General features: G+C 50.4%; 8 protein-coding genes across 11 annotated transcripts in view; 5 read left to right on the top strand and 3 right to left on the bottom strand.

Annotated features, from left to right (window-relative positions):
• The window catches only part of CBX4 (chromobox 4), a 6248-nt gene extending 4717 nt beyond the window's left edge, over positions 1 to 1531 (bottom strand). The window contains exons 1-3 of the mRNA XM_065415718.1: positions 1463 to 1531; positions 1297 to 1340; positions 399 to 464 (exon numbers count right to left, since the gene is read on the bottom strand). Coding sequence (XP_065271790.1) covers positions 399 to 464; positions 1297 to 1340; positions 1463 to 1531 — 179 coding nt within the window. The remainder of the gene's footprint in view (positions 1 to 398; positions 465 to 1296; positions 1341 to 1462) is intronic.
• A 45433-nt stretch (positions 1532 to 46964) lies between these two features.
• On the bottom strand, positions 46965 to 76968 carry TBC1D16 (TBC1 domain family member 16). Of its 4 annotated transcripts, XM_065415802.1 has the most exons (14): positions 76791 to 76968; positions 74496 to 74755; positions 74125 to 74351; positions 67524 to 67558; positions 59522 to 59525; positions 56047 to 56196; positions 55014 to 55161; positions 53849 to 54016; positions 53006 to 53154; positions 52457 to 52591; positions 51104 to 51290; positions 49693 to 49872; positions 48573 to 48719; positions 46965 to 47753 (listed from the first exon to the last, which is right to left on the bottom strand). In XM_065415802.1, the coding sequence occupies exons 1-14, from the start codon at positions 76966 to 76968 to the stop codon at positions 47508 to 47510; spliced, it is 2214 nt and encodes a 737-aa protein (XP_065271874.1). In that variant the 3' UTR covers positions 46965 to 47507. The 4 variants fall into 4 exon arrangements, with proteins under 4 accessions (XP_065271874.1, XP_065271870.1, XP_065271871.1 ...); XM_065415798.1 differs by lacking the exons at positions 59522 to 59525; positions 67524 to 67558 and having other exon boundaries at positions 56047 to 56244; positions 74125 to 74755; XM_065415799.1 differs by lacking the exons at positions 59522 to 59525; positions 67524 to 67558 and having other exon boundaries at positions 56047 to 56208; positions 74125 to 74755.
• Positions 76969 to 89773: 12805 nt separating this feature from the next.
• Positions 89774 to 117748, top strand: CCDC40 (coiled-coil domain 40 molecular ruler complex subunit). The gene is made up of 21 exons (XM_065416122.1): positions 89774 to 89829; positions 94413 to 94482; positions 96004 to 96132; positions 98227 to 98583; positions 99057 to 99228; positions 99836 to 100023; positions 100574 to 100657; positions 100744 to 100963; positions 102291 to 102448; positions 104153 to 104275; positions 105766 to 105887; positions 108127 to 108370; positions 108510 to 108692; positions 110298 to 110543; positions 111307 to 111520; positions 113628 to 113797; positions 114153 to 114244; positions 115037 to 115157; positions 115844 to 116032; positions 116811 to 116969; positions 117500 to 117748. The coding sequence occupies exons 1-21, from the start codon at positions 89774 to 89776 to the stop codon at positions 117746 to 117748; spliced, it is 3546 nt and encodes a 1181-aa protein (XP_065272194.1).
• Positions 117749 to 119810: 2062 nt separating this feature from the next.
• Positions 119811 to 136874, top strand: GAA (alpha glucosidase). Its single transcript, XM_065415664.1, has 19 exons — positions 119811 to 120395; positions 120661 to 120806; positions 121580 to 121745; positions 122587 to 122683; positions 123006 to 123125; positions 123603 to 123721; positions 123945 to 124076; positions 124877 to 124987; positions 125468 to 125581; positions 125761 to 125845; positions 126475 to 126592; positions 127769 to 127902; positions 129519 to 129670; positions 131210 to 131358; positions 131608 to 131749; positions 132111 to 132209; positions 133883 to 134047; positions 135303 to 135455; positions 136815 to 136874. The coding sequence occupies exons 1-19, from the start codon at positions 119811 to 119813 to the stop codon at positions 136872 to 136874; spliced, it is 2847 nt and encodes a 948-aa protein (XP_065271736.1).
• Positions 136875 to 145616: 8742 nt separating this feature from the next.
• Positions 145617 to 161193, top strand: CARD14 (caspase recruitment domain family member 14). The gene is made up of 20 exons (XM_065416127.1): positions 145617 to 145827; positions 146602 to 146739; positions 147556 to 147881; positions 149568 to 149738; positions 149928 to 150047; positions 150471 to 150596; positions 151248 to 151406; positions 152148 to 152273; positions 152538 to 152674; positions 153003 to 153097; positions 153590 to 153635; positions 154414 to 154603; positions 155931 to 156057; positions 157149 to 157386; positions 158018 to 158081; positions 158471 to 158582; positions 158891 to 159064; positions 159473 to 159588; positions 160144 to 160259; positions 160986 to 161193. Exons 1-20 carry the CDS (start codon positions 145617 to 145619, stop codon positions 161191 to 161193), a joined length of 3000 nt encoding a protein of 999 aa, XP_065272199.1.
• A 1379-nt stretch (positions 161194 to 162572) lies between these two features.
• SGSH (N-sulfoglucosamine sulfohydrolase) lies at positions 162573 to 167991 on the bottom strand. Its single transcript, XM_065416088.1, has 8 exons — positions 167907 to 167991; positions 166893 to 167053; positions 166407 to 166512; positions 165402 to 165552; positions 164787 to 164943; positions 164386 to 164467; positions 163986 to 164189; positions 162573 to 163132 (listed from the first exon to the last, which is right to left on the bottom strand). The coding sequence occupies exons 1-8, from the start codon at positions 167989 to 167991 to the stop codon at positions 162573 to 162575; spliced, it is 1506 nt and encodes a 501-aa protein (XP_065272160.1).
• Positions 167992 to 169721: 1730 nt separating this feature from the next.
• Positions 169722 to 181093, top strand: SLC26A11 (solute carrier family 26 member 11). The gene is made up of 16 exons (XM_065415807.1): positions 169722 to 169919; positions 170936 to 171128; positions 171319 to 171404; positions 172612 to 172691; positions 174024 to 174166; positions 174793 to 174968; positions 175373 to 175445; positions 176055 to 176105; positions 176383 to 176443; positions 176900 to 176955; positions 177177 to 177317; positions 178494 to 178621; positions 179148 to 179247; positions 179822 to 179955; positions 180504 to 180576; positions 180999 to 181093. The coding sequence occupies exons 1-16, from the start codon at positions 169722 to 169724 to the stop codon at positions 181091 to 181093; spliced, it is 1788 nt and encodes a 595-aa protein (XP_065271879.1).
• Positions 181094 to 187954: 6861 nt separating this feature from the next.
• RNF213 (ring finger protein 213) lies at positions 187955 to 281550 on the top strand. The gene is made up of 68 exons (XM_065415339.1): positions 187955 to 188021; positions 190430 to 190577; positions 196448 to 196641; positions 199937 to 200065; positions 201690 to 202415; positions 203496 to 203680; positions 205113 to 205271; positions 207442 to 207638; positions 208224 to 208510; positions 213462 to 213730; positions 220538 to 220756; positions 222379 to 222574; positions 224315 to 224370; positions 225643 to 225796; positions 226509 to 226667; positions 227704 to 227802; positions 229215 to 229337; positions 229815 to 230001; positions 230920 to 231093; positions 231316 to 231474; positions 231813 to 232399; positions 232906 to 233071; positions 234887 to 235104; positions 235673 to 235813; positions 236436 to 236597; positions 237197 to 238340; positions 240379 to 240572; positions 241345 to 241497; positions 242224 to 245820; positions 247278 to 247420; positions 247731 to 247826; positions 248301 to 248419; positions 249097 to 249219; positions 250198 to 250274; positions 251124 to 251271; positions 251806 to 251941; positions 252402 to 252593; positions 252938 to 253077; positions 253763 to 253917; positions 254351 to 254569; positions 255038 to 255219; positions 256122 to 256242; positions 256915 to 257015; positions 257607 to 257789; positions 258410 to 258579; positions 259883 to 259985; positions 261153 to 261267; positions 261662 to 261872; positions 262959 to 263152; positions 263672 to 263794; positions 264951 to 265061; positions 265648 to 265890; positions 266927 to 267008; positions 267486 to 267520; positions 268420 to 268514; positions 269585 to 269744; positions 270820 to 271000; positions 271979 to 272073; positions 272841 to 273092; positions 274631 to 274763; positions 275643 to 275726; positions 276134 to 276314; positions 276463 to 276664; positions 276840 to 276917; positions 277292 to 277489; positions 278439 to 278528; positions 278624 to 278802; positions 279350 to 281550. Exons 2-68 carry the CDS (start codon positions 190469 to 190471, stop codon positions 279501 to 279503), a joined length of 15747 nt encoding a protein of 5248 aa, XP_065271411.1. The 5' UTR covers positions 187955 to 188021; positions 190430 to 190468; the 3' UTR covers positions 279504 to 281550.
• Positions 281551 to 281785: the final 235 nt, after the last annotated feature.

Genomic DNA, 281785 nt, shown 5'->3' with positions numbered 1-281785 from the left:
GCCCCGCTACTGCACACGCGACACCCCCTGCCCTGTCCCCGCAGCCGAAATGCCCGGAGCCCGCCCGCCAACCTGCGGCCCCGAAGGGGTTAAGTGAAGTTCCGTGACGCATTCACAATTGCACAATGCCAGCTCGCTGCGAGCTGCGCTCCGGCTCGGCTCTGCAAGGGGGCCGGGGCCGCCAGTGCCCAGCTCGGCGCAGGGCATTCCGCCTGCAAGGCCCGGCCTCCGCGCCACCCGGGCTGCCTTAGTCCTCCCCCACTAAACCCAGGCCAGGCAGGAAAGTGGCCCCACTGCCACCCGCCCCTTCCCTCCCCGCGAGCTCCAGCAGCGCCGCCTGGGATCTGCGCCTCCCTCCCCCGCTGCAGGCCGGGTCCGCGCAGGAGCGCAGCGCTCACCTGTTCTGGAACGCGATCAGCAGCCGGGGGTCCAGGATGTTTTCCTCCGGTTCCCACGTGTTATATCTTGCAAGGGGGAGAAGAAGCTCCATTGAGCAACAGACCGGGTTCCCCCTCCCCCCGAAGAGAGACGGGGGGGGGGTCTCCCCTCGCCCGAGAGCTGCCAGGGGCCATCTTACAGGTTAGGCACATTGAATCCACGCGCACCTGGACCCACTGCGGAGGGCGCATTTCGAACTCCAGCTACCCGGAGAGGGGGAGGGGCGGGGGTGTTTATTTAGCGCAGTTGTTATTCCCGAAGAATTCTAAGCATGCCAGGATGCGATTTCCCAAAGCCCCGGTCCGAGCCCCACTAACACCCGTGGTGCCGATCAGGGTCTAAGCAGCAGAGTCCAAACCCCAGAGCCAATGCCAGCCCCTCCCTGCAAGACACTGTCATGCAAACCCCAAATACTCCGCCACCCGCAAACATCTCCTTCTCTTCGGTGCTCAGAGGCAGGGTTTGCCTCCCCCCCGCCCCGTGGCAGCGCCCCGGTGGCAGCCCCCTGCCTCCTCCTCGGCCAGGATCGGGGGCTTAGGACCGGCGGGACGTTTTATTTCGTGTTTTAAATTATTTTCCCCCCCGGCTCGGTTCTGCAATATGGAGCCTGGCTCCCGAGGAGGGAAAGGGGGAAGGAGCCATTTTCTGCTGCACATCAGTCACCGTCTGCCTCTCTCTCCCTCCCCTTGCTTCTGCCGGGCTCCCCGGTCCCCTCTGGCCTCTCCCCAGCCTCTTTTGGAGCATGCATTGGCGGTGGCATTTCCCGGCGCAGAAAGCATCGGGGTGGGGGGCTCTCTGCAGCTCGGGCTGGGCCGGGGATCCTGCTCCTGCAGCCCAGCTCCCCGCCTGGGTACTTACTTGGGGGACCAGCCTCTCCATTTCACCAGGTACTCGACTCTGCCCTGGGGGGGAGGGAAAAGGGAAGGCGTCAGCTGCAGCCCCGCTGCCTCGGCGGAGCCCCGACCTCCCTCCCTCCCGCCCGCACCCCCCGACTCCCCGCTTGCAGCCTCGCGCTCCGCCTCACCTTGCGGATCCGCTTCTTCTCGATGCTCTCCACGGCGAAGACGTGCTCCCCCACCGCGGGCAGCTCCATGCTGGGGAGGGTCCGAGCGCCCGGGCTCGCCGCACTCCGCCTCCTGCGCCCGCAGACACTGAGCTCCAGCCGCCGCTGCACCGCAACTCATGCAAATCCCGGCCGGAGACGTCAGGCGGGCGGGGCCTCCCCGGGCCGGGCTGTCCGTCAAGGGGAGTCGGGGCGCGCGGATTGGCGCAGATCTGCCGGGGAGCGCGAGGGGGAGGAGACTGAGAAAGGGGCGGGGCCAGGGGGGGAGCTGGGGGCTGTTGCGCCGCGGGCGGGGGCAGCGCAGCGAAGCCACGGCGCAGAGCCCCTGCCGGTAACGCGGAGCAGCGCTCAGCCAGGGGCCCCGTGTCTCGCCGGCTCCGCGCAGCGCTTCCAGCAGCGGGCAGCAGAGCGACCGGGGGGGCAGGTGTCTGCCCCCCACCCCGTCCGCGGCCAGCGGGGGCTGGGGGGGGGCAGAAAGGGGGCAAACGCGAGGCGAGAAGCAGGTCGGCCTGGAGACCCCCAGGGAGCAGCGGCGGGGCGGGGGGGATGTCACACTCGGTGCAGAAATAATCCCAGCCCCGGTTTCCGTCCGATCCCGCATTCCCGAGTCCTCCGAAATAGCGGCTCGGGGATGCTGCGGCTGGCTGGGATCCCCGAGCCCTTGCGCGCGGGCTGCGGGCAGAGCGCTTGGAGATCTGCAGGGCGGCGGGGGCGATTCCGCCTGAGCCCCGAGGCGCCGCCGGAGGACGGGTCGGGAGGGAGGGAGATGGAAGAGGAGGGCAGCCCAGGGAGAGCGCAGGGCTAGAGACGGGCAGGAGCCGGGAAGATGGAGGGAAGGAATGATGCGAACGAACGGGCGCTATAGAGAAAGGCGGGAGGAGGAACCAGAAGTGCTGGGACAAGAAGAGGATGGGCCGGGAGCTAAACCAGGTTGGCTGGGAGGGGATGGAGGGAGGAGGCCCCACGTGGTACCGAGAACCTGACTGGGGCGGGGGGGGGGGGAATGGAGGGGCTGAGAGAGAAAATAGGACTCCGAGAAATGGAGCCGGGGAGTGAGCCGACGAGAAAGGAGGGGGCAGGATGGAGGCAGAGCGCAGAGGAGGGCGGCGAGCTGTGGAAGTCGAAGGCCCAGGAGCCCTGGCCTCTCCCCTGCAGCGTGCCCGGGATCCCGGGGAGGAAAGGCTTGCCCAGCCTGCGGGGCTCTCCTGCACAAAAAGGGGGGTTGCTCTTTGGAGGGTTTAATGGTGGCCTCGAAGGGAAGCGATGGACACAGTCCAGCCTGCGGCTGGGGAGCTCCCGTTGCTGTCCGAATCCGCCGCGTCCCTATCGAACAAATTGCCGGCAGAGCCCGAGGCAGCGTCCGCCGAGCAGGGCTGGCCGAGCCGCGCTCAGCACCAGCCAGGTGGGCACCACATGCAAACCGCGAAGCTCCTGGCAAGTGCTGAGGGATCGCAACCGCCGCCGCCTGTCCACCCGTCAGCCGCCTCGCTGCCCGCACGCCGCGGTGTGCAACTCCCCGCTCACCCCGAGACCGGGACCGGGCAGGAGGGGAGCGAGCGGAGCAGGAGGGAATTCCCCAAGCCCCAGGGGCCTGGAGACAACGGAGCGCTGCAGAGGCCCCGCCCGTTTGCACTGGATCCAGGAAACGCTCCAGAGGGGCGAACCGATTTCCCTGGTCAATAATTGAATGCGCATTTGCAAAGTGCGAGGCCGGGTCTGACTATCCCCCTGCGCGCGCCCCGATGCGAGGTGCAGAGCTGTCCTAAGGGAAGCCAACGTGCCAGGGCTGGGGCAGTGCCGAGCGACCCCTTTCTAGCCCTGCCCTGGGAACCGGGGTGCGGAGGGAGCACGGGAAGCTGACCCGGGAATCTCGGGGAAAGGGGCTGTACCGCTCGCCGGGCGGAGGGAAGGCGCATCCTGCGCGCTCCGGACCCGCCCGTTTTGAGCTGCTCGCAGAGCGGTGCATCGCTGTGTTTATTTCCCATCTACAAGCGGAGGCTCGTGCGGCGCCAGCGGGGGCCGGATCGTGAGAAACCAGCGCAGCGGCGCCTTCCCGGGTGCACAGCCCCGTGAGAGTGGGACCTGGGCGAGCGCGCCCCTCTCCGTGTCACCCACCTGCGCGGCTGCTAGAGAGGCGGTCGGGCTGGGACATTAGCAGAGCCCCGAGCGCCTGGGTGGGACTTGGAGGTGAGGAGACCTGGCCAGAGTCCCGCGTGGAACCTGCGCCGTTGGGGAGCGTCGGCGGGGGGGCGCCCGGTCAGTGGAACTGGCCAGGTCCCCCAGCGATGGGCAACAACGTGATTCACCCGGCCGCAGAACAACGCGGGGCACTTGGGAAGGGGGTGGGGGGAGAATTTCCAGAGCGCCTCTGTGGAATCCCCGCTCCCTGGAGCGCGATTAATCCGGGCCCTTAGGAAACCCATCTCCGGACTCGAGTGCTGGGGATCCGGCGTGGGGAGCTCCCCGGGGAGCCGGATTTCTCTGTCCCAGGAGAGCCCTTCCCTGCCGCCCCTTCCCAGCCCCCGGACTGAAATACACCGCGCGGGCTGTGCGTAACGCCAGGCCCAGGGCTAGCGCATCTGGGGCTGTCCAGTGGGGAGGGGACCGCGGCTTTCATTGCCCTTCGCCTCCCTTCTTCGCAGCCGGAGCCTTCGCGGGAACAAACGGAGGCAGAGAAGAGCCGGTTCTAATACCGAGGGGAAACAATCACACGAGATTTCATCGCAGGGGGAGACTTTTGGTTCTTGTTTTTATTTAAAGACAACCCCACCCCCCCTGAGCTGCGTGGCCGGACGGACGGAGGTGTGAGCAGGAGAGCCGGGAGGACGGAGAATGACAAGCAGTGACATGCCCTGGGCTGGGGCTGGCGAGGAACCGTGGAGGAGGCGCTCGCTCCGTCTCAGCACAAAGATTGCTTTTCGGGGAGTCCCGCGGGCTTTCCGGCCAGGGGACGATTTCCCCACTAGTGTCAGGGTAGAGGCCTCTGCGGATCCAAACCACTTCTCCAAAAGTCCGGGGAAAGCCGGCTTCAGTCTTCCTCTGACACCAGTGGGAGCTGGGCTCGTGGGCATCTTCCCTGCCCACCCCACGCACGGGTCGCGCGTTTCCCCCTTGGGGATACAATGTAGGAAGTCGCGTCTCCACCTGAAGCCGAGGCGAAGCTGCGGCCGGGGACTCGCCAGGGAAGGCTCAGAAGAAAGCAGCAAATCAGAGCACGGGGCTGGCAGGTGACTCCTGCGGAGCCAAGCGAAGCAAGCGCGAGGCAGCCAGGACAATTACAGTTGTCAACAGAGTCTTGTGGCTCTGCGCAGCTTCTGACGTGTCTCGAGGCATTTCTGGGCCTGCCCCTGCCCCCAGCTGCAGGTAACTGGCACGGCCTCGGCTTTATTCCTTGCAGGGAGCCTGCGCCGCTGCCTGCGCTCGGGGCGGCGTTCCCAGCCACTGGCCCGGGCAGTCGGTTACCGAGGGGGCCCGGCTGCGCTGCTCCCTCCAGCCGCGAGTCCGAGGGGACATCTCCCCGAAAGCGCCGTGCAGCGGGAGTCGGGCGGCACAGAGCAGGATTCCCCCCCCCCCCCAGTTAATTAAACTACCTTCCCCACGCGGGTTTTCTCGGCGCGTGGAGGCGCTTTGGGACCCGCGCAGATACCGCACCCGGGAATGATCAGTGAACGATTCAGCAGGAGGCTGAACCCCCCCCCCCTTAACATGCCCAGGAGGGCGCCCCAGAGCCCGCCCCGAGGTGCCGAAGCTGGAGCTGGGGGTTGGCTGGTGACCCGAGCTGCCCCCGCTGCCCAGGCCGGACACGCTGCGAGACTCCCCTCGGGTGTGCCGGGGGGCCGGTTCCGAGGGGCCAATGACCGCGGGGGGAGCTCCAGGGCAGGCGGGGAGGCTCCCTTGGGTTAGTCAGTCCCAGGGGTCTCTGCCCCGCTCAGCCCCAGGCGGCTCCTGTATTGGGAGGCGGGTTCCTGGGGGCCGAGGGGGAGTGACAAGCGCGCAGGGCCCGCCGTGGCTCGGGAGAGCAGAGCAGGAATGGTCACTGGGCCATCGCACGGCGGGGAGCTGGGCCCCTTTCACGGGGGGAGAGACGGGATCTCCGGACATCCCCGCACAGGGACTCCCCGCAGGGTTTGGTGACGCCAGCCAGGCCGCTGGCGGCCACGTGTGAAGTGCGGTGCCTGGGCGGAGAGCAGCGGAGCTCCAAGATACAACGAGACGGGCCATTCGCCCCAGCCCCGCCCGCCCCATTAGCAAGTCCCGGCCGCGGCAATGAAGCGGGCTGGAAGCAGCCAAGGAGGAGTTCTCTGCTCCTGTCTCCAGCCTTCCCTTCTTCAGCGCGAACCGCGTGAGTCCGGCGAAGCACCGGGATGGGATGAGCTTGACTGCCCGGGTTCTCCGTGGGAAGGATATAAAAGCGCCCCCATCTCCTAGCCTCCGCCTGCAATTCACAGAGGGGCTTTCAGCCCTACCTCCTTCCTTACAGAGGTGTGTTTGTTTTGCTAGTGAGTGGGGGAGGACGGCAATCAAATGCCCATTCATTGTCCAACTGACAATCGATGAGCACCTTCTTCTGCGCCTGACACTCATCCATCTTCCCTACAGCTCCCGTGTAGGACCGGGAGGGAGGCGGAAATCAAGCGGACTTTGGCAGCTAGTAGGAGGTAGCTAGCGAAGGCCGGCCAAAGAGGCCAGGATGGAACTAGTAACGCTTTAGGGCGAGGGCGAGTCTTTCTGCAGAAGGAAAAGGCGCAGGAGCTGCAGCTGCGCACAGAGCGCAAAGGTGGGAGAAGCCGCGCAAACGGAAGAGCGGCGCTGCGAGCCCACAGCAATCTGAGGGAGAAACAGAGGGGTCAAGGCAGGGGGCGCGCTCTCCCAGCCAGGAGCCCGCACATCCAGCTGATCACCTCACCCTCCCTCGCCCCAGGCTCCAGCGCCCCATTCCGGGGCAGTTCGCGAGGTGACTGCTGGGGGCAGGGCCCAGCTGCCTGGCAGGACTGGAGTGAGTGGAGCGGGGTATAGCGAGCAGGCTTTGCTCCTCGGCAGCACAAGGCACTTGTGGTGGTGACCCTTCTCCTCCACCTGGAGCTGGCCAGAAGACTCCCCAAGGCGGGGCCTCCATGTGAAACTCACTGTCCCGGTGGCTGCTATTGAGAACATCCTCCCACCCAGAGCCCTGGCCAAACAGGGGGTCAAGAGCGGGGTCACAACCAGAGTGCCCTGGCTTGAGAGCAGGTGGCCAGGCCAGAGCAAAGCCAGGTGAGAGGCGGACTCACAGAGTGGGCTGATCTGGCTGCCAGGGAAGGCTGTACCCCCTTCCTTCAACAGAATTCCTCTCCCCCACCCCAGTCGTGGTCACAAGTGGGAGTATCCCCTCTCCCTACAGCTAGCAAAGCCCAGGTCTCCCTGAAATCCTGGCTGCCTGAATCTACCTGGGGAACAAATGGACAGTGACCAAAGCAGCTGCCTAGTTGAGATGATCTCTAAAGTTCAAATGCTCTTGTCCTTGCAACCTTGAGGAGACTTTCCAATAGTCACTTACCACAGGGCCTCAGCTGCCCACTCCCTCTCCTGAACAGCAAACTCCCAGACAGGCCTGGTTCGCCTCAGCTTTAGAGTAAAATGAATCCCTGCCCTGAGGAGTGTAGAAGCCAGAGCCATCACTTAAGTCCTGAAAGCCTTGTGCCGGCTCTCTACCTAGACTCACTGACTTCAAATTCCAGACTTACACTGGTGTAAATAAGAGCAGATTGGGATCCTGCTCCTAAGTGGGTGAGCAGATCACTCCGCCCCATAGATTTAAGGGGGAAAACAATGAAACTCGAAGGGAAGTTTAGTTAGAAGATTTCATTGAGCATTTAGCAGAAAAGAACATGACAGAACAAAGAAATGGTTTGTCACTTACAGGAGGACTACTTTTTAATGTCAGTGTATAACAAAAGGGAGTGCTGAATGTCTCAGACCTGTGTCTAAGAGCACAACAAAGACAGTGCCTGTGCTATCACACAACTGAGCCAATAAAAAGCAAACTGATATTACAATTTTGATTTCCCTGGAGGTCTAAAGGGGCTTAATGTAAGAATTATTATCCATTGGGAATAGCAGCTGAAATAAAGCACATACTAGAAGGATTTTTTTTATTTTTTTTTTTTAACTAAAGAGCAATTTTCCTAAACTATATTTTCATTGACATGTATGCCCCTACAGCTTGTTAACCCCCTTTGACATGCCAACCTTCTGCTATTGCCAAAAAAGACAAGTGGAGCAAAACCAAATGTTTGCAATAAAACTAAGTGCCAAGGGAGTGGAACGCTGTGATGCAACCCCCTCAAATCTGGGTGAACTGGAAAATGTGTTCAAACATGTGCAGTTAGAAACACAGCAGAGAAATTGGGGCATCTCAGCAGTCTTGCCACACTTATCCCAAGCTGATTTCCCAGAACTTTGAATGGCTGGATGTGTTCTGAACAGCTCACTGTTTCTTCTTAAGGCACAACCGAGAACAGACAATAAAAGGGTCCAAAGCTGCCTCTCTCTATTTTTCTAAACACATTAATAGATTTATTCTGCATCTTCATGAAATCTGCCTCAGGTGCAAGATGCAAGCTATTGCTAAAATATAAAGGTGAAAACCACAGTGAGAACCAGCATTAAAAGCATTTTAATAATTCCATTTCTGACGATTCAAATAGTTCACTACCAGATCTGACACTATAGATTTCTGCAGGATGCTCATCTGGTTTCTGTTATGAGGCTGATTGCACATGATTTGACAGTAATGATTATAATAGTGGTGATTTTGTATTTTTTGCCTCACTCAAATAGTGGAGGTTCATGAACTGATACATCCTTTCCCTTGTAGTTTCTAAAAATGATGCCTTATTTCATTCCATAGACAGTGAACCTCATAAAATATCCCAAATAAAGAGAGCTGGCTCTTCTGAATATTTTTAACGGCTGTCTCTTCTTAGCCAGGTGCTGGGAATATTGCAAATGTGTGTGTGAGAGAAAAAGGTTTTCAAATGTAAAGAAGTGAGAGAGATGTTGCTGCCTTTCAAATACCAGGATAATGGTAATTTAATAAAACACATTTTATTTATTATGTACTATACAGCAACAATGTGAAAATGTATTTGTCTCTAAACTACCCCAGCACAAAGAGCTGTTCTGATTACTATTTATCTGTAGAACAGAGTAAATGTACATGTGTGCTCATTTTAAGAATCTAAGCTTCTGCCCTCAACTCTACTGCAACTAGACAGAAATAGATAGAGAAATTGATTGTAGGAGGAGCCCATTTCGATGGTAAACTCCTAGGGCAGGGACTGTTTTGTATTTGATGTTTGTGCAGAGCCCAGCACGATGAGGCTCTGATCCTGATTAGGGTCTCTGATGGGTACTGCAATACAAATAATAGCCAGAGACAGATGGATTTCCTGCAGGTGTTAAGGAATCAGGCCAAAAGCCACTTTGTTCAAATACTTTCAAGCCATGTTCCTTCCTTCTACCACTGCGCAGCTGTCTATCTGGGCTTAATATTTTAATTATTATTTATAAACGTTTATCTTGAAAAAGACCTGGGCATAAGTGACGGATTTTGGGTTGAATTTTGTCTCTCTGAAAGAAAGGATGTACCATCTTCTCTTCCACCTACCATACCAATATCTTCTGCAGACCGCAGCACTGATTACATATGCAATCATTTTTCATGTCACTCATTAGACTATATCAATAGCCGCAATTCAAACAGATTCTTTTTTAAACTCTAATCCTCGAATCCCCCAGAGAAGACACCCAGGCTATGGTATGGGTGTTCAGATTTTCTTTCTGTCCTCTACAGAAGGGCTGGTGATGTCTTGGGAACCATATGGTATTGAAGACAAAAAAAGGAAGGTACAGTAAAACCTCAGAGTTACAAACACCAGAGTTACAAACTGACCGGTCAACCACACACCTCATTTGGAACCAGAAATACATAATCCAGCAGCAGTAGAGACAAAAGAAAACAAAGCAAATACAATACAGTGCTATGTTAAACATAAACTACTAAAAAAATAAAGGGAAAGTTTTAAAAAGCTTTGACAAGGTAAGGAAACTGTGTCTGTGCTTGTTTCATTTACATTAAGATGGTTAAAAGCAGCATTTTTCTTCAGCATAGTAAAGTTTCAAAGCTGTATAAAGTCAATGTACAATTGTAAGCCTTCGAAAGAACAACCATAACGTTTTGTTCAGAGTTATGAACATTTCAGAGTTATGAACAGCCTCCATTCCCAAAGTGTTCGTAACTCTGAGGTTCTACTGTAATTCATAAAGAGCTCCAATATTTCCTCCATGGGACAGTGCGCCTAACCAGCAGGGCTTGGACTTTGCAACTAGCCTTTGTGACTGTGTTCTTGGAGGCCTGGGGGAGAGGATGTTTCCAGCTCTCACTAGATCCCATTCATTCCCACAAGGAATCAGGCCTGTGTAGGTGCCTTTTTGCCTTTGTCAGGCCTGGCTTGCCTTTGCTGTTAAAGCCTGGGCCAGTCTGAAATGCGGGTGATAATATCACCTTTCCTGGGTCACACACCAGGCTGAAGAGGGAGACAAGGAAAGGATGAGTAGGTAGGCTTAAAAAAAAATCAATAGGATGCCATGAGGTAAGACGCGCACAATGAAACCCTGCTCCAGGTTGCCAAGGCAAATCTGTCAATAGAGTATTGAACAAGCAAATCTGACTTGCAATTATTGTCTCTTTCGAAATACAACCTTTCCCTATGCCTCACAGTTCAACCCCAATGTTAGCACTGCTGGGCTCAGCTACAGCAAGAGAGAGTGATTCACAATGGGGAGAAAAGAGAGCGCTCCTGCTGGAACAACAGCTGGAATTCACCCAAAATCCCATACCGGAACCCAAATCATTTCCTACAAACCAGGGGAGTGTCCCCACCACAGCTCCTTTGGCTAAAGTGACACCCATCCATCCCCCAGGTAATGGACCTTTTACATAAGCACTTTGCCCTTCGCTTTTACCTTTTGGTGGAGGCACAAAGCATGTTGGAAAATAATCTATTCACCACAACATACCCATGTAGTAGACAAGTATTGTTATACCCTTTGTTATAGAGATTAAATTGAGGCACAGAAGGGCAGAAACATGGACTGTAAAATTATATCTCCTTTTTCAAGAGAGCTGCTTTTTCCTCTCCATTCTTCCTACTGAACCCAGTATTCATGCCCTACAGCCCTTGCCTTGACTGGTACAACCTCCTCCTTTCTGGCCTTCTGATTCTCCCACCACTCCCCTTGAGTCTATCCAACTTTCTGCAGCTAAAGCCATCGTTCTCCCCTCACTCTGGCCCCATTAAAAGCCCACTCCCCTTCAAGAATCTGTCCACCAGTGGGTGCAATAGTAGGAGCGTGCGTGCTAGCGTAGACCAGCCATAGGCCTTAAACAGCAGATCTAGACGGCACAAGGATACAATGCTGGTGGCTACTAGCACCATGTCCATGCTGGAACTCCCACCATTGTTATCATCAATGGAGTTGCACCAGCAGCAACAGCGGTAAATTATAGGGGGAAAGGGCTAGTGTAGAGAAAGCCATTGAGAATTGGGTCAAGTGTGAGCATCATTTGTAAACGGAAACAACTTCACAAGCTATAAGGAAAGTTTGAAGCTTAAATTGCCTGTAAGTCAGACACCTTGGCTTTGGGAGCTACCGATCAGTTAAATTTCAGAGTGGTAGCCGTGTTAGTCTGTATCAGCAAAAAGAACGAAGTCTCTAAGGTGCCACAAGGACTCCTCATTCTTTTTGTGGTCAGTTAAAGTAAATTCTGTCTTCTTGTACTGGCTTCTCCGTGAGCTGGGAGAGAAAACTCTCACCCTGGCTGCATGTAAAATCCACAAGAATGAGACACTTGTGGGACGCATACAATGAACTTTTGCAGACAGATTAACAAAGCACAATGGAGCTTGCTTTCATGTGGCTGATGGAGAGGCTGGGAGGCAAAACATACATGGTACCATTTGCAAGAGTAGTGCAGAATTTGCAGATGGGGTGCGGCAGTTTGGAGGTCAAAATCTGGCGAGCCAAAGCTCCTAAATTCTCCCAGTTGGTGTGATGTTCTAAGGATTTATTCCTTGTTTTGAGATGACTACATTTCATTTCTCTATTCCTGTTAATTCTCCTACTAGACAACAGGCTACTTGGGAGGAGCAGAGAAATGACAGCTCAGCTCTCTGAAGCAGGGAGTCAATGCAGGAGACTTGGGTCCTGGTAGGAAGTAAGTGTGAGAGGGACAGACTTCTTATAAAATTGACAAATTTTGTACATGTTTGAATGCAAATGCAAGAAGTCTAAACACTAAGATGGGTGAACTTGAGGGCCTGGTATTAAATGAGGATATTGATATAACTGGCATCACAGAAACTTGGTGGAATGATGACAATCAATGAGACACGATAATACCAGGGTACAAAATATATAGGAATGACAGAGTAGGTCACGCTGATGGGTCAGTGGCACTATATATGAAAGAAAGCATAGAGTCAAATATAGTAAAAATCTTAAATGACTAAAACTGTATCATAGAATCTCGATGGACAGGAATTCCATGGTTGAATAATAACAGTATAGCAGCAGGAATATACTGCCGACCACCTGACCAGAATGGTGACAGTGATTGTGAAAGGCTCAGGGAGATTAGAAAGGCTACAATACCAGAAAACCCAATAATAATGGGGGATTTCAGCTATCCCTATACTGACTTGGAACATGTCACGTCAGGACGGAATGCAGAGATAACATTTCTAGACACCATTAATGACTGATTCTTGGAGCAGCTAGTCCTGGAACCCATGAGGGGAGAAGCAATTCTAGAGTTAGTCCTAAGTGGTACACAGGATGTGGTCCAAGAGGAGAATTTAAACAGCTAGGTGATAATGACCATAATGTAATTAAATTTAACATCCTTCTCAGGGGGAAAAATACCAAAGAAACCCACCACAGTAGCATTTAACTTAAAAAAGGGGAACTACACAAAAATAAGGAGGCTAGTTAAATGGAAATTAAAAGAACAGTTACAACAGTGAAATGCCTGCAAGCTGCATGGCAAGTTTTTAAAAACACCATAATAGAGGCTCAAACTATATCCATACCTCAAATTAAAAAAAAAAAAAAAAAAAAAAGGCAAGAGGACCAAAAATAATGCCACCATGGCTAAACAACAGAGTAAAAGAGGCAGTTAGAGGCAAAAAGACATCTTTTAAAATTTGGAAGTCAAATCTGACTGAGGAATATAGAAAAGAGCATAAACTCTGGCAAGTCAAGTGTAAAAGTATAACTGGGCAGGCCAAAAAATAATTTGAAGATCAACTAGCAAAAGACACAAAAACAAACAGCAACATTTAAAAAAAATACATCAGAAGCAGGAAGGCTGCCAAACAATCAGTGGGACTACTGAACGATCAAGATGCTAAAAGAGCATTCAAGGAAGACAAGGTTGCTGCGGAGAAGCTAAATTAATTATTTGCATCAGTTTTCATTGCAGAGGCTGTGAGGGAGATCCTCACAATTAAGCCATTCTTTTAGTTGACAAATCTGAGGAACTGACCCAGACTGAGGTATTGAAACAAATCAATAAATTAAACAATAATAAGTCAACAGGACCAGACGGAATTCACTCAAGAGTTCTGGGAACTCAAATATGAAATTGCAGAACTACTAACTGTGTTGGTGCATCCGATGAAGTAGGCTGTAGGCGAAAGCTTATGCTCAAATAAATTTGTTAGTCTCTAAGGTGCCACAAGTACTCCTGTTCTTTTAACTGTGGTTTGTAACCTACCACTTAAATTAGTCTATGTACCAGGTGACTGGCAGATGGTAATGTAACGACAATTTTTAAAAGAGGCTCCAGAGGTGATCCTGGCAATTACAGGCCAGTAACCCTAACTTCAGTACCAGCCACATTGGTTGAAAACTATAGTAAAGAATAGACTTATCATATACATAGATGAACATAGTATGCTGGGGAAGAGTCAATACAGATTTTGCAAAAGGAAATCATGCCTCACCAATCCATTAGAATTCTCTGAGGGGGTCAACAAGCATATGGACAAGGGTGATCCAGTGGATACAGTGTACTTGGACTTTCAGAAAACCTTTGACAAGGTCTTTCACCAAAGGCTCTTAAGTAAAGTAAGCAGTCATGGGATAAGAGGGAAGGTCCTCTCCTGGATTAATAATTGGTTGAAAGATAGGAAACAAAGGATAGGCGGTCCGTTTTCACAGTGGAGAGGATCTGTACTGGGACTAATGCAGTTCAACATATTCACAAATGATCTGGAAAAAGGAGTAAACATTGAGATGGCAAAATTTGCAGATGACACAAAATTATTCAAGATAGTTAAGTCCAAGCTGACTGTGACGAGTTACACAAGAATCTCACAAAACTGGGTGACTGAGCAACAAAATGGCTTATGAAACTCAGTGTTGATAAATGCAAAGTAATGCATATTGGAAAAACATAATCACAACTATACAGACAAAATGATGGGGGTCTAAATTCACTGTTACCACTCAAGAAAGAGATCTTGGCATCATTGTGGCTAGTTCTCTGAAAACATCCACTCAATGTGCAGCAGTAGTCAAAAAAGCTAACAGAATGTTAGGAACCATTAGGAAAGGGATGGATAATAAGACAGAAACTATCATAATGTCTCTATATAAATTCATGGTATGCCCACATCTTGAATACTGAGTGCAGTTCTGGTTGCCCCATCTCAAAAAAGATATATTAGAATTGGAAAAAGTACAAAGAAGGTCAACAAAAGTACAGAGAAGGGCATAAAGTACAGAGTCTGGAACATCTTCCATATGAGGAGAGATTAAAAAGAGTGGGACGATACAGCTTAGAAAAGAGACAACTAAGGGGTGAGATGATAAAGGTGGCCTATACAATCACGACTAGTGTGCAGAAAGTGACTAGAAAGTGTAATTTACCCATTCACATAACACAAGAACCTGGGGTTACCCAATGAAATTAATAATCAGCAGGTTTTAAAAAAATAAGGCAGTACTTCTACACACCACACATAGTCACCCTGTGGAACTTGTTGCCAGCAGATGTCATGAAGGCAGGGGTGCTGGAACAAATTTTATAGTGGGGGTGCTGAAAACTGTTGAACCAAACTGTAAACTCTGTATATGATGGAAACCACTTCAAGCCAGGGGGTGTGGCAGCACCCCAGCACCCCTAGTTTCAGCACCTCTGCATGAAGGCCAAATGTATAACTGGGTTAAAAAAAGAATTATAGGTTCATAGAGGATAGGCCCATCAACGGCTATTAGCCAAGATGATAATGGATGCAACCCTATGCTTTGGGTCTCCCTAAACCTCTAACTGCCAGAAGTTCAGCGTGTATACCAGAGGATGGATCACTTGATAAAAATTGCCCTGTTCTGTTCACTCCCTCTGAAGCATCTGACACCGGCCACTATTGGAGACAGGATCCTGGACTAGCTGGACCATTGGTCTGACCTAGAATGGCCATTCTTATGTTCTTAAATGCTATTAATCTTGGGAGACCCATGCACATGTGGATGGGGGAGGAGAGAGTATCTTCCTTTGGGAGACTCAAGTGAGAATAATCCCCATTCCCCGAAAGCTCTGGGTCATGTTTCTCTATCCCTCCATTCCTAACTAGGGGGGGAAGGCGGGGCCATTAAAGGGCCCCAGAGAAGATCTGTCTTTAATCTTCTTAGACACCTGGCAATGAAATCAGGAAAAGGGCAGGAAAATCAGATCTGGGACACAGTATCTGCTAAGTCCCTGTCATGATGGTCTGGTTATGGACCCAGGCTTTGACTCTCCTCACATCCTTCAGTATTACCTCCATTGACTTCAGTGGAGTCTCTCCCGACTTACGCTGGGGTATGTGAGAGGATGCCAGGTCTGGAGGAGGAACATGGGGACCACTCCAGCAAAGCAGAGCAGTGGGACACTAAGCAATGATGAAAAAGTGCTCTCACAGAAAGTGGAATCTTTCCCTACTATGGAGGTTGGGGAGGGAAAGTATAAGTCTGAGGAGCTAAGGGAATTCTCTTTCCCTACATGTCATAAGGACTGGGAAGCTGGCTTGTCTGTGTGAGCTGAAAGCCTCCTGGCTTCTGCTCTCTCCCTTCTGCACCTTCCTTGATGTCTCTCTGGATATAAAGCAGCCTTAGAGAGAGGGGTGGGTGCTGGGCTCTGATATGCTGCTTATCACTTAAGCTGATACAGTTTGTTGCCAGCTGAGTATAATTATGAGATTTTCTTCTACAGAAACCCATCTGTACACGTCTCCCGCAGACTCTGCACAGGCAGCAGCAGCAGGAAGCCAGTCAGCTGCTCAGTGAGTTGTGAAAGGGTTGGGGTGTTTTGCACAGGGTTTTCCAGTCATCTCCATCCACTGGAATAACAAAGATTTCCAACAAAAAATAAACATGGTGCCAACACTTACTACAAGCCCAGAAAGCTCCACTTTCTAGCCATGCTCTAAAATCAGACAAGGGGCTGCTAGAGTCAGATTTAATTTTGGACACAAAACACTGAGCAGAACATAGTCAACAAAGGCTCATCAGCAACAAAAGCCACACAACTGGGTGGGGGGCTGGCTCCCATCTGGCCCCAAATGAGCTGGAGATGGCAACTGGATTTCCTTCCCCTTCAAGTCGTCCTCCCCTTCCCCTATTCCCTTGTGTAGGTGCAGAGCAGGCACCAATATGCTGTCTCAGCCCTTGGCCGCCCAGTGTGTTAACTCTGAGGGATCTGGGAAAGAAAGTGAAATGATCCCTTTGGGATTGTGAAATGCTTCATTCTCTCCACCAGTTTAAGGCTTAGAAAGTAAAATCCCCCTTGTCTCTCCTTGTCACTTGCTAGGGCTTTCTCCCTCACCCAGCTCACTTTCCCCTTAGGTGCCAGGCTGAGAACACTCAACACATTTCTCATCAAAAGGGAAGGGTCAAAGGCAGCAAGGCAAAATCTTTCGCCATAGCATCAAACACCAAAGCCCTGCTTCTTATCACACACTATTTTCCAAAATAAATTGACAAACTACTCCTAAGAAAGGTAGTCAAAGCACAGACCTCCTAGGTCTTCATCATATTCCATGCAGGCAAACTAAGGTATTCCATCTAGTACAAACAAAGCCTTGATCTTGCAAACATATCCACAGAGGTCTAATTGCAGGTGCAGGGTCTACAAGATACTGAAGATTCATCCGTATCAATGACAGCTAATAATATTTCCAAATAGGGTTTTGTAGCTCTTAATAACTGTGCACACACAACACCAAAGGTGACTGTTGTCCTTTGAAAGAAGACAGGTGTTACTTTCACACTTTGGTACCCATAGCTCAAAAGAGATTGAGCTGATGTTATACAAACTTTCTTTTAAAATGTCACCTTTGGGCTGATACTGAACATAGGAAACTTCAGCCCCTCAAGAAACAGTCTAAAGAATGAAAGCACCATCTCAACCTTGCCTATAATGTTTGCTGCTGTTACAACTGCTGTGAAAGTTGGACCCACCTCCCCCACTCTTGCTCAAGCAAGCACTTTTAAAGTGTATCCTCCTGCAATACTCCTAGATCCGGACTCCCATTCAACTCTGCCTATGCAGCTCACTCCCGACTTGGAGCAGTCCCTGCTGTTCCAGACCTGGGCCTCTCCTGAGCAGAGACAGCTAATCTCGCTGAATTTTGCAGTTGTTCTACAATACAGGCAAACATTTCTTGGGAGTAGGCCAAACCCCTACGATCATTTCTCCTGGGACATGAGAGCCCGGTGGAACCTGGTGCCTAAGTCTATCTAGTGTCTCATTAAAACTCAGGGACCGGATGACCAGGGAGATCACTCCCACAAGTCCCTCTTGTCTTCCAATACCAGCAAATCAGCATAGTTGTTGCTGTGGGCTCCTCCTCGAGGTAGCATGCTTTAGGAAATCATGGCAGGTGAATTACAGTGGGGTGCTCAATGTGTTATCCAGTGAGGTAGGTCTCAGTGACTGTGTGTCTCCAGGCAGGGCCCACAGGAATGCAGCTGAGCAGAAGTGCTTCCAAGTCATGTGCACAAACTTCTAAAGCTTCCCACCCACACAAGCAAATCCTCCCTCACAGGCAGGTGAAGGATTAGACTTCGAGTCCTCAGTCAATCCCAGGCCTGACCCAATTGTAAGGGAGCCAAGATGGTTGATTAAGCTATTGAAGTGCAGAGATTTATTTATTTATTTATTACTAAGACTGAAAATACAGCGGAAAAGCCTGTGCTTAGCCAGGGAGACGCGCAGCCGATCTGGGAGTGGGATGGGAACAGGAGATAGGCTGGGAAGGAAGGAGGCACAACAGTAGCATAAGAGATTCACTCCCAGCAGGAGCCACAGGCAGTAGCGGGGGGAGTGAACATGAGGCCCCGCTGGGGGACACCAAGGCTCACCCTGTCCTAGAACTGAAGAGTGGGGCTTTCTCCAGGGACATACACCATCTAGGGGCACCAACTATCACCCTCCCCTAGCCGTGGGCATGCTCTTCAGGATAGGGATGATCTCTTCCTATGGGCTTGTACAGCACCTGGCACAATAGGCAGGGCCGTAACTAGGGCAGGGCAAGTGGGGCAGCTGCGGGGGCAGAAAAATAACAAACAAAACCAAACCCTGAAGGAGGCACAAATATGCTTGCTCACCCCGGGCGCTAAAATGCCTAGTTATGTTTGTGAAACAGGGCACTGGTTATGGTTGGGGCCCTGGGAATATAAATACACAATAAAATACACAACTGGCCTGCACAACAGATACAGTTGCAACTGCCAGGTAGGGGAGAAAACAGCCCTTGGGCTGTAGCTGACAAGTCATATATCAGATACAGCACTAGTAACATTCTGCCACCCAGAGCAGACTCTCCTAATTCTCCCATTGACGGGACCTCACATTGCTGAGATAACAGAAACACAAACCAAATTATTATTATGGGGTTGGACTGAGCCAGTTCTGGACGAGGAAACCTCCATGGGACACATTGGTGCTGCAGGAAGTGGTTGGGTGAGTCAGTTGGTGATGCTCTTTCCTACAAATGCCAATGCCCCAGCATAGTGCTGGGCACTGACTGTACTACGGTTGCCATCTCTTGGAAAAGTTGCAAACCTGGGGCCTGAGCACCTCTTGTGGTCATCAGAAATTCCCTGTCCTTTAAGAGTTGATGTATTGGCACTTGTGGCTTGGCCCAGCTGCATCTCACGGAATTCTATTCAGAGCCTCTGTATTCTCCCTGCAGTTTCAATTCTTCTTTACTCTCTTCCCTTCATTGTCATGCTATGTGGCTACATGACTAATAAAGAGGTGCCACACTCCATCTCAGAGGTGAAGTGGTCCCCGAGCATTGTTTTTTAGCAGTTTTTCCAGTCCCTAAAACACCTGAGGATCCTTCTGCATGAAAGGTGCAGAGGAAATGTAAGACAGTTCATAATTACAGAGAGTGGACTGCTCCGGTATACGGGGTGAGGTGGTGGGAAGTCATATGGCATGCAATAAGCTGGGCTGCTCTATGGTGTTAGATTGTAGGAGGGGATGTTAAAGAAAGCTGATTTCCAGACTTGGGCTCAGATTCAGGTTCAAGTTCTGTACTCTGTTAAGAGCCAGAACAGCCCTTGATCCAGGCACACAATGTCAATGGGCATGAGTGGAAGATTCTGGGATGGATTCCAATTGCCCTAAAAGATAGTGATTGTAGGGTTCTCTCTAATGGGATTAGAGGGTGTTGCCTCATTCACAAGACAGAACCATTTGGTGTTATTAAAAAATGCTGCTGCCCAGTTTCAGAATTCTTTGGGTCATGCCATCTACTTCCAATAGGGGGTGCCAGGGAGGCATAAACTTCACAGTCAATGTAAATGTAGGGGCAGGGGAGTTCCCTGCCTGTGCACATTCTTTTCTCTTTGCAGAGAGAGGGAGGAAGCAAGCACTCTGGTTTGTGGTGAGGCAGTTTCTCTCCTCCTTGCACCTGAATCAGTCAGCAATGCAGCTCCCCACCAGCCTTTCCTTTCAGCATTCTGCTGAGCGGCAGCCCAGCCAGCTTCCTTCCGCTGACTTAGCTCTCTCAAGCATCACATTCACAGGTTCAGCCAGCGCCTGTGCACGGCTGATTGCAACATGACTTCACCAGCCCAGTAACTGCCCTGAAGCTTTATCCTCTCAGTGGATTACATCAAGTATTTATGTTTTCAGAGGTTTTGGAAAGAATCATTGGGTGCATTGGCGGCCCTCCGTGCATCACACTGTCGCTAGAAAGTTCTCGCTTATAAAGCTGCTTAGTCCAGCTCCATTAACTCTATTAGAAAGTGTAAGTGTTGGGAGTGGGTGGTGGGTTTCTATTTTTGTAGTGGAACATGGGAGATTCTGGCCTCAACACTCCTCCCCTAAACCAGCATTAAGGGTTGGTTAAACCAGAATCTGGAAGTTACAGTTTAATTCCCACACTTCCTCCTACGTGGGGTATGCGTGTTCTTTTAGGAAGCTGGTAAACAGCCGACTGTCCACAATGCACCTCCCATGACAGTTCATTCTGGCACTGGAAGCATCTCATCTGCAGCCCCAGGCCTGGCAGTTAGAAGTGTGATTTGCACACCATTTAAATCCACTAACTAACCAGTTAATAATCTCCACGTCTAATGCCTATGGGTTAAGTATGATGCTAACCAGGCTCTACTCCTTCTGCTAGAAGAGGAGAACAGACAAAAATATGCTACATTATTGCAACTAATGATCTAGACAACACCTGTGTTTAACTGATTAGTCTAGAGCCAGCTGCACGGAAGTCCAGAATGAGAATGACTAGTGAGAAGCATGCTGGTCTCTGAGCTAGTTAGACTGGATGCTTTGATCTTTGCCCCTCCTTGAAATACCAGTCTTTGTTTATATAAAAGTTAAGCATTTGCTAAGGGAATCCAGGTAGGTGCTTTGTGATTCTGCAGCACACAACACTGGTGATCTAGCCCCTTCCCACCCTGGAGCTGACAGTCTGCATAAGATGCCTCAAAATCAAACAAAGGGTTCTTGCACATTAAGTATTAAGGTGGAGAGTCTGTAGAAGGAAAAAGCTTCCATTTAAACAGGTAAAAACCACAAGGGGCGGGGGGAAAGCTAAACCCGACAGACCTAGCAACTAAAGAGTGCTCCTAGCCTAGTGGTGCGGTGGCTGAGTGGTTAAGGTGCTTGACTACAATTCTGAAGAGTGTGGGTTTGCATCTCACACTGATAGGCCATCTCCAGTTCAGCAAGCTGCAAAGTGGGTACCTACTCCATTGCGTTGTGGCAGTGAGAGGTGAGCAGATGTGATGCTGACCACATCTCTCCCTTGCGTACCATTGGCTAGGAAATCCATGTGCTTTAATTGCATCAGCCTGATGAGCCAGCTGGGGAACTTTGATACCTCAGTGGAGACCAGCGACTGGGCCAAAACTGCCTGTTAAATTCTGCTTGGGCTCTCTGGAAATCCATCAGCATCTGCAACTTCTCTTCTCTTGGTTTTCATTCCTATGGATATCTGTATGGAAACAGTGTCTCTTAGGAGTTCATTTGCTCCTCCAGCTTAGGTCAGAATCCTCTGTGCTTGACATCACAAGTGGTTTCTCTGACGCTGGTGATGATGTCACAAGCAGAGGGAATTTGCATAAACAAAGATATTATTTCCATGTGAATGTTCCAGAGAAGAACAAACCAGGGAAGGGGGGCGGGTGGAAGAGAGGAGAGAGGAACATGATTCTCTCACAACAGAGCAATGTTATGGTTTCCATGAGGTACCCGCTGTAAAAAGGGTTTAGTCTGTAATGGCTGGATATCATTGGCACTTGAAACACAGTGATGGGTGCCCTAGAATAGAGAGATCAGACATCCCTAATTCCCTGCAAGGCTGGGAACACCCTGGAGAGGGATCCCTGAGAAAAGTCCTGGAGCTGGACTGTGCATAGCAGATAATTTAACTTTAGGAAGGGGAAGTTTGTGCAAAACCCCAAGGATTTTGGTTTTAAAAAGGAAAGAAATGCTTGTCCTAGAGTGAGTGGAAGGATCCCTCCCTTCATTACGTGACACAATTCAATGGAAGCTTAGTCTGAAGTGTTCAGTGGCAAAGGGCTGGGCTGGGGGGCTGTTCCATGGAAAGCTTCTAGACCATCTCTTTTCAGTTCTCATTTTGTCATGAGTACATATGCCCTGGTCAGCTATTTTTAGGCTGTCGTTTGCTGTTCTGGTTTCCCCAGGGGATGCTGAGCAGGTTCTGGGAACTCCAGCTGTCTCTCAGGCAGTGAGTGAGATACCTCATTTCCTGGGGTCTCCCCATCTGCAAATTTTAAACTCATCCCAATTCTGCCCCTTCCAGCACCAAGAGCAATCACAGAGGTCCCCCCAACAATCAATCTCCCCATACCTCCCCCTCCTGCTGCAGCGCTAGGGCTCTGGAAATGGGCAAGACCAACTCCTCCAGCCATGCCATTGTTAGAGGGCCTGATGTGGACCCCAGATTGGGTGTGCCTGCCCCTGCTCCAGATGACTTCAGGACATAACCTGAAATAGCCCTGGAACTTTGGGTGAAGAGGAACTCAGTTAACTGCTGGGATTTTTGCTACATTCCTGGCAGTTTTGTGATATTTTTGCTATTTTAGCAAATTTGATGCTATTTTCCCAGAGAGATTTTGCACATTCCGCCCCACTTTCAGGTTTGGTGAGCCCCGTTTTCAGAGACACCAGCTGAGCATGATGCTGAAAATGTGAGGTCATTGTCCGTGTAAATGAGAGTGTCAACCTCAAAGGCAGCTCTGACTTTCACCCTCACTAAAAAAACCTCAAATGAGTTGGGGGATTTAGTGTTCAGGACAGCTCGCTGCAGCTCAGAGACACCCTGAGCAGGTCACTCACCCTGGCCAAGGAATGTTCTCTGACTGCCCCAGCAGGATTCACAAAGACAGTGATTTTAAGGCCTGAAAGGACTGTTTTGATCATTTTCTCCGACCTCCTGCAGAACACAACACAGAATTTCACCAAGTGATTCCTGCATCCAGACCATAACTTCTGGGTAAGCTAGAGGTCACCTTGTAGGAAGGCAGCTGATCTTGCATTGGCTGGACCTTTTGTTCTGCTTGATGTGTCTGCTCATTGTGAATGTTTATGGCATTCGGGAAGATTCAGGAAAAAGTGTGAAAGGAGCTAGCCCAAGCAGCTTTCCCACCTGAACCAGGGAAAAGCTGCAGAGAATATGCATATTGCTAGAGGTTCTGGACCTGCCTCCTCACCACAGCCAGCAGCTGGAGAGACCTTCTCTGGTCAGCCCTAGAAATACGTCCTGTCAGGCAAAGGGAGAGAAATGATTTCTCCTTAAAATATTCCAAACAGTCTCCAAAATCATAATGTGCTAGCGGCATGTAGGGAGAGTGCTGCCCATGCAGAACAAGGGAAGTGAAGGCCAGGAGTGTGACTGCAACATGGGAGTCATTCAGCTCACTCACTCAGGTTCTACTTTCAGAGGATTTACGGCCAGCAGTAAGAGGTCACGGTCTCCTCAGATTACTTGAGCTGAAGGCAGGGCCGGCTCTAGGCACCAGAAAACCAAGCATGTGCTTGGGGCGGCACATTTTCAGGGGCGGCATTCCAGCCATCTTTTTTTTTTTCTTCCAGTGGCAAAAGCCTAGAGCCGGCCCTGGCAGCAGCAGTGCGTCGGGGTGGGGGGGAGAGCCCAGGGCTGGGGCGGCAGGGGGTGTGGGTGGGGGGAGGGAAGAGAGCGCGCCCAGGGCTAGGGCAGCAGGGGGTGCGGGTGGGGGAGGGCGCTGGTGGGGGGGGGGGTGAGAGCCCAGGGCTGGGGTGGGGGGCAGCCAAAATTTTTTTTGCTTGGGGCAGCAAAAAACCTAGAGCCGGCCCTGGCTGAAGGTGTCGGAGCTCAACGTTGTTTGCTCCATCTTTAGAAATAGATGTAAAAACAGAGGTTTTCAGTTGGATTCTTCTCTTGTTGCAGTAGATGGAGCAGACAATCAAGCCAGGCTTTTCCCCATTCCTTTTCACTCCCTCTCCTGCTCCAAGGACCACACCATGCTGAAAATTTGCAAAAGCAGGCAGATGAACTCAGGAAAACTAATGTTAGAACTTCAATAGAGGCCTTGGGTGCACTTCTGTCGCAGCATCAATCAGGGGAAGAATTTCCTCAGTAGAACATCAATATTCCCCCAGTTAGACTCAGTCACACCTCCTCGGTGGAAAATAACTCCAACTCCAACCTATTAGCTGAGAGCCCTCAGGCAGATTTGTAAAGAAGCCACCCTACAAGAGTGGGGGATTTCAGTTGTGTGCAGTGATCTTTGGCCTTCACTAATGAGTGATAAACCACACTAACTTTGAGATGAGTGAGCATAACCAAACCCCAGACAGCTAGTGGCATGTAATGAACCCTCCAGGGGGGTCTCCTGGTTTCATAAGAATGGCCATATTGGGTGAGACCAATGGTCCATCTAGCCTAGAAGCCTGTTTTCCAACAGCGGCCAGGTACTTCAGAGGGAATGAATAGAACAGGGCACTTTATCGAGTGATCCATCCTCTGTCAGCTAGTTCTAGCTTCTGGCAGTCAGAGGTTTAGGTGCACATAGAGCATCGGGTTGCATCCATAACTACCCTGACTAATAGCAATTGATGGACCTAGCCTCCATGCGTTTCCAGGTGCTGATCCTCACACTTCGGAACTAGCACTGGAGAAGGTATTCGTTTCCTGGGTTTTTCGTTTTGTTTTGCCAAATGTTCAAAGTGACTAGTTTGTACTACACACTAAATGGAAACACTCGGTCTTGTCTCATATATTGTCCAATAGTTTAGGATTCTCCAGCTAGAGGTAGCCAACCTTGAACTCCTTCTAGGCTCTTAGGCATTGTGGGTGGTGCTCTGTGCCATCGGAAAGGTAATTACCCTTGAATCTGTGATAAGGTCTAATATTTGACCTATGACCATGATGCCATCAGATATTAATCTTCTCCTAGCAGCTAACAGCCAGACAAGTAAAAAGAAACAGCTTTTGTAGATTTGTCAGAATTTCTATAATTTACAAAAATAAACTCACTGAGCAGAATATTTTGATTTGCAACTGATTATTTTGATGTATTGACTGTGGCTGTCAAGAAATGTTCTAGGTGAATGCACAATTTCAGATAAACACAACTTTTTCACACCGCCATGCCTCAGAAAGGGTAGCTCCGTTGCATCGATTAGAGTTGGGCTTTTGTTACTTGAAAATTGCCAACTATTCTTTTCAGACAGCATAAAAGGAAGGAAACAAAGTTGTTCCACAGAAGGCGATCCTGTTCCTGGAGTTGCCTGGGATTGGGGTTTCTAATAGTGTAGTTAACACATCCCCAATCCTAGAGACAGTACCAATCATCCCCTTGTGCTCAGCTTCTCTGCCTCTTGGACTGTGTGGAGGACTGATGGGGACATGAACGAATCGTGCTGCATTACAATTATTCCAGTGCCTCCTGGCATGACCTTTTACTGCTTGTTCGTTTGGATTAATATGAGTGAAGAAGATGGGCATTTGTGCCTTTGCTGCACCATGCCTCTGCTCTCAGGCCATGCTGTGTCACTCCAGAGGCAAAGTGTGGCATTAGATTTGTCCAAGGACTCTGCAGCTTTGGAAGGGTGAAGGTGACGGGTGAAGAGGCACTGTGCCTTTAATCACTAAAGCGCTGTGATGGAGCTGATTAGCAGGTGCTGTGAGCATGATCTCACTAGCAAACAAGTGCAGGAAGGGAGAGAAAGGCAGCTATGCAGAGACTCTCTAATGCTTCCTGTACATCCTGCATGTCACCACGGATGAGAACGGAACTAGGTGCCTTGTGGTACAGCAGCTCTCCCAGGTGAGAAAGGGTGAGATGGCTGTCAGAGTGGGAACCTTGCTGAATTAGCCAGAGCTAGGAAACATCTCACTTTGCCCGAGCCACAAGAAGTTGCCCTGAGCCGTCCCCAGCCGGAAATCACTCTTTGCAGGTCTTATATTGCGGTGTTTAGAAATAGCAGAGCAGGATGGAATAAGCAGAAAGGGGGAAGGGTCTCTCTTCAACACGCCTCAGCAGCATACCTCTGCAATGGCCCATGGTTGGGCCACTGCTGCGTTAGGACCATAAAAGGCAAGAGGTGGGGGAGGGACTGGTGCTAAGCTAAGGTCCTGAAATACAACATGTAGAACAAGAGGAGTTACTGATAGAGGACATCTAGTGGAGTTTAATAGTAACTGCATCTCTCTGCCCAAGAGCAGGTTTAGAGAGACAAGGTGGGTGAGGTAATATCTTTTATTGGACCAACTCCTGGTGGTGAGAGAGACAAGCTTTCAAGTGGACACAGAGCTCTTCCTCAGGGACTGGGACCTGTCAGCACGAAAGCTGGTCTCTCTCACTACCAGGAATTAGTCCAATAAAAGATAGGGCCTGCCTCACCCACCTTGTGTCTCTAATATCCAGGGACTGACATGGCTACAACAACACTGCATACATGCCCAGCACTCCACAAAGCTGTTGTTCATCATGGAAACGGCCTGGTTGTTAAAGAGTAAACTTAAATCAGAAGGATACTGTGCCCAAGTGTGGTGTCTTTCAGCCAAGGATCTCAAAGCACTTTGCAAGTATTATATAAGCCTCCCTCTTGTCCCTGAGGCAGGAGGGGGTGTGCACTGTTATTCACATTTTACAGAGGGGAAAGCAGAGGTACAGAACACTTATGTGACTTGCCCATAAATCACACTTAAAGGAAGTCACAAAGCTAGGAAGAGAACCCAGCTTCCCTGACTCAGTTCCCTGCACTTGTCCCACTTCCACATCACAGGCTTACATAGGTGAGGCCAGAGTGATAGCAAGATGCCAAACCCATGACCTACTGTGAGGAAATAGCTAGTGTGTGCATGCAGCAGAGCACAGGAACTGGGATCTAACTGGAGTTCACTAAAGCACTGGATACTGAGTCTCCCTAACTCTTATTTCTCAAAGTAATTCAGATTGGCTTGAGGAGGGGCCCTGTCATGGAAGGGCTGTTACAAAGGGAAATGGGTATTCAACAGCTAAGTATTGATTTGGGAGAGTTGGCTGTGGAGAAGCTGTATGGATCAGCATTACCTTTATAGAAAAGTCCTACACAATTTAACAGAAGATGATAAACCTTAGTGTAGGTTCTTTTACCCATCCTCTGGCATTAGAGAATTACATACCTTCAAAAGAATTCTACAAAATAGTTTTAAAAAAATATGGACAGGATCTCATTCTCTACTGAACTCTGTAGGACCCTGTTACATTTCCAAAGAAGGCAACTGGATTAATTTCTTGTATGTTCTACAGGACCCATAAAAGGTAGGTCTGCTCTCATTTAACATCTTCAATGGCATGGGAGTGGTCTCATACAGCACACTATGGATATTTTCTGCTGGTACTCAATTGGTATTTGTTGCAAACACCAAAATAGAAATAACAGAAAGAGCTCAAGACAGCCTGATAACCTGGGAAGGAAATAGCAAAATGGGCTGCACCCTGGGAAAATGCTTTTAATCCAGGTGGGGAGAATAATCTGAAATTCAAAAACTGATTGGGAAGGAGAAATGTAGGGAGCAGGAAATGGAATGGCTGTGAAAGATAAAGGCAGGGGTTTGGAATGTGATATGTTTGTAGATGCTATGGGGATGAGCATGGTGCACGTACTTACAAATCATAGATATTAATTAGGTGCTGCCATAATACAAATAAAAGGCCCATACTAAGTCAGGGCTTCAGTCTGGTGCACACTGTACAGACACACCCTGCCTTATCTAAAAGACAGAAAAGAAACCAAAAGGCAGTACAATTTTGGGCTGAAGAGAAGGGAAGGAATAGTCCCTGGGCGTGTGGCTTTGGTTTAACCCCCTGGATTGTGGTGCTCTTTTCCAGGTGTCCAATGACCTGAAAGATATTGACAAACTGGAGAGAATCCAGAAAAGAGCAACAGAGATGAGTAGATAAATGTGATTTATGGGGAAAGCTCTGACTAGCTACATTCCTATTGCTTGGCCAGCTGATGACTAAGGATGGGGATTGGGGAAATGAGAGTAGTCTAAAAGTATGTGAGGAAGATCAACAGCAGGGAGGAAAAGGAATTCTTTAGGGTGGTGCAGGGGTGGGTACCAGTAGGCGCAATGGGATTAAACTAAGAAAGAAAAATTCAGGCTGAACATGAGGAAAAGCTTCCTGTTGGTGCGGTGAATCAGGCTGTCTCCCCCAGGAGCAGGGTTGGAAACCCATTGCCTGGGACATTTTTAATGGGCCTGACAAAAGACTAGAAAGTGTTCTTTAGGAAGTGATCCTGCCCTAGCCCAAGGAGAGAGACCCCAATAAGAGACACTTCCCATCTCTCACGTCTATGGGTCTATGAACTGTACCTGATACCAGTTCCCAGTCAAAATGAGTAGTTACTTTTACAAACTATTTGCCTTATTCTCTGGGACGCAGCCTGAACATCACACACTGGACATATCCAATGAACATTGTGTACTAATCTGTACACCCACAGGGCCTCCTAACTCTTAATTTCGAGTGCCCTGTTTTTTGGCAATGGAAATGTTTAATATCCCAAGGAGGCACTAAAACCAATTACAGCAGTTTTAGATCTGGGCTTAAACAAGCAAACGGCGTCCTGGTAAACTGTTCCCTGCCAGTATCTAACATCTCCCAGGCCCGGATGAGCAGGTGAATTCATCTATCTGCTTGTGCCAGCTCAGCCTTTCCTGCCTCCGCTGAGGGCTCAGGGCTGATTCATCTCTTTCCTGGGCTTCTGCTTACGCAGTGTCACACTGTTTACGTCGCTGCCCGAATGGCCAGCCTGCTAAATTAAGCCCAGCAACAACACAGGCTGTTGATTATCCCATTATATTTCCATAGGGCCTGACTTCCTAAATGAGTCTTTAAAGGGCAGCAGCGCTGGCCACAAGAGTGATTCAGTGAAAAGATCCCCATGCTCCTATCTGCTCCCCCGGTGCCTGCTGAGTCAGACCTGCCTGGTGCACTGGCAAGACGGCCCCTTGCTCCGAGAGGGCAGCCGCTCCGGTGAGTCTGCGCTAGGGTGACCAGACAGCAAGTGTGAAAAATCGGGACGGGGGTGGGGGGTAATAGGTGCCTATGTAAGAAAAAGCTCCAAAAAGCGTGACTGTCCCTATAAAATCAGGACATCTGGTCACCCTAGCGTGCATTGGATCGTGCCTTGTGCCCCAGCAAGATCCCTCCAGCTCCGGCAGACGCCGGGTGGAGGTAAATCCCCAGCCCTGGCAGACGCCGGGTGAAGGTAAATCCCCAGCTCTGCTCTGGTAGGCGCTGAGCGGCCGATGGGGGGAAACCCCCTCTTTCCTCCAGCAGGCTCTGGGGCTGCCCCATCCATTTCCTGGAGGCCGGGGCTCTGCTCACGCATCTGCCCCACGCATCTGCCCTTGTCTCTCTGCCCTGGAGGGGACGCTACCCCTCCCCCCAAACTGGGCCAGGGCTGAGGCTCCCCTCCCCCTCGCTCCAGCCAACTGCCACTTCCAACTGCCACGGAAGCTTCAGGTGCCAACGTTCCACCTGCTGCCTCCTTGTAAAGTGGCAACACCGCACTGTGCCCGAGCGGGGCAGCGCCTTGCCCCCTCCTGAGCCAGGCTACTTCCCTGCAGACAAGTCACCTCACCTGGGACGCGTTAGGCCATTTCGCCCCTGGCGCAGACCCTGGTTCGGGCTGGCCTGTGCAGGCTCCGTCCCGGCTCTCCCTGGCGCGGCGGCAACATCACCGGTTTACAGTTGACAGTTTCCCTCCCTGTGACACAAATTTCATCCTTGTTCATTCTGAATCAATTAAATTTTATTGCCTGAGCTGCTGAAGAGCAATTTTTCAAGAACAAAAAGGTCAGGGTGTGCAGGTCTAATCGATTCTCCTCCCGCTCTGCTCCCCAGGCAAGGGGCTGGGGGAACGTGCCCTCCACCACAGCGCTTTCATTGCCCTCATGATGCCCCATTAGTGGAGTATTTTAGGTGCCCCAGAGTGTCCTTGTAACATAACGTGGGGGCAATCTGTGGAGGGAGGGCTGGGCCATGACCCATTGACAGCCATTCACACCTAGTTCGATGACAATAACTAGGCTCAGGCGGATGAATTGGCCAAACAAATGACAGGCAGACGCCAGCCCTGGGATGACTGCTGGGGAAAATGGGGGTAGCAGGGAAAAAAGGTGGGAACAGAAGAGGCCAGGGGGCTGGGAATACGCTCAGCAGTCATTCCTCACTAGGCTACGGGCTGACATCTGGCCCAGGAGGGGAGGGTCTGAAGTCAGGGCCGGCTGACAAGGGTGTGGTGGCTGCAGTCCTGTTCCTACTGGAGGCAGAAGTTGGGCAGAGACAGACCAGCCTTCTCACTGCTCGCCCCTGCACTGGCAGGACCGGGTGTGGAGTAAGCTTGCTTTCCTGTGGCCCATTGTGGACAGAGGACTTTACACTCCCACCCTCTTGAGTTAGGCCCTCTCATCAGTGCTAAACAGGAACAGGCTCCTTCAGTCTTTGAGGCTAGAATTTGCAGCCTGGACTCAATCTCTGCACCTGTGGGGGGCAGGGAAGGGTGTGAGCTATGTTGCTCCTATGCACCCTTCACCCACCCAGCCTCATGGCTGGAGAGCAGGGAGCAGAGAATAAGGAGCATGGGGTGGGGATAACTGATTATTCAGATGAGCCAGAGAGGTTCAGTGCCACTTCTTGCCCATGTGCCCCAACTCTCCTCCAAGTCCCCAGATTCCAATACTCCACAAAGCTTCCCAGTTCCTTCCCACTCCACTGCCTGGGTGCTGCAGCTTGTGTGTGTTATGGGCCTGGCTCACCTGCACATCTCCTGCCTGCCACAGTGGCTGAATTCCCTTGCCTCTCTCTGGGGCTGTGTTTTAACCCTTTCCTCCAACAGCAGACAACAGAGAGACAGCAACGTTGAATGAATGGGGCAGGGGGGCGAAGGAGTGAGGCCTGCAGCATGTGTCAGTGTCGCCTTAACTTCATCAAGCAGCAGCTGGCGCCCAGGAGGAGAGTGGGAGTGGGTGGGGAGTAAAGAGGATGGGGGAGAGAATTATCTTTCCAGCCTGAGGAAGCAGCTCCTTTGTCCCACTCATCTGGGACACCTGCATCAATCCCTCCTCCAGGAAACAAAGTTATGGGGACCCCATACTGATCAGCCACCAGTGCTAGGCAGACTGGGGCCTTGCCTCCAACTCAGTTCCTCTTCCGAGGAGCCTCAGCGGCCTTTGAGCATTGCTCTTTGCAAGGAGCTGGCAGCTTAGTGATTAAATGCCACTTGAGGCCCAGCAGGGGCACAGAGCCCCGCTGTCAGGTCTGGGCCAGCACAGAGCTGGGGTACTTACATGTCTTGGCTGGAATGGAGCCCCTCCTCAGCTCAGCCTGCTGTAAGTCATCACCACAGCTATGCCAGACCTGCTAAATGCCCTTCTGTGGTTCAGACTGCAGGAGTGCAAGGTGACTAGAAATGGGGCAGATTTACTACCCCTGGCATAAGGCCTGAAGGCCAGGCTGGGTTTGGGCAGTTACCAGGGTACCAGTTGCTGCTGAACACTTGCAAACACAAAGCCCTCTCCAAAGTCTGGGAATCTTGGTTTCCTGACCTGGGGGCTGGAGTGGTGGAGCCAGCTTGAGGACTGGCCAGTGCAGGTGGCAGGATGGACGCTGCACATGCCCACGCTGGGTGTTCTGTCTGGATGCTGTGGGCAGAGGCGTGGCACTCTAGTGCACAGAGTCCAGCAGCTGCAGAGGCTACAGGAGGCCCCACCCTTACACCTCCTGCTCACCTAAAGAGCCCTAAATAAATACAGCCTAGTATTTGTTTCCCACAGACTCCCCCTGCTGGCCAGGTGCAGCACTACACAGGTTCCCCATAGCTTCGCCATGCGCCACAGTGTAAGTGCCTAGCGCTCTGACCCTTGCCTGCAGCATGGGTGTCCAGCTCCACCCTGAACCAATTGCTGTTACTTGGGGGATTTACTCTAAGAAAGCATTTGCAGTAATTGACTAACCTTGTCCTTCCCAAGGCCCCCTAAAGCCCTGCACTCCTAGGAGTCTCCGTCTCCCAAACAATACATTAGGTCTGACTCGGACACCAGCAGTGAATTCCCTACCTGCCCTCCACTGGCACCTGCAGAGGCAGCTCCTGTGCTCTCACCGCCCAGGCCAGGGGCAAGAGCAGCAGAAGGGGCAGGAACTCACAAAGAGGAGAGGGAGGGATTTCTCCCTGCCCTGAGGGGTTGGAAATGGGAGGGGGGGGGGGGCTGCCTAGGCAGGCAGCTGGACAGGGGTATGCCCTTGGAAGGGGAAGATGCTGGATGCAGCCTTATATTTTACTGCCTATAGGGCCCTGCACAGACTAAGGTCTGGTCTGGGTCCACGCAGGGCCAGTGCAAGGAAGTTTCATGCCCTAGGCGAAACTTCCACCTTGCGCCCCCCTCCAGCCCTGCGGCAGCTCCCCACCCTCCCCTCTGCCCTGAGGCACCCCCCCCCCTGCGACAGCTTCCCCCCCCGGGGAGCCGTGCGGCAGCTCCCCACCCCAGCTCACCTATGCTCCGCCTCCTCCCCGAGCACGCCGCCCCCGCTCTAATTCTCCTCCCCTTCCAGGCTTGCGGTGCCAAACAGCTGATTGGCGCCGCAAGCCTGGGAGGCAGGAGAAGTGGAGTGGCGACCGCGCGCTCAGGGAGGGGGCGTAGGAACGCTGTAAAAAAAAAATTGGGGGCACCGCTTTTTGGTGCCCCCAAATCTTGGTGCCCTAAGCAATCGCCTAGTTTGCCTTAATGGTAGCACCGGCCCTGGGTCCATGTGCTGTTACATAGCACCTGCACCCCGAGGCAGGCTGCTCCCTCTTGTCATGGTGTGTGTGCTTTACACACCATTTCCTAGAAGGGCAGAAAGGGGAAAGGGTAGATGCCCCGCTGACCCTCCCAATTGCTTATTTAATTAGACAGCAGTAACAGCGCAGCCCCCGTAACTCACGGCTGCCATTGCGTCATTGAGCAGGCCCCAGTCAGAGCCCTGGGAGACCCAGCATCAACGCTTCCATCCTGGCTCCTTGCCAGCTACCCCTCCCCATCCCCACTGTCCTATTAGCTGAAAGACAAGCAAGAGGCTGGCTCACACTGGAACAAAGGTGCGCACCCTCCCACCACGTACAAACTGCTACCTCCCCACACATAGCAACCAAAGGCCCCTTCGAGAACTGTACTTGCATCAACGGCTCCCCGGAGGAGGGGGCAGGAGAAGCTACGGCAGCAGCTGGTCACTGGAACACGGGGGACGTTACATGAAGCAAATAGAGAGACTTGTTGCCTCATTCCCTCCCCCGTGCCATTTATACTACTCAGGGAACTAACGTTTAGATGAACCACAGCTATGCCCACCTTGTCATCAGTGACCCTCTCTCCAGAGCCAACTGCCAACTGTGAGATTAGCTGGCTGGCATTGGAGCAGCTTAAGGCAAAGCCAGGCTTCTCAGGTACTCACAGGCCATGTCTACATGGGACAGCAGGACATCAAGACCAGCTTTCTCTCAAGGTCATCCTAGCATTGGCAGGCTGCTTGGGCCATCCCTGCCCCACTGCTCACAGACGGAGTCAGACAATACAACTTCATGCTAGCTGGTGATAGTTCCTCTCTGCTAGGGGACAGGGGCCCATCCGCGCTTGGGCTGGGGAAAGCGAGCACATTTCTGCCCCTCTCAAAGGGTTGAGCCAGCAGCTTTGTAAGTCAGCAATGGCTTCAGGGCTTGTAGTGCATGCTGAGGTCACAGAGGGAGTAAAAGGGTGAAGCATATTAAACTTGAAGTGGCCAGTAAGTTGAAAAGAGGCGGGAACTCAGGGGCTGGCTGCCAGGGTCAGTGTCAGCCTGTAAATGCACAGTTGAGAGAGTCCCTTTTTGAATGAGCACTAAAAGCCCAGAGCATGTTGCAGAGCTACTTTTGATCCTCAGCCTGAGTAAGAGCCCTTTGGCTTGTGGTGTCTCATGCCCCTCCCGCCCAAGTGGTCTGCAGCCACAAACACACAGCCCCGCCTGTCCAGTTACCTAGAGAAACATTTGAGGGCAGACAGCAACTTTGCTCACTGTTTATTCCAGAGCCTGGTACTGAAAAGCCAGTGCTGGCTGGGCACACAGCAGGCAGCAGTTTCGTCCCTGTGGCTTTTCCTCCTTTTGTGTTAGACTTGCTTTGGGGATCTAGATACTGGGGCAACAGGCACCTTAGGGCTATTTATAGGCAAAGCATTAAGACACTCAAACCTAAGGAAGATAACATCTTATGTGGGCAGCAACAGCAGAATGACAACTGCTCCCCCAAAACTCAGAGGAGTTAAGAACATAGGAATGGCCACATTGGTCAGACCAAAGGTCCATCTAGCCCAGTATCCTGTCTGCCGACAGTAGTCAATGTCAGGTGCCCCAGAGGAATGAACAGAACAGGTAATCATCAAGTGATCCATCCCCTGTTGCCCATTCCCAGCTTCTGGCAAACAGAGGCTAGGGACACCCTCCCTGCCCATCCTGGCTAATAGCCATTGATGGACCTATCCTCCAGGAACTGGGCTGGTTCTTTTTTGAACCCTGTTATAGTCTTGGCCTTCACAACATCCTCTGGCAAAGAGTTCCACAAGTTGACTCTGCACTGTGTGAAGAAATACTTCCTTTTGTTTGTTTTAAACCTGCTGCCTATTAATTTCACCCTAGTTCTTGTGTTATGAGAAGGAGTAAATAACACTTCCACTAGCAGCCTCTAATACAGTAAAATGTTCCCCACCTGGCCCTTAGAGGTATCGGTTGGGACAGGGCATGGGCAATCAAGCAGATCTATGCTCACAGCCTCCTTGTCAAGGATGCACATTTAAGGACAGAGTTCATGGTGCGTTTCATTGTCCAGGCAGGGGCCTAGGGGGCTCCAGGGCTGGTAGGTGGTGAGGATCCAGGGGAGAACAGTTACCAAGTTACTGGCTTTCAGAGTATAAGCCTTCATTGGGTGGAACAGGCTCTCACCTGTTGACAGCCCACAGTTTCTGAGACTGCACTTGCTCTCTGTGGTTTGTGCAGTGAGTGATTAGCCATAATTCACCTCTCCAACAGAAACACAGTTCTGCATAGTGTCACAGCAGTGCTGCTTTGCTACCTTTGTTCCTAGCAGGAGCTGGAAGATATTGCAACAGCAGCAGCAAGCGAGCTAGACACCCAGGAGAGGTGGATTAAAAAAAACCAACAGTCCCAAAGAACCAACTGCAAAGATCAGCTGGGCCTTGAGAGCCCTTTCTTCTTAGACATACCCACCCCCTATATGCCAAGTAACCTCCAAACGTTCAGGCAGGGGCATGGGGAAGGCAGAGGTTGCTTGCAGGTTTGGATCCAATGGTGCACAGGTTCTCAGTTGGGGTGGAGGGGCATGAACAGATTTCCAGGATTGTAGGATTTTTCCTCACACTCGCCTGTCCCCCTTCCATGCCAGACCCTGCCAGGAATATGTTCCCCTTTGCAAATGCCTTCCTCTCACTAGACACTTCCCACTCTCTCTGCTGGCACCCTGGCTAACACTTTACCATCAGAAAACAAGAGTTACAATGCTGGGGCCCACAGTGTTTTTTGAGCATATGAACTAAAATAATTCTTGCAGTTTTTGCCATGGCAACCAACCAGCCACCCTCCCTCATCCCTAGGGACCCAAGTGTCCCAGCATCATCTCCCAAAAGCCAGCCCAGGCCCTTCTTCAGCAGGATGAGCATGGGCTGAGGAAAGCAGTGCCAGGTCTGGGCTAGAAAGAAGCAGGCCCTGGGGTTAACCTGCGCTGGGGGAAGGATGGAGCAGCCTGACGGGCCCAGGCTTTATGGGTCAAGGAATACATTTAAGAGAAGAAGAGCATAGTGCTTCTATTTCCACACATCGCTGAGTAACCAGCAGTAATGGAGCAAACACAATGAGGACGAGACCATCGTGAGAGCCTATCCTTGGTGCACAGTGGCCAACACATAGTAGCAACTTGCCTCTGACACCCGAATACATCAGTCATTGGACAGGAAAGGGTTAAAACCCAGTCAGAGGGTATTCCCATTCTCTGCTTGCCACAAAGGAAAAAGTGTTGCTAGATACAAAAAGAAAGCGAGGGACAGTTAATGACTTCAAAGCGGCTCCAGTCCCCGCTTTGTTCCTTAAGACAAAACACCAGGCTGGATTTAGCCATGAGGTCACTAACTGATCCAATGTGTTTCACCTTGGAATGGACATGCTTGGCCAGATTATAAAGAGAAAAAGGAAAACACTGGGGAAAAATATTTTCAAAAATACCCTGAGAGGTTTTTCCCCTCCCCCCCTTTGCGTTCAGGTCTGGGGCACGTGCAGGGACGGCAGCCTCCGGAAAGGAGGAGGAAAGAAAAGGAAGAGGGGAGATAGCAGGCAGTTTGGATCCAGTTCCGTGGGAACCGCAGGACCTCAGAGCCGAAAGAAAACACTTGTTATTAACGTCTATCCAACTGGGAGAGAGGGCAGGGACCAGTTTGTACAAGGCCCAGTGCATTGTTGACTTCAGTGGGTTTTGGATTAGGCTCTTACTGTGCATAACGGGGGCTCTGGAGTTAGGATGAAATTGATAAAAACTCCATTGAAGCAAAAATCTGAGACTAGGGTTTTGATACAAGGAGAATCCTCCAACTCTACCATTAACACACTAACGGAGGGAGACACAGGGTGCAGAGTTGGCCAAGGTTTGATGTAATTCAAGGAACCCAACCCTCATAAAACCCATTTTTACCCCTGAAGAAAATGTTTTTGCCTCAGTGAACTGGCAAGCAGAGCAAACGGCTGGCTGGGCAGATAGCAGGCTCCCCTGGCAAAAGGTTAGCAAGGGCTGGGCACAAGAGACTCACTGCAACTCGCACCCAAGTACAGAGTGGAGGAGAGAGTCAGAACAGACCTTACCCTGAGTGGGGGGGATGGTCTCTGAGCCCCATAGCTGGGTTTGCATAAGCGACATGGTTAAACAGCCCATCTCTCTAGCTGCCAGAAAGGAGAAACACTGTCTGGTTCCAAAGGGGCCTGGAGAAGAAACCCCAGCAATGATGCTGTCACAGACCTTTTTGCATAAAAGGCACTAAAAGTCCAATCAGTCATCTGCAGGCACCTCTGCCTACTCCTTCCCCCTCCTTTCAGGCTCTGCACGTCTTAAAGCAAGTGGAGAAAGGTTCACCTGTCAGACAAATCCTATTTATGTCTAATACAGAAGACAGCAGATTTGATATTCTCAGCCAGTCAGTGAGGCACCACACAGCAGAAACTATCCCATTTCCTCAGTCACTGGGGAGGGGAGCAGGCTGGGCCTGAAGGCCAGGTGAGGCACGGACAGGTGACAGTGTAGCCCTGAAGTAATTCTGGGCGCATGCTCAGAGCTGCTTGCTGCTCCTGCTCAGTTAGTTCGGCTGAGGCGCTGGGGAGCTCAGCACAACCCCCTCCGTCCCATCAGCTCTCGGACACGGATTTGTCTAAACAATGCCATCGACTCCCACCGAGAACACAAATAAAGCTTGCGAACGAGTTAATTTGACAGCCAAGATCTACGGGCCTCAGTTTATTTTATTTTATTTTGTAAACCATCCTCCCTGCAGGCCTTTGAAAGGCGGAAACACAAACAAGAATTTCATGTACAAAGGGAGCCAGCGCTGGCCATGAAATGGAGACATTCATTTGTCAGGAAGCGACTTTTTCCACGAGGACCTGGCCTAGCATAGGCCTGGGAGCCAGGGACCCCTAAATCCTAGCTCAAGTCAGACTCTCTGCCTCAGTTTCTCTCACTGTAGAATGGAACAATAATACTTACTTCCCAAGCGCCCTGGGAGGGATTGTTAATATCTGTAAAGCACTAAAGTGCCTAATAAATGTTATCAGTGCCCAATAAATCTCACTAGCTGAATATCTTGATGGGTGCAAGATAGCCACCTTTGGAGTCTCACCAGCTCTAGTTTGCAGCAGCTGTAACTCCTTTGGCCTTTTCCATCATCACCAAACCTTTCCCCAGCTACTTGAGACACCGAGAAAAGCGCTTGGCACAAGGAAAAGAAGAGGAACTAGTTTATGGCTCCTAAAAGGCAAAACTGGGCACACTCGTTATGCTGCCTCCATCTCAACATCATTCTTGCTGGTACACAACACAAAGCAGGAAGAACCAAGGATTGTTGTGCTGTGCACTTCACCTCCTACAGACTAAACACCGTCTCCGTGGAGCTCTGTGGAATTCCTCTGCTGACAGCGGTGATAGGAGGCCAGGAGGGTTTTGTGAATTTCTCTTGCCCTTAATTTCATTCAGGAAAAATTGCTTATAAATGCTGCCAACTTACACTATGTCCTTCTTATTAGATTTGCTTAAATTGGCTTTATCATTGTGGCCATTAATATTTATTTGGAGCACACCTGACATTATTAGATTAGTAACAGGCCCCAGGGAAAGCGGACAGCTCAACCTTTTCAGTTTAACCACGAACAGACACTGAGTTTCAAAAGCTAATTTTCCCTTTGTCAAGAAGGCCTCATGCAAGGACAGTCACTTGGTTAATTCTGTTTGATAAAGCAGATTTATTGGAGGGGTTGAGTGTACTTTGGGGAGTAATTCTAGCCCTACAAGTGCAACAAAATGTATAAGAGTTTACATGGTATGCGTCCAAAATAGCAACTGGACGGGTTGAGTTCCAGGGTCCCTCTCCCCCCCCCCCCACCCAACACACACAATTTGACGTTTTTTGCCACTTACACATTACACAGCCAGTGACAGCCCCAGTTGGTTCAACACAAGGAGTTTTGTAACAAAGCTCATTAGTAGAGCTGTGTCTTCGAGAAGATACTCTGCTGCTTCAAAGAAACAAAATGCAGTGGTTTGTGGGAGGAAAATGGAAAGAGCCTGTTTTATACACCCTCCCCATGAGTCCAATTGATGTGTTATCTCAACGGAAAACTGCAAAACTCAAGTGTTTCAATACTGGCAACAACTTGCAGAAACAAAGGGAAATTCATTCAGCTCCCTAATTTACTTGCCAAGTCAGGGGTTCAGGATCCCATGCAAACAGTGGAGGCCATGGCAAGCACCTGTAGCTCTGGAGAATGCATTTTCTTCCTAACCCCATTAGTTAGAGGCTAGTTTAGGCCCCGAAGTAGGAGGGTTTCTCTTCTATTTCAAACCCCTCTCCCGCATCTAATGTAACTTGGGCGTTCTCATTCTCCATAAAAGTATCCAGTCCTTTTTTAAACTTACTAAGCTTTTGTCCTTAAAATTTTGTGGCGGGGAGTTTCACTGGATATTGTTTAGAAAAATAATTTCCTATTATCATTTTAAGCTTATTCCTTTTATATCACTGAATGCTCCTGGGCAAGTGAAGGAAACACCAGCTTCCCAGTATCTGTTTACAAGCGTAATCAATCCTGTTCCTGCACCGGAAATCCCGGCCCTCCACAAAAGCTTTACAGGTCATCTAGAAGAAATTACCCCAGATAAATTCCTAGCATGTTAAAGCATCCCACATCAAAACCAAACCAACCTGTTGGGTTCATTAGTAAGACCTGTTTTATAATAACCTTATTCAAATATTTTGTTATAAAAGCAAACAATCATCCAAGCAAACCCTCTCCTTCTGCTCCTGGGTGGGCACACTCTGAGGTAATGGGGCTGGATGCAGCCACTTGGAACCGCTGAAGTCTCTGGATATGTTCTAAAATAGAAAATCATCTTTTTTAAAGGCCTTCACCTGCCTATACAGGGAACAGAGACAGACAGACACCGGTTCCATTTTCCTCGCTGAGATCCCACACAAGCCACGTTAACCCATGTGCCTTTTTTAAGTCTGGCACCCCTTTGCAAGTTTACTTCCAGAAATACCAACCAACTGACACGCTGGTGCTTGCTGTTCCCAGCGCGTTTCTGCCTTGGTGTAAGAGAGGGGTGAGGTGATCCTCTGCATAAAGATAAAACACCCGCTGCTCCAAATATAGTTTGTTTTTCCTTTTTAAAAATCTCTTTCACCTAATCTGAATGGAAGTTACCCGGATGTGGAATCTCCTGTTGGTTCCCCTATGAATTCAACCCATTCATATGTTTGTTTTAGGCGGACAGAGTTGCAATCCCATAATAACCCTCCTGTGGAGTTAGTGCTGCTATAATGAACTCTATACATGCTTGCAAAGCGAATGGTGCTAGGCTAGCCCTAGAGAACAGAAATGTTTTAAAAAGAAAAATTGACTTTGACCACATAGGGCCTGTCTAGAATACAATCTGTGAACAGTAATGTCAGGGACCTGGTTATGGAGTGGCTCAGAGTTTTAACACATTAAGGCTTGTGCACCAAGATCTCAGCTGGATTCACACCCCCACCTACGCTACAAGCTGGATCTGTATTGGAACCTTACTACTTTAACAAAAGAAACCCCATGCAATGTAGAGCACAAGAGCCTGGTTCCTCTACTGAAGCTATGTGTGCAATAAAGAGAGAGAGAGAGAGAGTGTGTGTGTGTGTGTGTGTGTGTGTGTGAGAGAGAGACAGAGTGTCTGTGTGTGTTTCAATGGATATCTCAAATCATTTTCATTGGTCAGACTGTTTTTGTCTCATCGATTGCCCCAGTCTAAGGGAAGCACAAAGAGCAAAACAAAATTCTTTGGGGGAGCAATGGTCAGCAGCCTCAGCTTCTCACACAGTGCACAAGAACGTCTAACCAAGAGGGCTGCCAGCTCCCTGAAATGGTGGCACGAGGAATAAGCAGTGATCTGGGCAGAGAACAGGAACTCTGAAAGGGGACTCTGCATTTTGTTTAGAAAATTTCAGTCCACAGGAAAAAGAAAGGCCAAATGCAACCTTTGCCCCCAAAGGGAATGTATCTGGCACATTGTAGAAAATGTGGCTCAGAAGCAGCTGAGGCCTGGTGGAGCCCAGAGCCCAGATCTCAGGTGTATGATTCGTACAGATTTCAAAGCAAAAGCAGCCTGACCCTCAGCAACAGCAACTTAGTTTGTGCCTAGAAAGAGCTTTGCTCCCTCTACTAACTAGAAGGACAAACTGAACAACAAGAACAGGTGGCGATTTTCAGATGTTTTCATTATGCTGGAGTGATCAGACCCCAAAATAAGATCGTTCCCCTTTTCTGCATCCAGTTTAGCTCAGGTGGAGAATATGCATCAAAGCCAACAAGTGGACACACACCCTTTTAGTACGAGCCATTGAAACCCATCCCTTCATTGGCATGGAATATGGGCGCAACGTACAGCAATTCAGGTGGGAACTCTTCTAGGGTTTCAGGCTAGAAACGCAGCCCTGGGACTACAGCCAGCCTGGCACAAGCTGGTACAACTTCCCAGTGATGTCAATAGGAGTGATGCCCACTTGCCCGCAGGCAAACCGGCCCATGGACTCCTTTGGAAGCGTCGCTGGAAAGAGGCGATTCCCTGTCTAATTATAACCAAGGCAAGCATCCTGCTGCGCTGCATCTTATTAGGTGCAACAGCTGCTGGAGTGTAATTTATTGCAGACTTGCTACCTAGCAATAAAACAAGTATATAGAAATAGCCAAAAACGTAGCCAGCCAGCTTGTCTACGATTCCTGAGACAGAAACAAGCAGCCCAGCCAGTCTGGGTGTGCAGCCAGCATGTGTGTTGCCAGGTAGCTAAGCTCTCTGCGCTAGTGGAGCAGCCAGTGCAGGGCAGAATTCAGCAAGACATGGACTCACAGCACAGTCCTCCCCAGGCTATCAGTCATCCCCCTCGGCCCTCCGGGGACTCCTTTGCCACTCCTCGTTCCTGCTGTAACTTCTCTTCCTGCACAGCTGTCAAAATGATTCTCAAACAAGACCCTCACCCTCATAGTCAAATGCCTTTTTCTGAATGGCCTCACCCTCCAGCCCAAGGGTTTTCAGCAGCCTTTACTCCACTCACCATCTCCCTCTTATGGCAGCAGCTCATTACGGTACATGCACCACGATCTCAACTGGACTCCTGCCCCCAGCCCTGTGCCCAACCTCTACTTGAATGAGGTTTTGACTACCTAGGAGCAAAAGTTCAATTTTAAAAAGTTTCTGATGAAAAATGGGTAGTTTATCTTTACACCTTCCCCGGGAGCATGTGCTAGTAGTGCATGAGACCCAGAAAGGGCCCATAAACCAAAGCCAGACTGACTAGTCTATTATCTGCCCAGGCAGAGATTAATCAGCCAGCCTAAAGAAGGGCGAAAGGGATGTGACGTTTTAAACTCTGAGCTGGGTAATCACTCAGGTGAGGGGCTTTGTTCTTTCAAACTGTTCATTTTTCACTTGACAGATGGTGTCTCTTTAACAACATAAAACTATGTCCTAACACACGCCCCACTAGCCCTCGTGACAGGATCAAATGAATCTCCCCCTGCCCCTCTCCAACGCTAACTTCGAATCTGTGAGCCTTCGGCAATGGTTCAGTTCCATATGGCCCGTGCTCCACAGCTAGCAAGGGTGGCTAGTGCGTCACGCTAGGCTAGAGCTACATGGAGCCAGTGCTCTGATCTTTCACATGGTGCCCGGGTTCGAGCTGGCTCAGCTGCCCCAGAGTACACACAAGTAGCGCAGTCATCGCTGGGGAGGGACAGGCCAGCACATTCTCAGCACTGGCAGGTATGTGTGCCATACACACTAGTCTACCTAGCTTTCCAGGTGCAGGGAGATCATGTTCCCTGCCGGGATTATGAAGCATAATGTTACTGCTGTTAGGAGTGCTGGGGGGTTAATTTTCCTTTCCCTTTTCAATACACCTCCCACACCAAGAGGGGGGAGGATATGTGAGCTCAGGACACAGTTTAAAGAAGCTTACGGTGTTTACCTTTGCCAGGGCCCGTTTTTGACTTGCTATTGAACTGTGGCTAATGCACTGGAACAGGGAAGTGATCCAGGGGTGGTAAATAATAGGCAAGTAGCCAAATATACCAACTGGATTCCAGCAAGCAGGAGAGCAAAGAGGCCCAGGGATGCGCCCAGCCACTGCTTGGTTTTTAATTAGAGGTTTTGAAGGTTTCTTTTAATACTTTGCAATGTCTGTTGCTAGGGCACTGAGTGTTTTACAAAGGAGGGGTGGGACCATTATCCTCATTGGGAATGGGAAATGATTTAGGGTGATTCACACAGCAAGTCAGTGGCAGAGCCAGAAGAACCCAAGAGTCAGGATTCCCAGCCCAGCCCCCAATCTACTAGCTGAGGATGCCTCTTTTTTCACTTTGTAGCATGCACACAAGCATTGCTCCCTACTCCTTGCATATCACCTGCTGCTAGGGTGACCAGATGTCCCGATTTTATAGGGACAGTCTGGATTTTGGGGTCTTTTTCTCACATAGGCACCTATTACTCCCCACCTCCTGTCCCGATTTTTGACACTTGCTATCTGGTCAGCCTACCTGCTGCCCAAGCAGCTTCTGGATTGCTGCTCTCCCCAGCCTCCCATCACAGCAATGCTCCAAATCTTCCTTCTTAGAATTGCAGCTTTGAAAGGTTTCCGTTCAGCTCAGCTCTGTTATCTCTCGTTCCATGCCAGTTCGGAAGCATGGGAGATTTCCAGCAGATCAAGCTAGTTCAAGACTGGGCTGATGCCAGATATTTCCCCTGACCGTTCAGGAGTGGGGTGGTGCCAATCTCTACCATATAAACCCTAACAGGTGTGTGGTACTGCTGCAGGGCAGCTTCTGGTGACTCTAGCTTTCTTGGCTTTTGGATCCCCCCCACAGAGGCAGGTAGGAGAAGCTAGATTAGTCACCGTTCAGATCAGAAATGTGCCTCTTTGTAGTGAACCAAAATAGGGCCACTCCCCCCCACAATGTAATCCAAGGGCTCCCCCACTGCCAGGGTGGTTAACAAGCCAGCTCCTTCCACGCCTCTCAGTTGTAAGCAACATGGCATCACACTCAGGGCTGCTACAAAGAGATCCCTTAAGTCTCCATTTAGCAGGAGAGCCAGATTCAGCTGGAGCTCACAGGTGGGATAGAGACTAAAACATCCATGCAACACACATGCGAGTTGGGCTATTTCATCCCCTCTACACCCGAGGGATTCACTGTCACATCCAGACTGAGCACGACAGAAGCTGGGACTCCTCACACGGCTTGCCCTCTGGCCTCAGCCAGCCCTTACTATCGCCTGCATTGGCCTTGTCTCATACACTCGCGATGCGCTATTCTCCCAATAGGGTGACTAGATGTCCCGATTTTATAGGGACAGTCCCGATTTTTGGGTCTTTTTCTTATATAGGCTCCTATTACCCCCCATCCCCTGTCCTGATTTTTCACACTTGCTGTCTGGTCACCCTATCTCCCAAGCTGCTTGCACGGTGGAGTTCTAAGGCTGTACAACACGTTGTGAAAGCGCAGGGACAGTGCCAGCAGCACAGCATACCCGAGCATCACGCCTGCAGACACTGGAGCTGGGTGTTGTTTACCATTATACTGAAATGGGACGGAACCATTATGAATGCAGGAGAGCTGCACAATTACAAGTTTCAGCCTATGTAATATGCAAGTCCCTGCACTTTGGTTCGCTGCTGCCCTCACTGCCTGCAAACAGGGCAACACTTCCCATCACTACAGAGTTCACATCTTGCACTGAGAGTTTATGGGTGTTCTGTGAATTCAACCATAATGGTAGCCAGAGCTAATGAACACCTTGACCTTGGAGTCGAGTTAACCCAGGATATGCTTATTACCTGGCAAACAGGAAGCAGCCCAAGTTAGCATCTCAGTAATAGTCTCTTTATTACTCTGAGTATTGTTGGGTTTTTCACTATTTCAGTATAAGAAGAGAAACTATCCGCAATGGTCAAGTTGTGGACAACATGCAGCAAAGGGACACCTGAAAATTCAATGTTAATGAGGCCAGCAGGTAACATCAGGCATGGAAATGCTCTTGGGCAGGTAACACACACTGCTTGTTTAATTATGCTCCTCCACACAGATGTCACTTAAGTGTGTGGGAGTGTGCGATTAAAAAAAAAAAAAATCAGCTCTTTGCATGTGCTGGAAAATTCCATCAGAGTGTGAACCAAACGACCCTGAATGATTTCCACTGCTGAATGGCCTTTTAATGGTGGAAAGGGGAAACTATAATTTTAAAATATTATCTACTTCATCTCTTCCCATTACCTGTTATTGGCTGGGAACAACAATTCCTGCAGCAAAACCTGCTCTGGGTCTTTTGGTAGGTGTGGCCTGTGATAGCTTCAGGTTACTGTGTTAGTGAGTAAATCAGGCTTTCCCTTTGTGGTGCCAAGTGGCAGGTATCTAGAGCTCCTGCCCACGCTACCCAGTCACTAGCAACTCAGAACACCAGCTGACGGCCCCACGCTTTTTGAACGTTGGCTAAAACTGTACGTGGCATAAGCGCCCAGCTGTGGTTCATGTCATTCATAAAGTGGTGTAATAGGAAATGCAGTCAGCAGGTGGAGCTCTATTCCTATTCCCTCAATAGGAAACAGCAGTCTTGTTTGTGCTGGGAAGCGGGCTGGCAGATGGCTCCCTGGTACTAGTCTGCATACGTCATTTACTGACGTTAAGTCAGTCACCACTACTTGCAGCTAAATGAACATGCCAGCGGGGTCTCCTGAAATCACAGCTGAAGGGCAATGCAGACGATGCTCATCTAACACAGCCTGCCACCCACGTTAACGCTGGCCCTGCACCCAAGTCCCTCTTCTAAGAGTTGGGGGATCAGTCCAGACCACAGCAAACTGCCGAGGCCTACCAGACTCTGCAGTGCCTCTCAGAGAAGGTGCAGCATCAGGTCTGACCGCACCCCGTCCACAGAAGCCAGAGTCGAACCTTTACTATTTCTTTGAAGCTTCTGCCAAGTTTTGGAGAACTCCCTGCTTCACAGCAGAGCAGCCCACCAGCCTCTGCCTGTGGAGACGGCCCTTATATATCAAATGAGGGTAGCAGCCATGAGCACGCAACGGGTTTTTTGCATATTACATAGAGACTGAAACTTTTAATTGTGCAGCTCTCCTATGTTCATAAGGGCAGTAAGCCTCGTAAGCGGGCCGAGTTGGGATCACTAGTGTAGAACACTAGCGTGGGCTTTGTGGCTGTTTTAATGAAGGCACAGACCTCACCCAAAAGGAGTGGAGGCAGTTCAGGCAGGTGAGCAACAAGTGTGGCCGAATATTCCCAGCTGCTTCGGCACAGCCAAGCCTTCCCAGCAGGGGTACAGCCTGCTTAGGGTTTAGTCCTCTCCCTCCCCTTACACTGGACATTTACTGGCTACGTGTGAGGTTCTAACTGCAGCCCTGCTCCCCAGACTTCAGCGAGCACACCTAGGAACTGCTGCTGCCCGGAGCAGGATTCAAACAGGATCTCTGCAGCAAACACAATGGAAAGAATTGCTTGTCATGTGGGTGTGTCGCTGCTGCAGCCCCACATGACCCAGCCTGGAGGACAGGGAGTTTGTCACACCTGTGTCAATATGGATCACAAAATAAATTAACTTAGGGAAAAACCCCACACACAACAGGCAAAGCCTAGAAATCAAAATGGTCTCCCTGTTCCGCACCCTGCCAGACCACTTACCAGCCCAGCTCACTGACACAGCAGAGACTGTGTGCTACAAGGGAGGGGAAGAGATAGCAACTGGGAAAAGACTCCAAAGCCTACAGACCAAGGTATGCAAGTAGTGACATGCTTGGAAGGCGGGAGCCCCATGTAACCTGTCCCCACACTGGGACTCTCTTTACACTCCCAGGTTAGCCACTCTTCCGTGTCTCTCTAGCACACATTTCTACAGAGGCCACATTGTAACCCCCAGTACGTACTTTTGGAAGTCCAGTGGATTTGCTAAGGACCTCCCAGGTGCCCCGCTCCATCCCAGTATCTGCAGTTGACACATAGATTTTGGAGAGCGGGACTGGAGAAACTTGCTCCCCACTCAAAAACTGACGGCAAAGACGGACCTGAGCACAGGCTGCTGCACTGCGGTTTGTTTCACTTTTCACTCTGAAGAAACAGAGTACCTCACGTGCACCAGCAGGTGTGCAAAACGCCCACCTTGAGAGGGTGTTGCAGCCCACAGTGACGACCGGGATATGGACATAAAACACTTGGGGGGCGCAGAAGCACATGAGCGCACCTGGAAACCTGCAGATACCTGGGGCCAGACACACTGGAAACAGATGTTTAAAAACCAATGTCTCTAGTCTGCAACTATCAGAACGAGGAAGTAGTTTTGCTGAAGAATGTGATGGACAAGGAAGTGAACCCTTGGAAAGATGACTGTGACATACTCAGAATACAGACAAGCAGTGCTTGCAAGACCTACAGCAGAGCGGATTCAGGACAGATGGAAGATCACTCAAGTTTGCCTTTGCAAAAGAAAGTTCTCTGGGTGACTGGTCCCACAACACTGACCAATGAAATACCTACCCCACAATCCCAAAAGTTGGCAATTTTATTTTTTGGCAGATATATTCAAAGTGATAATCATGGATTTAAACAGAAGCCACTGAGTTGTGTGTTTTGGTTGAAGCAAAGTATGTATGTTCAGGATGGAGGGATGTCCGAGTGAGGTCTCGCCAGGGCTCTGCTCTCGCTACTCTTCCCACAAATGTTGCTGGTTGCACTCGGTTCTCTTTAGCGTTCTGGTTTCCTAGCAATGAGTGAGAAAGTTCTTGGCTGCCAGTGATTCTGATCCAATGGGCAGAGCCTTGGTAATCTATAAATACTTCACATTCTGCACATAAAACCAAACCCAACGAAGAGACACACGGACACCGTTCCTGGTTTGTTAAGTTTCATTCGGGTTCCAGGACTCAGTGCAATGGAATTTGCTTCCTGTTGTGAAGTATCTCCATTCTCCTCCCATCTGCCTTCTCAGGAGTCTTGATAAACTTCCACTTCATTTTTTCTTTCCATGTACTCAACCTCGCCTTTCCAAACGAGCCCATTTCTCTCGCTGCCACCCCACCTTCAGCGGGAGCTATTTGCGGAAAGCAAAGACCTCCCGTGTTTTCGGTCCCCTCTTGCCTTCAGTTCCTGGTTTGGGAGAAGGCACTTCCACCATCCCCCCGTAAGGACAGCTCTCAGATTCAGGGTGGTGTCCAGAACACTCCACAGCAGGGATGTAGCCACTGTCCCACATGCCAGTCCCACACAGCTTACACAGGTCATGCAGGCTACAGGGGATCCGGGGTAACAGGCGAAACTGATAAAGCAAACTCCTAGCCTGGCGTGGGAGAGAAGAAGGATATAACCCGTTAGAAAGACAGCCAGAGCTTGGACTGCCCAATGGCCCATCCTGTGTAACACTCACATAAAGCTACACTAAAAGTGCTAAGTATTTTCAAGATCTACAATAACCCGGCCATGAGAGGAACACAAATCCTAGGCTCATGCATGAAAGCTAAATGAGGCTTAGGGAGAGTTCCCAGCCTGGGAATTCAGGATTCGTCAGCAGCACCAGGCTCCCAGCCCTGGTGAAATACTGTCGTTAATCACAGTGCAGTGCAAGTCTCCCTCATACTGCCTGCCACCCTGCCTCAGCCCCGCGTGGAGGGACTCCCCAGCCTTTCTGCTGAAGCTGCCAACAGCGGGGGATGGATGCGTGGGGGGGGGGGGGGGAGAGGAAGGATAATTAGTCCCAACTGTGTTGCTGTTGGCTGATCACTAGGAACTGACCTGACCCCTCCCCCCATCAGTGTCATGTGATCTGCAGTCACTCCTGGACTGGGAGCCAGGACACCAAGCTGAGCAGCAGGGCCCCCATTTCTACACCCTTGAGTTTGTGTTAATTACGCTCTCTTGTACAGGGCTAGTGCCTCGCAGACCCCCTGAAACGATCACTGGACTCCCAAACAAGTGCAGCCTAAGGATGGACTCCAAGCTAACCCTACCATCCCACCCTCAACATCTGCAAGCCCTGCAGGGCGAGGGGAAGGACATGAGGGAACGGGAGAGAGCTGTAGTGTCAACCCCTGCTGCTCCTGAAAGGCTGACACGTCTCTGTGGCTGCTGGTTCAGCTGACGTCAGCACGTTGGCATTTACCTTCCTGAGTACAAGTTCCCCATTCATGTGCATGGCCAGGTTACCGAAATGCAGCAGCATCTGGTCAGTGGCCAGCTGCTGCTCAATGACATCATCGCCGTAAATCACCACGATGGCCACACAGATAAAGAGGTGGAAATAGTCCGTCTGCAAGGAGAAAGCAGGAGTTGGGGATTACAGGAGGGGAAGGTGGAGGACTGACTAGACTAGAGCTCCCACCAGCTCCACACGGAGAGACTCCTCTTTCCCAAAGGAGCACCGTTTGCTCTCATAATGCTGGCTTGGTTTCTGCACAGAGGGAAAGGGGAAGAATGCATCATGGACCACTGAGAGGTAATACAGGGGTGACAGTCACATGACCGCACCAGCCAACCAGCACCCAACAAGCCCCACAGTCCTGATGCTAGGAGTGAGTCTTGTGGAGTTGTCACCACTCTGTCACCGCTTGCCTGGCGAGTTCTCTTCCAGATGGCACGTGACAGTCCAGGAGGAACAGTCCCCTTAGGCAGATACTCCCCTAAACCCCCCGTCCCTCTCACACACACGCCCTGCCCCTCCCCCCTGCAGGTCAATGCAGAAATGAACACCCCGTCACGCAGCCTGCTGAAGAAACCAGTCCAGCTGTCAGGGTCCTCGCTCCCAGGACAGGGACAGAGAGGAGCTCAGTTTCCTGCTCTCCCTGCCACTTGGTCCTCTGGCTAGTCTTGCAGGAAACCTGGAAACCAGGCTTTGCAAGTCCTCAGAACCACAATTTAGGACTTGAGGAAAACAGTCTGCGCTGAACTTTCAGTGAAGCAGCAACCCTTCAAACCGATCAGTTGTGACAGCCACAAGACCAGCCCACGAACGCAGTAATGAGCCAATCAGGGTGCAATTTGCATTCATTTAAGTTACTTTTGAGGCAAGCAGCAGGGGATCAACCCAACAGATTGTCAAGACTGGAAAATCATGCTTTAAGTGTGTCATAGTCAGATGGGGGAGGGGGAGCGGAAGGGAGGCTGGATACCTGCAGCCACACCTACACTGGCTCCTTTTCTGCCCAGCGTCTAGCACGCCAGCAGTACTCGGCAAAGGGAACACTCCCGCCATTATGTCCTGCACCCATCATCTGTGCTCTAACCTGATAATGAGCCCAGCACGCTTCCCACATGCGCAAAGCCTCAGCATCCGGAAACTCGCGTTTAAAACAGAGGAGGATCCACCGATGACAGAAAAGCATCTGCAAGCCATCCTCCCCCAGGGAGACGAGGTGCTGATAGAAGCGCAGGTGCGTGAGTCGCAACAGCTCTCGTATGTACATCTGAAAACACATGTCATTCAGTGGAGCCACTACCTCACAGGCCTGGACACTCCCTGGCACCCCCATCCCGTGAGCACAGCAGCAGCTTGCGCCTTCCCACCGGAGTCACTGGAACCAGGCCCCATCCTTTCCCCTCCACGTTTGCTGTTACAGGCCAGACTTGGTTATGCTGTCAGTGGAGACAGGGCCTTGAGGCCACTGTGGAAGTTTAGGAAGGAAGAGCAGAGAGAGAAGAAAATCTCCATGACAGGTTTTATCTTAATGATGCTAATGAAAAGGAAGCCTGGGAGCTGGGCTGAGGCAGGGAGCTTGGAGCTGGAAACCCAGGAAGGAGGGGCTGGTTTTGGTAGCTTCTTTTAGCTGAGACTAAACGCTGAGAAAGTGACTTTGCAAAATTAACCCATTCAGCATGTTAGCGAAGCCTGGAGCTGTCACATGTCCCTAGTCACTGCCAGAGAAGTTTGGACCAGTGAGATGGAAGCTGAATGGTGCCATGGTGACCAGGACGTCACGCCTTGGGTTTGGGAGAGAAATGGTGGGACTGCCCAGGACGCTAACCAGAAAGGATTCAGCATTCCCTCTGCAGTCAGAGGTGTCCGGAGGCTCTCGTTCTCAAAATGAACCATTATATAGATTAGGCCCAACACCTAGATTTTTGTAAAAAAAAAATAAATAAATAAAAAAAATAAAAAAAAAAAAAGGTTTTTATACAACCTTCAAGTTAAAAAATGTTTTCCTGGCAGATTTAAAACAAGTTGCCAGTGAGAAAGTTTGTGATTTGCACTGAATCTTTCTTCTGCCATGTTTGAAACCTGAATGCTGCAGAATTATGCTACCATCCCGGAACCAGGAAGTGAAGCTGACTGGTGGGTTTCCATTGTCCAAGCTGAGTGAAGTGCAAAGGGTAAGTGACCAGTAGCCCCAGAGCAGAGTATATTAGAGTGTAAAAGATAAATTAAGAACCATTTATGGTTTACAAGGAATCTGGGATTTTAAAAATATTTTTTATCTTACAACATCCTGTTAATAGTTGCCACTAACTCAGCTCAGTTCACCCAGGGTGCCTGTCACCCTCTGTGCATTTACTCTCCCTGGAACATGGCTTGGCATGCTGGGAGCCACAGTAGCTGCCTAGCTAATGGGTTTTGTGTATTTGTTTTATGGCATTTTTTGAGGAGGCTCGGAGGACGTTCAGGAAGGGAACAAAGAGAGCCCACTGCTCAGAGCTCACCAGTTGTTTCTCCATATCTTCATCCCGGGGGGAACTGATGAAGATAGTGTTCTGCATCAAACCCACGAAGCACCAGAAAGTGTCTGACTCATCCAGGACCTCTGCCAGAATGGGGGCAACCAGGTCGGACATCCCCTGGGAGTAGCCAATGGTAGGGTTATACACTGCATAGTTCAGCAAGATTCTCCTAGAGGAGACATTCAATAGGAGAGGGTGAGATCCAGGGGGTGCCAGGCACAGCTGACCTCCGTCACCCTCCCCTCTCTACCCCCACCCCACATATGGAGTCAGACAAGATGTAAAAGATCAATAAATCTCTTGCAGTTTAAGGACACAACTGGAATCTGGAAAACAAGTGACCCTAGCAGCGCTACAAGACATGGCATCCCATACAGATGCATCTAATGGTGTCTGTGGCGTGCTTTTCTAGTGAAAGCACCATGTCTAGGGCACAGACCTAGGGGATTAGGTTATCTTGGGCTGGTTCAGAAGAGGTCTCTGGTTAGCGGACAGTAATTGGAAATCAGAATCTAGGCAGAACTCATTGAGCCCCCATTTCCCAAGCTGGGGGCTGGTGACATTAGAGAGGCGGGACAGAGGAGAGGCGCATTCAGGATGGGGAAAGCAACATGAAGAGGCTCAGCTGTGAAAGCACTCCTGGCCTGGCTCCAAGAAAACTCCAGCGGACAGAGACTCCTTGCCCCACGCAGCTGTGGGGTGACAGAGAATAGGAGCGCATGAGGGCATACGTGTGGAGCAACAATGAGAGAGAGAGAGAGAGAGAAAGGAAAAGAGAGAGAAGGTCAGAATAGGAGCTGAAGTGGTAAAGAACAGAGGAGCCCGAGGGGCAAGGGTGCCCCCATGCCCATCTGCGATGCTCAGATCCACTATGTTCAGGGGGTGGCATACACAGGGTCATATGCCCATGCTCAGGTACTACAGTGCTCGGCCTTCCACCTGGCCAGTGAGAAGCTGGGCACTGCACACAACCTGCCACCCACAAAAATCCAATCTCCTGTCACACTCCAGCAGCAGCAACTCAATTCCCAGGCTGCCTTCACCTTTCAGCTCCCACCCCTTGGCTTCTCTGTCCAAATGGGTCTAGGCAGGGTCAACACAGCCAGAAAGAGGTGGGGAGGGGCGGGGAAGCAGGGACGGGGCTGAATGGGGCCCCATGTGCATTACTGGGGGTAGGTTGCCCTACGCATGGTATCCCTTAGCACTCCCAAGGCAGGTGCTTCGAAGCTGCTCTCCCTAGGCTACAGAGCTCCTTACAGAGTTTTCCCTATAGTCAGTAGGATTCCTTCCTTAGGGTGCTGGGGAAAGATATTGTCCAGCTTAAAGCAGCGTCACCTCATGGTTTCCACATTTGGGTTGCCCTCGCCGCGGAAGAACTGGTTGCTGCGGTCAGTCCTCACCACGTCTTTGTCAACCGTGAACTGCACGTTACGCCAAAACTCTGTGTGTTCATCTGGAGTCATCGAAAGCCTGAAAATTAAGCAGCGACTGAGTGCACCGGACAGCCCCAAGTGAACAAGGAACAAAGGGCCCAATCTGGAAAGGCTCTGGGCATTACATTGGGGGCAGAGACCGGTCCCTCCCTCTCCAGACATCTCTCACCACTGCCAAGTCTGCCTGGAGCAGCTGCTCATCTGAGCAATGCCCAGGCGATTACAACTGCCGCTTTGGGCAAGCTTGCGTCAAAGAATTCGAATGACCTGACACGAACGAGATGGCACCAGCTCCATGTGCTCAGAAAGTGAGCCATGGCAGAGAAGTTCCCTTTACCCATCACTCTTAGTCATGCCTCCCTAGCAGGGCAGGGCTGTCATTCAGTATTGGTACATTTTTGATCAGGATCAGAGAGATGAGAAGAGTAAGGTGGGGCCTCTCCCTGGTCACCTCTTCTGCTGGATCTCAAAGTATTCCCTCCTCTTCTGCACCCTCAGCGCCTCCCTCTCCTCCGACGTGGACTCGTGGCTGTAGTACCGCAGCATGAAGGGCCAGACCTCACCTCGGATAGACACATCAATCCCGCCAAAGAAAATGGCCTGGAGGAAGGTGCAAAAGTGGCAACAAATACCATTTTTAAATTTCCAAACACTGCATCGAGAAACCACCAGTCCTTGCACTGAGGAGAGAGCAGCAAAGCCGCCAGACAAGTGATGCCTTGATTCAAACTCCTGCAATTTGCACATGTTTAGAGGGAAAGCACTGGCCTTCTATTCCCATACGAGACACAAATCGGGCTCATTTCAATGTCAATACCCCACCCCCGGAGCAGCTCTACGATTAACGTGTCACTCTCATGTCACGGCTTAATCCCCAATCCTGGAGACGCTGCATTTCTCTGCACACTTTTCTCTAAGGAGTTGGACACAGTACTCCCCCAAACCCTTGAATTACTTTACACAGGAGCCTTGATTGCTTTCTTTGGTTTGTTCACACTGCATTGTACAAGCATGTCTGGGATTGGACACTAGTCCACTTACTCCAGCAGGCAGAAGGCAGGGGCAGGACAGCAAACCCTCTCTGCTCAGAAAGATGTTCCATTATTTTGCCTCTAGCTGACCTGATTGCAGTCCCAGCGAGATCTCCAACCAAGCACCATAAATAATAGTCTCACAGTATAAAGATAACCAGTGCCTGCCACAGCACAAAGCAAACTGCTTCAGCGTCTACCTGGGGCCTTTTCCTCGAAGAAAAGAGCAAGCAGACCAAGGCAGCAGCTGCCAAACCCCTCACCTTGCGCAGCTTGTACTCCTCTTCCACCTGTCCAGATTCATTCAGGTGATTGAGCCAGGCAGTGACATCGAGACGCTTGTATGTGTTCTCCTCTGGATGTGTCTCGGAGGACGGCAGCTTGGGGCGGCGGATTGAGAACTGCATGCATGTCTTCTCATCAGTAAGCTGCTGAATGGGAGACAGAACCGCAGCAAAGTTCCTAAACCAACTGCTTTTAAAGCAGGAGACCCAGTTAGCACAGCTCCCTTAGGATTAACAGCCAAGACCCGACGTTCAGGAGGGAGGGGGAGTTTCTGTACAACACCAGCCATTAAAACAGCAAGAGTAATTGGAGCCATTAAAAATCAGAGAGCCACAAAACAGCTTCACTTAGAAAAACAGTTTCTTTCCACTCCTCCCCCAACCGTATCCCGAATTAATGCTGCTTACAGCAAAACTTCACTCTGCCAGGAATGGCTGCGATAAATTACATATGATTGGCCAGACAAAGGGCTGCTGTTAGGCAAGCCAGAGCTGCACTGCCAGGCTCTCGCTAAGGGCACTCATGATCCCAGTGCGAAACTGCAGCTGACATTTAATTTAAAAATCAAAGGTTGCTCACTGCAAAAGTGAGCCCATGCTACTGTAATAAGGAAAGCAGCAGGGGGCTCAGTGAGAAGGAAGGAATTTAAAAATCACTTTCTAATAAGCACATACACTATCTTAAACAGATAATTAAAGAGCTCTCATCACATTTGTATGTAGATTGAGCAAAATATGGCAAGGTGACTTGTCAAAACATTATTTTCAAATGCAGCGTGCCAGGCTTCACAAAATGGATGGGAGATGCACGGAACTGCCCATCGAATATTGCTGATTTCCCAGCCATCTAGTGGCCTAACACCACCAGCCCATCTAGCTATGGCCTCTAGCAAAGCAGACACCTAAGCAAGCCTTTTGGATAATCATTCCCCCTAGAACAGACATGTGCATCAGAGAGTGGCGATTTGGTCTGCACTTTCATCTCCTAAAATTGTCCAAGTACGCCAGAAAGCAACAATGGGTTTGTTGCATTAATACACCACTTTAATCAGCCCTAGCCCACCCCTGCCTAATAACGGAGGTCTCACAGATAAACCCTCCATCTTTTGGGACATCTCTGCCTCACTAGGCCTTGCTCGGTTACCTGGTCTTTGAGATGGGTCTCCGTGCAGTATTTCCATTGCTGAAACACCTCAGACAGTTTATCCAGGCCACCATGGTGAAAGTGGAAGATCTTGTATTGACTCTCCCTGCTAGCAACAACCAACTGCCCACTGGTGCATGCCTCATCGCTGAAGGGCAATCAAAGGGGGAGAACAACGCACATTTAAGAGCTGGTTTTATGCCCCAGGAGAACTTGGGGTGAGGGTGGACAGCAGGCTAGACTAGAAAACAATGCAGAGAAATGAGAGAGAGAAGAGCAAACACACCCAGTTGCCTCTTGCTGACAGAGGCAGAATGTTTCTGCAGCATAGGGAATGAGGTTTCATGTGGCCCCGGTGACAGCAGGGGATGTTCTGTGCCCTCGCCCCTTAAAGAGTGACTCTGTCTATACCTGGTAGCATTGCTCCCAACTCTTCCCCTTCCAGTTCAAAACACTGACTACATGAAGGAACTAAATTCCTGCCAGGTGCTAGGGGACAGAACCCAGTCTAGGAACACTCGGACAGTATGCACAGAGCTGGCTCTTAGGGATGGGGGAGCTCTGGTTGCAAATGACACCCTCTGAGGGTCCAACACAAAGGGCTTGGGGAGAGGAAAGCCACACATTTATAATTAGGAAGAAGACAGAAGAGGGAAGAGAAGTGAGAGCACAGAGGAGATGGGGGAGGGGAGGTACTGAAGAGATAGCTGTTCCCTCACTCTCAAGCTATTCTTGATCTTCAGTACACAGGTAAGACCTGCACTGGGCACCTTCAAAGATTTCCTAAAGGGCCAGAAAGGATTCTGCATGGAGGTAAGCTAGTTCAGCAGGCTGCCACTTGGATTCAGATGGAGAACACTGCTGGAGAAAGGCTCCAGAAGAAACTTTCTGAAACAATTGGTCTCCAGACAACCTAGCTCCCACTACCCTGACAAGTCACACACACACACACACACACACACACACACACACGTGTCACTGTGACGGGCGGAGGCAACAACAAGGATAGAAGATCTAGAACTACATTTCTTACCTAAAGAAAAGGCGAAGGGACCTCATTTGTCCAAGGTCCACTCTGAAGACCCCACAGATCTGCTCTAGGGCAAACACCTTCTGCTGTTCGTCCCATCTGGTGTTCTGAGCTTGCCTGTTATTCTCCTGGAATTGGGCACTGGTGTCAAGGCTGGAAGTGGAGCTGTTTGAGCAGGTCATGTGATTGTCACATGTCTCCCTACACGACAGAGAGGGGCAAAACCAGCAGTATGTTAACCACAGATCTAGGTTCTGCAATCACTTGACAGTAACTTCAGTCTCTCTTGGCAGACAAATTGCTTTTGCTAACAGAGCTATGAAGTCAGAACACTATGCAGTGCTGAGAAATCACTAAATGTTACTCCAAATAGAATGGATTTTAAAGTGCATCATCCAGAAGATCAGTCCCAGGAGAGCCACCCTACTTGCAGCCAGTGCTCAAAGAGCATGTAGGCTTTGGAAGGTGGTGGAGATGGTCCATGTCTCCCAGGAATACAGCAGTATTGAATGGCAAAATTAAGATAGAGGCTTAACCCTTTGAGATGGAGGCAGTTCAACCCCCTTGGGAGGGAAATCCTGCCCATTCTCTGCGGAGAGGCAGATGTCTACTGTAGCATGATAGGTGCAGTTTGTAGAGCCAATCCAGGGGCACTTTTCTCCCCTCCCCACCATGTGTCATGGAACTCAGATCTGCAAGCGCCCCCATACCACTGTGCCTGGCGGCTGATGGCTCCCCTGTTTTTCCATCCCGGGTAATAGGGGCACAGATGCTTGGCAGGCGACTGCAGCAGCTGCACTAGCACAGAGCGGATAAGGTATGAGGGGGAAAGGACATTTTGCCCCACAGCCCTAGAGAATTCCTCAGCACAGCGTCCAGCTGCTCAGGGCCCTGACTGGGACAGGATCTGTGGGCACACTGAGAAGGCATCACGGACTGGAGACCTCATTGGTTATGTTTTCTCTGTAGCCAGAATGATGAAGAAGAGAGGGGGAAAAAAAAAAGTAACGAATACATACAACTCTGGGGCAGTGCCTCCCTCGCTAGGGCATATTTCCTGCTACCCACTTACAAGGGGGCCCACCAAGCCTAGTTTCATGTATGCAGACTTTGGAAAATGGTTTCCACGTCCATGCTTGAAACTTTGGCTAGTGAAGTGGTAACTTATAGACAAGCCCTTTAACCCAATACATAGTGGAGAAAGTGAGTCAGACTATGCTTTCTCACAAGCTAAGAGGCTAGCTGGGTCAACAATGTATTTGGCCAAAAGGATAGCCTGGGTTTAGATTAACTATCCCCCACCCCCAATCAAGCCCAGCCCCAAAGAAAAACATCATTGCTCTGGGAATTAAGTGAATCTGAAGCTGTGACCCCTTGGCTCTTAAAAAGGCCAATACATCTGAACAGTCTTTGAGGGGGCCCCTGAATGGGTTCCACTGTGAAATCATGGTTTGCAAAACAAGGCAAGTGGCAGGTATAAAGCCAGCCCCCTGCCATGCCACTTAATGCAATGTTTTCTAATCCGCTTATCTAACAATGTAGGCGCTGAACGCTGAAAAAAAATCACACACTCAGCAGGCCTCTGCAGTACAGCCCATCAGTCCGCTTCCCAAGCCCAGCTCCACTGCTCCTTACACAGGGGCCACTGGACAAGCCTTATTGTCGCCAACCACCAATGGGTCAGGTCGCTGCATTCCAATGCACAGGTCTTTGGACAGCTCAGTTAGCGGTGGGTTCAATTTTGAACAGAGTCCTAATGAGCAGCCTAGTTCAACCGTATGGCTCGAAACCTCAGTGCCCACACGCAGGAAATAAATCCACAGCTTCTTCGCTCGTCTTGTATTTAAATAAGGCTACAGAATAAAATCGGTTCTCTCTTAGCCAGACGAGTGAGCTTTCCTACTTAGTTCACGTATGTTCTGCAGCTCAACACTCCCGGAGAGAGGGTTCCAAACAGAAGTAACATCTGTCCCAATCTGGGGGGTTGCGATCTTAGGATAAGACGCGGCAATATCACGTGAGCAGAGATAACATGTCTTCACTGAAGTAAACAGGGCAAATGCACCAACCCTGACAGAAGTCACTTTTCAGGAGCTAGCACTGTTTCTGAGAAAGGCATCTGGCTCCTTCCAGTGTTACCTTAAAAGTAGAGACAGTCACCTTTGCTGCAAGCAGCTTTCCCTGATTTAATGGTATTTGGTTTTGTGAAAATCCAGTGTTATTTTATCTGATAAATCTGTGTCATGGACTGCTTCCCAGAAATACAATACCACACATCAATGCACAGAAGTCCTGGCATAAGACACCCTGCACTGGACTGCCTGCAACAAGCAGCTGGTGTTTATGGAGCAACTCAGTTAAAGCCACAGTTGATTACATAGGATTTTCCTGGAAGAAATGAGACAAAGCAGTTTAAAAACTAAGCAGAGCTAACCATGTGTTCTGAAACCCTTGCGAAGACGAACTGGTCAGTAAGACAAGAGGATGGAACCTGCTACTATGAAGACACTTTCCAGTGTGGCTTTCTTATTGCAGAAGCAACAACCCCCAACATTCAAACACATCGGTATCAAAGGATCAACGCTTAGTACTCCAATGCCGAGATGCAGCATTTACTATGTGTACTGGGCATCCTGTTTGCTCCTAAACTGGAGAAACATCATAAGTCACATACAAAAAGCATGGCACTGCCAGTTGCAGTTACCTGTACTATTCAAAACCTGCTGTGACAGAGATCCAATTAACTGCTCCCAAACTTAGCATCTGGAGACCTTAGTTGCAAATATAGCTATTGGCACCACCACATTTTCTGGCATTGTGTTTACAAATAGCAATTAGTCACTGGTTTTTAGAAGGCATTTCAGCTGGAAACAACTTTGAACATGTAACCAACTTCAGTAAAGGAGACCTGAAGCAGAGAGCATGTGTGGATTTACCACCTCTGGACTACAAAAACCAACGAGCAACAACTTAGAGCCTCAACATGCAGCAAAAGCGTGCAGTCAAGGGAGACTCTGAAATGTTTGTACTGTTTTAGAATACGAACAATAATGAGGAGACACACTCACACACGGCCCCCTTCTACGAAGAGAGAACAGAGGAGCTGGTAAATGCACACATTAACAGACATGACAGGACGGATGATGTACTGTATATAAAATACCAAAAATATTCAACAACGATTCAGATTATACATGACTAGTAATTAAGAAAAAACAATTCCATGTTTTATGTTTAAAAGCATAAATGCTGTCCCCTTTGTACATCCCAATGATGAACGCATCTGAAAAGACGTCACAGTTTTGTAACAATCTGAACAGTGATCTAATGTTCAGACTGCTTTTTTCCTTTGCAGTGACTGAATATTAGAGGTACAGTGTTAGTTTAGTTTGTTTTTTGGGAGTCATCTATAACTACCCCACAAAAGCCATGGACGTCAGTAGAGAATTTCCAGATTTGTTAGATCTGAGCCTTGCACCAGACTGTCCTCGTCAAGAACAGCACAAGCAAGTAGCTGAAGAAACATTCCAGGGAGATATTAGATTATAGGATCCAATAATTAGAGAGACACACTTGATTTGCAACACACTGCAGTCAAAACCAGTGCTATGGTCCATGAGATGTAACGACTTGGAGAAAAACCAAACACTTTTTCAGCAGCATTAGCAAAACCTAAGGCAGGAAACCCATTGGAACAGACACATTCATGATTTCACTTAAGCTTCTTCTCCTTCCTTAAGTCTCTTTGCTCCTCTGCCTCAAAACAAGCCTCCTTCTTGTTAGTTAGAAATACCAGGTGGTGATGCACTGCCACAAGTATTTTCTCTTGAGTCATTAGTGATTAACTGCGTACACATTCCACCCATTTCTGTGTCCAAAACCCTTAGGGACAGACTATGCAAGGCACCCACCCAGTCCAAAGCTACGCGTGAGCTAGTTTGGGGCACATGATGTCAGCAGAACATACCACTACTCACCGTCTTGTAAAGCACTCAGACACCGACAGCATAGTGCGATATAAAGCCAGATTTATTTCTGTTGTGGTAACACCCGAAGTTCCTAACCAGGATCAGGGCCCCACTGTGCAAGGCCTTGCACAAACACACAGGAAGATAGTTCATAAGCTCTTTGAGGCAGGGGCTAACTTGAAGGTGTAACAAGCGTAACAGAGAGGGAAGGGTGACAGAGGTTACAGTAATACGATTGTGTGGTTACAGAGGCTGACACAATGCACCACTGGATTTCAATCTATTCTCTTGTTACGACCAATCTCTGGATGGCTGGTTTCTTGTAGGCGTCCAACCCATCCCCACCCCTCTAGCCTGAAACTTTCCTTGTGGAGTGTCAGCTCCAAACATGAGGGGAGTATCATGACAGATGAGTGTCTGGTGGCAGGTCTGAGTAAAACCATCCCCATTCTCCACCAAGAGCCCCAATCCCCACCCAAGTGTCTGGTGGCTCTGCCTACCGGCTCCTCTCCCTTCCCAGCCTGATCTCTAGGTCCGTCTAATGAGGTGAAGAATCTCGTGGCAGTATCACTGGCTGCAGTGTCTATGGTACATATTGTTGCAGATCAGCCAGTTACTAGTAATAGCCCCAAGACATCCTGAACCAACTTCCAAAGACTGGATGTAGTAACTCTCAAGCCCAGGTGAATGGCCTCAGACACCAGGAACCCAAGAGCAACTGTTCTGATAAAACGTGTCTTATGAATGATACAGTGGCAAGTCGGTAAAAATTGTTAATGAAATTATAAATGCGAGATATGCAGTGGGGCCAGATTAGTAATCAGAAACGAAACAGACCTGACTTCATACTTTTGCTTGTTGGGAACAGTGCTCAGAGGAAGGACTCCAGAACTCTGATGGGCACACTGTTCTGGAAATGCTAAAACAACTGTCACAAAACTCTCTCACTGAAACAGAGCCACAAGATGGTATCTCCGCAATTTTTTAAAAATTCATTCAGACCTGGTTGGCAGGGAGTAGTAACTAGGTTAAAACCTGCACTAAGGTCACCCTTAGGCTGATAAGATCTGGAACAGATCCAAAAAGCTTTGCATAATCTCAAAACACTTGTGCAGATTCAGTTCACACTGATCTCTGCAAATGGTTAAAATAAATAATTATTTTCTTTACTGTGATTTCTTAAGTTTATGTCAAAATAAACATACATAGACACACAAGGACACACATGTGAGCATGTGGGGAAACAGCAGACTGTCAGTCTCTCACTCACTAGGTAAATCCACATTGTCTTTGGTAGAGAGACTTCATAAGACATCACAGCAAAGTGCTCAAATGCCAACGTGGATTTTCTGAAACCTTGTTCCATAAGCTTTCCATTGATCTGTTTGCTTTCGAAACATAAATTTCCCCACACTGAACTGCGCTAAATGCTATTTAGTAGCTAATTAACTTTCTGTGCTGGAAACCTCCTGTAATTACACTTCTTTCACCTTTTTAGCCTTTGTCCTCGAGGGAGCTGAAGCTGTCCTATGGCATTTGTTCTGCTCAGTCCTAGCTTACAAGCGTAAGTTCTTTCCTGACAAGAGAGGCTGCCAATCACAGCTGCAGAGGTCATCGGAGACCAAGTTGGAGCACGATACTACTGACAAATGGGCTTTGCTTAGCGCAGCGTAAAGGGAAAATAAATGATTATGAAAAATAATTTGACCCATTGAAACTCAGTGCTGGGGGTGGATTCAACACCACTTTTAAAAGCTGTGTTATTATGAAACAGGTTCAGAGCACGAGACTGCACTGGCATCTGCTCCTCACCAAACAGGGACAGAAACAGAGAATGATGCCTTGCAACTAGATCACTTCATCTGCACAGGCCACAGGAGAAGGCAGCAGCTTTTACCGTCTCCCTTCCCTTTCCTCTGCCCACGAGACACTAAGGCTAGGGCTACACTGGCAATTGAACCACAAAAGTGTTGTCATTCAGAGGTGCTAAAGCCTCCCCGCCCCCCGAAAGACAAAAGTTTTGCCATGGCAAGTGTCAGTGTGAACAGCGCATTGTCTGCAGGAGCGCTCTCCTGTCAACAACACAAACGCCACTTGTTGGGGGTGGAAGTATTTTGTCGGCAAAAGTGCCGACAAACAGTGGCTACACTGCCCGACTCTTAGCGACACAGCCGTTTAGTGTAGCCAAAGCCTAGCAGTAAGATCAGGGATGGGGTTTTGCCTTAGTGTTAAACACCACGAACACAAGCATGACAAAGCGTGTCAGTACAGTGCAGCAAAAAGGACGAAAGGAAACCTGACTGTGCCACTCTGCCTTTTGATCAGCACAATATGTTTGTTCCTGAGGAGCAAAGATCAAACAGTTTAGTTTGGTCTAAGTGCACATTTCTCTCCAGCAGCTTTTCCTCTCTGAACACGCAGAACGCCCAGAGCTCGGGAGAACACACATTGCAGCCGGTGCCTTATCACCCAGAATCTTTTTATGTAAAAGCAAATCTGCAAGGCTGAGAAAGCAGCTCCCTCCACAGCAGTACAGGGGTGCTCCTTTCCTGCCAGAGCGCAATAGAAACAGTCGAGCGAGAGGGCTAACTACACTGGAGGCTTTGTTGCCTACTAATTCTTACCGTGATGAACTAGTAGTGAGCTGGAGGGAAGCAGAGTGGTTCTGGCTGGCAATAAGGGCATTATGAGACCAGCCGGGGTGATCTTCAAGAGGGCTCCTAGCTACTATACAATAAACAAAAGGAAGACAAAAATTGACAATTCTTGAGTTAATGGTTTTGAATTTAAATGGGAAGGAAAAACCATCAGGAGTTTGTAGTGGATCCAATCAAATTGCAGAATTTAATATATACATACACATGCTTAAACACAAGTAATCTTTTCCAAAGATCAGACTGATAAACAGGTGAAGTCTGCTTAGGTAAAAACCAAAGCAAAGACTTTCTCCGTAGTGGGTAATAGCGGCAGGGCTAACAGTTTGCTGTTTAGGAATAAAAAACACACAGTACCTGAAAAACCAAACATAACAAATAATTTATGCCATTCAGTGATGTAAACTTTACCTTTGTTTTAAAGGGAAGTATTTCAAAAGCTGAATGACAGATTTTGACAACATTTCATACAGAGTAGGGGCACCTCAGGCCAGGGCTTTAACTCATTAATAAATTAATCAAAATGTAACACAAAGTTCCTGAGATGGAAAAAGTGATTTCTCAGCAAAGCCCAAAGAAGAATGTTTACCTTTCAGCCCACAGCAGCCTGGAAAAGGGGAGAGTTCTTAGGAATTGTTTTGTTTTGTTTTTGTTTTTAAATCAATGGATTATTCTGGTGTTGGGTTTTTTCCACAGTTCCATCCAGGCAAAAATAAAACTGTCAACTAATTATGCTAATTACAAACAAGCCTTCAAAACCCCAGCCCCTTGAAAGCCCCGAAGATTATCTCTGTTCTTATATTCTTGGCTCCAAGCAATGAAATAGGAATTCAGAAGGACTTTCTACTGACAGATCAACTCTCCAGGCTCTGTGCTGCTGCTGCCCCAAAGTTAGCACAGCCAGCCTCACCCAGAGAGAATCTTACTGCCATTGCAAAACAATGTGAGAGACTTCCCAGGGGGAAACGTTTCTCTGAGTGGCAGAAGGTGGGGGGGGGGGGAAGAGGACAGCTGACTAAAAGGTTGTTGTGGAGGGCTATTGTAAGTGCTTAATATTGTTATTATTGCAAGGACTAGCCAAGGTGATAGCTACGTTGCCGCTGTACATTTAGAAAGGACCCTTGTTGTTCTGGCTCAGGTAAAGCAATCCTCCCTGACAAGACAGACAGAATACCTGCAAGACCAGTTTATCTCCAGTCTGGATTAGGGTCTCTGGGTGTCACCATAACACAACTAACTAACAATCATAATACCACCAATTACCTGGAAAAACTCATTTTATTGTAAGGCCTCTTACAACAAGCTGGTACAGCTGCCCTTTCCTAATCCCACCTAGCAGGCTCGGCTTCTCAAAGCCATCCTTGTGGGATCCAATAGCACCACATGGTTTCCGCTCCTCCTATGGGCAACTGTGCACATGGCCCCATTGGATCCCTCAAGGGGATCCAAATTTGCTCCTTTTGCTGACAAACATGGATCTGCTTTATTAAGGGGTAGTCTACTCACTGTTTTTGTACTGCTCTATCGGTTTAGAAACAGATACAGTTAAAGTGGTGCAGTTCCCTCGTGTGGATGAAGTTATAGCAGTATGCAAGTGCTTATAACTTATTCTCATAATGACAATGTGTTTCTAAGCCAGTATAGTTATAGCAGCACAAAAGCTGTATGTAGACAAGCCCGAAGTTTCATTAGCTAAAGTGGGATCCCACCTATGACTCCTACAGACTAGCTGTTTGTTGAAGAAAGCACCCATGGAGTGAATGGCTTGGAGTCCAGAAGAACTGCACATCTCCCTGAGCCTGTTCAGATGTTTACAGGAAACCACCATCTCTTTTGCCCCTGGGGAAAGGTTATTTTGCCAGAAGGCAATGCAGGAAAAGCAAAGCTCCTTAAGTGGTTCTTACTTCCTAGGATATGCCAAACATGTGGGAAAGGCACCTGTCACTCCGAGGACATGGGGCTTTAGAACACAAATACTGGGACTCAACGTTTCAGTTGTACTATGGAAGTGAATAATTTGGTCATTTGTTCACATAACGCTATCTGGCCAAAGTGGCGGTTTCTACTCAGGAGCGGAATAGCAGCAGGTGCCGCACATCAGACGCAAGGGGTAAGAACTGCACTTTAAGAACAGTACACTATACTCATTCAAAATGCACCCTGGTACCTAAATGCATATCTAACACTTCTAAAAGCCAAGACCTTTAGATGTGTCATGTGTGTCCTCCCACTGTGCCTTACGGGAGAGAAAGGAAGCAAATGTTTTTCCCTTGTCCTTGATCTGAAGGCAGCCAGATGCTCCAGATCTCTCAGTCCTGGTTTCTCAGAAGGGGAAAGGTCAGAGGCCATGTCCCCCGAGATGTGGTTCTGCAGCAGCAGCACCATGCTAGGCGCTTTACGCAAGGTTTTCTTTGATCCACCAAGAGATGGTGTGTGCAGGTGATCTTCCTGATGGAGAGGCAGGGCCAGCTCTCTGCATTAGTTCGAAGGTGGATGTGAGCAGCAGTGATGGTGACACAGAGAGTGAGACATGATGTTCCTCCAGCTGCTGAGAACAAAGGTAAGCAGCAGATGGGCCATGCTGGAAGGTAGCTAAAACTTGGAGCCTAATTCTGACAGGCGCCTGCTTGGCCCCACTCTAGTGACACGCATCATTTTCTTGCCTCTCAAATGATCATATTGGATACATTTCCGTGTATGAGAGAAGCAGGTGTGGGGAGGAGCTGAGCAGATCGGGCACATCTCAGGCAGAAGCTGGTTCACCTTGCTTTGGCTGTGCTGGGAAAAGTCTGCCATCTGCTGGTCACACAAAGACCTCTGCTTGCTGACTTCTACAGCTAACCTACTGGGGCAGTATTTGTTTTTTAAAAGGGCCATTAAAAATAAAGCACTAGTTTTCATTATTTTAGGCACAGGCTGGCATTTGCTGCCAAACTCTGGGCAGACAGGCATTATAGTGCAGGGCAACAGATCGACATGCCGCCCCCCCCGCCCCCCCGCGCCGCCGAGAACTCGCCAGCGTGCTCGCCAACACGCAATATGCATTCGACCCTCTGGCACTGGCAATGGACACTTCGAATTCCCTCCACCCGTCAGGGCTAACCGCCAAGGCCAAGGGAACTTTAGAGCCAAGGGCTGGGGCAGAGTCTGGTTGGTTTCCAGAGATGCCCTCGGTGAGTGAGGTGTCTCCTTGGGAACTGCCTCTCAGCAGAGCCTTCAGGACAAAGATGGCAGAGGGAAAACACAAAGGGGCTGAAAACCTGGTCACCACACAATCTGCTCATTCAAAGCAAGAGTGTTAATTGTGAAGAGACAAAGTTAATTTTCAAAGCAAGAGTTAGAGCTATTTTTAAACGAGCTGCTGACATCTCCGGAAAAGCTTTGGAAGGCATGCCAGGCAGTCCGCTGGCATCTCCTCAGGGTTCTGTTCTTCTTGCCCGATGCTTTATTAAGGCTTTTGGCATGTGCACAGGACCTGTATTTCTTAGGAGCTCATCTGCTCTTTCTGCACATTCCTTAACTAAAGTCTCAAGCTAAGAGTCCCTCCCCTCTCTCAATGATGTTCAGTTAGAAGTTGTCAATCTATGCTCTTCCACAGAAATCCGGCAGCAAATCCAAGTGAAAAAAGGTCTGCCCAAATTAATCCTCCTGCTGTTTAAATATTTATACAGGGCAAGATGGAGCCTTCTAGCCTTTCACTCTCTTGGATTTGTCCCACCTTCTTGGTGTTATTGCCTGGAGCACCACCACTAATTGCTGCAGGTTAGCCAGTGGGGAGGCAGTGTTGCCTAGTGGCTAGAACAGTGGACTGGGACTTGGGAGATCTGGGTTATACTTCCAGCTCTGCCTCTCACCTTCTGAGTGACCGGGGGCAAGTCACCTCACCGCCTTGTGCCTCAGTTTCCCCATGTGTAAAACGGGGATAATGAGACTGACCTTTTCAAAGGGTTCTGAGATCTATGGAGGAAATGCGCTAGAAGAGCTGGTATTATTATTAGCCAAACTCTTCCAAGCACTTGACTCTGTTCAATACCTCTCCAAATCAAAGGGAGGGAAAAACAAAAAGGCTGTAATTTCAGTGGAGCAACAGCTTCTGGATATTTCTGCAGAGGTCCTGAGTGGGGATGGAGCTACTTGTTCTTCAGATGGAGGTTTTACTTGTAAACTCCAGCAAGTTCCAGGGTGACATACTGGGGAGCGAGAAGTGCCCAAAGCAGCGGAAGCTTGGCAGCCAGCTGCCCTTCCCCACAGGCTCATCCCCAAGGCTTACGTCCATGACACAAGATGCTGCAATAGGTTGCAGGAGGGTTTGAATACAGAGATCAGTCCCCACAATTGTAAGAAAGAATGTAATCACTTCTGCTGTAGCAGTGAGGCTGGGGCTCCAATCCAGGAAGATGAAGCCCAGCCCCCTGCAGACTTCAGAGATTCTGCCAATTCTCATTCATTTCAGCTCATTTGTCCTGTAATTTTTGCTTTTGCTTTATTCTGCAGAGGCCTGAACAGCAACAAGCCTCTCAGGTGAGCTGCCAAAACAACATGATGCAACACTGCACTCTGTTACCACCAGCTCCAGCAGCTGGCCTCAGTCACTCGGCAGCTCCCCCGCTCACCAAATAGCGTATTGATTAAATCCCAGGGAAGAGGCTTAACAACAGGATGTGCAACAAATCTGTAAAAATTGCATCAAGCAGGACTCCCGAGGAGCCTTTTCCTTGTGTTGTGTGTTCCCCCCAGACTGTCTGAGAGAAGAGTTTTGTTTCCTCTCTGAACTTATGTCTGTCTAGGACCTCCAAGAACTAAGCTACAGCGCAGTTCTCCTATGAAAACTGGCTGTGTAAAAACGGCAGCTTCTTACAGATGCAATCTGAGGTGTGTGTATCAGAGTCAGATCTGCTGCTTTCAGTGGCTAACATAGAATACTAGATATTTTTGCCAGCCCTGCACAGCACACACAGCGATGGAAGGGTGAACTGGAGTATATTCCGGCTCATGCATCAGCAGAATTGGTAACTGAGTTCTAATTGCACAGCTAATTGTTGCCTTTAATTCCACCCGTGCAATCCACTGGAGACAATTCCATGATATGTCCACTCCATCTTTAAGTCAGTGAGAACTGAGGCCAACAACTGTCCCCACAACCAGTTTCAAGTTCCTTTGCAAACTCCAGTGACCGCAGCTCATCACAAGTGTGGAAATTTTCTAGTAGTGCTGCCATCCATTACTAGGGGAAACTGCCGTTAACTGGGAGTTATTGTGGCAAGGCACAGAAAATCCCGGTTACAACACACAGCACAAAATCCAGTAACAACTCAACAGTCCAGAACTGGCCTAACCGTCAGTTAAAGCAACATTGAGAACTCTGGCTAAAAGACATTGTAGAGAAGAGTCAAATGCGACTCAACCACTAGGATGAAGGGAGGTACAATAAACCCATCTTTATTACCAGGGAAATGGAGGCTAAGGAACTTGCCCATGGCCACACAATAAGTCAGGGCAGAGCTCGGATCAGAACCCAAGAGTCCTGACTCAGTTCCCTTTGAAAGATGAGACAACATTCCCTGACATCTAACCCAGGAATAATGGTGGAGTGGCAGGGGATGAGGAACAGGGGAGGAAAGGAAGAAGAGAACTAGTTAAAAATAATTATTTCCAATGCTGCCACCACCAAATGAAGTCCCTTAAAGAACTATCATTATTTTTGGCAGCTCCTGCACTGAACATCTCCCTGTAGGCATGTGAATACGGAGAGCGCTGGCAGTCTGAGCAGAGAGCAGCTCCCCAAATTCACGAGAGCACCTCACACAAGAGCAGGTGCCAGGCTCCACCAAAAGGGAGCTGAGAATGTGTACAGAAATGATTCCACTCTCCCCTTCACTATTAGCCTGAGGAATTTTGCAACTCAGGTGAAAGCATCAACCACTACATGGGATTCCTGACAGCCCTGCAAACTGAGAAGCAAACCGTTTATTTAACACTGGGCACTTTTCCTAATTTACAGTCATTTAAAAAAATCAGTTTGCTGTGTAAAGGTTCATGCTGAAGCTAAAATGCCTCTAACCTATTCCTCTCCCTCTCCCTCCCCACTCCCATTCTGCACACACCAGCATGTTACTATAGGGTCTTCCTTAGCATGAGGCTGTGTTATCACAGGGATGCTCCAGGCTGCATGCTTTAAGGCTGCTGCATTTGAAAGATGCACTGTACTCCTTATGTGAAACGTGTTCTGCCCAGCCTCTGCAATGACTTGGAGATTCCGTCTCTTCTGTTCAATCTTCACTTCAATGAAACCTCCTGAAGCTATCCTTGCACAGAATGCATCCAGTCTGTGCACGTTATACATTCTCAGACTTCCTCACTCCCACCCTCTCTGGTTTTCATCCATTTTAAGGCCCAAATGGATCACTGTGATCTCCCAGTCCAATTCCCTGTACAACACAGGCCAGAAAACCTCACCCAGTAATTCCTGCACAGGCCATAGACTTTTACCCAATAATTATGGCATCACACCCATCGCTTCTGGATGAGCAAGTGTTTTGCCTAGTTCATCGGCGTTCTAAGGAGTCTGGGGGCACCTGCTGCTTATTCCTAACACCTCACCTAAACAACATCACATTCTTCTCAGTCACTGACTGCTGAGGGGGGACTGTGATTGGACAGAACCTGTGACATGTATCCCTTTGGCTTTGTGAAGTGATCTCAGGAAAGGCACAGAATCTTCATGAAAACAACCCAAAACCAAGGGAAGAAAAAAAAAAAAAGATAACAGGAGACATTTATTCCTCTTCAGAAAAGAATGAGTCTGCCAACAATGGGAATGTTATCTACACTCTCATTCTGACTCAGATAGGGAACAGCAAGCAGAGGAAATTCAGAAACAAGGAGCCCATTTTCATGCAGGACACTCTAGGAACAAAAACGGAGCAAATGCAGGAAGCACACAGGAGAATGCTGCCTAACAAGAGTTTCAAAAAGTTTCCCATGGAAAATTTTAGTTAGCAGTTTTCAGGGAGTGTGTTTTAAGACGGTGCCACGGTGAGGAGCAAGGTGCCATACGAACTGATGGATTAGACAGAAGCCTGTCAACCCCAAACAATGAAATATCCATGTTTTATTGATCTGCTGCAAGTCACCTGCCAGTGCCACTTGCACTGCCAAAGGCTTCTTAAATCAGTGCCAGATAAGGAAACATGCCTGTTTCAGCAGTGTCTTTAAAAGGTCGCCACTGCTTTTTTGAACGATCGGCAGAAGTACTTTGGGTTAGCCACCAGATGGCTCACGCGAGCTAGATTAATTGACAGGCCCTGTAAAAAATGCTGTGGCAATTCAGAGGCAAAATGAAGTTAAAATAAATCATATTTCCTTCCTTATCACTATCTCTGCCTGAGATTACTAATGCTGAACGAATTTTAAAACTCTGACTTTTCACTATGTTTATTTTTTGAATTTCAGTTGGGAGGTGAAATTTTAACTGTTTGTGGTCTCTGTCTAGTCAATTTCACCCTCAGGGGCTAGAGCCCTAGCAAAATGCAGCTCTGTTTAGAAAATACAGTCTTGTGGCTAAGGCACTGGATTGGGATTTCTGAGATGTGGGCTCAGAGTTTGGGTGCAACACGATCTCACTGGACTTCTGTCCCCATCTGTAAAACGGGGATCATTCATTCCTACTTCAATCTGTGGGATTAAGTCAATAATTGTTGGAAGACATACTGTAGTGATGAGTGTTACAGAAGAGCATATACATTAAACAGGTAAAATTGGAGAAATATTTTTCGTTTTTAAAACTTTCCACTGAAACTGAGAAGTATTAATGGATGCACTTTCCTTGCACTTAGGTTTTGTGAGAACCTGCTTTTAAGAAGCCTACATTTTAGGCCAAATTCAACCCGAGTTTTGGCCTGGGCAACCTTACAACATGATGGCTTTTTTGCAACAGTTCTATGTAATGCCAGGAGCAGAGATGTCATCACCAAGTGACTACAAGCATTGAAAATAAATGCAAATTCCTCATAGGTTTATGCAGACATTGTCCTGACAGAAAACTGCTTTCTAAAAGAGACTGGAATGTCATCTTAGTAGCGTCACTTCTTTCAAAGGAGCAGAGCCAGTTCCTCTATGTCTCCCACTGACAGTTGTAGGCTTTGTTTAAAAAGAAGCTTTTACACATTCAAGACTAACTGAGGTGTTTCCATATTTTAAGATCCATCAAGACTATGGAACTTTAACCCCCCCCCCCCCCCATATGGAAGAAAATGCAATAACGCATGTAAAATCCTAGACATTGCAGCACTGTGCTAGTGTGAAAGAACTTGAACATGAAAATCACTGGAAACCTCCTGATAACAAGTGCAGCCAACAAATCTATTTTCATCATTCAAGCTGAGCGAAGGACATGGAGTAAACGTACAGAACGAAGTTAGATTATTAAAAATGGTGATATTTAATAATCCAAAGTGTTGTGTGTGTTATTAATAAGGGAAGTGTTTTTCAAAATATGTTTAACAGCTTCACTTTAATCCCAAATACTGTATGTAGCGTAAGAAATCCAACAATGTGCTGACTGTCAAAAGGGGCAAGGGACAGTGCAGAATACCATGTTAAGATGCACAAGTTTTCAGACTAACACTGTTCTTCCATGTGACCTGAAGAACCACACTAAATCTGCTCTGGGCAGGTCATGATCCTGCATGCAGTACAACCCTGTGGCCACATGAAGGTGCCCTCACCAGCAGGATGGATCACACATGCCAGACAGCTGCGTGCTGCTGCACTATTCTGGAGCTTTTATTTAATCACATTCCATTGATCCAATCTACAGCTCCATCCCGGACAACCTTGGAGACCTGCAGTTACTTACGGTACAGACCAAATGCAGAGTGCGCATGAACTGCTCAGAGCACTGGATCTTTATGCAGTGGCTCTGGGAGTGCAGCTAGACTTACAATTGACGTGGCACTTCCTTTATAAGCCCTGGCTGTTTTCAGGGGTTCAGATCACCCCATGAAGGAAAGTGGCAAAATCTGTCCAACCTACAAGTTTGCATAAATTCTGGGCATTTTTGAGAGACAAAGGATGATGTGAACCCGGTTTCCAGGGCAGTTTTAAATCACAGCGGTATCCTTACATTAGCCTAGTTGTGCCTCGAGACTGTGGCACATACAGCCCCACCATGGCTGAAGGGTGAGAGTGACTACAGAATACAGGCCAGAAAGACATGAAATATTGTCCAGTGCTAGTGCAATGTACAGCAAGGATGCAGGGGCATTCCAGACATTAATTCAGTGCCAAGGTGTCCTCCTCATCCCCAAACAGGCACTCCCGAGGAGGACCGGATCCCATCTAGATCAACATTTCTCAAATGTGGACACCGTGGCTGCATGTGGCCACCAGGGGCTTTTTGTCCACCCATGACAGCCTCCTGGGTGGTGATGGGGGAGAAGCATCGGCCCCTCCCCCTCCCTCCTTGTTGCTCCTGGATGCGGCGCCCTGCACTGCCTCTGGAGAGAGGGGGGGCACAACGCTGCAAGAGCAAGGTGAGTTCTTGACCCACTTTGGAGGAGGGGGTTTGGGTGGCAGGCTCCAGCAGCGGGACTTCAGGAACCTGGCCATGCGGCCTCGGGTTCTGACCACGGGGCAGCGGGTACTGACCCTCTTCCTCCCCCCTGGCTCTGGGCACACGACCCTGGCTTCTGCCGGTGAGGCTTCAGCCTCCGGCCTCTGATTCCAGACCCAGGCTCCGGCCACACAGTGGCAGGTGCTGGCCATAGGCGCCGACCCCCAGTCCCAGCTGCATGGCAGCTGGCTCCAAACACGGGGCTTTGGGCGCCAGCCCCCAGCTCCAGCCGCAGAGCTTCAGTAGGCCTCTGGCCCCGGACTCCAGCCACACGGCCCTAGCCCCTGGCACTAACCCCCTGCCCCAGCTGTGCGGCAGCAGGCGCTGACCCACAGCTCTGGCCCTGGGCTCCGGCCACGCAGGTGGTGGGAACTGGCCTTGGGTGCTGACCCCTTGCCCTGGCCACACGGCAGTGAGCGTTGTCTCCAGCCACACAGCGGCAGTGCTGACTCCTGGCTCCAGCCACGCACTCCTGGGCTCTGGCACCCAGCTCCAGGTTCTGGCCGTGCAGCAGCAGGTACCAGCCCTGGGCGCTGACCCACATCTCCAGCTGTGGCTCCGATCCCTGGCTCCAGCCACACAGTTCCTGTCCCCAGCTCCGGGTTCTGGCTGCAGGCACTGAGCCCCGGTCCTGGCCACATGGCAGCAGACACCAGGCCCTGGCTCTGGCCACACAACAGTGGGGCTCATCACCCACCCCCATCGTCCCAGGCCCCTGCTGCCTTCCCCGGCCCCACATCCATCCCACCAGGCCCTCGCTGCCTCCCCCTTTGCCCCCCATCCAGGGCTTAATGGGTCCTGGGGCTTCCTGAAAAAACTGATTAACTAACATGCAAGTATCACTTAGGACTAGTCTACACTACCCGCCCAGATCGTTGGGTAGAAATCTCTCTCTTGGGGATCAATTTATCGCGTCTCATCTAGACGGATAAATCGATCCCTGAATCGACGCGCGCACTCCCACCTCGTCAAGAGGAGTAAGCGCCGTCGACGGGAGAGCCGCGGCGGTCAATTTGCCGCTGTCTTCACAGCGGGGTAAGTCGAATAGGATACGTCGAATTCAGCTACGCGAATATCTTAAATCGATCCCCCCCCCAGTGTAGACCTAGCCTCAGCTAGCAAGTCTGCTGTGAAAAGTGATACTTGCATGCTTGTTAATATCACTTTTCACAGGCTCCCAGTGTACACCAGGTAGCTACTAAGTGTGCTGTGATATTAACAAATATACAAATATCACTTTTCTCAGCAAGCCCCAGGACCCACTAAGCCCTGGAGGGGGGGGGGGGAAGGGGGAGGCAGCATTATTTTTGTTACCAAATCTGCCAAAAAACCCTACAAATATACATTGCAATGACTTGGATGTGAATCTGTGCATATTTAATTGTTTTTCCTAAAGTTAATGAAGTATTTTAGGAAAGCATCAGTGCAGCCGCCGGTGAGAGTTGGTAGCCGCACTCTGAGGCCACCAAAGAATTTGCTGTGAGAACCCCTTCCCATAGCGCTAGACCCACGGCAGACAGGCAGGTTCACGCGCCAGGTGCCTCCGTGCGACCCTGCAGAATGAGTTTATGGGCACAGAAGGGTGGAAGAGCCTGAAGGTTCCAATGAGCAGAACAGGGACTGGCCAACTCAGGGCATTTCCCCAAAGGCTTTTCAAGTTAGATGTCAAGGAAGGGAATAAAACAATGAGAAGGGGGATTAAAGCGAACCCAATGCAAGAGCAGCTAAACTGAGCTCAATGCCTCTTTTAAGCGCATTAGCTTCCTTATGTTCTTAAGCTGTCAGCCTCCTTTCACCTCCACCCCACCCCACCCACCAGGAAGCTGTAAAAATGTGACAAACTCACCTGCTTTCATTATCCAGAAACACAGAGCTGCTGCCTTCCCCAAGGGCTTCGCTGATGGGAGAGAGGCAGAACGGGGAGGAGAAGGCATCAGAATCAGAGTCAAAAGTACTATCCCTGCTCACATCATCAGCAGACAGCTCCAAGGAGCCCTCGTCCTCCCCCTGCTCTAGCCTGCAGTCCAGCCCTTCCTCTGTCCCCTCCACTGACAACTCCGATCTGTTCTGCTCCTCCTGAGAACTGATTGTCGATAAGATTCCTGAGTCACTGTGGGCAGGCTGTGTGGAGTTGTGGGTACCGTCAGTTGCCAGGCAACATTGAGACAGCTTCTCCCCTTCTTCAGAAGGGGAGCCGAGGTGAGCCACATCTCTGACAAGCTGAGACACAGCCAAGATCTCGTCGTCTTTCGGAATTACTGCTCGTTTCTGATCGGTTGGGGAAGCCTGCTGGACGGTGCAAAACCCCTGAGTGTGGCGGCCACGCTTGCGGGGAGCTTTACGGACCGGGGAGCTCTCAGGGGTGATATAGCGCAGGGCTTCTTCATCCTGCCTCTGAATACGGGAGTTTGGGACCCAGGCAAGGATAAGCGTGGTACCAAGGAGCTCATCTTTCTCCATGTACAAGCATAAATAGCCTTCAAGAGAGCACAGGACCAACCGGTTAGGACTTAAACTGTATTCTCAGGACATTTATCAGCCATTTTTAGCCCCTGCCCCCCTCCATTGCCAATACAGCTGGGCTAAAGCAATCCAGTCATTTGGCAGATTTCTCCTCCATCTGCAAACAGACTGTGAAACTCTCAAATATTCATTATTTGCAAATAATCCCTTTGAATCTGCAAATGGCTTATGAATAAGAACATAAGAATGGACATACTGGGTCGGACCAAGGGCCCATCTAGCACAGTATCCTGTCTTCAGACAGTGGCCAATGCCAGGTGCCCCAGAGGGAATGAACAGAGCAGGGAATCACCAAGTGATCCATCCCCTGGCACTCATTCCCAGCTTTTGACATAGCCATTGATGGACCTATCTAGTTGATTTTCGAAGCCTGCTATAGTCTTGGCCTTCACAACATCCTCCGGCAAAGAGTTCCACAGGTTGACTGTGCATTGTGTGAAAAAAATACTTCCTTTAGTTTGTTTTAAACCTGCTGCCTATTAATTTCATTTGGTGACCCCTAGTTCTTGTGTTATGAGAAGGAGTAAATAACACTTCCTTATTTACTTTCCCCACACCTGTCATGATTGTATAGACCTCTATCATATCCCCCCTTAGTCGTCTCTTTTCCAAGCTGAAAAGTCCCAGTCTCATTAATCTCTCCTCATTCGGAAGCTGTTCCATACCCCTAATCATTTTTGTTGCCATTTTCTGAACTTTTTCCAATTCCAATATATCTTTTTTGAGATGGGGCGATCACATCTGCACGCAGTATTCAAGATGTGGGTGTACCATGGATTTATATAGAGGCAATAAGATATTTTCTGTTTTATAGTCTATCCCTTTCTTAAGGATTCCCAGCATTCTGTTCACTTTTTAAACTGCCGCTGCACATTGAGTGGATGTTTTCAGAGAACTATCCACAATGATTCCAAGATCTCTTTCTTGAGTGGTAACAGCTAATTTAGACCCCATCATTTTATATGTATAGTTGGGATTATGTTTTCCAGCGTGCATTACTTTGCATTTATCAACATTGAATTTCATCTGCCAAATACCTTCTGGGCCGGGTAACTACAGAAATCACATGCCCTCATTTCAGTCCCGATTGGGCGAGTTATGCAACTAATCAAGAGTGAATTTTGAATTACAGACTTCCATGTCAGATTTGCACTGTTGTTTAATTATCCCCATTCTATGTGGGCGCTAAACACTGGTTACTCCTGAGTATTTGCCCTAGCAGAGCTAGGGCACTAGAAGGTTCCTGGAAAGCCAACCCAAAATAGTCACACACACAAGTCTAATGCAAACCAATATTTGCAAAATAATTATTTTGCAATATTAAGCCAGTACCGGGTGTCCATTTACAAGGCTACACAGCGTCCCACTAGCAGACAAGAATGGGGAGAAAGAAAGAAAAGATAAGCCCTATATCGACTCCAGTGAAGCCAATATCAGGGTTTTCCTTGTCCCCGGATGCTTGAAGGAGCTGCTGGTTCCATCAGGGTGGTGTGATGGCACTTGGCCTCCCAGAGTGCAGCTGAGGGAGGGAAGGACCAAGTGTTACACATTAAATGACAACTTTGACCCTCTCTGGAGATCTCAAAGCACTTTACAGACATTAATGATAACCCTCATTACCCAACTGCCCCGGGGAACCAAGGCAAGTAGCATTTGCCCTGGTTTATAGCTGGGGACACTGACGCCTCGAGAGATGAAGTGATCAGTGCACAGTCACGCAGGGAGGCAGTGGCAGAGCCAGGAATCCCACTGCTCCATCCCCTGCTCAAACCACCAAACAGCTCCTTGGAAAACAACAGATACATTGATGAGAACACGTGGCGGCTCAGCTCAGCGGACGCCTTTCCTCAGTCCCTCAGCTCCCACTCCCCACGGTAACACCCCTGAAGTGCTCAGACCCAGATGCATGCCAACCCCATGCAGACATGGACACGCAGACACTCCCAGAGACAGAAAGAAGAGTGAGCAGCAAGCGCAGCACCCCATCACCTGGGTGATGCTCCCCGACACCTGGGAGCACCTCGGCAGGGTGGACGCATACATTGTTCTTAGAGTAGATAATCTCCCCATCCAGTATGGAGGACGAACCACCGCCACCACCGGGGTTTAAGGTCAGGAGGTCAGAGGCTTTCGAAGAGGCACGTCGGAGGAGTCGCCCCAGAGACATTGCCAGGGGAATGTTTCCATTATCCGTCAACTTCAATCAGGAGCCCAATTCAGACAAAAGATCTGCCAAGAGGGAAGAAACAGCGTTAGGAGAAATGCAACATGACAGCTGCAAGACAGGAGCGAGAACTTCCTGCTGTGGAGAACCACCACCACCAACCGAGGACAACGCTGCTACCCTCACAGAGAGGCAAGGCTCCCGTCAGCTGCTACCTCATCCCCGCATCTCCAACCACTCAGAATCAGTCTTATCATCCCCGCTTCACAGATGGGGAAACTGAGGCACAGAGAAGGGAAGAGACTCGGCCGTGCCACAACAGGTCCGGAGAGACTCAAAGCAGGTCAGACTGACATGGTGCTTAGGCCGTGGCACCAGCTGCTGAGCCATGCACCCTAGGCTGCCCCACACTGGTGGAGCTCTGCTGGTGTTAGCAAGTGAGAAACCAGAGAAGCATGCTTGGTGTAGGCAGGGCCTGCACTACAGTGTTGGAGACCAAGGTTTAAGTCCTGGTCCCAGGCTCTCGCTCCCTGGGGGGCAAGAAGAGCTAAGTATTGTTATTATAATGGGGGAGAGGAGGTGAAGGAGCAACTCATGTCATTCAAAAACCCCAACTACAAGTGACCTGGAGGGCTCAGAAAATTGTCTGATATGTTTCTCCTATGACGGCCATGTGGCAGGCCGGGGAATCCTGCAGGGTCTACCCAAAATCAAAGTACACAAAAGCTGTGACGTGAGGTGACCCAACACGAGGCAGGGAAATGAAAGTGGAGGCAGAAACCCCATCCTTGGCATCAGGGCCTCTGCTTGATCCCTTGATGGTAGTACAGCTTAAAAGGCCATTCGCTTGGATTTTCTGACTTTTGGCATAACCTTGACATTATTTAAACAGGGCTTTTTGGGGGGGATGGGAAGAGGGAGAAAACATTCAACACGCAGCAGGCAAATGGATTCTGGAACAGAATATGGAACGCCATCCCTGGGCCACGTGGGGGGCGTCTCATCCGTCAATAGGTAACTTAAGCTAGCTGTGGAATATGATCCCCCTGTAACCACCAAGTAAGCGTTGTACTGAAAATGAGGCGCTGTCAATGAGAAGCCAGATCCCGAATCCAGATGGGATGCTCAGGCTATACATAATTAAACAGCTAGGCCAGGAAGAGCGCTTGATGTGCTGAAACACGGAGCGGAGCAGGCACAAAGCAATCCCACTAACAACCCGAAACACAAAGGCAGAGCTCCAGCTTCCGTTCCACCTGAAGGACAGGGGAAAGCAGCTACCGCTGGGAAGTTCTCTCCGAGACAAAGCTGTTCCTTTCTGTTGGCTCTTTATTCCCTAATGGACAGGCCAACCTGACCCAGCACGCACCAGAGATTTCCATGGGCCCAAGTGCAGACCTGAAGAGATCAGCTAGTACATTCCACGTACCAGCAGAACAAGCAAAGGATGTAGCCAGGAACAGAAAGAAGAAAAAGTTACAGGTCAGTGAGAACCCCTCCACCCCCCTTACTCGCAGAGACACTCTGTGCACTAGAAACACCACTGGGGCCTGAAGAGTTCACAGCACCTAATACTGAACAGCCCTCGCCCTTCTGAACACAGCTTCACTGGTTAATACCTTAAAAAGCACTTTACCTGAAAAAGAAGGCATAGAAGCTGGCCTGTCTACAATGATTTAACCGATCATGCCTGCTGGAGACTCCAGTCCAAATCCCACCTGGGCCAGCAGGAGCTGGGAGAACTGCCAAGATCAAACTGGGGGCTTAATGGCCACGCAGGAAACTGATGTCCAATTCCCAGTCTGGGTAGACAAGGCAGCAGAGTAGTGGGATGCTACATTGGCATCACCAGCGATGCTGGTTTATTGAAAGAAGTGAACAAAAGGGAGCAGCTTGTTCTCTGCACTGGAAACACAGAGGCAAAAGAAAAACGAGCATTTCTCAAACGGGAGGGTAAACGCGGCAGGGAAGGAAATACTGTTTTCCAGCTTTGAAGAGCTCGTCACAAGAGACAGTAAACGAGGCTCCGAAGAGTAGCTGACAGTGCCCTTTTTACAGGAAAAGCCATAAGCCTGAACTGCAAGTTTCCTGACTTGTGTTTGCTGGAAGCATGACCTCAGCAAAGGCAGCTTGTGCCCATCAGTCATCAATGGGACTTGAGCGAGATGGCTCGACCCTGCTCCGTGCTGAGCCCACGTGGCTCTGAAGGGGATCGGTTTGCAAGCCCTTCTTTACTTTTTGGCCTCATCGTAGGCTCACTCCTGACCCTAGTGCTGCACACACCTTCAGAAACACACCTGTCAGGCACAAGCCTCAAAGAGACAACACAGCCTGGGGCTCTCCGGACTGATTCTTCTCCAGGCTGTCTTAGAACACAGCACTGTAGGCTCAGACTCTCGATAGGGGGAAGAGCTTTTTGCAACAATCGTAAACAAAAAATAGTCCCTCCCCAGCCCAGAATAGGAAGCCGAGGGATGTCTGGAGCAATTTCCCCTACTGTCTCTGTAAGAAGTTACAAAATAACATTTCAACACAAGATGCTGAGGGAATTCACAGCAATGGCGATTGGCGACACTGAGCAACCTGCCTGTTTATCACAGGACCCGAAGCGCCAACACCTCCGGAGTGGAGACACTTAGCCTGTATCACAGCAATGTAATAGTCCGCACAGCTTGTATCCTGTCTTGGGGCAGATAGGCTGCTCCTCGCTGCGTGTACCTCACAGAGAATGGACTTTAGCCGCATCAGTCATCTCACCAAAACCTTAAATACCACTTGAAAGATTCAGAACCTGTTTGAGTGAGATATGAGATCAAGGCAGAGGCAGCTATGATTCAGTGAAAGCATCTGAGCAATAAAGGGAGAGGACTCCCGCTGGAGGCAACAGACACAGAGAGGCTACTTCTCCACGCACAGAGCAGGAGCTCCCATCCAGCACCACTGCAGCTCTCAAGGGGCCCCCCAGGAATCTCGGAAGAGGCCCAGGCCGTCTCCCAATGAAAAGCAGCAGCTGCTGCATTTCATTAGCTTCCATCTAGCTCAGAAAGAATAAAGCATCAACCGAAGATCAAAAGTTGCTCCCTGGGAAGTGAAAAGGATCTAAAACCAAAAGAGCTGCTTTGATCCTAGGCTGCGGCTATTGCCCCAGCTCTGTCTGTGCACACAGGCGTCTGTTGGGAGCGGAAGGCTCGAGAACATGAAACACTGGCTCCTAAGGAAATCTGGGCTGGTGCACTGGGCATGCATTGCAGAAGTGCTGCGTTTCAGATACAGCGAGTGGATGGTTCAGGGGACTGGGAAGGAGAGAGAGATTATTTCACTTCCAGGTTGCTGGCTCGATTCTAGCCCACACTGGCAGTGATCAAGTGTTATCCACTGGCTGTTCCGTGTCCTACATGAAATGAGGTTGGGGAGTCTCAGTCTGATTCCCAGCAGACAGGTGCTGCCATCACCAAAATTAACAAGCAGCACAATAGTTAGCAGCCTCAGCAAAGAGGTCTAGGACTGAATGCACCGTGGAGACTGACCTCTCTTCCCCTTGGGAGGGTCTGCCCACAATGGTGGGGTAGTACAGTACTACTGCTCCTTGCCTTGCACAATCCCAGGGATGCAAAGATGAATTCCATCTCCAGGGCTGGCAAGTCAACATTAGAGTTGTACCCTTTTTTTTTTTTTTTTTTTTTTAAAAGTGGTACATTTCAGATTAAACTTGTGATTTTTGTGACTGCGGAGATTATTCCAACGTAGCAGCAGCTAACATGCCAACAGGAACCAGATCACCCACCCTGCCCTCTGGAAGCTGGAGAACTGTGTTAGCTGATAAGCCCTCACTGCCTGCCAATTTTTATTAAGTACACACAGAAAAGATTTGCTTGCTCCACTCAGCAACTATTGTCAGACCCCTTTGCTGCAGCTGCTGGGGCCATTCATGCAGCCATTGGTTCCTTTCTTAGCCAATGCCAGGGCTCCCCAGCTAGCAGAGCGCCCCAGAGAAACATCATGCAGCCAGCAGTCATTCAGTTGCTAACCCCCTGAATCCTACTTCTGTTGTCCTCTTCACTAGAAGCCAAGCACAGCTGCAGCCAGCAGTCTCTCAGATAGCTCTGACAGCCAGCCGCCTTGTTTAGAAAGGCCCTTCCCCTTTCACAATCTTAAATAACAAGATCCTGTTGAGGGTTGGCAGATCACACCCTCAACTTGGCAAATATTCCTGGACCAACCTCTGCTGGCTCCATTTGCACAAGCTTTCAGTTCTCTGATAAAGAAGAGAAGTGCAGGGTTTCTGCCTGGCCCTGGCAGGGGGTTCAGCATGTATTTTTGGGTTTGTGCAGTAACAACAGTGCTTTACAGACACACAAGGCGACAAAGCTCCTTATCACAGAGCTTACAGTCTAGATCAGGGGTAGGCAACCTATGGCACATGTGCCGAAGGCGGCACGCGAGCTGATTTTCAGTGGCACTCACACTGCCCAGGTCCTGGCCATCGGTCCGGGGGGCTCTGCATTTTATTTTAATTTTAAATGAAGCTTCTTAAACATTTTAAAAATCTTATTTACTTTACATACAACAATAGTTTAGTTATGTATTATAGTCTTGTAGAAAGAGACCTTCTAAAAACGTTAAAATTTATTACTGGCACACGAAACCTTAAATTAGAGTGAATAAATGAAGACTCGGCACAGCACTTCTGAAAGGTTGCCGACCCCTGGTCTAGATAAACAAATTCAGACCAAACTTGGGAGCAGGGAGGCAGCAGCTTGAAAGCCAAGTTGCTGAGCAGTTCTGTGCGCAGCAATGGATCTTGTTGGATCCAAAGGGTGATTGTTAATCAAAGAAAACAACACAATACTTAAAAGTAATACGAGCCAAACAACAGGGTTTGGAAATGAGACCAGGCTGTCCTGTGGATAAACGGGATAAACCAGCACTAGAGTCACACTTGGATCAGATTATCTACCTATCAATCTACTTATACATGAATTTTGCATTTTCCTGATCAAGGGAATCTCTTCCAATCGACTTGAATTTGACTTTAATATTATGTCAGCACGCCTTATTCCACAGGAGAGATCCCAGGGCTATTGCAGAGGTTATCCTCTCAAATGCCCAGGGAGAGGGGAGTGTTAGTTTGTGTTGGACAAAGGCAACACTGAGAATGCAGAGTGACCGAGTGACCGCAAACAGGAACCCTGACTATCGTGTGTATGACCTTGAGCAAGTCACTGTCATTCTCTGACCCTCGGGGTTCCCATGTGTCAAATGGGGAGAACACTGACATTTACCCATCCTTTGTGCTTTGAGATCTGTGTGTGAAAAAAGCAGATTACTAGCAACTTGCTTGAGCTATTTAAAATTAGTCTAGCCAACGCTATGAAAAGCTATACTGTAGAGAGCCATCTGAATGAGTCCCGGATTGTGGGGAGAATGAACTAGGTCCCCCCCCAAAATCTTTAATTTCTATCTATTGGCAGCAGCAGCAGTGTGCCAAGTACACAGTTAAGGAGAAGGGCAGGAGCTGTTATTAGCATCAGAGTGAAATCCTGGCCTCATTGATGTCAAGAGCAAAGCTCCAAATGACTTCAGTGTGGCCTGAAGTGACAAAGCGTCTCAGCCCAGAAGAAAGAGGGGGTAAGAGGTTCAGCACCCTACTTGTACAGGCCCAGCATCCGAGGTCTGAGAGTTAGCTGCAAGAGAAGGGAGAAGCTATCACCAGAGCCCATTCTTCACTCCTTGCCCCACCTGCCGTGGCACAAAAAGCAAACATTAAAATACCCCACCCCTTCTGCATCAGAGCTGAATCTTCCGATATCAGCACAGTAACTGAATCACCATTTGTAACACATGCGCCTCTCCACATATGCACACACCCTCCGCCCCCAGGCTGGGCATCATTTCATATACTGAACTCTGCAGCACTCGTACAATGTGCTGTTAAAAAAAAAAAAAAAAAAAGAAGCTGTCAGACATTAAGTGCCTGCCAGCCATATCCTTATAACTGCTCCATACTGATCTTCTGTCCTAACCATTAACATCTAAAAAATTCCAGCAGTGTGTTCTGATCACTAGACGAATAAGCCAATTTCAAAGCTCTTCCCCTAATGCTACGCACATCAGAGCAGAGGACAGAAGCCAAGAGTAATTGTTCGAAAGTCATATTCTTATCACATGACAGGCTGAGAGAAGAGAGGGACAGGCCTAGCAAGATCCTACTCCCCTAGTGAATAGGAAAGGCAATATTTTCCCCCAGGTTGTCTCTCAGACGTTAGACTGTTCACACAGTGAGATGTTGAATGAATGGAATCAAAGATCTTTGTCAAACCCTCCGGAGGTCAAAATCAGCCCTGGATTAAGCCCTCTGATTTCAAAGGAGTCACCCAAAATTACATTAGATCTGACTCTGACCCTAAGCTAATTACTAGGACAACCTCCCTCACACCCCAAATTGGAGCACAGTAATGCATTCACTCACTTTTGATAAGTGGAGAGAGAAACTCAGAAGCCACCTTCCTGTCCACCTTCAGTCTGTCTTGACCAAACAGACTTGCCACTTCCTCTCAACTTCCTGCAGCTAAACATCTCAAAGACACAAATGCCTTCCTTAGGCAAGATGAGCATCCTGAGACACAACGTTTTCCTCCCTGATTCAGGCCTCCCACTTGTCCTCCTTCCTCCCACTGTCTGTAACCTTGGCTTGATTCTTAATGTTTCTTCCACACCTACAAAATACTCAGCACTTATGCTCAAAGCATTCCTCAAACATTAATCTACACAGCCCCCCTTGGATGGAGGCAAGCTTCACCCCCATTTTACAGATGGGGAAACCGAGGCAGAGAGGCTAACTCATGAACTCAAGGCCACAAGGAAGTATTTGAAGCAGAATTAAAACTCAGGAGCTCCTGATTGCTAGTCCCATGCTCAGACCACGATGCCTTGTATGGTTACATACTACTCTCCATGTTTCCTATGCACACCGTGGACTTGATTCCACCCAAGCTGAAATTCTCATCCATGCCTCCATCTTCCCTTGCCTAAGCTATTGCAATTCTTTTTTTTCCCCCTCTCTCTCCACATCCAGACTCCAGTAGGCAAAGAACACTGCTACGTGCTTTCTCACGCCCATGAACAAGAGTGGCCGTAATGAATGATGTTCACACAACTCCACTGGCTGTCCTCTCCTTTCAGGAGACTGGTCAAAACTGCCACCCTCCACAGCCTTACTTCTCTCACATCCTAAGTCTTCTTTCTTCACACAATCTCACCACAGTGGGTGCAATAGCCTTCTCCTCTGCTGCATCAGCCTCTCTGGACCTGGCCATCTCATCAACTCTCCACTTTCAACTGTCATCTCTTATCCCTGCCCCTGCCCCTGCGCGCGCACACACACCCCCTTGCCTACCCCTCTTAATTCCTCTCTTCCTTAGCTATTATAACTTTTTTTTTTTTTTTCCATTTTATAACTATGCTAGGTAGCTCTATAGAGTATTTGGGAATGCAGTCTGTAAGAAAGATACTATAAAGCATTATACCATAGGAATGAGCTAGGTTTCGTCCTTACAAACATTTCCTTCCTGAAGGAAATTCTCCCGAGCATAAACGCTTAGTCAAAAGCCACAACTTAGATAAGCTTCACTGATTCACACCAGTGACATTTGAAACAATGTGGGTTTAACACAACTGTTATCTTTCCCTTCCACAATTTTTTTAACCTACTTATTTGTTTGTGCTAGCAGCTAGATTTTGCCCAGACATTCAAGAAGACATGGCCCCTGCCCTGAACTGCTCACAATCTGAGGAAAGACACATAGCTAGACGGAGGATGGGGAAGGGGAGTTAGTTTACTGAGTGTCAACAGTATGACGAGCAGTATATCCACATGCAGCCCCTGCCCCAAGCTTTCAAACCATACAGATTTTTCGTGATACTAGACTGAAGCACTTATATTAATTTGTAATATTTATTCCTTAAAACAATCTTTGGCTCTTAGCTGATGATAAAATTGCAGCAACTGAGTGTGCTGAGATCACTGCCCATCATGCTGACCAGTACAGTCTCATACTCCCTCATCTGTATCCGTCTGTTATCTTGTCTTAGATTGTAAGCTCTTTGGTGCAGGGACCATTTTTTGTTGTGTGTTTGTACAGCACCTAACACAACAGAGTCCTGGTCCACAACCAGGGCTCCTAGGCACTACGGTAATACAAAGAATAATAAAGTCAAGTCACAAGTATTGTGACTATTCAGAGGAAAACGATATTGTTCAAGTTAACTTCAAAGGGAATTTCAGTGATTGGGCAGTGGTTAGTTACTACTCCAAACTGCCATGGGAGAGGGTCTAAGTACTATTCCCAGTTCAGCTTCTGCTAAGAATGCAGGGACAGCACATTCTACTCCTGGGGGAATTCTGCGTCACTGTGTGTGTGCAGAATTCATGTCCCCCACAGATTTTTTTGCTTCCCTGCAGAAAAATGACTTCTGACAGGGAAGCCGCGAGAACGGTCATGTGCCCCTCCCTGGCAGCACAGACAGGTGGGTTTGGGCACCTGGAAGAAACGTAAATCACTGATGGGGGGGCAGTCATGCATGTGACAGAAAGTTACAGTCCCTCTGGCTCACTATTGCGGCACACTCAGCATGGAGGGACAGGGCTTTGGGATATTTCTGAGGAGGTAGGAGTGGGGCAGGCTCTGTCTCCTCAGGCAGAACAGAATATACTCCTGGGGGAATTCTGCACCACTGCGCAATGCAGAATTTTGCAGAAATTAACATGCATGCAGAATTTCCTTTCCTCCACAGAAATAGGCTGCAGTGCTGCTAGCTGCCACAAGGGGCCACTGGACCTGGCAGAGCCCAGCTCACACGTAGAAGACACTGCTGGGGGGAGAGAGGGGAGCTAGAAAGATCCTGGCAGCTGCAGTTCCCAGCGGCATACAGGAAACTCCATGCAAGCCTGGGACCCAACATCAGGCTGTTGCTCCCTCTGGATCCCTGGGCTCTGGGGAGGAGGGGGGCGGGTGTCTATCCCCTGGCTGGGCTGGTGGTGGGGAAATGAGGAAGGGGCAGAGAAACAGGAACTGGGTTGTCACAGGGATTTCTTCAACTCTCTACTCCTGGGGGAATTTGTGTGTGTGTCTGTACTGTTACAGATGTACTAGCTAACAGGTATTTTGAAATAAATTACCAAAGTAATTGGAACTGGCATGATTATGTAGTGTTATTTTTGGCACAGAATGCGCCCAGCAGTAACATTCACACCCTTTGAGGGCAGCAAAAGGGACAGGAAGGCATCTTGCTAAGTTATCCTGAGACCCTCGGGCGGACTCCGGAATAGTGTTGATGGACTCACGGTGGAGTGTATCAGCTAGCCACTGGGAGGACAGCAAACATGAAGTGTAGGGGACAGAGTGGGGAGGGGAAGGAGAAAGAACAGGATAAAAATGGACACATTCAAGGTCCCAGGTAGAACACAGTGCTCACTTCTTGTCCCCTCCCATCACCTTTACCATTAAGAACAAATGGGGGTAGGAGAACAAAAAACATGTAATTAATATGCATTTTAACATCTGGCTTCTGAGCCCAGAGACCTAAATGTACATTAAAAGGATCTCAAAATGCTGACACCACATGTTACAGTTACAAGATTAATGTTTTATAGTCTCTGGAGTTAACATTCATTATTCAGCACATACAAATTACAATAAAAAATAATAATAGTAATAATAATCCCCTCCTTCAGCACTGATGGCATTGCTACATTAAAAAAAACAAGTGAGCAGAAAAAAATGCTAATTTATTAGCTACAATGTAACATTTACATCTACAGAGAGAATCAAACCTTTCACAGCAGTCATGTCATGTTAGTGTAGACATAATAAAGACAAGTTTTAAAAAGAATGTGTGTGAGAAATTCATACACACAGAAATAACTAGAAATTAATTAACAGAATTGTATCCTCAGAAAAATTAGCTCTCCAGGCACTGGCACCTGCTATATATTGCCAGCTAATTTGGGAGCACAGAATCTCCCATTTAACCACTCAGAGATGGGACAAAGTCCCAAATTCATTCCAACCCAAAGTTTTTCTATTTTCAAACAGAACTGTTTTAATTATTAACTCATTATCTGAGCTTGTAAAAAACAGAATTTTACAAATTCCTTGGTACCTGGTAGGTACCCGAGATTGTTTCTAGGAATCTTAATTGCTTACTCTGAAGGGAAAAAAAAAAAAAAACCCAAAATCCATACGTAGCAAAAAGAGAAGCAAACAAGGAAATAATCATCAGTATAAAATGTGCACCTGAAAATGGGACAGAAGGACAAGCAAGTGTTCAGAAACCCCCAGGGCAGAGCCCACACTAAGTGGAGAGTAGGAAGATAGACTCAGTAGGATTAAGAGAACCACAAGAAGAATCTCAGTGGGATTTAAGAAGCAACCACATGACAAACCCAAGACACACATATTAGAACATCAGCCCCAGAGCCTAAGCACCCGCTAAACACACATTCCTTGTGCTCCTTAATGGCAAAAGGAAGACAGAAGCCGAGAGCATCTGGATCAGGCATGCTTATGGAGGAGACACGTTTATACAGGGTTGCAAGTGAGATCCTCAGTCTAGAAAATACTACTCCCTTTGTGCAGCCACCAGTATCCCCTAGGATGACCAGACAGCAACTGTGAAAAAACGGGACAGGGGGTGGGGGTAATAGACGCCTATATAAGAAAAAGTCCCCAAAAACGGGACATCTGGGGACCCTAGTATCCCCCAAAGTGCAAACCTCACCCGTCTCTAGGATACAGCTCCCCGTCCTCCTGCAGCCCCCCATCCAGGATATAGCCCCTCTTACAGCCCTCCCACCTCCAGGATACATCCCCCCCGAGATACAGCCCCCCTCCAGGATACATGCCCCCCACCCCCACCCCCACAGTGCCATCCTCTCCTCCGAGATACAACCGCCCGCAGCGTACGCCCCGCTCCAGGATGCAGCTGCGGCAGGCAGCCCCTCACCAGCACAGCCAGCCCCAGGTGGCAGCCTCACCCCCGCACTGGGTGGCTCCAGACCCACCCCGGCCCTAGGCACAAGGGCCGGGACCAGCGGCTCCCTCCTGCTCCTGCCGCCTCCGCCGCCGCGTTCAGCAACGTGAGGCCGGGCCGGGCCGGGCGGAGGGGGTGGGGGGAGGGGCATCGGGGGCGTGGAGACAGGAAGCCCCGCCCCCTCCCCCTCACGCAGCCCCGCCCCCTCCCGAACGGGCGCGAGGCTATGTGGCGTGCTCCGCCCGGCCGTCACCGGGCGTCGTCCCGCAGGGACCAGCGAGAAGCGGGGACCTGGAGGGACACGCGCCACCCCTCCTACTTCCGGTGTCTGTTCCACTTCCGCGTCAACGAGACAGCCCCTACCGCGGGCAAGAGGGACCCCGCTTTCCCCTCCCCGGGACTAGTGGTCCCACGGCGGGGACAGCCCCTGCGAGGAGGCCCCCGGTACTTCTGAGCGGCCCCTAGGCAGTTCCAGCTGGGCCCGTCCAGGGGCCTCGACCGTCGACCCCCGTGGGCGCCTGGGCAGGGGCGCTGGAGCAGTAGTGGGGGTGCTGGGAGCCATTGAACCAACTAAACCCTGTATACGATGGAAACCACTTAAAGCCAGGGGGGCAGCAGCACCGCTAGGTCCAGCCCTATTGTGCCCAGCTACCTCGGTGCACCCTGCCCGCCTCAGCCCCACACCTGTATGTCACCCTGCTGAAAGCTGCCACGGCCGGTTCAAGGGGGCCCTGGGCCAGCCCCACCCCAAGGACGGGCACACCGGGCACAAGAAGCCACAGCCTCTGCCCTGGGCAGATCCCCAGCTCCCAGCATGGGGGTCCCAGGGGTGGCAGCGTGGGGCAGGGTCCACCTGGCTTTCTGCATGCTCCAGACAAGTGAGGCACCTTTAACACTGATGGCAGAGAGATGCCATATGGGAAAAATGTATTATCATCAAGGAATGCAGGCAGCGGGGCCAGAACAATTTTTATTGTCTGTATGCTGAGAGCCATTAAACCAAACTGTAAACCCTGTCTATAATGGAAAGCACTCCAAGACCCGGGGTGCAGCTGCACCCCTAGTTCCTGCACCTATGAATGAGGGGACATCTTTTGGCACAGGCCAAAAGATGTCCCAGGTCACTCAGTTTCAGTGATGTCAATCCAGATATTTCGGGTGTGGGGGGAAATTCTGGTCCCCTCCCACCCAGCAGAGACTCCGTTACAGTCCGCGGTCTCTCCCCCTACTCCTCCTGCAGGGACCCTAGGTCTCCTTGATTGGGGAGTCTCCCCTCTCTCATCTACAAAGTGCAGAAGCTGGTGCCATGAAGAGTCAAGTTAACAGCTGACTCTCCTAAGCTCCATTGTACAGGAGCAGAGAGACCCTGTTCACCAGGCCGCAACGCCCCTTGGCCCGGCTACTCCTCCGCGTGTACACACGGGTGGCTGGGTCACATGGTGTTGCAACCATGCAGGGGGAGCAGGCTGGCTCTGTTGGGGACACTTTGCACCCATTAATGACTTTGCACTAAAATTTTAACACATTGAATCCAATTGATTGGATTTTAACAAATTGAATCCCCCCACCAGTCTCTGGGGATCCAACCCCCATCATCGCCCCCCCGGCGCGGGGCTCTCCCCTCCCCAGCAGGTGCCACGGCGGACGGGGAGGGGGGGCGGCGAGGAGACCCGGCCCCGCTATCCCCCTGTTCTGCGGCGACTGACCCTCCCCTGCCCTGGGGAAGGGATGGTTCAGTCCGGCTTCCCCCTCCCCCGTGGTACCTCCCGGATCGCGGATGTTGATGGTGTCGCCTGGCAACGGGAAGATGGAGCCGGTGGAGCCGGGCAGCGGGTGAGCGACAGGGACGCGCCCCAAATGTCCCCGCACGGGGGGGACCTGTGCCAGCCCCCCCCTCCGATCCTCTTCCTCCAGCCCCTCATCATCCTCACCCCGACCCCATTCCTTCCTCCAGCCCCTCATCATCCTCACCTCTCCTTCCTCCCTGCTCCCCCCAGCCACTCATCATCCTCACCCCGACCCCCTTCCTTCCTCCACTCATCATCCTCCCCTCTCCTTCCTCCCTGCTCCCCCCAGCCCCTCATCATCCTCACCCCGACCCCCTTCCTTCCTCCAGCCCCTCATCATCCTCACCTCTCCTTCCTCCCTGCTCCCCCCAGCCCCTCATCATCCTCACCCCGACCCCATTCCTTCCTCCACTCATCATCCTCACCTCTCCTTCCTCCCTGCTCCCCCCAGCCACTCATCATCCTCACCCCGACCCCATTCCTTCCTCCAGCCCCTCATCATCCTCACCTCTCCTTCCTCCCTGCTCCCCCCAGCCCCTCATCATCCTCACCCCGACCCCCTTCCTTCCTCCACTCATCATCCTCCCCTCTCCTTCCTCCCTGCTCCCCCCAGCCCCTCATCATCCTCACCCCGACCCCCTTCCTTCCTCCACTCATCATCCTCCCCTCTCCTTCCTCCCTGCTCCCCCCAGCCCCTCATCATCCTCACCCCGACCCCATTCCTTCCTCCACTCATCATCCTCCCCTCTCCTTCCTCCCTGCTCCCCCCAGCCCCTCATCATCCTCACCCCGACCCCATTCCTTCCTCCACTCATCATCCTCCCCTCTCCTTCCTCCCTGCTCCCCCCAGCCCCTCATCATCCTCACCCCGACCCCCTTCCTTCCTCCACTCATCATCCTCCCCTCTCCTTCCTCCCTGCTCCCCCCAGCCACTCATCATCCTCACCCCGACCCCCTTCCTTCCTCCACTCATCATCCTCCCCTCTCCTTCCTCCCTGCTCCCCCCAGCCACTCATCATCCTCACCCCGACCCCCTTCCTTCCTCCACTCATCATCCTCCCCTCTCCTTCCTCCCTGCTCCACCCAGCCCCTCATCATCCTCACCCCGACCCCATTCCTTCCTCCACTCATCATCCTCCCCTCTCCTTCCTCCCTGCTCCCCCCAGCCCCTCATCATCCTCACCCCGACCCCATTCCTTCCTCCAGCCCCTCATCATCCTCACCCCTCCTTCCTCCCTGCTCCCCCCAGCCCCTCATCATCCTCACCCCGACCCCCTTCCTTCCTCCACTCATCATCCTCCCCTCTCCTTCCTCCCTGCTCCCCCCAGCCCCTCATCATCCTCACCCCGACCCCATTCCTTCCTCCAGCCCCTCATCATCCTCCCCTCTCCTTCCTCCCTGCTCCCCCCAGCCCCTCATCATCCTCACCCCGACCCCCTTCCTTCCTCCACTCATCATCCTCCCCTCTCCTTCCTCCCTGCTCCCCCCAGCCCCTCATCATCCTCACCCCGACCCCATTCCTTCCTCCACTCATCATCCTCCCCTCTCCTTCCTCCCTGCTCCCCCCAGCCCCTCATCATCCTCACCCCGACCCCATTCCTTCCTCCACTCATCATCCTCCCCTCTCCTTCCTCCCTGCTCCCCCCAGCCCCTCATCATCCTCACCCCGACCCCCTTCCTTCCTCCACTCATCATCCTCCCCTCTCCTTCCTCCCTGCTCCCCCCAGCCACTCATCATCCTCACCCCGACCCCCTTCCTTCCTCCACTCATCATCCTCCCCTCTCCTTCCTCCCTGCTCCCCCCAGCCACTCATCATCCTCACCCCGACCCCCTTCCTTCCTCCACTCATCATCCTCCCCTCTCCTTCCTCCCTGCTCCACCCAGCCCCTCATCATCCTCACCCCGACCCCATTCCTTCCTCCACTCATCATCCTCCCCTCTCCTTCCTCCCTGCTCCCCCCAGCCCCTCATCATCCTCACCCCGACCCCATTCCTTCCTCCAGCCCCTCATCATCCTCACCCCTCCTTCCTCCCTGCTCCCCCCAGCCCCTCATCATCCTCACCCCGACCCCCTTCCTTCCTCCACTCATCATCCTCCCCTCTCCTTCCTCCCTGCTCCCCCCAGCCCCTCATCATCCTCACCCCGACCCCATTCCTTCCTCCAGCCCCTCATCATCCTCACCTCTCCTTCCTCCCTGCTCCCCCCAGCCCCTCATCATCCTCACCCCGACCCCCTTCCTTCCTCCACTCATCATCCTCCCCTCTCCTTCCTCCCTGCTCCCCCCAGCCCCTCATCATCCTCACCCCGACCCCATTCCTTCCTCCAGCCCCTCATCATCCTCCCCTCTCCTTCCTCCCTGCTCCCCCCAGCCCCTCATCATCCTCACCCCGACCCCCTTCCTTCCTCCAGCCCCTCATCATCCTCACCCCGACCCCCTTCCTTCCTCCAGCCCCTCATCATCCTCCCTTCTCCTTCCTCCCTGCTCCCCCCAGCCCCTCATCATCCTCACCCCGACCCCCTTCCTTCCTCCAGCCCCTCATCATCCTCCCCTCTCCTTCCTCCCTGCTCCCCCCAGCCCCTCATCATCCTCACCCCGACCCCCTTCCTTCCTCCAGCCCCTCATCATCCTCCCTTCTCCTTCCTCCCTGCTCCCCCCAGCCCCTCATCATCCTCACCCCGACCCCCTTCCTTCCTCCAGCCCCTCATCATCCTCACCTCTCCTTCCTCCCTGCTCCCCCCAGCCCCTCATCATCCTCACCCCGACTCCCTTCCTTCCTCCAGCCCCTCATCATCCTCACCCCTCCTTCCTCCCTGCTCCCCCCAGCCCCTCATCATCCTCACCCCGACCCCCTTCCTTCCTCCAGCCCCTCATCATCCTCACCCCTCCTTCCTCCCTGCTCCCCCCAGCCCCTCATCATCCTCACCCCGACCCCCTTCCTTCCTCCAGCCCCTCATCATCCTCACCCCTCCTTCCTCCCTGCTCCCCCCAGCCCCTCATCATCCTCACCCCGACCCCCTTCCTTCCTCCAGCCCCTCATCATCCTCACCTCTCCTTCCTCCCTGCTCCCCCCAGCCCCTCATCATCCTCACCCCGACCCCCTTCCTTCCTCCAGCCCCTCATCATCCTCACCCCTCCTTCCTCCCTGCTCCCCCCAGCCCCTCATCATCCTCACCCCGACCCCCTTCCTTCCTCCAGCCCCTCATCATCCTCACCCCTCCTTCCTCCCTGCTCCCCCCAGCCCCTCATCATCCTCACCCCGACCCCCTTCCTTCCTCCAGCCCCTCATCATCCTCACCCCAACCCCATTCCTTCCTCCAGCCCCTCATCATCCTCACCCCTCCTTCCTTCCTCCACTCATCATCCTCACCCCGACCCCCTTCCTTCCTCCAGCCCCTCATCATCCTCACCCCTCCTTCCTCCCTGCCCCCTCCAGCCCCTCATTCTCCTCCTTCCTCCAGCCCCCTCCAGGCCCTCATCATCCTCCCCCATCCTTCCTCCAGCCCCTCATCATCCTCATCCCTTCCTTCCTCCCATCCCTCATCATCCTCACCCCAACCCCCTTCCTTCCTCCAGCCCCTCACCATCCTCACCCCTTCCTTCCTCCCATCCCTCATCATCCTTACCCTGAACCCCTTCCTTCCTCCAGCCCCTCACCATTCTCACCTGTTCAAAAGAGGAGAAAGAGTGGGGAGGGGGAGCAGGGTGAGGTTGGAGGTGACAGGAGTGGAAGAAGAGAAGTCCAGACCCCCACCATGGTCTGATCCAGAACACTGAGAAGGAGAGAAGGAGAGGCGTCTGTGAGAGAAGGCATCTGCAGAAGCAGAGTCAAACAAAGGGATCCATGTCTCGCTGGGAGCTGGGAGCTGGAAGGAGTGGGAGAGGAAGAGATTGTGGATGGAATGGGCATTCCAGAGACAGCAAGAGCTGGGGAGAAGGAACAGGAGATGGGCATGAGGTTAGGAATGATGGAACAAGAGGGGTGGAGATGGTGGCAGGGTCAAGTGGGGGAGGTAGAGAGGGGATGGGGGATAGCCACTGTTAGGGCTAATGTCACCAGAGGGGATGAGGAGGACGCAGAGGAGGATGTGGGATCTGGATCTGTGCTGATGGGAGGAGGGGAGAAATTGGGATGGAGATGGGGAGAGGAGCGGATAGAGCTAGTGGGAACTGTAGAGGGCTCAGAGTAACAAGGATGGGGAAAAGAGCCAGCGAGGGAAAGGGACAAGGAAGGAGGATCCCTTACCTTACCTTTCCAGACCAGCCCCAGCCCCCAAATCCTAGCTCTCTTCCAGAATCTGTCTCCTCCAGCTGCACCAGCATTCCATTTGTTTTCAGTCCATGTCCGTTTCTGGTTCACAGGCACTTGCACAAGGCTGCAGTGACTGTGTTGCAAACACAGCAAATCCAAGTAATAAACTGTCTTCATTCACACTGAAACAGACTATGCAAGTGTTCCTGATGGCATTAGGTTCCGCATGTTTACAAACTCCTGCATTTGGTTCTGATCCCTGTTAATGCTCCAGGAGGCAGCGCTAGTACAGTATTTGATCTAGAGCCAAGCTTTTCATTTTTGTACGTTGTTATTCTGCTTAAAATTGTTCAATAATTTTGTTCAATTTAATTAAGCCCTGAATCAGGTGTTGGACAAATTTCAGAAGAGGAGGAGGAGGAGGAGCTGCATCCAGAAAGCAATGGGGTAAAGTTGCATATATGAAGGACTTTATGCACCTTTGGAATTAGAATCACGGAATTAGCGCATATTATGGTGCCCAGATACTATGTGGGTGGGTTCACTAGAAATGCAACTAATATTGAAATATTGGATTTCCCAAGAAATGTTGAAACAAAACATTCAAAAAACAAAAAATTCAAACCACGGAAAGAAACATTTCCCCAAGAAATGTTAGAGATCAGAGTGCCTTTGTCCTGAAAAGGATTAGCTAGAATATTCAGATCAGATTTTGGAAAAATTTCTAACTATAAGGATAGTTTAGTACCGGAATACGTTACTGAGGGAGAATCCCCATTAGAGGATTTTAAGAACAGGTTAGACAAACAACTGTCAGGGATAGTCTAGGTCCTCCCACAGGGCAAGGGTTAGACTAGATGACCTCTCGAGGTCCCTTCCAGCCTTATGTTTCTTTGGGGATTTTTTTGTACCCATCACTTTACTAATAAGGATTCATAGATTCATAGATTCTAGGACTGGAAGGGACCTCGAGAGGTCATCGAGTCCAGTCCCCTGCCCGCATGGCAGGACCAAATACTGTCGACCATCCCTGATAGACATTTATCTAACCTACTCTTAAATATCTCCAGAGATGGAGATTCCACAACCTCCCTAGGCAATTTATTCCAGTGTTTAACCACCCTGACAGTTAGGAACTTTTTCCTAATGTCCAACCTAGACCTCCCTTGCTGCAGTTTAAGCCCATTGCTTCTTGTTCTATCCTCAGAGGCTAAGGTGAACAAGTTTTCTCCCTCCTCCTTATGACACCCTTTTAGATACTTGAAAACTGCTATCATGTCCCCTCTCAGTCTTCTCTTTTCCAAACTAAACAAACCCAATTCTTTCAGCCTTCCTTCATAGGTCATGTTCTCAAGACCTTTAATCATTCTTGTTGCTCTTCAAGGATGTACAAAAGATGTGTGGGAACACATTTACTTTGGAGCCTGAAAAACATTAAAATAGTTAACACACTAAAAATATCCTCTAAATTTTCAAAAATGGTGAATACAGAAACTTCCTCCATCTGAGAAATTGTGGTGATCTATTGGTATAATATATTTAATATTCAGAGTGGTCTCCTCCTAAAGAAAATTCTAACATTTATTGGGAAATATCGTATCTGCAAGCAAGTCAATTCATAATCTTAAGCAAGACAAAACACAGAATAAGACTTCACAGATTTTGAGTTATGGACTTTGATGTTGAATTTTTATAATCATTTCAAGTTGCTTTTGGGTTAGGGATTTTGTTTTTGTGCTACATTTTAAAACAACTAAGCCATTTCTTAAAAATCTCTGTAGAGTCTGGGAGGAATGTAAGGGTTTACTACTACATCTCTAATGACAGCAGCACTAGCAGATGCTTCAATGTTAAGAGCATTTCCTTACACTAGATGTAAAGTGCTGTGTAGTAGTAGTACAGTACATACTAGGGAACTTTGATTGGAGACAGTCAGTTGTTACAATGTTGTTTTCTGCTGTATGCTAGGTGGTGCAGCCAGAGAGTAGCCATACCAGAAAGGAAGAGGCAGATGGTGTTTCAGCAGAGGAGCCAGGAATGGAACTCAACCCAGCAGAGCACAACGCACCTGAGTCCCCAGAGCCTCCGATTGTAGAGGTGGATGTTTATGAATTCTCCCTAGGAAAGCGTGGTATCTACAGAACAATCAATCCAATGCTTTGACATCACAAATCATTAACGAAGCAATTCCAGTGTAGCAAAAAATTGAGAAACTATTGCCATCTTATCGGGGACATGAAAGGGGGGCCACGGGAAGCTTAATTTGGCTACATTCCAGTTTCCAGGAGAGTCTTGTAAAACTTAGCTCTTACTCATCTCTGACACTGCACTTTTCATCTGTAGATCTTGGAGCACTTTTAAAGGAAAGATAAACACCATTATCCCCAATTTATCAGTGGGGAAACTGGTTCACATGCTCTGATCCTGTCTGCTCGGTGGATGTTGGAGAGAAGTTTGTGTCTGTTGGGTGAAAGTTGAGTTTCCTACTGAATATAGATTTTGCCTTTTCATTTTCAAAGTTCTCATCGTAAATAAAGATAAATCTCTGCATGGAGCTTTCTTATTTAGTAAGGGCCTCATCCTGTGAGGTGTTGAGCAGCCTCTAATCTTATTAAAGTGATGACCTCAAGTATCTTGCTGCTTGGAAATTTGCAGGACTTGGCCCTAAGAGTTGTATTTTGGTATGGAAATCTGAGTGCTCATTACTGTAATACAGTAATTAAAGAATTTACATCCACAATCCACGTTCAAAATAGGAGCCATTGATTATTTGAAGTACAACAGGCTCATTGCATATATATAGCTTACAAGAGGGTCGGCAACCTTTCAGAAGTGCTGTGCCGAGTCTTCATTTATTCACTCTAATTTAAGGTTTCGCGTGCCAGTAATACATTTTAACGTTTTTAGAAGGTCTCTTTCTATGAGTCTATAATATATAACTAAACTATTGTTGTATGTAAAGTAAATAAGGTTTTTAAAATGTTTAAGAAGCTTCATTTAAAATGCATAGCCCCCCAGACCGGTGGCCAGGACCCGGACAGTGTGAGTGCCACTGAAAATCAGCTGGAGTGCCTACCCCTGGCTTACAATGTTACAAACATACATAATAAATTGACTGCAAGAAAATAAATGTAAATATTAACTTATTGGGGGAGATAGAATGTACAGATTATTCATATTTATCTTCTGGGCTAAATGATATTTCACACTAGACATTTTACTGGGCTGTCTCAGTCCACATAGGAATCCTCCTATTTGTTTTCTCTTATTTTCAAAACCACTCCAAGGACCTGATTTTCAGAAGTACTGAGCCTCTTTGATGCCAGTGAAAGTCAATGCAAGCTGCAGGCACCAAGCAGTTATGAAAACCAGGCCCTAACGGTTTAAGTAGGTTATCTGTTTGTAAGAGTAATTAGGAGCAAGTTCCATAGTCCTGAACACTCAAAGAAAATGCCCTGCCAGCTGCCACCTCTTCATAACCAGAGGGATCCAGCTTGGGCTCCCTGCTGATCACAGCTGCTGTGGAAGTTTGGCCCAAGGAGAGAGGCGATCCCTCAGACAGACTGGTCCCAAGCTATTTAGGGCTTTATAAGTCATAATCCACACCTTAAATTCCACCCGGAGATCAACAGGCAGCCAGTGCAAATCCTGGAGCACCAGTGACACTTGCTTCCAGTAAGATGCCCCACTTGGTAAGCGAGCCACTGTGTTCTGCACCAGCTTCAGTCTAGGATGGCTCTAAGGTGGATCTTCAGCTATAGCACACTGTAATAGTCTCGTTTTGCGATAACAAAGGCCTGGGCAACGATCTTAGAACCTAGTGACTTACAGCATTCGTTAAAAGGAACAGTCTGAAAAGAGACAGACAGAAAGAAAACAAAGCGATTCGGTCGGGTATAATGTGACTTTGAAAACTACCTTCTTCGGTAAAATCTAAAGAGAGATTTTTCACTTCTGAGTTACAAATATGGGAAATTAAAAGTTTCTCATGGAAATTTTGACAGGGCCTTAGCCACTGTAGTCCTAGCAGGAGCTGCTGTTATACTAGATGTGGTCAGATTAGATTCATTTCCTGTGCACTGACACTGCAAAGCAGCTGTAAAGCACTGTAGTAATAGTCCTTAGTAAAGAACATGGACCATTATAATATTGTTTTGTTGTGTTCTACTTTCTGGTTTTGATCTGTGCTAGGGAATGCAGCCAGAGAACAGTGATGACAAGGAAGAGGGAGAGGCTGTGCCTACAGAGGACCCAGGAGAGAGACTCATTCCAAAAGAGCAAGAGGTCTCAGGGGCCATGGAGCAGGAGATCTTGGGGGCCACAGAGCAGGAGGTCGCGGGGGCCACGGAGAAGGAGGTCTCAGGAGCCATGGAGCAGGAGGTCTCGGGAGCCACGGAGAAGGAGGTTGCGGGGGCCACGGAGCAGGAGGTCTCAGGAGCCACAGAGCAGGAGGTCTCGGGGGCCATGGAGCAGGAGGTCGCAGGGGCCACAGAGAAGGAGGTTGCGGGGGCCACGGAGCAGGTGGTCTCTGAGGTCATCTTTGGAGAGGTGATTGGTTATGAATTTAAACTAAGGGAGCGTCTCATTCACAAGACCTACAATCCAGTGTTTGTGACATTACATTCCCAAATTGTTGAACCAATTCTAGTATTGTAAACACACACCACTGGATGAATCATGCAAGAGAGAGGCTAATTGGAAAGGAGACAATTGGTAACCAGCCATGGTGGATAAAAACCTCTTGACAAAATTCAAGGGGTTAGTTTATTATTGCATGCGTTTCTAAAGTGCCAATCACCATGAGTGATACAGCCTTGCTGGCATATCAGTGGGATAACTTTAGAGCCTTTTAATTGCTTTCCAGCTTCCTCAGGAAGCAGCAAGACTGTTTTGATAGCTGACTATTTTTCTACATTGTTCCTCTCTTGTGATGACAAAGAAGCAGAATTTTAGTAGCAAACTGTGTTAAAATGAAGATCCTTTCGCAGCCCAGATTTTATATGATGGCCTTTATGTTCCAGGAAAAAGCTGAAGAGGTTTCCTCAGACCAAGTGGAAGTGGATAATCTTCCTCCCAAACTGCCTGACATGGAGCAGCCAGTGAGAGACAGCTGGACCAGATCCCGCACGTCCTCAGGAGCTAGCACCCAGAGGTCTGCATTATCAGTGCACACGGAGATTCATGCTGAGTCAGGTATCAGTCAGTGTCTTACTAATCGTACTATCCTGGCAGCCAGCTTTCAAATACAGTATCCAGTTTTTTCTCCTCTCCCAATAAATGTGAATCTAGTTGGACATACACTGTCGAATCTAAAGGCTTGTCTACACAGGGAACTCAGAAAAATTAATCCGAATTAACTAAAGATGTGAATTTAAAGTGTATTAATTAAATAACATTAAGCCCCCATATGGACACTCTTATTCAGAATTAAAGTGGCCTTAATTTGGTTTATTTTAATTCACACTTTAAATTCACACCTTTAATTCAGATTAATTTTTCTGCGTGTCTCCATGTAGACAAGCCTTAATCCTTATGTTTAACCTCTGTATGATGCTACTACTAAGCCTGTTCTTAAATCTTTTCCATAATAACTTTCCTCCTCACTGTTAGAATTACTGTATATTTTTATTATGATTTATTTTCTGTGTGCTAGTGACATTGTGAGGCAATCTAAAACTCCAAAGAAAGCTGGCTCTGTTAGGTATTTTTCCCCCTATCAGGACATCTGCTAATCTTAAAATACCTTTAAATGCACTGAATTCTCATTCTGTGATGCCTGCTCTTTGTCGTCCGAGCACAGGTGACATTGGGGTAGCCATCTCCTCTCCGTATTCAGACTCTGCGTTTCAGCAGTTTAACCAGCACCTCAGCAGGCTTGGCAGTGAGGAAGAGAATGAAAGTCTACATTATGCAGATGAGCAAGCTGAAATAGAGGGCAGTGAGGAATCGGAGGAGGAAACACAGCTGATTGTCTTGGACCCGGAACATGTAAGAAAAGTCCAAATTCAAGACTCGTCACTGGTATCGAGGGTTCCATGAAAACTGGGAGGCAAATTGGGCCATGGTTTAGCTGCATTCTAGGTTAAATATGTCATACATCCTTTTTACAAAAGTTCTGACTCCTGTATGGTATCTGCTCCCTCTGTAGTAAATTAGAGTTGCGGTTAGAGCAATGGGAAAATCTGGTGAACTTCAGTTCTCATGAAAATGAAGGACCTATAGCTGGTGGGCCATTGCTATGCAAGCTTCCCTCGCACAGCTCTGCCATTCATTTCACTTCTGACCTCCAAAGACTCTGGGCCTCACCTAAACAGAAACGACTAGTGATGCCAAACTAGGTGGTAGTTTTATGATATTAATAAATGTCCACTAGGCTCAAGGCTGAATCTGCATAACCCATTTCACTTGCAGCCTGCTCAGGACAGGAACCCAAGTCTCCAGAGGTGAAAATGCAGTGTTATACCTGACACATGTACCTTGATAACTTATTCATGCAGGTGTTATAAGGATGCTATCATCATCTTCCTTCCCTCTCTAGCCCCTGATGAGAAGATTCCAAGCTGCCTTAAAGAATTACCTTAGTAAACAGATGGAAAAAGTGACCATGGAGCTTCGGGAGCTGGTATAGTAGTCTTCCTTGGATTTCCCACAGCATTCCAGCCCTGTCCAAGTTGGTGTGAATTGACCCATCTCCTCTTGTGTCTGCAGACGGTGGCCACAAAGCAGGGTAAGGTGCAGAGGGAGGATCTGGGAATGGTCCTTTATGGGGTCCAGCAGCAGCTGGCCCGGCTGCAGATGGAACTGGAGAAGAACCAGGACCGATATTCTCAGATAGCCATGGTGCGTCGGCAGCTAGAGGAGGAGCTGCAGGACATCAGAAATTTGTACAAGAAAACATGTCAGAGTACTGAGGATGAACGCAAGAAAGGTGACTAAGGTGCTCTTGCTTAGTCTTTCCTTATTCTAGTCACGTAAGGACAAATGAGGTTGAGCGTAAGTCAAACAATGGTTTGAAGAACATCAGCCCAAGCATTCAGGAATGGCTCGCTGACTGAAAAGATCAACCCAAGCATACCTGGTATGCCTCGCCAGTTAGGCCTCCTGTAGCATAGCTTGGCAATTGAATTGGTTAGTTTGTAAGCTCTTTAGGGTGTGGACCATTTTTTATTCTATATCTGTAAAGCACCATGTATATTCAAAGCACTATAGATGTACCTAATACTTGTCTTGGTTTTGACATAATTTCTACCAGTATAACCCCCATCTTTGTCATAAGACAAATGCTTTTCTGTCCCTTTAAGGGATTCCTTTGAACAAAGGCCATTCCTGGCAAATAAGCTTTCATAGATTCTAAGGCCACATTGTGATCATCTAACCTGATCTGTATAGCACAGGCCAGAGAACTTCCCCAAAAGAATTCCTAGAGCAGATCTCTTAGAACATAAGAACGGCCACACTGGGTCAGACCAGACGTCCAACTTGCCCAGTATCCTGTCTTCCGACAAGTATCAGAGGGGTAGCCGTGTTAGTCTGAATCTGTAAAAAGCAACAGAGGGTCCTGTGGCACCTTTAAGACTAACAGAAGTATTGGGAGCATAAGCTTTCGTGGGTAAGAACCTCACTTCTTCCGACAGTGGCCAATGCCAGGTGCCCCAGAGGGAACAAACAGAACAGGTAATCATCAGGTGATCCATGCTTAATCAAGTGATCCGTTCCATCATTCCCATTCCCAGAAAAACATCCATTCTTGATTTTAAAATTGCCAGTGAGGGAGAATTCACCAGGACGTTTGGTAAGTTGTTCCAATGGCTTTCCAATATTCAACACAGCTCATTTCCCACCATTTGGCTATGTATACTTGTCTGAGGCCTCTGCCTGGGACTGTTGCGGCTTTGGTGAAGATTGCAGATCCTTAGTTGATTAGACAGCCTGGTGCATCAGATGACGATCTTCTGCATGGCAACCCCTTACAGTCAAGGAAGTGACCTTAGCTGGGCTATTTCAGTATTGTGGAGATACAGGATATACTGGGAATTGAGGGCACTTACCACGTCTCTTGGGGAATTTCTCCCCAGGAATTCTGCTCTAGGAACTGATGTCCATGCCCACCTCAGAGAGGGTCATATGACTTGGGGGGGGGGGGGGGTTAGGGGTTTTGCTCTGTCTACATCTTAATTTCTTTCTCTTTTAGCTCTGGTATGGTACACGCTGCAGAAATCCTCTTCTGTAACTGACCTTTCCACCTATCTCCCCAGTTTCTGTAATGCAGACCGAGGTGGAAAACCTGGCCTTGCGTCTGTTCTATATGCAGAACATGGACCAGGATGTGCGTGACGACATCTCTGTGATGAAACGGGCAGTGAAGAAGGCTGAGGCAGACAGGAACCAGGCTGAGGTGGAGAAGAAAAAACAGGTATAGGGCAAATATCAAGTCTGACAAAGAGGCTGTGAATTATGTCATTGGAGTTCAGAGTCCCTTGGGGAAATGCTGTCTTGTCATACAGAATGCTAAAAGAACATATTCTAGGAAGATTGGTACAAAATGTGGTCTGCCGTCTTCCATTCTTAGATTGTATTTGTTTGCAAATACCAGGTAGTTCCTTAGATGTGCATTTTCTAAATCAAATCATTCATAAGAACATCAGAACGGCCATACTGGGTCAGACCAAAGGTCCATCTAGCCCAGTATCCTGTCTTCCTACAGTGGCCAATACCAGGTGCCCCAGAGGGAATAAACAGAACAGGTAATCATCAAGTGATCCATTCCTGTCGCCCATTCCCAGCTTCTGGCAAACAGAGGCTAGGAAAACCATCCCTGCCCATCCTGACTAATAGCCATTGATGGACCTATCCTCCAGGAACTTATCTAGTTCTTTTTTGACCCTTGTTATAGCCTTGGCCTTCACAACATCCTCTGGCAAGGAGTTCCACAGGTTGACTGTGTGTTGTGTGAAAAAATGCTTTCTTTTGTTTGTTTTAAATCTGGTGCCTATTAATTTAATGTGGTGACCCCTAGTTCTTGTGTTATGAGAAGGAGTAAATAACACTTCCTTATTTACTTTCTCCACACCAGTCATAATTGTATAGACCTCTATCATATTCCCCCGCTTAGTCGTCCCTTTTCCAAGCTGAAAAGTCCCAGTCTTCTTAATCTCTCCTCATATGGCAGCTGTTCCATACCCCTAATCATTTTTGTTGCCCTTTTCTGAACCTTTTCCAATTCCAATATATCTTTTTTGAGATGGGGCGACCACATCTGCACGCGGTATTCAAGGTGTGGGCATACCATGGATTTATACAGAGGCAGTATGATATTTTCTGTCTTATTCTCTGTCCCTTTCCTAATGATTCCCAACATTCTGTTCGCCTATTTTTCCCTCTAAATTAAAAAAAAAATCCCAGAAACCTTCCTGACAGCAAAAAAAATCAAAAACCACAGCACAGCTTCTTTGAGTAACTCTATAGTAACAACCCAGTATCCAGGCATGCAAAGGAGGAAGGTGAGGTTTAGTGAGGAGACACCTTATTTTCAAGCCCCGGGGGGATTATTCTGAACAATGATGAGTTTAGAAAAGTGATTTTGCAACACAAAATATAGCTGGCCCATTCGTTTTAACTCATGCTCCCTCTGCTGGTTAGATGACTGCCTCTTGCAGCAGAATCAATATTGTAGGATTCTGTGAACAGTGGCAATGGAGTGTGGATTTTTGATAGCTATTTAGAGGGCGTTTTCTTCTAAATTATTACCTTTTAAGATAGTCAGATGCCATGGTGATGGGCACAGTGTAATAACCTAGATAGATAGAAGTTAGGTGACATTTTGGACCTGACGCTCTTCCTTGATATGAGACTGACGAATATAAATGGACTAATGAATCCTCTGCAGAGTGGTGCAATGGACTGAGCAATCTTGACCACTCAGCAGAGATGGAGATGACTGTCGTCACATGGCACTGCACTCACTAGTGAGGATGGTGACGATCTGAGAGCCACCACATCTAATGCAACACCCTCACTTGACCCTGCTTCCCCCATGTGATTCTTGCTGAATTCATGGTGTCAGGGTTGGGATTGTTTGCAGTATTTGTGCTGATCTGTTGTGGTCTGATTTTTGTAGGATCTGCTTGTAGACCGCTTAACAAGGAAGTTCAATGAACTGCAGGAGCAGATTGGTCTGTATGAAGCTCAATTTATTGCCCAGGCTGAAGACACAAAAATAACACGAAAAGCAGTGAATGAGGTAGGAGATGACAATATTTTTCATGTGTGGTTAATATTACATGTTGTGATGGGCCAGAGTCCTCCACCCTGCGCTTAACACAGTACACACACCCTGAGTCCAAAATCTCACACCCCTGCCCTTTGTGTGAATAAAGGGTTTCCTATGGTCTTAAGAACAACAACAAATAAAACTTATCCTGAGTTGGCTATTTGTAGGGTTTCCCCCTGCAAGACCTCCTGTCTCACCCCCTTAGTTCCTTTACCTTGGAGGGAGACACATACCCCTTCTGTGCTCCTGGATTGGAGCTAATCAGACCCATCGGGTGTGACTGATAGGATGAGTCTTCAGCAGAGCAACTCCATGCCAGGTCCAATCTCTGACATCCATTTTCCTACATATTAATTACACATCTTTCTCCAGTACATCATAGTAGCACAATATCCAAGTATTACATAGTAATTATATTTAGCTTTACACCTAAGTGTTACCGCAATGTAAATAATAGCTGTATAGTGCTACCAGTCCATCACAATACACTGCACAGATGCACTGACCCAACTGTGCTAGCACAATACACCTTTTCTAGTCTGGATTTTCATGTTAAATCTGTAGCGTAATACATTACCATTTACAGTACATTGTAAATTGTATCCCATAAGACACACAGGATGTGAGACAAGGCTGAGTTAATGTTGCTGTTGGGGCCTTGACTTTTGCATTTCTTTTCCTTTCTGCAATTTTTGTCTGTGACCTTAATGTTGCAAAAATACGTTCATGTACATAATGATATAAATTGCACTTTTGGTTACAGTGAAGTTGTTAGAGTAACTGAAGACAAGATTCAGAGTGGTAGCCGTGTTAGTCTGTATCAGCAAAAAGAACAGGAGTACTTGTGGCACCTTAGAGACTAACAAATTTATTTGGGCATAAGCTTTCGTGGGCTAAAACCCACTTCAACAGATGCATGCAGTGGAAAATACAGTAGGAAGATATATATATACAGAGAACATGAAAAAATGGGTGTTGCCACACCAACTCTAATGAGACTAATCAATTAAGGTGGGCTATTATCAGCAGGAGAAAAAAAACTTTTGTAGTGATAATCAGGATGGCCCATTTCCAACAGTTGACAAGAAGGTGTGAGTAACAGTAAGGGAAAGATTAGCATGGGGAAATAGTTTTTAGTTTGTATAATGACTGGACAGCATTAAATTAGGCTTGAATAAAGACTGGGAGTTAGTCTCTAAGGTGCCACAAGTACTCATTCTTTTTGCTGAAAACAAGATGTAAGCCAATGCGTTTAATTCACTTACTCTACAAGGGTAAAGGTACAAAGAGCCAAAGAAAGAGCAGGGGACATAGGAAAACAAGAGAAGACAAAGCATGAATATTTCGAGCTGTTTCTTCCCAGCTGTATTGTGAAATGAAGTGGGCAGTGAGGATGGAATGCAGGTGTGAGACCCCAGCCCAGTGTTGATTCAGTATCTCAGAGTGGTGTCTCTCTGCAGGCTTGTATGGAGATACAAACTATTAACATGGAGAAGAAGCAACTGATGCATCAATGGGATAGCAGTTTGACTGGGATGAAGCGACGAGATGAAGCCTACTCTGGCATGCAGGAGGCACTAAGGTATAGCATCTGAAAGTGGGCCAACAAAAAGAGTAGCTACACTTTGGATGGGAGTTATTCTGAGAGAGAAAAGAGTGCTGTCAAGGTTATTGTTAATATAGTGTTGTATGTACAGAGTCCGCTAAACGAAGAATAAATCTGTTGCTCTGAAGAGCTTAGAAAGGCAAAGGGTCATTTACGGTAAGGAGCATCATTTTTTGTTAGTGTTTTCTCCCTTCACAGCATGATTTTCCTTCAAAGGTATGAAATAGATAATTAAGCAGAGTTCTCTGGTTTGCATTTCACTCTATCCCTTGCAGGACTTCCCAGGACAAAAGAAGAGGCATCAGGAAAGATTTACCTAGGTCATTTGCAGTCAATGTGGTGACATTCGGCAAGAACCCATTCCTCAGGAAATCCCGACCTTTGGTGCCGAAGGGAATGTGCGTTCTTTCTTTAGCCCTAAAACTTGCCCAATGGAGCATGAATCAGCAAAATACTTTTCTACTCTGATTTCCTGAGGAGAATAGGGAGAAGAACTGAAAGAAATTCATTTTCTATAGACACATTTCCTTTTGACTTTTGGTTTCTCCGTCCATCTGCCAAGAGCTCTGTGTTGTCACATTCACACTGCAGCAAGGGAGACATGCTGACGCTGTCCGCTTTCCCTTAAGCTCTACATCAGGGTTGGGAGAAGGATGTTTCCACTGTCAAACACCCATCTCTGCCAGCCACTTATAAGGCTCCATCTTGACTATGATGTTGGTTATTCTGCAAGTTTCAGTAGCTTGGTACCTGTGTAATGAAATGTGCCTGTGGGAAGACATTGTGTGGAAGGAAATGACGGCTGAACTTGGGAAACGGAGAGGGCTTCTGAAGTGGAATACGTTATATCCCCAACTCAGGGTACTCAGATACCATCGTGAGGGGGGCGGTATTAAAACATGGAATGGAAGTGGAAATAAAATGGAATTTGTTGCTGAGTATTTGGATCCTATTAAGATTGAAAGGTCAGCCAGCTGTAACCCAGCTGTTCATCCAGCAGCTAAATGCTCAGCAGCTCGGCGAAGGTAGAGAGGAACTTTGTGAAACATTATTTTATTTATCACAAGCCTGTGGGCTACTATTGGGGTTGCAAGCAGTTTGTTTTAACTGCAGAGATGCATGACTTGCATCCATATGACTGTGGAGGGGGAAGTTAGTGAGGAATTCAAGAGAACATCAGGGCAGACAAGAGAGAAATACTGTCACCAAGTTAATTACTTCCAGGCACCATCAGCTGGATAGAACCCACCCAGAAACAGAATATATTTTTCACAGAGTATGTGGTAAAGTATTTCATAAAATGTACTAAATGTGAGAATACAGCTTTGCTGAAGCAGTTCACTCCACTCTAAGCAGAGAAGAAAAACGCTCGCTTCTCAGCTGCTGAAATCTGTGATTCCCACCTCCTCCAGCTCCCCATAAGTGAGAGAGCTGCCTGCTTCTCTCCATATACTGGCATCTTCTTTGTTTTCTCTCTCCTTAGTGTAACTTCCCAGCATGGTGACCCATCCACTCCCAGTGTATCCAGGCTGTGGGTCTCCTTCACCCTTCCCATAAGGACATCCTCTGGAATGTAGCTTATTGGCAAGGAAATGACATGATGCCACCAGTAACAGTTGGGTCATCACAGCATGGGCCTGGTGGAAAGAGGGGGGAAAATATCATGAAAAAGAGCATACCTGTTCCAATACAAATGGGTACCTGAGGGCCCGAAAGGACCCCTTCCCCAACAGAACCTATGTTATGCCTATCCTTTTGGTCAGGCAGGACTGAAGGCAGTTCCTCACATCAGTGTCCCTTCTGGGCCAATTGGAGCATGGTGCTAAAGAGCCATGCAGGGAGCTTCTATCCTCTCACTCCTAGAGCTGGTGCCCCAGTAGTTCTGTGTTCCCATCTGAACTGGCCCTGGGTGTTTTGGGCTGAGATCAAGCCCTGAGGTCTCATCCCCTGAACTGCAGTGTAACAGGACTGGGAGATCTAGAGCACAAGGAGCTATTCAGAATTATCCAAAAAATTAGGTGCATTGGTTTTATTTCCAGTAGGGTGATTTTAATGAACACAGTCAGCCCCAGTGCTGAATAAACTTGTCTGATTTTCTTGCTCTTCACTTACTCATTTCTGCAGCAGCCTGTTTGAAAGCAGGAGTTTGGAGTTGACTATCCAGTGCATAAATCAATCCCCATGACACTCTCTTGTCTTCTCCTTGGCCTTGCAGGCAGTCCAAGCACCAGCTCAAGTCCTTAGAGACAGAGATCCAAGTCTACAAGAAGTCAGTCACGAAGGAGGAAGAGAGGAACGAGCTGCTTGCCAGCATCTTGAACCGCTCGGAGAATGATGGCAACATGAGCAAGAAGCTGATTGCCCAGTGCACGGCCAAACAGGATGCCCTGAAAGTTGAATACAGCACATACACCCGCACGCTACATGAGACAGAGCAAGCCCTCAACAGGGCCAACTCGGTGAGACCAGATACCCGCGGAGAAGAGGCTTTTTTAATCAGACATTGATATTTTGTCACCTGTAGATTTCCATCCACTTTCCCCAAATCCCAACAGCCTGCACTTTTGAACAGCCCTGTTTCCGTGTTTTTCCTCTCAGGACCGAGCTGCTCGGATGAATGAGCTGCAGGCCATCAGTAAGGAAATAGAGAAAGAGACTGAAGCCAGACAGGAGTTGGAGAATCAGATCATGGCAAAGCTGCAGGATCAGATGATGTCCAGCAAAGCAGCAAAATATTTTTCCCAACTGGCTGCTAAACTTCATAAGAGAAAGCTGGATCTGGTATGGCATCTGCTTCTGTGTGACTGATGGTAGCTGACCTGTAGGAGAGAGAGACACATTCTGTGTTTATTCCCTCCAGGATACTACAAGTATGGCCCAAAGGCCATTGCCGCCAATAGATAGCCTCCCCTGCCAAAAAAAAAAAAAGGACCCCATCTAAAGCACGCTCCATCACATTCTCTGTGTTCCTAGTGCTCCAGTTACTGCCAGGAGGACAGGGCTTTGTCCTTGACTATGTAGCATTCTAGCCAAATTCTATCTTGGGTCCTTCCCTTTGCCTTATTAAATTTCTCGTACAGTTTCAAATGGCTGGGATTCTTCTTTACTTACAATCCTAAGCTGTTGCATTATGTTGCCATGTGCAGTTAAATTGCTGTTTCACCCTACAAGTGGCTGTATTTCAGCGGCGGGTGAAGTGACTCCCTTGTAAACTGTAGGCTGAGTTTGTAAAATACTTTAGGACTCTTCAGGATGAGAAGTACTATAGAAATATGAGAGATCTCTGTTACTGTTCATCAAGTTTTCAGGTCTTGTGGAAAGGGCAGGGGACATTCCTATTAAGCATAAAAGTAGAAGGGCCTGCAAAGCAAAATGCAGCTTCTCTGAATTCCCCTCCAGGTGCAGATGTGCCTAAGAGCTCTTCCCTCCCCAGCTGCCTTTTGAGGATCATATTGCAGGATTTCCGAATATAATTTAGCCAAAGAAATATTACTGCCATCTTGTACAGCAGGTACTGGCTTCATGTTCGGCTTAGAGAATGGCATAGAGTGATGCATCCTGGGCATGTTTAGACTCAGGGCTGCATGCTCTTACATGTGGAAAGAAATACAGCAGACCCACTCTCTAAATGAAGTGAACCAGAGGCGGCCAAAGCACAGAGCATGAAATTTTACGATCTGGCTGCCCTCATCAGCATACAGAGGTGCAGCTCACAGAGACTACAAGTTCCAGCAAGAAGTGTGCCATCCTGAGTTGAGTGACCTAGTGGTCACATCAAGAATGTAGCAGCGAGTGCTCAGACTTGTATTTCTATGGGCCCTGTTTCTCTGTTCAGCATGAAGGCGACTTCACTCTACTCCATTTTCTATAAATCAGGTGCAATCCTTGGGCTCCTGGCAAGCTTTAATGCTGCCTTTGATTGTGAAACATGCAGGCAACTCCAAGATAGATGCGGGGCAAGTGGATCTTCTGTAGTTATTTGCATCTCTGTGTCTGTCTGGCCAGATGTAACTGAGGCATATAGGTTGGGAAAATAACTTTAGGGATGATGATGATAAACTTTGCCTTCTCTAGCATCTTCCCTCAAAGGACTTCAGGATTACTCCTCCCATCATCCCTAGGAAGTAGGTAAATATCATTATCCTCATTGTACTGATGGGGGAAGAGAGGCGCAGAGAGGTTAAGTAACTAGCCCAAAGCCCCATAGCACATTTGACAGAGCTGAAAATAGACTCCAGGTCTCCTGACTCTGAGTTCCATTCTTTACGTACTAGACGTGCTCCTCTCTTAGCCATATTTCGTTGACAGGATTGCAGACCTGTTTACAATACTAAGACGTGGATTCCTGCTGAATGACAATGCTTTTGTTGTTGTTGCTGTTATTAGGAGCTACATTTTTCCAAAGTTGACAATGACACAGCCCAGGTCATTCTGGACACAACTCACACCAACTGCAGGCTCTCTATGCTCCAAAAGACATTCTCTGAGCTGGACAAGGAAATGAAAAATATCAATGACCTGATCAGCCGCAGTGAGAATGAGATCGCCAAGCGCAATCTCCTGATCGAGCGCAAGCAGGGGGTCGTCAACCTGTTCAACAAGAAAATGGAGATGATGATTTCCCAGTTGGGGGTATGTCCCTTATGCTTAATCCCCCAAACCTGATTTCATTCTTTGATGAGATTACAAATTTGGTTCATAAAGGTAACTGCGTAGTAGAGGTAATAGACATGGGTGAGTAATGAGAGGATGTGTCTATCCTGTACAATGCACTCAGAATGCCTGTTGTGCTGATTTTTGTATTACTATCTGTATCCCTAAAAAACTATCAAAGCAGCAGCCCTGGCCAGTACCTCTCCTGGGAGGCCAGACTAAATGTAAATGGGGATAACCCCAGTTCTGGCTGCTGAATTCTGCTGCTGATGTGAGCAAGTCCCCAGTTTAGACTCATGATTAGTTTTAATGCAAAAATTAAATCCCAGCTTCACAATGTGTCATTTTAAGAAATAATCCAACAATTGATTAAGAGCAAATCTACGGGATGAGGATTTTTCTTGGTGCATTTAGGGACTTCCATTCAGGGTGTGCCCTTACAATCTAAACACAAGAAAGGGGGTGGAGGAAGGTAAAGATAGGAAAGCCATACACAGTTCTCTCTGCTTATGCATGACAGAAACGAATTCTGTACAACCAGAAGCAACCCCCAAAGCTGTTCACATGATCCCAGAACTCAGATAGCAGCACTGCTGATGCAGCCATGAGCTGGAAAAGCATTTGGATACCATCATGCAAAATAAGCCTTTCAGGCATCCCTGTGCTGAGCTCCAGAAGGACTAGGGATGCCACAGTAAGTAGCCTCTCTGTCTGACTAATACTAAACTTCTTTCCTTTATAGGGCCAAGAACTGGGACCCTTGGAAGTTGAGATCAACACGCTGACCAAGCAAATAGATGAATACAACTCAGAGGTGATGACACTGCAGAAGTACTGGCTCAGGCTGCAGAAAGAGCTGGTCAAACTGACCCAGGAGCGGGAAGAGCAGCTGGCCTCCCTGGATATGTTGAAGAAACAGATCACCATCATGCAACAAAAGAAAGTGCGCACTGAAAGTAAGTGTTTCCCTCAATCCTCCTGGCGGTGTTAATCAGCGAGCGGGCACGCACTGCCAGAGAACAAAGGGAGAGAAGGTTCAATAACTTGTAATATTAGAACCCCTCAACAAAGAACATTTCCAGTATCTGCAAGCATAGTGCCACATATGAGCAATACAGTGTATCTGGGGCTACAAGCCAGGCACCTTCTGCCACTTGAGCAGTCTGGTATCCCCGCTAAGGGCTGGATCTTGCAGCCTTTACTTAGGTAAGAGGAAGGGTTGCAGGATCGCACCCCAAGTGACCATCTTGATATGTTACTGTTCTTAGGAAATAGAGTCATAAAGGTTAAGGCCAGAAGGGACTACCAGATCATCTAGTCTGACTTCTGGTGTATCACAGGCCAGCAGCAACACCCAGCACCTGCACACTAGACCCAGCAACCGAATTAGACCAAAGTATTACGGCTTCCAGGAGACTAGACTATTATGTGCCACAGGCAGAGCACAGGAGGGACCGAGGTGCACCAGTGCCCTAGGCCCCAACAACGTCAAAGGAGTGAGATATGTGACGGGTTACCCCCCCACTCCGGGGTGCCACCCGATGTCCTGGGGTACCACTGAGCCTGCCTGGTCCACCAGCCTGGGCTCCCTTACACTGTCCTGCTGAGTCAGGCCCTCAAGCCTCCTCCAGCACACACAGGTAGGGACACCCCCACCTGCCGAAAGACACAGACACTGAAATCAGCTCTGCCTGGGAACAGTCAGCTAGGGAAGTGCTCAGCCCTCAAGTGCACCCCCCACCCGGGGTGCAAACCCCAAATTGTATTGTCTTGCGCTGCACAGAAAACGGTACAGCGCCAGCTCATGAAATTCGCCCCCTCCCTCAATGTGGAGGAAGATCTGCACAGTTTCTTGCCTCCCCAGTTATGAATTCCACAAAACTGGTTTTAGAGAAAACAAAAACAAGTTTATTAATTTCAAAAGATGGATTTTAAGTGATTATAAGTGATAGCAAACAGAGCCAAGCAGATTACCTTAGTAAATAAACAAAAACCGCAAACTGAGCTTAACACACTAGATAGATATGATATAAATTAGCAAATTCTCACCCTGAGTGATAAACAGGCTGGCAGATTCTTAAGGCACAAGTTGCCTTGGCTTTTCCAGGTTTTCATACACAGGCTAAAGATCCTTCTAGCCTGGGACCATCATTTCCCACAGTTGAGTCCTGGCCCCTCAGGTGTTTCCAGGTGTGGTGTTGCAGGGAGAATGAGGTCCCCTCATGATGTCATTGTCCCCCTTTTACATCTTCTTCCCACTTGCTGGAAAGCTCTTTTGCTGTGACCTGGGTCAAACAGTTCCCCTTGTGTAGAGCTATCTCTGAGAGGTTTCTGTCGCACACAGTTCCTGGGGTAATCCCTGTGCTCGTGTGCATTTCCTCAATGAGCCAGTAACGTTGTTTGGCCTTTTCACTGTTGTACCTGAAAGGCTGTTTGTGGGTGCTCAACCTCGCAATATGTTTCAGTAACACATACATAGCCAAACTTCACAACTTCACACACGACAATAGCACATACAATCCAACGAGATGTTACTATCTAGCAGATGAAGACTTTTAGAATGATACCTCACAAGACATAATTTGTACAAAACATATCCTGATTACATGACAGTGGTGAATATTGGGGAGTCAGGTGTCACAAGATATAGCTAGATAATCCTAGCAAGTGACCCACATCCAAACACCGCAGAGGAAGGCGAAAAACCTGCAAGGTCACTGCCAATCTGACCTGGGGGGAAATTCCTTCCTGACTCCACATATGGTGATCAGTTAGACCTTCAGCATGTTAGTTACCTTTTGTCTAACAGATGGCTGGTACGTGCCCAACCCTGAGATTATAGCAATTCTAGCATCCTTTCATCATAACCATTTTCAAAACATGGATTTGGCTTTGGCTTTATGGAAAGGCTTGTGGCTTTGTCAGAGTCCATGGAGACTTTCAGAGTGGGTAGCTACAAGTGCCGCTTTGTCTACACTGTCAGAACTCCCCCACCCCCCAGTGCCCTGGTGAGAACTCTCTGCTTTCACTTTTTAAAATCTTTTCCATCTCTTTCCTGGAAAGATGAAATCCAGCAGGAGAAGAACGAGCAGAAAGACATTGAACGCCACATGAGGAACATGGCCAATGACTTGATGAAACTCAACATGTTAATCAACAAGAACAGCCACAACTCGGAGGAGCTGCAGCATGGCAACACCATCATAGAGAATGAGTTTGTCCGCTCGCTCAAGGTAGGGAAGGCATTGCTCCTCGTCTCCTAGACACAGCCTGACACACAGCAATCTTGCTGAGCTCCCACTGGCACGGTGTTGCAGGAGACAGTCAGAGATTGCTAACTGCTGCCCCTATGGCACAAACTATGTAACCAGATGGAAATGTACAGCTGTGCACAGAAAGGCTGTCCCAATTAGGTTCCTGTGCAGAGACAATGATTCCCTTTACATAGCCCAGGAGGGTTTGAAATTCTACCTGTGTTGTGGAGAGGGTTGTCAGCCAAAAGAGGCAGGAAGATAAGAGGCAAGCAGTGAGCCTGCCAGCGCCTCTCAGTCTGACACAGTGATGTTGATTTCTGCTTCCCAACTCTAGGCGGCAGAGAGAGAGTCGATTGAGCTGCAGGAGAAGCTGGACCGACTGCATGAGGAGAAAGAGAGACTCCTAAACAGCCTGGTGGAAGCAGAGTGAGACCCAGACACCTTGTTTTATGCCACTGTTTGAACTCCCTTGTCATGCAACTGCATTATCCTTCCTGCCCTAATGCTGTAGGGGAAAATGCGTCCTGTCAGATTGACATGCTCCTTTCCTGGCTCCCCTTTAACTTGGATGGGAAGGTGGGATGAGTCCTATAACTTTTTGTAACCCAGAAGGTTAAGGGTCTATCATTTATTTTCTGCAGGCCAGGTACAGTCACAGTAACTGCTGTTCCGTCTTCCCCACACTGCTGCACAGGAGCCTGTTCCCGTAGCTGAATGAGAAGTAATGTGGTCTCCACTCTCACTCAGTGCTTGGCCTCTAGTCAGCAGAAGGCTGCCAGCGTTGAGTGAGTGGGGGAGAGGGGAAAACTCAGTATGGAGTGGTGTGATGTAAGCCCAATGGCTGTCCAGAGGAAGGTAGCTACATAATCCAAACTTCTCAAACTTGGGACTTCACAGTAGGCCCCTAAATAAAGGGCCTGATTTTTCAAAGCTGCTGAATTAACAAATGTTGGCATTAATCCTCTATGCTGCAATCCCAGCCCCGACTTCTACCATTATCATGGCACTTCTGACCTGCAGAACCCTGATGGACTCTCACATTGAGGGCACCAATGGGTCATGTTCCGTACAGTGAACTCTTAGTTTCCTGCTGGACTGTTGAGCTTTGGACTCAGAATGGGGGTCCATAGTGTGACATCACATATACAAGGGAATCAAGCGGCAGGGTGACCCCTTCTTTTTCATACAAAGGCATCCCCTCCCATTCTCTCCTTGAAGGCATCAGATCATGCTATGGGAGAAAAAGATCCAGCTGGCCAAGGAGATGCGTGCTGCAGTGGACTCAGAGACAGGGCAAGGCGAGATCCGAGCCATGAGAACAGAGATCCATAGGATGCAGGTGAGCCAAGGTGGGAGGGGGAAGAGGAGATTCACAAGGAGATTAACCAGCTTTGCAGGAGATGCTGAAACATCAAACAGTAGATAGGAGATAACTTGGGGAAGTATTATCTCCAAGGTTCCTGGAAGTGTCAGGGATAGGTGTCTTCCTGTGACCTGTCCAGCAATTGAACTAGCTCAGCATGCTGTTACACCTCTTTACATGTTCCTTGCGTTAGCCTAGCAATGGGGGAGCTCAGCAAAAGGTAGACCTGACTGGGAAGGGTTACGGGATAGTGTTTATCTTACTACATGGTGGCCCAGCAGCACTTACGGAATACTATATCCACCAATGCTCTGATTCAGAGAAGTGTTTCTCTCTCTGCCAAAGCAACCTCCTCTCCCACCCACAGGATACTTCTACCCTCCTTCCCTTATTATTGCATTTAGATGAATTTATTACATTGAAATCTTTAGAAGGTTGTGTTGGGCAAGCGGATAGGGAGTCAGTTATTAGTCTGATGCCCCCCAGATCCATGCTGTACAAACCTGGCGCATGATTTTGTTGAAAGATTTGGGCTGTCAAGGCCAGTGTGTCAAATGTGTCCTGTCTCGGTAGTTGGAATTTGTCACACTGAAAGTCTTCTATCAGATGTAATTTGTGACCACTGGGGATCTTCAGAGTTTCTCTCTCCTCACACATGGCAGGTCCGCTACAGCCAGCTGACAAAGCAACAGGAGAAGATGATTCGAGATATGGAGGCCGCTGTCTCCCGCAGAGAGACCATCATGATTCGGGGGGAGGGCCAGAGCAAAATGGATAAGAAACATTTCACCAAGAGCGACTTCCACCACAAGACACAGGAGCTGCGGAAGAAGATCAAGGAAACCCAAAAGGTGAGCAGGTAGAGGGGGCCATAAGAACTGATTTTTTCTGCACTCGCTTTGTTATTAGAAACATGTCAGATACTGCTTGACATCAATTTTGCTTTATGACCTACTATCAGACTATGCAAGGAGGATGTCATGCAATGTTCACTGAGCCAACCTTTCTCCCAGATGGCAAGGAAAGTGCTGTGGACATATGTCAGTGGGGAAGAGGACACTGGGGATAGGCCATGGTGAAACTCATGTTGGTCTCCAGGATTCTATGGTATTCCTCATGTAGCTCTGAAGATCATCTGCTTTTTGCTATTGCCTGAAGGGGGATCACGTGCCAGACCCACTAACCTTCTGTCTTAGAAGAACCTGATGGGACTTTTATTCAAACACCTCAACACTGCTCCTCATTCCCCAGTTATCTATTTCCTTTAATTGCTTGGGGTTGGGGAAGAAAAGTGCTTGGTGCATATTCTGTGCCATCTGCCTCTCTTCATGGTAGTGTAAAGAAAAGTGCAGTAATGTGCCCCCAGGCATGGAGACACACTCACTGCATGGTAATGCAGTGAAACACCAGTGGACTGTCACCTTTCCTGGCACAACATTAGAATGCCCAGTGTGCCTAATGGGCATCTAGCAGTGTGAGTGTCTGAGCCTTCAGGCCACAAAGTATACTTACTAAAGGAAGTACAGCCTTTAAATGTCCAAGAAAGGGAGAAGTTCTCAGGTGATAATTTGGCAATGCAGTTGGCATGCAGAGGCAGAATCTCAAGTTTCCTTCCCTTCCTTTCATTAGAATGCTCAAGACTGCAACAGAACCATCACAGAGCTGGAGAACACCCAGAAATCTCTCAGCATCAGCCTTCTGGAAAAGCAGCAGCAGGTCTCCAGTTTGCAGGCTGAGACTGATGTCCTTGATGCAGACATAGAGCGGCTTCAGGACAAGAAACGTTGGGTAAGGTGTCTTTAATACATAGGCACTGCATGTGTTATTTTCCTGTGCTGCCAGCCCACACGGCCTTTCTACCTCATCCCAAACCACATGTACCCAGCTCAGGCTGGATATCTGAGCAGCATCATGTTCATGTTCCGCTCTAGAACTGGAAGTCTCAACAATAAGAGCAAAGCTCATCTGTGTGGGAGACAGAACTTTCTCTGGGGATGGTGTGACCCGACTGACCTCCCTTGTCTTTTAAAATTCACAGAATTGCTCTGTCTTTGCAAGATTTCCCTTCTAGGCATGTGTCTGATTTGGAGGTTCACTAAGCTATGTTGTGATCATTTATACATAACACTCAACCTGGGGGATGCCCACATGAGTAGTTACAACAGGACTTCACTGAGCTGTCCCTCTTAATAATCCCCCATTTCAAGATGTGATAGTCACTTTTCCTCCCCCCATTTCATTAAGTCCTCCTTACTCTCCTCGCTCCCTTTTATGCAGTCAGGTGTCCTCAATGCAGTTTTCATTGTTGCTCTTCTAAGAACCTTTCAGAAATTGTGGCCTATCAGACTCGTCAGAAGCATCTGCAGGCAGTGAAGGACGGGAAGTATACCCCACTCTGCCGCACCCAGCAAGCCCTGCAGAAGGAGCAGCGGAAACAGCAGGACCGGCTGCACACCATTAATGTCATCATCCATCAGATTCAGCAGGAGTATCCTCAGTACCAGAGGGTGCTGTGCTGGTTCAGCCAAGCCCTGGACTCCAGGCTTGGGTCACAGGACGCAGAATAGGCAGAAGCACAGAGCCAGATCTGAATAAAGTATCTTTTGACAAATATTTTCACAAATAAATACAGTCTAAGCTTTTCCTGCTCTTGTCCCTCTCCTGGATGTTGGAGGCGAAGTAACAGAAAAATGAGTAGCAGTTGGAATCTGCTTCTGAGATCTTGGGTTCCAGCCACGTGTGCCCTGCTCCAGTCTCTGGCTTTTCTGTCTGCTCCAAGACAACAGGCTGGTTTAGCTCCAACCACGGATATAATTGTGTATTGTGTTAGAACATGGGAAAGAGGTGCAAGTCCAGCTTTAGGGGGTTAAGTTGCACAGTCTTCTCCATGGACAGAGAGACAGACGGGTCCTAGAGCACTTTCGGCCAAATCTGGGCAGCTCACCAGGTTTGAGCTGCATCAAAGTTGAAGATGGAATATGAATGCTTCTGGAATGGGAAGATGCGTGCAGACAGGGCCTAGAAAGACATTCCTGAATGAAGTGGAAAATCCTCTAATCTTGTTCATACTTCCCTTCTATACAGAATACTGTTCTTTAGTGAATTGCCAACAGTCTTTCCCATCAGTGTGAGCACATCACTTAAGAGCTCCAGTTGCAAAACCAAATCCACATGGCTTTGCTTAGTGGTAGTGCCCCTAAATTAGGGAGTTTATGACAAGGTGAAACAGTGAGGTATGGCCTGTGCCGATCAGAATAAGCAGAGGGACATCAGAGGGGAAATGCACATTTTTCTAAGCAGACTGGACTTGTGTTTAACAGCTGCTTATTTCAGAATCCTGGGTAGGAAAAAGAGGAAATGAACCCTGCATCTTCAGCAATTTCAGATTTCCCTTTCATTTCATTGCAGTGGGTTGCTTGGCATCTCCTCTGTGTTGTGTTTGTTTTAGTGACTTGCTGCTTGGCTGTGGAGAAATCACTACCGCTCTGGGCCTCAGTTTCCCCACTTGCACCCTATGGATTATGCTGCCCACCGCCTTTGAGAACGTGCTCTTGAGCTCCGCGCGTGGGAACGGCTACCCGAGGCAGCGAGGTCACGGGTGTATGTGACTTGCGTGTAATCAGCGCGAGCCGGCGGCGGGGGCAAGGCCCGGTACCGGGAGCGCAGCCCCGCCCCCACCGGGAGTCCGCCCGGGCCGGCGGGGCGGAGCCAGCCCGTCCCATTGGCGCGCCGGGGCCACCCCCTCACGTGACTCGTGGCCGGGGACCAGCTGACTGGCTGCTCACGTGATCTCAGGGGCGCTCCGGCCCTGATCCCGACCCCGTCCTGCAGCTGGGAGCGGACCCAGGTACGGGGCTATGGGAAGCGGGGTCCCCCCCCCCAGCCGGGCTCGGGGCAGGGGAGCGGGGACATCTCCCCCCCCCCCCCCGCCAGGGATGGGGCGGGGAGCGTCTCCACTGGTCTTCCCTAGCCTGCCGGCACGGGGGCCGTTTTGCCTCTCTGATGCACTTGGAGCAGAGACCCCTGGTGCAGGGCCCTTGGCATCATAAGAGCATAAGAACGGCCAGACCGGGTCAGCCCAAAGGTCCATCCAGCCCTGTATCCTGTCTGCCGACAGTGGCCAATGCCAGGTGCCCCAGAGGGAGTGGACCAACAGGCAATGATCAAGTGATCTCTCTCCTGCCATCCATCTCCACCCTCTGACAGACAGAAGCTAGGGACACCATTCCTTACCCGTCCTGGCTAATAGCCATTAATGGGCTTAACCTCCATGAATTTATCCAGTTCCCTTTTAAACCCTGTTATAGTCCTAGCCTTCACAACCTCCTCAGGCAAGGAGTTCCACAAGTTGACTGCGCTGCGTGAAGATGTGGTGGGGCTTGATTGTTCTGTTCATCTGTAACTTTCACTCTCTGCATCTGAAGAAGTGAGGTTTTTACCCACGAAAGCTTATGCCCAAATAAATCTGTTAGTCTTTAAGGTGCCACCAGACTCCTTGCTGTTCACTCGGAGACTCCCACTAGACCTTCATGTGTCAAATCTGACCGCGGGCTTCTCCCTGTCTCCATCTAGCTGACTGCCTGGACGGGCTCTCCTGTGCTGGAGGGGCACTTGCTCACCAGCCCCGTGATGCCCCCAGTGAGACTGAAGGAGGCAGAGAATTTCCCCGGCTGCCAGGCTTCCTGCACCGTGCTGCAGGTGTCTGTCATCAATATTGCTGCTCTGCTCGCAACAGTTGCCCTACACACCATCTTCAATGTCCATGAAGTCATTGTGGCTGCTGCGAGCCTCGGAGACCCCCCGGGGCCAGAGACAACCCACCGCTCCAGTAGCGCTAATGGAGAAGGGCGGACGTGGTATCAGAGGTGGGCAGAGCAACTGGAGACCCCAGGTGCTGCTGCGTCAGGGCCCTTGCTCTGTGACCGCTCTCCGGATAGCCGGTTTGACTGTGCACCTGAGAAGCTTCTCTCCAGAGCAGAGTGTGAGGCTCGGGGCTGCTGCTACGTCCCGGTTTCCTCTAGGGGCCCTGCGATTTGGCAGCCCTGGTGTTTCTTCCCACCCAGCTACCCCAGTTACAAGGTGGAGAACCTGAGTGCCACAGAGACAGGTTACACTGCCCGCCTGACCCGCACTGTGCCCACCTTCTTCCCAGAAGACATAATGGTTCTGCGGCTGGATGTGGCGTTTGAGACGGAGGGCAGGCTCCACTTCACGGTCAGTAGGTGCATTAGCCAGCCACAATGGGGCTCAGGCTGCAGGAGTCACTAGCTGTGGTGCTGGGTGAGGGGTGTGTGCAGAACAGTGAGTTTCTGGCCAGAGCCCATATGCATTACTTCCCTTGCTGAGCAGTTCTCGGAGCTGGGTTTTCTGCCCTTCGGGGTGACTGGTGGCCTACAAGCCATTGGGTCAACCTCATAGTTTACTATAATGTCACTTGCTCCAGCCTGTAAAGCTCTCTTGGTCTCTCCTTTTCTTGCAGCTCAGGGATCCAGCAAACAAACGCTATGAAGTGCCACTTGAAACCCCAAAAGCGAGAGGCCAAATCGCCTCTAAACTGTACAGCGTGCAGTTCTCAGCTGACCCCTTTGGCCTGATGGTATTCAGGGAATCCAGCGGGCAGGTTTTGTAAGTGCTTCCACCCTCCTGTAACAAAATATTCCCCTCTGACTCACCCCCTTCCGGAGCCTGGGCCCAGCCACCCCCAAAGGGGGGATGGAGCTACAAGTGGGAAGTGTCATTACTGCCCAGCTAGAATCAGAGTAACTTTCTCTTTGCACCCCCGGGATACCTGGTCCTTGGCTTTGTGTTGTCGCTACCTCACTTGACTTACTCTCCCGCAAAAGACAGAAAGGCAGCTGCAGCCGTACCTGCCCTGGGAAGAAGCGGTTCCACTGGCATCAGGAACTGGCCAGGCCCACAGGGCAGTTATCTGGGTTTGGTGGACCAGGTGCCAGTATGAAGTGATGGAAGCAGAGGCAGCATCTTGCTGTCAGTGAGTTTCCTGTTTTCATCGTACCTGAATCCTTCGCTTGTGTTGACTAAGGCACCAGGTGACTCAATGCCTTGCCCGGGGTGAGGCAGTGTTTCTAGGCCTCAGCTGGGGTTTGGGGCCCTGGCTCCCCACTCCCTTGCTGCTCCCCCCTGTTCAATTCACAGCTGGGGAAATGACTGCACTTCCTGTGATCACACCCGATTCCAGCTGGAAGCTTTAGTTTTCTCCTTTCCCGAGTAGCTGCCGTTTCCCTGGCTTAGAGGCTCCTTCCTCTGCCTGGTATCTAGCATGTGGCGGCTTGAAGGTCTGTCTGGGTGGAAGAGCTGCTTCTAAGCAAGCCTCCCTAGCTCAGCTCCCTGTGGGATTTGCTGTCTGCCTTCAGGGAGTCTCCATTTCTCTTTGGCAGGTTGAACACCACAGTTGCTCCCCTCTTCTTTGCTGACCAGTTCCTCCAGATCTCCACCTCCCTGCCCTCCCATTTCATCTCTGGCTTGGGGGAGCACCTGACCTCACTCGCCCTCAACGTCAATTGGACCAAAGTCACCCTTTGGAATCGGGACATGGCGCCCACGGTAAGGGATAACAGTGAAGTCCTGCTTAGTAATGACTCAGCTTCGCATGCAGGGCCTGGCAGGAAGGCCGGAGGCCCATTGTGAGTGTCCCTGCGATGTTAATATGGGCTGTCAGCTCCATGTGTTTCTCTCGACCCCACTTCCAGGTCTCTTACTCTCAAATGAATGTTACATTTTTTGAGGTTTCTCTCAAGCCTGAGCTCTGTGGGATAAGTCTTGGCGCCCAGCCTGGCAGTGGGAGCTGGTGCTCTTGTTCCCATAGTTAGGGTTTAGGGTCCCTGGATTCAGCTCTCAGACACTCAGGAGTGTCTCTTCTGCAAATGCAGGTGAGCTTGGCCCCATCAGCCTAATGCTTTTCACAGCCGGTTGGGGGCCCTGGTTCCAGTCCCTCGGGAGATCTCTCCCTGGGCAAGCTTACTTCTCTGTGCCACCTACCAGCAACCCAGCTGTGTACAATAGGGAGCCTGGGGACTGTCCCGCGTGTCACACGCTCCCTGATTCTCACCCTGCTGCCAGGGCTAAGAGCATGTTTTATAGCCAGCAGGGAGAGTTTGGGGCTGTAGGAGAACGAGCCGCGTCAGCACAGAGCGCTCGCTCGGCTTTCTATAAGTCCCCATTGCTGCCTGCTACTAAAGAGCAGCAAGAATCCGAGGCAGGATGTGTGGCTGGCGCCATGGGAGCTCCCAGCACTGGTGCCCTGACTTTGTCACCATGATGTGAATGCCCAGCAGGTGAGCCCTGAAAATCGGGGATGTGAAGCTACCCAGCTGTGTGCCCAGCTATGGGCCGGCTGCTGCATTGCCCGAGTATCACTGACACTATACGCTCTGCTGTACATTAGCCTTACGCCAATCTCTATGGCTCTCACCCGTTCTACCTGGTGATGGAGGATGGCGGCTTGGCCCATGGAGTCTTCCTGCTGAACAGCAACGCCATGGGTACGTGCCTTGCTACCAGCCACTCCTGCTTTTACTGTGAACGGCTTGGGGGAAGCCAGCCGGCTAACAAGCCCTCAGAGGGGTTTGAGGTCAGCGGCTTGGATTCAGGGATTGCATTTCCTCCTGTGTCATTACACCTGCCCACGGCTAATGCGGATGAGCAGAGACATCCAGGAGACTTGTGGGAGTTGCTCCACGTGTGGTTGGCTGCTGGTCTCGGCAGCTTTTGTGGTTGTAGGGGGAAGGCACCTGTTGTTGGACGTGGCTGGACCGATGCTCCCGGGCTGTGTTCTCAGCCAGCTTGCTCCTGTTTGCCTTGCAGATGTGGTGCTGCAGCCGAGCCCAGCCCTGACGTGGAGAACAACAGGCGGCATTCTGGATTTCTACGTCTTCCTGGGCCCTGACCCCAAGAGTGTGGTCCGGCAGTACCTGGATGTCATCGGTAGGGTGTTGGGAGGAGCCGCCTTCCTGCTCCTCTAGCCTCTGGGAGAGGAACTGGGCCTTGCCCTGATGCTGCTTTTGTTGGGAGCAAACAGTAGAGCTGCGAGTCTCCTGGCTGGGCTGGGCAGCCTGTACAGGGCACGAGCGGCTTCACAGCTGGTAAACAGTTTGCTTCCTCCTTTGCCCAGTGCATCAGGACTGTCCATGCTGGGGCCTCGGCTTCTAAAGCAAAGTCCAGCTCCGTCCCGACAGCTGTTCCCCCGAGCATGCTGGGGAGGGCAAGGGCCCACATCACTGGCTCTGAAGGCCACTGTGTCCCTTCTGCTGCTTGCTGTGGGTGGAGGCAGGTGCCAGTGGGTGGCCGTCAGTCAGGACCCTGCTCTCAGGGTAGCAGGAGAGGAGGCTGCCGAGTGAATTGGGTTTAATCAGTTTCCACATCTCTGGGCTACTCTCAAATCTGCTTCCTCCTAACTTCCAGGGTACCCGTTCATGCCCCCCTACTGGGGCCTGGGATTCCACTTGTGCCGCTGGGGCTACTTCTCCACCGCTGCGACCCGGCAGGCTGTGAAGAACATGACAGCAGCACAGTTCCCCTTGGTAGGTCTGGTTCTCTTCTGGGACAGGCTGCATCCCCCGGCAGCAGCACCTCTGGCTGTGGAGCCATGAAATGAGCCAGCTCAAGGCCGCTGCTGAGCCAGACAGCAAGGGGGTGGGGAGTAGGGCGCCGCCGCCGAGCGGCCATGGTGGGTGGGTCGCCAGGCGGTGTGTGGCTGGGGCTTGTCCCAGTCCCTCTCTGACACTGGGGTCTCGGCCTTTGCAGGATGTGCAATGGAACGACCTAGATTATACAGACGCCAAGAGAGACTTCACCTTCAACAAGAACAACTTCAAGGACTATCCGGACATGGTGCGGGAGTTCCACCGAAGCGGCCGGAGGTACGTCATGATCGTGGTAAGTGAAGCCCTGAACGCCATCCCCCTGTTCTCTCACCTCTGGATGGTTGGCCCCAGGACTCTGCTCTTTGCCCCGTCATACCGTGTCCTCCCTTTGCCACCTTCCCCTTCAGTTGTGGGGATTTGGGAATCAAACGTGCCGCAGCCCGAGTGGTGACTTGGGTTTGGCTGCCAGGGCTCAGGCTGGCGCATTGCCAACACACGATTTTTGGTGATGGTTGAATGCCCCTGGAGAGGGGACCAGTGGAACCTCAGAACGTGGAGTAAACCAGCTCTGAAATACCCCTTCTTCTCCCCATGCCCTGTTGAGAGTCCGTTTCCCTTGCTGCTTGTTCTGGTCCATGGCACGGAGTGCCTGGGGGGGGGGGGGGGGTTGTAGCTGGCAGGAGTTAGCTTCAGTTATTGGTCTGATCCTGTTTCTGAAGACCAGGCCGAGGCAAGGAAAGCAGATGATGGGAACATGGGTTGTGCTTCGCTTGCGGAGACGTTGCCGATGCAGCATGTGAGTCACGCAGTGACCCTGGTAAAGCAAAGAACTTGGTAACCTCCCTGAAACCTGCTGCTCAGCAGTTCCTTGAGTTCAGTTTGCACCACGTCCTCAGGCTCCATCCGGGCCTTCTGCTCACCAGCGCCTGTCTCGCCCTTCGGTGGCGCTGTGCTGTAACCAAGGGTTGGGTTCCGCCTGGGGACCTACGCACAGGCTCTGGGGAATCGCATTCGTCTCTCTCCGAGGGCGTGAGGTTTCTCTCATTCCCCTTCTCACCGATCCATTAGCTGCTCACGTTTCTTCCCCATCAGGATCCAGCAATCAGCAGCTCGGGGCCCCCCGGCAGCTACAAACCCTACGACGATGGGCTGAAGCGAGGGGTGTTCATCCGAAATGCAACAGGGCAGCCTCTGGTTGGGAAAGTGAGTCCTGGGCCTGGAGCGGGAGATGAGTCAATGTCGGCGCTGAAACCAGGGGGTCTCCGGGGGGTGGATGAAGATGTTAAAGCCCAGAGCCCATGTCCCACTGGTGTCAAACCTCCCAGTCTGTGTTCTGGGTTGAGTGGAGCCCTGGCCACCTCCCAGTGTCCCCAGCCAAAGCAGAGACCTTCTTCCCCAGGGAGGAGGAGTCTCTCTCTCAGAACTCATGGAATGTGTCCCCTGCCATCACTGGAGGCCCTTGACCCTGCCCCACAGCCCGTTCCACTCTCCTTAGCATGTGCATGGGGCACTGAGGGCAGCAGCCATTGAGCAGAGAGGGAGAGGGCTGGAGACTGTCTCGATGACCAGAGTCATGCTGACAAGTGTGGCTCCAGTGGTGTCCGAGTCCAGGAACGTGGTGTGAGATAGGGTTGGGGGGTGAGTAACTGAGCCCCCTCAATTGCTTCTTCCTTTGCCTCCCAGGTATGGCCTGGCCCGACCGTCTTCCCAGACTTCACTAACCCAGAGACTCACCGGTGGTGGCACGACATGGTGCAGGAGTTCCATGACCAGGTGCCCTTCGACGGCATGTGGATTGTGAGTGGCTTCCCTCTCTCGGCCCTGCTGGGACCCAGGGCACCTGGAGCAGGCTGGGGATTTGGAGCTGGAGCCCTGGGGGAGGGTGGGGGGGTGTGGTGCTGGATCCCCAATACTGCTGATTCCCTGCACGTCTGCCAGCATCCTGGTCCAGAGACGAGAGTCCCTTCTCTTGCCAGGACATGAACGAGCCATCCAACTTCGTGGCGGGCTCCTTGGACGGCTGCCCCAACAACAAACTGGAAAACCCACCCTATGTGCCAGGTAAGGGACTGCGGGCAAAGAGCCTTCTGCTGGCAAATGCGGGGGCAAGAGAACCTTGAGTCCCTGCACCCCAGCAGCAGCTGACCTTGCTATCGAACTGACGTCCTGGAGGAGTCCAGGCACGCGGCCCCCCGCTCTCCGGCGCTGCACAAAGCCTGTGTGTGAAGGAGACGCGGGCATCCGTTGCAGAAGAGCAGGGAAGGAGCTGGAGGCTGCACGATGACGCAAACCTGGTTCGGGTCTCGGGGAGGCTGAGCTGGGAGACTCGCAGAGTCCAGGCTGGTTCCTGTTCTCTCTGCTCGGGCAGCTGGAGGCTGAGTCCAGAGACCTGGGGCAGTAATTGCAAAAGCGCCGCTGTAGCCCTAGGAGTGCTGATGGTCAATTCCCCTTTCCCTGGTGGCGACGTGCCCATCTGCAGGAGAACGGGACTCCAGAGAAGCCTTCAGCTGCCCTCAGGAGTTGCCAGGAGCCCCCTGGGCCTGAGGCCGCATGGCGCTGGCACCCCTGAAGCGGCATGGGGGCTGAGGACTCATGCTCAGCCCGCCAGGGTGTGTTCCCTGCAGGTGCAGGGCTGCTCCGGCCAGGCTGCCTGGAGCCCTGTGACTCATCCGTTCCCTCTCTCCTTGCAGGTGTCCTGGGGGGCAGCCTGCGGGCAGGGACCATCTGTGCCTCCAGCCAGCAGTACCTGTCCTCGCACTACAACCTCCACAGTCTGTACGGGCTGACGGAGGCCATCGCTTCCCACGAGTACGTCTGGCACTGACCGCAGGCTCCTGGAGAGGGGACAACGCGGCGGGCGGGCGGGCGGCAGGTTGGCTCCTAGGAATCTGCTCAGTGCTGGGGGCCAGCCCGTGGGAGACCTGGGGGCGGGGGGCTCCCGGGGCTGCTGCTGCAGGGCTGACTGCAGGTGTGACTGGTTCGAGCTGCGGCCTTTCACTGACTGGAAGCTGTGGCAGCCAGCCGTGATGTGCCCCCAGCTGGCCCAGGAGAGACGCTTCACTGCAGCTTTGTGCAAGTGGCCAGATGCATTATGGGTGCTTCCCGATCCCACGGCAGCGTTAGCTGCCGGCCCCTCCTGGACTGTGGCCCATTGCTCTGGCCTTGTGTGGCAGGAGGCTGGATGGGTGGAGGTATGGCAGGAGCTGTTCCCAGCCCTCTGGCCTCCTGGTCCATTTATTGGGAGAGTTTCCCCCAGTGTCTTAAGTCCTCATTTTAACTGTGCAGGTTTTCTGCTGATCTGCTTCCCCCGCAGCCTGCCCTGCCCTGCCCTGCGATATGCCCAAGCCCCTCTGCTCCCCTGGCACGACAGGCCCAGAAATGTCCTGTGCACTCTGAGTTGCCAACACTAGGGGGACATGTTAACTGCTTCAAGCCTCTCGGGTGCTGTGCAACTCGATCTCCTGAGTCCCAGAGCTGGTGGCCCGTGGAGAAGAGCGTTGGCTGTCTCTGAGCTGACGTGCGTCCGCTGGAGCCAGCGGGCTCAGGCTGCGCCCTCCTACAGGGCTGTGATCCTGCGCGCAGGGCTGGGGAGCTGTCAGCTGAATTCCTGAGATGGACAGAAGGGAGCGCGAAGGGCCCAGCTTGCAAAGGGCTCCCCTGGCCAGCATCCCCTGCCCTGGGTAAGGCTGGCTCCAGTGTGTTAGGCTGAGAGCTGTTGGCAAGCAGCTGCCCCGTTTGCCTGCACCCCGGGGTTCCACGGTGCTTGGGCAGGTTTATAGGAGGTGAGTCCATTGCACGCCCTACACAGGGCGTCTGCCTTGGTGTGTCTCAAGTTTGCCCCATTGGCAGGGGCTTGTGCTGTAGGTGGCCGAATCCCTGTCCCCCATCGGCTGAGCCGTGCTGGGTGCTGGGAGGGGACGGATGCTTGTGCTGAGCTGGTAGACTCCTGCTGCTGGCCTGACTCATCTGTTTCCTTTCCCCAAGTGCGCTGGTGAGGGTGCGAGGGAAGCGCCCTTTCGTGATCTCGCGGTCAACCTTTGCGGGTCACGGCCGCTTCGCTGGCCACTGGACTGGGGACGTCCGGAGCAGCTGGGAGCAGCTGTATTACTCTATCCCAGGTATCGCCGTCACTGTTCAGGTGTCCTGTGCCACAGCCCTGCCCTGACCCCTCTAGGCCCCTTCTCTTCCCCGCCATGTCAGCTAACCCCCTGACAGCGTCCGGGAGCCCCTGCTCCTCCTGCCCTGTGCAGTGAGCTCGGTAGTCATTTAATAACTTGATGTTGCCTAGCACCAATCTCTAGGTGCCTTCCTGCTGCATTTCAGGTGCAGTCATCTATGCCCAGTAAACCTCCGCAGGGCGCACCACTCCAAAGCATAACCCCCCCGCGCCACCCCATGCCATCGGCCTGCCTGCCCCAGGAAGGCTGGGGGAAATGGAGGGTACTTGTGACATGCCCTGGGGCTCGGCAGATGGGACTGTGTCAGGCCAAGAGAATAAGTGAGGCCAAGCTGAGGCCTCTGGCTGAGAGCATCCTTCGAGCAGCTCCCTTCCATTTAGGCAGGGATGGGCGTGTGGTGAAATCACCTGCCACAGCAGAGCTCAGTTGCAGAGGTAAGTCCCAGGGGAAGCCTGTCTCCTAGAATACAGGGTCGTGACTGCCTGGGTTCATCAATCTGCACTGGTCACTGGGATTTCCTAGCACTGATGTGGGCCCAAGAACCTCCCCTCTCTGGGGTCTGCTGCTGTCCTTACTCCTTCCTCTCGCACCCCCGGTCAGGGGTGTTGTCCCTGCTCCGTTCGCTCTGCTCCCATTGAACTGGGCAGCCTGCCCCAGTGACGCGTGGCGGAGCGGCTGGGACATGCCCTGTGGATTTGGTGCTAACGTAGCAAGGGTGGAGCTCACCGAGGGCTCTCACAAGCAGGATGTGTTCCCAGAGCCAGGGAGGAGATGGGGTTAAAGGGGCCCTGGCCGTCCCAGCTCCTCCCAGGCCAGGATGTGATGTGCCCCTTTGGAGAGTCGCCGCAGCGTGGTGGATCCCCTCTATCTTGTTCAGGGAAGGAGCTGTGTATCCCAGAGCTGGGTCAGCAAGAGGATGTGTGTGATGGATACCCTCTGGGCATGGTGGACTGGGGCTGTATGTAGAGAACCCAGCTGCAGGCGAATTTGCCTGATGAAAGGTTTTTCCTCTGAGGCTGCAGGGAGGAGAGGAACTACTTGGTATTGCCAGTTCCTCTCCTAACTCTGGGCCCCGCAATAATCCTCATCTCTCCCTCTGCCCCATGATGTGTCTCGTGCCAGAGGCAGCCAGCCCAGAGACGCAGCATGTTGTCTCCCGTGACACAACCTTCTGCTAGAGCAGTGAGCTTGGGGCCCTGTCTGCAGCTTCTCCATCTCCTTCTCTGTCTTCCCCTCACCCCTTCCTGGGACTGTGGGTCTCTCCCCAGCAGCCCCACCATCAGACCAGCAAGATGGGCAGTTCCCACTGTTGATCTTCCTTGGGTTAATAGACTGGCAGCTGGGAGAGCTGCATGGTGGCTGAGAGCAGCCACTTCCCATAGCTGATGTGCCACGACCACAGGTGTCATCTCTGGTTCTGTCCCCCAGGCACGAGTCCGCTCCAGTCCCCCTGTGGACAGGGGGAGTGATGGGCATTTGCACCAGTCCCCTCCAGCCTGCCCGGGGTCACGGTGTTATTCTCCATGCTTCAGAGACTGTGTTTCCCCCTTTCCCAGAGGTGCTGCTCTTCAACCTGTACGGGGTGCCGCTGGTCGGGGCGGACATCTGCGGCTTTCTGGGTGACACCTCTGAGGAGCTGTGCGTACGCTGGACCCAGCTGGGCGCCTTCTATCCCTTCATGCGGAACCACAACGACCACGGCAGCAAGGTGAGGGCAGGCAGGAGCCCGGGGCCTGTGCGGGGCGCGCCGGAGGGAATCTCATGGCCAAGCCGGACTCCTCTGGCAAAACCCGGTTCTTCCTTCTCAGCCAGTGGTGATTCCGGGGAGGTGTGTGTGTGTGTGTGTGTGTGTGTGTGTGTGTGTGTGTGGCGGGGGGGGGGAGGGGATGTGACCAGGGAGGGGGACAGAACCGAGTCCTGGCAAGGTGTGTGTGTGTGTGGCCGAAAGGAGACCTGGAGAGATGGGGTGCAGGTCTGTGCCCTGTGTGGCTGCTCTGTTGGATAAGGTGCCCGGAAGGGCTCCTCCACAGAGCGTTTCCATGCTAGTCTCATGTTAAATGTTGGGAAGCCGATGGGGACTGATGCTGATCTCAGGACTGGGACTCAGGAGATCTGGGTCCCGCTGCCGGCCTGGTCACTGACGTGCTGTGAGCCCTCTCCTGGGCCTCGATTCCGCACTCGAACCATTGGGCAACACGGGCCTCTGCCCCTTGTTACCTGCACAAAATTCTCTGTTACTCGCGCTCTCTAGCGGCACCTCCCCCACCCTGTTCCTGGGGCTCAGGGTGTAACCTTACGCTCTAGGGCACCCCCGCTCACCCTGTTCCTGGGGCTCAGGGTGTAACCTTACACTCTAGGGCACCCCCCCACACACTTCCTGGGGCTCAGGGTGTAACCTTATGCTCTGTGGGTTTGCAGGGTCTTTTACCAGTGAAAGAGCCTTACACAGTATTCTTCTCCTAAACCTCTCTTTATTAACCATTACCAAACCAGACTGCACACGCTACATGCACAATGCTCACCACTCCCAATAAGGCAGATAAGCTTTGGCCTACTGGCCAGTCAGGATCAAGTCGTCCGGGGACTCCTGCTTCTGCATGGTGCTAGCAGGATGTTGAGGTCTGGCAGCTCTGATCCTGGGCTGTGTCCTGATCTTGGAAGTTCCCAAGAACTTCCTTTTGGACCCCAGTTTATATAGTGAAACTTGAGTCTTGCTTAGCTGTACCTTAACCAATCATTTTACTACAATTTTACTAACCAATCCTAACAAAATTCTCTAACCAATCCTACCCCAGCACCTTAATTAATTTACACTAGCAAAATTAATTATGTAACAGACAAACAATCAAAGAAGCAGACAGACCATACAGACAAACCATAGATAGTGGGTACAAAACAATAAAGAAATGAGGATTTCACAACCACAACTATTGATAAGTGATTTAGATGCTGTCAAACTAAGTTTTCTTTAACCACCTTAAGATCTGTTTCTTTATCTGGTGATAGTGGGTGCTGTTAGGACAAGATTTCCTTCCTAACAGCCTGATATGACATTGTTTTAATGTAATTTAGGTGGAATGTGAGAGTGTGACTTCCTGCTTCTCAGCTCATGGCTGCTGCTCTCCTAACATGGCTGCAGACAAAGGCCTTGGGCTTTACAATATGGCTACAGGAAAAGGCCTGATCCTTACAGTGGGATCTGCCTGCACCCTCCTAGTTTCTCAGCTGGACTCCTCCTCTCTCGTAGCCCCAGGAGCCGTACGCCTTCAGCCCTGCAGCCCAGGAGGCCATGAGGAAGGCCCTCGTCCTGCGATACTCGCTGCTGCCGTATCTCTACACCCTCTTCCACAAGGCCCACTCTGCGGGGGAGACGGTAGCACGACCCCTCTTCATGGAGTGAGCATCCTACCGGGCCCACAGCAGGGAGGATGGGTTTGTCTGGGTGTCTGATCGGGGGCTGGGGGCATGGCACGGGGATTGGCACATGCCACTATTCAGTCCAGTGCATGGGTTGGCGTAGCACAGCTGCCACTGTTCCAGTCGTCGTCGTCGTCCCCCAGCAGGAGGTGCCTGGGCCGGGGGGGGCTCTGAAGGTGCAGTGTACTCGGTGTTAGACTACATGCTTCACCCGGATCCATTCTGCAGGTTTCCCGCAGACCCGAACACCCTGAGTGTTGACCGCCAGTTCATGTGGGGAGCAGGGCTCCTCATCACGCCAGTGCTAGAAGCAGGGAAGACCAAAGTCAGCGGCTACTTCCCCATAGAGACTTGGTATAACCTGATGGCAGTAAGTACGCGGTACAGCCGGTGCTCTTTGGAATAACGTGGGTTCTTGGCCTTCCACCAGCAAACAGCCGGGTGTGTAGCCGTCTCTGTAAGCTAACTCTGGTCTGGTCTCGTCTCCCTCCGTTCCTAAATGCGCAGCTCCCCCGTCACATCCCAGCAGGTGTCTGTTAGTGCAGTTCCTGCTTGGCCTGGCTTTCCCTGCATGCTGCTGGCTTCCCGGGAACCTCCATCCCCACATGAATGCCAGGTACCTCCCCGTTCATAGTGTTTGCAAGGCCTCTGATGTTTGGCTTGATTGGGCTTAGCTGATGAGCTGTGCCATGGGGTGTAATGACTTCCTCTCTCTATCTGTTGCTCTTCAGGGCTCCGTCATCCACAGCAAGGGCCAATGGGTCCTCTTACCAGCTCCACTGGACACCATTAACGTCCATGTGCGGGCAGGACACATCCTACCTCTGCAAGTGAGTCTCTTCTGAACCATTGCCATGTGGCACAAGTAACCATTTCCCGCTCCAGCATAATCCTGGTTCCCCCAATCCCTTCGCTGAGGCACCAGTCACAGGTGGTGTGACTTCCATCACCTGTTTGCACCTTGTGTCTGAGATTTTCTGGCAAAGGTGCACGCAGCTTCGAGCGTCAATCAGCTTATGAACTGCAGGGCTGGGGATGTTTGCAGAAGATGAGGGATCAGAATGGTGTCAGAGAAAGGGCCTTACAGATGGAGGGATTCTTATGAGAAGGTTAAGAGTTAAATCTGAGGAGTCCTGCTATATATCCCAGCATGCAAGAAATGGAAGGGAGAAAAGGGAGGAATTATTTAGTATCATAAAGGGCAGTGAGGCAAAAATATCCAAGGCTTCCTTGCTAAAATGAACCTTAATGAAATAGTTAAGCTTTTGCATGGCAGTCATCCTTAGGTTTCAGAGTCAACACCTTGTTGAGATGAATGGGGCAGCTAACAACTCTCAGCTGTTGTTTCAATCTGTCTTCACTCAGGCTTTCTGTTTCACATTTCCAAAACTCTTTGCAACCACGAAGGCTAGAAACATCTAACTTTGAATTGAAAGCTTAGGTTCTGGTGCTGATTCTGTGGTGGCAGAGTGCACGAGGCCTGAGTGTAACTGGGGCGAAGAGAGAAGCGATGGAAGATGGAGGACAAAAGACTGGGCATCTGCGAGAGGTTCCAGACTGGGGACAGAGTGTCCCCCGGGCTTTTCTTTGAATTGACGGGACAGTGGGCTCTGGCCTGGGAATGCTGTTCGGGGCCATTCGCTGTCACACTGCTTGTTAGTACCAGAGTGGGGAAAATCGAAGTTATTCAGGGCACCTGGCACACTTGGCGATATGACATGACTACCCAGTGCCAGCTTCTAAAATGTACCCCGAGGAAAGGGCATGTTAACTGCTTAGCCTGGCGCCAGCTCAGGGTAGAGACGCTGCTTCCTGTCAGCCATGTGACAAGCTGCAGGTTGCAGAATAAGCTGTGCAAACACAGATTTTAGTTCCCTGCACAAGTGTGAGTTGCTAAATGGGCCAGGAATGCAATTCGATCGGTTCTTGCTGCATGGGCTGTGCCTGCTGCCCTGGGCAGGGTGTGTCAGCCCGCAGGTTCGCCCTCGGGCAGTCAGCCTCGCTGAGGGGTTCGGCTTCTTAGTGACACCCATCCTGGCCAGTGTGTCATGGTTTCAGGACTGGGCGCCCATCCTGCTGGTGAGCAGCACCCCCCTCATTGGCCGTTCCCTCCATGGCGTTTCTGCCTTTCTGAGGTTGAAGCTCTGAACTCCTCCAGAGGCGCAATGCCGGGGGTTCTGTAAGAGGGGATGCAGTTTGGGTCATGCCCCAAGGACCTCCTGCCTACCAAATTGCTAAGTACATTGGCCCTGATCTTCAGGACCTGCCCTGCTTCCTTAGGCTGGGAGTCCCGAAGTGCCTGTTATAAACTGGGGCTGTTGCTACACTAGCCCCGTCTGGAGAGTTGGGTGCGTTGGGGTCAGGCAGTGAGGGACCTCCCACCTAGGGGTGACTGGCAGGAGATGTACCATTTATATCCGGGACCCGGCCGGCAGCTGCTTGAGGCCATCCCTGGGAAGTACTTTGTACAGAACCCCTCTAGCTGCTGGCTGCATCTCCCTAGGAGCCTGGCCTCACGACCACCGAGAGCCGGAAGAAGGGCATGGCCCTGGTAGTGGCCCTGACCGTGGCTGGGGTTGCCAGAGGCGACCTGTTCTGGGATGACGGTGAGAGCCTGCTGACGTTTGAGAAGGGCGACTACACTCAAATCCTCTTCCTGGCCACGAACGTGAGTCTGGCGGGGAGGTGGGGAGGGATGCGAAGAGTGACGTCTGCCCTGTGCTGGGGGATGCGGATGGTGCCCTGCCACTAGCGAGAACCAGGGAGCTTTCCAGGGCCTCCTGGGGTGTACTGCAGAGGTGCGGCCTGCTGAGACTGAAGCCCAACCATGAAGTGCTAAATCCTGAGCCTTGGCTTGCCTGCTGGGAGCTGTGCTTTCTGCACGAGTTGCTGCAGTCTAGTCTCCTGGGCAAACGAGATGCAGCTTTTGTTCAGGAGAGTTGGCGCCTCCCAGCTGTACCTGGAGGCGGGGGGGGGAGGCTGTTCCCAGCAGGGGCTGTCCCTTCCGAAGCACTCAGCACAGCCAAGCAGAAGGTGGTTTCTCTCGAGTTTTCCCAGAAAGCGAGTGCACTTGCTGGTCCCCTCTCCCTGACCCGGGTGCTGAGCCTCCCTGGCTGTCCTGGCAAGGCAGCTGTTGAATGGCACAGCAGGGGCGTGGGCACTGCCTGTCTCCTCACTCTGATGAAGGACTCTGTCACTCCCTAATGGCTGTGCCCGGTGGTGCTGGCTGTGCCCTGCAGACTAGAAAAATCAAAGGAAGCCGCTGAGGCTGGACTCGGGTCTGGGATTTTCCCACAGCCGGAGGCAGGCTCTGTGGATGTGGCTACTTTAGACCCTGGCTTCCATTTCTGGCCAGCACCATAGGTTAGTGAGACGCCTGGAAAGTACCTGGTGATAGAGCTTCCTTCTGCTTGGCTTGTCCCTGTGCCCTGGGATGTCCCCGTCCTGGAGAACAAGGCCTACAGCAAGCCGTATAAATAGGGTATCTTGTGTACGAGGTGCCTGGCTCTGGGGCAGAGCCGCAAACTGTGTGGCGGGGGGAACAGAGCAACGTTACCCCAGTGCGAGATCTCGTATGGCGTAGCTGTTGAGACCGTCCCTCCCTCTCGGACTGGGTGTGGGCTGCCTCCCTCCCCCAGGAGGGTCTGTGCCCAGGAGAAGGCGGAGCCTGCTGAGTGACATAGCACAGATCAGGGCATGCTCCTCCTGCCTGACTCTCCAGGGAAATTGGCCTGGGTTTGATGTCACGCTGTCACCTGGGCAGGAGACCCACCAGCTCCGCCTCAGGACTTTGCTGTAGCATCAGAGGGGAGGAGCAGGTGGGCTGAGGAGGGAGTCCCGGTACAAGCCAGCCTGGCTGGAGGGTGAATGTCAGCTGGCTTGGAGACCGTACCTGGGGGAACAAACTCTCCCTTCTGTTGCAGGGTGTGCTGTTGAGTGAGTTGGTGCGGGTGAACAGCCAGGTGGACGGGCTGTTGCTGCAGGAGGTGACCGTGCTGGGTGTCCCCAGCCCGCCCCAGAGGGTTCTAGCTAACGGCATCCCTGTCTCCGATTTCTCCTACAACGCAGACACCAAGGTAAAGACACCTGCGCTTCCTGCCTTGTTGCTCTTGTGCTTATTCTGAGGGCTGCAAAATAGACGGCTCGTTCCTGTCCTTGGAAAGGGGAGGCTGCCTGCTCTGGCTGGGGGACCCCAGGGATCACTGCCACCAGGGAGAGCAGTCACAGAGCAGCATCCTGCCCTGGCAGCTGGCGCTGGAGCTGCTGCTGGGGGGAGAGGGACAAGGAGCGAGGTCAGCCTGGATTCTGAGGGTGCAGTGGGGGAGAGTTCTTTAAAAGTGGCCTGAACAAAGCTCAGGAGAATAGAACAATCTAGGGCCCCTCCAGTTCTGAATCCCGGGAGTCTCTGTGGGAGGGGAGGGGCCTGGAAAGGGTGGAGGAGACATGGAGATCCCAGGGAGCATGTGGCAGAATCGGTCTTGATGCTGTGTCATTACTGGGGGTCACCCTTGCTGCTGCTGTTTGCTGTGGAAGTGGTGGGCTGTGGGGATCCTTGTGGGGGGTTGTCGGAGTGTGGGGGAGACAAGGCCCTGCACCCCTGGCTTCCTGCGATCCACCATGACTCAGCCAGCCAGCCAGCAAAGCAGAAGGTTTATTAGACGACAGGAACACAGTCCAAGACAGGTCTTGCAGGTGCAGACAACAGGACCCCCTCAGTTAGGTCCATCTTGGGGGTGGGGGCAGGAAAGGGAGGCCAGAGCCCCGTTGGGAGGCCAGAGCCCATCTGGGCTCCCCTCCATTTTCCCAGCCAGCTCCAAATTGAAACTCCCTCCAGCCGTCTTACTCAGCCTCGCTCTGGCTCCTCCCCCAGCCTTTGTCCAGTTTCCCGGGCAGAGGTGTCACCTGGCCTCCAACCCCCCTCCTGGTTCTCATGTTATGTGCTCAGGTATCTTCCCTCAAGGAAAGTCTCCCATCCCCAATGGAGACAGTCCCAGCAAAACTCCCCTGCAACCTTCCCAGGTCAATACTCCTCACTCAGCATTCAAAGAACACATTAAGAACAGTCCCACTTCGTCACAGGGGGCCTCGAGAGCTGAGGGGGATGAGAGCAAGGGTTCTCTGGGAATCACTTTGAAGATCTCGGCAGCGAATGAGATGCCTTCTCTAGGGGCTGGAAGTGTGCCACAGGGAGCGTTCTCTAGAACTCTATAAGACGATTACACCCCCTGCGCCCCATAGATAGAGCATCTCCAGGATTCTCCCCCAAGGCAGTGTTCGGGGTGTGCCCTCCTGGGAGCAGAGGGTATTCACAGTGCCCTGGTGCAGTTGTTGCGGATGGAGAGCAGGTCCCCAAACAAGCTGTTACCAGCCACCCCGCCCCCGGAGGCTGTGATGTTGTGTTGTCGCTGACAGGGAGCTCCCCTTTGTCTCCTCAGATCCTGATGATCCCGCTCTCTCTCCCAATGGGGGAGCAGTTCATGGTCACCTGGGCCTGAGCCACGATGGGACGCCTGCCTGTTTCTGCTCCTCTGCACTCTGGTGAAAGAAACAAGTCGTCAGTAAATGCAATGCAATTGCTCCCTGCTGCCTTCCCCATAGGAGCAGACTGTCCTGTGACCTCCGGGGGTGCAGGGATGAGGTCCGGGGAAGCTAGCCGCATTTCTAGCTTAACTCAGGTGTTCTGGGGTTGAAAGTTCGTGGCTCTTGGGTGCTTAGGTGAAGGCTGTGGATCTGCAGAACCAGCCGAGAGCTCCTTGCCACAGCTGCCCCCAGTAGTGCTGCACAGGTGTATTGGCTGCTTCTGCGCTGGGGGCCTGATCCAGCTACTGTTTAAGCCAATGGCCGAACTCCCATTCACTTCAATGGAGCAGGGCTGGGTCCTAGAGGAGGAGGGGAACCAAACTTCAAATCACTTCCCAAGTGGGCGGCACAGGCACTAAGGGAAGGAAGCGGAGTGCTCAGTGTCTACAAAGACAATCAGCTGCAGTTTCTAAAGCCATTAACCTTCCCGAGGCTCGAACACGTTGTGGGAGCCAGGCAGAGGTTCCAGCTGCATTTGGCAGTGACTGGGTCTCCTGTGGTGATAGCAGAGCTGGGACCCTTGTTAATACAGGACTTGCACTGTGCCAAATGGGTGTGCAGCTTGGAGCTTGCTGGGGGCAGGAGGAGGGTCTGTCTCCTGGTCTGAAAGCAAAGGAGACACCTTGGTTTAAGGCTTGAGAGCTGCAGGGCCTGCCCCAGAATGTGCTTGTGAGGATGCTTGCTGGGGTGCAGTGGTTCTCAACCTATTTACCATTGTGGGCTGCAGCCAATACTACCTGTATGGCCCTGAGGATGTCACGTGGGCCGCAGCTGTGTGCTGAGTGGGCGCAGGTTGAGAACCACTGCTAGGGTGAATGGGGGGGGGGGTGCCTTCCCCTGCTGTGTCTGTGCGTTGGGCATGCCCTGGATGTGGGGCGTTGTCCGCCTGGCCTAGAGAAGCGCAGACGGACGGGCTTTGGATGGTCTCGTCACTGTGCAGTGGAGTTCCTGCTCATCTTGGGGGATTTATTGCTAATAAAGGGCCACCCTGAACGTTCTTTTGACCTTGGCTCGTGCGGACTTTGTGTGCGGAGTCAGATGGTTCATTGGTGCCAGGAGGTGACTTGGTCCCCAGGCTCCCTGGGGGCAGATGCTTGGCTTCTCCCCAGGACTGTCCTCTCCTAGCTGGCCCCACATATGGCATTTTTTTCAACTTACCCAAGGTGCCTATTGTGAATCGCTGTCCCATGCTCACAGCAGGAGGGAGCCCTGTCTGCCCACCAGGAGAACCGCTCCCCAGCCTCCGGCTGCTGGCAGCACAGGCGCTCCGCGAGCTCGCTCTTTCCCCCTGCAGAGTACCACGTTACACACCCCACGTTGTTACACCCGCGGGCCCTGTCCCCTGTCTTCCGGGACACCCGCAGTGTGCACTGGGCCGCTGCCTCCATGGAAGCAGTGCAGCTCAGCTTTCTGTTTTCGCCTCAGTTCAGCACTCTCCTTAGCACAAGGCACTTAGGCGGGGCTATGGTCAAACCAAATAGAAGTGCATTTCACAAAGCTTGGGATAAAGATTTAAATAAAAGCGAGTGTGAGGGTTTGGCAACAGAAGGTTACAGGTAAAAGATAAACATAAATGCCGTCTGTAGCCCATGCTTGTTAACAGGTTCCTTTCCTGCCTGGTAAGGTGTTTCTCACCGAATGGGCCGTTTCTGCAGCGTGTGTCCAGTCTCGAGAGCTGACACACACAGGGACGTTAGGATCAAAAGCCCAGAGGATGCTTCGCTCTGACGGTGAAGAACTGGAATTCATCACTTACGTAAATCCCCCCAGCTCGCTGCATTCCTGACCCACATCCACCCAGAGTCTGCACTGAACTTTGTGTTGCAGCTGGCAGCACTGGGCATCTGATATTTCAAAGCCAAATGTGGATCAGGCTCTAAGCTCCTAATGTTTGGTTAAATATCCCCTTAAGCTCTCCCCTGTGCTGTGGGAGCCGTACCGTGGTTCCTGTTCATTTGTCAGAGCAGACATTGTGCTCAGCACGGTGAAGACGGAGAGAAAAACCAGTCCCTACCCCAAGGGCCCTAGTGTCTACAAGACAAACACCCTGGGTTGCAGAGGATGGAAGTTGCCGGGACGTGGGTTCTTCGCTGGGAGGGTGAAGGCACAGTGCTGGGGGTGCGTGTGTAATAACGGAGATGAATTTGCGTCATGAGTCGTAGCTAGGTAATGCACATGAGGTCACTGAACTCACAGCAGCCACCAGTCTGTTTCCCAAATCCTTCCTGCGCAGCCACTCAACTTCCTGCCATTTGCCCTTGTGCAGAAGCACTAAAGAATGTAAAAAAAAAACCTGACCACCTTTCTCTGGGGCTCCTTGGCTCCCCGCCCTAGCTTTTCAGCGATTATATCCCCGCTGTAGAATTCTATTGTTTCACTCAAAATCCCTAGAGACAGGGTCATCTCTCTCCGCCCGGTTATGAGAGTACTAACGTCCCTATTACCTTCATCCCTCCCATAGGGCGAGGGCAAGATGGCTCCAGCCAAGCTGTGGGAAATGCTGTACTGAGCTGGAGAAAGTGGGGGAGGGAGGCTGGAATGAAGCCCAGTGAACCTTTTATTGGCCCAGAGTAAAATCCGCTGCAAACAGACCTTGTTCCCCAAAAGCAATTTCACTGGACCCTGCCCGGGAGCCCATGCTCACCAGGTAACAGCCTGTCCTCGATGACTCTGCCAAGGTGCCGGGACAGGCAGGACTATTCTGGTCTGCTTTGATGGGAAGATACTGCTAAGAAACCGATTGCTCTGGATCCCTCTGGCAGGTTTCAATGAGCAACTCTAGGTGCCTGTGTTGTTGTTGGGTTGCTGGCACAGATTCCACCCTGGCATGGTGCCATCTCTTATTTTGTCTGTCGCAACCCTGGATTTCCAGTAAGTAACTTGACCTGCCCTTCTACGCCACGGGGGCGGAGCGACTCTCGGGAGTTCCAGATGATGCCAAGTGGGATTTCCCCACCTGCCCGGCATTCCTGGGGTTGGGGCAAGTCTGGCTGGAATGGGCTGTCCTCACCCCGGTGGGCTGCTTTGGTTAACCCCATTCTCTCTGGCACGGGAGTGAGGGAAACGATTATTCCAGAAGGGAGTCGGGGACTTGAAAATCAAGTTTCTGTCTATAAATTCTCGGCCTATTAATGTCTAGAGTGGGGTCGTGCTGAGCTGCCTTTGCCAGGTTGGTGCCTGTTGAGCACTGTACAGTTGTGCAGCAAGGGGCAGCCCTTGTTTTCTGTGTGATTCCCCCTCTCACGCATTTGCTTCCTGTGCATTGGGCAGCGCTTGGTGCAGTCAGTTTCACTGTGGTGTCGATGGTTGGATGCACTTCCTGGCTCATGGCAGCGTGACACCATGGGAGCTCCCGGGCAGGCTCTTACGTGGGCAGCGGCAGAGCTGAGCTGTGTGTGCACAGACAAGCACCAGCCAGCAGGTTGGGTGTTGGTGCTCTCCGGCACTGTACATGGCAGCGGGGAGGGGAAGGGGCCGGTAACAGCTGGCGCCCTAGAATCCTACAGCAAGGGAGCTCCCCCCACCCCAAAATAGGAATTTTTTGCAAGTAGTAAAAAAAAAAAAAAAATCACGGGGCGAGTCCCATCCCCGAAGCTGTGCGTGATGAGACGCTTCCGGCTGTGTCCCAGGAATGCCAGAGGGGGAGCGGTGTTGGCACCTGGGCCAAGTTCAGAGCTTGCTGCATAAGTGGGAAGTCTTTCCCACGGGAAGGAGTCTGAGCTGGCGAACAGGCCCATAAATACGTGTGACGCGCACTGTAGCGGAATGGGAGAAGTGGGGACCTCAACTGAAACTCCATTGCGCTGTGACCCTGAATGTAGCCCTGGGAGTCCCGTACGTGGCTGCTGCCCCAGTGCCCGCGGGGCTGGGGCTAGATGAACTGCAGGTGTCATGTGAGGACAATCGTGGAACCTGGCTGAACTTCCTGTTTTAAAGTCCCAGCCAGCCCAGGCCTTGCTGCTGCTCCAGCATCATCTGCCTGCTGGAATCCCTGGGGAGATAACCTGCCATCTCTAACAGGTGCAGCAACGCCTACGCTCCTGTCCTGAACCCTGGGAGTGCTGCATCTCCCAAGCTAACAGCCACAGGCAGACACCTGGGCTCGGTGCTCAGAGGGTTCTATTCTTCCCCACCCCTCCTCGCTTTGTGGTGTGGAGCTGGTCAGCAGGTGAGGATGGGGACAGGGACTGAGAGCACTTCCCCGGCTCTATTAAATACACCTCCTGCCTGAGCGCTGGCTCTAGGCATACGAATGGCTCCAGTTTTCCCACCAAGGTGCATCATCCCCACCTGACGCCTGTCGTCCCCGAATCTCACTTGCCGCGGTGCTGCCTATTCCCGTAGCGATGGGAGGTCCAGCACAAGTTCCTTCTCGGCTCTTGATTGACCAAAGTAGTCAAGGCCTCTGCTCATTTCACCCCTGCCCCTCACTGATAAATTAAATAACAGCAGTCTCGGGGGGAAGCCCCCCATTAGCTCTCTGCCATGCTGGACAGGGACTGTCTATCCCGCTGTTAGTTCAGCTTGCCTGGGAGGAAACAGGCCCTGCTTGCTGGCTGCCTCTGAATGGGCAAATGCCTCATCTCCCTTGGAGGACCCAGCCCTCTTGACAAACCTGCTTTGCGGCTGATTGTTCCTCCAGTATCACTTACTGCCACGGCCCCAGAGCCTAAACACACGCGGCTCAGCGCAGACACCCAGCTGGGGACAGGTAGGGCTGCCAGCACCTTGGCTTCTGCTTCTGCTCACTTGGAGCTCAGGTGGGAAGGCGGCTGGTTAACGGGGCCAGTTTGCTCTGCGAGAGGAGGCTGGGGGCAAAGGTCACAGGGCTTGCAGCGGCTGGAGGGGCAGAACTGGTCCAGGAGCCGAGGGATGCTCCCTCACTGGGCCCAGAGCATCCCACCTGGGAGAAGAGACCCTTCCCCTTCAGCCCCACAGCACTTTACACCGGCAGTGGCCTGGGCAATGGCCATCGCTCTCCCGTTGTAGGGGGCGGGGGGTGAAATGAAGGCCCAAGGTCAGTCAGTGATTTGGGGCAGAGCTGAGTACAGCCCCGCTGTCCCGGTTCCCAGGCCTGGTGCTGCAGAGTTCTCGCGCGTTCCAGTGTTCAGGGAACTAACCTCCTCACCTAGCCGCTCCGGCTCGGTGTCTCACTGCGCCGAGATCGCGAGGGGAGAATCCCTCGGCACCAGCCCTGTAGCACCCAGCCTGAGCCACGAGCCCTTTGACTCTCAGCCCTCCCCCTAGCTCTGGTTCTAACTCGAGCATCTCCAAGCCCATCCCGCCTTGGAGAGCTGGAGCTTGAAGCCTTTAAACCCTGATTTGAGGATGTCAGTAACTCGGCCAGAGGCCGGGGTCTACTGCAGGAGGGCTGGGTGGGGTTCTGTGGCCTGCGCTGTGCTGGGGGTCAGCCTAGATGATCACAAAGGTCCCTTCTGACCTTAAAGTCTGAGAGTCTGAGCCTGCTGGTTTCCTGGTTGCCTTGAGGAGACGCCGAGTCTTTCCTGCCGTGCAGAGCTTCAGCGTTTGACTCCTGCAAAGTGTCATTGGGAAACACGGGTCATTGACTCAACATGTTTAAAGGGATCTGGCTTGGGAGGGGCGGGGGCTGATTGATGTTTGTAAAGTGCTCGGTAAGCCTGTGTGCAACCCCCGTCCACCTGAGCGTGGGGGCAGGCACACGGGTACCGGCATGTCCGTGCGTAAAGAGACAGCTACAGATCATTGGATGTACTCCTCGCCCCGTGACACCCCCAGCCTGAAGACTGGTGGCTGCTGAACAAAACAAAGGATTACGCCAGGGCCTCTTGACACTCCTCCGAACAGCTGCTGGGCCCTGGAACCCAACCTCCTAGGCAGCCGCTGCCAGGAGCTAGCAGAGACTCCCACAGTTATTCCTGGAATGAGGAACCAGGAGGAGGCCAAGTTTGGAGCCCTGCTGCTGCCCGACAGGTGTCTCCCAAGGCCAAGTGTGAGTTTAAAGAGCAAAAGGCCTGGGTGAAAGCAGGGGAGGCCGCCTCCTTACTGCTGTGCTGGCGCTCGGCCTGTGTGGGCATTGCTAGCTTGGAAGGTGCCCTGCGCAGGCTAGGGGCAAGGCTGGGTTTGTGGCCCTGCGAGCTAGCGGAAGGTCGGGGCTGGCCTGCCCTGGCTTTGCTGGAGGACTGTTGGGAGCCGCAGGAGATGAGCATTGTGAGCTCCCGCGGTTATGGAGAGGCGGGGGAGGGGGTCTCTTTTCAGCCTCGTGCTCCTGGAGCACTGAGGGTGAGTGGGCGTCACCAGCGCGTGCAGTGACTGTTCTGGTATCGGTGCGAAGGCATGGCCACATGCACGACAGCCAATAACACCTTTATTTCCAAGTGCTTCACACAGGGGCCTGCCTACAAAAACTCCTCACTCAGATGCCCGGCGGAGCGGAGCTGCCCTCACCAGCTCCCAGCAGCTTTGGACAGGAAGAGAAATGGCCTATTGGCTAGAGCCATGGAGGGAGGCAGGACGTGAGGTCTAACTTCTCCTGGCCCTTGCTCCACCCCCATGGCTCCACCTGTACCTTCACGGTCCGGGCACAGCCCCTCGCTTGGCCTGCTCTCCCAGGCCCGCTGCTTTCCCTGCACAGCTCCTGTGTGGGGCCGCAGAGGCTCTGGCTGGGTCTCTTCCCCCCGCCCCCCTTTGGCTCAGCTCTCCCAGCCAGGGAGCAGGGACCCAGCTCTGAGCAGGGCAGTTCCCAGGGTTCAGAGGGGGGTGAGCAGGCCTGCTTCCTCCATCCTATCCATCGTCACGCGACGCAGCCCCCGAGGCCTTTGAGTGGGGCCCAGGCTGGCCCAGGGCAAGCGCCACTGCACCAGCAGCCAGGGCTGGGCTGTGCTCATCCCCCTGGCTGGCGCCAGCCCCCGGGGCTCCTTGTCTGCCCTGCTACAGATACCAGCCAAGGCTCGTGCGTGTAAAGGGTTTTTGTCCCTGCTCCTGAGGAGAGGCGTTTCCCTCCCCACTGGATTTTGTGCCCCTCTGAGCCCAGGGGGAAATCACCGGCTGGGACCCACCCATGCCCTGTGCGAGGGACCCGCGCACCGGAGCAGCAGCCCCTTTAGCACTGCAGAGCCGCGTTCCTGCTCCACGTGACCCCAGCCCGGCACTGATGGCTGCAGGAGGGGAAGAGGGAAACCACACTGGTGTGTTCATTCCATCTCCTGTGTCCCAGGTGTGGGCAGGGACCCTTTCCCCGAGGGAGCAAGGGGGTGAGACCAGGGCTATGGGGCCGTGGGGGGTGAGGACAGGAATGCAGGGTTCTGGTGACGGGATTAGGGCCCCTTTTCCTGAAGCTCTGGGGGACGCTGCTTTTCTCCTTTTAAATAGCCTCGCTTTCTTCTTGCTTCACTTTTTTTTCCCTGCTGAAAATATCTGGGCAAGAACTGTTGGAAATACATGAACCAGGGGCCAGAACCTTGGGCAGATGAGGATTGCTGGGTATTTTATGGTTATCTGGTGCCTCCCATATTGACAGGACTAAGAATGGAGGTGCCTTGGGGCTGGGGCCGGGACCGTGCCCTCCTTCCCGGTTTGTATATATAGGGATGAGCATGCAGTTGGCTCTAATAATAGCAAGGAGGATATCCAGTGCTGTGCAACCTGTGTGTGTCAGAATCACTTCACCTGCCGCTGGAAGGCAGCTGCCTCTGGGGTGGAACATGGTAGCTGCTACACACTGCAGAGCAGTAGTGCATCACTTCCTGTCAGTTGGAATTATTAGTAATGATTAATATTAACATGGGAACCCACCAGACACTAATTTAACCACAAACGCCTTTAAGTCCAAAGGCCAAATGGTATTTTATACAATTGCTCTAACCCTGCCCACGAGCCTAAAAGGAAGCAGTCCCGACACCCAAATCCAGTAACAATGTGTTCACAAGCGTGTGATCAGTATGCTGACAAACAGGCTAGACCTAGGGAAAACCGTCCCATCCTGGCGTGCTCCAGCACAAAACCCCTCAGATTCCGAACGCTTTTTATACCCTTCAACTAACAAATGATGCCACAGCTGATTACCACGTTAGCTAACAACCAGCTCCAGTTCCAATTTCAGTCCAGATTTACACCCTTCTTCTCCCAAGACCTTTGCTCCTTATCTCTACCCCTCCTTCTTGCCGACCAACAGCTTTCCATTGCACCTGGTTCACATGGGCTTTACGGGTCTGATAAGGCTGGTAGGGGGGGTGGGAAGGGCCGTGCTGGCTCATTTTAAGACAGATTCTTTTTGTCTTGTTTAAAACCATCTGTGGTCACCCCTGCCAGTCAGAGGCCTTCCTTTTAGAACCTTCCCCCTCTCTCTTTAGTTAGTCTTTGAAGCAGACGTCCTCCCTCCGTCATTCCTTCTGGCCTTATAACTCGCTATTGTCAAGGCTTCCTGCCATGTGCAAGGCAGGACCTTCCTTCACAACACAGAGATTTACGCTAACCCTAATTCTCCAATTCCATAGTTATTCTACATTGTCCCAAACCACCATGAAGAATCTTGTCTTCCCAGCGACCACTGATAGGTAACCCGTAATGTGCCCTCCAGGGCTGGGCCTGGTCTTTCACCAGCATCTCTCTTCTCTTCTCCTCTTCCTCCTGCTTTTCTCTCACCTCCATCCCTCCTCTGCCCCCGGTAGGCCCCTGCTATGGCAGTCTCTTGCCAGGCAGACACGGAGCTCCGGGACCTGGATGAGGAGCAGCTCTGGGAGATTCTGGAGAGCCATCGCTACCGGATCGTGCGCAGCACCTGCCCGAACCGGCTCACCCCCTACCTGCGCCAGGCCAAGGTCCTGGACCAGCTGGATGAGGAGGAGGTTCTGCATGGCCCCCAGTTCACCAACAGCGCCATGAGAGTGGGTGAGTGTCCGGGACAAGGGCTCTTCCCTGAGGGCCCAGGTCACTGCCGCGGCCTGAGGGCCCCATCTTGGAGCTGCTGCTTATGGACAAGGGCTGGCTGGGATCCCCTCCAGAGCTGCTAAACGCTGTCCCTTACCCTGCTGCTCAGACTGGCCGTTGCTGCATGCGCCACCTCTTCCCACGGGGAGCAAGAGGCTGGGGCCAGCCCTGGGACTTGGGGCTGCTACCTGGCAGTGCACTCAGCGCAACACTGGGCTTGCTGAGAGGCCTCCTGGGTGCACAACGGCGCCTGCTGCCCTCACATATTGTCAGCAGCTCCAGTGCGGCGCCCCAGGGCGTTCCCTCTCGCCCCGGCAGGCAGCGCTGGGGACAAGGCTCTCTGCTTGGTCCATGTTTACACGCGTTCACCGTTTCTGGGGAGCTCACAGCTCGACTGCTCTGCTGTATCTTGCTATGGAGACGTGCCCGGCTGATGCCTGCGGGCAGACCTGGGAGGAGAATCCCCCCTCCCAGCTCCACCCATGTGCACCTGGCCTCAGTCTATTATTTTTGTTTCTCTTTACGCTGTGTCAGGTGACTAATAAACGTGGGCCGCGCAGAGCGGGTTTGATACAGACCTGGGGAGAGCTGCAGGGCCATCAGCCCAGCCAGACACCAGCTGGAGCCGAAAACGGGGCCTTTGCGGGGATGTGTCCCCACATCTGGCTCCAGGGGCACTCTGGGTCCTGCTAGGCCTGTGGTCAGCGAGCCTGTGGTTTTCTAACCCATCTCTAGGCCACATGTTGGATCTTCTGAAAACCCGGGGGAAGAACGGAGCCTTGGCCTTCCTGGAAAGCCTGAAACTTCACAACCCCGACACCTACACCCTGATAACTGGCCTGGAGCCCTCCATTGACCTCAACAACTTCAGTGGTAAGTCTCCCCCCGTTGCCAGAGCTGTCTCTGAGCCAGGCCAGCTGTGAGGGGAACCCCCAGCCGCGAGCCCTCACTGACGGGCAGCATGGGAGGACAGTGTGAGATTGTTTCCGAACTGGCTAGTAGCTACTGTTCTGCTGCGCTGGTCCAGCGACTGGAGCTGGGTCGTTCCACCAGCGCATTGCAGTCGTAATTACGACATTGCCTGGACACAGGCCACAATATCGCCCTGTGGAGGGCATGAGGTGGAATACGGGGCAGGAGCTGTAACCTGTGTCCATATAATGCCCTGGCTACTATTGCAATGCTACTGGCAGAGCAAACTGGCCCCAGCCCCCGGACCAGGGCAGAGCCGAGGGGTGAGCTATGGGCGTCTCTGGGACAGGCACCGTCAGTTCATTACACGCACGGACAGCACCCAGCACGACGGGGCACCAAGCCTTGACTGAGGCCCGTAGGCTCCACCATAGCAAAAATAATCAACAACAACGTTCCACGGTGATCGTAAATCACCTTGCTCATCCGCTAGGGAAGGGACGTCCCTCCGCTCTCCCTGCCCTGGGGAGCACCGGGGAGGGGACGGGCAGAGCCCTGGGAGGGCATTGGGCTGCCTCTAGGAAGTGGGAGCTCCTGTGAAATGTATACGGCGACTAGTGAGCCGGGGCCCCGTCCCTGCTGCTGATCCGGGGTGCGCAGGGGACTGGGGCGCAGAGCCTGCTCGGAAGCGCTTGGCACGCAGGCGCTATAGAGCATGGGCCGGGGAGGTCTCTCAGTTGATTCGTGCAGGCCGGAGCTGATCTCCCCTCACCGCAGGCCTGATCGAGACCTCCAAGCTGACCGAGTGCCTGGCGAAGGCCGTGAACAGCTTGCAGGAGGAGCTGACCCAGGAGAAGCACCAGAAGGCGTCTCTGCTGCACCACTGCCGCCGGCTGAAGGACCGCGTGCCCCAGCTGGAGGCCCAGAACAAGTGTCTGCGTGGCATCGAGGCCGAGCACAACCGCATGAAGAGGGAGGTCAGCTCCCACTTCCACGAGGTGCTGAAGCTGAAGGATGAGATGTACAACCTGTCCATGCACTACACCAACGCCCTGCAGGAGAAGGACCTGGCCATCACGCGGAGCCAGGGCCTGCAAGAGGAGGTAAGCGCAGCCCCAAGCCGCTCGGAGGCGGCCTCAGGGACCTCGTCACAGCAGCAGTGCCCAGGGCAGCACGTGCCTGCCATGGACGTCCCACCGGGGATGCCTGGCCCCACTGGCTGGGTTCGCTTTTCACCCAATGGCCCTTGCTGATATCCGGCCCTCAATGCCCCTCCTCCCCCAGGGCTGGCACGTCGACTGCCCCCAACAGTCCTGCAGCTCAATAGCTGGCTACCCCAAAGGGGGTGGGACCGGCGGGCCGGGGCGCTGGGGTAGGGAACCCCCTGGGGCCCGTAGGGCTCTTCCTCATTAACTCCAGGTTGTGAGTTTCTGTCGGTCTCAGTATCCAGACCCACTCGTCCCCTTCGTACCAGAGCCCCTGGCAAGCCATTCGCGACAGCACAGCGTATGCTTCCTCGTCCCCCGGGGACCTAGCAGCCAGGGCTGGAGGGATCCTAGATCTCCACCCCCAGCCTCCCCTTCCCAACGCCGGTCGAGTGCTGCCTGAGAGAGGGCGGATGGCTGGGCCAGCACCCCGGGCAATGCGCACCCTGCTCCCCTCTGTGGTGCAGGAGGGAGGCCTGGGGGCAGTGGACGCACCATACGAGGGTGACACTGACTTGCCCACCCAGGCCCCCGGAGGGGTGTGAACCGGGATTCCCTTTTCTCTTTGCCTGGCTGCAGTGTGGGGGCTCAGTCACTCTGCTCTGGCTCCCAGGGGTCCGGGTGGCTCTTGGACGTGTTGGACCGTTCACATGAGTTACTCCTTCGAGCCGTGGGAAATTAATACAAAATTAAACGAAGCAAAAAGGCAGGTGGGGGGTGGGCTTTCACTCCCCCACTATGGTTGCCAACCCTCCAGGATTGTCCTGGAGCCTCCAGGAATTAAAGATTAATCTTTAATTAAAGATTATGTCAGGTGATGAAACCTCCAGGAATATATCCAACCAAAACTGGCAAAGCTCCCCCAGACCAGTTCCAAGGGCCCTTCAAACAGTCTGGAGAGGTGAGATCCCCCCAGGAATACATCCAACCAAAACTGGCAAACCTCCCCCAGACCGGTTCCAAGGGGCTTCAAACAGTCTGGAGAGGTGGGATCCCCCCGCTATGTTTTGCTCATCGAATCTGAAATCACCTTAGTAACAAAAGTGCTGACAAACCCCCATGGAGCCTTGTTGAAATTTCTGGCTCAGAGTTGCTTTTCCTCCCTGCATCAGCACTTTATAAACATGTCCCATGTCCAAGAGAGAAGACAGCCGTCTAGAACAAAGGGTGGGTACGTGCTCTAAAATGAAGGGGGTAGGGCTGTGTTCTAGAGTGAATGATCTCGTCTCTGTTACAGAGCTAATGTAGAATCCTGGGTTCTAGAGCAAGGCGTGTGCCACATTCTAGAACACGGTCCCACGTTCCAAAGTCATGGTCAGGGGGGTTCTGTTCTAGAGCAAAACAGACCAATCTCGTCCTTTCAGCAGTTAACGTGGTCTTCTCAGCTCGGTGTGAACACTCAAGTCGGGGTTCTAGAACATGGCCCACAGTTGTGTTCCCAAAATGCAACATTCTGTGCACACAACAAGGCAGCCTTTCCCACTCTAGACGCCGGGTTCTAGAGTAAACGCCGGGCGCAGTGTAGCTGGCACGACGCAGCCGAGTGCAATGCTAGGGACCTGTGCTCTCTTTGTCCTCTGGCAGCTGTATCTGACGAAGCAGGAGCTGCAGCGAGCCAGGGTGGAGACCTACTACGAGAGGGAGAGGTCCCTGCGCATGCCCAGCGACCTGCAGCCACAGGCGGATGAGCTGCTGCAGCTGAGGGAGGAAAACGAGAAGCTCCGGTCACTGGTGGAGCTGGAGACTTTCAGCCTGGTAAAGCCTCCCCCTTAGTTCCCAGCTCCCTCGTGGGCAGTCCGGGAGCCACGGGGTGCCTGGTGGGAACAGGGTTTGCTGGGGAGGCAGATCCCCTAGGTCTAGCCGGGATGCACAAAGCTGCCTAGGCAGCAGCCTCGTTCCTGACCTTGGGGGAGCCCCGCTAACCCGTTGGTGTTGCTTGGCCAGGTGCAGAAGGATATCCTGGAGCAGAACCTGGATGAGGCTCTGGAGGGCAAACAGGAGCTCCTCAATCGAATCCACTCGCTGAGGGAGCAGGCAGTGATCGCTGAGAATCAGCGCAAGCAGGTCAGAGCTGCCAGGCCTGAGGAACTGGGAACAGGTGCTGGAGGGGGGAGGAATCACCCCTAAAACAGGGAGTGGATCAAAGGCAAACCCGAGGTTTATGGAGCAGGGCATCTTCTCACAATCTCCTTCCCCACACCATGGGGTGTCGTCTTCTGGCTGGCCTTCCTAGTCTAATGCCTGGCCCCACTAACCACATGGGTGAAAGCCCTGCCTTGCCACACAGCATGGAAATCTGGCCAAGGGGGCCACCAAGCTGGCCTATGCAGGGGGGATTCTTTGGGGACTGCAGGTAACCTTGGGAGACCAGATCCAGGATCCGTCTCCCTCAGGGCGGGACAACTGTTCTTGGGGGCTTTCACCTGTCCCCTTTGCTGGCTCCCTCCTGGCCCTGCTGCCCGCCTGACTCCCTGTGTCTCCCTTCAGTACTGGGAGGAGAAGGAGCACACCCTGATTGAGTGCCACAAAATGAAGGTGGATTGTGAGATCTACAAGGAGAAAATCAGTGCCTTGCAGGGGCAAGTGGCCGAGCTGCAGAAGGAGCGAGATCAGGTACCCAGGGGTCCCTGCCCGCCTGGCTGGGTGGGGGTGGAGGCCTTCCTCTGTATGGGAGTGGCGGATTGCATGTATATCCCCTGCTCAGGGGCTGTCTCCTCTGGGCCTGCTCCCCAGAGGATGGGATTCTGTTACAGCCCCCACTACACAGCTGGGCTCCTTAGCTCAAGCAGTCGCGGCTGGTGCTTCAGCTCTGCAGGTCCCTGGTTCAGACCCTGGTGCCGAACAAGGTGGCCGCGAGCGCACAGACTGATTTGGGGGCGTTCTTTGGCTGGTGTCATGCAGGGGGTCAGACCACATGGTCCCAGTGGTCTCTGCTGGCCTTGGGATTGATCAAGCCACAGTGAATGAAGATTCTTCAGCTCGCTGGGCTTGTGGCTGTTTGGAGCCCAGTGGCCACAAGGCCTCTCCCTCGTGCCGCGGGGCTGTGCTTCAGCTGGCTAGCCCGGGTGCCTGTTGTTTGTAGCCATGGCCTCCTTCCCCTTCCCCCATTTCTCTGTGAAGTCATGCAGCCCTGAGCCGGTCTCTCGCGCTCTCTGCCCTGACTACACCGTCAGTGTCTGTCCCTCTGCACCCGGCTGTGCCTCGCCCAGGGATCCCCGGCACTTTGCTCCAAACCTCCTGTCCCTGACGTGTTTGTCCCCCCAGGCATACTGCGCGAGGGACAAGGCCCAGCTGGAGATCTCCCAGAACCTGCTGGAGAAGGATTCCCTCCGCAGGAAAGTGTTGGAGCTGACGGACCAGATCTGTGAGCTGAGGAAGCAGGCCAGTCAGCAGCAGGCGGAGCTGGGCAGCAGGGTGCCCGGGGTGAGAGGCTGGGGCCCTGGCACAGCTCCTGGGGAGCTCTTTGTGCTGTGAAATCCAGCTGGTCCTGGGCCCACCCCAGAGGCCAGATCACGGCTTTTTGGCCACCAGCCAAGACCCCCCCCAAGAGATGGGAATCTGAGAGCAAAGGGCACAAGCTGGGATCCCCGTGTCAGCCCGTCTGGTAACACCTGTCCCGCACCCTCTTCCCGCGTGGGAGTGCGGCCCTCATGGGCAGTGGGTGAACAACGGGCTTGGGGAGGCTAGCCCCTGGCCGGGCCCACCCCTTCCGCCTGAGGCCCCGCCCCCTCCCACCCCACTTCTGCCCCCAAGCACAGACACCCCCCCCCACCATGGGTCACCCGAGTGCCTCCAGCCCCGGAGCACTGGGCCGGCGGGCAGGCGGTGCGTAGCCCTGCCCCAGAGCACCCGGCGGATGGCACGCGGCCTCCGCCTCAGCCTGGGAGCGCTCAGTGGCGCGGCCCCAGCACAGGGCGTCCCCCCAGCGCTGGGCAGCCCCGTCCCAGCTGCCCTATCCCCAGCCCCCACAGGCTTCCCTTCCCAGAAGAGGAGCAGCCTGCCTGGGCCGGGGCCAGCTAGCAGCAGGAGGGGGCCTCGGGGCGGAGTGTGGGCAGGGCCACGTGGGGCTGTTTGGGGAGGCACAGCCTTCCCTAGCCTATTATACCAGTGGCCCATGGCCGCCCTTTCTGACCCCATTCTCTGTGCTGTTTGCTTGCTCGGCAGGTGAAGGGGGAAGGTCTTGCTAGCCTGGAGCCGGGGGAGCAGTGGCCAAAGAGGAAACAGCGGCTGGTGCGCATGCATGCCATCTGCCCCGGGGACGAGAGCCAGGGCAGCCTCAGCGTGTCCGAGGTGCGGGACCTTTCCTGCCGCCCCCAGCCCCTTGTCTTCCCACGCAGCCCTGGGGAGGCTCCTTTCCCCCCAGCAGTTCCCCTCGTGGCATGATGACAGCCAGAGGGCAGGGCCCACCAAGCCCTACTGCTGAGGGGAGGGCAGGGCCTGCCTTGTTCTGGCCACAGCTCCGTGGGCATGAGCCTGGCACGTGGGGGCCCGGGCGTGGGAATGAACAGAGAGGTTAGCAATGGCCATTCACGCTAATGGCTCCCTCCCTTGCAGCTGTGCTCAGATTTCGGCGTGAGGACGAGTCACGAACTGCCAGAGAGCTTCCGGTCGTGCAGCCCTGTCCCGCCCTGTAAGCTCTCCCTGCAGAAGAGAGCCACGCAGGAGTGCCTAGAGAGCTCCCTCTCCGCGAGGTATGGATGCGCTGGGGCTTCCCCATCTCTTCCAGCCTCTGCAGGGTGGCACATGCTGCAGCCCTGCTTTGCCCTGTTCCTAGCAGCGCGTCGCTTGCTGGGTGGGGCAGAGGGTTGCTCATGCTGCAGGGCCTTCTGCTTGGCATTGCCCCCATGTGCCAGGCTATATGTTCCGTTAGCCACTAGCCAGGGCTGTTTGAAACCCATCCTGCTTGGGCCGCGTGGCTCCCCGTCTCTCCAGCTGTGCAGCGGGATGCTGTGGGAGGGGCACGTTCTTCTCTTCTGCACAAGCTGACCTGCCTCGTCCCCTCTCTCCTGTCCCCTGCAGCAGCTCCCAGGAGTTCCTGGAGGTGGATTTCAGTCTCATTGCAGGGGAGAAGGCGGAGTCGTCCGACTTGGAGTATGAGATGGTGGAGAAGGACGGTGGGTGTTTCCTTTCCCTACTGGCAACAAGCAGCTGAGAGCAGACTCTGTTGTCTGCTTGCATCACCCAAGGGCATGACCCAAGTGCCTTGTTTCCATGGGGAGCTGAGGGTCTCGTGACTTCGCCCTGTCTGTCATCTCCAGCCCTTCCCCCCACTGATGCACTAATAGGGCCACCATGACCCAAAGTCTGGGATCCTCTGCTGCAGAGCAGGCCCTCCCAGCCCAGGTGCCATCACCACAAGGGGCCCAGCAGGTGGCTCCGGGGGCCGTATCTGTGCCCGGTGCAGCAGGCTGGGTGACAGCTGATCTCTGGGCTCACCAGCCAAATGTGTGTGGTGCTAGCAATGGACCCTGCCTCCTGCCCAGGCTGCCAGCCGCAGAGGGGTGCCGGGGGGAGACTACTGAGGGAAGGGGCCTGTTTCGGGGTTTTCTTCATCCTCCTTTGCTTGTCCCTTTGCCTCCACTGGTTCAAACTGTCCTTCATTTCAGAGGGCAATGCCCGGCTGCTCGACTTAGACCCGTCTGCCTCTGAGAGGTACGTCATGCTGCCCATGGGTTTCTGCCCCCCATTAGGGAGGGCTCTGCCCTACGGGAGCCTGGAGTAAAGCAGGGTGAGGGCCTCATCCCTGGGATCTTGGTGAGAACTCCTAGGCGTCCAGCTCCGGAGACGCAGCGCTCCCTGGGCAGAGCTCCTGTTTGTGTTCTCGCCGTCACGCGCTGCGTGCTGAGCTCTCATCCAGCTCCGGAGTAGAAATCCAGGAGCGCTGCTCAGCAGAGGGGCTGCTGCTGCTTTTGATCTAGTTCAAGGAGGACTAGATGGCAGGGCTCTGACAAGCTGTAAGTGCACGTCAGCCGGGTGCACACGAGAGTCAGACCAAGCGCGCAGGCTAATGCGGGTAAATTCACGCCCAAGCTTGCTGCGGTCTCATTGTTCCTGAGCGAGGACTGTCTAAGGCAGGAATCCCATAGTCACTTGGCTGCAGCCCAAGGGCCACCCCCACCTCTCCTCCATACGTGTGCACAGTGCTACACGCCACTGACAGAGGAGGGGCTGGGGCTGACCCCCGGCAAACCTCGGCACCTATTAAGCTTTGCCTCTGGCTAGCGCTGGTTCCTTGCCACACTTGCCCTGTGTTTAGCACAGATGGGGGTAGCTGAGCTTCCGGGGTCACCTCTTGAGATAGCAGCTGGACCCTTAGTGTGAACCCCCTGCAAGGTAGTGGGGGAAGTGGGGTGGTGCAGGGTGGAGGAGGGGTTGCTTGGAACTGGCTGTTTCCACTGCCTCACATGAAGTGTCTCCCTTCCCTCCCCAGCACGCCCATTCGCCGGCGGCCCGCACGGCGGATCCTGAGCCGCATCACCACCATTGCCTTCCATGGCACTGCCCTGCTGGAGCAGATCAGCATCATCGGGGGCAACCAGACGGGCATCTTCATTCACAGGGTCACTCCCGGCTCAGTTGCCGACGAGATGTCTCTGTTCCCAGGCAATCAGATCATGGTGGTAAGGGGCTTGACGTCTCCTCTCTGCCTGTCTGTGCCCGCCCGCCCCGTATCTCTCCCTCTCCGCCTGTCTCTCGTTAGTCCCTCACACTCGTCGGCAGTCACATCGCCCTGAACTAAGGCCGAGAATGAATGCCCGAGCCTGGCATCCCCCAGGCGCTGAGTTGTTGTAAGCGCTGCTCTTCAGATGAACGGCCAAGCCAAGGTCCTGACTGATGGGATCTCGCTAGACCACGGCGGGTGCCTGGTGTCCTGGCTGAATTCCAGCTCGGGCGGCTACATTCATAGAATCATAGACGTAGGGCTGGAAGAGCCCTCAAGAAGCCAGGCAGTTCATCCCCCTGCCCTGAGGCAGGGCCAGGGTCACCTCACCCATCCCGGCAGGGGTCTGTCTAACCTGTTCTTACAAACCTCCAATGACAGGAGTCCACAGCCTGTGCCCCTGCTGAGCTGTCCTTAGAACCGGAGAGTCTTTCCCAATCGCTAACCGAACTCTCCCTTGCTGCAGAGTAAGCGCGTTCCTCGGTGTCCTACTCTCAGTGGACAAGGAGAGCGATGGACCCCTTTCTCGTCCACACAGCCCTTAGCACACCTGCAGACTGGTACCAGGTCCCCTCCCCCCCGGCTTCTTTTCTCAGGACTAAACAAGCCCAGCGTTTTCACCTTTCCTCAGAGGTCCGGTTTTCAAAACCTTTGGTCATTTTTGTTGCTCTCCTCTGGGCTCTCTCCAGTCTGTCCACGTTTCTTAAAGCGAGATGTCCAGAGCTGGACCCAGCGCTCCAGCCGAGGGCTCTCCTCTCTCACGTGCCCTGCGGTTCCCAGGCAGCAAGGAGATCGCTTTCCACTCTTGCCCTAAGGAGCTGGGTCGTGCTGCTGGGCGGCCGCCAAGTTCCCCTCCTGGGGTGGCTGCAGTTTGGTGGGGGGAAGCGAGTGGGATAGGCCAGAAGCTCGCAAGGGCCTGTTCACCGCGCCTGAGGGGCTGGTGCCCAGACCCCAGCGAACAGACTGATGGGACCCAGTAGATCTGCTGCCTGCCTTGCAGCTGGGCTGCTTTGTGCCTAATGGCACCGGCTGCATGCAAGTGTCCTGCTAGCCCAGTCTGTCCTTCCAATTCACTCCTGAATAGCCAGGTCTCTGCTCCCCCCCCATGACCCTGAGTCCCCGGCCGGGCAGCCCCACCCCTCCGGGGTGCTGGGGAGCAGATGGGGAGAGTTCATTCTCCCCGAATGTGCGTCTCTCCCAGACGTCGGGTCGGACGGGGCTGCGGGCCCCCAGGTGAGCGTTCTCGTTGCTAAGCCCACCCCGTCTCTCTGCACCTGGCCCTGCAGGTGGATTATGACGTCACAGACCCAGCATTCAAGGCCATCCTGGAAGATGCAACCCTGGAGGAGGCGCTTTGGGTCCTGAAGAGGGTGAATGGCTTCTGCTGCCTGTCTGTCAGAATGAACATGGAGGGTAAGTCCCTCTCGTGCCCGCCTCAGCCTGCATCCATCCACCGCCGCTGGCCCCTCCAGCCACGCGCAATGGGGGAGGGCTGCAGCCTTCTGCCAAGGGGCCCCCGGAGGCAATTGCTGCTCATTGGCACATCCCCCTCCCGTCTCCCTGCTTCAGTCCCCTGCACGGTCCCCCCCCGTAATCCCTTCCGGTCTGCCCCAGTCCCTCCTGCTGTAGCCGCACGTCCTCCCGGCCCCAATGCATCCCCTCCCCGTTGCACACTCCCCTGCCCATGCCCTGCTGCACGCTCCCCTCCCCGCTGCACACTCCCCTCCCCATTGCACACTCCCCTGCCCATTGCACACTCCCCTGCCCATGCCCTGCTGCACGCTCTCCTCCCCGCTGCACACTCCCCTCCCCGTTGCACATTCCCCTGCCCATGCCCTGCTGCACGCTCCCCTCCCCGCTGCACACTCCCCTCCCCATTGCACACTCCCCTGCCCATGCCCTGCTGCACGCTCCCCTCCCCGCTGCACACTCCCCTGCCCATTGCACACTCCCCTGCCCATGCCCTGCTGCACGCTCCCCTACCCGCTGCACACTCCCCTCTCCATTGCACACTCCCCTCCCCGTTGCACACTCCCCTGCCCATGCCCTGCTGCATGCTCCCCTCCCCGCTGCACACTCCCCTCCCCATTGCACACTCCCCTGCCCATGCCCTGCTGCACGCTCCCCTACCCGCTGCACACTCCCCTCCCCGTTGCACACTCCCCTGCCCATGCCCTGCTGCACGCTCCCCTCCCCGCTGCACACTCCCCTCTCCATTGCACACTCCCCTGCCCATGCCCTGCTGCACGCTCCCCTCCCCGCTGCACACTCCCCTCCCCATTGCACACTCCCCTCCCCGCTGCACACTCCCCTCCCCGCTGCACACTCCCCTGCCCATGCCCTGCTGCACACTCGCCTCCCCGCTGCACACTCCCCTGCCCATGCCCTGCTGCACGCTCCCCTCCCTGCTGCACACTCCCCTCCCCATTGCACACTCCCCTGCCCATGCCCTGCTGCACACTCGCCTCCCCCACGCCCTGCTGCCCTCCTCTCTTGCTCTCCAGGTTACAAGAGGCTAGTGAGTGACCTAGAGAACAAGGTGGTGACCTCGGGTGACTCGTTCTACATCCGGGCCAACCTGGCCCTGGAAGGGAAGGCAGCGGGGGAGCTGCTGGTGCAGTGCAATGACATCCTCCACGTCACGGACACCGTGTTCCGGGGCGAGAGCCAGTGGAGTGCCTGCCGGGTGAATCCCTACAGCATGAAGGACCTGGACGCAGGCATCGTCCCCAACTACTACCAGTGAGTGGCCTGTGCAGCGTGCCGGGGGGAGCTGCTGCCTGCACAGTCCCCTTCATGTAGCACAGCCCTGCCAGGGAGTGGCATGATCCCATGCAGCAGAGCATTTCCCTGGCCTGGCGCAGCTGCTGATAGATGTGCCCATGTGGTACCAGCCTAGCACAGCTCCTCTTGGGCATTGCAGAGTGTGGCACAGCCCCAGAGAATGTACCTCCGCCTGCCCCGTAGCCTCCACCCACCAAGAGCAGGGGTGTACTGGGCTCATCAGGCAGACGTGTCCCAGCACTGGGGGGGGGGGCTGCAGCCCATCGAAACCTCCAAGATGCCTGCAGCCTCGTCCCCCAGATTAATATTCCTGCTGCTTTTGCAGCTGCCTCAGGGTATTTAATGCCCCTTTCTGGCATGGCACAGACATGCCCGTGTTCTGCCAGCTCCTTTCCAGCCCAGCCAGCTTTCTGCTTGTGTCCTGGACTCTTTGATGCTTTTCTTTGGCTCCAAGTCAGTGGTTCTTTTATGTGGCTGCAGCAGCCCAGCATGCATGGGAAGGGTTCACTGGCTAAGATACCTGCCCCCTTGCCTGGGGCTAGCTAATCCCCTCTCTAACACACCACGCTCTGCTTCTCCCGCTCTCTAGGGCTCAGCAACGGCTCATCGGCCTTATCCAGGACATGGCCCAGCAGACCACGTCTGCTCGGAAGGTAACAGAACTTGGGGCGCAGGGGACCCGGCCTGGAGGCCTGGGTGCGCAGAATCCCTGGGAAGAGATTCACTTTCTGTGCCCTGGCCTGTGAGCAGGGCCCCGCCGAGGTGCTGCAGCCGTGGGAGAGGGGAATGGGACAGTCTGTCAGCACTGAACGCCGTGCCGCGGGCTTGGGGCAGCCCAGGGGTGGAGGTTAATGCCGCATGGTGGGCTGGGCGGTATCCAGGGGCCGTCGCTTGGCCTACGGTGAGCAACCATTACAGAAAGCCAGACAGCTGCTGAACGCTGGCTGAGCTGGTGTCCAGGCTGGCGTCTCACCGGTGGGGGGAGGGGGGCTGCTCTGCATCCCTGGGGGCTAACTCAAGGCCTCTCCTCTCTGACCTGCAGTCTTCAGGGGGGCAGCCAAAGCTGGTGCGGATCATCAGCACAGACAAGAGCAAGATCAACCCTCTGTGGTCGTCCATCGACTGTAACGTCTATGATCCGAACAAGGCGGACGGTGCGTTGTTAGCTAGAGCTGTCGGAGAGCCCAGAGCCTGACTCCTGGGGCTGGCCAGGTGAATCCCAGCGCTAGCCCCCCTAGAAATCCAGCCTTGGCTGTCTGATGAACAAGGGCACAGGCTAGATTGTTCTTGCTGTCGCACTCAGCTGCCCACTGTGTTCCCTTTGCTGATGCCAGGCCCTGTGCCAGCTGCCACGAATCCGCCTCCCCAGCGTAGCCCCAGCCCTGCAGCTGCCTGGCAGTAACGGGGGTTCCAGTGCCCTGGGTTCACCTGACCGTCCTGCTGTCCCTTTGTGCCTGCCCAGCCTGCCCCCGGATCTGCCTGCAGGCAGGGAGCTGCTTCACGCTGATGCCATACACGCTGGTGAGACCCCACAAGCTGGCCCAGCTGCGCCCTGTTCTCTTTGTGCCCACGCTGCTGGGGAAGATCCTGAGCGACAAGCTGTGCCTCACCAAGGGCTTTGAGAAATGCCCGTCAGGTACGTCCCTGCGGCATCCTCTCACCACTGGACATCCTGCCATGGCTATGCTGGGTGCAGGCTCCCATCCCTTGTGCTCATGCAGGGGCGTGGATCCAGGGGCCAGGGCTGGCAGCATTCAGGGCTTGCTCCCTGCTACCCCGCTCCCGCCATGCCCCGCCGCTGAAGCCGGCTGATCTCCCCCATCTGGGTGGAGCATGTCAGGGCTGCGAGTTCACCTCCCCGGTGCCCTCATGCTGTCACGGGAGCCAGCGCTGCTTTGCTGGGTGAGTCTCTCCCCCTCTCCTCCCACTCCCCAGAGGCCCACGCTGCCTGAGGTGACATGGGGGGGGGACCCCATGAGGCCACTCCCGGCAAATCAGACTTGGTTACTTCACTTGGCACCTTCCCTACTTTCCCTCCGCCCAGGACTCCTGTGTGAGGCTGAATGCACGGCCCAGAACAGAAGCTTGGTCCGGGAAAAGGGGGAGCCGGACAGCCGCTGCTGTGTCACACGCCAGGCGCTTCAGCTGCTGCTGGAGAAGGTAACAGGTGTGGGGCTGGGGGCAGGCTGGGACTGAGATGGGTGCTCTGGGCTCCGACTATCAGAGCCTTCCCTGACCGGGAAGCCAGAAGCTGGCAGCATGGAGCCGGGAGGAGAGTGAAGGGTTTCTGGTCTCAAACATGCAGCAGGTCAGTTGATGTTTGTTACCTGCATCCCCTCAAAGGCCGCCCGGGGAGAGCTGCAGGGCCTGCGGGTAGGAGGGGCACCTGCCATGTCTGGGGTAGGAGCAGATGGGACAGAGGCACCTACAGACACTGCACCGAGACCTGCCAAACCTCCCCGCTACCCCACCGGGCATCTGCGTCCATCCATCCGTTAATCCCAGTGCCTGCGGCTCCCATGCTGGGCAGCAGAGAGGGTGAATCTCGCCAGAGCACAGCAATGGACTCGGTAATGCTCCCTGGCTGCAGACTCTCTGGCTCTTGCCAGGGCCTGTTGGCTCACCAGCAGCACCAGCCCTGGCCAGCGCCTGTCCCTTCCCGCAGTGAGCCCGCTTGGTGTCAGCCCCTCGCGTTCTCTCCCTGGCTCTCTCTAGGACGTGCACAGCCTGCTGGACGTGGGACTGGAGTGCGTGCGAGCCCTGCACGCCGCGGGGATCTATCCCATCCTCCTCCTCGTCTCCATCAGCGAGAAGAACGCCAAGAAGCTCAAGTATGTACCAGCATTCTGGGCGGAGACGGGCTGCTGGGGCCCCCCAGGGCAAACGTCTCCTGCTTACCGGAGGCTGCTGGAGCTCTGGGGAATGAGGGCCTGGGCCTGCCCTCCCCTGGGTGCCTCGTGCCACAGCTGCAGCAGCTGAATGCCTGCGTGTATCCAGTGGAGGGGATGTGAATGAGCCACAGGGTGCCCCCGTGGTTGGCTGCACCAGTGATTGATGTAAAGACAGTCCAATAGCACCCAGCAGCCTGGCCGGGGTGAGCCCTTCCCCATTGCATTGCTGAGGGAATGTTTGTGCCCACCCCAGGGGCCTCGAACAATAACCCTGTGGCCTCTACAGCCCCGTTTCTTGGGGGGACTCAAGACACTTCCCCAGGGCGGGTATCGTCCAACCTGAGCACGGAAGGTAAAATGCTCATGCTCAGGTGGTTCGTCAGTGCCAGAGCTGGGACTGGAACCCAGGAGTCCGGCCTCCCAGCTGCCCACTCCTGTGATGTGTATTGCACAGTCACTAAGCCACGGTTCCCGGCAGGAGGCAGGCCTAGAACCCAGGAGTCCTGACTCCATCCCCTTCTCTAGCCACTGGACAAACAGTGAAATCCTGGCTCTAAAGTCAATGAGAGTTTTTCAATCACTGCCTCTTCCGCCGCTAGCCGGCTTTGTGCTGGTCACACGGCTCAGGGCGTCCCCTCACGGAGTCTCCCGCGGGCTCTGTTTCAGGAAGGCACTGCAGCGTCTCGGAGCGACAGAGGAGCAGCTTCTGGACTGTGTGCGGAGAGAGGAGGCCCAGCTGGAGAAAGTGCCCTGCCTGTACGGCACCATCGCCCCCAACACCTGGAGCGACCTGGATGCGCTTGTCAGCGCCGTGCGAGCAGCCGTCGCCAACGAGCAGAAGAAGATCGTGTGGATAGAACAAGATCTTCACTGATCTCCCTGGACACAGGGTGGGGCAGGGGGAACCGTCACCTTGGCAACTCTGCAAATGTCACCTATTTAAACCAAGAGTTTGGTTTGGGATGTGGGGAGGGAGAGGTTTGAAAGACCCTCTTACCTAAAGGGTTAATGGACTTCGCAGTGCTGGGTGAGCCCCCTACCTGCCCAGCTGGCCTCTGCCCCGTCGGCAGAGAAACACAGTAACTCTAGTTCAGGGAGAGAGGCTGGTTTTAATGCCACCCCTGTCATGGTGTGAAAGGGCGGCTGGCTGGGGTGAACAGTGTTCCTGGTGCCAGGGCGGGTCCCCGGGGTGGGCAGGGCACCTGTGCCTGGGCCACCTCCACCTGTTCTCCCAGCCTGGCACTAGCTGCTCGGAAGTGCAGTCGGCAGCCCGCCTGCGCAGGGAGGGAACAGCAACTCCTGTAGGCCTTGCCATGTCCCCCGCCACGCAGGCTCCTCCCTGGCTAGCTGCCCCCAGGGGTCTGCCTCGTTGTACTGGGTATCCCAGCTCCCTCTGGATCTCTGTGCACCCTGCTCCCACAGCCCTGGGGAGAGCAGGGAGCCAGGACTAAACCGGATGTGCTCGTTCCAGGGACTGTCAATTGTGTAGTTTGCTAAATTAAACCGTGTTGTTACTGACAGTCGCTGCGTGTTCAGACCCCTCCTGGCCCTCCCTGAGGTGGTGACACCAAATCCAATGTACCGGCCCTAAGGAGAGGGGGCTCTCAGCTCCTCCATGGCCAGCAGGAGACTCCCTGGCAAATGGGGCAAAAGCCCCGATGTGGGGAGCTCCCAGCAGCACCAGTCCCAACCTCCGGCTGCAGGAGGTGCTGTTGGAGCCACCGCAGGAAGAGCTGCAGTGAGAAGTGGCTTCAGCAGGAGATCGGCACAGAGGTTAGCTTGTGAGTAAGCCGAGGACGTTCTCCTCCCAGCGACTTTATTGAGATCATGTATTTGACAGCTTTCGGGTTGGCTGCAGTCCAGCGCTGCCTGTTGCCGGGTACGATGACACCCCACTGGGGAGGAAAATGTCCCGTTTGAGCTTCAGGGGCAGGTGCTGTTTTGACACACAAAGCACACGCCAGTTGTGTGAATGGGGGAGTGGGACCAGCCCATCTCTGGTTGCTGCCCCACCTTGTGCTAGACGGAGGGTGGCTGGAGCTCTGGCGTGGCTGCGGGGTCGCTCTGTGGACCCTGGAGCCCGGGGGCTGCATGTTTAGGCACTTGATGTCTCATTTGGCAGACGAGCTAGCTGTTCCCTTGGGGGTTCTGGGGCTGTAACAGGATTTGGGGAGGAGCCGAGGGCCAAGCAGGACCTGGGGCTGGGCTGGTGTAAGGAATGCAGACAGGACTCCCGCAAGGTGAGCTGGTGACTCACAGTTCATTGTAAAGTGGCTGGCACTGGGGGCTCAGTTTTTCCTCTAAGACGCCGTCTGGGGCACACACCCAAGGGTCATTAGTGTCCCACTGCCACTTCAACAGGTGGGCTTTGAGCAGCTCCAAGACCTCGGCGTACTGGGGGTCGGAGGCCAGATTCCGGCTCTCGGTGGGATCGCTGCTCCGGTCAAACAGCTCCCAGCGGTCCCTGTAATAGTACTGGTGCAGGGTCTTGTTCCAATGGGTCGGCTGCCTGGCTCTGGTCCGGCTGAGCAGGTCCTGGAAGGTTGGCGAGACGTAGAAGTCCTGGTCGATCGGGAAAGGCATCCTGAAGTTGAGGTTGTGGATCAGGCGGAACTGCTGGTGCTGGATCGCCCGCATGGGGTAGTACATGGTGACCTCGTGGTGGCTCTGGCTGCTGAAGGCCGTGACCCAGGGCTGCTCGGACACCAAGGCTGGCAGGAGCGACTTCCCGGTAAGCTGGACTGTCTTGGTGCCGAAGATGCTGTAGCTGGGATAGGGGATGGCGAACCAGTCCAAGATGGTGGGCGTGAGATCTGGAGAGGGGAAAAGAGGGCGATGTCTGCAACTGGCAAGAGGAGTGGGGCAGAACAGCCCCTGAAGAGAGACTCGGACCCGAGAGGAGGGGGCAGAACCCAGCGGGAGGGTGGAGGCCGTCCCGGGAATTGCAGCTGGGCCCTGCGGGAGTGACGGGTGCTCCCTGCCATTCCTGTGGGGCCGCCAGGGAGAGTCAGTCACCGGCACGAGCCGCTGGAGGACAGGGCCCCCGGGCTTCTCTCCTCACGGCCCCTTTCCTCTCTTTCCACACTCAGCCTCATGCCTTTGCTGGGCTCCCCTTGTGCGGGGAACAGCCTCCGGCTTCCTGCCCCAGTGCCCTTTTCTCCTTCACACCCACTTCCTCCAGGCCTCCCTCCCACACTGATCCGCCCACCTTGCTGCAGCTCTGAGCCATTGTCCCCTGTTGGCTTGTGAGCCCTCTGGAGCTGGGGCCGGCCCTGTACATCCAGGGGGTTACCCACCTATCCCACAATCCCCTCTCCCCGGGGGCTGGGCACCTTCATGCTCTCAGACTCCATCCTCCTCCTTCCGGGCCCAGACTCGTTCCCGTGGCATTGGGGATTACACGGCTCACTCTCTTTCAGAAAGACAAGCAAATCCATCCAGCGGGGAGAGAGTCGCCTTTTGGGCTGTGGAGCCAGGGCTTCACCCCAGCCATGCCCGTGGTGTCAGGGCTTCACCCCAGCCATGCCCATGGTGTCAGGGCATGGGCGGGGGAGACGACACATGATTTGGCATCGCTCTACACAGCACTGTATGGGGGCCCCCACCCAACTCCCCTAATGACCCCAGCCCCTGCCTAGCCCACAGAGAGGAAGTGACTGCTCTTACCCAGCAGGCTGGCGTAAGCCTGGCTGACCTGCCCCCAGCGCTCGGGGTGTTCGGGGGAGGAGACCAGCAGGGGCTCAGCAGTGCCCGACCAGTACAGGTTGGTCCTGCCGCTGGGGAAGGGGATGCCGTTGTCAGAGGTGTAAATCACCAGCGTGGTGTTGTGCAAGCCGGCGTTGCGCAGCTCCTCCAGGACCAGCCCGATCCCTGCGTGCAGAGAGAAGAGCAGAGCTGTGTGGCTGCCGGGGGGCACCTGCACTTTCACCCAGCAGGACGGCTGCCTCCATCCCCGCCCCAGCCCCCCACCCCAACTGAGGGTGGGTTTTCTCCTCTCACCCAGCAAGACCCTGCGCTGGGGGCTCAGGCCCCCACATCCTGCTGCCCGACCACAGCGGGTACTTGCCTTGGTCCATGCGCCCGATTGTTGTGTACTGGGCGGCCAGGTCAGCGCGAGCGGCTGGAGTGTCTGGAACGAAGTACGGGAGCTGTGGGGGGAGGAAACGCAGCAGCTGCTAAGCGCTGGAGGCTCCAAGAGCCGTGGGGAGGGGACGCAGGAGGCGGCAGAGCTAAACTGAGGACAGAGCCCCTGCCAGTGACCGTGGCTCCATCTCCGTACTCAGGGCTGCTCTCCTCCTAACCCCACTCATCCCCCCATAACTGCTTGGGGTGGGGGTGTGGGGGGAAGAAGGGCCAGGGTCACCCCAAGTCACCCCACAGCTTTGCCTGCAGGAGCCTTCTTCCCCGCTGTGCTGCCCAGCTCTGGCCTGGAGCGTGGGCAGCTGCTTCCCAACGGCCCTGTCCTACCTGCACATGCTCTGGGCTGTACGTCTGGGGCTTCCAGTCGGGGATCCAGCCCATGCCGCTCTCGCCATTGCCGAACTTCTCACAGAAGGCCCCGTACTGGGGCTGGGAGTGGCCGCAGCGATGGGGATCATGGAAGGCGACGTACAAGAAGAACGGCCTGGAAATCCCGAGAGGAGAGCTTGTGACTGCAGCATTCGGGAGAGGCTGACAGCACGGGCCGAGCAGGAAAGGACTGCTCAAGCATGGCCTGAGGCATCCCACGCACCCCAGTCCTAACCCTAGCCCTGGGCCACCATCCAGAGCCAGTGATAACACTAGCTCACGGCCTCCAACTGGCTCCAACCAAAGCCTGGGGCTACCTGCACAGAGAAACGTCAGCTCATTTCACCTGTGATGAATTGGGACTTGAAGACAAGCCTTCAGAGCTGCAAAACTGGTTCCCATAGAGCCCCCGAGGGTCCCCGAGATGAGCTGGTAACCTGATGGAAGGTGCTGACCGCTGCATCTCCCTGTAACGCAGGCACAGGGGTACCCTGTGCATCAGGACCAGGGTGCTAGGAGGCAAGGTTACTCAGCCCCAGAGAGAATCCTGCGGCGGGGCATGCAGGGCCTCACCTCTCGTCCTGGCTCTGCAGGAATTTCCGGACGAGCCGTTTGATCCGGGTGATGTTTCTGCCCACCTGCAGCACAGAACTGTTCTCCTCAGTGTATGCAAAATCAAAGGGATACACCGTCTCCGGCCCAACGTGCTTCTTCCCAATTATCCCTGCAGGAGAAAGAGCCCGGCCCGTCAGGAGCAAGCACGTGAGCAGGCAGTTAGAGCAGAGGATGCTGCTTCGGTCTGTCCATGCTCCCCCGGGGCGGGGTTAGGAGTTGCCCTGCTCTGATGCTTGGGGCAGGAGGGAAACACTGGCTTGCGCAACCACATTAGGCCTCTAGAGGCCACTGGCGTCTCTAGATACAGAAGTGAAAGGGACTAGTCCAGGCAGAAATGCAGAGTCAAGGCCCCAACTGGGGTGTGGGAGCAGGGTCGATAAAAGTTGATGAATAAAAAAAAAAAGAATTTTTTTAAATTAAAATTGGATTTTTAAAATTTAAATTAAATCCAGGTTTAATTTAAAAAACAGACCTATTTAAAATTAAATTTGATACTGACCACCTATGTTAAGGCCTAAACTTATTGTCTATTAAAATAATTTAAATTAAGTTTAAAAAAAGTAGTATTTAGCAATACATGTTTGCATCCTTCGGGTTAGCAAAATGAAGCACCAAGTAGTGTAAAGGCTGCATATTTAGCTGCAAATCGACATGTTTGAATGGTTACCAACCAACGAGAATCGACCTTTCTTTAGGAAAATGAGAGGAGGACAAATGCAAAGCAAGGTTAAACTTGCGATTTAAATCATGTCTAAATTGGTGATGTCAATCACTTTGATTTAAATTGTGTGTGTGTGTGAGAGAGACTTAATGAAACTTGTCTAGTGGGGTGGTATCTTAGGCACACGTTTCGCTGCCCATCTCTCACAAGCGTGGATGGGGTTCAGTGAGACGGGTGTGGGAAAGGGAATGGCTTTGCACACTCTTCCACTCCCCTCTCTTCCCAGCCCCCTGGCTGTTTACCTGTCCGGATAAGTGCCTGGCTGAGCAGCAGGGAAAGACTCTGCACCTTGTCAAAGGAGTTGAAATGGTGCACGTCCTGGTGCAGCCCATACATCCCATTTTGGTGCTGCAAAACATAGACCAACAACGAGACAAATTGGCCAGGAACGCACGTCCCCGCACCGGCCGCCCTGCAGAGCCAAACCACGGCCGTCTTCAGGTGCCACGGGCTGAGCGTGTGCTACCACTGAGGCGCCAGACATTGGGGCTGGGCAATAGGCCATCAAGGGAAAGTGAGGGAAGACTCATCACTTGAGCCATGGACAAAGCCCCAGAGCAGAGAGTGTAGGGAACGAGCCTTGATGGGCCTAGGGAAGGACTAGCTGAGCTACGGGGCTGGATGCCTTACAAATGCCGACAGCCAGGCGCTATCGATGGACCCAGCAAGCGCCTGAGGCAGCAGAACCACACCCTCCCTGCCCAGCGCGTGGCTCGGGAAGGCCCTACCTGGGGTAAGCCGGTCAGGATGCTGGCCCTGCTTGGGGAGCAGCTGCTGACGGAGGTGAAGGCGTTCCGGAAGACGAGGCTGCGCCCGGCCAAGGCGTCCAGGTTGGGGGTGTTGATGGCGGAGTTGTTGTACACGCCACTCTCAAAGCCGCCATCGTCCGCTGTGCAGCAGGGAGAAGTAGGGCAGGCTGTGAGCTCAGGGCCCATGTGGCACTAGAAGAGGGGGGGTATGTATCCCCCCACGGCTGGTCCACAGGAGAGGTTAATGAGTCTGCTACAGGTGCCATCGGGGAGGCTGTCCTCTAGCTCACAGGGCTGATGCTCATGCATCTGTTCTGCGAGCCTGAGTTCAAACCCTGCCATGGGCCCTGCAGTGTTGGTTACACCCACCCCAGGCTGCAGCAGCGCACGAGTTGTAGTGAACCAGGCCGCAGCAGCGCACGAGTTGTAGTGAACCAGGCCGCAGAGCCCCTCACTGTACACGGCTCCCGGCTGCTCAGGCAGTTCCTGTCCCAGGGGCTGCAGTGGGGACAGGGGAGTTAGTCAGAGCAGTGACTCCGGAATCCCCTTCTTGCAGCTGCTCCCATGGGTGTGAGTCACCGCTAATGAGTTCGTGGCCACTAGGAGCTTGTCTAGGGGGCTGGTGCCCCGTCCCAGGGTCTGGCTGCCTGGTCCCAGGTGCCAGAGGAGTCTGGTCTAGGGGCTGGTTGCTGTTCCCAGGGTCTGGGTACCAGGAGAGTCTAGCTTTGGGTGCCAGCCAGATCCCCGTGCCCAGTCCAGGAGCCATCCCTGGTGCCAGGGTGCCCGGTCCTGGGGCTGGCCCCGCTCCCCAGGTGCCCGGTCCGGGGGCGGGCCCCGCTCCCCAGGTGCCCGGTCCGGGGGCGGGCCCCGCTCCCCAGGTGCCAGGGTGCCCGGTCCGGGGGCGGACCCCGCTCCCCAGGTGCCAGGGTGCCCGGTCCGGGGTCCGGTCCGGGGGCGGGCCCCGCTCCCTGTAGCCCCCCGGGCCGCACTCACCCACGAGGAGCAGCACGTTGCGGGCCCGGCCGGCCCAGCCCAGCGGCAGGGCGAGCAGCAGCAGCAGCGCCCAGCGCAGGCCCATGGTGACCTGTAGCCCGGGCCCCTCCCGCCGGGCCGGCCGGGGATACCGCCCCCTCGTCGGCTCCGCCCCGGGCACGTCACATGAGCCGGGTCGGGGTCGGCGGCGGCGGCTGGCGCGGGTGAGTGCGGGGCCGGGGGTCCCTTGGCCGGGCAGCGGGGGGGACAAGCAGGGCCGGGGCAGCCGGAGCTCTCCAGGGCCCCCGGGCGCCTCCTCTCCTGCCCCCCGACCCTGCGGGGCGCCCTACACCGCTCCCCCCGCTACCACTGGCAGTCGTGTCCCCAGAGGAGCCCCTGTCCCTGGGCTCCCGGCTATAGGGGCTGGAACTAGGGGTGCTGCTGCCCCCCCCCCCCGGGCTTGAAGTGGTTTCCATCCTAGACAGGGTTTTACTGTGTGGTTCAATGGCTCTCAGCACCCCCCCCCCCATACAAATTGTTCCAGTGCTGGGGGCAGGAGCCTCGCCCTGCTCTGGGTCTGAGGACACGGGGCCAGCCCAGGAGCCATCCCTGGCTATTGATGGACCTGTCCTCTATGAACTTATCTAATTCTTTTTTTAACCCTGTTATACTTTTGGCCTTCGCAACATCCCCTGGCAATGAGTTCCAGGGGTTGACTGTGTGTGGTGTGGAGCAGCGCTTCCTCTTGTGTTAAATCTGCTGCCTATTTATTTCATCAGGTGACCCCAGGTTCTTGTGTTATATGAGGGGGTAAATAACACTTCCCTAGTCACTTTCTCCATCATAACGTTCATGATTTTATAGATTTCTATTGTATCCCCCCTTAGTCGCCTCTTTTCTCAGCTGTACAGTCCTAGTCTTTTTGATCGCTCCTCCTATGGACGTTGTTCCAGACCCCTGATCATTTTTGTTGCCCTTCTCTGTACCTTTTCCAGTTCTAATGTATCTTTGTTGATATTCCTGTGTGACATGAGGTTTGTTGTGTCCCTCATCGTGGGTCTTTGTCACCTTGGCCCTGCACAGATGGAGAGGTGTATGCCGCCTGTCCCTGCCACGGATCCAGCTAGCACTGGCTGTTCTTCCTCTGTTCTCAGCCCTTGGCTTTGTAAAATAGAGCAAACTAGCCCCTGCTGGGCGACTTACTGCCCAGATCCATGTGCTGGGCATTTCTGGGAACGGGGGACTCCTTCTTTCTTTGCAGCGCCGTGTAAAAACTCTCTATTTCCGTCTCTTTGCCAAAGAGAGAGAGAGAGAAACTAGTTGAGCAGCACTCTGCCCAGGCCAGCCCCTTGGGACCCACTCCCTGCCCTGGAGTGCTGCTTGCCGGTGACCCTCTGGGATCCTGTTCCAGGAGACAGAGCCAGAATCCATTCTAGGGGGCAGAAAAACTCCACCCAGCAAGTTCTCTGCACTTGCCCCCAGGGCCAAGGCTCTGCCTTAGGAGACCTCACCAGGTGAATGGAGGAGGTGGAGGCATCCCTCAGTCTGGGCCTTGATAGGAGACCAGAAGGAGAGGAGGCCATCGGTTGGTGCTATCAATGAACAGACAGTGCCCCGTGCATCCCTCCCCGGCCTAGGCCGAGTCTCTGTCCCTCCTTCCCTTGCAGGTATGTTGGAGAACCGGAGAACTCTACTGAACAGAGCTGCTGAGGAGACTGTCTTCTCCCGGTCACCATGTCCCCTGAGACCGCTGCAGGGGATTCTAGCGGTGCCCTGACAGACCCAACGGAGCCTGGAGCGTGTTACACACCGGCCTGAATCCCCAAGAAAGCTGCTATGGCAGAGCGGGACCGAGAGGCTCCCGCGCGGTGCTGCTCCTACCACACTGTGCAGAGGCGGCTCCCTGTCCTCGGGTGGCTGCCCCAATATTCTCTGTGGTGGCTGCAGCTCGATCTCCTCGCTGGCGTGACCGTGGGCCTGACGGTCGTGCCGCAAGCGCTGGCCTATGCCGAGGTGGCCGGCCTGCCAGTCCAGGTGGGTTGCTCGATTCTAGACCCAGAGGGTTGTGCCAGGGGTGGGTGGAGGCAGCTGTTGTGAGTTCCTTTGCAGAATCCTCTCGAGGCAACCAATAAGTATTGTTTCCCTTCCCTCCCTCTGTTCATACAGGGACCCCAATGCCTCAGTGCTGGGGACATTGAGAAGTACGTCCCTTGGGCTGTCCCTGGCATAGGCGTGTGCTGATCTGATCAATGCAGGCTCCTCACCTGGCCTTACATACACCCAAGCTCCATGTGCGAGTAAATCCATAGTATCCTCTTTATAGCACCTACCCCCAATGCCACTACAGCCTGGAGGTTCCCCAGCTCCAGTAGCTGAATGTACCGTGGTATTGGAGGCGTTTCCCAGTCACAGCACAGAGGATATTGTAAATACTGCCACACAGTAAACCTCAAGTTTTTAATGGTAGCCACTGCAAAAATGCAGAGTTCTGAGCATTATAAAGGGGGCACTGTTCACAGTGGGGGTGATTACAGTGGGGGGGGAGGGTGCTTGCATATCCTGGCAGAATGCTGAAGATTGTAACAGCTGGGGACTGGGTGGGTGTTAGCGAGGCAGTAACACATGGCAAGGTGAGTGGTTGTGGCAGGGCACTAGGGTGACCGGATAGGAAGTGTGAAAAATCGGGACGGGGGTGGGGAGTAATAGGAGCCTATATAAGAAAAAGTCCCAAATATCGGGACCGTCCCTATAAAATGGGGAGATCTGGTCACCCTACAGGGCACATTGGGGGACTGAAGGCAGGCAGCCTCCTGGGACCGTCCATGCTCCTCTTTCAGAAAGTGTGTGGTACAGCTATCAGGGTGACGAACGTCCTACAGACGTTTCTTCCGAAGATTACCCAATACGTTCCCCTGGGATACTTCCGCGGCCAGACCCTTTGTTAACCAATCCCAGCCCTTCTTTCAGAATGCCCAGTTCCCAGCATGATCAGAGCAGGTTCCCAGGTTGCTGTGATTCTGGTGCTGAAGGCTCTGTTTGTTCCTGTGCAGTACGGTCTCTATTCCTCCTTCATGGGCTGCTTTGTCTACTGCCTGCTGGGGACCTCAAAAGATGTGACGCTGGGTCCAACGGCCATTATGTCGCTGCTGGTCTCTTCCTATGCGTTCCATGACCCTGCCTATGCCATCCTGCTGACCTTCATGTCAGGCTGTATCCAGCTAGCCATGGGTCTCCTGCACCTCGGTGAGATGCTGCGGCCAGGTTGGGCCTTGTTTTTGTATGACGCTTCTCAGTCTAGCAACTTGTCCCCGCAAGAAATGTCTCTGCTGTTGTCCAGCTCCGATTTGTATAGCCTTGCCCTCTGCATGTGTGTGCATGCTGCAGTGTGTACCTAGGAGAGCAGCGTCCTTATAGCAATTTCCATCCCTTGCAGGTTTCCTACTGGACTTCGTTTCCTGCCCCGTCATTAAAGGGTTTACCTCGGCCGCTTCGGTCATCATTAGCTTCAACCAGGTCAAGGTAGGACCTTCTCCTGCATGTGGCCTTTTCCATTTCTTGCGCAGTGGCCTAATGCAGCCTTGCAAAGTTGTCATAAAAATTCACCGGCCCAGGTGCACCGTCTGCTTAGCTCAGCACAGTGATATCAGTGGAAACATGAAGGATACTTCACTGGCCCCTCAGACAAACAAAGAGTTGCGCCAGATGAGTGCACTAGAAGGATTTTGCAAGGTTGGTGGGATGGGGTGAGTGCCCTGCGCTGCCATGCTGGTGACCCATAGTGGGTTCCTCGCTTCCTCCCTCCCAGAGCTGAGAGCATGCTCAGTGCTGGTGATGTTCTGCCCATTGGCTGGGCTTCCTGGGGGACCTGGTAGTTACGCTGTGTGGACAAAGCTAAACCAAGCTGTATGCTTCCCTTGTAAATACACTGTCCTCGTCTCTGCTGACGACGGGGGTTATGGGGATGCTGCAGCTGGGGACAATCTGTACCATCTGACTGCTGTGCTGGGTGATTTTTCTCTGTGGGGAGGTGGGGGGGCTGGGATTGGCTGTGAGGTTTGACTGGTCCATGGCTTGGCCAATCCTCTTCATTCCTTGTGGTGATTTTAGGTATTGCCACATTTCCTTTGTGGTTGACCGTAATCAGAGAGGGACGTGGGTCAGCATATGCTTTGCAAGGCGCTAGACAACAGAAAACATCAGCTAATCTCTTATGGTTTCATCAAGTGCTCTTTCTGGGAGGAACCTCTGAGCTCTTTTAGCCACATTCACCGTCAGCCTCTGGTGACAAGTGAGAACTCGAGAGGCGGCAGCTGGACAGTCGTGGGTCACGGAAAACACCCCAGTTTGAATACCAGATTTGGGAGAGCCTGTCTGCTTGCATGGGAAGCAGGACTCTGTCTCCATGGGGCTGGGGCTGGAGCTGCCTCAGCACCAGGCATCTGGGAGAATGGGAACTGTTTTCCCCACTGAGCCTCCAAAGTTTCCTAGGGGTGGGGGAAGGATCTAGAGAAAATTACTTGGCCAGAGGTTTGCACACAGCTACGTGGTCTGGTCCCTGATGAAAGCTCCCAGGTAGCAGCCACAAAAGACACTGCATGGGCCAGCGCCATGGGGAAGGGGAGGGGCCAATGCCATGCTGTTTGGTCTGGCATTGGGGTACCTGTCAGGTGCATCTGGGACTTGGGGCTGGGCTGGGCTTTCACGGGGCCTTTGTTTGTTTGCGCAGAACATCCTGGGGCTGCACAACATTCCACGACAGTTTTTCCTGCAGGTGTATCACACCTTCCAAAGAATCGGGGAGACCAGGTCAGCAGCCATCTCTGTGCTCTTCCTAGATCGTTCCTTCCACCAACGTCCTGGCGTGGCTGGTGTGGAGGTGGGGGGAAGGCAGGGCTGGGAAAGGCACTGTGACTATAAGGGGCAGCTGCCTGCTGCATCATCCGTCAGATCACACCAGGCACAAGCAGACTCTGCCCAACCCCAGTGCCCTGTGCCAACACGAAGCTGTACTCCATGCCCTCCGTCATGTTGGATTGCTTTGGGGCGTGGGGACATATGAGGTCAGGCTGACTGCTTGTGGCCTCCCCAGTTGCCAGAAAGGGGGGATGGAGAGGAAAATGGAGCTGTGAATTGTCTCCCTCCCCAGTCCCATTGCTAGAGCAGGGCATTGGGCCCGTCGGCGAGCTGCCGGTCCGAAAGTGCTGAGCACCAAGCAGTTACTTGCATGGCTCCCAGTTCAAGCCAGCCCTGGGAGCGTCTGCCTCACGCTGCCTCCATGATCCCAGGCAGCCCGAGCTTGTGAGCTCGGTTGTCTCTGTGCCTCACCTTGCCCTGCCTCTGTTAGCTGCCCCCGTGGGGAGGAAATTACTGGGTGTAACGGGCCCGTGCTACTCGCTGCTCAGCGGTGCCTCCTCGTGGCTCATCTGGGGAATTACCTCACCACTGTCTACGCCCCATCCTGCAGTCGCCCAGCACCTTGACACATTCACTCGCTCTGCAGTCCCCATCTTGCTGGTCAGGAGCCACAGTGCCTCTCCTTTGTGGGTTAGCCCTCCAGCCAAGTCCACTTTCCAGGGTCTCACCAGGGTCTCTCCCTATCCATTGTGCTGACTGCACCACTCCCACAGTGCTTTGTACGGGAACCCCGGCCACCCCTCTGCACCAGCTTCCAATCCGGGGGCCCTCGACCCAGCAGCTCAGGTCTGTTCTCTCAGCCCTCACTGCCCCTTCCCTGGGCAGCTTCCTCCCCCCAGTATCAGGGATCAAGGCTGCAGACTTCCTCACTGCAGCCCCCTCCTCTGTGGCCAGCTCCCTGGCTTTAGAGCAGCCCCATTTGTTTCTGCCCGTGTGAGCTACATGCCCTTTGCAGCAGTGCGGTGAGGGGCTGAAACGGGGGGGAGGGAATGGTTGCCCCTGGCCAGTTCCAGTTGGAAGTGGATCCTGCTCCACTGATTCCTGTCGGGTTTCTGACCTGGGTCCTTCTCCCCATTCCCTGAGAACTGATCTGATAGGGGCAGAGACGAGTCTCCTCGCTCACAACTGGAGCCTGGGCTGGGCTGGGCCCTCCCCACCACAGAAAACCTTTGCAGTAGTGATTGCAGTGTGTTGCGACACGTCCCAGATTTGGTCTGTTTGCAGGGCCGGGGATGCTCTCTTGGGGCTGGTCTGCCTGGCCGTGCTTGTGGGGCTCAGGGCGATGAAAGGCCACATCCCCAGGATCCATCGGGTGGAGCTGTTGTCCGTCAGGATCAGTCGTCTTATCGTCTGGGCCACAGCAACAGGTTGGTTGACTGCCCTGCCCAGCTCTGACTGACGTCCGCTTCCTCCTGGCAGCACCCGGAGTTAGCCCAGGGTCAGAGGGTGATGAGGAGAAATGAGGACCCTGCAAAGAGGAAGAAACAGCACGTTGTGGGCCTGCAGCAAATGCCTGCTGGGAGAGTGCTCTGGCCCAGGCTGGCTCTTGGGGGATGTGATGGGCCGTGGGGCCGTTCACCACCAGGCCCGAATCTGGCCCGTGTTGGCAGGGCCCACAAGTTGTTCCAATAGGACGGCTGCTTGGGGGCCCTTGTGTGAGATGGGTCTGTCCCCTGGAGGGGCAGCGGTCCAAACCACTGTCCTGACTGGCAGTGCCTGGCCCCTTGTGGGCAGCCCCCACAGGAAGGGCCAGGACTGAGTGGACTGTGGAGACGGAACGCCCCGTGCACGGTGGGTCTCTCCAGGGCAGGGCTGGGGCCCGCTGGTGGGAGGTTCGTCCTGCTGCTGCCCATGCTCTTGTGGACAGCAGGCGTCCACCTTGGCTGGAAAGAGCCCCCAGCGCGTGTCTCTCCAGTGCGTGTCTCTCCACTGTGCCCATCCCCACTGGGCTCGGAGCGATGCTTTCACCGCGGTAATTTCCTCTCTGATGTAGCTCGCAATGCACTGGTGGTCCTGTTTGCTGGCCTGGTCGCCTACTCCTTCCAGGTGATGGGCTCCCAGCCGTTCACCCTCACTGGGGAGACGCCCCAGGGGCTCCCTCCCTTCCAGCTGCCGCCTTTCTCCAAGGCCGAAGCCAACAGCACTGTGCCCTTCAGCGAGATGGTGCAGGTGAGTGGTGCTGGGGTGGTGGGAGCAGGTGGGAGCTTCCCAGGGTGGCGCTCTAATTCTGTACCGTACCTTTAAATGGCTGAGCAAGCTCGAGAGAGGAGGGATTCCAATGGGAATTGGAGGTTCTCCCCTTTGCTCCTTTCCCTCCAGTTGGGGAGCAGACAGGGCTGGATGCATGAAGCCTTGGGGTGACCTGCCGTCCAGCACGTATGTGCACAGGGCTGGTGGAGCGAGGGGTCCTGTCTACCCTCGCCCGGCTGAACTGCATCATGGGGGATTTCCTCTTGAGACTCGTCTTCCTGCTGCCCTCAGAGGTGGGGGGACAGTGCAGAGGGCACCATCTCCTGCGTCTGCAGCGCTCTCTGCCATGAGATTCATGCTGGCCTCTTCCATCCCCTCCCCAGGACCTGGGAGCTGGACTGGCTGTGGTGCCGCTCATGGGCCTGCTGGAGACCGTCGCTATTGCCAAGGCCTTCGGTATGGTGTCGGGTCTGTCGTGCCGTGTTCCGGGCTGCCAGAGCCTTCGCTCCTCACATGGGGAAGGGTCTGGAGTCAGCTGCCACCAGGCGGGGGTGGGGAAGGACCCTGGGGTGGGACCTTCCACATGTCAAAGAAAAGCGCAGGGGGTGCAGGAAGGAAGTGCCTGGGGACTGTCCCCTGGAGTGTGGGGTCAGTGGATGGGGTGGGGGGATCACATGGAACATTCCCCCCACAATTGAGCATTTCCCCCTGTAGTTTATTGCCCTGGTGAGGCAGCCCCTGGGGAATGGGGGATGGGGTAGGGAGGTTCCCCTCGCCCTAGGCTGCCCAGGCTTTGCATGGCCAAGGCAGGAGCTCAGTGTTGGTAAGGCCTGTTACTGCTCTCCAGGTATGGGGAGCGTGACCTGCAGGGCGAAGGTGGTGAAATGAGCCACTTCCCAGGGGTCCCGTGGGGCCTGTGACTCAGGTCATTCCCCTGCAAAGGCTGACTCGCCTCTCCATGCACCCTGCTGCCCCCGCGCCCACTGGGTGCTGGCACAGGGTTCGCGGGAAGCTCTGGGATAAAGGGGTGGGGAGTTCTGCCCAGTCACCTCTTTCTTCTTTCAGCCTCGCAGAACAATTACAGAATTGACCCCAATCAGGAGCTGCTGGCGATGGGTAAGAGCTCAGCCAGGGGGGTGGGGGATTGCCAGGACATGGTGTGCGTGGTGGGGGGAGCCTCTCTCCAGCCTGGCTGGGGCGCGGTTGGGAGTCCAGCCTGGGGACTGAATCTGCTTTGGATCCTCGTCTGCTCATTGGAAGGGGCCTTGGTGGTGGCTGTCCCTCACTGAGCTGATGGGACGGAGGGCCCACTCTGCCCCCCCCCACCAGGCAGCATCTTGACTCCCCTCCTGACTGCACCATTCACAACATCCCTTCTCTCCCCCCACAACAGGCCTCACCAACCTCCTGGGCTCCTTCGTCTCCTCCTACCCTGTCACCGGCAGCTTTGGGCGGTGAGTAGCACCACTGAGGCTGGCCGGCCTTGTCAGGACATGGGGGATCCTTGGTAATGGGCTGGGTGAGCCCAGTCAGGGCCTGGGTTCGGATCCCAGCCAGTAGAGAGGGGCCCTTTTCCCTCCTGCCCCCTGTCAGCGGCAGTGCCTGGACCCTCAGGGTTTGCTTTTGTTCCTACCCGGGTGATGCATAAAGTGTGTGTGGGGGGGGGAGGGGGGGGGAATGAGGGGCTAGTCTCCAGACAGACAGCAGCTCAGGGTGGGGCCTGTCCCCAGTCCCCTCTCTTATGACACCGAGTCCATCCAGCAGCTCCCACATCACTCTGGGGAGCCAGCACTGACCCCTCCGCCCCACTCTGCTCTCCTCATTCAGGGGAGCTGGAAGGAGCTGGCCTTCGTGCCTTCTGCCCGGAGCCTTCGCACAGCCTGTAACGATGCATTTGGTTTGTGTTCCAGGACAGCGGTGAATGCACAGACAGGCGTGTGCACCCCGGCAGGGGGGCTGATAACAGGTAGGTGCCCCGCTGTCACCCAGGGACTCCATTGGTGCTTCCTCTGCCATTCCAAGGGCCACCTCTGGGTCCGTCCCGCCCCAGGGTTTTACGTCCTGTTCTCCTCACCCGTGTGAGGCTGGGCTGAGTGTGTGTACGGGGAGAGAGGCTGGGGTGACTCTGCCCGGCCGTGGCTCGGGGTCGGCTGGCCGTGTTTCACCATCTGCCTTGTGTCTCCCCAGGGACCCTGGTCCTGCTCTCTCTGGCCTACCTGACCTCGCTCTTCTATTACATTCCCAAAGCGGCTCTGGCTGCTGTGATCATTTGTGCCGTGGCCCCGATGTTTGACGCCAGGATCTTCAGAACACTGTGGCGGGTTAAAAGTATGGGCACGAGCAACCTGCATTGCATGCCTGCCCGGGGCTCCGAATTCCTGCTCTTTGCACGGTTTCAGTATAGGGGGACGTTCGAAGGGATCCAGCGCCACCTGCAGGCCGCTATTGGCGATACTCTGACAAGGGTGGGATTTGGTATAACCTCCACCTGGTTAAAATATCCGTGAGGTAATATCTGTCATTGGACCAACTTCTGTGGGGGAGAGACAACAGAGCTCTTCCGAGCAACACAGAGCTACACAGAGCTCCGAGCTACACAGCATCCGAGCTACACAGATCTCTTCTTCTCAGGCAAGGCGCTTCCTCTGCTGGACCCGTGCCAGTTACGCAGGGATCTGAGAGTGCCATTTGATTGTAAAAAGCGACAAAGAGTCCTGTGGCACCTTATAGACTAACAGACGTATTGGAGCATGAGCGTCTGACGACCCACGAAAGCTCATGCTCCAATACGTCTGTTAGTCTATAAGGTGCCACAGACTCTTAGTTTAGATCTGTAAAAAGCAACAAACACAGCTACCCCTCTGATACTTGACGCCATTTGATTGTGTGTGCTCCACACCTGACTGTAACGTCGTTCCCTCCCTCCCCTGAACGCTCTGTGCCCTGATGTACAGAAAGGCGACACCTGGGGGTGCCCTGGACCAAGAGGGGACAGTTGACATGACAATATTCAGCGCCGAGGCAGCATTTCACGTTTCCAGGCGGCTGTAACACATCCATGTGTCCCAGCCTGGGGAGTCTGGCTGGGTGTTCTCCCGCTCACTGACCCGGCTCCAGACTCTGCCCTTCTTGAGATGAGGCCTTTGAGCCTCCCCTCCCCTCCCGCCATCTCTGGCAGCCCTCGTGTGGTGCTTGCCCAGGTGTTGGGATTGAAGCACACAGGCAGCCCCTAGATGTTCGGATGTTGTGTTAGCACCAAATCCTGGCTTCCTGCCCCCCAATCTGAACCCTCTCCCGCCACCAGCAGCCTCCGGCCTGTGATGGGCCGTGCGCAAAGGCATCTCCGCTCCCCCTCTACAGATGCGAACGGGCTTCTCTTCCCTCGTCCATTCCCCTTCCCCCGGCTTCACGGACTGCTGGCTGACTCCAGGGGCTTCGCGGAACAGCTGCTGAGTGGGAGGGTGAACGGATGGGACGAGGCAATGACTGGGGTCTCACTCTCAGGGCTGGACCTTGTGCCGCTGTGTGTGACGTTCCTGCTCTGCTTCTGGGAGGTTCAGTACGGCATCGTGGCCGGCATTCTGGTCTCCGGCGTTCTCCTGCTCTACACCATTGCCAGGCCCAGGATCAAGGTGTGGCTCAGACCTCCTTGTGTGGGGTGGAGTTCCAGAGATGTGGGAGGATGTCACTATTGCCATAGGCATCTACCTGGAGCAATAGCCGGGGGCATTGTGTTGCCTCCCCTTCTCCTGCCCCATCCCCGCTTAACACCCCCATGGCCCTCATCTGCCCCAGCTATGGTGCAGAGAGCCGTTCCAAGGGACGCAGGGAAATGGTTAACGCAGGCAGCTCAGAATGGTGTGGGCAGCTTTTCTTAGCATTAATGGTGTTTGAGCCCCTCCATTTCCAGTGTGCGTGCACACACACACGCACACTCCCCAACCTGTCTGTGGGGTTGGGGGGAGTCATGGGTGTGTGGTGAGAGACGGGGTGAAGGCTCCATCACACGCCCCTTCGGTGTGAGGGACAATGGCTGGCTGTGTTACCTACCCACCCGCCTCCACTGTGAGGGGGACACCGGCTCTGGGCTGAGAATTGGAGCATGTGACGTTACCCAGCGCAGCCACCTCTCATCCTTCCCCTTTGGTTCTCCTGCAGCTTTCAGAGGAGGGGGTGCTTCTCATGCAGCCTGCGAGCGGTCTGCATTTCCCCGCTGTTGAGTCCCTCCGAGATGCCATGCACAGATGGGCTGTGGCAGGTACGGTGCAGTCTAGCCTGTTACAAGCCAAACACACCCTTGTTTCAATGCTGTAGCTTGTGGACAGCACTGGCGTCACTGCTGCAGCCTCTGAATATAAACGGGGCCAGAACGGCTGCTCCGCAGTGGGGCCTTTGTCAGCCTCGGCGCTCCTGGATAAATACAACCCCAAATTCAGATCAACTCCTCAGGCAAATGCCCGTGAAGCTGATCCTGAACCTCCTGTGATCAGCCTGAGAGCCCTCTCCCTGCGGCTTGTAGGGAAGAGCTCTCGGGGAAAGCCTTAGTTGGAATTGGACTGGGATTCACCCTGCCTGGGCAGGACCCCTTGATGCAGCTATCGAGGCTTTATCCTTCACTCTCTCTCAGGCTTGACTGGCCTTCAGCATGCTCGCAGCGTAAAGGGCTGGCTGGGCGGAGCAGGACCGGCAGAGGCTTGGCTAAACTCGTGCCAACACTCCAAACTGCCAGGCCCAGAAAGATCGAGTCCTGCTTTACGTTTCCTGCCCAGGTGGCTGGTGAATGTTCTGCTGGAAATGCCAGTGAGGTGACCACATGGTGTTCTCGTCCTCAGTGTCTCCGCCACGCTGCGTCATCCTGGACTGCACCCACGTCAGCAGCCTGGATTATACCGTGGTGATGGGGTTGGCAGACCTGCTGCAGGAGTTCCAGAAAAGGGGCGTCACCCTGACCTTCTCTGGCTTGCAGGTGTGTCTGGAAAGGGGGTAGGGGGGACTCTGGCTGTCAGGTCGGACCAGGGACATGGGCACTTGTCATGCGGCTGGTCCCCAGATTAGCTCAGCCGAATTTCCTTCCCCGGAGGGAGCTCTAGAACTTGGGGCTGCATTTGCAATTTGCCAAGAACCTGAAGCTTGCACCTAACTTGCCACTAACCCAGCTGATGGCAGTGCCCAGCATGCATTGCGGCCTGGCTGCTCAGGTCAAGATGGAGCATGGCATCTTGAGACCTGCCGTCCTCATGGGCTGCACCTGCCCACTCAAGAGTGGGGAGGCTGCTCCTACAGCGGCTGCAGGATCCGGGGTTCACTCATATGGATCAAGTGGGGGGGAGGGGCTGCAGCTGTCATCTGTGCTGCTCCTACCTAGGGACTGAGCTCTTGGGGTCAACTCAGCCCAGCCTCCCTTCCTGAGCCTCCCAGGACACACGCCTGGAAGTCTTTGCTGTCTCTGTGAGCAATGGAAGCTGGAATGTCACCACCACACTCATCCTGTCCCCTTGTCCCCTCTCCTCTCAGGGCCACGTTCTCCAAGTCTTGCTGTCTGCAGATCTGGAGGGATTCCAACACTTCCCCAGCGTGGAGGAGGCGGGTAAGTGAGGCCAGGGCCCTGCGCTCTGTAGGGCTGGGGAAGGCTAATCTGCCTCTGGCATGGGACCAGCCACATGCCGTAACCTCCAGAGAAATGCCCCAAGTGTTCAGACTAGGAGCTGCTGCTGACTGGGGCTCTGGGGAGACTGTTGAATTGAATCCCTCTGGTGGTTAGCAGAGGAAGCGCTTCTGGGGTTAGATAGATCTGGAGACCCCCAGAAGTGGGGGGGGGGGGGGGAAAGGGGGGAAGGGGCCTGGCTGCCCTAAGAGAGATTCCTTCTATTTCTTCAGAGCTGGAATTCAGCCTCTGGAAAGTTAAATGCCCCTGAGACTGTCAGGGCATCTCAGCGGAGCCTGGGCCTGTGCTTTAAATGTCCCTGTTTTGCCTTCCTCTCTCCTTCCCCACCCCTGCGTCCCCTGCAGAGAAGGGCCATGGCGCAGAGCTGGATGGCAGGCGCCGAGTCCTGCTTCACAGCGCCAGCGGGAACATGCTGCCAGCGTCCGGGCTCATCCAGTGAGGATCGACAGCCTCTGCCCGTTTGCCCGTCCAGGTGGCGGAGGGTCTCCTTGCCTGAGACTGGCACCTCTGGATGCTCTGGACACGTGCCACCCCCTCACCCCTGCCCTGGGTAGTTCCGAGTGCACTTTAGGGCAATACAGCCGTGGCGATGCTATCTGGGGAGGGGACGAACACCTGGTCTCGCCCCTTTGGGCTTGTTTCTCCATTGCTGTGTCCCGGGGAGCACTGAGCCGTCTGTCATTGTAGGAGCCGGTTGGTAGCTGGTGGTGGGAAGCTTACTGTTTCTGGGGGATAGCACTACCCCCCCAGGGGAAGGGGACATTGCCTTCCAGGGCCCCTTGTCCCCTCCTTGGTTTATGTTTCCACTGAATCGCCCTGGCTTTTGGGGAAGGTGGTGGTGGCAGCGGGATGGGGTGGAGGGTGTCTGAATATCAGGGGACAATCGGAGCAGGGACGGGCAGTGGAGAATCCAGCCAAGCCCTCGACGGTCTATGCAGGCTGCCTGGAGAATACAGGCATTACGGATGCTGGGCCAGATTGAGACCTGTCGAGTCTGGCTGGGCTCTCTGGCCAGAGCTGATCTCGGGGGCTTAGTGAGGGCTCTAGCACTTTAGTGACATTATGGACAAGGGAATGATAGTCCAGAAAGGGAATTATGGGGTGACCTGGTCTGCAAAGGGGTGGAGGGAGCACAGCAGCGTCTGGGTGGGAGAACTGGGCTTTGGAGGAGGTGCTTGGGGGGGCACCAGGACTCGGATTCCTCAGTTTAAAGGTAGCTTTTAGCTGTCACCAGCAATAGGAAACAAGCTGCCCCCTCCCCACCCCCATGCACTGCACCCTCTGCAGTGCTCATCACCCCACCTGGCTGATATCATACTCCCACACCACCCTGGTTCCAGACACAACTTCGCACATTCCTGAGTCCACAGGCATTGCACACTGGATCGCCCCAAGGTCTGTCCAGACGAGCATCCCGGCTCCAGCAGTGGCCAGTACCAGATGCTTCAGAGGAAGGTGTGAGAAATCCTGCAGTAGGAAGATGTGAGATAATCTGCCCCCCTTTGAAAATCTCCTGACTCCTGGTGGAGGTTCTCTTCCCAAACTCTGCTTTTAGTATTTATTATTACAACCCTGCATCTTGTTGTTGTTCATATCAATGTCCAATGCCCCTTTGACTTACAGCCTTTCCCTATTAATGCAGAGTTTCAAGGATACAGTAGCTGTCCTCTGTGACCAAGGACAAGTCTCTCAGCTCTAGGAATCGCGGTGATACCTGTTCGTGCCACTGGGAGAGGGAGAGTTTTGAGAATTTCATTTGTAACCTAGACCTCTTGGTTTAGGATTTTTCTATAAAGCTGCCGCGTTCAGCCCACCGGTGTTGGGGCTGAGCTGGGACGCTGGTATGCTGCACTAGCGCGGCTTTGAAGCTGCTATCTAATGCTTCAGAATCTGATTTCCTTTGAAAAGAAGCAAGTCTCTAGCTGCTACGGTTGGGGGAAAACCTCACGTTAATTTCACATTTGTAACTGAATCTGCAAAGAGCCTGGAACACTAGCTCTGAGAGGTGAACTGCTCTGCTCAGCCCGGAGGATAATTTAAATGTCCCCATTGTTAACTATTCCAGTCCCTGTGTAAGGAAGGAGGTGGAGGGGCACCGCTCTGCACAATGCTCTGGGGGTGAATTGTGGTGCATTGGGGAGAGTCGGTCACTTCTTATTGTTCTTCCCCAGTCCGGAACGAGCCAAGCCCAAGGAGCCTCTGGGCACGTACAAGCCGGAGGAGCCCAGTTAACATTTGTCTCATTCTGGCCTCTCCCGTGGGTGCAGCTTTCCCTCCCTTTCCCAGCCTGCAGGCAGCCCAAGTGCTGGGGACTCGGGTCTGAAGGACAATGGAGCTATGGGAGGGGGGAGGGGGAGGGATGGGATGGCTTTAGTTTTGCAGAGCTGAACTTGCTTCCTCCTGCCCCGGGTCCTGATTGGGTGCAGCTGCCCCCCGTGAAATACACATAATGCAATGAAAACAGTTACACCCTGGCTGGGTGCACAATCCTCCTTCCCTCTCAGCTGAACTCCCCCTGTCCCCCCCATGCCCCTCTCCTCCCCATTTCAAAAGAAAAGTCGTTAGCCAGGGATAAGTCTAGCGCTCTACTCCAGTATCCATCAAGGAGGTCTGTACCAGCTATGGTTGCCCCAGGGCAGATCTGTTCCTGTGCCAGACTTGGCTACAGTCTCTGGGGCACCGACCTCTCTGCCTCTGGCTACCGGAGAGTGTGGCTGGAGAGGGGGCAGCTGGACTATTTTGCTGCTGTGCAGTTCAAAGCTTTTGTTATACACTGACCCGTCTCTGGACACTCACCTGATTCCCCCAACCTGGCACCCGGTGCTGTCATTGGCACTTGTGCAAAGCAGGTGTGCGATGCCGCCGAATCAGAATTCTCCACTCCAACCAGCAGTTGCATGTGCGGTGCCATGGATCAGTTGTAAATTACAAAACTCAGCAGTGGGGAGTCAGGCCCACTGCTTACAGAGGATGAAACCTTTCTGAACTAGCATCTGCTCTGCTCTTCCTTTACGGAGGGTGTGTTTCCAAGGGGAACGCTCTGTACCATGAACAGTAAAACTGTGCGATTACCAGTGACTCAGTCTGTGGCTCTTCCATTCCTTTGAGAAATGGTTTCTCTTTTCGATTTGCAGGAATGACTAAACCCCAGGCACTGCCTCTGATTCAGGAGCCCTATACCGGCAAGAGATGGAGGGTACACAGTTACGAGTCTATACCCCGGGACTTGCCTAGACATGGCATGTCTCCCCTGTGATCGCTAGTTCCGCGAAGGGGGCCATGTGCAGTCTGTGCCGAAAGCTAAGAACGCGCTGGTTGTCGTGGTTATTGGGGGAAGTATGGATGGAAAATATTGTAGGAGTGATGGAATGTGGGGGGATGTGCTCCAAAGCTGCTGGAGGTGAAACTGCTCACCTAGGCTGAGGTGGTTCTGGGAGCGAACTCAGTGACGAGGGAGAACAACTGACATCTCTCAGCCCAGCCAAGCTTTTACAGTCTAGACAAGGGGCAGGCTCAGGCCCTTTACAGAGCACAAAAAGGGGGAACATTGGGGCAAACGGAAGGTGACAAAATGCCCCAGGTTAGGAAAAGAGACAAAAGGTCTGGAACTGAATAACAGAATACAGAAGGCCACAGATGACATCCATTATGGAGGGGACACTCTGCCAGGGTGGGTGTCTTAAGAAACGTGGATGCCAGCTCTCTCGACTGGCCAAGTGCTGTATGGAGGACTGCCCATTGGGTGAGAATTACTTCATTAGACGGGAAAGGAACTCAGTCATAAGTAGCGGCTCTAGATTGCAGTTTAGATTTTTCTTTTATCTGTAACCAGGCGTTTTCAATCCTTAGACTCGCTTCTATTTGACTCTCTGTCTTAAGCTTTGTCAGAGAAACGTGTATAGCAGCTAAGTGCCTGGTGCTAAGGAGAGTGTTGAGCAGAGGCAAAGCGAGTGAACTGCGGGACGCTGCTTCCATGGAGGCAGCAAATCTGTGTGCACTGTGTCCAGAAGTCGAGGGCCTGGGCACTCGAGTGTAAGGAAGAGGGGTGTACAGACAGGTCGGAGGGACCTGAACCCCAGGACTGGAGCTTAACTGGGGGGACTATTTCCAGAGCTCTAGCCACAGGTTAATTCTACTCTGGCCCCTGACTCGCTTAGGGAGCCTAAGGACTGATAAGTTAGGTATAGAGAGATCGCTGTGTGGAAAGTGTCCCCCCTCCTGTCTTTTATCATTTTCCTGCCTGAGCTCATTCGAGAGCATTGTGAGTGTCTGGTTTCACCCCCGCCCTTGTTATTGGGGTCTTTAGTGCACCGGATGAGAGACACCACATTTGCTGTGACGCTTGGAGGACCTTGCCCAGACCTGGAGAAGAGCTCTGTGTGGCTCCAACGCTTCTCTCTCTCACCGACAGGAGTTGGTCCAATAAAAGATAGGACCTCCCGCATCTTGTCCCTCTCATATCCTGGGACCGACATGCCTATAAACCCCTGCACACAGCACTGCCTGACCAGGCAGCAGAGAAATGAAACTGAAAGCAGAGTGAGTTGTAAGTCTCAGGGGCGCCCCCTGGTGAGAACTGCTTTCATTTCTCCCTCCCCTGGGGAAGGATTTTGCAGAAGCTTTCCCTGTTCCCCAAGGGCTGCAGAGGCAGAATGGGACTGGCTGTATCTGCCTGCAGTGGGGGTTGTTTTTATGGATATTTCTAGGGGAGAGGAATTTTGGGGGTGTCTGGCTGTTAGATGCACCCAACTGTACCAGCTATAAATTAACACACCTCCAGCAGGGAAAGGGGGTCTCAGAACCATTCCCCACAGTGTGCCCCCTGGTTATATATTGTTTTCTGCCACTCCCAGAGATGGCAAACTAGATGTGCCTGCGAGCAAGCGTAGGCTGGCATGAGCTGCATTCCAGACAGAGAGAAGGGAGGTGATAAAAGAAAGAAATCAGCTCTCTCCTCCCCCAGGCAAATGCAGCTAGACACTGCGGAAGGTCAGGGCCATGCAGCAGGAATGGGTAGGATGCCAGAAGGCAGGGCCTGGCCTGGGAGATATGGAGACGCCTCTATGAGTACATCTACATCACAAATGATGCTTTACTCAAACTAGCACAGATGTGCAGCCTGACCAAGGTGTGACCAAGAAACTATTCCAAACCTTTAGTCTCATGCACCCGAAGATCTCAAAGCTTTTCAGTCTTTAATGCACTTATCACACCACCCTTCAGTTTACAGATGGGAAACTGAGACACAGGGAGGTCCAAGGTCACACACAAAACCTGTGGCAGAGCAGGGAAGACACTGGATTTATGGCTTAGCCTTATTACAATAATCTGCAACCCATTATCCTCCCCCCCCCCCCCACTGTTCTATGACTGCAGAGGTGTTAACGGGTCATTTCTGCTAACCACTTATGCTAAACAACCTGTTGCAGCAGCTATGACACTCCGAGGCCTGGTCTACAGTAGGGACTTACATGGGTAGAACGATATCTCTCAGGGGTAAATCCACACACCCGAGGCCAGTTCTATATTATAAACATACAGTGGTATCGCTCTGTTGCGCAGGGATGTGAAAAGTCCACACCTCTGAGTGATGCCGTTGTACTGACCTAACCCCCGGTGTGGACAGCACTATGTCGACAGGACGGCTTCTTCTGCGGACCTAGCAATCACCTCTTAAAAAGGTTGATTAACTAGCGTCTTCACTGAAGCCCTGCAGCGCAGCTGCACCGGTGCCTTTGTGCTGCTGCACATTTGAAGTGTAGACCTGCCCTGACAGATGTATCTGGACTGCGCGAACCCCCCCTGGGGAGGTGGGTTATCTATGTCAGGTGGCAGAGTAGCAGCCGTGTTAGTCTGTATCCGCAAAAAGAACAGGAGTACTTGTGGCACCTTAGAGACTAACAAATTTATTTGAGCATAAGCTTTCGTGGGCTACAGCCCACTTCTTCGGATGCATAGAATGGAACATATATTGAGGAGATATATATCCACATACAGAGAGCATGAAAAGGTGGGAGTTGTCTTACCAACTCTGAGAGAAAAAACTTTTGAAGTGATAATCAAGATAGCCCAGTACAGATTGTTTGATAAGAAATGCGAGAATACTTACATGGGGAGATAGATTCAATGTTTGTAATGGCTCAGCCATTCCCAGTCTCTATTCAAGCCTAAATTGATTGTATCTAGTTTGCATATCTGTGTCAGTGGCTCTCAACCTTTCCAGACTACGGTACCCCTTTCCGGAGTCTGGTTTGTCTTGTGTACCCCCAGGTTTCACCTCACTTAAAAACTACTTGCTTACAAAATCAGACACAAAAATACAAAAGTGTCACAGCGCACTATTAGTGAAAAACTACTGACTTTCTCATTTTTACCATTCAGTTATAAAATAAATCAACTGAAATATAAATGTACTTACATTTCAGTGTGTAGTATATAGAGCAGTATAAACAAATCGTATAAAATTTCAGTTTGTATCGACTTTGCTAGTGCTTTTCATGTAGCTTGTTGTAGCTAGGCAGATATCTAGATAAGCCGATGCACCCCTTGGCAGATCTGTGCGTACCCCCAGGGGTACATGAACCCCTGGTGGAGAACCACTGGTCTATGCTGACGGGAGATGCCCTCTTGTAGGCATCCAGTGTCTACACTGAAATGCTGTGGCTGCACCACTGTAGTGATTTAAGTGTAGATATACTCCCACTCCCTTTTCCAGGCCTGGAGCAGAGCTCTGTGTGGACAGAAATTGGCCCAATAAAAGCTATTACCTCACCCCCTTTGTCTCATACACAAGTGTTAGCAGGCTCAGGGCCTTGGACAATACATAAATACACAGTGCCTGCTGTGGGACCGACCCCCTCACTTCCAATCGTGCGTCTAGGCCCTGGGCACAGCATCGCCTTTCTGTCCGGGACTGTTGCACGGTTATAACAATAGTAGCCCCGACCCCGTCTCTCCTCCTGGGGCTAGACACTCAGCGAGACAGGCAGGGGGGCTCCTTGTGTCCAGCCCGCTCTGACCTGCCCTGTTAGTGCAGCTGCTTCTGGGAAGGAGCCGCTGCGCTGTGGTGCGAAGGGACCTTTTCCCACCCGCGCTGTAGCAGCAGCGCCCTGGGGAGCCAGCTCCGCCCGGCCCTTTGCGCTGCCCAAGGGCGCGTGTTGCTGTCCCTGGCAGCCCGGGACGCCCAGCCCGAGCGGGGAGCGGGTCCGAGCCCTTCGGGCGGGACGGGGCAGGGGCCCACCGGCCGCCAGGGGCTGTCCCGGGGTGACGTTTAGAAAGCGAAACTCGCCGGCTCTCCAGCGACGCCCACTCGCAGAAACAGAAACTTTGCCGGGTCCGTGGGCAGCGGCAGCCGGCGCGGAGCTCAGGTGAGCGGCCCCAGCTCGGGGCTCGGCCCCCCGGGAGCTCGGCCGGGCTCAGCACTGGGGGTGCAGGAGCCCGGGGGGAGCAGCCCGACGCCGCGGTTCCAGCCCCGGGAGCTGGCGGCGCTCGTGGGGGGCTATGACTGGCTGGGGGGGCTTTGCAGAGGGCACGGACCCGCCCCCACTCCGCTGCCTCGCCAGGGGCCCGGCTGGGGTGGGCCCCCGCCCCCCTGCACGGCCAGGACGGGCCCGGCTATGGGGGGCGCTGCGTGCACCCCGGGGCTCCCCTGCCCAGCGGGCGGGGCTGGGCGATGCGCCTAGCGGGGGCGTGGCCGGGCTGCGGGGAGCGGCAGGGTCCGGCCGCTGCTCTCCCGCGGGCAGGGGCGGGCTCCGCGGTTGCCCCTTCATCCCCCAGGCCAGGCGGCTGGGGGCAGCTGCGATCAATCACAATCCGCTGCACCCTGGGACTTGTAGTCCGGAAATGACTCCTTCCGCTTCGCGCTTTCCTGGGGGATTAATTTGCATACTGCGAGCGTTCCCTGCCTTGCCATTGGCCGAACGGCGGAGCTCATTAGCATGGGCTCTCGGGGATAGGGAGGAAGCTCTCTTGATGTGCTTGGCGGGCGCGGGAGGGGCTGTGAGCCGATCTGCATGCTGGCCCCGCCCCTTGCCGCCCCTCCCCATCCCCTCAGGCAGGAGAGGCTGCAGGTAAGGGGCTCGTGAGGCGTGGGGGCGGCGCATCCCATGGGGGGCTGAGGGGGGCTCCCTCCTCTATGCAGGGCTGGCTGGGGGCCCTCTCCTGGGGGGCCCACTCCCACTCCCCTGCCTAGAGGGGCGCTGGCAGTGTGCACACGGTGACCCTGCTGCCCTGGGCTGGGGGAGTCTCAGCTGGGGGGGCCCTTTGTAACTCAGCCTGGCCTGGGCAGGTGTTGTGGCCCCTTGGCCAAGTGTCATGGCCCTGGCCTTCCCCTGCGTGCATCCCTCCTCGTTCCAGCGTGTACCTGCCCTGTCGTCCCACCCTCCCACCTCGGGGCCTCCCCGGTGCAGCCTGCCGCCTACATGCCTCGTGCCAAGTTCCTTTGTCCACAGTTTAGGCCACGCTTGGGGTGATCATTCTTCTTCTGCTTTATTATTTGCAGCACAGTAATATGCCCGAAGCCCCAGTCCCCTGGTGCTGGGTGCTGTACACACACAGGACAACAAGCTAGTCCCCACTCCAAAGAATTTAGGGCTGGATTTTCAATTTAAGAATTCAGCTCTCCTTTAACAGGAGTACTTGTGGCACCTTAGAGACTAACAAATTTATTAGAGCATAAGCTTTCGTGGGCTACAACCCACTTTTTCGGATGCATCCGAAAAAGTGGGTTGTAGCCCACGAAAGCTTATGCTCTAATAAATTTGTTAGTCTCTAAGGTGCCACAAGTACTCCTGTTATTTTTGCGGATACAGACTAACACGGCTGCTACTCTGAAAGCTCTCCTTTAGCCACTAAAATAAACGGAGATGCTGGGTGCCGAGCATCTTTGAAAATCTGGCTCTTACTAAGGCAAGAGGCAACCAATGAATACAGTAAGCAACTGTGCAGTTTGGATACTTTCTTATCCCCTTTTTAGTCAGAGCCTTCTTTAACTGTGATCCTCCAGAAAGAGGGTATACCAGATTCAAATCTCAGTAGTGGTGGGGCCCACAGCTCCCTGAAAAAGTGACTCCATCAGTGTGGTTTCTAATGATTTTTTTTCTTCTTCTTTAAATAAAAAAAAAGTATAAAAATTAGCTTCAGCCCAGAGTTTCCTGTCAGTTTTTGTGGTTTTATAATTGCATTTCCTAGCTTTTAGAACATGTTTCTCTCCCATGTTACTGTTTTGCAAAAATAATGTAAACAGGCAAAACCGACTCTACAGCAAATGTCACCAAAGCAAATAAGCAAAGTGAAGGGGAAAGCGGTTGGGGGGAGGAAGCTGTGTGTGTTTTGCAGTTTGTTTGTTTTGTGCACAATTGTCTTGTTACCACATGCACACAAAGGAAAGGAAAGGAAATAGTGGGTTACATTTTACAAATCTGTATTTTTGTTAAGTCTGTAGGCACACATTCTGGGAATGATTTAGGCTCTTAAAACAGTTTTCATTCATTTATTTTGCTTGAAATATTTGCACTTGCTTTTTTAAATAAATGAGCTTAACAACTGAAGTCTCTGTTGCTTGTGAGGTGTGGGAAGCAGGGAGATTGTTTCATTTTATGCCCAAGTAATGGTTTGTGAGGCCTTGAAACATTGCCTATCTGACCTCTGTTGCTTTCACATTTTCTCAGTGTCCTGAGGGTGAAATTTAGCAAGGGCCCAGGGTCACTAATAATGAATCAATGTTTTGCTGTCTCTCTTAACCATTTGTGTGTGTCTCTCTTCCTGCTTGAAATAGGTGGCATAAAACTTTTCCCTGAGGCAGCAGTGTGCGGGTATGAAGTGCCCTAAATGTGACTACATTTCTCAAGATGCTTCTCCCAACTTCTGCAGCAGCTGTGGGTTCAGGCTGGTCCCCCACATCAGCACACAGAGTAAAGAAAAAGGTAGGAGGATGGGGGTAACTTGGGTTTACTGCTTGGCTGACTGTAGGATATTGCAAAGAAGCAAAGTTATTTGACATGTACACATGATGACATGCAAATAGTACTTAAGCAGCAGAGGTGCTCTAAACTGGATGTAGCCTGGGTCCCCGAATCAGACATTGCCTGTGGGATCCCGTACCCCATATGGTTGGTATACCAGATCTGAGCAGAGTTGGCAGATAGATCAGAGAAGGTGGGGTCCACTGGAACATGCTCAGGCCTTGCCACTTTGAGCCCAAGCCACCAAACAGGGAGGGGTGAGAACATCCTAGTCCTAGTTTCAGAGTAGCAGCCGTGTTAGTCTGTATCCGCAAAAAGAACAGGAGTACTTGTGGCACCTTAGAGACTAACAAATTTATAAATTTGTTAGTCTCTAAGGTGCCACAAGTACTCCTGTTCTTTTTATCCTAGTCCTAGTAGCTAGGAGGCAGGGCTGAAAGAAGTCACTGGGCTTCCACTGGTGGGGTGGCTCACATGGTGGGGGGGATCCCTACTGGAAGAACCTGGTCCTGGCCCCAAAGCAAGAGAAGTACAGAGTGGGGGGGGGGGGGGAGGGGGGCACGGCCCTGAGGTGACCTCCCCCCATTGCTGCACAAACCAGATTGGCTGGGGGTTGAGTGCCACTCCAGAACAAGGACACAGACATAACTGTGGACCACCTGGGAGGGTTTGAGCCAATGAGCAGGTGGAGGAGGGAGGGAGGTGGGGCCGGACAAGCCCAGGAACTGGGAAGACTTGTAGAGAGAACAAAGAAAGAGCAGCGGGAAAAGTAGCAGTGCTGAGCTGGGGCAGAGAGACACCGGGATGGAGGCAGGCAGAGCTGAACTAGGAGCTGCTTGGAGGAGAGACAAAAGGAGACTGTTAAGGACGCACAGGCTGGAGATTCCAGGCCAGCTGATACCAAGCAGCAAGCAACAGAGGGCACAGACAGGTTGGACTGACCCAAGGGTGGTGCGGTTGCATCGACACAAGGCAGAGAGTTTGTGCATGTCTGGCTAGGTGTGGGGGTAGGGGCGGGCTGCGTACTGTATCAGGGCAAGGGAGTTTGTGTAACCCCTGCTAGAGATCCTGACCTGGGTCTGCTCCTGGCTTTGCTGGGTTGGATAAAAGTGTTGTGCTTTTGTAAAACATGGTACTTGTTCCAAGGGTTACCTCTGATCTCCTGGAGAGAGGGTTGGAGTCTGTGCAGAGGTGTGTGGCTGGGACCTGTTCCCCAACGCTGGGAATCCTCCACCTGACAATGGGCAGGGTGAGAATCCAGTTGCCTGCCTTGTCTCTGCCTTATAGATGTCATTATTATTGTTACTTTTTACTGCAGTAGCACCCTTAGATGCGTGTTGTGTTGGGCACTGTGCAAACAAAGGATTTTTTTTTTGTAATTGGGTTTTTGCTGTTTCCTGCTTTAAGATTGATAGAGGAGGCCTGAAACATTCGTGCCAGAAGCTGGGACTGGGCGACAGGGGATGGATCACTTGATGATTACCTGCTCTGTTTATTCCCTCCGAAGCACCTGGCATTGGCCATTGTTGGAAGACAGGATTCTGGGCTAGATGATCCATTGGTCTGACCCAGTATGGCCGTTCTTATGTTCTTTTGTTTTTATTTCTGAAATTTCCTGATTGCTTTTTACTTTAGAAATATCTGGAGTGTCAAGGCTGTTCTTCATTGGTTTGGCAGGAGTACGCAAAGAGCTCTAATGCCTTGGCCTGCACAACTCGTAAAGCGGCGAGGGCCATATTACTCCAAAGAAAACAGCTGAGGGCCGAAACCCCCCGGTCCTCCCAAAACACATCCCCTGCCCCAGCGCCGCCCGGCCCTGCGGAAACAACCCCCCTCCAGCCACCGACTTGCCGCTCGCCTCCTCACCCCCCTCCCCAAGTATAAAGCCTCGCCGCCACTGCCCGCCCACCCGCTCGGCTTGTCATCCCCCCCATGAAATAAGGGGAGGGGAAAAGGGGGACAGTTTGAAGGGATTTTCTGGGGCTATGAACTAAGGGGAGGGGGAAGGGGGGCAGTGTGAAGGGATTGGATGTGACTGTCCAACACACAAACACAGGGGCCGCAGGGAGCCTGGGGGTGTGTGTGTGGGGGGAAGGTCCCTGGACCAGGGAAGCGGGCAGCAGTGGGGGCAGGACAGGTGCCCCCCCCCCCCCGGGGACCAACCAGCGCAGTAGCCACCCCGCCCCCAACCGAAGGGGGTTTTTGGGGGGGGTGTCTCGGCCCAGTTCTCCCTCCCCCCCCCCCCCCCGAGCTGCAGCTCAAGCCCAGGCCGGGTGCCCCTCCCCTCGCTCGACACTTACCGGCTCTGCCTCGTGCCCAGTGCTTCCCGCCTCAGCGGGCCCCGGAAGTGACGCACCCGTTGTACGCCAGGCGGAGGGAGCGGGAGACGGAGACGTGCGGTTCTGGCGGTTGGAGTGCGGCCCGGGCATGCGGGGCTGTGAGGCGGGGCCCCCCTGGGCAGGGGGCGAACCCATCAGCCCCACCCCGCCGCTTGCCCGTGGGCCGCCCAGTGAGCCCAGGTGGGCCGCGTGTTGTGGAGGCCTGCCTTACACTGAATGGGCGGCAGGTGCTGAATCTTTAAGCAGCTACCTTTTCCAAATGTTAAATAATCACTGAAGTTAAATAGGTGCTAATAAAACACACACTGTTTTGAGCAGTCTAATTGAAAATCCCTTCTCTCAACTGCTCCGCTTTCAGGCCGTAGCAAATGTATCTCACCTCTGCACTAGTTGTCTGGCTATCATCATCGTGTCAAATAGTAATGGGGTTTAATTCAGGCCTGAGCCAAATGGCTTATCAATGTTTTCATTCAAATCTTTCTGCTTTAAGGTTGTTTAGATGTCATGGCAATTTGAGGAGACAAAACCAATTCAGTGTATGTTTTATGAATTGTACTGAGAAGACAAACAGGGAAATGTAAAGCGAACTTCCCTACAACACTAAACAATGCAATAATTAAACTGAAGTTACAGTGGAGATCAGATGGATTAATCAAGGAATTAACAGCATCAATTAAAATCAATAATTCAGTAAGAAAGTAGATTGAGACCGCTGCTTGCTCATTTACCTGGACTTTTTGAGGTTGCAATTTGATCTGCTAATACCTCTCAGGCTCTTGCCTGAGATCTTGCAAGTGAATCAGGGTATTGCAGCTTCGCATTGCAACTGCATTGCGCAATCCTGGTAGAGCGTGATCACGCTTAACCTTTGGTTCACTTTTGGGGCCTTCCCTCCAACGGACGTTTCTCCACGGCTTGTGTCGGAGGCCACAGTCCTTTTCTTCTCCTCTGAGCAGGCGAGAGCAGGGAAACAACAGGAGATGACTCCATCAAAACTGTTACAACTCCTTATCTGGATTAATAGTTAGGGACTGACAAATGGGTCTCTGGACCTTAAGGCCTAGACACTTCCTTGGACCTGACTTATAGCCCGTTGCCTTTTGACCTACACAATTGTCAGTGCCCCTTACTCATTCAAGCCTCACATTTCAGCAATGACACTTAGGGCAAGTCTGCACTATAAAATTAAGTCGACCTAAGTTATGTTGACTTACAGCCCCACAGTAATTAAATTGCTTTTGCATGTCCACACTACACTCCTTGTGTCAGTAGTGCGCGTCCTCACCAGGAGCGCTTGCACCGATTTAACTGTCAGTGTGGGGCATTGTTGGATGTCTTCTGAAAGGCAGCAACAGTGGATGTCAGCAACATAGTGTCTACACTGACACTGCGTCAACCTAACTACATCAGCCTAGGCGCTGTGCCTCTTGTGGAGCTGGTGTTATTAAGTCGGTATAGTGGGCCAGTTACATTGTTGGGAACTGCATTTTAGTGTAGATACTTACAGAGTTATGTCAATGTAAACTGCTTTACATCAACCTAACTGTAGCACAGGTCAGGCCGTAGGGCCGCACAACCCACAGTAAGAAATTACCGAACTATCACCTATGGTTTGACAAGGTCGTCTTGCTCTAACAAAGCCCAAAGACAAAACTGCTTCAAAGCTGCTTTTGAGATCCTGTTAATATAAAAACAACGAGGAGTCCGGTGGCATCTTAACAGATCTGTTAGCCTTTAAGGTTCCACTGGACTCCTCGTTGTTTTTGTGGATATAGACTAACACGGCTACCCCTCTGATACTTGTTAGTATAAAGTCATTAAAAAATACATTAGATTTAAGTTCATACTTACTCTACTATAGAGCTAGGTGCCCTACAGAACAAGTCTTTCAGCCTAGACAGAGTCACAGGACTTGAGTTTGTCATGTAAAACACAAGTGGAATTATTTCTCAGATCCTTTCGGGCCCCTTTCATGCATCATAAAGAAGCGAACAAGGACACAACTGTGATTTCTATCCCACCTCCTTTGCAGGCCACCTTCTATATTACATTTTTTATTTAAACCCCCATTTTACGTGTAGATTTTTTTGCATTGTATTTGTTTCCTTGTTGTTGTTTTTTGGGGGGAGGGGGAGGAGATTTTATGCTTTGACTCTTGTGATTTATTTACGTTCTTCCTGCTCTCTGTGGGGATAGATAAGCTGTTGGGCTTTGTCAGCTTTGCCTTTCATACCCACGTGCGCACACCAAGGCCCTGTTCACTTCACACTCGACAATTCTGCCCTGAGGATTATGCAGGAGGAAACTGGTAACATCTGTGATACAATGGTGAATGCACCACTCAAGATGATACTGCATAAAGCCATGGCACGTATGGGAAGCCAAAAGTGTGTGGGGGGGGATTCCTGGAGGGAAAAGGAAGGAGTTGAGAGCAATTGAAGATGATTGGAATGACATGCTAACAAAGGCAGGTAAAAAAAATATGAAAAATACACAAGTTAATGATACCCTGAGCACAAAAGCACTATGAAACACAGCTGCTATAAGCAAGTATCTGGCAGTATAGGTGACAGTATTGATTTACTACTTGTCCACTACCAGAATCACTTCCTCCCCTGGAATGTGCAGCGCTCATGCTGTGGCAGCATCTGCGTGGTGGGATGGCAGGTATGGGCAGAAGTGTGGGCAAAGGATAGCTCTGAAGAGTTTTCTTGTGCCATGTATCTGACCCTATCATCCACACGCAGATTGGTTTGATTGCAAATCATGGCATGTTTCATCGGATGTTTTTCTTACTTTCTTATGGACCTTTTCCCCTTCCTGTGCCTCCTGTGACAGATTTGGAGCTGCCCTGTGAAAATTTATGGATACTGTATGCTGGCCTGGTTATTGGGATGTCTGCTGTATGAATGTATTCCTTCAACTCAGTAGGGGGCTCTCTGATATGTAGGCAGGAAGGAGAAGAATGGCTGGAGAAAGATAGCCACCTCTCAGTCATTAAGGAACAATGCTGGAACTATTAGCTTTAAGGTGCAGCCAGCCCTGTAACTCTGATGCTTTTGACAGAGGAGGAGGGCATATTTCTGCACTGAACAGAGGAAGGGATGCTTTGAGATTTCAGCCTTGGGGCTGAAATATACTTTCAGGACCAGCCCTCTCTAATCTCCTTTTTTGCAGTATAAGTTCAACGGCTTGTGCAGTTTTGGTCACGTGATGCAAGTGGTCTCAGAGTGGGGCTTCCAGTTTAGTCATTTTCACTGGCCCTTCTCTCTTAACCTTGGTTTAGGGCTGAGAATTGCTCCTTTCCTCCCTTCTGAGGTTATTTCCAGTGTTCTCTTCAGAAAGGGGTGTGGAAGCAGTGTTCATGTCTCAGTCAATGCATTTAATCAGCATTTGTGATTTCCCTTCTTCCTTCCCCCACTCTGGCTGAGAATTACATTTTGTCGTCTCCTTGTTTCCTCACTGTAAAATTAATAGAGAACTTTTTCTCAGTTGTAGGAAGTGGAGATGTAAAGCCAGCTCCAGTCCCTGAGGGGGAAGTGGAGAGTGGGAGAGAACTGAAGGTAGAGGGCGCCTTCTCAGTGCCAGCTGCTGATGGACAACCACTGACCAAAGAAACACAGGGAAAGCTAGGAGAGCTGCTGTCACAGAGCTTGGGGACTCAAAGCGGTGTCTCGAAGAAGAAAGTGAGTATGTCGGAATGCGCTGGTTCAGACTGTGTACTGTGCGGAGACCTTGAGGAATCTTCCCATTTCCCTGCAGTATTGGAGTGGGTAAGGACACCGTGTGCCAAGAAGCATGATTCAAGCAAATCACTCCTCTGCTTTCTCTCTCGTTTACAGAATGAGGCACCTATTACTAATGCTTTTTGCTCTTGGTCTGGAACCACTAATTGCATTTTTTTAAAGGAAATCGGATACATATTTTAATATAATAAATTTGGTAGCAAATGGTGTCTCCGTGTATGTCGCTGAGATACTGAATTATACAGCTTCCCCTAACAATATGTTTCCAGCAAGAATAGAATCAATAAATGATACAGGAAAGCTTCAGGATTAAAAATCTGTCTGTCTCAAGTCAATATCTGCTTGTTAGGGGATTTGCCAGCCAATGCTGCTACGTTAGGCTGGGTCTGCACTAGAAACCTTGGCCAGTATAATAATGTTGCTTAGGGATATGATCTTTCTGACGTGTGTGTACCAACATCAGCCCTAGGGTAGACATGGTTATGCCAGCCAAAAATGCTTTTGCCAGTATAGCTTACTTTCTTCGGGGAACTGCTGTAAGAAGCTATACCAGCAATAGCACTCTTTTGCTGCTATAAGTTGCATCTGGACTAGGAGGGTGTGCTGGTACTGCATAGCAAAACCTTTCTCATGTGGACAAGTCCTTTAATGTCCGATTCTCATATTGCTGAAAACTTTAAATGCTTGGGAAAACAGATTCTCAGAGTTACTTGGATTTCAAATCCTCTTTTATTACAACTTATAGCAGAGGACTTAAAAAAAATTGTTCCAAGCTGCCTCTTTCTTTAATGGTGACTTTAACACTGACAGCTTTATTAAGTTCCAGAATATTCTAATTGAGATCCCCAAGACATTTAAAAAAAACCCAACATGCCTCTGCTGTTTCCAGTTTTGTGAGTTAACAAAATCTCTCATGAACATAGAAACTTTACAGCTACTATCATAATCAGAATTTTTCTAGATTCTAATTAATATTTTATAGTAACTTAGCTCCAGTTCTTTGAATGGGATTCATGTGGTAAACATTGGCCCAAAATTATTATACAACAAACAATACTTACACAACAGTAGACAATAAACCATTGTGTGAAATGTCATACACCAGAATACATGTGGAGGGATGAACAGGGAACTTATTTTGTAATATAATTTTGGCAGAAATACCTACAGTTATGCATTTTTGCCACTGGCATAGTACGTTCCCTGATTTTATTGTGGTGTGATCAGTGTGTGTTTGGGTTTTTGGATTTTGTTGTTGTTTTTAAATCTGTAACTTCCAGCACTGTGATTTTTGTATGTAGATAAGTGAATATGATGATAACAGCTAAACAAATTTCACTGAGACTTGTGAACTGCCCACTTAAAACCTGGGCTTTCTGTGATGGTCAGAGAGCAATACACTTGCAGGGTGAAATTAATCCAATGTGGAGTGTAGCCCATAGGGCTAGCCTGCTGGTTTGCTTTATTATATCCTGCCTATTAGCTACTGGTTTGCTCATTTATTTGATTGTATTTTGTTTGGTTTACTCTGTTATGTTTGGCTGTAACGCAAGGAGCCTAGAGGTCTGTATCTTGTATGATTAGTTTCAGCAAGTTAGCTTAAGTATTGTGAAGTAGGTCTGGTCTACACTCTGTGTGTATGTGTGTGTATCTAAGTTACGCAACTTCAGCTACGTTATTCATGTAGCTGAAGTCGATGTACTTAGATCCACTTACTGCGGTGTCTTCACTGCAGTAAGTCAATGGCTGACGCTCTCCCGTCAACTCTAGACTAGACGCGATAAATCGACCCCTGCTGGATCGATCACTGCCCGTAATGTAGACAAGCCCTTAGATGTGTCTACTGAAGAGTAGGAGTCGGAACTCAGTGGTAAACAGTGACCACAGGGAACACTGCAGGAACGTGGAAGTAACAACCATAAACCAGTTCAGGCAAGAAGTGACAGGTCTGAGAATGAGCTAATTGGATTAATATGTATAGATATGTTAGGCTATAGAATAAGTGCACCCCAATATTATGTGGGTGAGAAAGTTAGATTTGGGCCTGGAAGGTTGGGCATTAGCATGAATATTCATGATAGTGCTTAGGCCCTATAAAGGGCAAACCACCATGTGGAATTATTATTCTGTTACTTCTTCCTCTTCTTTTGAGTTTTAGCCTTTTCCTTTATCTTTGGCCTGGTCCACACTACCCCCCCACTTCGGACTAAGGTACGCAAATTCAGCTACGTTAATAACGTAGCTGAATTCGAAGTACCTTAGTCCGAACTTACTGTGGGTCCAGACGCTGCAGGCAGGCTCCCCCGTCGATGCCGCGTACTCCTCTCGCCGAGCTGGAGTACCGGCGTTGACAGCGAGCACTTCCGGGATCGATTTATCGCGTCTAGACAAGACGCGATAAATCGATCCCAGAACATCGATTGCCTGCCGTCGGACCCGGAAGTAAGTGTAGACGTACCCTTTGAGTCTTTCAGCTGTCGATTGTTAACTTAGCTACTCAGCACTTGACCCTTCAGCTCTATTATTCACCATCAGTCTTGGGCACTGAGGAACCTGAACCGTCGGACCCATTTGGCAAAAGAACGGCCATACTGGGTCAGACCAAAGGTCCATCTAGCCCAGTATCCCATCTTCAGCCAGCCAGGTGCCCCAGAGGGAATGAACAGAACATGTGATCATCAAGTGATCCATCCCCTGTCGCCCATTCCCAGCTTCTGGCAAACAGAGGCTAGGGACACCATCTCTGTTAACACCCCTGTAGTCCTAGGATAAAAAGGGGTGTTAGTGGGATACAGATTGTTTTACCATAATAAGCCATAAAGTCGTGGGAGTGACATGTCTACAACAACACTGCATACACGTATTTCCATTGTCACTTTGGTTCCTGTAGGGACTGCGGTGCCAGATTCCTTGCACAGTCTCTCCTTCTCCAGTGTCGCATGTTGGTGAGCGAAGTGGTAGTTGGAGAGGGTATGCTTTCTCCCCGCCCCCAAGTCTCACGCACTCGCCGGATAATGTTCATAAGGAGTAGCAGGAGGAAAATCGGACTTGTTTCAAGTAGAGAAAATAGAGAAATAATTTTATTAAAAATTGCCCATGCCATAAACTAAAAATGCAAGCTACAAATAAACACTGCAGTATAAAGTACTACTCAGCCTACCCTGACAGATAAATATTGATTAGCAATTATATCTCACTTCCTGATCTCTCTGAAAGTGAAGCCATTTTTCAACAGACAGCAAAAGCTGCAAGCGGTGTAGTCTGGAGTGAGTTGGATGATGCTAATCCCCTTTCCAGAAAGAGGAGAAAGGAGAAACCAATCCAATTTGAGGATAGCAGCCCATCTCCTACAAGCCCACAGCAGGTAGTTCTCATGAGTAGTTCCTCTACCCGGAGCAGCCTAAGCAAGCGCATTGGCCTAAAGCCCCAATTACTAGCACAGGTGTCTGTTCTGGGTCCACAGTTGGATGCCAGCCTGAAGTGATTAAACTTAATAACTGCCTAATAACTGTTTCCTGAATGGTCCCTGCTGGACGCATTGGGCAGAGCCAGTGTCTCTGTAATTCCTGTGTATACGTAGTTCTGAATCTGGAACCAGTCTCTGTTCACAATCTCTGTGCTGGCAAATGAGGCGGATGGATTTGTCGTTTCTCTCCTTTCATCACAAAACTCTGTCTTTCCCTCCTCCAGCTTAACAGGGTGCTTTGTAGTAGCTGTCCGTGTCTGTCCACATTCACCATTGCTCTCCCGCTATTGTTTGTGCTTGGTTACCTGCAACCCAGCTGTATGCTCATTGGAGTGACAATCAGAAGCATGAGGTGGGAAGACCTTTGTTTTTTTCCCCCACCTGCCTGAGTTTAAAACCAGCAAATACGGTGAATCTGGCCTGGGTTTGATAATTTTGACTGGCAGGTGAGTGGGGAAGCAAGCCAATTAGTTTTGGAAGAGGTCATAAGAGGATTCTCAGCCAGGAAGAGCCTGGCTTCAGGGAAATCCACAGATATCATTCTCTCACTTTCAGCTAGTGTGTCCCTTCCATTGCTCCAATACTCCAAGCACTTTCATCTCACCAGAACCGTTATTGTGTGTTGTGAAACTGACCCTTTTATTTCGTATTCTCAGTCGGGGGCATTGAACAGAATGTGTAAAATTCTTTAGTTTGATACTTGTGAGAGTGACGCTGCTACTTTGCTGTAGCAGCATTTAAAACTGTTCTAAGAATTTTTGTATCAGATTTGGTTTCTTTATCAATAAGAAGGGGGGGGGGGAAAAAAAAGGCCTTTCCTGCTTACACACAGCTCCCTACTTACATTGCCAGGACCCTCGATTTCACCTTCCCCGAGGAGTGAAATACTCTATAAATACAACCAGTTGTAATAATGGAGCAAGTGAGAAGCTGGCAGGAAGGCTTAGACAGTGTCCTTTTCAGAGCATCATAATATTATACATTTTATACAGAACTTTTCATTCTGAAGGTTTCCCCCAAAGACCTTTACCAACCATAGATACAGGACTCCCTTCCTCATTCATGAAATGCAGCCGCCTCTGAGCTGGAATATATATAAAACAGCGGTTCTATACCTGCAAGAGTGTAGGACATGAAGTAAGGAAGAGTCCGGTATCCACTTAAAATAGCAGTGCTTAGGTCAAATGCAGTTACCTAGTTTAGAATTTGGTTAGGACTCTCTTAATTTTAAGTAGCTCACACAAAGCATTTTCCTTCTCTCTGAGCTAAGGTAGGATTTTATCCCTCCCCCCCCCCCCCCACCGTTTCCCTTTGTCTTTAAAATCAGAAAGTGATGGCATAAGCAAGGATGTTTTGGGGGCTGGGGTTGGAGTATGACAGAGATGGACTAATTATTCTGTCTCCACCTACAAGGGACACGGGGATTGAGGACATACCCGCTATGTTAAGGGAAGCAGTGAATACAGGATTTCCCCACTATGAGTAAGTGAGGATGTGTGTGTGTTTTTACTTCCCTACACAGAAAAAGAGAAAGAGGAATAAGAGTAAGAAGAATCCTTCCGGCTCAGGGATGCAGGACTCTTTGACCTCTGTAAGTTCAGCACTTTGTAGTCTGGACTCTTCTTTGAGCTCAGAATTGGCTGGTGCAAAAAATCCAACACAAGAAAGCCAAATCCAAGAGAATGAAGTGGCCAAAGCAGAGGCTGAGTCCTCTCCCTGTAACAACGAAAGTCAGATTAAAAGTGACTGTTCGTTATGCCCCTTGGGAAATGAAGGTCAAAGTCCAGAGACGATTGTGGAAGACAATCCCAGCAGCAGTGACACCAGGCACCAGTCAGTGCAGAATGGTACCCATGATGAGCTTGCTCAGCCTGCAGGCTCCAGAGCCACAGAGGAGAAGATGGAAGATGAAAGTTCGCCAAGTGATGGACAAATGGCCAGAGAAAATAAGGGCTCTGACAAGAAGGAAAGTGAGAGGGGCCCTGCTGAAGTTGGCCAGCCTTCAGGAAATAGATCAGATACCCAGACGTCAGGGGGAGACAGAGATGCACTGGCTTCCAAAGAAGAGGGAGAGAATGTGTCCTTAGGGCTTTGCTCCAATATGGAAGCACCTGCGAGTAAGGATTCAAATTCTGATGCAGACCATCAAAGTCAGAAGAAGAAAGTCTCCCTTTCTGAAGCTGAAACAACACAGATCAGAAAAGTCGAACAAGAGAGCAAGCAGCAAGCAAGTGCTCCAGTTTCAAAGGTAAACTGCCAAATAATCATGTGAGTATGTTGGAATAAGTTTCCTTCTTTTGAACTTTGAAATGGTTACTGCAGTAAAATGAAGCCTATTCATTTCTGCCACCCCAGTCGAACAACCTGAGGAGGTAGGGAGGAAGTAGGGGGCGCTTTGCAGCATCTTGCCAGTCTATTTGCACAGGTGTATCTTATATCTGTGAACTTCTCTGTTCACCTTTGGTTAGTTCCAGGGGTGGAAGAGTTGCCCTTAGTGCAAGAATAACTATACTACAGTAGTCCAAGTGCCTCTCCATTGCTGGGTGATTTACTAAACCATCTTGGGGTTAAGTCTTCTCCTCCCCTCTCCAAAGCCCCCCATTGGGTTCAGCTTTATCTCTGAGCAGAACTTTATTCAGTGAAATGAGTGTAATTTTCAGCATTGCTCTTGTCAGTTTTCTCTCTGTTGTTAATGAAGCGGGTACAGCCGTTAAATGGCTCAGAATCCCTGTCGGTTTTTCCCCATAGAATGTGAAAAACGTGTTGTATTGAACTTTATCTCATGGTCCAGTCCCCGCCCCCCTCCGTTCCCCAATCTCACAGCAGTGCTCAGAACAGTCCACACACTACAGAAATGCATATACATTGTCTATGTTGCTTCATTATGCCGGCTTGACACCTCCTCTGAATGTGGGGTTCAGTCCCAGAATGGACCGGTTGAATTGCAGATATTTTCTCTTCCTTTATACCCCTTCCTCCAGGAACCTACAACATGGTGACTTTTGCCAGCCAACATTGGCATTAGATTCCATGTAAAACCTGATCAGAGCACTCTTGCAGCTCTGGCTGTTAGATTGGTCAGAAGATTCACCCTCGTTTCCTCTGGACCTGGGGAGAGACGAACTGACCAGTCTTTGGAAGTGAACCTAGCCCTGGTGCAGAACACTAAATGCAGACCCAACTGAATCAGTTTTGAATTGGGTTGTTTGACATGCAACATCATACTTTAGATATCGCATGCTACCTTGAACAAATCCGGTTGGTTTCTATTAAAGTCGTGTCTTTGAGGTTTGCTGCTTTTGATTCATTCTGTGTGTTTGTGTCACAGAACATGAAAGCGGAAACCAAAGCAACCCCAAGAAAGGGGACATCTGAAGAAATGGAAAAGAAGACAAATCAAACAAAGGCAATTGAAGCTCCTAAAAAAGATTATGCATCAGCTGTTTCAGGCAATAAGAAGGACAAGAAGCAGCAGAAAAATCAGGACGCCAATGCAAATAGAATTAAGCCAAGGTAGAGTGTGCCCTCTTTTTTTTTTTTTTTTTTTAAGTGCTGTTGCAAGTAATGAGGACCAGCCAGTAGCTGCTATTGGGTAATCGTAGATGGGTACTCTTCCTTTTCAGCATAGACTAGGCTTAAAATAAAAGCTTCCTAGTGTGTGAATTATTCACAACTTTGCAAGCCAAGTAGCTGATTTTGTGTGTGTGTGTGTGGGGGGAGAGGGGACGGAGGGGGGTGGTTCTGCTTTTGCACTTCAATAGAGTTACGTCGAGGGGAGGGGTTCTCCTATTGGTGTAGGTGATCCTCCTCCATGAGAGGTGGGAGCTAGGTCGACCGAAGACTTCTTTTGTCAAACTAGCCCTGTCTACTTGGGGACTTAGGTCAGCTTAACTACCTTGCTCAGAGTGACGTAGCTGGGTCAGTCTAATTTTCTGTTGTAGACCAGCCCTTAGATTCCGTGAGGTGGAAAGATACGAGAAGGTTGTTCCAGATGGGAGGAGCTACAGAGGCAGGGTTCTCTCACCAGCAGTGGTGAGATTACAGGAAGGAGGCAGTTGCTAGAGTTAGCAGGAAGGTGATTAGAGAGAGACAGGATCTGTGAGGTAGGCAGGAAGTGGGTCCGTGAAGAGAGTCGAAAATAAGCAGGGTAGTTTTTCAAGTGGATTTTTCAATGAAACCAATAGGGAGCCCGTGAAGTTGCTTGAGGAGTGATGTTCTGTGATCAGATTTCTTGGTACATGAAAAGGAGTGGGCAGTAGCATTATTCTTCACATGCAAGAATTTTGAGAGCTGGGACTTGAGGTGTCCAGATAGAAGGGATTGCAATTGTCAGAGTGAGAGTGGATGAAGGCACTAGTGACTGTTTCCTTACCAGCAGTCAAAGCTGTGTCAAACAGAGACATTTTTGTGGTTTGGTGGTGGGCAGATTGCAGAGAGCAGGAGATGAGGGAAAGAGAGATATGTCAGGGTCAAGAATGATGCAGAGCTACGTAGGGATATAGGAGATATGAGAGTTTTTTGAGAGTGCTGCTGCATCAGAAGTGGTCTTGCTGTATTTCATGGGAGCAATATTTTGCATCCAAAATGTGGGTATATAATCGCTGGTGTGTAATCTGAGGTTACATCCCAGACTGTTTGCCATCAGACAGTGACTAGTTAGGTTACAGGAGTGTGTTCTCTGTCACTACCTGGCTATAGAAAATTTCTTATTCCTAATTTTTATCTTCGTATGTAATGCTCACTTTGCTAGGAGAATTCTATGTATTGGCCTTCATATCTGGCCAGATAGGGAGGAGTTTGCACTGAAACTGATATTAATGTCACTCATGGAGTTGGCTACAAATAAGCAAGCAAGCAAACGGCTGTTGGCTCTCATGCATTCATTTTGTTAAATTACACAAAATATTTAAATAGTATTTTAACTTTATTTTCTCTGTCATTACAGTCAGGTGAATCTTGGAGAGGGTGTCACAGTGTATTTCCATGCAATATTGTCTAAAGACTTTAAGCTAGATCCTGATAATCATAAAGTGTTCATCAAGGCCTGTGGCATTTCAGGATATTTGGGTTGGAAAGATAACATCTGTGAGTTGACCTGCACAAAGTAAGTACTTTTCTGTAGTTCCAAAACTGCTTAATTTTAATTCAGGCCTCTTATTTTAACTACCTGCCTCACAATAACAAGAAAGCAACAGACACAGATATGGTATTTTGTCTCTGCCCTGGCTGTTGTAATTTTTCTTCTGTCGTCCTGTTTGGACTAAGAAAAAAGGTACTTTTAAAAATCAAATTAGCTAATGTGACACCCCTTCACACTTAGTGTAGAGACAGTTTAACATCTTCACAATCATGTTAGTTGGTGTCAAACTGTCTACGCTTGATGGGGATGTTTCAAGTCACATTAGCTGAATCACATTTGCTAACTCGATTTACAAAAAACATCTTTTTTCTTAGTCTAGACAGGGCCTGTGATCTGTTATCTGAAATAAGGCTAGACTACATTAATGCAGGATAATATCAGGGCCTCGTCTCTTAAAATGTGGACCTAGGGCCTTGGCTACACTGGTGCTGTACAGCGCTGCAACTTGCTGCGTTCAGGGGTGTGAAAACGCCCCCCCCCCCAAGCGCAATGCTGTAAAGCACCAGTGTAATCAGCGCCTGCAGCGCTGCACGCTCGCTCGCAGCACCGCAAGCTATTCCCCTCGGAGAGGTGGAGTACTAGCAGCGCTGCGGGAGAGCTCTGGCGGCGCGACTACACTCGCGCTTCACAGCGTTGCCGTGGCAGCGCTGTGAATCCCCAAGTGTAGCCAAGGCCTAGGCTAATATTTCATTTAGTACTTCAGAAAGTATGTTTCCCCCCCCCCTTTGAACCTGCTGTGTGGTTGTTTTATTTTCATGGAAGTGGGGCCTTTGAGCATGGTAAGACCAAAACCATGTATATATTGTTATTATGGAGGCACCTGGTAGTGATTCTATAGTTAAGGTTACCTTTTAAAATGGGCGATAAAATATTGGGTTTTCCCTAAAAAGTAGGTGGCCAGTCAGTTAATTAGGTCCTTTGAATTTTCTAGGTAGTTTTTGTTTGGTTTCCCATAGAGTTGCCAGCCTTCTATCACCACTTTTAACCATCCTCCTGCACACAACCCTTTATCAAACTACCCTCTCACAACACAACCACTTAGTCCCTCCCACCACATCTATGACTACTAGTGATAGAGAAAAATAATGTATAGGTGAGGGGCGAAAGGGGCAGAGTTAAGGTTGTGGTATATGGTAGTTGTGGTAATGATAAGATGTGGGCTTAAGGGCTGGTCTACACTAAGGGGGGGAGCGATCTAAGATATAGTGTAGCTGAAGTTGACGTATCTTAGATTGATTTAAAATTACTTACTTCACGTCCTCGCGGCGCGGGATCGACAGCCGCCACTCCCCCATCGACTCTGCTTCCGCCTCTCGCGGAGCTGACGTTCCGGAGTCGACGGCAGAGCGATGGGGGATCCCCGATAGGCCACGTCTACACTACCCACCGGATGGGCAGGTAGTAATCGATCTATGTGTTGAAGAGCTCATGATATATACTGTTAAGTGCTTTATCTTTTCAGTTCTTTGTAAATGTGTAAGGTAGGGGTATATGTGTGAGTGTGAGAAAAAGAGAGGGAACCCAAACTACTTCACAGCGATGTTTGTTTGTTTGTATGACTGTAGCTCCTAGGAGCCCTAGTTGGGGACCGGGACCCCAGTGTGCTAGGTATTGTGCACATACAGAACAAAAACATAGTCCCTGCTCCAGAGAGCTTGTATGTATGTGTGGGAGCCACAGTCGAGGAGGGAGAGAAACCAGCGCCATAGAATGTAAAAGAAATATGCTGGTTATGGGTCACTCCAGAAGTATTTGCTAGGCGAGTGAATATGTTTATATACCTAAAATAAATAATAATAGCCCACTGGATGGTTGAGTGGTACGCATAAAACTGCACTGTGCTCTGATGATACCGAAGCCCCCATTTGGGAAAAGGGAGCAAATATGAGCTGTCTAGTTGTCAAAATTTCTGTTGCTGCGTAGTGTGCATGTGCTCGTTGGCTGAATTCAGAGTTGTGCCCTCCTCAGCCATTTAGTTGGGTATTGGGGCAAAATATCAAATGTATAATGAAGAGTCTTTCCCCTCTTTTTAAAAATTGGCAGTTGGGGAGGAAGCAAGTACTAGAGCAACCGATGTCTGACTTGCCTATTGTCCGAGCTTGCTGCCGCTGCTAAGCTGTCTTGTATTGAACAGGGACCTGGGAGAGCATGGACACCTCATTGAGGGTTGTGTGACTATTTCCAAGGACAACATGAATAAACCATTTCCCTACAAGTATTTTATTTCACGTGGCAAGAAGGGAGACTATGAATTCATTTACAAACCTTGCCCAGAAGAAGTGGTTGTGAATCGCTGTTTATTCATACCTTCTAAATTTCTCAGCTCGGGAGGTAAGGTGATTTCCACAGTGTGTGGCTGTTTAGTCTTCATCATAATTATGCATGTTTAGATATCTCTTATTTGCCAGACAGTGCTGATGTTAATCAGCCTTATCAGTGACACCCAGGCAAAAAACCCATGTGAGAAAGCTTGGGGTATTGTGTAGAAATATGAAAGGACAGACTTGGATGAAATAATCTAAATCCATTATCTTTAATGGCCTCTGATTCACACATTTAACAACACATGTATATCTGTACGTATGTCATATTTATTGAAACGTAATTGCTAGTCTCTGCTGCTGCCTTTGAAGTGCCAACATTCCAATAAAAAGTTGTCACTCCAGATGTGACAGACTTGATTCCTGGAAGAGCTTAGAATCTAAATGGAGACGTCAAAGAAAGGGTGGGAAGGGAAACACACACAGAGGGGAAGTGACCTGTGGCCAAGCTGGGAACAGAACTCAGGTCTCTTTCATCCCACTCCAGTGTCCTGTGCTGGCCTGCTCCCAGGTATGTGAGGCAGCAGGGAAACCGAAACACCTGCTTCTTGTCTTCTAAGTTAAATGTGTACACATTTATTTTTCTTATTCTTAGATTGGCATCAGTATGATGATATAGTATGTAAACCCACTGATGGTTTCGTGAGCCGCTTTATAAATTGGGTTGGATGGGATGATTGGAAGAAAAGTGTTGAGAGGGGGAAGCAGATAGCAGCAAAAATTATGCTAGAGACCATCTTCAGCATCCTCACCACATGGACCAACATCAACATGAAGAACTTTCTCGACCAGTTACATCAGTTTTACATGGTGACTGGGAAGCCAATGGTGTATGAGAGACAGCCGATGGAATGGACATCGCTAGAGTTTCGAGAAAAGCAGGTATTCTAATTACATTTGACAGTGTATTGGGGAAGAGGTTGAAATTCAGTTATTAAATATGCAATTTTAACTTTGCTGTTGAGATCCTTAGTCTGTATTGCCTCCCCTGATGGAAGTAATGGATAATTTTCTGTTGTGTGATGGGGTGAGTTATTTCCATATGTGACACCTACTATTTCCTGTTGCATGAAGTCCTACTCCCTGAACTTTTGGCCTTAGTTGCAGTATGAGGTTTAGTGCACCAATACTTGCTCACCAAAGGGAGCCAGAGCATGGGATGTGGTACTTGCTGGGATGGCTTTAACAGTGTTGATATTTAAATTATGATCACTGTACACCTGAATTAACGCTCCTATCTCAGCGCTGTTGTTCCAGGCTGTTTGTAGACTTGGACATCTCTGTGTCGATTACTCTTGGCTCATGTTTATGAGGCCATCTTTGCAACCGTAACAGCTAGACACTTTTTTTTTTTTTTTTATTAAATTTTGAGATCCTGGAACACAAAATATTGGCTTCAGAGAGGTGCCAGTATGGCATATAGACTGGCTGTTTGCTGAGTAAAAATATTGGTAAACAATTTTTTTTAAGTCTTTGCTACCATCTCTCTCTTTGGCACAGTAGGTTTTCTCTGTGCTTATTTCTAGCCCAAGTCTGAACCACTCTGGGTTATGAGGATTGTCAAGGCTGATTCCCCACTCTGGCACTTTGAATGCAGAAGGTGGGGGCCTGCAAGGACTCTAAAAATTAATACTTGCCACTCCAGGCTTGTATTAAACTCCCAAGGTTACAGCTTTTCTCTGACCTTGGATGGGTAGATACTGCCACCACCCAAATGCAACCCCCTGTGGAACCCAGGAAGGCGCACTTGGGAATTCCTTCCTGTGGGGTACCCTCAAGCCCTTTCACCACCATCCCCCCCACCCCCGAAAGAGCTGAGAAAGGAAAACAAAGAAATCAACTGTTGCCACCAGCTAACTAAAAAACATGTGCACAAACCTCTTAAGACACACAAATCCAAATCCTGTTAGTAAAAAAGATAAATTTTATTAAAAACAAAAAGAAAGAAAATACATCTGGAACTTAGGCTTTTGCTAGATTTTAAAAAAACCACTTACAAAAATTAAACATTAGGAATAACCGTCTTGAGGTCCAGCTTAAAGGTTACAAGCAAACAAAAGCATTCAGGGTTAGCACAGAGGAGTCCACAAGCCTTACAGAAAATAAAGGAAATAAACCTAATCGTGTCTTTCTAGACATTTCCTAATCTACTTACATATTTGGGTAGTTCTAGGTATGATCTAATGATTTCCATACCTGGCAAAAAGCCTTTTACAGCATAGTAACAGCCCTGACTCTGTTCTGTCCCCTCTCTACTGAGAACAACAACAACAGACAAAGAAGTTTAGTTTTTTTCCCATTTAAAAAAATTCTAGCCTTCCCATTGGCTCTTTTGGTCAGGTGCCTGCTCCCTTTCCTTTACTTGGGGACTTTTTTAACCCTTTAGAGGTAAAGCAAGTAGAGCACAGCTACCAAGAGGGATTTTATAGCTAACTGGCTGGCTGGATGTCCATAAAAGGGAGCTACCCCCTCCCCCTTTCATTTATCACAAGGTTATTGCATCTCAAACTCTCACATCTGACTGGGCTAGATTAGACTGGATTTCTTCTGGACTCCATAATCTGCCACCAGGACTCTTCATAGAATACTTCACCATCTCTTTAAGGTTTAGAGCTCTCCCTCCACAGATCTTCCAGACAAGGAAGGTGGTGGTGGTGGTGGGGAATCCAGGCTCTAACCAATATTTACCTTTCTTTTTCTGGTGAGTGGTGGTTTTAAAATGACTCCTTACTTTTTTTTCTTCCACCATTCACCTGTCTTTGGGATCCCTTCCCCATCTGAAGCCTAATCCAAAAGCCACTTGAGTAAATTGAAAGAATCATTTATTTTAATGGACTTTGGGTCAAGTCTATATTCCCTTTTTATTCCTCCCCCCGCTAATGAAAGGGCTAGATGTGGGTGGCTTCCTTTAGAGCTTAGCAATGCTCTTCCATTTTTTGTCGGAGAGAGGGTTGGCGGATAACAATTCCTCTAGCTGAACATGCTGCCTAGGCTGCATTTTTTAAAATTAAATATGTGCACTAACCCTAAAGGCAGACCAAGGCTTGAAGGGTTTTTCCATGCCCAGTGAAGCAATATTTCAAGTCAGACTTGAGGGCTTGGTATTAAATGAGGATATTGATATAACTGGCATCACAGAAACTTGGTGGAATGATGACAACCAATGGGACACGGTAATACCAGGATACAAAGTATATAGGAATAATAGAGTAGGTTGGGCGGGTGGGGGTGTTGCACTATATGTGAAAGAGAGCATAGAGTCAAAGATAGTAAAAGTCTTAAATGAATCAAACTGTTCCATAGATTCTCTATGGATAGAAATTCCATGGTTGAATAATAGGAGTAAAGCAACAGGAATATACTAGCGACCACTTGACCAGGATGGAGACAATGACTGTGAAATATTCAGGGAGATTAGAGGGGCTACAAAAACAGAAAACCCAATAATAATGGGTTTATTATAATATCTCCATACTGACTGGGACTATGTCCCCTCTGGACGGGATGCAGAGATAATGGTCTAGACACCATTAATGACTGATTCTTAGAGCAGCTAGTTATGGAACCCTCAAGGGGAGAGGCAATTCTTGATTTAGTCCTAAGTGGTACACAGGGTTTGGTCCAAGATCTGACTATAACTGAACCACTTGTAATAGCGAGCACAATGTAATTAAATTTAACATCCTTGTAGGGGGGGAAACACCAAAGAAACCCACCACAGTAGCATTTAACTTCAGAAAGGGGAGCTACACAAAAAGGAGGAAGTTAATTAAATGGAAATTAAAAGGAACAGTTACAAGAGTGAAATGCCTGCAAGCTGCATGGAATTTTTTTTAAAATACCATAATAGAAGCTCAAACTATATGCATACCCCAAATGAAAAAAACAGTAAGAGGACCAAAAAAATGCCCCCATGGCTAAGCAACAAAGTGCAAGAGGAGCTTAGAGACAAAAAGGCATCCTTTAAAAATTAGAAGTCAAATCTTACTGAGGAAAATAGAAAGGAGCATAAACTCTGGCAAGTCAAGTGTAAAAATTATAATTAAGCAGGCCAAAAAAGAATTTGAAGAGCACTAGCAAAAGATACTAAAGCCTGATCTGTATTACACAGTTAGATTGACATAAGGCAGCTTACATCGACCTGATTATGTCCGTGTACACACTACAGCCTTGTCTTGCCGATGTAAGTGCCCTATTGCACCGACGTAACTCCACCTCCACGAGAGGTGTAGGGCTTATGTTGGTGTAGTTAGGGTGACGCGGTGTCTGTGTTGACAAGACAGCCAACAGCTGATCTGTCTATTTCACAGCTCCATGCTAGAGCCCAGCTGCCCCCAGCTCCCCACTCCCAGACGAGCTGCTGCCCAGAGGCTCCCCACTCAGGGAACTGAGAAGCCCAGGCAGCTGCCCCCCTGCTCCCTGGGAGCAGGGAGGTGAGAGCTGGGGCAGTGGGGGTGTGTGTGTGTGCTGGGCTCCCAGTGGGCAGCTTCGCCGAGGGCTCTCAGCACCCCACACTGTCCCTCCTCAGTCGATGAGGACGTGCACCACCAACCCAAGGAGGGTAGTGTGGACATCAGCCACCACAGTAATTACTGCGGTGGATGTAAATTGACGTAACATAGGTTGACTTAGGGCTGTAGTGTAGACATGCCCTAATACTAACAGCAAAGTGTGTTTTAAGTACATCAGAAGCAGGTGATCCAGTGGTTATAGTGTATTTGGACCTTCAGGAAGTCTTTGACAAGGTCCCACACCAAAGGCACTTAAGCAAAATAAACAGTCATGGGATAAGAAGGAAGGTCCTCTCATAGATAGTAACTGGTTAAAAAATACTAAACACAGGGTAGGAATAAGACCATAAGAATGGCCACACTGGGTCAGACCAAAGGTCCATCTAGCCCAGTGTCCTGTCTGCCGACAGTGGCCAATGCCAGGTGCCCCAGAGGGAATGAACAGAACAGGGAATCATCAAGTGATCCATCCCCATTCCCAGCTTCTGGCAAACAGAGGCTAAGGACACTATCCCTGCCCATCCGCTAATAGGTCCATCAATGGTTATCTTCTGTGAATTTATCTAGTTCTTTTTTGAACCCTGTTTATAGTCTTGGCCTTCACAACATCCGCTGGCTAGGAGTTCCACAGGTTGACTGTGCGTTGTCTGAAAAAAATACTTCTTTTTGTTTGTTTTAAACTTGCTGCTGTATAACTGGGTTCAAAAAATAATTTGATAAATTCATGGAGCATAGGTCCATTAATGACTATTAGCTAAGATGATCAGGGATGCAGCCCTATGTCCGGGTGTTCCTAAACCTCTGACTGCCAGAAACGTGGACTGGAAAACAGGGGATGGATCACTCAATAATTGCCCTGTTCTGTTCACACCTTCTGAAGCATCTGGCATCGGCTACTGTTGAAAGACAGAATAACAGGGCTAGAGGGACCATTGGTCTGACCCAGTGTGGCCATTCTTCTGTTCTGAGACATAGAAACTTTGAGTGGTGCCTTTAGGAGCAACAGACTCCGGAAGGTTCAGTTCTGATGGTGTGGAAGATGGCTTTATCTAACCAGTGTCACTTCGTCATCAATCTACAATGGTCAGGCATGATGAAAATCCAAACACTCCTTTCTAGCATCATAAGCAGCAATAAATAGACCTTTGCCCTGCAATAAGCCAATCGTCATTGATACCATTGGATCGTTCTGATGGCTGTATGAGGAATAGTGGGAAAGAGATAGAAATGACCCCTTTTTAAAAAAAAAAAAAAAAAAAAAAAAGTTGATCAATGCAGTTGGATTATGTGCCTTTCCCTCCCCCCCTTCCTCTTTGTTTTAGGTGAAGGAGTTACTGGTGAACTACTTGAGAAAAGTAGCTCAGCCATTTCTTGATCAGAACAGTGCTAACGCTCCACCCAAGGACGTGTCAGTGAAGAGCCGGTTGGGGCTGGGCCTGATCAGTGTTATATTGGGTGAATGCTATGCACTTCCAACATACAAAGAGGACCTGAGTCGGGTATGCAGCCTCCTGTGTTTGGAGCAGAAGCCACAAGAAGTCCTACTCCATGAAATGAATCATAACAAGGAAGTGTTTTCAGTGGTTTCATGGTAGGTATTGTGACAAAGTTCCTCCTCTACCTTGGTGGGTCCTGCGCTTATTGGTGGATTTGCTCGCTTCACAGATTCACCCTCTGGGTCAGGAAACAGTTCAGAGACCTTCCCCTCTGGTAGACGCTATAGTCCAGGTCAATTCCTCCTGTGTTTGATCAGGAGTTGGGAGGTATGGGGGGAACCCGGGCCCGCCCTCTACTCCGGGTTCCAGCCCAGGGCCCCGTGGACTGCAGCTGTTTAGAGTGCCTTCTGGTACAGTTGCACGACACCTACAACTCCCTGGGCTACTTCCCCATGGCCTCCTCCCAACACCTTCTTTGTCCTCACCACTGGACCTTCCTCCTGATGTCTGATAACGCTTGTACTTCTCAGTCCTCCAGCAGTACGCCTACTCACTCTCAGCTTCTTGCACTCCTCTTGCTCCCAGTTCCTCACACACACTTCCTCTCCTCTGGCTCCCTGCCCCCCCCCCCCCCCCGGCTTGACTGGGGTGAGCCCTTTTATAGCATCAGAGGGGCCTTAATTAGAGTCAGTTGCTTAACTGCCTCACCTGACTCTTAGCAGGTTAATTGGAGTCAGGTGGTCTATTAGCCTGGAGCAGCCCCTGCTCTGGTCACTCAGGGAACAGAAAACTGCTTATCCAGTGGCCAGTATATCTCCCTTCTGCTACTCTGCTGTTCCCAACTGGTCTGGGTCTATCACATATCCCTCCCCCCTGCTCAACACCAAGGGGTTGGGCAGCTTGGGACGCCAGACAGTGTACACGTGATAAGCCATCGGCGTTGCCATGGTGACTCCCCGCTCTATGCTGTATGCAGAACTGGAAAGGTTGAAGGGATAAGAACCACCTGGTTACCCTTGTGTTCTTTTCCTTGTTCCGTTGCATCCATTGAAGAGGGGCATGGTCGGTCACGAGGACAAATCTGCGCCCCAGCAGGTAGTAACGCAGCGTTTCCATGGCCCATTTTACGGCGAGGCATTCTCTCTCTACCACTGCGTATTTTTGTTCCCTTGGAAGGAGTTTCCTGCTGAGGTAGAGAATTGGGTGTTCCTCTTCCCCAGCCATCTGCGACAGGACAGCCCCTAGCCCCACCTCGTATGCATCTGTCTGAAGGATGAATTCCTTGGTGAAATCTGGGGCTATCAATACGGGGTTACTGCAGAGGGCAGTCCGTAGGTCTGCAAATGCCCTCTCTGCTGCGTCGGACCATCTGACTGGATCCGGACCACGGGCCTTCACAAAGGATATGTCTTCACTACCCGCCGTATCGGCAGGTAGCAATCGATTAATCCGGGATCGATATATCGCGTCTCGTTAAGACGCAATATATCGATCCCCGAACGCGCTCACCGTCGACTCCGGAACTCCACCAGAGCGAGTGGCGGTAGCGCAGTCGACGGGGGAGCCGCGGCCATCGATCCCGCGCCGTGTGGACCCCAGGTAATTCAATCCAAGATACTTCGACTTCAGCTACGCTATTCGCGTAGCTGAAGTTGCGTATCTTGGATCGATTTCCCCTCCCCAGTGTAGACCAGCCCTAAGTCCGTTAAGGGACTTGCCCTTGTGGCAAAATGGGGAATGAAACGCCGGTAATACCCCACCACCCCTAGGAATGCTCGGACCTGCTTCTTACTACTTGGTCGTGGCCAATTTCGGATGGCCTCTAACTTGTTCAGTTGAGGTTTCACCAGACCTTTTCCTACCACATAGCCAAGATATTTGGCCTCTGTGAACCCCACAGCACACTTAACAGGGTTTGCCGTAAGGCCAGCTCGCCTGAAGGTATCAAGGACCGCCCCCACCTTCTTCAAGTGGGTTTCCCAGTCTGGGGTATGAATCACCACGTCATCCAAGTAGGCCGCAGCATAGCTGGCATGGGGGCGTAATAACTTGTCCATGAGGCGCTGAAAGGTAGCTGGGGCCCCATGTAGTCCAAAAGGAAGGACCGTATACTGGAAAAGACCCTCTGGTGTAGAGAACGCCGTCTTCTCCTTTGCATCTTCAGCTAGGGGAATCTGCCAGTACCCCTTTGTCAAGTCTAGGGTCGTTAAGTACCGGGCATTCCCCAGACGGTCTACTAATTCGTCTATGCAGGGTATAGGGTAGGCATCAAACTGGGATATCTCATTTAGTCGCCGGAAGTCATTGCAGAACCTCATGGTGCCATCAGGTTTGGGCACCAACACTATTGGGCTGGACCACTGATTGTGAGATTCTTCAATGATCCCCATCTCCAGCATTTTATTTCCTCCCTTTTGGCTGCTGGCACCCGGTAGGGCCTCATTGTTACTCTGGCCCCAGGGTTAGTGACGATGTGATGATATGTCCCAGTTGTGCGACCCGGCTTTGTTGAGAATACATCTTGATATTGGGCAATCATCTCAGTTACCTCTTTCTTCTGGGCTGTCATTAGATCGGGAGACAGCCTCACCTGTCCAGGGTTTTTGTTCCCTGGGTGTAGGTCTTCCCGAACCACTATGCACGCCTCTCGGGTATGCCAGGGTTTCAGAAGGTTGACATGATATATCTGTCCTAGTTTTCGACGTCCCGGTTGTCGCACCTTGTAATTTACTTCCCCTACGGGTTCAACTATTTCGTAGGGCCCTTGCCACTGGGCCAACAGCTTACTTTCGGCTGTGGGTACCAGTACCATTACTCGGTCACCGGGCTGAAACTGACGAACCTTGGCTTGACGATTGTAGTAGGTTTGCTGGGCCTCTTGGGCCTTTTCTAGGTGCTCCCTCACTATGGGAGTGACCCGGGCTATCCGGTCCCTCATCTGTAGCACATGCTCTATTATGTTCTTCCCCCTCACTGGGTTCCTCCTCCCAAATTTCCTTGGCTATATCCAGGATGCCTCGGGGGTTGCGCCCATATAACAGCTCAAAGGGGGAGAATCCAGTTGAGGCCTGAGGTACCTCCCGGATAGCGAACATAAGGTAAGGTAGTAGGGTGTCCCAGTCCTTCCCGTCCCAACTTACCACCTTCCTTATCATAGCCTTGAGGGTTCGGTTAAACCTTTCTACCAGCCCATCAGTCTGCGGATGATAGACTGAAGTTCTCAGGGTATGTATATGGAGCAGCGTACAGAGGTCCTTCATTAGCTTCGACATAAATGGGGTTCCTTGATCTGTTAAGATCTCCTTTGGTAGCCCCACTCGGGCAAAGATCCCCACCAACTCCTTAGCTATCGTTTTAGAGGCCGTGTTTCGCAGGGGGACGGCTTCTGGGTAGCGAGTAGCATAATCCAGAATGACAAGTATATATTGGTGGCCGCGGGCTGTCTTCTCCAGGGGTCCCACTAGGTCCATGGCTATTCGCTCGAAGGGGACCTCTGTGATGGGAAGGGGTACTAAAGGTGCCCTCAAGTGGGGATGGGGACTGTGCAGCTGACACTCCGGGCAGGATGCACAGTACCTCCGCACTTCTTCATGTACTCCGGGCCAGAAGAACCGTCGTAAGACCCTGGCCAGGGTCTTCTCTACCCCCAAATGTCCCCCCAAAAGATGACTTAGCTGCCTTAGCTGCCCTCCTTTCCCTTTTTGTCTTTCTATCCTGTCTGGGAGTGGAGAACAAATCTGGGGATATTTCAGAGAAGACTGGGGGTTGACAGTCTACTGTGGATGCCTCACTAACTTCAGGGTTTCCCCCTTTCTCCAATCCCCTTATCGGGAGTAAGTCTCCAAACCCTGGGAAGTCCCTCCCTATGAGCACTGGGTATGGGAGTTTAGGGACTACACCTGCTGCTACCTCAGTAGTGTTCCCCTGAATCTCGATTTTTACTGGGATGGTAGGGTAATAACCAACTGTCCCATGGACACAGGTTATCCCCGTATGCTTAGCCCATAGCAGCTGACTATGCTTCACGAGCTTCCCCGAGACAAGCGTGCTAGCACTCCCCGAATCAACCAGTGCAGTGGTCTCTACCCCATTCGGGGTTAGTGAGACCCCCACAAGGTGGATTAGGGAGCATGGGTCTGCCCAGTTCCCCAGGTTACACTGCATAGGCTCCTCAGCATTGGGACACTGTGCAGCTATGTGTCCCCACTCCCCGCAGGCATAACATCTGTATGGAGCCCTAGGCATTCCCAGGTCTCTTGGTTTGGGCAGTCTAACATCCCAATCCTCTTCTCCCTCAGTGCTCCGACTCTTTGTGGCCTCTAGTGGGCCTTCAGCCCCTCTCTTTTTCCACCTGGGCCCTCTTGGTGGCCCAGTCACCCAAGCTTTGGGGCTTGGTGCTGCTAATTTAACCCGGGGTGCCTCTTCCTTAACTAGTCGGGTCAGCTCCCTCGCCGTCCTTCGCCTCTCTACCAATGCGACGACCTCGTCGTAGGTGCAGGGTTCGTTCTGGCTTACCCAGGCGCGAAGGTCTGGCGGTAATCCCCTCAGGTATTGGTCAATGACCAGAACCTCTAGTATCTCTTCCGGATTCCGGGACTCAGTTCACAACCACTTTCGTGCGAGATGGATGAGGTCATACAATTGGGACCGCAGGGTTTTGTTTTCCTGGTACCTCCACTCGTGATACCGCTGGGCCCACACTGCAGTCATTACCCCAGATCTGGCCAGGATCTCTGCTTTCAGCTAGGGGTAGTCTGCTGCAGCCGCTTCAGGCAGATCATAGTAGGCCTTCTGGGCCTCCCCACACAGGAATGGGGCAAGGATGCCAGACCACTGATCTCGAGGACAGGCCTCCCGTAGGGCTGTCCTCTCAAAGGCCAGAAGGTATGCCTCTACATCATCCTCCCGCGTCATTTTCTGCAGCCAATGGCTGGCCCGTATGAGCCGCATCCCATCATGGCCACGGTTCAGCTCTGTAAGGGTCTTTACCTGGCTTACCAGTTCTCACAACATAGCTTGGTCTTGAGCAGCCTGGTCCATCAGCAGGCGATTAGTCTCTTGCTGCAGCCGCACAGCCTCCTGTTGGGCGGCTGCCTGGACACGGGTAGCCTCCTGCTGGGCCGCCGTAGCTTGTATCAGTGCCTGCACTACGTCATCCATTGTGGTGAAAAAATAAATAAACCCTCTCCCTTTTTTTTTTTTTTTTAAATCACCCTCCTTGTTCCGCCGCGCTGTGCACCCCAAATCCCACTTCTGACACCAGTTGTGACAAAGTTCCTCCTCTACCTTGGTGGGTCCTGCGCTTATTGGCGGATTTGCTCGCTTCAGATTCACCCTGTGGGTCAGGAAACAGTTCAGAGACCTTCCCCTCTGGTAGAAGCTATAGTCCAGGTCAGTTCCTCCTGTGTTTGATCAGGAGTTAGGAAGTATGGGGGGAACCCGGGCCCGCCCTCTACTCCGGGTTCCAGCCCAGGGCCCTGTGGACTGCAGCTGTTTAGAGTGCTTCCTGGTACAGTTGCACGACACCTACAACTCCCTGGGCTACTTCCCCATGGCCTCCTCCCAACACCTTCTTTGTCCTCACCACCGGACCGTCCTCCTGATGTCTGATAACGCTTGTACTTCTCAGTCCTCCAGCAGTACACCTACTCACTCTCAGCTTCTTGCACTCCTCTTGCTCCCAGTTCCTCACACACACACTTCCTCTCCTCTGGCTCCCCGCCCCCCCTGGCTTGACTGGGGTGAGCCCTTTTATAGCATCAGAGGGGCCTTAATTAGAGTCAGGTGCTTAACTGCCTCACCTGACTCTTAGCAGGTTAATTGGAGTCAGGTGGTCTATTAGCCTGGAGCAGCCCCTGCTCTGGTCACTCAGGGAACAGAAAACTGCTTATCCAGTGGCCAGTATATCTCCCTTCTGCTACTCTGCTGTTCCCAACTGGTCTGGGTCTATCACAGTATTTTATCAGTTTCGGGGTGTGTAAGGTGAGGGTGTGGCATTTAGTGAATGTGTGGAATGACTAAACTTATGAAAATACTTTTTAACCAGAGGGAGCCATTAACTATGTATATTCCTCTTGCACTTTTCTTATCTGGATTGGATGGGACTGAAGTGTGTATCAGTCAGCAAGGTATGCAGAACAGTCATGCTGTGGTATTTTTAATAAAAACAAAAACTATCTTGCTAATTCCCTCAGAGTTTTTATAAATCCTCTCAATCAGCGTGGGGCTTTTTTGTGTGTGGAAGGTGCTTTGGGGGCATGAGGAGGTTGGAGAGGGAGGATCTGAGATAAAGTGGCTATATGCATTGATAACCACAATGGCAGGCCCAACTCCCAAATCCACCCAGAGTTTGCTTGCAGAATGGAAGAAATTTGGCACAGACTAAAATCATTTTACAGATGGCCTGAAGATGGTATGGAAGTTTATTCTTTACCATCTGATTAGGTTCTCTGGGGCTGTTTTCTCCCTCTTCCCATGTCTGTGAAAGTCCTTTGATGGTTAGTCGAAAGACTCATTTATTTCTCCTTAAATGCCTTCTGCAAAATGGTATACTCAACCACTGTCTTCAGACATTTCCCTCTAAGGAGCATGCTGTGCCAGTGCCTTCAAGCTGGCACTTACTGCATGAGATGTTTCAAACAGCTATAGTGATCATGGACATGTGTAGTAAAACCTTGCCTCAGTTTTTCAGTTATAATATTGGGACAGGAGGCGTCAGTTTCCACAACTATAGTCCTCTCAGCAGATTTGGTGACGTGAAGACAAGGTTACAGCCTCTTTCCAGGCCTTCACTTGTACGTCCCTTCTGAGGAGGTGGTTGCAAGCTGATGTAATAAAATGTCATTTGTAAATATGGACTTGCTCAGGCAGCGCCTCCGATATTTTTACTTTTGTGCCCAAAACTGTGTGACAAACATACTTACTAACCATTCCTAACATGGATGATCTCTAATCCATTCTAGCATGAAACCGTACTTGAGCCACTTGTGCCAGAGATGCATCAATGAGGAAGTTGACCAGTGGGTGTGTGTCCTCCCTGTTCTGCACTTTTTCACTGCTTCCTTTGACCTTGATGAAGGCATGATGGTGGATAGTCACCTTGAATCTGAAGAGATCTGGGCAGGACTGGAAGGTCTTCCATTCATTGAGTTCAGGAAGAAACAGGAGGAGTCTTATAAGAAGTGAGTTTTCCAGAGTTTCTTAGTTTTTGAAGTACTTTATAACTGATGACGTCCCCATTGCTTAAAACTGTTGGCTGCTTAGCTCAGTTAGCTAAACACTTTACTATATCCCCACCAGTGGTTTGGGGTATACGAATACATCTTTTATTCTTATTAATGGTTTAGGCTGAAAGTCCATGAGTGCACCTTACCATATGGGGAATATTGAAGAAGGCAGAGTGTCTGCATTGCGTGCATGCATTGAACTGAATGTTGTAAGCTTGGTGACTGTGATATGTAATAGTGCACGTGTGGAGAAATCCTGATTTTTTTCTTAGGTTCTTCTGTCAAGGTTGATTTAAATCTCATGTGACGGAAACATAACCCATTAGATAGAAATCTTAATTTCTCAGAGGATTTCTTTATCTTAGTGCTTAACTCAAGCATCACAAATGTACATTCTTAACAATTTCAGATACTTTTTGATGAGTTCTAATTAAATAAAGAAGCTTAAAAGAAAGAAAACTGTGCATGAGTCCTTTTGACATTTTGACACGTGTAAGATGTTGAATGTAACTGCAGTGCACGCTGGAATTGTGTGTTTTCTGCATTTTTTTCTTTTCAGTGCTGCTAGCAAAAGCATGGTATCTTAGGCCAGGTCTACACCCAGCCACTAGTTCGGCGGCTGGGAATCGAAGTTCTGGGTTCGATTTATCGCGTCTGGTCTGGACGCGATAAATCGATCCTGGAAGCGCTCGCCGTGAGAGGAGTACCGCGGAGTCGACGGGGAGCCTGCCTGCCGCGTGTGGACCGCGTCTGAACCGCGGTGAGTTCGAACTAAGGTATATCGACTTCAGCTACGTTATTCACGTAGCTGAAGTTGCGTACCTTAGTTCGAATTTGGGGGGTAGTGTAGACCAGGCCTTACAGTGCATAATAGTGTAATGAGGGAGCTGCTGCTGTGAAATCTCCAAGGAAGGGCAGGAAGAGCTGCACTCCATTTTGCCAAGAGGATGAAACATGGCACTATCCCTGTTAAATTGGGTGCCAGAGTGGTCAAGCCAGGCTCTAAGCAGACTTTCCCTGCTAGTGTGAAAAGTTAAATGCTGTTTAAAATGTCTTTTATGTAAACCACTAGTAGCCAGATTCTGTCTCCCCCTCCCTCCTTCGGGCCCTTTATATTGCTCTAGCGCCATAAAGGAGTCAGAAGGGTCCCCAAGGGAATTCCTTGGTGCGGGAGAAGTATGGGTCTGATGTATGCAGCCCAGGGCTGGAGTCCTTTTTCAGCTCCCAGCAGAGGGGTGTTCCAAGAGTGGGAGTGGGGAATGGCTGGAGCGTTCTGTGCTCCAACAGTTCTGGGCTATGGAGCAGCCCATAAGCATTCAGTAAGGCTGCCATAAGTTAGAGCAGCTTCCCAGGGTCCCAGCACAGAATCTGGCCCAAATATAAAAGTACCTGTTTTTGGAGAGCGTGTGCGTGTGTGTATGAATAGAATGTCCTTTTAATTCTCCCTGACATCAGGTTTGAATGCAGAAGGCACCAGAGTCCAAAGGAGATGTCTCTTTTTGTTAGTTTTCCATGTGCTGTCCCAGTCTTCTGTATAATTCACAGCCACCCTCCCCCTTTTTTTTTCTGTTCAGCAGGGCCCTACTGCAGCTGATGAAAGGGAAGAAACACTTGATGGAAGTAGACAGAACGCTGGTCAGGTCGTGGATCAGCTTGCTGCCTTTGGGGGACTTGGCAGAATTTTTGACTGATTTATCTGTTGAGCTGTTGGACTGTCTTCTAGGAATTTATCACAGGTTGCAGAACACCAGCATTACATGGCACAGTTGGGAGGTTTGTCTTCTGACTATTTTAACCAAGTAATGGTAAAGTATCAGTGAGAGTTGGGTGCCTAACCTGCTTAGGAGCTTTTGAAAATCTCACTAGGCAGCTATTTTCAACTTTTGGCACCTAAATATCTTTGAAAATTTGCCCCAACTTCTTTATTGGGAGTCATTTCTGGATTATATGGACTGGGACATGGAGAAGATTATTTTCTTAGAGTATTGAATTTCCCCTCCAGGCCTTATGATTTGAATTGGGTACTGAGAATCTAGCTAGAGTGTGGAACAAATCAATTTTTGATATATTATTCTGAATCTGTCTGAACAATGTTGACCTGTAGTTCAAATGGTTACATGTTGCTCACTGCAAGTTTGGTAATTTTTGCATTTGACATGCCACCTTTTGGTGTGTGTGTTTATTTATTTTTATTCCATGTCCGTACTGATTACAATACATCTGTAGTCATATAAAGCAGGACAGTGGGATAAGATAGTGTAGAAAACGTACGTTTACAGATGTAAAGGATGCAGCGTTCATGCAAATATATTTAGCCTTGGCAGAAATAGTAATAATCTGGACCGTCTGTGGAGTTGCAAAATGCCTGAGAATATGGCTGCAATTTGTGACTATTAATTTGCAGGATTTTTTAAAACGATTGTTACCGAAGTTTAGGGATAGCACCGATACACAGCTTTTCATTAGTAGCGCTCCGAATGCTTTGCAGGTGGGGAAACTGAGGCACGGAGCGGGGGAAATGATAAAAGCTTTAGAAAACCTGACTTTGGAGGAAAGTTGAAAAAACTGAGAGTGTTTAGCCTTGAGAAAAGAAGATTGAGGAACAACCTGATAATGGTCTTCCAATATATTAAGGGCTGTTTATAAAGAGGACAGTGCTCAATTGTTCTCCATGTCCACTGAAGGTAAGACAAGTAGTTTTGGGCTTAATCTGCAGCAAGGGAGATTTGGGTTAGATATTAGGAAAAACTTGCTAACTATAAGGGCAATTAAGCTCTGGAATAGGCTCCCAAGGGAGGTTGTGGAATCCCCATCATTGGAAGCTTTTAAAACCAAGTGGGACAGACCCCTGTCAGGGATGGTCTAGGTGTTCTTGGTCCTGCCACAGTGCAGTGGGCTGGACTCGATGACTTCTTGAGATCCCTCCCAGCCCTACATTTCTATGATTCTATTCTATGAAGTGACTTGTCCAAGGTCAGCCAGCAGGCCAGGGGCAGAACCAGCAATAGAACTCAGGTCTCTGCAGTCCCAGTCCAGTGCTCTAACCTCTAGGCCATACTGCCTCAGGTGCATTCCTGCCCCTGCTATGTAATTCAGAGGAAAAGATTAAGTTTATTGTCACACATTTGAAAAGGTTAATGAAAACTACTGAATCTACTTCTTCCTCCTATTGGATTTACCATATGGGTGTAATTCAAAAGTCAGGGGCCAACATTTTCAGAAGTGATGGTTAATCTTGGGTGGCTCAGTTTTTGTATGCTGAACATGAAAAATCTAAAGGGACCTGGTTTGCAGAAGGTGGATGCTTAGAATGTTCTGAAAACCAGGCCCCTTCAAGGTTTCTGAAATTAGGCACTAGTGATCTCTGAAAATCCTACCAGGATTTTTAATGTTATGTATTGTGCCTGATAACTTGGATAAAAGTAAGCCCTTAAATCTATATCTTTTTCTCTATATTTTCTGCATTTACAATTGCTAGTTCTGTGGTTTAACTTTTGTGTCTTGCTTTCCCAGATGGTAGAGAAACTTTTAGAAACGCTGTTGCATGTCCTGGATCGTAACCAGCACAGGTAAATGAAAGGCTTCAGTACATTCTTCTTAACGCCTAATTCCCCTTTTTTCTTTGACACTGAACTATGCCTCCCCTGCGGTGTGAGGTTCTATCTGGAACAGTTTAGCTCTCTTACCTAACCGTGGGTATTTGCATTACATTTATTGCCAAGTAATGGGAATGCCTTACTAGTTATAAATATTTCAAAGGATCCTCTGTTTCCCTCCCCTTGTTGATTGGAGAAGGCTGGGGTTTGTTTTGTTTTTTGTTTTTAGAAAGTTAATTTGAAGAAATTAGGAAGATGTTGAGATTTGTGGTTGTACTAATCTCTCTGCTGGACACAAGTTCCCCGGCTGTGGGCCAGTTACTCAGAAAGTGGATTGTGAGTCTTGCCCTTGTGGTTGTCAGTTTAATTGTTCCAGACGACTGAAGCTGTCACGGGCGGTCATGATTGTGCAGAACAACACACGTCCTTGTGGAGGGCTTGAATTATTAGGATGAAAAACCTTGAATTTGACACCATATTGAGTGGGGAGATAGTGCAGACAGTGGAGCACTAGGGTGATGGGCTTTCAGTGTTATGTGTTGCTGGATAGGCAACTGCTGCATTCTGAATCGGTTGGAGCTTTTCAGAGTCAGCAGTTTCTTTCCAAGGTATAAAGTGTTGCAATAATCAATCCTTAAAGTCACCAATGTGTGAATTCGAGTGGTCGAGTCAGAGTCTGAGAGCCTGAAGACAGCAGCCAGTCCTAACTTTAGGTAAGAGTGTAACTTACCTGTCATAGCTTTTTGGGGAATTTGGTAGCAATGAGGAGTCCAGAAGGGCCTCTAAACTGTGGACCATCTTGATGAATGGAAGGCAGAAGTCCTTGATGGAAGGCAAATATTATGGAGGTGGTGAGTTGTTCATAGCATTTACCTCAGCTTCACCCAAATATTCTGTATCCAGGTGATGATGTCTCTTGAGAACTGGGAGTTTGTGCTGTTTGTGTTTTATATAATGGAATGTAGAGCTGAGGATCCGTCATATATTGCCGGCACTTCAGGCAGTGCTTTGCATGATTTTTCTTTTGGCTTCATGTAGATATTGAGCAGGGTGAGGGAGCCAACTGAGTCCCATAGAACTTCATAGGTAAAGAAGTTGCCCATAAAACCCCCTGGTTCTTTTGATTTTGGGGGTTTGTTTTTTTTAATTCTCCTTCTCTTTTGATAACCTGAAAGGATTTGAAATGCCCTTGTGCTTCAGAAATATTACACTGAGAAATTTGTTTCATTTCTTTATTCTCCTTAGGAAGCTGCAAGTGAACTCTTGGAAATCCTGCTTGCATATCTGCCTAAAACTTCATCAGAGGATTTGCCTGAGAACAAAAGAGTTAAAATATTACAAGTTACCTGCTACTAATGCTGAGATAATTTCAAGGATTGCCAGATTAGAACCTTTGGATGTGAGTGTTAGATAAATAATAATATTTATTGTTTAGAATAGATGTGGGACGGTGGCTGTATTTTTGTATAGTTTTCTAAAGCTCATTTTGATTGATGTAAATTGTCTCTACTTAAAAAAAACAAAAACAAACAAACCTGTAATAAAACTACTTTCCAGAATGACACAAAATCATGTAATTACTTTGATTCTTCTGACCTTTTTAAAATAGTATTTTAGAAATACTATGTTTTTTAAAAAACTATTCTTCTGAGATCCATCTGCATAATTTGTTTTTAAAGTATAAACTACTGTACTTAGGGTCTAGTTTTATACTTCTGTAGCTTTTTTCCTCTAAAATATCACTTTCTAAACTGCCTTGTGATCCGTATCACTTCACTATATAGATGTTGCTTTATGAGCCTTGGTTTCATTCTCCCAGTCTAGTTAGGGACATTGCAGAGGTAGTCTCATAGTGTGATTTTTCTTCTCACTTTTTCTCCCCATCCCATGCTGTTGCCTAAGTTCCATCAGACCAAGGAAGGAGACCAGTGAGCACTCTCGAACGTGGATCTTCCAATCCTCTTCTCTCTTGTACCCCACAAGCAACAGGGTTTTGTTGTTGGGGTGGTGTTTTAAAGTGTTATATTTTAGACCTATAATGCATTATGTTTAAATCAGTGGTATGTTGCTCTGCTGCTTAGAACAGTTGTTTTTTCTTTCCTGTGTAACAGGGTTCAAGAGACGAAGCCACGCAGAAGACTCCAGTGATAGAAGTGTTCCAAAGAGCTCAGGACACCACCAGAAGCTGGTTTCGGGAGGTGTTAAAGCCGTATTTACTGCGAGGACGTACCGATTCAGTTGTGACATTCCATTTTCCTGATGAACTTACGGTTTGTGTTCTTGAATGTAGCACTTCGGTACATCCCTCCCTAGATGACATATTGGGTTACGTTGGTTAGTTACATCAACTTCTTGGTGGGTGCGACTGTTGCATCATTCAGAGGGTATAGAGCAGTGGCATCTGAACTTTTCAGCCTGAGGGCTGAAGGTATGCTTTCAGAAATGTCAAGGGGCACCAATCAGTACATTGGCCAGATTCTCTGCCTTGGTGCACTCTGTTTGTGCTGCTCCAGGAAGCAAAAGCTACCCACAGTTAGCCCAGATGGGAATTCCTCTGGCATGGGGGAATTCTCTGGTCACAGAGCCAGTGTGATCTGCTTCCTGCCTCTCCGCAGAAGAGGTGTGTCTGAGGCAGGGAGAGGGAATAGCTAGACTGTGTTGTGCTCTGGCTATCCTCAGGTGGCTTATGGTGTCTAGGGAACACTTGTCAGCTGGCACAAGTTAAAGCAGCTCCCCACGCTGCCCTAACCTGAGCTGGGGCAGAGAATTGGGAAGTTGTAACTGTGTGCTGCTTTTCAGTTCCTCTTCTTCCCCTCTCCTGGGCTGTCCTGAGTGGCTCTGTGGGAGAGGGCAGCCATGCTCTCCATTCAAGCTCCTGTCTTGCTCTCCTTGGGCATCCCACAGCCTTTCAGCTGAACAAACAGAGCAACAAGTTACAGCTCCCTGATTCTTTGCCCTTGACAACAGTCAGTTTCAGCTACAACAGGGAAGGGACAGCAGCTGTTCAGAGCATGCCTGGCTCTCACCAGAGCTGTTCCTGCAGCTTCAGGAGACATAGGGCCCCCTACCTCCTCCGTGTTGTGATGAGACTGACTCAGAGCCTTACGTTTAAAAATGGTAGGATGCAGCTGCGGGAGCATAGACTCAATTCATAATCAAATATAAATTTTCTTAAGAGTTGCCTTGGAGGGCCACAGATTGGACATTGCTGGTATAGCAGATGAGTGATCTTTTCTAATCACTCTGATTTCTTTCCCGGCTTGCTTTTAGTTTTAATTGCGCTCTGTGCTTATTTTTATTTTTTAGGTATGGAACCAGTTTGTGAGGATAAGCTTTCCTGATGAACGCTTCACTGAGGAGTGGAAGAAAACTTTACTTTCAGACATGGAAGGGAGAATTAAACAGGTACCAAGAAACTGGAGATTTCATTCATTACACATGCGTGTTTCTAAAGCTCAAGGGATAATAACTAGAACCTACTGAACCAACCCTTGCATATTGCTACTAGAACCTAAATGGACTTAAAACATTCTGCTCTTTGCATTGGCTTGTTCATATGACTATAACCACTTCCATTATAAACAACATTTCTAAAGGGTCTATGAAACTGGGCATAAACTTTTGCATAAACTGGGTGTAGTCCTGATCTCTTATATATTTCTGCTGTCTCATCTCTAGCAGTGGCTAGTAGCTAGTGGTTCAAAGGAAACTGGAAAATTTGGACAGGCTAAATATTTTATTTAGTTCTGTCAAAATGAGGTGTAAAATATTTTTGTATCTACCATTTTTATTATTATTTATTATTATATTTGTATAATGGTAGCACATAGGAGCCCTGTTGTGCTAGGCACTGTAGAGAGACATACCGGGAGGAAGAGACAGTCCCTGCTCTGAAAAATTGACAATCTAAATAGGTAAAATCGCTGTGCTAGGCAGGAAGTAATGGCTGCAGTTTTCTTTTACTGGTCATGGTGTTCTGAGAGCTCATGGTTAGAAATATTTCTGTTAGTAGTTTAAAAATAAGTGTTAATTACAAGGGACATTTCCATCCCACCTATTGACCAACTTGCGTGACTCTGTGGGATAGGATGAGCTGGTTCCTGGGTTTAATATTAATTTTAAAACTCCAGAGAATTTACAGTTAGCATTTTGTGTGACTCCTGAACATCAAAAGCTGTTCTTTCTTGTGAGCCAACCTGCCCACAAAACTGAAACTTGATTATAATCTTTTGTTTATTCCTGTACTGTTGGGGTCCTGAATGCTACTTTTCCACCAAGAGGCTCCTTCCTGCCAGTCTTCAGAAATGTCAAGTTTAATTAAAAACTTTATTTTTAAATTTCCATTTTTACACAGTGCAGCACTGGTATTCTCAGCATGTGAATCTTGTGGATGCTTCACTGAAAAAAACAGGGGCATTTTTCTCCCAAGCTCCTAAACACTTAAAGCTGTTGAGTTTTATGTGGAACTGATACTTACCCAGAAACCTGCTTTGGAGGGATGGAAACAGATTTAATAATTAAATATCAGTATATAATGAAAACGGCCAAATACTTCTTTATCTCTCTTTCTTCATGTCACACCTCTCCGCTCACATCTAGCCAATAGGAAATAGTGCAGTGCTGGTGGCTGAGTTTACTCCCATTGGGAGCAGAGTAAATAAATAATAGAAAATTGACCTTTTCATCTTGTGGGGTTTTTTTGTATTTTTTTATTATTATTATTGCCTCAAAATATTCCCCTCCCTCTTCATGTTTTCAGAGCACACATTCTTAAAACATGAAATCAATGTGAGAAATTTTCTGTTCTTTCCCAACAGGAACGACCAGTTCGACAAATTGCAGCCTACTGCCATCACCATGACAAATTTGAAACACTAGACCATTCCATTGGCAAATCTTTTGAAAACTGTGCCATAGAAGCAGTTAATGCTGCATGCCAGGTAATATATGTTCTCTCAAGTGGAAATCTGAGATACAGATACACCTGAAAACCACCTGAACGTATGACCTGCTAGCTGTCAGTGGGGTTGGTTGAGACCTAAACAAAATTATACATTGAATTGATGTTTGAACAATTGGTTTAGAAAAGCAAAATGTTGAGAAGAAATCAGGAATGTAAGGGGTTAGTGTGTGCAAAGGGACCAAGGAAGAAATACTTTTAACACCTTCACTGCTGTTTGCCATCACAGCCTCTTTGCCAGCCACTTGAAAGGCAACATACTTGGAACGTAAGTCAGCAAAGAAGGTGCTTTTTATCCCCTATATCCAGTATATCACCCAGCACCCAAGTGATTCAGCTGAACTGTACGTTAGGCCCTGAAACCCTACTAAATGACACAGCCCCTTTGGAATGTGTAAAGTGGACAAATCCAGTTTACTCACATCCTTGTGCATCCCCCATCCCTTTGTGTCTTAAGCAGTCTGAGAGTAATCTGCTTGATCTGGTCTCTTCCTACAACCTGGACAAATTTGGCAAGCTTGTATCAGCTGTTATCACGAAATCATGGCCAAGCAGCAAGAGTGGGGAACCTATGGATGACCTTGATGAGGTTTTGCATCATCTGCTTGTGTGGTCTGACATCAAGCATCTTTTCAACTTCAATGGTACAGTTTTATGTGAAGTTTGTATTGGAGGACTGTGAAAGAGATGTTCCCACTCTTTCCTCCATGGTACATAGTAGCAAATGGAAGGAGGATTGAGATTGAGTTGATATAATAAATCTTAATACACCTCTACCCCTATATAACGCGACCTGATATAACACGAATTTGGATATAATGCGGTAAAGCAGCGCTCCGGGGGGCGGGGCTGCGCGCTCTGGCGGATCAAAGCAAGTTCGATATAACGCGGTTTCACCTATAACGCGGTAAGATTTTTTTTGGCTCCCGAGGACAGCGTTCTATCAAGGTAGAGGTGTAGTTAGATTGGATGTTGGAGAGCAAAAGTTAATGAACTGTCTAAATTTCATAGGAAAACCCTATATGCGTAACCAGGAAGTATTCTATGTTAACCCCAGTGCAATCTTGTCCGGGATTTGTACTGTAAGAGGGAATCACAGGGTCTGTGGATAAAGGAAAATCTACTGTAGTCTAGGTTTTCTAACAGTTGGTTTGGGGAGGAGATGAAAATGTGAGACCTTATGGTAAATGAGAAACGCACAAGACAGTTGTTTCAGGTACTCAAGTGGGGCTTTTTTGTTTCTCCCCGGGGATGTCATCCTAGGAATGAGGGTTGGATTTTTGCACTGTGCTGTCTGTCAGTGGAGGATGTATCAAGATGTCTCAGTTTAGATCATGGGTATTTGTGGGTGACTACTCTTTAAAAAGGGCGAACGATGTATATCACTTGTATGGTGGTACTGGTGCAACACAACAAGAATACAGACTTTAAAGTTAGGTCATGGTGAAATGAAGAGACATAAAGTGTGTTTCTTTTCCATATAGCAATAGTTACCTCCAAAAGCCCAGAACTAGGAAGGAGGAGGAAAGATTCAGGATTTAAATCCTTTGTTTCTCTGATAGGAGCAGATGGGAAGATCCTGGAACAACTTACTGATGCCGCTAAGGAGTTAATGGCTGTGGCTGACTCTGTGTTCACAAATGTTGCTGAAAACCTCCTGAATGGACGTATCCTAGTAAAACGTTTGGAGCTTATTATAAAGCACAAGAAACAGTTTATTTGCATATGGGAATTACGTAAGTGTGCATGTCTGGGTGTTTAAAGGGGGGTGGGCTCTAGGCCTACTCTGATAATTCTGGAGGGTGTTTTATATGGTGCTCCCAACTCCATGTTTTCATTACTGATGTGCAGCAGCAGCAGCACCTACTGAAGTGTATCATTTTTGGAGGAGATGAGTACTCTCCTTCTGCCCCACAGCATGGGATTTTCTTGGTGATTATTGACAATTTTCATTTCAGAGCATAAGCATCTCTCATCCCAAGAGAAAAAGCAGCAGCAGAATGATCTGGAAAAAGTTCTAGTGTGGAGGAGGGAAGAAATAGTCTCTCTAAAGAGAGAGAGAAATTGGATAGGAACCCTTCTGGACATGTGCAGGAAGGTGCAGGCATTTATAAAAGGTATGTTCTTGTGGGGACCACTTTGAAGTGAGATCTTTGAGGGTTTCCAGCAGAGATGATTTTGTTCAGTAATTACTGGATTGAACAAAAAGTGGGGAATGAGACGAGCAACAATTGGGGAGAGGAGGCTGAAAAAAGTCAGTAAAGAAACTTGCAATAGGGAGAGCAGGAGAAGAAGTGTTCGTATACTTCATGTTACTAAGTGATTGATACATCTAGGGATCTAAGAGGTTGATGTTTTGTGGTACTGAATCATTCAATGTCTGGTCAAGAGAGCTGGAATATGAGAATAGGGTAAAAGAAGTTGCAAACTGATGTTTGACTTTCTTTGTTTAAAGTGGATATTGTTGAAGTTGAGCAGAAGTATCATGAAAATCTGGACTCAAAAGAACTGGCTGAAGTTGTGGATGTGAGACAGCTGAACTTTCCCATGGAGGGCACCCTAGAAACATATTACAACCTAAGCCCAGAGTTGGAGAAGGTGGCTCATATAATGCACACATACAAGGACAGTCACATCTTCCAGCTCTGCTGGGAGAGGGCAGCCCAAATGATGGTGGAGGAAGATGAGGATTCAGAAGAGCAGGTTATTCCTATATTGTATCTTGATGATTTATTCTCTCCTTGTTACCGTGAATATAGAAGACTGTATAATGATCTGAAATCCGGAAAGCTCACATTTGCTGAGGTAGACACTATATTCAAGGATTTTACAAGCCATTATGAGCAGATCAGCACTGACCTTCAGATCATGTGCAAGCTTGACCCAGTAGACAACAGAGAATGGATAGGACAACGGCTTCAGCAAATCCAGCAGTACCATGAGTTGCACTTAGCTTTCGACTCTGCTAAGGTGATTGCCAAGGTCAAAGAGGGCTTAAACCTCTCCGGTGACTTCAGAATCCTACAGATGTTATTGAACTTTGTGAGTATTTCACTTTAAACCAACCACTGTTCAGACGCTGCTTAGGAAGACATTGTAAATCTGAACCCTGTTGTAAGACTTTCTCTGTCTGGCAGGATTAACGTTTGGCTCTGAACAGCTTTACTGAGGCCATGCACTGTGCAGTCTCCTTTAAAATAATAATAATAATGAATAGTATAATGCTTTGCATGGATCTCAAAGCACGTTACAAAGGTGACTAAGCATTATTATCCCATGTACAGATCAGGCAGGTGAGGTGCACAGAGGTGAAATGACTTGCTCAAAGTAGCACAGTCTTTCAGTGGCAGAATAACTCAGGTCTGTGAACTCCCAGCCCTGAGTTCCATCCGTTAGACCATAGCTGCCACACGCTGATTAATATCTGATGCTTCTGTTTCAGGTGTGGGAGAGGGGTTCCTCCTTCATTCCCCCACCAGGAGGAAGTTATATTGGCCATTATTAAATTGTGGATTCTTTTTGATCCATTTGCACCATTTTCTTTGCAGACGGACACTTTTGAATCCTTTAAGAAAGAAAAACTGGACTCCATCAGCCCTGCTCTGATGCGTGCTAAGGAATGCCTGCAGGGGATCACAGAGCCCCGTCGTAGGTGCCTTGAGGAACTCGCACTCAGGAAGGACTTCATCAGCTGGGTCAAAGAGGCTCTGGAAGGTAAAATAAATGTCCTCCTACTGTTTGCTTTTGGGAATTGGGCAGGAAAAGGCACAAGTGATGTAGGGTGATAAGAACATAAGAAAGGCCGTACTGGGTCAGACCAAAGGTCCATCTAGCCCAGTATCTGTCTACCGACAGTGGCCAATGCCAGGTGCCCCAGAGGGAGTGAACCTAACAGGCAATGATCAAGTGATCTCTCTCCTGCCATCCATCTCCATCCTCTGACGAACAGAGGCTAGGGACACCATTCTTACCCATCCTGGCTAATAGCCATTTATGGACTTAGCCACCATGAATTTATCCAGTCCCCTTTTAAACATTGTTATAGTCCTAGCCTTCACAACCTCCTCAGGTAAGGAGTTCCACAAGTTGACTGTGCGCTGCGTGAAGAAGAACTTCCTTTTATTTGTTTTAAACCTGCTGCCTATTAATTTCTTTTGGTGACCCCCTAGTTCTTGTATTATGGGAATAAGTAAATAACTTTTCCTTATCCACTTTCTCAACATCACTCATGATTTTATATACCTCTATCATGTCCCCCCTTAGTCTTCTCTTTTCCAAACTGAAGAGTCCTAGCCTCTTTAATCTTTCCTCATATGGGACCCTCTCTAAACCCTTAATCATTTTAGTTGCTCTTTTCTGAACCTTTTCTAGTGCTAGAATATCTTTTTTGAGGTGAGGAGACCACATCTGTACACAGTATTCGAGATGTGGGCGAACCATGGATTTATATAAGGGCAATAATATATTCTCAGTCTTATTCTCTATCCCCTTTTTAATGATTCCTAACATCCTGTTTGCTTTTTTGACCGCCTCTGCACACTGCGTGGACATCTTTAGAGAACTATCCACGATGACGCCAAGATCTTTTTCCTGACTCGTTGTAGCTAAATTAGCCCCCATCATGTTGTATGTATAGTTGGGGTTATTTTTTCCAATGTGATGCCATCTTCTTGGGATTTGAGGAGGTCCTGACCCATCTGGTAACCATATTAAACTGAGGTAGAACTGACCTATCTCATACTGACAGGAATGAGCATCTCTTATGTATGTGGGTTTGAAAAGTGCTGTGTAGTGGCCCCCAGAAGATAGAATACACGTCGATAGTATTTGATGGATTTGATGAATGCTCAAGTATCAGAGGGGTAGCCGTGTTAGTCTGGATCTGTAAAAGCAGCAAAGAGTCCTGTGGCACTTTATAGACTAACAGACGTATTGGAGCATGAACTTTCGTGGGTGAATACCCACTTCGTCTACATGCATCCGACGAAGTGGGTATTCACCCACGAAAGCTCATGCTCCAATACGTCTGTTAGTCTATAAGGTGCCACAGGACTCTTTGCTGCTTGATGAATGCTGGTACCCTGTCTGACACCTGCTGTTTGATACCACTGCTAGTTATCAGAGATTGTAATGCTGATACACTCCGTGCAGTTTGCTTATTAATTGAGAGAACAAAGACCATCGCTCTGATTTAACAATAACAGGAGTGGCCTCACTAATTCTCTATCGGTCAGGCCAGGTACTTACCCTTTCCCTCCCCATAAGTAGAGAGCTCTGTTTCCTTCCCTGCTGTTCCTCCACTCCACAGTTTACTCCTGTTAGAAAAGAAAGGACCAAGGATGTGGGTAATGCGTAGGGGTCATTCTGTGAAGCTGTCAGGAGCGAGCGCTTGCAGCAGAAAGTGGAGAGGTCTGCACTGAGATGCTTCTAGGGGATGATTTTAGACTCCATGGCTTAAGCATGCTGGCATCTTGTTGCAGAATGAGATTAAACAAAATAGCGTTGAACCCCATTGTCCATTTCCCTAAGATATCAATGAGCTGAAGGTGTTTGTGGACTTGGCCTCCATCTCAGCGGGGGAGAATGACATGGATGTGGATCGCGTGGCTTGTTTCCACGATGCTGTGCTAGGCTACTCCTCCCTGCTGTATGAGCTGAAGCGGGAGTCGGGGTTCGAGGAGTTCATGCAGTGCTTGAAGAAGTTGTGGAAAGCCCTGGAAAGTGATGAGAACCTGCCCAAGAAACTGGTAAATCCCGCAGTACTGATTCCTCAGTTCATCTTGTTACCCTCCAGCTTTTATAATATGGCTGGGGGATCGATGTACAGACAGGCATTCCTATGGGCAGTATATGGGGATGGAGATGCAGCTCTTTTAAATACCTGTTATGTTTCTAATTTTAATCAACTGAAGCAAAGTGATCATGAGCCTAAGCTGCTGCTGCTGTATGCTAATTCATCCCTGTGTACCTATGTACAACAAGAGGCTTTAGAGCAGTGCAGGCTCTTACCTACCATATGAGCTGCGGTTGATAAGATTTGATATTCTTTGGGGTGTGATGTAGTCAGACCCCTTAACAATCTGCTCATTGTGTGTCCCTGGATGTCAACCTTTAAATGCTCTGGAACCCTACATGTTACTGGGGGGGATCATTCCATGACTGGCAACAACTCCCTTCTCCTCCCTTGCTGGCAATTCTGTCACTCATGACCTCTGTTGGATATGCCAGTGTTTAGGATCACTGTGTGAACTGGCAGACAAAGTGAAGTAATGAATGGGAGAAATCTGAATTATAGCTTCCCTCTTCTCCCCGTAGCGTGATTCTGCTCGACACTTGGAATGGTTAAAAACAGTGAAAGAGAGCCATGGATCCGTGGAACTGTCATCTTTATCGCTAGCAACTACAATCAACAGCAAAGGAATATATGTCATCAGGGCACCGCCAGAGGGCCAGAAGGTGAGACTTCACTCACCTGCCTGCAGGGTGCACTGTCCCAGTGTTCAAGGGCTTTTTGCCCCATCCGCCTGTCTGTCCATCTATCCTGACTGGCTAGCTTTACAGTGCTAGCAAAGAGCACTAATCCTGCAAAAAGAGTCCGGCTTTCTGGAACAGTATTGAAAGAGGTTTTGTCTTCTCTCCAATGCCACTTAAACTGTTTTAGGTGCCAGTTCAGGGAGACCTATTGTGAGAAAACTATTTCCAGCAACAGTTCAATTCCATCATGTAGCAAAGGTTATTGTGTGACAGTAGAAGCTGCAGACAGATCATGTGGGGAGCCCAAAGGCTTTTCCTATCGAGTCCACCCTGTGGCGACAGTTTTCTGCTACTGTCCTAAGCTGCTGATCTCTAACACCTGACGCTTTGTTTCCTAGGTAATAGTAGCTATTTCACCCCCTTGTCCAGTCTCTTTTAGGGTATGGCACTGACCTCTGCTTATTGTTGGCCTCATCTGCCCTCTCTGTTCCTAGTTCCAGGTGGCAAGACAGGAAAGCTCTCCACAGCTGTCGATGAGCATTGTATAAACCAGGGAAGATGAAAATAAAATGTGTCTGCGCTAATTATTCGTATTCCCTGGCAGGTTTCTCTGGACACTGTCCTGCTCCTCAGCCTCCCGGAGAGCCATGGTGACAGTGAAGAGATGCGACAATACTCCCTGGAGGAGCTCCGGGAGCTGCTGAACAAACTGATGCTGATGTCAGGAAAGGGAGACCAGGGCATGGAGGTGGAGAAATTTTCTGAGGTCAGGTTTCAATAGCTACTTTCCATGTTCAAGGTGTTTCCTGCTCTCCTGGGGCTGGGGGGTAGACTGTAACCTTACCACGTCAGTTTTTAAACAGTCAATTAACATTAAAAATTGCAGAGGTGGGACTGACTGCTTCAGGGATTGATAATGGGATATGAAGCCTTTCTCCTCCTCCGTTTTTCCTATTTGAATGTGGACCAGGTTGGTGTTTGAACCAGAGGTGTTATCCCCTGTTCTCCAGCCTGTGTGGAGTGAGTTGGCTGGTCTCATTCCAACCTGTAGCAGATAGCTGTCCACACAACACCTGATCCCCTAGTTGGCTGTCCCAGCAGAGTGGTCAAGGTTTGAATGGGACCATGGAGACTGAATTCCTTTCTGGTTCCCAGAGGTAATCCCGGCAGGACAGCTGTGAGCCCCATTAGGACCTTCAGTTTCCAGGACTGTTAATCCAGGCACCTTTCACTAGCTCCCAGACTCTGTCCCTTTCCCTTTTAATTAGAGAGAGCAGCGTCGTTTCACAGCTGGGAAGAAGCACCTTAGCCTCAACAGTCCCTGTAAAATCTGTTTCTCACTGTTTTTTGTTGTCCCTCACACAGGTGTTTTCTAATGTCCAGAGACTTGCACTGTCCTTTATAGACCTTTATTCAGCTGGGAACATGCTCTTCCGATCCTGGATTGCCCACGTGTACTGCTCACCCACGAGCGAGGTGTGTATTAGCATGGACTTTCGTTTGAAACTTGTCCAAGAGCTTTCTGGAACAGGAGACATGATGGCGATGCTCCTGGACCTCTGCAGGGAGATGGAGAAGTTCCTAGAGAAATGGAAATGCTTCATGTCTGAGAAGCGATCTCAGTATTTTTACCTGAATTACTACACCTCTGAGCAGTTGGTTTACCTGTGCAGAGAAATTGGAATGCCACAGCCCAGCGAGAATGCCTTAATGATGCTCTCATTCATAAAACACAACTGCACCAGAAAGGATGTGCATATGGCCTCCAAGCACGTGGTGTCTGACAGATCAAGGAAGAATATTTCTGACTTGCCGGAGCTGCTGGGCCGCGAGAGAGACCTGACAACACAGCTGCAGCAGGTCTGGGACTCGTACATAGCGTGCATGAGCTCGTTCCTTCCGGGCTGTTGGGATATTGATACCCTCGGCAGCTGTCTGGCCAGTCTGGCTGATTTGGAGAAGGAAAGTGTCACTCGAGTTCTCCCACGAGGCCTGCACGTTGGCAGGCCCAACCTCGTCATCTGCCCTCGCTCCGACGTGCTGGCTTCAGCCCTGGCCATCTACATGCATAGTCCACGCCAGGCCCTGCCCACTTACGCTGAGGTGCTCTTGTGCACCCCAGAGACCGACTTTGAGCAAGCGGGGCTCTTCCTGCGGCGGTGCCTCACGCCGGGCTGCAAAGGGGAGAAGATTTACACCATGCTCTATGCAGATGAGCTGAGCTACGATGTCAGTTACAGGCTGGAGAAGCTGTTCCAGAGCCTGTGCAGACAGCTCCACCAGGACAACTACCGCCTCGTGATCCTGTGCGACTGTGAGAGAGAGCACAGCTACATCCCTTCCGTCTTCAGCCAGTACAAAGTGCACCTGATCCCCCAGGAGCCACTACGGGACATCCAGACGTACCTTAGGCACCATTACAGAGTCACGCAGCCAGCAGGGTCAGCAGCTTCTGTGTTCAATGACAACATGTGCGTTGGGATCGTGTCCTCCAAAAGAGCCGGAGTAGGTAAGGTGCCCTAGGCCAGTGGTTCTCAACCGGGGGTCCGGGGCCCCCTGCGGGGCCGCGAGCAGGTTTCAGGGGGTCCGCCAGGCAGCGCCAGCCTTAGACTCGCTGGGGACTAGGGCAGAAAGCCAAAACCCCACCGCATGGGGCTGAAGACTGGGGGCCTGAGCCCTGCCACTCAGGGCTGAAGCAGAAACCTGAGCAGCTTAGCTTCACGGGGCGCCCCAGGCAGTTGCCCTGCTTGTTACCCTCTAATGCCAGCCCTGGCTTTTATATGCAGAAAACCAGTAGTTTTGGCACAGGTGGGCCATGGAGTTTTTATAGCCTGTTGAAGTGGACCTCAGAAAGAAAAAGGTTGAGAAGCCCTGGGCTAGGCCACAGAGTCTGCTGTGGATGTGAAATGCTGAAACTAAAACGTGCAGTCAGGCAAATAAATGTGGTGTGTGTATCCGGATGAGTGTGCGGTTTTGGAGCCTGATCCAGAACACAGCAGCTGAGAGACTGTGTGGGGCTGTCACTGAGACAAGGTGGGAGAGCTGATCTCTATTGGACCAACTTCCATTGGTGAGCAAGACAAGCTTTCGAGCTGAGCTCTTCTTTAGGTCTTTCTTTCAGACTTTTGCTGTCATTCTAAAATCTTTTATGACCTTGTGCTTTAAAACCAGTATGTTTGTGACTTCTGGGTCCTGACCTCTCTCCCAGTAGGGCACCAGTGGGCTTTGCTTTTCTGCACGTACTATAAGCAGTTCAGACTTGTACCTAGGCCTCGTCAGAGGGTTCCTGTACTTCCACACGCCCTCCGGAACTTCTGCCTTGGCAGTGCCCTACCCGAGAGAAACCGATTAGGATCGGGATGGAAAACTCCTGCATTCCTCTGAGGAAGTGATCAGAGCCTAGTGGACAAATTTATATCCGTAGATAAAAACTGGAAACCCAGGGCAGCTCTTTCCGTAGTTGCAGCCATGGCTTCACTTGTGGAAGACCTGGGCCTAGATTTCCTGCTCCACTCCTGTCCCTTCATATTGGTGCCGGGTGCTCAAAAGGGGCTGGCAGGCACCAGGTTCAGTGCTGTTACGAAGCACGGAATGGGTGGAGAGCTGGCAAAGCCAGCTGCGACTCCAGGCTCCCTGCAGCACCTGCGGTAAGGGTTGCACTCTGGCATTCCTCCTATGGCCCCTTGTGGCTGTAGCCAGCTGGGGTAGATTAGAACAGGGGTCGGCAACCTTTGGCACGCGGCCCATCAGGGTAATCTGCTGACGGGCCGCGAGACATTTTATTTACATTGACAGTCCGCAGGCATGGCCCCCGCAGCTCCCAGTGGCCGCGGTTCGCCGTTCCCATTCAATGCGAGCTGCAGGAAGCGGTGCGGGTTGCCCTGATGGGCTGCATGCCAAAGGTTGCCGACCTCTGGATTAGTACAACCTCCACGTTCTCTCATCTGACTGGGGCTGACATGGAACCAGCCAAGAAGCTAAGAACTGCAACCAACTCCCTCTGGGCTCCCTTTCCCTTAGCTCCCCCAATGGAAGCTGAGTGGAGCTGAGTCAATGGCCATTGATTCATACCCCAAAAAAAGGGTTGTATGTCCAGAAGCCTACAGGAGAGGAAACTTGAGGACACTTGACGTAGCTACTTGGAAGCCTGCCTGCCAGCTACCTGTCTTACCTGAGATTATGACTTTTAAAAACAGCCCCATGTAACAGAAAATATAGTTTATGTAAGTCCTAAAGAAAAGATCATGAATAGCAACATCTCTCTCACCAGACTCCTCAATGGAATCCAGCAAATATGGGCAAAGGCATCATTCAGTGGCAGGAGACAGCTTCAGCTCAGTTCCTGAGCCACCAACAACCACTCCAAGCAAATTCAGGCCTTTCCTCCTCTCAGAATAGATCCTTAGTAAGCTAATCAAGGGGCAGACTGGATTTAGGAAGCAGCTGTCCACTTTTTTCCAATATGGCAGTCTACCATTTTTCTACATATTTTTATTTTCTAGTTCTCACTTATAATTAATGTGTCCCCTTTTTTAAAACGATCACAGGAAAATCTCTGTATGTGAAGAGGCTACATGAAAAACTGAAGACAAAACTACATGATACTAGCGTGCCTCTAAAAACCATCAGGCTGATTGAACCCCACGTGGATGAAGGCAAAGTACTGAGATCTCTCCTGTCCTTCCTGCACTTGCAGTACCAGCAAAAACCCATGATATTCCATTTTGATATCACCTCATCAGTGAGTACCAGCAAAACCCCCTGATATTCCATTTTGATATCACCTCATCAGTGAGTACCAGCAAAACCCCTTGATATTCCATTTTGATATCATCTCATCACAGCTTTACCTATCATGAAGGGTATTCGATATCATTCCTTTAAAAGTTTCCTGTCTTTTCTAAGTGAGGTATTTTATTAGGAGATGTTATTTCTAACCAAAAAACCAGTTAAGCTTAAATATGAGGGGAAATATAGGCTTGGAAGGATTAGATTTTGATTGGGAAGTGTGGGTAAATGTCTATTTCACTGTACACACACTCAAACTGATGAAGAAATATTTCTACAGTAATAATCAGAATTTACAGATAGGCAAAATAAGGGAACAGCTGCTTGAGAACTTCTTAGAGTCAAAATCCAGTGATTTAGACTTAGGCTTGTTACCACTGGACTAGCAAACGAACAGTAAAACCAAGTATGATTTGTTGATTTCAGGTTGTTTATTTTGTATATTTTGACATGTGATGTTGACAGTTTGTGTTTTAATGGTTTATAAAGTTTTAGCTTTTTGAATCTCAACATCAACTATCATTAAATAATTGTTTGACCCCCCTGTAGTTTCCTGCAACTGTGAAAATTACCCCTGATTTAAAAAAAAAAAAAAAAGATTAAATATAAACATTGATATTATCCATGTGTGTGTATCTATATCTATATCAAATTTTGCCAAGCCTAGAAATTTCTCTCTCTGCATTCTTTGTTCTAATGTGTGTCTCTCTCTGCTATTCACTTAGGTCCAGAGTGGAATTCCAGAGTTTCTCTTCAAGCTGTTAGTTTTACAGTATCTGACAGACACTGATGGGAAAATGTGGCTACGTCAGCAGTGCCATTTGTATATCGTTGAAATTCTTGACGTACCTCCAGCACCTAAGAAACCATCAAGATTTGTATGTATATGTAAATTCTCTACATTTGTCACTTGTCTCCGTGTGTTTTTGTGTTACTCTTATTTATTACACGATATATTCTATGCAGTGATGTAATATAGATACCTCATATCTTAATGTATTGGAATACACTGTATGTCTTCAGTATAAAGTGCTATTATAAATGTTCCTGCTTTTCATCACAAGCAGACAATAAATCAAGGCTGCAACGATTTCCTTAATTTGGTCACAGCTAATTGCCACTCCCTGCTGGCTGTACGGCACTGGCTGCACTATAATATTTGCATGGAAAGAGAAGCGCAAAGTCTGATCTTTTAAACTCTATCTTGTATTTGTGACAAAACTTGGAATTTTATTTATTTATAATTTTTTTGTAAATTCAGAAGTAGAGTTGGGGAGAGGGGGAAATGACAGAAATGGCCCCCCTCTGTGAAATGGTATTGAAAAGGTAGGGAGGCAGTAAATGGGGATAATAATGTTGTGGGGGTGGAGGCAGAAAGGGAATAGATGAGGGACAGAGAATTGCTATCGCAGCTACGCTCACATTCTGCTCTACACTTTTAAAAAGTGCCCCAGCTGTATAACCCTGCAGCAGCTAATCAGTCCTGCCAAAAAAGGGTGTCTACAATCTGCGAGGACAGGTAAAAGAAACAGCATGAGATGATTATGGCCAAAACCTTACAATGGCTTATTTATGTGTCTCCCCCTCCCCCCCTCCCCTTATAGATTTCACATGGACAGAAGTATAATTTCCTTGATGTGTTCCCCAAAATAACATGCAAGTCTCCCAAGGAAGTGCTGGATATGGATGTGCAAAGAGGCCCATCTGAGTACTGCACAGAACCTGGGATGGATCAGAAGGAGTTTTGCAGTGAGGCCTTCCAGAGACCTTTCCAGTACTTGAAACGATTTGACCGTGGGGATAACCTTGATATGTTCTGCTATGAAGAAGGCTCTGTTGAAGGGACCCCAGTGGAGTGCCTACAGCTGTTCCTGATACATTGTGGGGTGATAGATCCCACCTGGTCAGAACTGCGAAACTTTGCTTGGTTCCTGAATGTTCAGTTGAGAGACTGTGAAGCGTCTGTTTTCTGTAACCCTGCCTTTGTCCAGGACACTCTGCAGGGATTCAAAAATTTTGTGGTCACCTTCATGATTTTAATGGCAAGGGATTTTGCAACACCCACATTAAATATTTCTGATCAAAGCCCAGGGAGGCAAGTGTTCGACATGAAAGGAGTCACAGAGGAGGATCTCATTCCTTTCCGCATTCGGAAAAAGTGGGAGTCTGAGCCCCACCCATACATTTTCTTCAACGAAGACCGCGTATCCATGACATTCATTGGCTTCCATCTGCAGACCAATAATAATGGTGGCATTGATGCCATTAATCCCATGAATGGCAACATCATCAAGAAAGATGTAATGACTGTACAGCTGTACAAGGGATTGGTACTTCAGAGAGTTCCCTTCAATATTAACTTCGATCTGTTGCCCAGAGGTGAGAAGCTAGAGAAACTTTGCTTGGTTTTGGGAATCCAGTGGCCAATGGACCCTGACGAAACCTATGAGCTGACAACAGACAATATACTCAAGATTTTTGCTATTGAGATGCGATTCAGATGTGGCATCCCGGTTATTATCATGGGGGAAACGGGCTGTGGGAAAACGAGGCTTATAAAATTCCTGTGTGAGCTGCGCAGGGGTGGTGCTGATGCAGAGAACATGAAACTTGTGAAAGTTCACGGAGGCACAAGTGCGGACATGATATACGCCAAGGTCAGGGAAGCAGAAGACATCGCTGTCTCCAATAAGCGGCAATATCAGTTTGACACAATCCTGTTTTTTGATGAAGCCAACACGACTCAAGCTGTCAGCAGCATCAAGGAAGTTCTGTGCGACCACACAGTAGAAGGGCAGCCTTTGGCCGGTGGCTCGGGTTTGCAGATCATTGCAGCGTGCAACCCTTACCGTAAGCACACAGAAAAGATGATTCAGCGACTGGAGTCAGCTGGTCTAGGCTACCGTGTAAAAGCAGATAAAACCAAAGATAAACTTGGCTCCATTCCACTGAGGCAGCTTGTGTACCGTGTCCATGCTCTCCCTCCAAGCATGATCCCTCTGGTGTGGGATTTTGGGCAGCTGAACGATATCACTGAAAAAATATACATACAACAGATCGTACAAAGACTTACTGAGTCGATACAAATATCTGCAGCTGAAATTGGGGTAATAACAGACGTGCTTTTTGTCTCTCAGAGTTACATGAGAGGAAGAAATGATGAATGCAGCTTTGTCAGCCTCAGGGATGTGGAGCGCTGTGTGGAAGTTTTCAAGTGGTTTTACAGCCACAGTGAGCTTCTGCTAAATAATTTGGAGCAGCATCTTGCAGAGAAGGGGTCTGATAAATGTAAATTAAAGAGAAACAGAGTCATCTGGTCCTTAGTACTTGCAGTCGGTGTTTGCTATCATGCATCCTTGGAAAAGAAAGAGTTGTACAGAAGTGTTATCTGTGAGTACCTTCCAAGACCTTATGATAGCCAGAAAGGGATTCTGGAAGAAATCAGCCTAATGCAAGATCTGTTCTTGAGTGGCGTGCCTCTGAGAAATACCATAGCGAGGAACTTAGCCTTGAAGGAAAATGTCTTTATGATGGTCATCTGCATTGAACTTAAAATCCCTCTGTTTCTTGTTGGAAAGCCTGGGAGTTCCAAATCCCTTGCCAAAACCATTGTGGCTGATGCCATGCAAGGGCAGGCTGCTTATTCTGATCTTTACAAGGAAATGAAACAGATCCATTTGGTGTCTTTCCAGTGCAGCCCCCACTCCACTCCTGAGGGAATCATCGGTACCTTCAAGCAGTGTGCTCGCTTCCAGGATGGAAAGAACCTGAAGGAATATGTCTCTGTGGTGGTGCTCGATGAGATTGGGCTAGCAGAAGACTCTCCAAAAATGCCCCTGAAGACCCTGCACCCACTCTTGGAAGATGGTTGCATTGATGATGTTCCGCTTCCTCACAAAAAAGTTGGTTTTATTGGGATCTCCAACTGGGCCCTGGACCCCGCCAAGATGAATCGAGGTATCTTTGTATCGCGCGGTGATCCCAGCAACAAAGAGCTCATAGAAAGCGCAAAGGGGATCTGCTCTTCGGAGCGCATCATCCTGCAGAGAATCGAATGCTACTTTCCCATCTTTGCGGACGCATACGAAAAGATTTGCAAGACCCAAGACAGAGAGTTCTTTGGGTTGCGCGACTACTACAGCCTTATAAAAATGATTTTAGCTTTGACTAAGGCCTCAAAAAGAGAGCCCACAGCTTGTGACATAGCACAGGTTGTTCTCCGTAACTTCAGCGGCAAAGATGACATCAATGCCTTGGACATATTTACATCTAGGATCCCAAAAGAAGGAGAAATACACGCTGACGATGTCAGCACCATTGATCTGGTCCGGCAGAACATTTGCAGCGACAGTCAGGATGGTGAGTGCAGATACCTGCTGGTGTTAACTGAAAATTATGCAGCGCTGCAGATCCTCCAACAGGCTTTTTTTGCCGAAAGACAGCAGCCAGAGATTATCTTTGGCTCCAGCTTTCCCAAGGACCAAGAGTACACCCAGATCTGCAGGAACATCAACCGTGTGAAGATCTGCATGGAAACAGGGCAGATGGTGGTCCTCCTCAACCTGCAGAATCTCTATGAAAGCCTGTATGATGCCCTCAACCAGTATTACGTGTACCTTGCTGGCCAAAAGTACGTTGACTTGGGCTTGGGGACCCATCGTGTGAAATGCAGAGTGCACCCAAAGTTCCGTTTGATTGTCATTGAAGAGAAAGAGGTAGTGTACAAACACTTTCCCATCCCACTGATCAACAGGCTTGAGAAGCACTACCTGGATATCAATACCGTCCTGGACAAAAGGCAAAGAGACATTGTGGAGGAGCTAAAGAAGTGGGCGAATGACTTCATAGCCTTTGATACAGAGAAGCATCTCATGGGCAGGCAGGAATATAGCCCTTCTGATGTCTTCATTGGTTACCACTCTGATACCTGTGCCTCAGTCGTCCTGCAAGTGACTGAGAAGCTGAAGCAGAGGTACCGTCCTGATGAACTGATGCCAAATGTGCAACAAGAAGCCCAACTGGTGCTGCTGAACTGTGCAACACCAGATTCTGTAGTTCGCCTGGGCAGTTCGCGGCTCAGCTCCTGTGTGGCAGATCATCTGGCCAACAAATACTTTAAAGAGCAGCAGCACACCTCTCTTGTGGATTTCCTGCAGGCTCGCATCCATGCAGAGTCCAGACATCGCACAGTCTTCACTGAGGTGAGTCTCCCTAAAATTTCTCTCTCTCCAGAAAGATCCTTAGGTCCACAAACTGTCCATGCACTGGGCTTTTGAATTCGCTTTGTTGGTAATACAGTATCAGTTCACGTGGGCAGGGGTGATGTGAGCCTTCTCACTGTTTCAAAACCCAGATCTGCAAATACAGTGATGTGGGGTGAAAGGTGCATTTCAGTGATCACGCTGATTCATCCTGGAGCCTTTAATCTCTGTGTGGCCTTGGCATCCATGAGGTAGTATTCCCAGATGCTCTCTAGAAGGAGATTTTCAAGGGCACAAATAGGAGTTGGCTGCCTAATTTTCCTTTGTAAATCTCCCCCTCTAATCACTCAGCCAAAAAAAAAAAAAAAATTAGCCCTTACCAAGAGCTCCAGATCCAGGTGTGCCAAGGGTTTATGATACAGGAGGAAAAGTAATTGAAATGAAAAGGAAAACTGACAAAGGCACATCCTATGCAGCATTGTTGTAGCCGTGGCAGACCTAGAATATTGTTGTTCCAACTAAACAGAGCTCTTCCTCGGGACCTGCTCTTCAAAGCTTGTCCCTCTCGCTAACAGAAGTTGATCCAATAAAAGATATTACCTGACCCACCTTATTTCCTAAAAGCATGTCGTGGCAGTATATGCTTGTGCCATGTGAGAGATCTAGGTTTAGGTGTCACTTGTAGATCTTAACATCTACAGCCACACATGGTGGGATGGGATAGGAACGACAACTCCACATGTGTAGTGCAGGGCTCAGAAAACAAAATTGTTCACTCATCTATTTTATGCTGTGAGTTCTGAGCAGCAGCAGAGGCAGATAGTGGGGTTATTCACAGGAGAAGATGACTTAAAACAAATAAAGGCTGGTGGAGGTGTTGTGGAGCAGACTTTTTTTTTTTTTTCCCTTGCCCTTCCTTGCAGCTGTCAGAGGACTTCAAATTTTTCAGACACTTACTAGCCAGACCCTGGGTACAAACAAAGTTTATGCACAGGATCCAGGACAGCACCCTGGTAAAAACCTTTGCCCCCTACTCCTCCCACTTTCCACTGGTGGGCCTTCTGACCAGGGCGTGTATTGCCTCTAGACCCTGCAAGTCAGGGCCCCTGAACACTTGTCTTTTGTATCTGTCTCTGGCTAGGAGGTTTAGTCCTCAGTCCGTGTGGAGCCTGAGAACTCTCAGACTTCAGGGGCACGTTTTAAAAAAGCAAAACCAAAACACACCCTTTAACACAGTTCATGAGATCAGCATGTTGGGTTTTTTTTAAGTGTAAACATGATGCAGTTGAGACCCAAGGGTCAAGAGCGCTCAGAGGAAGAGCTCTAACAGAGAGCGCCTTACAAATGAGGGTGTATGCATCGTTCCAGAGCATAGGCAGGCAAATGCTGTCATTCAGTTGCTACTTTCCTTGTTCATGTCTGAGCTAAGAACTCACCTTGCAATTCTTGTCTCTAAGATCACCACTTTCTCCAGGCTTCTGACAGCCACTGACTCTGAGCGTTTGAAGGCAGAAGTGCAGGGTAAGGTTCAGAGCCTCTCCATCCGGTCCTGGTCCCTTCAGCAGTTCGACACAGAGCACTCATTTCTGAAGGAGATTCGGTGAGTCTGTCTGCCTTATCCCACTCTGAAGAGTGGACAGTCGAGGTTAAGTTCAGTGATGACAGATCATTAGGGCAATAAATAAATACCAGACCAAAGAGAGGGAGGGAAGGAACAGTGCAGAGCTGAGGAGAGGGGTTGCTAAGGTGACTCAGAGCACAAGTTGTGTTAATTCCAAGTTGTTGGGGCAGGGGAATTTGTTTTTAAAATTACACTATTCTTACACAGGTGGATGTTTAATATCTTGTTCTCTCTGCAAGAACCCAAAGCTCATATGGAACCATTTCCTCCATTTTCTTTCTGCCCTCAGGAATTTCCTTGATTCTACGTCTGGAAATAAAATCCTAATTATTCAGACGGACTTTGAAGATGGTTCTCAAAGTGCCCAGCTCATTGCCTCCGCCAAGTATGTCACACGTGAAATAATTGCTGACTGTTGACTCTTAACTTAGAGCATTATTGGAGTGTCACTTGTTGGGGCCTCCCACTCTGCAGTCTACCATTGGAGTCGATCTGATCTAACTTTTGCAAGGGCCAACCACGCTTTGGACAATGTTAAAAAAGACAAATCAAAAACTGGTGCACAGAGCGGGGTTGACTTGTGCTCCCTCTCTGAGGTCAGATTTATATTTGAAAGCTTAGAAATGCTGAGGGAAGCAGAGGATGTCTACCAAAATGAAGTTATTAGTGACAGGGTCAGGACAGCCTGCTGAAGGTCTGAGAGTCCCAGTCCATGTTTGTCTCTTCCTGGAGGAGAGGGGAGGAAGAGAATCCAGTTACCTGTGACCAGTGTGGTGGAAGGAGGGAGTAAGTGTCCTGGAAGTACGTGCCCCAGGGTACTGTACTGAACTTGTCCTCAGACATTTCCTTTCCCTTGTAGATACTCAGCTGTTAATGAAATCAACAAGGTGGAGTTGGGAGAAGTCTCCGTCTTTGTCTACTTTATCACTAAGCTGTCCCGGATAGAAGGTGGAACCTCTTACGTGGGATTCCATGGAGGTAAGACTGGCATTTTCAGAGCTCAGCAAGTTTGGTCATTTGAACCACGATCAAAAAACGAGTGATTTCCATTCGGTACATTTTGCTTTTTTAAAAATCCAGTGACAGTGCTTCCTGTGGCTTACCAGAGCTGCCACTGCTTGCTACAAGCAGCACCCCACCTGGATCCTCCCCCGCCCCCAGTCCTCCTAGTCTCTTCTGGAAGGATCCCTTATTTCTGTACTCGGTGCTAAATAAATGCTCTTCCAGTTTCATTTGAGAGAAACACAGCTAGAGCATGACCCCAGCTGTGGCCCCTTCCCCTTCCTCCCATGGCTATCTCATGAATAGATCCCAAGGCTCTCTTTTTCCCAGCAAGTCCTCCACCAACCCCATTGTGCCCTGTGGAGTCTCCTTGTTTTAATTGCATCCTCCAGGCCCCCATAACATTCTTATCCTTCCAGTCGAGGAGAATCGTACACTACTGTATCCAGAGCAAGTCACTGCAACTCTTTAATTGACAGGAAGCATTACTGTTCAGTGATACAAGAATCAAACCCTGGCAGTTCAGAGCATAAACCACTAGCCTGTTGGACCAAACCTCTGTTTGTTGTTTAAAGGTGCTGGCAGAAAGTTCTTCAGAAGCTTCTGTGGAAGAGCATGTTCCAGACCTGAAATGTCTCGTTCTCTGTTTCCAGGGCTGTGGCAGTCAGTGCACATTGATGACCTCCGCAGATCCAAGGACATGGTCTCTGATGTGACTGCCCTGAGGAACCTCACTATCAGCCAGCTGTTCTGTGAGGATGTGGACACGCCTGAACGTAAGCCACATACTGGGCATTGCAACAGGCGTGGTGATGTACCCTAGGGGAGCAGGATGAGAGGTTCATGCATCCCAGACGTACTAATGTGCGGAGATCAGAGAGTCAGCAGAGGAAAGAAAAGCACCCACGTTCAGCACAGAGGTTCTAATAAGAACTCTCAAGTATTATAAGAGTTTTCAATACTGTAAATCCGAAGTAACATTTGTACACTGGGCATTAGCTATTTATTTCTGGTAGAGCAAATCCATGTTTCTGGGCATACTAGACACAAAATCTCAACTTATACTTTCTTTGGAGGGTGTTGAGTTGGCTACAGATGATGCACTTGCACTACCTCATCATTTTTGAAGATCTCCATTCTAGTTGCAGGCCATCAGTGAAGTGAGCTTGGTGGTTTCAGATTAAATCCCCTGTTGTCTTTTGTCACAAAAATGTGACACTCATGCTGTTGGGCACTGCTGGCACCCTGTCTTAGGACTGGAAGAGAAGGGTGTGCTGCATTTCAGGACTCGGTTATGGGAGAAAGGGTCCTGGGATTTGAATAATGGGAGTTTTGCCACTCAGAACTGCACTGCTCTGGCTAAGATCAACTGGGATGATTTGACACTGGAAACCATTTCTCACTGTCATGTTTAGATTTTAGTTCACCTAAATATGTAGGAAGAAAACATTATACTTTCCCCAATTCTTCCTGCTTTCTTTTTTCAGTAGAGGACTGAGAATACAGATGCCAGAGCCTACCCCCCCAGCTCTGAAATCCTAGTCACTTGTTTTCTCTCTTTCCTTCATGAAGGCCTGCAGGATCAGCATCTGTAGCTGTACTTAGAGAACCATACTCAGCAGACATTTAGGTGATCTGAGACTCTATAGAGGATCTAGTGCTTTAGTGTCCAGTCTGTATAAAAACTTTCATCCCATTGCCCTAGCAGTGAATTGCTTTTCTTTCTAATTAGAAGTTGTGTATTGTGGTTGTAGCTATGATAGTGGATGAAGAAGAGCAAGAGGAGGAGATGGAGGTTGAAACAGCAGCATCTGAAGCGGAGGAATGTGATGTAAGTTCGGAATCCATTCCTTTGACTTTGAATTACTAAATATGCCTCTCTACGCTCTCTGATAAGGTACATGACACGTTTTATACCCAAAGTCAACTCTGACCCTTGCAACTCTGATGTTATCCCACTGTTACTCACATCAGAAATGCTGATTATTGAAAATAACCATGAAAGGAATGATTCTGTACATCATTCCAGGGACTAACCTTGGCTACTCTTTGTCCCTCACTTTGAGTCTCTGTCAGCTGTTTTAAAGGCCACTATGAGTTGTTTGTGCATTTCAAGCTGAGGCCTGCGTTTCAGAACTCTTAGCTTTATTCGTTTGCCATTGTGAGTTAGTATTTGCAGTTGAAACCATGTTAGTATTGAACTCCTGTCCATCCTGGCGAGGGAACCTGCGCAAGAACCTTGGTAGTGCTGGCTTGTGCTCACCATACTTTACATGAACTCGAAAGAATGTGTAAATGTCAGACAGACTCTGACTGTGTCCTGCTGAAGTCTGCATTTCCCAGGTTGTCTTGTTGCAGCTCCTAAGTTAATATTATCACTTCCACTTCTGGTTTCTGAGCTAGCTGATTATCCAGTGGGAATCTTGTCCTACCTTTCAGTTAATGTTAGGTGGAGAGCCAGTTCACAGCAGTCACAGGAGGAGTATGTCATGTAAAACATGTAGCCTAGTGCAGAAAAGGCTGTGAACGTGAGTCAAAGGTGAAAGGAAAGGAGGCAGACAGGAGAAAAGTTGCATATTTACATAGGCACGTTAATGAGAATATAGTTGTAATTGAAAAAGGGGAAACATGCACAATCGTAGAGTAATACCAGGTTTGTTTTCCTTCTGTACCTGGAAAGACCCAAGTCCTGGACACCACCACTCTCCTGAGGAGCTGCGTGCAGAGTGCGGTGGGAATGCTACGGGACCAAAGTGAGGGCTCTTGCCGTAGTACAAAGAGGATCGAGATTCTTCTTGGCTTTCTGTCTAAAGAAGATGATTTGAAAGGTACAAGTTCCCAAGGGCCTTGCCCTGGGTTTGTAAGGTGGGCTGAATTCCCTTGTGAGGCCCTCTGCTCAGTGATATTCACCTCATGGGAACTGGATTCTACCCAGAGACCCAGAGATGAATCCACTATACAATTCCAGGGCGGAGAAATACTTGGAGAACTCTGCTTTGCTTGGTTTAAGGTGGTGGGTAATGCCCTTTCCTCTTTTGGATAGGGAGCTTTTCTGAGACTAGGTAGCTGGATCCAGTGGAGAGATCCCCAGCACCCAACAGTGTCTGCACATGGTCTCCAGAATTATGTGCACCTCACTGGAGTTTGTCTGCATATATTTTAATTCCATCCTTGGTGATAATGCCTTGCCTGGGGTCTCAGATCCTGGACAGCAGCCTCAGGAGGTGCTATAAATCGGCCAGCTTCCTTTGTTGACTGGGTTGTGAATGAAAACTTGGAGAAACTTGCTGTTAGTCACTTCAGCATTTGGCATGTGTGCTGGGGTAAGGAAAAGGGGTTGCTGAGCTCTGTGCTCTTTCCAGCCTCCTTCCTGAAGATAGTGAAGAATCGTCTCTTCAGCCTCTTGAAGAAACAAGAAGAAAATTCCTTTAACTTGAAAGACTGGGTGCTGCGGGAGGCTTCGAACCTTAACGCCCTCCAGGAGGCAGGGACTTTCAGGTATGGACAGCAGCTGAGCACATTACCACTTGGCAGCTTTTTAAAAATACCGTCTGTATACATGGAAATGATAGCAGAGAGGGCACCTTCATGTGCTCTGAATATTGGCTCTATTTAAGAATGGTGTCATAGTCTCAGCCCAGTGCTGGTAACTCTAGTCCTGTGTTCTCCTTGCTTCAGAGGGAGCATGGCTTGGGCATGCTCAGCTGGATGGGCAGGGCCAGGGGAGGGAGAGCATAAGTGCACTGTTACACTGAACGATAACAACGGAGAGAAAACCGCATGCCAGAGAAGCAGGTGGAGAAATGCAGGATTAGGTCTCTCTCCCTTGTTTACAAATGTAATTGAGCAGATTTCCCCTCGGAAATGTCCCGCAACAGCCACACGTTGACTTCTGAACATGCAGATCAGCAACGCTCACTCTTCACTTTGTCTGCGTCCGTCTCTCTGTCACCCACAGACACACCCTGTGGAAGCGAGTCCAGAATGTGGTGACTCCGTTCCTGGCTCATATGGTGTCAATCACAGACCGAGACTGCAACCTGGAGTTATTGGTCAGTCCGAATACAGAGGGCTGCATGAAAAATCTGTGGATGTTCATCTTCAGTGATTTGAACCTTCTGAGCATCCCTTACAACGTGGGTAACAGCAGGTGAGCTGCCGAAAACTGCAGTGGGAGGGCTGGGGTGAGCAGCATTGAAGGCCGATCAAGTTAATGGCTCTATATTTGCATGGAGAACTAACACACAAGTTATTTTCTCTTGCAGCATAAGGGCCACGTTGCAGTTCTTGCTGGGAGGATGTGTAATCGGCGGGCCCTATCAACACTCTTCTGTGATTGGCAGGACAGCTTGTGTTGTCCAATCCTACCATTCTGTATTTCCTTGCTTTTGGCACTCTCAGTCCCAGCCACCTGCTTGAAACTGACCAGAGCCCCCCAAGTGATAGCACTGAGCACTAACTGCCCACTGTCTTCTGTTTTGTGCCCCCGCTCAGCTCTCAGACAGAGACGATTCTGGTGCAGAATGACATGAAGGTGTCTGCACATGCTGGCAATGAAATGCCCTTCAGCTGGAGGATAAAGGATTATTTGGAAGAGCTGTGGTTGCAGGCTCAATACATCCCAGGCACTGAAGGTGAGAGCCCAGTTTGAGCTCAGTAAGGAAGAGCATTGTAGCTAATTCCTTTGCTGAAAACCCTGGGTTGTCACTGCAACTATTTATTTTCTTATGACCATGAGGCTGCTTTCAGTGCCCCTGCCCCATGTAAGACACTAGAGTGCTGCGCATCTAACTTTAGCTTTTGCCTGGTCACTCTCTCTCGTTTTCTGTGCCCCCATATTGGAAATACCTGGGAATATCAGGAGTTGATGTGTCAGTGGACCCCAGTACACTTGTCTTTGGGCCAGGTCCTGCCTTCAGGTCTCTTACCGTTCAAGGCAGACAGCAGACTACTGTGCTAAAGGAAGGTGGGGTGTTCTAAAATTACTCACTCAGCTGCTCCGGTGATGAGCATAGACAGATGGTCACAGGAATGGGGAAATATGGTGGGGTGGTTTCTGCTCACATCGGTTGCGCTGTCCAGGTAAATGTTAAAAGATCCCTGGGCCCTTTACAAAGGCAGAGAGAGGTGATCCCAGTGCCTGACCAATACTCCTCCTCGGTAAAGCAGGTGGCAGTCTTTGGGGCTGTGAGGGGAGGTAGTGCTGAGACTGCCACGCCACTGGTTAATTCTGTACTGCAAAACCCCTTTGGGAGGGGTACTGTATCCAACTAATTTTTCTTGTAATATCAAACTTCCTTTTGCATCCTGATGTTCCAGGCCATACAGAGAAGTTTGTGGGTATCTTCCAGAAGACTTCACTGGGCGAGTTTATTTCAAATCTGGCCGAGGAAGAAAGGAACGTGCTCTTCCGCTGCTATGTCAGAGACTTCATCCTCCTGACCATAGGCGTGTCCTCTTCTGAGGAGTTACAGGTCAGTGTTTGAACCAAGGACCAAGAATAATTTAGATGTGGGGGAGCAGAGCTTATTTCATACATGATACTGAAGAACGTACACTAGAGCATTCACCTGGCCTCTTTCTCAGGGGACCCAATACGAGTCCCTCTTGTGGAGGTGCCTAGCAGTTGGATGGCAAAAGGAAGATACAACTTGCCACTGGAACTGCTGTTTCAAATGGATGGAACATTACTTTCAGAAAGTCACCTGGTCAACTCTGGTAGGAGCACCTGGGGACACTGACATGATAGCATATTTACCAAATCCACTCAACAACAAAGATTTGCTCAGTAAAAAAATACTTTAAAATCATTTTCTCTGTATAGCGTTGATTAATTCAGGAATGTTCTTGTAGGCATTTTGGGGCAGAGAAAACTTTTATTTTCTTTATTTTCTTTTAAATGTTCAGTTTCTGCAAATCGCCCTCTTATCGTGCATTGAGGAACTGAAGGCAGCATCTATAGGCGGAGAGGAGAAGATGCTTTCCCTGCCCTGGGTCCACCTTGGGTACCATCAATTTAGGAGCCGGCTGCAGAACTTCTCCAGGATCCTGGCTGTGAACCCCAGTGTCCTCAATAGTCTTCTCTACCAGGCTGAGAGAGGAAGCACTTCGTCACCTTATGAGATGGTACGGTCTCTATCTGGCATGATGTGGTTCTTAGCCCTGGGAGGAAGAGAGCTCCAACTAGCACAGCTCCCCTACATAGCGTTTCAGTTCCCTTTGATCTGTCTTTCTATTGCAGCAGCAATAAAGCACCTGCAACCGTGGGAACAGAAAAATAGATATGGATCTTTAATACCCTGGATATTCAACCCATTATCAGATCTGCCCTGTAGTAATGGCAAGGAATAAATAATTTACCACACTCCGGGTTAATCTAGGAGATCTGATGATGACCTGAGCCAGGGGCACATAAATCCTGGAACTCCAGGAGTGTGAACCAGTGTGCACAGCACTCATGAGTAACCCTACAATAACAAATCAGAGCACACCGCCCACTACTCACAAGTAGCTGTGAAACTGAGCTGGGAAGAGGATGTCACCTTTCCAGCTGCCAAGTTATACTAAAGCCTATGTGTGCGGGTGCCTGTCTAGGTTCTGGATGTGTTTGCTGCAATGGCTTGTGCTGAGATGCTGGAGGATCAAGTGTTGAAGTCCAGGCCACAGATTTGGCTACAGCAGGTGAAGAATCTTCATATGCCCATTGAACTCGTCTGCATGGAGAGCTGTTCTAAGGATAGTGGAAGTCAGTGCCATCAACTGCTCCAGGAAGTCAAGTAAGTAACATTGACCCACTAAGAATCTCAGTCCTGAAAGACTCCTTGTATCTTGCCCTTCAAGGGGACGATGTCTAGTATGGACTGAATGTATCTACAGTACTGTCGTTCTCGGACTAAAACTGTTTTAACCCCTCCAGCATTACTGCTGGACTGCATTGATTGTCATTTCCCCAGAACATGTCTGTTCTGCACTACAGGGCTTTCTCTATTTTCCCAAGTCTTTGTTTTAAAAAAAAAAAATCAGCAGCTCCCATTCCAAATGGGATCCAGGATCATTTTAAATCTCTGGATGAAATCACTGGGTGGGTCCTGGTGCTTGGTAGACTGCCACCGCTGAAGTAACAGCTCATCTCCACATTAATCCCGCACGTACACTGACTCTGGCAGATATTTGGAGCTTCACCCCAGTCTTGCTTCCTCTCCGAGGACGGTCCCAGACTGTTTAAAATTAACTAGTGTCTTAGGAAAACAGGAGTGGGTGAGGGAAAACCCTATAGATAGTGGAGATCTCTTATTAGCCCTGTGATATAGGCATCAAACCTGTATAGGGTTGTCCTTATCCACAATCTAGTGAACGTATGGTTGTTTACTCGTATGGCGGTAGCGCCTAAGAACTCCACTGTTCTAGGCGCTATATAAAGAGACAACAAAAAGGCAGTCATTGCCCCAAGGAACTTGCAATCTAAGTCTGAAATGAGACAATAGAGAGATGCAAGAAACGGCGAGAGGCGCACAAGGGAACAATGAGACCACGTTTGTCAGCATGAAAGCAGTGGTCATATCACACTGCTCTGACTTGATCTTCTGATGTTGCCTTTTCCCTTCCTCCTCCCTATTTCATTCATTTCAGCCCAGGAGGCTCCCTTGTGATAGTATTGTAACTGCTTTCTCTCTGACAGGCTTCGGTGGAATCGGGTCTTCTCTATGTCCCTCTTTGTGGAACACATGCTGCTTGGGAGTGAGTCCCTGATTCCAGAATTGCAGGATCTGGTCAAGAGACACATCTTGCTGCTAGGCAATGTAAGAACATCCTCATTAAGCAGCATCTGGGGTTGAAGTAGGGATCTCTCCTCTCTTTCTGAAAGATGATTTGAATTTGCTAAAGGAGTGCTATCCAAAACCTGCTCCTGGTCATTAGTCACAAACAGAGCTGGGGAAATCATTTAGAACAGTGAGTTCTCAACACATCTCATCTCTCCTTCTCTTCATGAGTTGCCTGCAAACACGGCGATTTCCTCCAATTGTCCTTCATAGCCAGTTTCACAGATCCAACAGTGTAGCTATAGGAGGCAGAGCCAAACCAGACCCCAGCTAGAAAGGGATCACCCAGGCCTCCCTTTTCCAAAGTTGAGTCACAGAAGCAGGCAAAGGAAAAGCCTATAAAGGAGAAAAATCTGCAACCGCACCCAGAGGGGAGCCACACAAGAGTGGTGCTTGAAAGGCCACCCTGTCCCCTGCTCCCACAGCTACTGCAACGTCAGAGGCCCATGACGGCTCTCAAGAACTGTCAAGCCAGCTGCTTTTCCCTGTACCGTAAAGTGTGGTGATAGACTGCTGTGCTAATGTGAACAAATAGATATGGGCAGTGCTGGCTGCATTTGAGGGTTTTTCCTTCCTTTTGCTTCTCCTGTCTCTGGAAATCTCCATCTAAAGCAGCAAAGTAGAGTCACTTATTGTTGCCCTCCCTTCCAGTGTCTGCAGTGGGACTCTGACATCAAGACTCATAAAACGTTCAATGCAGTGATGAAAGTGCTGTGCCAATGTAAGGAGGAAGCCAACGCAACTATTTGCAAGTAAGGCCATTGGGATGGGCATGTTCCTAAAAGCGTGTGTGTGTAGGTTTACACTAAGTATTTCTGAGTTTTGCATTGAGCCTGGAACAGATAGTGTAGCATGCAGAGTGTGTGGACTCGGGGTGGGGAGAACATTGACCCAGGCTGAGCCTTGGAAGATAGGAGTCCCTACAGAGCATGTATTTTCCCAAGTGTGTTTTCAACATATTATTATGCACTAGGCTGACTTTCGTGTATCCTCTTGTTACTTCCCACTTCCCTCTTCCTTCAGCAAGCGCAGGGCAGCTCACTCGTGAGCCTAAGAGCTTCAGCATAGATTGAATGAATGAAATTTACTGCTGTTGTAGGAATAAGGTACAATGGGCCAAATTTATCCTTAATGTAACTAGTGACCATGGGCAGCAGGTGAACCGTGGGCTTGGGGAGGCTAGCCCCCGGCTGGCCCACTCCTGCCTTATCCTCTTCCCTGACCTTGAGAGACGTACCAGTGACCCAGGTTCCCTCTTCTGATCCTTAATCTGAGTCGCAGTAGAAGACTCTTTAGGCCTGTAGCTTGAGTTCTTGGGTTTAATTGTGTTGATTGGATTACAGATATGGTCTGAAGCCATGTCCGATCTGCCTGGAAGACCCTAAGGATCCAGTCAACCTGCCTTGTGATCATGTCTTCTGTCAGAGTTGCATCAAACAGTGGCTGACACCGGGGCAGATGTTCTGTCCATACTGCAAAGTTAACCTGCCTGATGACTATAGTGTAACCATCTCCCAGGAGCTCAGGTATTCCATCCTTCCTATGACAACCCTGTGCCACTAACCCTGCAGCAGGAGATAATTGGCTAGTTGTGTTGGGAGACCCTGACCCTCAGCACTGAAGGTCTAAGTACCGGAAAAGTTGGTAGGATAAATTATACTGGTCTCCGGTATTTCCCCTCTGCCCTGTGTTTAAAGGTATGGCGAGGAAGTTCCCTCATTCCATTTGAGAAGTTTCAGATACTCTGTAAAGCAAAGTGCATGAATCAAGTGATTAAACTACTCCTATCTTGGGTCACTGTTTTCTGCTTCTTAGCAAGAAGTCAGCGATAACAGTGTCCTGGGTCGCTGGCAATAAGAGCACAAATGGCAGTGGGATACAGTCTTCGTAGATAATAGCTCTGAGAAATGCCTTGTAATAATGCCTCGTTAAAACTGGTTGTCGATATAGAGTCTCGTTTTGCTGATAAAATCACCCTGTTGACTATGGGCATCTGAGCTTTATCCACAATGTCAGGCATAGAGTTTGAGGCCAGAAGGAATCACTAGATCATCTAGTTGGACCTCTGTAGCAGTGCCATGCAATGTAACTGGTTCGGCAGTTGTCTGGCTACCTTAGTGATTTCTTTTCCCACCCGTTTCCTCAGCGTTGCAATAAAGAGGAATGCCCAGTTCCGTCAGATGTGCAATAGCTTCTTCATAGACCTGGTTTCCACCATGTGTTTCAAAGATAACGAACCCCCAGAGAAAGCGGTGATCCAGGAGCTACTCAAACTGCTGTTTGTTCACCGGCAGCCTTTGAGAATAGGCCCAACAAGTAAGCTCAGTTCCTCCTGCCTGTGTCAACAACCTGATTGAATCTGTTCTCCTGCTTCTCGCTAGCCCAGTGTTTCTCAAATGCGGCCACCGGGGGGCTTTTTATGTGGCCACAGCCTCCCGAGCTGTGCCCTCTCCCCCTCCCCCCCACGAGCCGCCAGCAGGGGTTGGGCCCTGCCCTCTTCTGGAGCCACAAACGCCAGAGGAGCAGGCAGCTAGTGAGTTTCCCACCCTTCTGGGGGCAGCGGGGTCAGGCTCCAGCCTTGGGGTGGCAGGCGGCAGGTTCCAGCTGTGCGGCAGTGGGCTCTGTCCCCCAGCTGCAGGGCTTCGGGCTCCGGCCACGGGCTCCAACCATGGGCCTCTGGCCTCAGGCTTTGGCCTCACAGCGGCAGGCTCCGTCCCCCAGCTGCAGGGTTTGAGGTTCCAGCCGCGAGGCCACAGGATCCAGCCCCGGTCACGTGGCTGCCGGGCTCCAGTCCCCGGGCTCACCCCTCCCCCCCATCACCCTGGCACTCGCTGTGACCTCTGGCCCCAGGTTTTGGCCACATGCTCCATCCCCCTGCCGTGTGGCAATGGGTGACGGGCTCACCCCCCGCCCCACAATGCTCCTGGTCCCTGCTGCGTCCTCTGGCCCTGGTCGCAGGGCTCTGGTCCCTGACCGTGCAGCTGCAGGACTCCCGTCCCTGGGCTCACCCCCCTCCTCCCCCAGTCTCCCCTGGCCCCCATCCATCCCCCCCATTGCCCCGCTGCCTCAGTATCCCCATCCAGGGCTTAATTTGGCCCCTGACTTGCCAGGGCTGTGTAAATCTGCTGTGAAAAGTGACATTTGTATGTTTGTTAATATCACTTTTCACTGCCTTCCAGCTAGCTAGCAAGTCTGCTGCTGTGAAAAGTGATATTAACAAACATACAAATATCACTTTTCACAGAAACAGACTTACTACCTAGCAAGTCTTTAAAAAGCAACCAAGAAAGCAAAAGAAACAACAACAACAAAGACAAAAACATGCAAAGCACCTTATTTGTTTCTGTTCTGTTTAGGTCCAGTACAGAATAGAGACAACTGTAAATTATTTTTATTACTGAGTCTGCAAAAAAAAACCCAACCCCAACATAAATAAATGACGATTTGGACATGTGTGTGTGCATATTTGTTTGTTTTTCCTAAAATTAATTAAGTATTTTAGGAAAAATTGTCAGAGCGGTCACCAGCAAGCGGTGGTGGCTGCACTCTGAGGCCACCAAAAAATGTGTTGTGAGAACCCCTGCCATAGCCCATGAGTCAATTTTTCCTCTGTATTCAGATCACCGCACTGTATACACGAAATTGCTGTCCCCATTTGATGACGTGGTGGATAAGACTCCTATCATCCGCTCAGTGGTGCTGAAGCTGCTTTTGAAATACAGGTAAGTTCAGCCAAAAAGCTGATGGGTGAGCGTGGGTTATATGCCATCCTTAACCTCTTCAGCCAGGCCAGCTTCTCTCCCTGCTCTTTCGTTATGTACTACTCACAGCATGAGGGAGAATTTTAGCCAAGTTCTGAGATTTGAACCTCGTCCTGTGAAAACCAATCTTTGCTTCTGCATCAGCACCAGTGTTGGGTGGGGGTGTATTTGTGTGTGTGCAGTATCTTTTTGTGCCCTACATTTGAGACTATGTATCCATCCAGTCCTGACCCATATGTGAGCTAATCGGGAGATGCTCCTCACCTAGATGTGAGAGAACTCTTAGGAAAGCTAAAGAATGAAGCGGACACACTGATGCACAAAGAACACTTAAAACACCGGCAAATGAATATTTTATAAATCTTTAATTTTCTAACTATATAATGTGAGGGTTTTTGTGTTTAAATTACTCACTCTGTGCTGTACATTTGTCACATAAAGAGACTGTCCCATCCAGAAAAGCTGCCTTTTGATTAAGTAAGCATGTCTGAGGCTTCAGAAGTGTAGTTATCGGTGTCTCTGTGTATAGTAACCCACTTTTGGCCACTCCAGTGTGGCACTGCGTGAGCCACATACAGAGGAGGAATTCTCACAAATGGTGCATGTGCTGGTTTCTCCAGTGCTAGATTCAGAATAGAAAGTGAGAGGGCTTTTCTCTGTACAGACATCAGTCCTTGCATACTATGTATTTGTGTTTCTTCTATGGTTGAGGGTCTCATTTAAAGGAAGACGTGAGAGTGCCTCCGGAAATGGCAAAGGAAACACAGCATAGAATTTCTCCGTTTCATTTGGAAGCTGAATTAAGTTACCATGTTACCTGGCCAGCATTCCGAGCCTACTGGCTCTCAGAGCATAGGATAATAGAGGTTATATAGGACCATGCTGGGGTGTGATGGCACAACATTGTTGCCCATAGCACTGGTTCTTATCACCATGATAGCCTTTTGGTGGATCAGAGGTCCCATGTGACTCCAGCTATGACCTGCCTTGACTTTTGCTTCCCTCTCAGCTGGACCTGAAGTGAACTTCTCTGCCATGTGGACAGAATTTGCAATTTATGTTCTAAATAATGATTAGTAGCCATCAGCGTTGCCGTAGTTGGTAAGAGGAGGTTTCTCTGTTTCATAGCTTCAGTGAGGTGAAAGCCTACCTGCAGGACTACCTGGCGCAGGTAGAGCAGTGCCAGATCCTGGACAAAGATGACAAGACAGAACTTTACACCCTTTTTGTCAATTGTTTGGAGGTAGGTCTGCTTGCCCCATCTCCTTCATGTTAGAGGTGCTGTGTGGGGATGTCCTGGCCCAATAGAATCCATATAGCAATGTTTCAAGAATACGGCTTTTTCTGTAATCCTGGCTGAGCTCGAGCACACACGCTGACTATGTGGGAAGGAGTCTTATCCGCCTAGAAAGGGCGAGAGCGAGAGAGTGTTAAAACCATGGCTCTGTTCGGCAGCAGCCGCTCCTGCTTTGTCAGATCTCCAGAGAAGGCTTGTGCTGCAGCATTCCATGAGCTCCCCTGCTTCAGGATGCTGGGTGTGGTTTGAGCATGATTAGATCAGGCCAGGAGAGGCTTAAACTCCAGCAGTTGGGTTTGGGGCACCACGCTGGAAATCGGATTGATTTTTCCCTTTGCAGGATTCGATGTACGAAAGAATTGGCGCCTGCGCTCAGGAAGACCAAATCAACCATCTGCGGGAAGACGGACGCTTTCTGGAGAGCTATCTGAAGAGGAACAACCAAGAAACCCTTCGGGAGTCCTCGATTGAGTACCTGCAGGGGGTGGCCAGGGTCCGGCTGTGCCTGGATAGGGCTGCAGAGCTGCTCTTGGAAACACAGAGACCTAAAGGCAAGTTGGGCTCTGCTGCCCTCAATGAAAATGCTAATGTGTCAAAGGCTAAATCCAGGATATAGGCCCCTCTGATGGACTTGCGAGACGTGTTCCATGTCTCTGCATCGCTATGCCTCACGCCAGTATGTGCACTGGGGGGAAATCAGCCTGCCTGCTTTTTCTTTTCTTTTTGTACAGCTTTTGTTTTTACTCCTGAGTTTGGTTGAGAAGCTGCATTAGATCCGTATCTGCCCCTTTACCATGCAGTTTTAAGGAGTGTCTGTACAATCACTTTGCGACAAGTTGGTGTGTAAATCCGCCCTGCACTAAGGGTCTGTGCAGACCTTTCTGCTGCTCGCTAAAAGTTCTCTGTAATCGGCTCCCATTTCAAAGCGGGGTAGATCAAAGTGCACCATGGAATTTTTAGTTCATGGCAGCAAGAGCCATATGGATGCTTAGTGTGGGGTAGGTTTGTACCTCAGCTTGCTGCGAACTAAGTATTCATATAGACAAGCCTGTCACAGAAGCCAACCTATATTGAATAGCCAAATCTGTACCCTGCGACCTGCAGAGGAAAGTAATTAAATAGAAACCTTGGCTTTGAAATGGAGACTTATTTTATCATCTCAGCATTGAGGATAGAATTATTAATGAAACTTAAATGAAGTCACATAACTGAAGCTCCTCTAGTCTCTTCCTAGCTCCACTGGAGTTTTGCCATCTAGTTTTGGGGTAAATTTTTCTAAAGTGCCCAGGTTTCATTTTCAGAAGTGATCAGGTCCCTGAGGAGCCGAAGTCTCACTGAAAGTCAATAGGCATCAGACCCCTAACTCTGTTAGCTGCTTTTGAAAATGTTACCCTTAGTCTAAAGCTTTGCAAACCATTTGCTTTCCATCATAGAAATGCCCATATCAAGATTTCTCTAGCCGCAGGATAAGGGCATTTTGATCCCTGTATATTCCTGGGTAAGAACATCTGAGAAGGAGGGGCTACTAAGATCTCGAATAGTGGATCAGATCAGGGAAATGGATCCCAATGCTGTGGCCAGTTTTGACAGCAACAGCTGACCAAGATAAGAAATTTTGACTTTTATTCTTTCTACAGAGTGGGATAAGGCAGTGGACAAGCAGCAATACCTTCAGAAAGTAATGAGGTTCTGTAGGCTGGCTGGGAATGACTGGTACCGAGTTTACCTGGTCCGAAAGCTGGCTAACCAGTATGGGATGGAGTTTGCTCAGAAGCTTTCGGATGACCGTCAATTTCATTGGGTATTCCCAGCGGAAATCATTCAACAACAGGTAAAGCAAACATGTCTCCCTGACTCACCTTTCCTTAACAATTTATGTTTCTGAATGCTGTTTCCTCCTCTTGGCTTTTCTTGTATTTGCATTTTTTCATGTGTCTGATGGTGTGTGGCTCTGGTACTGTCATGCGGGGCTGGAGCAGGTAGGGGTGGGAGTAACCTACTCCAGTATCCCTGCCTTCCGTAGAGAGGAATTTCTTCTGACCTGCAGAAAGGCCATTATTTTGCTTGTGTCAAAGCCTGGCTCCCAGAGCAGTAACATCCCAAGCAGAACCAACCTCCCTGTCTGACTAGCAGCCTGGAAGAGGCGACACCAAACACTCACCCTAGCTGGGAAGTCGGAGCCCTTCTCCCTGCACACAGCATTTTAGTTAAAATAGAAATTAATCCCATCCCCCAACAGACAACATGGATGCTTCTGTGGAACAGTTTCCCTCTTGTAAGGTGACATTCTTAAAGTCTGCCCAGTATTCACACTGTGTGTGGGTGGGTTGTTTGTTCTTTGTTGCTACAGAGGGACCAACCTAGTCAGATTGATCGGTACTTGGTATGTGGCGAGAACTACAGAGTCCTGCGTGATGCGGTGGGAAAAGCAATGATTGAGTGCAAGATGAAGGGCGTTGCAGAAGCACAGAAGGTAACTCTTCTCCCCAGTCAGCACAGATGTTCCCCTTTGGGTAGGACTTACAGTGATCCTTTGGAGAGATTTAGAGGGCAAGTATTTTAGCTCTGAATGCTTTGCTGTTAGCCATTCCCTCCCCTCTCTCACATGCCTGAGATGGAGATTTTTCTTTGCTTGCTGCTGTTCTGATGGCTTTTAACTGGGCCTGATCTTTGTTCTCTTGACATGCATCTCACCCACTGTATGCAAGATTTGGATGATTGTCCCATCTCCAGTGCTGTTTACCAGTCACATCCTCCTCCCCACCACTCTCTCCCCTTTTAGAAATGTTCTGTGAAGCACTTCTTGAATAACAGGCTTAGGCTCCGTGCAACCAACTGGCTGAGGGACTAAGTGGATTTTCCATGCAGGCTGTGCTTCCGTTCACTGCCTTTTGATACTTACGTAATTTCAAAACTTAATAACTATACATGTGTCGTGAAGTAGGTGTGCATGTAAAACATGCTGACAGATACTGTATACGTTTAATTTTCTCCTTTTCCCTACCTCTTCATACATTGCTCGTTCTCCTTGATTGTGAGCTGCTCGGGGAATGACCTGTGTCTTCCTGTTAGTGCATCACCTCCAGGGCCCCAGTTGTGATTGGAGCCTGTGGATGCTACAGTAATATGAACAGTTAATAATAGCTTCCAGTGTGGGTTAAGTAGGTACTGTCTAGTTGGGGCAACAGACGAGTGGCAGGTTGGCTGGACCAGGGAAGTTCAGAAAATATTTCTGGTGGATAGAAAAAGGGTCTGCTTGACTGGTGTTTCAGATCCCCAGTGAGTTTTTACATTGTGTTCAGGTCAGTGGACTTCCCTGCAAGCAGGTTCTTGTGAGGCTGTGACAGGGAATGGTGGAAATCCACATAAAGATAAACTGCTCCCTCCGCAGAGGGGGACTTTCTCAGAGAACGCTGGGCCAAGACCGTGGCTTTTATTATGCCATGCCTTCTCAAGTTTGAATAGCCACTTCCTTTGCCTGTCACCTTCTGTGACAATGGGAGAGCGACATACCTCAGGGTTGAGGGGAAATGTACATGTCTGTTACTGAGCGAAGATTGCAGTGACAGCTGAGGTAGCCCAGATGTAGCCCCTTATCCTCTGCATAACCAGTTTCTCTTGTTTTTCAGGCATGTAACAGCTCTGGGTCTGCACAAGCCGTTCACCTGCTCTTGGCTATTTTCAGGGAACTCACTGCTCTGTATGGATGCAGGAACACAAGCCTCCACCCCAAAAAGGAGGTGAGATACCTTGCTCCATTGGCAACTTGTAGACTGTCAGGGAACAGACTTGTTTCCTTCTGAGAGAAGAAGCTTTAGGTCACAGATGTGAGAGAACATCCTTTACCCTTCTGCCCAAAATGCAGTTCTGAGAGCATCTGGCAGAGATTAGCTGAAGAGAAATCTGAATGTCTTCCAAGGGGGGGGAACCTCCTCCCTATCTAACCTAGGGCTCTATCGGACCCTATTTACTGTAGTATCTGAGCACGTCAGAGTCTTAACACTCCCTGTTCAGTAGGGAAGTACTATAGTTACAGGTAGGGAATGGAGACAGAGACTAAGTGGCTTGCCCAAGGTGTCACAAAGTCTGTGGCAGAGCAGGAAATTGAAACCCTGATCTCTCACATCTCAGGCCATTGTCCTAGCCTAGCCACTGAACCATCCTTCGTCTGCATACACTGAAGGACCAACTCCAGTAAATAGTCAGTTACTTCAAGGCACTGTGGGGTATCACACTTCACTAGATTGTGTATAAAGAGCTGCTGGACCTTTTCGTCTGGTTGGCAATCGGGTACTTTATTTTCCCTTTTGTAATGTTTGCCTTCAGCAATGTGATGCTATGAACAAGTTCATCCAAAGCTCCAAAGCCCTGGATTCTGCAGCCCTGAAGCAGTTTGCAGCATCTCTTGTGACAAACAGTCTCCCATCACTGGCAGTGAGTCCGCAAAACTTCAGCCCCAGCGGGGCACTGATTGAAATAGTCGTTCACACTGCAGCCCTCTTACTGTGTGGGCAGAATCGAGTCCTCAAACCCCTGAGGAACCTGGCCTTCTCGCCTGCCACCATGCAGGTAAGGAGACTGGTCTGTCCGTGGCATCCTATATCAGAACCTTGAAACCAGGCCTCGGATTCAGCCAGTCCATGCTAGGGCTGGCTGAATCAGTGCTGGCACTTCTTTCATGCTGCCTTCTTACGCTCCAGAACCTGAGTTTCATTTAAAAAAAAAAGTATCTAGCTGTTACTGAGAGGTTGAGATACTCTCGTGTCGTCTTTTCAAGGCTAACTGATACAGTGACTTCTGCCTGTGTTTGCAGACTCTGAGCCAATAGATCTGAGGGGTCCCATTCATCTCCCTGAGCACTAACTGGGATACCCAGTGCTAGCTCTTGGATTATTAATTATTCCACGGTTCATCCAAAGCATGCAGGAAAGGAGTGGGAGGGTCACGCTGGGAAGATCTGCACAATGTAGTCTGAGTGACCGCTCGTTATCGCCCCACAAGCGAGTGGGCTTGGGAGAGTGCCAATTTTCCCCCACCTCCTAATCAAGAAGGATTTAAGGAGCCTAGCAGTGTTCAGCAGGGTACAAAAGGGAAGCCAAGCTCAAGAAACCCAGAGAGCATCATCACCTGCCCAGTCTACTGGGAGTGGTGTCTCACAGGTGGACCATATTTTTGTGGGCACTTGGAAAAGTAACACCACCTTTGTTTTTCTTTTAACCCCAATGTGACCCCTGCCTTAAAACCATCCCCATTCTGCTTCTCCTACCTTCCTGGCCTGGGAAGACTGGCCAGGAATCCCACTGTAGCCTGTCAACCTCCTTCTTTAATTGGCTGGAGGGTTTATGGAGTAATGCCCCCTTCCCTTCTCAGGGTTGAGCCTGCTGCTTCCTCAGCAACACAGCCCATTCGAATATGAAGTTTTCTTACTTCTGAGTAGAATTCACCACTTGTTTTGCCTCTCCCTTTCTCCTTATTTCCTTGCACTGATGAGCAGTTGACAATCTGCCACAGCCTTAATGTTCTCTCATGTTAATTTAACTGGAAAACAAGTGCGTTGCCGAGCCATTGCTGTAGTAACGTATTTATTCATGGGAATGTTTTTTAGCGTTCTTTTCTGCCCACAATGCCTGAAGATATGATGATTCAGGCTGCGAATTGGGAGGGAATGAAGCAGCTGCACTGGTATGGTAAGTATCCCTGAGTGGATTTGGCAGCAGTGTAGGAAGAGCCATTGCCTGAGAATAACTGTTCCAAAAAGTTCAGCTAGGTGTCCGTGGAGCAGGAGTTTAGTATTTATGTGATGCCTAAGAGGAATTTCATAGTATTTTTCATGCTTACAAAACCCAGTTTGTATACGGTGGCAAAGTTTCCCAGGGATTTCTCTCTAGTTTCTTTATAAGACATAGTCAACAGAGAGACCGAATGACCTCTGGCTTCTGTGTGGGCAGCTAATACGATTCCTCTGTGCTCCAAGAATTTTACTTCTTTCCACTAGATCTGGATCTGCAAGTATATTTCTTGCTGTCAGGTTGCGTGTGTGTGTGTGTGTGTGTGTGTGCGCGCGCGCACACGCACACAGAGGGGAATGCGTGGGTTTTATTTGTTTTAAAAATGCACCTCTGTCCTGCTCACAGTACCATGCTGTTGATTTCTTTGTCTCACAGTGTGTCCAAATGGCCATCCCTGCACTATTGGAGAGGTAAGAGTTTGGGCTCGGGTGGTGGGTTATTTCTTTAAAAGCTGCCTATGCTATATTTTATTTGCTATTTAATTACATCCCAAAGTTAAATGCAAGCAAGCTGTATGAGCAACCATTACAGCATTGCATGGGGAATGTTGGAACAGCTACTGTACTCCAAGTGGTAATACAGCCTCTTTCAGTGAGTAAGAGCTTTCCAGTTAGCTAGTTGCATGTTGCATTCAAGTGTTGGGAAGTTGCTTCTCTCTTCATAGGCCTGTAAAATGCCCCCCCTTCCCTTTTTTTTTTTTTTTTTTTAAACCATCTTGTTTGACAGATATGACAATATCCTGGACAAACCTTATTGAATTGAAACAACGAGGAGTCCGGTGGCACCTTAAAGACTAACAGATTTATTTGGGCATAAGCTTTCGTGGGTTAAAAACCCACTTCTTCAGATGCTGTGTGGTAACTTGTATAACTGTGGTAATCACACACTGTGTACTATCTCTGAGGAGAGAAGCAAAGGAGGCATGCTTAGACAGTCTGTCTTTTGCTGGGAAAATCACAGGATAGTTAGGGAACTTTGCAGCCTGGAAATACCCTGGTCAGAAGGGCAAGAGACACGTGTTTCCACCCAAGAGATGCGATGGCTGGGGAGGCCAGAAGTGCCCTTGCTGTACTACTGAGGGGAACTACAAGTGCAATTGCCCTGAACCATCTTTTCACAGTTGTACCTGCGTAAAAGCAACAACCCACATCAGACAGGTACCTCACTGTGTGAGGCCTGGACTTAGAACTAAGTAGAGCCAAGACTGTGCCTCAGAGTCTGAATCCGCTCCATGTCTCTGGGTCTGAGATGCTGCTCCTTTGCCTCTGTCTGGGATTCATTAATCTGTCACTTCTTCTCCCTTTGCCAGTGTGGTCGTCCCATGGAACAGAGCCGGTGTGTTGATTGCAATGCTGCGATCGGAGGTGTACAACACATTCCAGTCCATGGCTTTCAGGGCGTCCAGTATGTTTTAACTACTTTAACTTTTTCAGTGCTGAATTATGTAACCCTTACGTTCCCCCCCAGAAGCTATACAGACGTGCCCCATCCTGGTGTCTCAACTGAATCAATGTTCTCTTGAAAACTGCTACTAGCGCAGACGGTTGTTCCACCAGTAGTGAAGGGGTTAACCTGATCGCAGAGGCCAGTCAAGGTCTAGTTCTGCCGTGACCAGCTAAAAGCTAGGGTTTGTCAGTTGAGTGTTCTTCTGCTTTTCACCTCCTTAGTCATCCTCGGCTGGTCTGTTACTCTCTTTCCTGTACAGTTCTTAACTACTGTTGAATTATCAGCTGAATTTTCTTTGGCAACCTTCGATTGCCATCCTACACCTGACCAGCCTGCACAGAACATGTAGTCTATTAGAACACTTTAGGGGCTGTGATTCATGAGTTCGCCCCTTGCCCAGCCAGGTTGGCATTTACAGCCCTGACGTGCTAATTTTATGATCATTAGCACTAACAGCAGCGGTTTCTGACCTGCCTAGCACGTAGTGGCTAATCCTGATTCTTAGCTAACAGTGGCTGCATGGTACCTCTTAATAGAAGATGCATTTAGGTGAAGATGCCCTGTGGAGTGGGGTGGGAGCTGCCAGCTAACAAGGTAAATGAATCAGGTTATTGCAGTGTGAAACCCATCTGTAGTGATCAGCCTTTTCTCACCACCTTTCCAGTGCAAGAGCCTTAGGGTACGTCTATACTTACCTCCGGGTCCGGCGGTAAGCAATCGATCTTCTGGGATCGATTTATCGTGTCTTCCATCGACGTCGGTACTCCTGGCGTCGACGGGGGAGCCTGCCTGCCGCGTGTGGACCCGCGGTAAGTTCGAACTAAGATAGTTCGACTTCAGCTACGTGAATAACGTAGCTGAAGTTGCGTATCTTAGTTCGAAGTGGGGGGTTAGTGTGGACCAGCCCTTAAATTGCAGCATGATATCAATAGCAGTTAGATATGGAAAAGATTCTATTTGTGTTTCTACTCATCTCTCTTGTTTTTTCATATCAAGACAGAAAATTCACTGTGCATAATTTTATACAGGAATTTCACAGACAGAACTCAAACTGGCCACGTGCTCGGGGATCCCAGAAACAGAGAAGCAATGATAGCATCCGAGAGGGAGATGTCCCCAGTTGTCTTCATTGTGATTCGCTTGCTCACTCACTTGGCAATGCTGCTGGGAGCCACAAAAGATCCGCAGGTATTGGAAACCATGCACATTGACTGAACAGAGTAACTTCCCATGTGGAAATTCGGAAAGACTCCTCATACAGTCAGTGCTGCGAAAAGCCTCCAGCTTCCTCCCAGTGCTTCCAGAGCAGCTCTTAATAGTGCATGCTGGCAAGACAAGCTGCTGTCGTAGGAACATACCTTTAAGCTCTCTCTCTCTAATTTAAGAACATAAAAGTGGCCATATTGGGTCAGACCAAAGGTCCATCTAGCCCAGTATCCTGTCTTCTGACAGTGGCCAGTGCCAGGTGCCCCAGAGGGAATGAACAGAACAGGTAATCATCAAGTGATCCATCGCCTGTCGCCCATTCCCAGCAAACAGAGGCTAGGGACACCATCCCTGCCCATCCTGGCTAATAGCCATTGATGGACCTATCCTCCAGGAACTTATCCAGTTCTTTTTTGAACCCTTTTATAGTCTTGGCCTTCACAGCATCCTCTGGCAAAGAGTTCCACAGGTTGACTGTGCGTTGTGTGAAGAAATACTTCCTTTTGTTTGTTTTAAACCTGCTGCCTGTTAATTTCATTTGGTGACCCCTAGTTCTTGTGTTATGAGGAGTAAATAAATTTGTACAAGTGAAAATAATAAAATTCACAAATGCATCAAGTGGTAAAACCCAGTTTCAAAAATAGTGTATCTTCCAAGCACAGTGTGTCTGGTACGTTTCAGTCACAACGGGGGTTAAAGAGAAGGGTTGTTCTGTCCATTCCCCAAAGAGAGGTGGAAGCAAGAATCCTACTTTGCAGTGATTTGTTGGGATCCTTCAGAAAAGCAAAAGTCTATTTTCCAGACAGTGGTGTCATGTTTCTGCCCCAGCCTCCATTATAATGTATCTTAAGGGCAGCTCTGTCTTCCCCCAAGTTTGTAGTGAATAAATGATTGAACCTTGTGTGTGTAGATACCTGCATATAGTCCTGTCCCAGAGGTAGGTCGTCTCTAAGACGTATTTAAGACTCAAAGATGCTGGGTTGTAACTTTGCGTGCATCAGACTAGGGTTTTACGCTGCTTGTTCTCACCCTTGCCTTGTTTTGGTTGTTCTTTAAGTCTTTGCGAGGGATCATAAAGCCGCCAGTGCAGGATCCAGTAGGCTTCCTCCAGCAGCACATTGAGAAGGACCTGGAGCAGCTGACAAAAACTCTGGGAAAGAGTGCCGATGAGACCATCAATGTAGTTCATCTCATCCTGTGCAGCCTCCTCAAGGAGCCCCACCAGCACCCAAACCAGTGTAAGGAAAAGAGCACTCAGATGGAATGTGGAAGGCAGCAGGGGGACAGTGTCGTCATTTTAAGTGTAGCAGTTGTGTGGTTCCTCCACTGATAGCACAGCACCAGCTTGGGCAAAGCATTTCAGACTGGCAGCAGCAAAGCCAATTGGGGAGATCCTGAGCTTTAGTGATACCTATTTCCTATTCCTGCAAGCAGCTGGTCTGACTGATCATCTCTCCTACTGCCCGGGGCGCTGGGGTTTAACCGGGTTTGGTAGTTTTGAATGGAATCATTGCAAAACTGATGGTATGCTGTACGGAAAGGATTTTCAGCTACAGAAACTGATGAGTTGCTCAAAGAATGTAACCGTTGCATAAACCTCAACAGATCAGGTGTCCTGGTTTATATGCCAACTTCTGAGCTACAATAAGGAACCGTCAGAGGGAGCAGGGTATGACTGAGGATGATTCTCAGTAGAATTTGAAGGTCTGAATCATGACACAATGGTCTTGCAGCAGATTTTATGATGGGGTTATTTATAGGGAGGAGCATGGTCTTAGTGGCTGGAGCACTGAACTGGGAGCCAAGATTCCTCCAGTTCTAGTCTTTGTGCTGCCACCGACTCATGGTTTGACGTTGGACAAGTCACTTCATTTCTCTGTCTTGATGTTTGAACATTTGTGAAATGTCTTATCTCCCTTCAGATGGGATTGAGGGACTGAATTAAAGTTTTTTAAGTACTGAAAGGTGGTGGGGGAGGGCAGGGGGGAATTGAAGTGCTCAATTGGCCGTGCATTTTCTCTCCAGTGAGATCATTTAACATGGATGCCTGCCTAGATCTTAGGACCTCTGAAAGTGTAAGTGGCTTATTACACACTGACTGCAACTCACAAGGATGTCATGTTCCCACGGGGAAATCCTAGGAGTTCAAGGAACCCCAAGTTCATTTTCCACTGACCCGTTGTAAATGTAACACGCTATATATGCCCCTGTTGCAGGGCCAGTTCGCTTTGATGACACACTCTCCACTAAGGAGCACAGAAATGAATGGGAAAGAATTGTCGCAAACACAATTATTATTCCTGAATTAAAGGTGAGATCCCACTGGACTTTCTGTATCTGACTGCTAACCTAAAAATGAACTTGAGCAGCCCAAAGACCACTTGGAATTCTGAACTGCAGCCTAGACCTGTGCTGATGTACAGACCCACCAATCCATAAATCCACTCTGCTCCATGCTTTTGAAAAGCACTGCTAATGCAGGCAGGTTAGCATTCATCTGTGCTGTCTAACCACTCCCCGGCGCAGCTTCCACATCTGACATCGTACCCTGGGACAATTACCTTACTCTGCCTGGGCAAGAGGTAGAATCTGGGACCAAGAAGGGACGGTAGAGGATTCTGATAGTATCTGTTGGCTTTGGGAGGGATTGTCAGGCCCAGTTAGCAGCATGGAGTCAATCCCATCTGACCTTTCCTGGTGCAGTATGTAAGGAACAGCGGACTTTAGGGATCATTGGGGTTGAGTGAGAGTGTGGAGAATAATTTTCTAGTATCAGTGGTTGTCCTGGCATGGATGTTAAATGCCCTGGCTATGAGCCCATCAGTTTTGACATCCTCCTGTGGTAACTGGCCATTAAACTACCATGGAAATGTGGCAAAGCTGTTGCAAAATTCTCTCTTTATAAATGAACTACCGCCATCAGCATATTCTCCCTCATAAGTCCACCTCCCCCCCCCCTTTCCAAAGAAATCCTTATACTTAATTATATGGCACCACTGTTCCATTTTCCTCTGTCCTCCTCAACGGTTTTGTGAGTGGAAGGGGTTGTGTTTCTGACACTGGGTCTTTTTAATGCAGGATTTGGACAAAATACTTACAAAGTTAAATAAACAAATCAGTGAGGACGAGAGAATCTGTTCCAACCCAGTGGCGAAAATAGTGTACGGTGACCCTGTGACCTTCCTGTCCCAGCTACCCAAGGACAGCACCATGCATTGCTCCCGGATGTGGAGCTGCAGGAAGAGGATCTCAGTTGAGTACCTGGGGCATGTGGTCCAGCAGAAGGATGGCAAGGACATTGTGCCCATCCTCTGGAAGTTCCTGCAGAAGGTGAGTGTGCCGAGATCTATGTCTCTGTCTCAGGACACACTGATGAGTGACTGCAGGTTCAGAGATCCAGTCCCCGGCTAACACATCATCATTAACAAAAGGGAAACTCCAACAGACAGCTTCATGTCTGTCTTTCTTTTCAACTATTTATGAATGTGATGACTTTGATCTGAGAATGAAAACTGCTGTCAGCTACTTGTCAAAAACTGAAGTACATCAGTATGCATCAAGAGCACTTTGATATTCTAAAATCACAGATAAAGCATAAAAGTAGTTTGTGTTAGTGTCTGTGAAGTGAAATCCATCAAGGGACCAGAAGCTAATTGGCCTCCCAAAGCCACCCTCTCTTTGGTTGAAGATTAAACTGTGGTTTGTTAGCTGTTATTTCCCTTTAAAGAGTGAGGAGAGCAAATGTGAGAAGAGAGGAAAGGGCAATTGAGCTGTTAACGATACTGTGGGATCATTACTTGCATCACCTAAGCTCAACCTGGGTTCTGTCAGCCTTTGTTTCCCTGTGGAACACAGCTCTGCATAGCATGAAGCAGGCCATCTGGCAGCTTGTTCCAAGACAATGTAGGGGTTAGTAGTAGAGAGATTGCCAGTGCAAGAGGTGGGATAGTGGAGTATGTGTTCAAACCCACTTAGTGGATGAGTTGCTCCATGCAGGACTAGTTTCAGGTACTAGGTGGCCTTCAGGAGCAGCTCCCAGGACAGCTGTGCAGAAGTCTTTTGCGATGGCGTGGGTCCCCAGCCAAGAGGCAAAAGGGCAGTATCCTGATTTCATTTCTTATGTCTGCATAGGGGTCAGCAAGAAGCTTTCAAACATATGGCCAAAAGTAACGTCCTAAAGCCCGAGATGAGATTACGCTTCGCTTGCATTGATAACAATAATATTTGCTCATGGAGCCCATGCAATCTAATTGTGCGGTTCCTTAAAGTAGAATGGAAATCCCTCCATACGTCTCCGTGCAGGAAAGTGCAGTTTGGGTATTGTTCTCTCATTGCCACTAGTGTGCTTCACTCTCTATATGAATCACTACCTAAGAGAGCCTCCCACTCTTCCCCCTTCCTCCCCTCTCTTTGTGTCCTTCACTGAACGGGCAGCCTGGATATTACAGACTCTGGCGCAAGTGCCCACAGTGGTGACTCCCCCAGTGACAAAGCACCCATCTCTGGAAAGCACCTGAAAACAAGCCAAGTACTTGCTTCATTGGCATATGTAGTAAAATCAGACTGATCTGGAGAAGGAATAGCCTGAGCCCCTCTGCAAGGAGGATGCTCAAATTCAAGACATTCTCCATATTTTTATTTACAGAAGCATTGTCTATAGCATTGTCCACTCGGTGAGTTTGGCATGTATAAAGCATGTGCTTTTTGTCATTAACCAATCAGAGATAGTTAAAATAAAAGCACACATCAAGGCTGCAAGTCTGTGTCCTCTGCAAGCCTGTCCAACCCTTTGAGCAGTCTCAGCACCTCCAGTATGATCTGCCTTCAGATAACTACATCATACTCCTGGTGCCTCTCCCCCTTTCTAGGAAGCTGAACTGAGGCTGGTTAAGTTTTTACCAGACATCCTGGCTCTGCAGAGAGACTTGGTGAAAAGATTCCAGAATATTACAGATGTGGAACACCGCACAATCCGAGACTTTGTCTCTAAATTCCACTCAGGTAAGACTGGCATGAGATGGTCCAATTTTAATATTTCCAGTTTGTAATTAACAAAAGCGCACACAGTGCATCAGGCAAACAGTGCAGAGGGCTTGACACTTCGGGAGGGTCAGTTTTAAAGTGGACACGTCTCCTAAGCTTGAAAGCAAAGGCTGCGGTTTGAGCTCTTGACTCCCATTAAGGGGAATGACACACCCTGACCCCTCCGCAGTCCTGGCTCTGCTACAGAGCTAACAGCAGCACAGCTGCTCAAATGTAGTTGTAGCGCTGCTAGTGCAGATGCTCTAAGCCGACGGGAAACAGCTCTCCAGTCGACTTAATGCCTCCAGGCCCGTGGGTGGCAGTATCTCTCCTGCCGACAGCGCTGTCCACACTGGCGCTTACATCGTTGTAACTCCGGGGGTGGCTTATTCACACCCGAGCGACCTAACTTATACTGACTGTAGCTGTAGTGTGTACATAGCCCAAGAGTCATCGGCTAGTTTGAGAGGACATGAGCACATGAACGTGGAGGGTTTGCTTGAGATCCATGCTGGATGAATCACTGGAAGCTCAAGTGATGGTGTCGGATGGCTGGGATTCACACTGTTCCATAGCGTGGACCACGTTTTAATACAAAAATCACCCAGTGGACAGGATGGATCACACTCTGGTAACTACAGCAATTGCTTACAGGGAAAAGTAACATTAGGAAAGTATTTAATGTATCTTTAGCTTTTATGCCGTTTAGAAGCTGCTATACCAGGAGAGCTGACACCCTCTGACCATCTAGCTAGTGTTCTGGAGTGCACTTGGACAGCCTGTGTATTATGAGATTCAAAGGTGTTGTGAAGGCCAGCAAAGGGTGTTTCAAGGATTCCTCGTTTTTGTGTTCTTCAGATGAGATGAGGAATCTGTGGCAAATCAGAGTGAACACATTTCTGTCTGTGTGGAACAAGTTGAGAAGATCGTTAGATACCAATGGTGAGTGTGCTGTGTACGCTCTTGTCATTACTGGAATGACAGGACTGGGAGCTAACTCGACACCAGGTGATGGAAGGTTGGCCCTCATTACCCTTTGGCAATCCAAGCTCCTTCCAACACCGATGCAGAGAGATGTACCTGAAAGCTGTCTTTAGACATCAAGGTGTTGACGAATGGTGTGGGTGCAAAAGGGGAACTTGTTTTCCCTTCCAATACTCTCTCTGGCCCCTACTCACTACCCCTTAATACTTAGGATGAGCTGCAAAAACAGTTGTGCTCTGGCTCCCTCTTCCTATTGTACACCCTATCCTAACCTGCCAAATGACTAGCTCCCTGTCCCTCGGGAGAGGGAGCTCCGCCTCCGTGGCTGTGGGCCTGTTGTGAAAGGCTTCTCTGCCCTGTTGCAGGTGAAATTAAGCTTCCCACAGGCTTTTGTGATGCTGACTTGACCCTAGACAGCGAGTTTGAGAACCTCCTGCCACGCAGACGGGGTCTGGGCCTGTGCTCCACGGCCTTGGTCAGCTACCTCATCAGCCTGCACAATGACTTCATCTACACAGTGGAGAAACACACAATGGAAGCCAACAGGTGTGTTAATGTGTCAGCTAGACACGCCGCTGCTTCTCTTTGTTACCGGCTGTCCCCTCAGCCTCCTCTTCCCCCAGCAGTGAGTCAAGACTGCTCAGCGCTCTGCAGCGCTGACTGTAACATAACAAAGCTTCCTCCTTTCCCACAGCTACTCCATCAGCCCTTCGGAGGTGGCTGATCTCCATGTGATCAGTTATGAGGTGGAGAGAGATCTGATCCCTCTGATCTTGTCCAATTGCCAGTACAGCGTGGAGAAAGGTGGGGAGACTCTGCAGGAGTTCAACCTGGAGAAGATCCAGCAGCAGGTCACCAGCAGGTTCCTGCAGGGGAAGCCACTCATCACCCTAGTGGTAAGGAGGATGGGAGCCAGTTGCAGCCTTTTGCAGACAACTCTTCAGCCAGTGTTTGTATTCATTGCACTGCTCTGCAGCTGGCATGTGCTACAACAGGGGCGACCAAAGTGCATTCCACCAAGATCAACAACCTGCAGGCCTTATCTCACGCCCGTGCTCTCTCTCCCGATAGGGAATACCCACCCTGGTGTACAGACATGACCGGAATTATGAGCATCTGTTTAACGACGTCAAGAGCAAACTCAATCAGGTGAGTCTCTGAGATGGAAGAAGTAGCAGGACAAGCAAGTGACCAGAGGCTTTCTAACTGGATACAAATCAGGGTTCACTCCTCCCACATGCACCTCTTGGGTTATAGGGGCCCACGAGGAGGACACTCAGCGGTGCCTCATGTTTTAACCCTTTGTGCCTTAAATGCACACAGACCTAGTGTTCTCTCCTCAGTACATTCTGGTTCAGGAAATGGAGGTAAACAGCTTTATCTTCAGCTCCCTGTACTCTGAGACTTTGTGTTATATGGGGCTCCAGTGGGTTGGGCACCTGTGAGGCGCAGGTCTTCACTGCATAATGAAAGGGAAGGATGAGGAATGCTAAGTGGTGACGCTGTGTTTCCTCCAATTACAGAACTCCCTCCCCAACTCTATGATCAACATGATCAGTGGGGAACTGCAGTCCTACAATGACGTCTGTGAAGCTCTGTCAGTTGCTGAAATCACGCTGGGATTCCTGGCCATGGCTGGAGAGGACCCAGATATGCTTCTGACCCATTATGTTGAAGTTATTTTGCAGATGGGGGATCAGACAAGCCCTCATGTGCTGAAGGTGAGTCGAGTGAGCAGATTCCCCGAGGCTACAAACTCATAAACGCGTCCAATCAGACTGGTCTCCAAGCCCAACAACAGCCCAGCTTTAAAAATTGGTATTAAAGACTCCACATGCCCCAGAGCAAGTGAGGTGGTTTCATCTTTCCCGCACACACATGTTGAGGTAGGGCTCAACCAGCCAGCTTGTGGTGTTGGGTAGCCCTTTGTAACAACGACAGCAGAGCTGGGGCAGGAAGTGTGATGTGTCAAATTCACTTGCTCTGCAGATCCTTGGTGTCCTGCTAGGGTTCAGGAACAAGGAGGGGAATCCTTGATTCAGGTGATACAAGTGCTGGGTATGATGTGGCACAGAGACCAAGAGAAGGCAAATACCCTGGGAAGCCTCCACTGAAGAGTCAGCTTTCACCAGCACAGAACTGAATATACTCCCCTCATCTCTTAAGGGTGGTGGTGGGGTTTCTCTTCTCCCACTGATGGGCACAGTGCCAGAAGAGACTGTTTCTGTGACGGGGGCAGGGGTACTACCTGCTCTCCAGTTGCTGAAATCACGCATTCCACCTTCACTTTGCCCTCCCCTTGCACAGGTGCTATGGGGATGAGCTGCTGGAGAGAGACGGAAGGGGGAGACTGCCTTTTGGAAAGCAGGCCTCCACAGCCAGGGTGACAGGGCTGGGTGAGCGCCAGCTTGGGGAATCTTTGTTTTGTTTATGGTAATATGCCCTGATGTTTATTCCTGCTGATCACAGCTGTTTCACATCTGCTGAGTCACCCCACCTGCTTGCACCAGCCTTCCTGTGCTTACTCGAGTGTATAGGAAAAACCGGCCTCGTCTAATTGTTTTCAGCCTTTCCGTGTTCTGCTGCAAGACAGACCAGCGACGACGATGTGAACAGCAAGGTATTGCTGAGTGCATACGATTCGACTTCATTGGTGTGTTTCTCTTCCAGGCCCTAAGCCGGTGTCACCTAAAGCACATCATAGCCCTGTGGCAGCTCCTCTCTACTCACAAGTCTGAGCAACTGCTGCGTCTCAAACGGGTAGGAAAGTGTCTGGCCTCAGCATTCGGTTCAGTGTTTTTCCTTCTCCCCAGAGGAAACTGCTCACCTGTGCATGTTCTTGCTGTGCCTTCTAGGATCCCTTTGTGGATGTTGATGCAGCCTATAAAGCTGAACTCAGTTCAGAGAACACCAAGCTCCTCAACACCTTCCTCATTCAGGCCGGGTTGGAGACCTTCCTGCAGGAGCTGCACGAAATGATCATCCTGAAGTTGAAACATACCAAAGTTGGAGATGAGTTCAACCCCTTGTGGAGGTAATGGACTGCTCAGCCCAGACCTAACTACCTTCACATGCTCATTTTTTATTTCTGTCATTTACATTGCAAAGGGGCAAAGGATTCCCTTAGTTTTTCCTGCTCAGGTGGACACAAAGCACAAAACACCAACTGATTGAACAGTGAAAAGCTTCAGCCACTGCTAAGAATGTTTACACAAACTTTGGGGCATGTGACTTTTCTACATAGCCGTACGACGTGTCAAATATTCAAATGGGAATGGCTGGTTTTGAGTGCTTAATGGAATGCTAGCAGTGGGCAAATCCAAGCGTAGCACAGCCCAGCTCGGTTGGCTTTTCATACACAGCTTTGCCCCTGCACTTCAATCCTAACCTGCAGCGCTTCCCACGTCTGTGTTCTTGAGCTTCCATGCGGGTCGCCAACGTATTTCGAACCTGACCTGTTGCACCATTTAACCTATCTCATTGTAGTATATATAACACTCAGTAAAAAATATTGTGTAGGATGCATGCGGCATACTGCAATGTTATTATTAATGGTGTTTTTCCCACTCTTTATTTTCTAGCCTGAAGGATACACTTCTTTCGTACATTGAAAGGAAAGGGAGCAGCGTACTTACAGAGCTGGAGGATATGTTCCCAGAAGAGATTCTGCTCTCGCACTGCATTGCTGCCTGGAAAGCGGCTGCTGTCCTCAAAAGGGATCGTAGACTAAGTTAATCTAGTAGAGGATCCTGCAAACACTGCTTTTTACATGAGGTCACTGGAGGAGCAGCACTGGGTCTATGTAAGACCTGCTCATTGCACTGATCTTCCTTCCTGTACGAGGTGAATTCTGGTGCCACAAACACGCCATGTCAATGAGATCGTGAAAGTAACCTCTCTCTTACACTGGACTCAGGACCAAAATGTGATGCACAAGCATAAAGGATTTTATGCATCAGAAGGACTGGGGGGAAACAAATGTATATACAAATATGTGCTATTTCTTGAGTGGGCAAAGCAGAGATGGAAACACTGTTCATAGAGAGGCGTGGTGAAAATTCATGTATCCTTGAAGGATAAAAAAGCCATCATCCTTCAGTGACCTGGGCAGAGCGGGGGTGGAGTTGGGGGTATCAAAGTGTCTTGTGAGCTACTTGGACAGCCCCAGTACAGGCATGCTTTGTTCTCCATGTTTTTTGTAAGCACTGTTCCAGTTCACATGCTCCCTTACTGCCAACCTTTTCCTCTTTAGCTAGATGAAAAACAAATGTTGTCCTCCCTCATCCAGGTCTCATAAGCTTCCCTGCTGCAATACTACCCAAGCTGCCTTCATATGTCTAAAGGGTCATATTGGCTCGCTGAGCGTTATAGCTTTATTCCTGCTCTAACATTCCATGAGTCCAGGGGTATCAGTTACCAGAGGTCAGTTAACTTCCTCTTTGCATAACACATACAAGAAAAAAACAGTACATTTCAAAGCTCACCACGGAAGTTGTTCTTGTAGCTGCTTTTAAAGTAAAACATTTAAAAGGCAATGTGGCCCAAATCCCACACAACAGGACAACCTAATGGTCCTGAATTACTACCCCCACTACTCTTTCCCCCCCCCCCCTTCTCCGAGGTACCGTACATTTGAATCAGAATGGTGCTACCAGGCTATTTCTGGCACGTGTGCGTGTGCAGGCAGACGTGCATGTTGGAGCTGAGAGAGCCACTTCACTCTTGTGTCTTAGGCACGTTTTCTGGATAGCATGGACTCTCCATTAGGGTTTAGTTGTCATCTTCTTAGCTGATATTGAACAACCATAATCAGACTATTAATAGGGAAAACAGAAATGTAAATGTCATTGGTCTGTGCTGCTTTCCCCATATAAATTTCTTGTGTGTCTGACTTAATACTTTTTAGTGTTGCCTTTCTCTAGCAGGAAGCATCTGCGACTGTCCGTGCCACCCTGCTTTCCTGATATCACAGCAGAGTCATTTACATATGTAGTTAGGACCATGTTTCCATTTAGAAAAGTTCCTTCTGGGCCAGAAGTTTGTACTTTATAGCCAGAATTTGACCCAGGAGCAAGTTTCTGATCAAATGTAAGGAAATCCAGATCTTTTGTTATGTACCAGATAAGTAACAGGTTTTTTTAGACACACCTTCAAAATGAGAATCTTTAACCACACACATTTGATAGACTTGATCCCATTAAGGTTTGTCCAATAAATAGTGCAGGTCCACAAATCTGGATTTCACTAGGTGGATAATATGCATCCTAAAAACACTGGAATATGAATTCTCACTAGGAAAGGGTTCTCCCCCCCCCCCCCCTTATCGAGGGGATTTTACAAGCTCTGCACTCCCTCTGTTCCCTGCCATTTATTGATCTGTTGCAGCATTAATATTTTAACAAATACTTGGGATAATTTGAAATGTAAAGTTAATCATGAGGGTTTGCCTATTGGAAGCAGTATGGCTTCCATTTACATTTGCAGTATTTCCATCTCTTACTGCACAGTTAATGTTTTCAAGTTGCCTTTTAAAAAGAAAAAAAAGATACCTCAGGGTCTCAGTTTGGACAGAGCCCAAACTAACTTCCTAGCAGCAAGCATTCGGTGACCTTTTCTAGTCACTGTTTTGTTGCTGTTTCTAGCTTTAAGGTGCCTTAGCTGTAACAATTTACTTAGAGGGAATCATGCTAGATGTTCTTATGCTTCACTGAGTTGCTTTGTATGAAGGACTTGATTATTTTTTGTATTTTTCATTTAGTCTTAATAAACTTGATCAGATACGTTACGACCAATGTAGAAGTGTGCACCTATTTCAGTGCTTTTATTGCTGAGGATTTTGAGGCTGTTTCTTCAATAAATGAATTATTTGCTGCTAAAGATTCCTTAGCGGTCAATAGTGATGCTTGAAACTGTGTCTTGAAAAGCACCCAATGCACCGTTTTTTTTGTACTATGAGGAATCTGACATTTAAAACCTTGGCCTCTTTTGTCTTGCAAACTGCTAATTATGCAGAAGTG

The sequence above is a fragment of the Emys orbicularis genome, chromosome 13, assembly GCF_028017835.1.
Source record: "Emys orbicularis isolate rEmyOrb1 chromosome 13, rEmyOrb1.hap1, whole genome shotgun sequence".
NCBI classification, from domain to species: domain Eukaryota; kingdom Metazoa; phylum Chordata; order Testudines; family Emydidae; genus Emys; species Emys orbicularis.
Note: the sequence above shows the minus strand (reverse complement) of the source record. Positions and strands in the feature narration are given on the sequence as shown.

Bases quoted from the DNA above. Each gene is read 5' to 3' on its own strand.
- TBC1D16 (XM_065415798.1), bottom strand. From the start codon at position 76,968: ATGTCTCTGGGGCGACTCCTCCGACGTGCCTCTTCGAAAGCCTCTGAC. The intron at 56,245-74,124 runs GTGAGTTTGTCA...TCTGTCGTGTAG, and splicing joins TTTCTGGATAATGAAAGCAG to GGAGACATGTGACAATCACA. The intron at 52,592-53,005 runs GTGACCAGGGAG...CTTAATTTTCAG, and splicing joins TTTGAGATCCAGCAGAAGAG to GCTTTCGATGACTCCAGATG.
- CCDC40 (XM_065416122.1), top strand. From the start codon at position 89,774: ATGTTGATGGTGTCGCCTGGCAACGGGAAGATGGAGCCGGTGGAGCCG. The intron at 105,888-108,126 runs GTATAGCATCTG...TTGGCCTTGCAG, and splicing joins GGCATGCAGGAGGCACTAAG to GCAGTCCAAGCACCAGCTCA. The intron at 115,158-115,843 runs GTGAGCCAAGGT...CACACATGGCAG, and splicing joins CAGAGATCCATAGGATGCAG to GTCCGCTACAGCCAGCTGAC.
- GAA (XM_065415664.1), top strand. From the start codon at position 119,811: ATGCCCCCAGTGAGACTGAAGGAGGCAGAGAATTTCCCCGGCTGCCAG. The intron at 129,671-131,209 runs GTGAGGGCAGGC...CCTCTCTCGTAG, and splicing joins ACAACGACCACGGCAGCAAG to CCCCAGGAGCCGTACGCCTT. The intron at 131,359-131,607 runs GTGAGCATCCTA...TCCATTCTGCAG, and splicing joins GCACGACCCCTCTTCATGGA to GTTTCCCGCAGACCCGAACA.
- CARD14 (XM_065416127.1), top strand. From the start codon at position 145,617: ATGGCAGTCTCTTGCCAGGCAGACACGGAGCTCCGGGACCTGGATGAG. The intron at 150,597-151,247 runs GTACCCAGGGGT...TTGTCCCCCCAG, and splicing joins TGCAGAAGGAGCGAGATCAG to GCATACTGCGCGAGGGACAA. The intron at 158,583-158,890 runs GTGCGTTGTTAG...GTGCCTGCCCAG, and splicing joins TGATCCGAACAAGGCGGACG to CCTGCCCCCGGATCTGCCTG.
- SGSH (XM_065416088.1), bottom strand. From the start codon at position 167,991: ATGGGCCTGCGCTGGGCGCTGCTGCTGCTGCTCGCCCTGCCGCTGGGC. The intron at 164,468-164,786 runs GTAGGACAGGGC...CTCCCCCCACAG, and splicing joins ACAGCCCAGAGCATGTGCAG to CTCCCGTACTTCGTTCCAGA. The intron at 163,133-163,985 runs GTAAGAGCAGTC...TCCCCTCTCCAG, and splicing joins GGCTTACGCCAGCCTGCTGG to ATCTCACGCCCACCATCTTG.
- SLC26A11 (XM_065415807.1), top strand. From the start codon at position 169,722: ATGGCAGAGCGGGACCGAGAGGCTCCCGCGCGGTGCTGCTCCTACCAC. The intron at 176,444-176,899 runs GTGAGTAGCACC...TTTGTGTTCCAG, and splicing joins GTCACCGGCAGCTTTGGGCG to GACAGCGGTGAATGCACAGA. The intron at 177,318-178,493 runs GTATGGGCACGA...TCTCACTCTCAG, and splicing joins AACACTGTGGCGGGTTAAAA to GGCTGGACCTTGTGCCGCTG.
- RNF213 (XM_065415339.1), top strand. From the start codon at position 190,469: ATGAAGTGCCCTAAATGTGACTACATTTCTCAAGATGCTTCTCCCAAC. The intron at 226,668-227,703 runs GTTTGTGTTCTT...TTTATTTTTTAG, and splicing joins ATTTTCCTGATGAACTTACG to GTATGGAACCAGTTTGTGAG. The intron at 277,490-278,438 runs GTGAGTCGAGTG...TTTCTCTTCCAG, and splicing joins CAAGCCCTCATGTGCTGAAG to GCCCTAAGCCGGTGTCACCT.